This window comes from Mustelus asterias, chromosome 9 (assembly GCF_964213995.1).
Source record: "Mustelus asterias chromosome 9, sMusAst1.hap1.1, whole genome shotgun sequence".
Lineage (NCBI taxonomy): Eukaryota > Metazoa > Chordata > Chondrichthyes > Carcharhiniformes > Triakidae > Mustelus > Mustelus asterias.
This window is the reverse complement of record NC_135809.1, coordinates 89,859,840-90,096,119: the sequence shown is the minus strand read 5'-3', so window position 1 is coordinate 90,096,119 and position 236,280 is coordinate 89,859,840. Positions and strand designations below refer to the sequence as shown.

Here is a 236,280-nt window from a genome sequence, read left to right as displayed (position 1 = left end):
TCTATAAGTGTGGTGGCTGGGGACGAGCTTGGGGCTGGGACAAGGCTGGCAAAGAAGAAGAGCAATCTGGGGGAGGACGACCTCACTGAGCCTGGGGGTCTGGAGTGCTTATACTTCAATGCAAGGAGCGTAGCAGGTAAAACAGACGAACTTGGGGCCTTAATGCGCACAAGGAATTTGGATGTGGTTGCGGTGACAGAGACTTGGTTAAAAGAGGGACAAGACTGGCAGCTGAATATTCCAGGGTACAAGTGTTTTAGGCGAGACAGAGGAGGGGCCAAAAGAGGTGGGGGAGTAGCGGTATTGGTTGGAGAGCATATTACAGCGGTGCAGAGGGAGGACAATTCGGAGGAGTCGTGTAGCGAGTCACTCTGGGTGGAGCTTAGAAACAGGAAAGGCGCAGTCACTATGTTGGGGGTGTACTACAGGCCCCCCAACAGCCCAAGGGAAGTGGAAGAATGGATATGTCAGGAGATACTGGATAGGTGCAGGAAATATAGGGTTGTTGTAGTGGGAGACTTCAATTTCCCTGGTATAGACTGGAAATCGCTGAGGGCAGGGACTCTGGATGGGGAGGAATTTGTAAAATGTGTACAGGAGGGTTCGTTGGAACAATATGTGGACAGCCCAACTAGAGAGGGGGCTATACTGGACCTGGTACTGGGGAATGAGCCCGGTCAGGTCTTCAAAGTTTTGGTAGGGGAACATGTGGCAAGTAGTGACCACAATTCTGTTAGCTTTAGGATAGTGATGGAAAAGGATGAGTGGTGTCCCAAGGGTAAGGTGTTGGATTGGGGGAAGGCTAACTTTATTGGGATCAGGCAGAAATTGGCAGCTCTTGATTGGGAGAGGCTGTTTGAGGGTAAATCCACATCTGGTATGTGGCAGTCTTTTAAGGAACGGTTGTTAGGGCTACAGGACAAGCATGTGCCTGTAAAAAAGAAGGATAGGAAGGGTAGGATTAGAGAACCGTGGATAACCAGGGAAATTGAGGGACTGGTCAAAAGGAAAAGAGAGGCGTATGTTAGGTCCAAGCAGCTAAAAACGGAGGGAGCTCTGGAGGAGTACAATGAAAGTAGGAAAATACTCAAACGGGGAATTAGAAGAGCAAAAAGGGGTCACGAAATGTTCTTGGCAGACAGGATTAAGGAGAATCCCAAGGCATTTTATTCATACGTTAGGAACAAAAGGGTTGTTAGGGAAAAAATCGGACCTCTCAGGGACAAAAGTGGGGACTTATGCTTGGAGCCCAAAGAGGTAGGGGAGATCCTAAATGAATACTTTGCATCGGTATTCACAAAGGAGAGGGATGTGTTGACTGGGAGTGTCTCGGAGGGGAGTGTTGAACCGTTGGAGAAAATCTCCATTACAAAGGAGGAAGTGTTAGGTTTGTTAGAGAATATAAAGACTGACAAATCCCCAGGGCCTGATGGAATCTATCCAAGGCTGCTCAGGGAGACGAGAGGTGAAATCGTTGGGCCTCTGACGCAAATCTTTGTCTCGTCACTGGACACAGGTGAGGTCCCAGAGGATTGGAGGATAGCCAATGTGGTCCCGTTATTTAAGAAGGGTAGGAAGGATAACCCGGGTAATTATAGGCCGGTGAGCTTGACGTCCGTGGTGGGGAAGTTGTTGGAGAAGATTCTTAAAGATAGGATGTATGCGCATTTAGAAAGGAATAAACTCATTAACGATAGTCAACATGGTTTTGTGAGAGGGAGGTCATGCCTCACTAACCTGGTGGTGTTTTTTGAAGAAGTGACCAAAATGGTTGACGAAGGAAGGGCCGTGGATGTTGTCTATATGGACTTTAGTAAAGCGTTTGACAAAGCCCTCATGGTAGGCTAGTGAAAAAGGTTGGATCCCATTAGATAAAGGGGGAGGTGGCTAGATGGGTGGAGAACTGGCTTGGTCATAGAAGACAGAGGGTGGTAGTGGAAGGGTCTTTTTCCGGCTGGAGGCCTGTGACTAGTGGTGTACCGCAGGGCTCTGTATTGGGACCTCTGCTGTTTGTGATTTATATAAATGATCTGGAAGAAGGAGTAACTGGGGTGATCAGTAAGTTTGCGGACGACACAAAACTGGCAGGACTTGCAGATAGTGAGGAACATAGTCAGAGGCTACAGAAGGATATAGATAGGCTGGAAATTTGGGCAAGGAAATGGCAGATGGAGTTCAATCCTGATAAATGCGAAGTGATGCATTTTGGTGGGAATAATGTAGGGAGGAGCTACACGATAAATGGAAGAACCATAAAGGGTGTAGAGACGCAGAGGGACCTGGGTGTGCAAGTCCACAGATCTTTGAAGGTGACGTCACAGGTGGAGAAGGTGGTGAAGAAGGCATATGGCATGCTTGCCTTTATAGGACGGGGCATAGAGTATAAAAGTTGGGGTCTGATGTTGCAGATGTATAGAACGTTGGTTCGGCCGCATTTGGAATACTGCGTCCAGTTCTGGTCGCCACACTACCAGAAGGACGTGGAGGCTTTGGAGAGAGTACAGAGGAGGTTTACCAGGATGTTGCCTGGTATGGAGGGGCTTGGTTATGAGGAGAGATTGGGGAAACTGGGGTTGTTCTCCTTGGAAAGACGGAGGATGAGGGGAGACTTAATAGAGGTGTATAAAATTATGAAAGGCATGGATAGGGTGAACGGTGGGAAGCTTTTCCCCGGGTCGGTGGTGACGTTCACGAGGGGTCATAGGTTCAAGGTGAAGCGGGGGAGGTTTAACACAGATATCAGAAGGACATATTTCACACAGAGGGTCGTGGGGGCCTGGAATGTGTTGCCGGGCAAGGTGGTGGAGGCGGACACACTGGGAACGTTTAAGACTTATCTAGACAGCTATATGAACGGAGTGGGAATGGAGGGATACAAAAGAGTGGTCTAGTTTGGACCAGGGAGCGGCGCGGGCTAATTGTTCCTTGTTTCTCGTTTCAAGGCTTCATTCTATGATCATCTTGCTGGTGCCAGTACAGAGCGAGACTGCGGATAGTTGGGAACCTGTCTCGGGGGCAGGGAATTCATATGGTGTTCGTGGAAGTGGAAATGACTAGGGTTGGGAAGCATTTTCCGATCAGGGCCATTGTGATCTCCTGGACTCGTTTCGATCGCCTCAGGGGGTCGGAGAGGAATTTCCCAGATTTTTTTTTTCCCCATATTGGCCCTGGGGTTTTTCACTCTGGGTTTTCGCCTCTCCCTGGAGATCACATGGTCTGGAATGGGGGGGTGGGGGTGAGTTAATAGGTTGTAATGAACAAAGCATCGTAGCTGTGAGGGACAGCTCGGTGGATAGGATATTGGTATGTAGATAGGCTGGAAAATTGGGCGGGGATCCTGGATTCAGGATTCAATCCTGGACCGGGGAGCGGCGCGGGCTTGGAGGGCCGAAGGGCCTGTTCCTGTGCTGTATTGTTCTTTGTTCTTTGTTGTCTGAGATAAGGCCAGCATTTATTGCCCACCTCGAATTGCACTTGAGAAGGTGGTGGTAAGCTGCCTTCTTGAACCATTAGATTTCATCAGCTGTGGATACACCCAGAGTTAGGCTAAGGGGGGTGTATTAGGAATTAATTCTGCAATGATGAAAAAACAGCATTGTAATTCCTAGTCAGGAACTTCCAAGTGTGGGTATTCTCACGCCATCTGCTGCCCTTGTTCTTCCAGGAAAGTCCGTGGCTTGGAGCTTGGCTCCTCCCTCTGCGACTGGATCCTGAACTTCCTAACCCACAGACCGTAATCAGTAAGGATAGGCAACAACACCTCCACCACGATCATCCTCAACACTGAAGCCCCACAAGGCTGTGTCCTCAGCCCCTTACGATACTCCTTGTACACCTATGACTATGTGGCCAAATTCCCCTCCAACTTGATTTTCAAGTTTGCTGATGACACCACCGTAGTGGGTTGGATCTCAAACAATGACGAGATGGAGTACAGTTAAGAGATAGAGAATCTGATGAACTGGTGCAATGACAACAGAACAAAAAAGTTAGTCATCGGCTTCAGGAAGCGCAGTGGAGGACATGCCCCATCTACATCAATGGAGACGAAGTAGAAATGGTCGAGAGCTTCAAGTTTTTAGGTGTCCAGATCATCAACAACCTGACCTGGTCCCTCCGTGCTGACACTATAGTTAAGAAATCCCACCAATGCCTCTACTTTCTCAGGAGACTAAGGAAATTTGGCATGTCCGCTATAACTCTCACCAACCTTTACAGATGCACCATAGCAAGCATTCTTTTTGGTTGTATCACAGCTTGGTATGGCTCCTGCTCTGCCCAAGACTGCAATAAACTACAAACGGTCGTGAATGGAGCCAAGTCCATCACTCAAACCAGCCTCCCATCCATTGACACTGTCTACACTTCCCGCTGCCTCGGAAAAGCAGCCAGCATAATTAAGGACCCCATGCACCCCGGACATACTCTCTTCCACCTTCTTCCATCGGGAAAAAGATATGAAAATCTGAGGACACGTATCAACCGACTCAAGAACAGCTTCTTCCCTGCTGCCATCAGACTCTTGAATGGGCCTACCTTGCATTAAGTTGATCTCTCTCTCCGCCCGAGCTATGACTGTAACACTCTCTCCTTCTTTATGTACGGTATGCTATGTCTGTACAGCGCACAAGAAACAATATTTTTCACTGTATACCAATACATGTGACAATAATAAATCAAAGCCAGTAGAAGTCACAGGTTTGAAAAATACTGTTGAAAGAAATATGTAACTTGCTGCAGTGCATCTTGTGAGACAGTACAGACAAATTGCGGCAGTGGCGGAGGGAATGAATGTTTAATATGGATGAAGTGACAGAGGCCTCAATTTTCATTCCTAATGAAGATCCACAGAGATATGAAATCTGTGGCTCGCCATGTCCACCTTGGGAAAAGCTGCTCAAATGGCTTATCCTCACTCTTGAGAGCATGGGTGAGATGGAGTCGGGCTTGCTGATCCCAGGAACAGTAGTGGAGGCAGGATCTGCATGGGGAATATGTTTCAGACGCAGTTTAAAAGACTAAACTGTAGAGGTTCCTGGTATGATCCAGGAAGTTGATGAAAAAGCTATTTGTCCTGGGAGGAAATGTCTATCTTGAGGCAGGTCAGCACTAATTGAAGAGATATCCTATCATTCATCTTTCATATGTAGAAATCACTGCTGCAAATTTGCCTTGTAATGAAGGACCCACATTCCACAAAGATTAGGCTTGCACAGATTCACAAGACACAGCCATGGAGATTGGCAGCATCAGCTGCTCATGACACTGCATTGACTTAGTTTAACATAATGTCTCGGGGATCGCTGCTGGACACCCATGTATAACCTTTGTCCTTCCACATCATCCACACTCATATGATACACGAGTTGCTGGGAGGGAGTGTGAGTCCCGGGATGGGTAACCACACTCTCTCTCTCTCTCTTTTCCCCCCCCGCGCAGAGCAAAGATGGATGTCAGCATGGAGCCAATAGACCTGGCAGTCATTCTTGTGGCTGCTGCTGCAGAGGAGGAGGAGGAGGGAGATGTCCACCCATGCAAGGCCAGCCCTGGCCAGAGGCTACAGCAGGAGGACAGGGGACCATCAATCGGGGGCAGGGTGCCCATTGGCCTGAAGGGGGAGCTGGGGCACAGAGGAGCCAGAGACCCCAGCAGTTCAATGAGCTGCCGGATGTTATGTGCTGCCACAAGCTCCGGCTCAGCAAGGAGTTGGTGCAGCACCTGTGTCAAGTCCTCACAGACTTGGCATCTCAAGGGACAGGGGGACACTTGCTCCCAGTGGCGGTAAAGGTTACTGCAGCCCTCAACCCCTATGCAACTGGGTCCTTCCAGGCTGCCAGCCTCTGTGGGATTTCCCAGTCCTCAGTCCACAATGTCCATGAGGTAACAGAAGCCCTGTTCACCTGGGCAGGCCAGTACATCAGTTTTGATGTGGACCAGGTACAGCAGGAAGCCTGGGCTGCAGGCTTTGTCACTCACCGGCATGCTGAACGTACAGGAGGCTAGTGATTGCATGCATGTCACTCTGCGGTCCTCAAAACATCAGGCTTTGTGGTTCGTCAACAGAAAGGGGTTCTACTTCCTTTACAAGCAGATCATGTGCGACCACAGAATGGACATTATGTATGTTTGTGTATACCACCCGGGGAGTGTACATGCCAACTATATCTTGCGAAGCTCTGACATCCCCAGGGTCTTTGCAAACCAGCCCAGGCTGTTGGGATGGCTTGTGGGGGACAAGGGCTACCTGCTAAGAACTGGGCAGATGATGCCAGAGAGACTGATGCGGAGACCCATTACAATGAGGCCCACGCTGCCACCCGGTCTATCGTTGAGCAGTGCATCGGGCTCCTGAAGATGCAGTTCTGTTGCCTGGACTGCTCTGGTGGAGCCCTCCAGTTCAGCACCCTGAGGGTCTTCTGCATCATGGTGGTCAGTTGTACACTCCACAACCTTGCACAGCAAGACTTCCTGGAGGAGGAGGAAGGTGAGCAGGCCAACACCCCTGAGAAGAAGGGAGCCCATGAGGATGTGGAGGAGGTTGAGGAGGAGCCGGGGATGGAGGACATGCGGCAGAAAGGGTCCGACAGGGTGCAAGGGAGGTCCTCATCGCCACAAGGTTTTACGACTAGGGGGCGTGCGATCCACCCCCTCTGGAACCTGCAACCCTCACATCCCTGCCATTGACATCACACCCGGGTGACGGGCTGCGGTTGGCCATGATGGCGAGCTACTGGTCCAGGCAGGAGGATGATGACAACTTGCTATGCGGCACACCGTGATGCAGCCACGGTGCCACACAAGTCTGACTCCTACCTGTTCTATGACTGCACACTGGTGTCTGGGCCCACGTCTGAGTGAATGTCAGGGGCACAGCTATCCGGTGCAATGCCCTAGGGTGGGGGGGTGGTGCAGTGCGAGGGTCCAGTTGGTGCCGAGTTGCCATGCTAGGATGTGTGACACAGTTGACCTACTGGGCACCCACTGCTGCTGCAGCTTGGGATGAGCACTTGGAGTCAGTCCCAAGACAGTCAGGGACTGGCACAGTCACTGGGCGATGGGGATCGCATAGTTGGTGGGCCAAAGGGCCTTTCCTGTGCAGAATGACACTCTGAGCCCCTCTGGGTACGGTCATCCCTGTGAGAGCCGAATCAGACAGATTAGTCACCACTGTGGTTTGCAATATTTATTGGTGAAACTAACAGTGCATTAGCATTAAGTGGCGATATTTAGCAATAAAACAAGTGTGTGTGATTCTGAACAGTACCTATTTTCCTAAACCTATATTTGTGCCGTCCTTCACCTGTGCCCTTTTTATGGCCCTACAACCTCTTAAATTTTCATGGCTTATCGCTAGATCTAGGTGTTCCACAGGGGGAGGCAGTCAGCTGAGTTTCACACCCCATGACCTGTGATACCCTTGGCGGGCGACCCCTGGAGGGCCAGGACCTGGAGGGCCCCAGCTGACATTCTGCTGTTACGAATGTATCTGTGCCACCCTGTTCATCCTGCTGCCCATGAGATGCACCGGTATCAGGAAGGGGGGATTCGGAAAACCAGAAACAGGGTGGAAGGCTTGGGCATGGGCTCCAGCCCCTCATCCCTTTGGGTGCCAATAGGCCCCTGGGTCACTCCATGGGACGGCGGAGCAGCTGGACTGAACTCCAGAGGTCCTGGCTTCACCTGGCCCTGTCAGTCCTGGAGGCCAAAGTGTGTTCTCCCCATGATGTGTGAGTCCTTGGTGATGCCCCTTTGAATCTGGGCCAAGCTCTTAGGGCCTGCAGAAAGTGCCCTCTGAGACTGTGCCACGCTCTGGAGCCCCTCAGAGATGGCTCTCTGCGACTGGGCCATGTTCTCGAAGCCTGCAGTCATGACCCGCCGTGTCTTGGCCATGGCCCACTGTGACTTGGCAGTGCCTTGGATCCTGCCACCCATGGTGACTATTTCCTGAACCAGGCCTTCCACTGCAGGCACCATCCTTGCAGTGTTGGCCTGGGTAGCACATAATGCCAGCAATATCTCCTGCACCTGCAGTCTGTGTGGGACTCCTCTCAACAACCTCGCAGTAGCTATTGTGTTGCTGACAGCTCTTCCTGCATTCCCCGGCTTTGCTGCTGTATCTCCAGCAACTTGGGGAGAACTAGTCTCAGCAGCCCAGCCCAGCAGCTGATTCCTTGCCTGCAGCAGATTTCCACAAGCCCAAGGTCTTGGATGTTCCCATCTCCACCAGGTGTACATCAACGGTTGTGTTGTGCGCACCAGACAATGACCCCGAGGCCTCACCACTAACTTGACTCTCCATGGTGAAAATATCTGCTGATTGCTTGTGTGGTGGAAGCCTGTGCTCATTGACTGGTGATGTCCTTGGGGCCTTCCTCTGATGTGTCCTCTGAACTGCCGTGGGGTGTCTCAGTGGGAGCAGCTCGGTAGATGGCAACATCAGACAGGCCAGGTGCATCGGGGTCATCTCCTGTAATAAGGACACAAAGTTCAGTGCAAGGCAGGGACGGGTTCTGGGCAGAATGCCACTTACTTGTGATATGTCCTCTGAATGAAGGTTTTGCGGATGATCACTTCCTGATTGCAATCTGACCTGGCTGTCGCTCACAGTCCTCGTCCTCCCCCACCAGATCAAGGGCTCTTTCCTCAAAGGGAGTGAGGATTCACATGTTGGAGACCCCACCTCCTGTTTTCTCCCTCCTGGAGCATATGGGCCATCTTCTCCTGTGGGGATAGAAGGGGGGGAGGGGAATTGAAAGCTGATGGCTGGAAGGGCATGGGGTGTTGGGGGTTTGGTTGGGTGGGGTCTGTCGGGGCTGTGCCTCGATAGGCAGTGGTTGTGACGGGGGTTGCTAGAGGAGCTGGAGGAAGGTGCTAGGGGTTGGCTACTGGAAGGAGTGTCAGGGGTGGATCAATATTGCAGGCGTGACTGATGGCAGGATGGGATGCACAATCACAGGTTGTCACTCTCGCCTCACGTCTGGAATTTATCTCCCATGTGAATATTTGGACCAAGGCTGTAATGAGTTTTTGAGCCAAGTGGTCCTGTCAGAGTCAAAACTCTGCATTGGCAAGCTCAATAAGTGCAACTTAATGCACTATTGATGATGCCCTTCAGTACTTTGCTGATAATTGAAAGTCAACTGATGGGATGGTAATTGGCTAGATTAGATTAAAACTGCTTTGTAGACAGGAAATACCTGGGCAATTTTCCACATTGTCAGTCAGATGCCTGCTTTTTGGCTGTATTGCAATACTCTGGCTGGAATGTAGCTAATTCTTAAGCACAATAATCTGGACATTGTTGGGGGTCCATAGCCTTTGCTATATCTAGTGTACTGAGCCATTGCTTCATATCATATGAAGTGAATCAAATATACCGTGTTTCTGTGTTTCCTTTTGTTTATTGATGGGATATGGGCATCCCTTGTAAGGCCAAGATTTATTTGTCTTTATGAAGGTGGTGGTGAGCTTCTTGAGAATCTCTGAAGTCCATGCAGTGTAGGTACACTCAGAATGCTGTTTGGAAGGAGTTCCAAGATTTGACAAGTGACAATGATGGAATGGCGATATACTTCCAATTCAGGATAGTGTGAGATTTGGAAGACAACTTGTAGATGGTGGTGTTCTCGTGCCACTGATTTTGTCTTTCTAGATAGTAGAAGTTCCAGGTTGGAAGGGCTGTCGCAGGGGCCTTGGTGAGTTTCTGTACCACATCCTGTAGATAGAGGCATAGCAAGATTTATGATACAGAAGGCGATCATTCAATTCATCAAGTCTACCAACCAAAGACGAGCCACCACCTATATTCCATCTTCCAGCTTTTGATCCGTTGGCATAGCTCACAGAACCTCAAGTGCATATCTAAGGGCGCAATCTTACAAAAAAAATTTGGGTGAGTTTGCAAATGCAAATTTCTGACACTCACTTTTTTGGACAGAAATGCAATTCTCACCAGTGGGGGCGGAGGAGCCTAAGCTCGCCAGAGAAGCCCGCTGCAGATTGCTTGGATGCCACTGTGCAGAGCTGACGAAGGGTCATCCAGACTTGAAACATTGGCTCTATTCTGTCTCCACAGATTCTGTCAGACCTGTTGAGATTTTCCAGCATTTCCTGTTTTTGTTGTGACTTTTAACTGAGTGTTTTTCTAGGCCATTTCAGAATCAACCACATTGCTGTGAGTCTGGAGTCACAGGTAGGCCAAACCAGGTAAGGGTGGCAGATTTCCTTCCCTAATGGACATTAGTGAACCAGATAGGTTTTTACGACAATGGTTTCATGGTCATCTTAGACTTTTAATTCCAGATTTTTATTGAATTCAAATTTCACCATCAGCTGTGGTGGGATTCAGAAATGGGTTCCAGAGCATTACCTTGGGTCTTTGGAGTACTAGGCCCCTCACAAATTATACACCTCAATTAAATCTCCCCTCAGCCTCCTTTGTTCCAAAGGAAACAACCCAACCTCTTCATTCTTTCCTTATAGAACATAGAACATAGAAAGCCACAGCACAAACAGGCCCTTCGGCCCACAAGTTGCGCCGATCACATCCCCACCTCTAGGCCTATCTATAGCCCTCAATCCCATTAAATCCCATGTACTCATCCAGAAGTCTCTTAAAAGACCCCAACGAGTTTGCCTCCACCACCACCGACGTCAGCCGATTCCACTCACCCACCACCCTCTGAGTGAAAAACTTACCCCTGACATCCCCCCTGTACCTACCCCCCAGCACCTTAAACCTGTGTCCTCTCGTAGCAACCATTTCAGCCCTTGGAAATAGCCTCTGAGAGTCCACCCTATCCAGACCCCTCAACATCTTGTAAACCTCTATCAGGTCACCTCTCATCCTTCGTCTCTCCAGGGAGAAGAGACCAAGCTCCCTCAACCTATCCTCATAAGGCATGCCCCCCAATCCAGGCAACATCCTTGTAAATCTCCTCTGCACCCTTTCAATGGCTTCAACATCTTTCCTGTAATGAGGTGACCAGAACTGCGCGCAGTACTCCAAGTGGGGTCTAACCAGGGTCCTATAAAGCTGCAGCATTATCTCCCGACTCCTAAACTCAATCCCTCGATTAATGAAGGCTAGTACGCCATACGCCTTCTTGACCGCATCCTCCACCTGCGAGGCCGATTTAAGAGTCCTATGGACCCGGACCCCAAGGTCCTTCTGATCCTCTACACTGCTAAGAATGGTACCCTTCATTTTATACTGCTGCTCCATCCCATTGGATCTGCCAAAATGGATCACTACACACTTATCCGGGTTGAAGTCCATCTGCCACTTCTCCGCCCAGTCTTGCATTCTATCTATGTCTCGCTGCAACTTCTGACATCCCTCCAAACTATCCACAACACCACCTACCTTGGTGTCGTCAGCAAACTTACCAACCCATCCCTCCACTTCCTCATCCAGGTCATTTATGAAAATGACAAACAGCAAGGGTCCCAGAACAGATCCCTGGGGCACTCCACTGGTCACTGACCTCCATGCAGAGAAAGACCCCTCCACAGCCACTCTCTGCCTTCTGCAGGCAAGCCAGTTCTGGATCCACAAGGCAACAGCCCCTTGGATCCCATGCCCTCTCACTTTCTCAAGAAGTCTTGCATGGGGGACCTTATCGAACGCTTTGCTGAAGTCCATATAGACCACATCCACCGCTCTTCCTTCGTCAATGTGCTTGGTCACATTTTCAAAGAACTCAACCAGGCTCGTAAGGCACGACCTGCCCCTGACAAAGCCGTGCTGACTACTTTTGATCATACTAAACTTCTCTAGATGATCATAAATCCTGTCTCTCAGGATCCTCTCCATCAACTTACCAACCACTTATGTTTAAGTTCTCTGTTTCTGGCAACATCCTCATAAATCTCCTCTCTCCCTTTAATGAAATCATATTCTTCCCATACATTTATACATCACTAGCATACCCCCTCTTCTGTTATCCTCTAGGCTTCAGCCAGTAAAGGGAAGTGTCCCATAAGTCTCCTTGATCACCTTGTCTACGTGTCCTGCTACCTTCAGGAATCCGAAAGTATGGACATTATAAACAGTGGGTAACATTTAAAGAAAGAATTAAAAATATTCAACAAAAATATATTCCATTGAAAAGCAAAATCTCAGCAAGAAAGATGCATACTTAGTTTACTAAGGAAGTTAAGACTATTATTAGATCAAAAGAAGAAGCTTATAATGTTGCGAGCAGTAGTAGTAGTAGTAGCAAGCCTGAATGTTGACAGTATTTTATAAATCAACAAAGGCCACCAAAATTTTGATCAAAAAATGAAAAAATAGGAAGGTACACTAGCCAGGAATATAAAAACAGATTGTAAGAGATTTTGCAAGTTAATGAAAAGAAGGAATGTTGCTCCATTGTTGAAAATATTTAAGGGTGAGATACACACATTTTTGGTCTCCCAGAGAGACCTGAGACCAAATGAACAGGAAATTGAATTTAATGCCAATGATCAACCATGTTGATATTGAATGGTAGAACAGGCTGCTGGAGCGGTATGGTCTACTGCTCCCATTTCTTATGTTCTAGCTGGACAGTGAAAAATGAGCTCTCCTGCAACGGAGACAGCTTTAAACTGAATGCAGACATATAGGCAAGCAAAAAAACTGATTAGCTTTTTCAAGGACTGAGAACCCTCCCTCTCACTCTATGAACAACCCATTGGAATTCTTCCCCAAATTCTATGCACACCACTAAATCAAAGTAATTGAGAAGAATGCCCATCATACTGAAAGAAAAACGCTCCTTCCACCTCACCACCACACAATATGCAACAATGTGTGAGTATACCATTATGTTAGTTGATGTATGTGTCCAACAGTCACTGGAGGCAAAAGCCCTTTATGTCAACTCTAATTGCAATACTTAGAATTTACCAAAGTGCAGTGTAGTAGTGCATTTGCCAAAGAACAATAGATACATTGGTAAAAATGAGCCCATTGTAGATAATGCTGGCATATAACCCAGCTTAGTCTGGGTTCTAGTGCTAGGACTTTTGCTATATGTTGGCCCCTTCTATTTAGTGGGAGCATCACTGTTGCTGTGCCTAATTCATGTCACTCAATTACTGCTGGCTTGCTGTTTTGCAGTACTGTACTTCAACTACCAATCTGGTTTAACCATTTTTCCCATCCCTGACAACTGGACTCTCAACAGTCATGGATTTATTTTTTCCAGAAAAGCCCCATTCTTTGGTTAACTTTATTCAGATCTTTAAATGATTCAGGTTTAGATGTTTAATTAATTAATGTTAATATACAAGGACTTTTTCAATTTATTAACCTCCTATTTTACTTTAGTTAATTGTGTAAACTATTTGATTTAGTTCATTTATCTCCACTCTTCACTGTCCAAGTTGCTTGTCCTCTTCCTCTTCTCTCTAGTGATGTAATTACCCTACTCCAAATCTCTATCTTCTATCCTTAACTTCACTCTAATTTCTCCTTCTCCCCATCCTCTTTGCTACTTTCCCCAGCTAGTGACCCTCTCGCAAGCTCTCCCCTTTCCCTGTTCTCTTCAGTACATTCTATCTTCCTCACAGGCTCTCTGGTTTCCTTTCCTTCCAGTATTAATGTCCATCAGTTCCAACAGGACAGCTGCTTCCTTAGTCATCAGTTCCATTCTGACATCTTCTAGCAACTTTCAATTCTCTCTTCCTGTCCCCTTCTCACCCATGCAGATCTCTAACATTCCTCCTCTGTCATGTCTCAGCACTTCACCTCTTTTAACATTGTTTTACCTCCCTCTCTCCTGATCATGCCAGCATCTATCCTTCCTGACTCAATATACCTTTCCCTTCTACTTCACTCCACCACCCTCATCTTGATCTTTACACTCCTACTTTAGCCATGTTCCAATTATTTTGGACCCTCTAATTGCTAGAATGAAAATAGCACTCATGATTGAATCTCCATTTGCAATGGTATGAAAGATTGACTATTTATATTATAATGATCATATTTTTGAAAAACAATTGCTTCATATTTTAAATTTAACATATGATCTTCTACAGTTTACATTGTGAAACCATAAGTTGAGTAGCTACATGGTTTTCTTGTTTCCTAGGCACACTATTGAAAGCTAATCTCAAGGCAAGGATATACACACTTGAAGCCATGCTCAGTTGGAATTCACTCATGAAAATGATCTAAGACGCAAGAAACAAAACAGAAAACTCAAAAATGTAACGGATATGCATTTATATTGTTTTAACACAAGTTGTATTTGCTACCTTACATCATATTTATATATTCTTTAACAACGATTGTAGCAAAATGTAAGTAAATGATATGAGTTTGCAGTTTCTACACAAAGCTTTAATCACAAGCCGAGTAAATTGATAAGGTAAAAATCACAACAATCAGTAGTCCTACACAGAACAGCAGAAATGTGTTGGAAATTAACATCCAAACTGCAGCAATATTTAATTTTATAACATTTCCAATCAGAATCTCAATTCAAAGAGTTAAGTTTGGCTCAAGGACAGTTATTTACAGTCAATAAGTATATTTTTATTTCACAATTTTCTTCAATGGCAGTATGGTTCATCCAGGTTTAGCTCAGTTCACCGTTCTTTGTGTGCAAGCAAAGAGAGGTTTGAATTCTCCTCCTCCTGCCAGATAAGGGTCTGTCCACCAGTATGACCTGTATTATTTTAATATGTTGGGAGTCATTACTTTTGTGACGTGAGCTCTTAGTGCAACATCTGCTCCTAACAGGGAGCACACCATGATCAAAGAGGCGCCGTTGGAGGGGAGGGAGCCCATTTAAAGGGGACTAAATCACCCTTAGGAAAGACTCAGGACATTTTTTTAATGAAGGTCCTGGACTGGATCAATGCCTTCAAGATTTGAGTGCCTGGAACCTTTACAGAGTGAGAAATATAACGATTATCAACAAACCAATGTGCTTTCTAACACTGAACTGGGGTCTAACCCCACTCCACTCCCAGTAATTTGAGTAGTTGCATTAGAATATGGAACATTTGGTTGGGTTTTCTGGCCATGCCTTCTGTGCGGGTGGCTTTCTATGATGCAACAGATCAGGCCAAGGCCTGCCCACCTGATTTCCTTGAAAATTCTAAGTGTTGGCATCTTCTTTAACTATGAGAGGTTTTCCAAATAAGCTCGATTTTTCTTGCCCTAAATTTGTACACTTACATTTTCTAGCAAGGGGCCACTACTAAGCAGACAGAAGTAGGAACCAGGCCTACTATCTATATTCCTCACTGAGTCAAAGGTGTTGAAGCCAATTCCTGTTGTAACAGAGATCAGTTAACTTAGCATTTGCTGATGAGCTATGGAAAGAAACTCACTGCTGACACTGATGAAAAAGAGACACTGGGGGTGATCTTATCAAAAGAATTTGAAGTGCCAAAGCAGCATGAAAATGGGAGAGAATCACACTGTAATTTTGGGCGAGTTAAAAATGGAATCTAAACTCACTTTGTAAAAAATGAAGCAAAATCTAGTTCCTGCCAGCAAAGCCCCCCCCCCCCCCCCTCCCTTGCTGGCAGGAACTAGATTTTGCTTCATTTTTTACAATGAAGGGGGTGGGGGGGGGGCGGCAGGCAAAGCTCACAGAAAGATGGCAGTTAGCAGCAGCAGGTGCCATTGTGCATGCTCGGATCTCTGTGTTCACAGATATCTGTCAGTCACTGCCTCCCCCAGCTACTGGGCCTCTGTGACCGATCCCCCCGTCCGCACTGGCCATCCGATTTCCCCCAACCTGCATGCCCCCCCTCCCCCAGCGCTATTGCGGGGCTCCACAGCCGAGCTCGCCCCACCCTGCACATGGACTGGCCGATCGCTGGTTGCGGAGCCCACAGCGTCCCCCCCTCCCACTCTCAAATTACTATTGCAGTGTTCACAGCATCCCCCCCCCCCCTCAGGCCTGCCTCCCTCAGGCCCTGCCTTTGGCACTGCCCGGTGCCTGGATCACCCAGATGGGCCTCAAAAGACTTCGGTCCTATTGACAAGGCCATCATATCTGGTCTCTGTTGATGGAGACCATACGTAATCCTCGCCAGAGAGAACCTTCACCGACAGGGCAGCAGAGGCAAGTGAGCCCGGATGATTGCGTCCTGGCTTACTTGTAATATTTAAATTCTACTTTGAATAGAATTTAAATATTCAGGTGGGAGGTTTATCTTGCCTGATGTCTGGTGCCGGTAAGATTGCGAGAGGTGAAATTGGGTGCGAACCCTATTTCCTGGCTCTCTTGTGATCTTACCAGCTTGCCCCACCCATCGACCGGCGGGGCAAAATGGTAAGATCGCAGCCATTAGCTATTTAGGGTGAAATCAACATGATATAATCCTGATTGTTTTCAATCTGTCAAAGTTTATATGAAAAATTAGAGGAGCCTGCAAATTATCTGCTTCCTGAACTAGTATCAATTCACAACGTTTCTTCAATGGACCATACGAATGCCATGCCATGCATTTCAACTGTGAAATTTCAAGTTCATGACACCTACCAGCTCCCATGGTTCAATGAGAAAGGACAACTCCATTGCAACACTAAGCCATACAAACCAGAAGGTTTGTTATGCAGTCTGTATTGAGTTAACTGATCTCAGTCACATTAATAGTTTAGAACTACAACTGGTCTTAAGATTCTTGTTATTGGCTGCAGTCCAGTGACTCTGACTGTGAAGTGCAGGCTTAGGCTCCTGAAAAGCAATATTTGAATTAGTGCCATGCAATGACCGTTTCTAACAAGAGAGAATCTGACCATCTCCCATTTGCATTCAACAACATTACCACTGCCGAATCCCCCACTATTTACATCCTGGCAGTCACCATTAATCAGAAACTTAACTGAACTCGCCACATAAATACTGCAGCTACAAGGTTAGGTAAGAGGCTAGGTTTGTGAACACTGGGTTAGAGCAGAATCAGGCTCAGATATGATGCCATCACATAAAGATTGATCAATTGGGCAAAGGTTCTTCTGTTTCTACACATGAAATTATTCACCATCAAGATCGTGCTTTCAGGGGTGGATAAAACTAAAACAATTACTATAGAAAAACTGATCTCCAACAATGCAATTGAAATGGACTGTCTGAGGAGCCTGGGACCTTCTTTAGGCTAACAAAAACTTGATTCCATCTGTGTATGATCGATCGACATCTGTTTGGGTGAGTTTTGATGACTGTAACACTATTATTTTCAATTTAATATGAGGAAAATATAACAAACTGTTGTAAATATTTATCGGGTCATTAACATGCGTGAGGGAAATAGTCTTACAATACCTATCTAGTCTGATCTACAAATAACTGCAGTTCTACACAATAAGGTTGACTGTTAATACTCTTGGCATAAATTCTGCCTTGTCAGTGATGGCCATATTCCACAAACAAATAAATTAGATTAAAAATCTACTCAGTTATCTAGTATTTCATTGTTCTTTTGAAATATAACATGGCTAAATGCAAACCAATTAGATGTATGTGGAAGAAAGGATATCACAAACGGTATTGGTACGTCCTTTTGGGTGGAAAGGTGAGGCTGTAAATCAATAAACAGTGATAAAAATTCTGTGTTTCTAAAACCAAAGCATCCTGGATTGGGACAGCAACATTTATTAACCAAAAATTGTTTCAACTTCCCAATGTCCCCTTTCTAATTTTTAATTGTAATTACAGGTACAGGATGGACACTTGATTTCTGATTAAACATGGACATAATTTAGTTTTAGATCTTTTAGAACTTAGTCTTCTTTCACCACAGGTCCAATTAATTCCAGAGATTGACAATTCTATCGGATTCTTCAAATTGAGATCTCCTGAACTCACTCAGATTTTTCAGCCTCTGGGACTTTACAGATTGGGATCTACAACCTCTCCAGATTTTCTGACTGATGGGATGGTGTGGGAGTTGGTGTGCACAGAACTGTCATTTATAAGACTGGAAGCTCACGACTCTACCGAGCCTGGGGTCTGGCAGGCTCCTTAGGATTACATGCACTGTGCCTTCATAAACTGTTTGAATAAAGTTAAAAATTGAGGTTATCAGAGTGCAATACTGATGGGTTCCTGTTACAAGTCTGATATGCTTTTGTGTTAGAATTTAGGAAAACATTAAACCATGACCATGAAGAAACGTGAACATTGGTCAGCTTCATTAGTGTCAAACTGAACAAAGCCATCTTGTATTTTTTTGGCTGCAGCCCATTTTGATGACAGCATAGTACATCCTTTACTGACTGGATTCAGCTGCATGAAATATTGATTTTTTTTCAAATTCATCTTTCTCCATTTTGTTTGCTTAACCCAGTGCAGAAATATAGATGGCACTGTATTCTCAGACAAATTGGCAGTCAGCTTTCTTCGGCAATCATCTTTGGAGCATTATCTTTATTTTCATACCTTTCACACAATTAATTGGTAATTCGGCACATTACTGCGTGAAGCTAGTGGAGTTTTCAATGCTAAAAGCCTAAAGAGAAAAAATATTTTGAATAACTTCAAAAGGTCCAAGCAACACAAATACTTATCTTTGATCATTCTTGATTTCCCCTCATGTTTCTATCATAATGTGATAATCCTATCTACAAAAACAATTTCAAATTTTGACTTTGGGTGATAGCCAACAGTAGGTGACCATTTTCATGCCCACAACTCTGCACAGATACTTCTCCTTCCCAAGCTTCACAAACAGGATTGTCACTTCACTCACAAACAGCAATAGTAGATTCATCACTATTGCCAGCAACTGCAACCCCCCCCCCCCCCCCCCTCCCCTCCACTCCCCATCCCCCAACGGACATACAGCTGATCTCTTCCTATCTCCGCTCTATTTTTTTCTCCATCTTTTTAGTATCATCCCATCAAATTTCATGCTTTTTCAGACAATCTCACTCACTACCTTAAGTTTTTAATTTTCTGGTCTCAGCTTTTCACCATGGGCGCCCAAACACTCTACACCTCGGATTCAACTGGGATGGACTGAATCATAGAATCATAGAATCATAGAAACCCTACAGCACAGAAAGAGGCCATTCGGCCCATCGAGTCTGCACCGACCACAGTCCCACCCAGGCCCTACCCCCATACCCCTACATATTTACCCACTAATCCCTCTAACCTACGCATCTCAGGACTCTAAGGGCAATTTTTTAGAATGGCCAATCAACCTAACCCGCACATCTTTGGACTGTGGGAGGAAACCGGAGCACCCGGAGGAAACCCACGCAGACACGAGGAGAATGTGCAAACTCCACACAGACAGCGACCCGAGCCGGGAATCGAACCTGGGACCCTGGAGCTGTGAAGCAGCAGTGCTAACCACTGTGCTACCGTGCCGCCCTGAAGCTCTCTCTACTTGAATGGAGGCCCAGCTAAACCTCATTCACCACCAGCTTCTGTTGTCTGCTTTGAACAATTTCTTCTTTGACTCCATTCATTTCGTCCAAATCAAAGGTGTTGCTATAGGAATTCATATAAGCCCTAGCTACACTTTTTTGTGAAATATTTTTTGCTTTCGTTCTGCCCAGAACCCCTCTCACTTTTTTTCTCCAGTACATCAATGGCTGTACTGGTATCTGCCCTGAACAGGAAAATCTTATTAGTTTTACTGCCCGTTTTTATCCATCCCTCATCTCCACAAGTGTTTTAGGCGAGACAGAGGAGGGGCCAAAAGAGGTGGGGGAGTAGCGGTATTAGTTGGAGAGCATATTACAGCGGTGCAGAGGGAGGACAATTCAGAGGGGTCGTGTAACGAGTCACTCTGGGTGGAGCTTAGAAACAGGAAAGGCACAGTCACTATGTTGGGGGTGTACTACAGGCCCCCCAACAGCCCAAGGGAAGTGGAAGAATGGATATGTCAGGAGATACTGGATAGGTGCAGGAAATATAGGGTTGTTGTAGTGGGAGACTTCAATTTCCCTGGTATAGACTGGAAATCGCTGAGGGCAGGGACTCTGGATGGGGAGGAATTTGTAAAATGTGTACAGGAGGGTTCGTTGGAACAATATGTAGACAGCCCGACTAGAGAGGGGGCTATACTGGACCTGGTACTGGGGAATGAGCCCGGTCAGGTCTTCAAAGTTTTGGTATGGGAACATGTGGCAAATAGTGACCACAATTCTGTTAGCTTTAGGATAGTGATGGAAAAGGATGAGTGGTGTCCCAAGGGTAAGGTGTTGGATTGGGGGAAGGCTAACTTTATTGGGATCAGGCAGAGATTGGCAGCTCTTGATTGGGAGAGGCTGTTTGAGGGTAAATCCACATCTGGTATGTGGCAGTCTTTCAAGGAACGGTTGTTAGGGCTACAGGACAAGCATGTGCCTGTAAAAAAGAAGGATAGGAAGGGTAGGATTAGAGAACCGTGGATAACCAGGGAAATTGAGGGACTGGTCAAAAAGAAAAGAGAGGCGTATGTTAGGTCCAAGCAGCTAAAAACGGAGGGAGCTCTGGAGGAGTACAAAGAAAGTAGGAAAGTACTCAAACGGGGAATTAGAAGAGCAAAAAGGGGTCACGAAATGTTCTTGGCAGACAGGATTAAGGAGAATCCCAAGGCATTTTATTCATACGTTAGGAACAAAAGGGTTGTCAGGGAAAAAATCGGACCTCTCAGGGACAAAAGTGGGGACTTATGCTTGGAGCCCAAAGAAGTAGGGGAGATCCTAAATGAATACTTTGCGTCGGTATTCACAAAGGAGAGGGATGTGTTGACTGGGAGTGTCTCGGAGGGGAGTGTTGAACCGTTGGAGAAAATCTCCATTACAAAGGAGGAAGTGTTAGGTTTGTTAGAGAATATAAAGACTGACAAATCCCCAGGGCCTGATGGAATCTATCCAAGGCTGCTCAGGGAGACGAGAGGTGAAATCGTTGGGCCTCTGACGCAAATCTTTGTCTCGTCACTGGACGCAGGTGAGGTCCCAGAGGATTGGAGGATAGCCAATGTGGTCCCGTTATTTAAGAAGGGTAGGAAGGATAACCCGGGTAATTATAGGCCGGTGAGCTTGACGTCCGTGGTGGGGAAGTTGTTGGAGAAGATTCTTAGAGATAGGATGTATGCACATTTAGAAAGGAATAAATTCATTAACGATAGTCAGCATGGTTTTGTGAGAGGGAGGTCATGCCTCACTAACCTGGTGGTGTTTTTTGAAGAAGTGACCAAAATGGTTGACGAAGGAAGGGCCGTGGATGTTGTCTATATGGACTTTAGTAAAGCGTTTGACAAAGTCCCTCATGGTAGGCTAGTGAAAAAGGTTGGATCTCATGGGATGAAGGGGGAGGTGGCTAGATGGGTGGAGAACTGGCTTGGTCACAGAAGACAGAGGGTGGTAGTGGAAGGGTCTTTTTCCGGCTGGAGGCCTGTGACTAGTGGTGTACCGCAGGGCTCTGTATTGGGACCTCTGCTGTTTGTGATTTATATAAATGATCTGGAAGAAGGAGTAACTGGGGTGATCAGTAAGTTTGCGGACGACACAAAACTGGCAGGACTTGCAGATAGTGAGGAACATTGTCAGAGGCTACAGAAGGATATAGATAGGCTGGAAATTTGGGCAAGGAAATGGCAGATGGAGTTCAATCCTGATAAATGCGAAGTGATGCATTTTGGTGGGAATAATGTAGGGAGGAGCTACACGATAAATGGAAGAACCATAAAGGGTGTAGAGACGCAGAGGGACCTGGGTGTGCAAGTCCACAGATCTTTGAAGGTGACGTCACAGGTGGAGAAGGTGGTGAAGAAGGCATATGGCATGCTTGCCTTTATAGGACGGGGCATAGAGTATAAAAGTTGGGGTCTGATGTTGCAGATGTATAGAACGTTGGTTCGGCCGCATTTGGAATACTGCGTCCAGTTCTGGTCGCCACACTACCGGAAGGACGTGGAGGCTTTAGAGAGAGTACAGAGGAGGTTTACCAGGATGTTGCCTGGTATGGAGGGGCTTGGTTATGAGGAGAGATTGGGGAAACTGGGGTTGTTCTCCTTGGAAAGACGGAGGATGAGGGGAGACTTAATAGAGGTGTATAAAATTATGAAAGGCATGGATAGGGTGAACGGTGGGAAGCTTTTCCCCGGGTCGGTGGTGACGTTCACGAGGGGTCATAGGTTCAAGGTGAAGCGGGGGAGGTTTAACACAGATATCAGAAGGACATATTTTACACAGAGGGTCGTGGGGGCCTGGAATGTGTTGCCAGGCAAGGTGGTGGAGGCGGACACACTGGGAACGTTTAAGACTTATCTAGACAGCTATATGAACGGAGTGGGAATGGAGGGATACAAAAGAGTGGTCTAGTTTGGACCAGGGAGCGGCGCGGGCTAATTGTTCTTTGTTTCTCGTTTCAAGGCTTCATTCTATGATCATCTTGCTGGTGCCAGTACAGAGCGAGACTGCGGATAGTTGGGAACCTGTCTCGGGGGCAGGGAATTCAGATGGTGTTCATAAAGCAGAAGTGGAAATGAATAGGGTTGGGAAGCATTTTCTGATCAGGGCCAGTGTGATCTCCTGGACTCGTTTCGATCGCCTCAGGGGGTCGGAGAAGAATTTCCCAGATTTTTTTTCCCCATATTGGCCCTGGGGGTTTTCACTCTGGGTTTTCGCCTCTCCCTGGAGATCACATGGTCTGGAATGGGGGTGGGGGTGAGTTAATAGGTTGTGATGAACAAAGCATCGTAGCGGTGAGGGACAGCTCGGTGGATAGGATATTAGGATGTAGATAGGCTGGAAAATTGGGCGGGGATCCTGGATTCAGGATTCAATCCTGGGCCGGGGAGCGGCGCGGGCTTGGAGGGCCGAAGGGCCTGTTCCTGTGCTGTATTGTTCTTTGTTCTTTGTCCAAATCTCCCCTTCCTTTCCTCAACCTGTGTCCCCGGGGGCGATCTTACCAAAAAGATTCTAAGACCAGGACAGGTGGGAAAACTGGAGAGTTTCACACCCATTTTTTGAGCAAGTTCAAATCTGCGATTTTATGCGCTTAGACAAAAAAAGCAGCAGAAACGGAAACTCGCATGGGGTGGGGGGAGCTTAAATTGCCTGAGAGCCAGCAGCTCGGATCAGACGACAAAATGCGTGCAAAAAACTTTAAAAATGGCAGCTCCCCTTCCAGCACCCTCCCTACCCCAGCCGTGGACACAGCCTCCCCCTACCCTTCACGGACATCGGAGACCCTCCCACAGGGTCTCGACCTCCCCCCACGGATCCCACACCCTGACACCCCACCCTCACACACTCTCCCTCCTCCCCCACCGATTGCAGGGTGTCCCTCACCCACTCTCCACCCCATGTCCTTGATGACAGTGTGCAACTCCCCCCCTCCCCCTCATTTGCAGAGTCTCCCTGTCACCATCCCCCCATCACCATAGGAGCACAGTCCTCCCCCCACCCACTCCCCTATCAGCACACCTGCAAATGTTGCCTTGGCTTCCCCCTCAGTGCAACAAATCAAACTGCATGTAATCTTGCTGGAATCCCCTAACGGGCACGTGATTCCCCAAGCTGTCTGCAGCTGAACTATCTTAACAAGGGAGAGCTGTTACGTAAGCCCCAAGGATGGACAGACAGGCAGACAGGGCATGAGGATGGCTGCCAGAAGAACTGCACCGCGATTTACAAAGGAAGAGCTGGCAAGGCTGCTATATGCGGTAGAGGAGAGGAGGGACACCTTCCCCCCCCCCCCCCCCCCCCCCCCCCAGACAGGCATTGAGCATGGGGGTGCAAGGCAGAGCGGCCTAGGTGGCAGTTGCAGTCAGTGCACGGTCCGATCACTGGCACGGAGAACAGGCCACCAGTGCCGGTAAAAAAATCAATGACCTCATAAGGGCAGCATGCGTGAGTGCACATCCTGTTCTGGCATAGTTGACCCCTGCTGTGTGCACCCCCCGACACCATGCTTGCTTCCAACCCCTGACCCCCTAGCACCTGCCTCCACCTCTCCCCCACCCCCCCTCCCCCGCATCCCTGAGTTGCCACACAAACCCTGCCCTCTGAGGGCCATCCCCTGACACCCTGCATGCTTTTAACCATCCGTCTTTACATGCCTCCTTCTGTCCCCTTAGGAGAAGAATGCCTACAATAATCGGGAGTGGCAAAAGAGAGTGGGTGGTGTGCCCGATCTAAGAGTTCTATCCGGTTTCGAGGAGCGGGCACTGGATGTGGCAGGGGAAGATGATGACTGCACCATCAGTGACAGCCAAGCTGCAACACATACGTGAGCACCTGCCAATTCTCCAAATGTTTGAGATATCTCAAATAAGTTGCATGCAGCCCAGAATCCTGTCCCTCCCTTGCACTCAACCTTCTGTTCTGTGCTGCAGGAAACAACCCAGATGCACCAGGCCCGTCTGACATCACCCACCCCCCGCCACTCCCGCTAAAACTCCACAGGACATCCTCAGAGGAAAGGGAGGAGGAAAACTCTGAGGTTGGCATCAGCTTTGCGACAGCTTCCACATCATAATTCATCATCCCAGAGAATATCACCTCAGTGGGTCAAGTTCTGGGTCACTCTGTGGTTTGTACAACACATCTGTTATGTACATTGGGTGAAGACAGGAACGTCTGAGGCCTCTGACACGTGGACGCCCGCCGGACGTGAGGACTCAACTAGCCCCAGGCCAAATGTTGCATCTCTGTGATTAGTTCTCCCTCAGCTGCTGGAGATGCAGCAACAGAGCCGGGCAATGCAGGAGGGGATGTCAGATACACTGCAGGAACTGCGAGGCTGTTGGGGAGGAGTCCCAGAGCTTTCAGGTGAAGCAGCTATTGCCAGCATTGCATGGTACCCAGGCCAACACTGCAAGGATGGCGTCTGCAGTGGAAAGCCTGGAGAAGGAAATCATCGTCATGAGTGGCAGGGTCCAAGCCATGGCCGATGGAGCAGCGGGCCACGATGGAGTCCCTGAGGGCCATGACTGAGGCACTCGGCAGCCTAACTGACATTCTGTGGCCCATGGCCAAGAGGCCCAACAGGTTGCAGGAGACCCTCCGGGAGAGCGCCGAGACACAGCGGGCTATGGCAGTAGCCCTTCCGAGCATGGCCCACTCACAACGGGACATGCTGAGGGGCTGCAGAGCATGGTGCAGTCTTAGAGGGCACTTGCTGCTGCCATTGACAGATGGCCCCAGACTCATAGGGCCATCGGTGAGGGGTCACCCACCGTTGCAAAAACGCTGGTGGGCATCCAGGACTGGAAGAGCCAGGTGACACTGGATCTTCTGAAGCTCAATGCAGAAGCTCTGGCATCCCACGGAATGACCCAGGAGCCCATTGCACTCCAAGGGAGGAGGAAGGGCTGCAGCCCATGCTGGGCCTTCCACCCAGAGCAGCCATCACTGCGCCTTCTGACTTCTCTCTTCCTGATCCCGGTGCAGGGATCAAGGGCAGCAGGATGAACAAGGTAGCATGGATACGTTCGTGACACCAGAAAGCTGGCCAGGGCCGTCCCGGTCCGGCCCTCCAGGGTACGGCTGTTTTTGAACTGCTGGGAGTTCTGCTCAGGGCGATGTGTGTGCAGTCAATGGCCCCCTGCACATTGGGCATCCCTACAATGGCGGAAGATCCTGCAGCCCAGGCTTCCCGCTGGGCCTGGCCCAGGTCAAAAATAATGGATTGCTCAGCCCGGGTGTACAGGGCCTTCGTCACCTCCCTCACGCACTTGTGCACGGAGGACTGCAAGATTTCACAGACGTCCCCGCTGGCAGCCTGGAAGGATTGAGTGGCATGAAAGTTTACGACTGCCGTGACCTTCACGGGGAGTAGATGCCCCCTGTGCCATGAGGTGCCAAGTCCTGCAGCAGACGGCACAAGTGCCACACTGTCTCCTTTTGGAGCCGGAGCCTGCGCCATTACATGCTGTCAGACTGCTGCACAAATGACATCCGTGTGCGGAAGTGTCAGGGTCGCCAGACCCTCACTCTTCTGGCCCACCCCTTGGGCCAATTGGCTCCCTCTCCTCCTGCTTCAGCCTGTAGTCTGGGCTGCCCTCGCCGTGCTCACAATTCTTCCTCCTGTTCCTCAGCAGCACCAGCAGCCACAAGCATCACAGCAACATCTATTGGCACCATTTGGTACGCCATTCTCAAATCTGGAAAGGGGGGAATGTGTGTTTGTTTCAGGTAAGGGAGAGGACATTGAGAGGATCAATAGGGTCTCCATACAGCTACACCCACATCTGCCCACACTCTCCACAACACTCCCCATGCCCCACACCCGCCTATTAGGACCCAAGGTCAGCGCTAACAACTGAGGTCAGTGCTAAGACCCGACTTTGGACACCAGCCGCACCTTGGTTCACCCCAGACCCCAGCACACATGCAGGCCTCCTCGACCTGGAATGCTGGAATGCATCATGGCCACTTCCGTTTTCCACCCACCACGCCCCCCACCCACCACGCCCCTCCCCCCACAGCACAGAAACCTGTACACATAACAACCTACTGCCTCGCTCACCCACAATATACGCCTGCAACATACTTTTATAGAGCAAGTGTTTTACTTGCCACTTTTACAGCTGCCAGAAATGAGGTCGTTGAGGTAAGTGAGGTGGAATGATTGCGAGTGAACTGCGCTAATTATATTGAGATGCATGCAAAAGCATGCTAATTGACATTTCGTCCATTTTAGGCGAGTTTCAGATCATACCCTTTTTTTGGTAAGATGGGAATGGGCGCGAAAATAGGTGCCCTTCCTGTTCGTCCACTCCCGATTTTACGACCTCACCTCACTGAAAAACGGGCGTGATAAAGTTGTAAAATTGCCCCCTCCATTTCAGGGGATAGGCTATCAACCAATATTCATTATATACATATTGACTCCCATAACTAATTTGACTACACTTCCTCCCACTTCTTGTCAGGACTCTATTCCATTCTCTGTTTCTCTCTCCACTGACACGACCTTTGATACCACTGCTTCTGATACGTCTTCCTTTCATCTCAACCAAAAATTCCCTTCAACCTTAGCTGACAGGCCCTTAACCGTGTTGATTCCATTTCCTGCTGTTCTGTTAACACTTTCGGAACCACAAAAAAATTTCTCCTTGTCTGACTTTCCACAAGCCAGTGGTCCATATTCAATGGATCATTCTCCATTTCTGCTACCCAACACATCTTTCACTCCCTGCACAGCACTCTGCGACACAAGTCCCAACACCATTCCAGATCCTTCCCAAGAGATGCAACACCTGCATTTTTACTTGCCCCCCCCCCTCCCCTTTCCCCTGTTGCTTCTTTATTTGTCCCATTACCATCTCTTTTTGCTTTGGACCATCATTCCTTTTTTCATTTAATCAATCCTACATTTTACCCCATCACAGATCTTCCTTTTGTTCTTTCCTCCTCTTCCCCTGCCTCTTCACTTGTTTAATTTTCCCCAGTTTTGATGAAAGATGATTGATCTAAATCAATCTGAATTAACTATTATTTTCTCGCCACATATATGGCCAATTTGTTGAGTATTTTCTGGTTTTATTTCATGTTTCCAGCATCTGCAGTATTTTGCTTTTGTAAATGGTCAATCATCTAATTGTTGTCTTAAGGGCTAGAATTTTCACATCATGGGACTAAAAAAGTATTTTTAGAGCTCTGGATTTCATAGCATCTCAGTATCAATCTAACAAAAACTTACCTGAGCTCATCCCTTAATCGGTAGTACGTTTTTCTTAGATTTTCATTTCGGACTGACGTTGGCACATCGGGGATGAACCAACATGCAAGGTACTTGATGCAAACAGCAACATTCTAAAACAGAAATGGAGACAGTTGTTTGATTTTATAGCCTTACTTTGTTTGCAAACCAACCATATTAGAATTACTTATATAATATCCAATAAAATACAAACCCTCACACTGATTGGGATAAACAGAGATAGTGAACGTTTTACAAAGCAGAAGATTAAGGATATATAGAAATCTATAGCTCATTCTCCTTCTATGGTTGCAATTAGCAGTGCACATCGCATCTGTCCATATATTTCCATCAAAAATCTTCTGCAATTTGTTCCCAGGCCTGTTTCCTGTGCAGGGCAGGTTTGAACAGTAATATCTCTCCCTATAGCTTTACCGCTGGTGGGAAGGAGGGAAATATTGTTTCGCACACATGGTAGAAATAGCTTCTGCCTCAATTTACAGGTCAGTAAACACAGTTACTTTGTCTTTAGGTTCCAGAAATGCTTAATTGGTGATGAATCTTAGGGCTCTGGTATTCAATACAGTGTAACTGCACTGTTAAGAAGGGAGCTATTACTTACCTCAAATAAAACAAGACAGGCCAAACGTGCAGCAAAAATGTGCCAGAATTGGCCAGTATGCTTATGGCTGTGTTCACTTCTGTAGTCACGATACCTGGAATGAAACAAGTTACTTTTTAAAAATTCATGCATGGGACATGGGCGTCGTTGGTCGGCCAGCATTTATTGTCCACCCCTAGATGTCCGAGACCAGTTGAAAGTCAACCACATTGCTCTGGCTCTGGAGTTACATGTGGGTCAGACCAGGTAAGGGTGGCAGATTTCCTTTCCTAAAGGACATTAGTGAACCAGATGGGTTTTCCCTGACAATCGACAATGGCTTCATGATCATCAGCAGATTCTTAATTCCGGATATTTTTTATTGAATTCAAATTCCACCAATTGCCATGGCAGGATTCGAACTGGGTCGCCAGAAAATTAGTTTCTGGATTAATAGTCTAGCAATAGTACCACTAGGCCATTGCCTCCCCTTGAATAAACTCAAAAGTTGTGAGCCTGATGCAGTCAGAAGTATGAAGCAAGCATTATATATATTCAGAAGAATATCTCTGGCCCAGCACTAGTAACAACAAAGAAGAGTGATTAACAGCAAGATGCAGCACTTTGACCACAGTGTAAAATAATTACTGTTGTAACACTTTACAAAGTTTTGATTATCTAGACGACAAAACCTTTGAAGATTAATTTAGTGTTGTTAGAATTTATTTCCACAAATGTTTGAATCAATTTATGTTAAAAGCTGAAATGGCTGGATTTCCACTTAAACATCAGTGTCGGAACTTTACCGCCTCACCTGCCCTGATTCCGGGGCAGGCAAGACTCACAGAATGAAATTTTCTGTTGGCCTCAGGTGGGATTTTATGAGCCAAGCCCGAGCGAGCTGCTCGTAAAATAGTGCCCCAGGTGTACAATCTTCCAACCCTGCAGCATTGGTTAATTAGCGTGGAAGGCCGGAAAATAGGGCGCGAGCCATAAAATCAGATTCGCACTCAGCATCAAGCGGTTTGGTATCTTCCCAGCCACTTTTTCCTGGCACCAACAGTCTCATACCCAAAATGAGCACAAATCTTATTAGTGTGCATTTGAATGGACTTCAATATCATTAACGAGATCGGCACGGCTGTTTCCTCCCCTCCCGTAACTTTTCCACCTCTCCAGTGTGACATTACAGATTCACACGAATCGCAGGTGGTCTATAAAAGTCTTGGCCAGGTGCAGCAGTAGTGTGGAGAGCGAAGAGGTGAGTACCACTGAGCACCAACCCCCCTGAGTGCGGGGTACTTCACAGCTGCTACCATGTTGCGGGGGGGTGGTGGGAGGGCATGGTGGGATTTGGGAGGGGCTAATGCCCGTCTGGGTGTCCTCAGGTCGGGGGGTTGCCGTTTGCTTGGGGCTCATGTTGCGTGAATTCCCCCTGGCTGCAGACTCACCCCCGAGGGGTTTCACATGAGGTCAACTACCAACTCCATGAATATTGCTCTGGTTACCCTGCTATCTGTCCACTTGGCATGCTCTGTGCTTTACCGCAGACATTCAATCCCAGGTCCCACTAACAGTAGCAAACAACAAGTCTGGCAGCTGTTGCCCCAAAAAAAGGAGCTCTGCAGGTGCTAACATGGCTCCTCACACTTGCATGAACTCTGCAGCATTGGCTTCAATGGGAACCCATCCTACGATAGTCATGAGGGTGTCTCTCCACCACCTGGCTGAACTGCCAGCCATTCCTGGAAGCCAATGCACCACACATCCAAGTGGTTGCACCCATGTCTATGCTTCAAGTGGGGACCCCGCACTGCTACCCATATGCTCTCCATGCCCGCCGTGGTGAGGATGTGTTAATTGGTATCGGGGATGGTGTCAGGTTGTCAGCTTCCAGACTCATGGGAACATTAGTTGATGGGAGGGAGTGAGGCCCCGGGATGGATAATTGTACTACCTGTATCTCTCTCTCTCTGTTACCTTCCAACAACCATTCCCCCCCACCTGCCCCCCACCCACCCAAAACACAAGTATGGATTTTGGATTGGCAGCAATTGAGATGGCAATCATTGTAGTGGCCATGAGGAGGAGTGAGACGTCCAGCCACTGCAAAGCGAACCCAGGCCAGAGGCTGCAGCAGGAGGACAGGGGGCCATTGATCGGGACCAGGACGGGGCTGCACATCCTCCCGTGGGGGAGAGGTGCAGCGGATGGAGGAGGCAGAGATCCAGGATCTAAAGGACCTGCAGGTGCTTCGATGAGCTGATGGAAGCTGTGTGCCGTCGCAAGTCCATCTAAGTAAGGAGACAGTGTGGCACCTATGTCTGGTCCTCGCAGATCTGGCACCTTGAGGGATAGAAGAACACCCCCTCTCGGTGGCAGTGAAGGTCACAACAGCACTAAACTTCTACACCACTGCATCCTTCCAGGAATCCAGTGGGGACATCTGTAGCATCTCGCAGCCCTCAATGCACAAGTGTGTCTGCAAGGTCACGGATGCCCTGTTTGCCCAGCCTGGCAATACATCCACTTCAACATGGGCCAAACCCAACAGGAAGCCTGTGCTGCAGGCTTTGCTGCCTTTGCCGGCATGCCCCATGTGCAGGGGGCTGTAGGTGGCATACACGTTGTTCTACAGTCTCCGCAAGGTCAGGGAGTGCGCTTCATCAACAGAAAGGGGTTCCACTTGCTGAACATGCAGGCTGTGACCACAGGATGAACATCATGCACGTGTATGCACGCCACCTGGAAAGCATACATGAAAGCTACATCCTACACTTCGAGTACCAGCCCAGGCTGCCGGGATGGCTCGTGGGGGGACAAGGTCTATACGCTAAGAGTTGGTTGAAGATACCTGTCTGAGGCTACAGACCAATACAGAGACCCATTATGAGGCCCATGCTGCCACCCAGTCCATCATTGAGTGGTGTGTTGGGTTCCTGAAAACACAGTTCCACTGACGGGGCCCTCCGTACAGCCACCCGAGGGTCTCCCAAATCCTTGTAGTCTGCTGTGCGCTCCACAACCTGGCGCAGCAGTGGTGAGACATCCTGGAGGAGGAGGGGGAGCGGGCCCAGGAAGATGTGGAGTCAGAGTCTGAGGAGGAACCGGTGGATGGAGGATAGGTGCATCTGGCGGGGGTCTGGCAGGGCAGGGCACGGAGGGAGGCCCTCGTCACAGCAATGTTCACCCAATTGTTGGCGTGCGGCTTGGCAACTGCGACCCCCACCCACCCACCACCTTCTGGGAGCCATAATCCCCCACCATTCCCTCTCCTTCCACCCTTGTCCACACTATCCTCCCCCATTGGTCTGATTGACATCACACCAGGGTGATGGGCCTCGATTGCCTGTGTTAGCGAGCTATTGGTCCAGGCAGGAGAGTGATGACGACTCGCTGTGTGACAAACTGTGACACAGCCCTGGTGCAACACAAGTCTGACTCCTACCTGTTCTCCGACTGTACACTGGCGCCTGGACCCACGTCTGAGTGAGGATGCAGTGCAATGCTCTGGGGGTTGGGGTGAGGAAAGGGAAGGCCTGGGGAGTCAGTCCAGGGTCCAGTGGGTGCTGGGAATGCCAGGGCAGGTTGTCTGTCATTATGGGTCGACAGAGTCCCATCTGCTGGGACTGCTTGGGATGAGCGCTTGGAGTTCCACGGCAGGCAGGCATCTGGCACAGGGATTGGGAATAGGGGAGCCTATTCTGTGCCTCTATGTGTGTGGTTGGGCTACAGTCATCGCTGTGGATGGAGAATCACATACAGATTAGTCAAAGCTGTGGGGTGCAATGACATTTATTGGTGAAACTAACAGCATAATGCCATTAAGTGATGATATATGACAGTGCAACAAAACAGGTGTGCATGATTCTAAACAGTGCCTATTATCCTAAAACTAACAAGTACAGTCCTTCACCTGTGCCCTCTTGATGACTCTACACTTCTTAATCTTACAAGGCTTACAGCTATGTCTAGATGTCCCCCCAGGATGCACATCAGAGGTGGAGGTGCTCAACCGTGTTCCTTGCCCTGTGGCTTGTGATGCCCTTGGCGGGCGTCCTCTGGGGAGACCTGTTCATTCCAATGCCTGTGAGATGCTTCAGTAGCAGGAAGAAGGGATTCAGAAGGTCTGGGGCTGTACGGGGTCTCCTGGCTGGAAGGCCCCGGCATGGACTCCAGCTCTTCCTCCACCCTCAGGGTGCCCATTGGCCGTGGGGACACTCCAGCGTATGGTGGGGCAGCTGGAGTTAGCTCCAGAAGCCTCAGCATCACCTGGCTCTGCCAGTCCTGGAGGTCCAACTCTATGCCCCATGATATGCGAGCCCTCTGCAATGGCCCTCTGAGACAGGACCAAGCTCTGGAACCCCCAGACAGGGCTCTGTGACCAGGCCAAGCTCTGGAGCCCCTCAGCCTTAGCCCTTTGAGATTGGGTCAAGCTCTCAAGGCCTATAACTATGGCCTGCTGTTTCTCCAGAATACCTCCTAGACCTGTGGCCATGGCCCAGTATGTCTCCAGAATACCAGCAACACCTTCGGCCATGGCACGCTGTGTCTCCGCCATGGCCTGCTGTGTGTTCAGGATGCCCTGGACCCTGTCACCCATGGGGGCCATTTCCTGCACCAGGTTTTCCACTGTGGACGCCATCCTTGCAGTTTCGGCCTGGGTACCACGCTGTGCCAGCGTCACCTCCTTCGACGGAAGTCAGTTGGATTCCTTCAAACAGCCTCGCAGTTGCTGCAGTATTGCTAACAGCCTCTCCTGCTCTGCTGATGCATTTCTAGCAGCTTCGGGATGACCGATCCCAGCATCCTGGTACCTGGCTTGGGACCAGCTGATTCTTTGCCACCAGCCGACCTCCGCCTGAGCCCTCGGACATTCCTGCCTCCACCCAATGTGCATCTACAGCTGTGTCGTGCACACCAGTAAGTGATCCAGAAGCCTCACCACTAACTTGTCCCACCGTGGTGATAGTATCTGCACTGGTGGATTGTGCGGCGGATGCCTGTGTTGAATGAATTGTGCTGGCCTTGGAGGATTTCTCAGGACTTTCCTCCAAGGTTTCCTCTGAACCGCTGTGGGGTGAGTCAGCAGGAGCAACAGGGGGGTTGGTGACACCAGATGGGGCGGGTGCATCGGGGTCGTTTCCTACAACAAAGGACACAAGATTCAGTACAAGGGAGGGAAATGTATCTGGGCAGCATGCCACTTATTTGAGATAGGTCATATGAATGAAGGTTTTGAGGGTGCTTATTTCCTATGCCACCAATCTTGGTGTCATCTGCAAACTTACTAACTATGCCCCTTATATTCTCATCCAAATCATTAATATAAATGACAAATAACAGTGGGCCCAGCACTGATCGCTGGTCATAGGCCTCCAGTTTGAAAAACAACTCTCTACAACCACACTCTGGCTTCTGTCAAGAAGCCAATTTTGTATCCATTTAGATACCTCACCCTGGATCCCGTGAGATTTAACTTTATGCAACAACCTACCATGCGGTACCTTGTCAAAGGCCTTGCTAAAGTCCATGTAGACAACATCAACTGCACATCTGACCTGCCCATTCCCCACACCCACCTCCCAGTTCCTCCGGTATGATGAGATTGACCCCTCCTCATTCACGGCCCTGAGCTGTACTTACCCGTGTCCCCAGCATTCTCCCTGGTGCCCCTTGAGTATTAGGCAGGCTGAGGAGAAATGGCTGCCTAAGCGCTTACCTTAAAATATCCCCCTCGGAGGTGAAGGCGTCAGGTTCACGTTTATGTAGAGCTGTTCTAAATGTTCTAAACGCTGGTGTCTGCTGAATATTCCATGCAACCTCAATATCTGGAGTGAGTGCTCGTTAATGAGATGTTAATGCAGTAAAATGTGGTTCCTGACATTGCATCACACCGCCCAAATTGCAAAATGTGATCTTGCCAGCGAGAATCACATATTTCAAAACTCTCTGGATTTTGAGTGCACCATTATTCCTGCACGTGGAGCGTCTCGGCCTAAGATTCTGCCCGCAGAGTCCGCCCCACAGCCACTGCACACTTGCATGCTTTCACAAGACGCAGATAAAAGACCACAGCCCTAACTGACCAATAGAGGATGGACAGCCATGCAAGCACTGTAGAGCTTAGCAACCGCACAGGCATAATCAATACCTAGCAATCTCAGCACAGTGTTTTAATTGTAACTGCATGAGATATTTTGGAAAGCTATGCAAAACTAAAACAACCAGATGCACAGAGGATCTGAAGGTGATTCAGGAGTTCAAGGTACCATATCAAGAGGAAACACAATCAAAACACAAAAAAAAAATGAGGTCAAAGATTTGGAATTTTCATTCTGAAATGCAGACATTTCAGTAAATGGTTGCCTCTCGAACTTCGGACATGGGAGCCAATGTAATTGCCCTCTCAGACAAGGAACCGTGTCTGATGACCAAAGGCTGATGCCACCCACAAGTCATCTGTATGGAGCAGGCGACATCAAACTTGCAATGAAAGGTCCTAGACCCAACCAACTTCAGCTGCTTCATCAACGACTTTCCTTCCACCATAAAGTAGGAAATGGGGATGTTCGCTGATGAATGCACAATATTTAGGACCATTCCTGTCTCCTCAGATACTGAAGTAGATCATGCCCAAATGCAGCATGACCTGGACAATATTTAGGCTTGGGCTGACAAGTGGCAAGTAACATTTATGCCGCACAAGTGTTAGCTAATGACCATCTCCAACAAGAGAAAATCTAACCATCTTTCCTTGACATGTCCGAAAGACAGGCTGGTTAGGTGCATTGGCCATGTTAAATCCTCCCTTAGTGTACCCGAACAGGCGCCGGAGTGTGGCGACTAGAGGATTTTCACAGTAACTTCACTGCAGTGTTAATGTAAGCCTACTTGTGACACTAATAAATAAACTTTAAACTTTACAATGGCATTGTCATCACTACATCCTGGTGATTACCATTGAACAGAAACTGAACTGAACTAGCCATATAAATACTGTGGCTACAAGAGCAGGACAGAGGCTAGCAATCCTATGGCGAGTAACTCGCCTCCTGACTCCCAAAAGTCTGTCCACCATCTACAAGGCACAAGTCAGGACTGTGATGTCAGTTGCCAGGATGAATACAGACCCAACAACATGCAAGGAACTTGACAGCATCTAGGACAAGCAGCCCACTTGATTACCACTCCCTCTACCACCAACAAACAGTGGCAGCAGTGTGTACTATCTACAAGATGCACTGTAGAAACTTACCAAGCACCTTCCAAACACATGACCGCTACTATCTAGAAGGACAAGGGTAATTAACACATGGGAATACCACCAGCTTGAAGTTCTCCTCCAAGTCACTCACCATCCTGACTTGGAAATATATCACCATTCCTTCACTGTTGATGGGCAAAAATCTTGGAACTTCCTTGCTAACAGCTCTGTGGGTGTGCCTATTCCTCAGAGATTGTAGTGGTTCAAGAAGGAAGCTCACCACCACCTTCTCAAAGGCAATTAGGAATGGACAATAAATGCTGGCCCTGCCTGTGATGTTAACATTCCATTGGAGGAGACATTTCTTCATCCAAAGAGTGGGGAGCCTGTGGAATTCATTACCACAGGAAGTAGTGATGCAAAACATTGAATGTATTCAAGAGATGGCTAGAAAGCACTTGGGGAGAATGGGATCAAAGATTATAGGGAGAAAATGGATTAGGCTGTTGAGTTGGACGATCAGCCATGATCGTGATAAATGGTGGAGCAGGCTCCAGCTCCTATCTTCTATGTTTCTATATATTAATAAAAAGGTACTCTGTAGGCAACACTCCGGTAAAAAGACAAAAGAACATGAGACCCTGTTCATCATCCACAACCAAGAATATTTTCCTTTATGTCAAAAAGTCTGGGTCAACCTCAACCTCATAGAATATTGACAAGGTCAACCAGCAATGGCCTAGTTTGAAATTTCAAAGAGAGTTCCTGAGTGTCTTTGCTGGATTGGGGTGACTGAGGACCACATACAGAATTACATTGAGGAAGGATGCTAAGCCCATGTGTCTCTTCATGCCATGGAAAATATCCCACCCACTCATGAAGCAGGAGCAGCAACAGCTGAACAAGGTGACAAAACTGAGGGTCATTTCCCATCACTCAGCCAACTGACTGGTTATCCAGAATGATCCCAGTCCCAAGGCCAAACATGTCCATCCATATCTGCATTGACTTGACACAGCGCAATAAAGCCGTGGCAAGAGAAGTCTACCCAATGTCCTCAGTGGATGAAAGCCTGACCAAATTCTCTAAAAGCAAAGCGTTTTTAAAGCTTGACACTAACATCCACATTTGGCAACTTACACTAGATGAAAAGGCCAGATTGCTGACCACATTCATCATCCCCTTTGGCAGATTCTGCTTCAACCACTTGCCATTTGCAATTACCTCGTCACTGAAAATCTTTCAATGCACAATGCCATTTTGCAAGGCCACAAGGCAGTAATTTGCTAGATGATGTTTTGATCTGTGGCATGACACTGGAAGAACAAAACAAAAGGCTCACTGTGCTCCGAGAACTCTTGCAAGAAGCAGGGCTAACATTGAATGAAAATATAAGCTCTCCAGAATCTTCATTTGATTTTTAGGATTCATGGTCACCAATAGAGGCATCACAGCAGACCCACAGAAAACAAAAGCTATCAGTGAGTTCCCAACCCCATCCTTGATCCTGGGCCTCTCAAGATTCTTGGGTATAGTGAAACAGTTGCTGAAGTTTTACTCAATCTGGTACAGATCACAGAATCCCTGCAGCAACTTACAAGGAAGAACAAGCATGGTGCTGAGACATGCACCAGCAACAAGGTTGCAGCAAAGCAATGCTGTTCTCAACAAATATCTTGGCCCACTATGACCCATCCCTGCCCACCACTATAGAAGCGGATGCTTCATCTGCAGACCTCAAAGCAGTCTTATTTCAGGAAAAACTGGAAGGATGTTGGCAACCAGTGTATTATGCATCTAGGAGATTATTGGATGCAGAGATAAAGTATACCATGATCAGAAAAGAAGCTCCTGCAGTAATTTAAACATGTGAGAAGTTTTCTGACTATGTTATTGGCTTGAGAGTCACCACATAAACAGACCATACGCCACTGGCCTTGCTGTTAGATGAGAAGGAGCTTCCAAAAATGGCTCCCCAGAACCTAGAGATTCTATCTACACCTAATGAGGTTTACATACGAAAGGGTATATATTCAAGGAAAAATAAACAGCAATCTTTCCAGGGCCATAGTGTACCTTCCAGTGAAACACAATGTCAACCTGATCGAGGAACTTTATCATTTTCACAATTGGTGAGGAGATACTTTGCTGGCTACCACAGAAAAACTCCAGCAAACCTCCAGGAACAAATACAAGATGAGAAGTGTGCCAGCACTTGCCTTTACTGTCAACAAGAGTGCCCGCCATAGAGGCCAGCAGTAGTACCGTGGAGGCTTGGTTTCAACAGCCGAAGCACTTTCTGCTAGTATACTGTGAGTGGTTAGTCATTCCAGCCTGACTTTAGCTGGAGATATTCCAGAAAATCCACCAAGACCATCTGGGCATTACCAAATTCAGGGCACGAGTCCAATCCGCAGCATAACAGCTAGGCATTTCAAGAGCAACAGAGGAAATGATAGCAAACTGCCAGGTGTCTGTGCACACAAGTAAGATCATGCACAGATACACAACCTACTCCTGCACCCTCAAGTCCAGCTCCACTGAAACAAGCCTCACCAGTGTCTTCTGAATTACCAGTGCTACTGCACAGGTCACAGTGTAGTTGCAAAGCTCCTGAAATACTAACATATAGTTGAGACTGAGTTTCATTATGTTTCTTTCCTTAAGGGGATTGAAATGAAGCGGGGGGGGGGGGGGGGGGGGATGGGGGGAATATTTTAGAATATTATAGTAAGCATTTTCCTATTTGAATGTATAAACAGATTTCTTTAGTTCGTGTCAGCATGCACCAACGACGTCATTGGTAGCATGGGCTTTCGCAGGTTTAGTCTTATCTCAAGGGACCTGTGTAACTAGCTGCCTCCAGTTCTTAGTCCATGCTGTATTGTATTTCGATATTTTTATAACCAAAGGAGATTGAATATCACAAGTTTGACAATCTTTTTGTGGCCAAGTTATCATACATTGCTATAATTTTGAGGATATATCACTGAGTCAATGTGCCTTCCAAATCACAAGTGTATGTGGCTTCCATGAAAGCTTGGGCTTGTTTGTGCCAAGAGTCTCAGCATTTTTCCTACTAGGAGCCAGAGGTTGTGGGCATGTAGGTTGGTGTGGAAGGAGTGTTCACTTCTGCTTGCACTTTCATCATGATTTTTACTGAGGAGCAGATCAAGAGTCTCAATCTAGTTGGAATCTGGATACAATGAATGTGTTGTGGTGCATCACTCCATTGTTGTGGCATCTGCAGCTACAGCTCACCATCCACTCCCTCATGAATGTCAGCTTCTTCCCATCCTTATTCTGAAGAGGCACCAGACTCCTCCTTCTGTAAATTCCTCACTCCTTTTCCACGTGAGCTTTTGAAGGCACAACAAGCCACAATGATCCTGGAGACTGTCCCTGGCGTGCACTGCAGTGCTCCACCTGAGTGTTTCAGGCAGTAGAACCTCATTGTCAGCAGTTCAAAGTTCTGTTCTATTGTTGCCCTTGTTAAGGCATGGATGGCATTGTACCTATCCTCTGCTGGGCTTTGTGGGTTCTGCTCAGTTGTTATGAGTTAGGTCTTCTGTCGGTATTCCCTGTCACCCAGGAGTCATTCCTGCAGTTGCTGAAGGGGATCAAACCATTCTGGCACCTGAGTGAATGAAGATGTAAGAATTGAGACCACTGTCAGGAAAGTGAGTACACACCTGGAAAATTTGTTTGAGGCAATCATAGATCAGATGCACATTGAGGGAATAAAAGCTACTTTTGGTTTGAATGCTGCTGACTGTTCCCAGGGTGCTGTCAGCACAACATGTTTGCAATCAATTGCAATCCAGCAACAACAACAAAACCAACAACTCTGGCTGCCTGCCTCCCGGAGCCTGTGGTGAATTGCACAAATTCATTGACTCTTGTTAACATGATGCATTTGTGATTTCCTGACTGTGAGATACTACACATTTACCTCCTGGAGCCCTGGAAAGATCCATAGACAGAGAAATTCAATACCATGATGACATTTAAAATGACTTGCATTGCTGTGACTTTTTTTTAGTCATTCGTGGGACATGGGCATCACTGGCTGGCCAGCATTTATTGCCCATCCTTAGTTGCCCTTGAGAAGGTGGTGGTGAGCTGCCTTCTTGAATCACTGCAGTCCACGTGCTGTGGGTTGACCCACAATGCCGTTAGGGAAGGAATTCCAGGATTTTGACCCAGCGACTGCGAAGGAACGGCGATATATTTCCAAGTCAGGACGGTGACTTGGAGGGGAACTTGCAGGTGGTGGTGTTCCCATGCATCTGCTGCTCTTGTCCTTCGAGATGTAAGTGGTCATAGGTTTGGAAGGTGCTGTTGAAGGATCTTTGGTGAATTGCAGCAGTGCATCTTGTAGATAGTACATACTGCTGCTACTGGGCGTCGGTGGTGGAGAGAGTGGATGTTTGTAGATGTGGTGCCGGTCAAGCAGGCTGATTTGTCCTGGATGGTGTCAAGCTTCTTGAGTGTTGTTGGAGCTGCACCCATCCAGGCAAGTAGGGAGTATTCCATCACATCCTTGACTTGTGCCTTGTAGATGGTGGATAGGCTTTGGGGAGTCATGAGGTGAGTTACTTGTTGCAGTATTCCTATCCACTGACCTGCTCTTGCAGCCACTGTGTTTACGTGGTGAGTCCAGTTGAGTTTCTGGTCAATGGTAACCCCAAGAATGTTGACAGTGGGGTATTCAGAGATGGTAACAGCATTGAATGTCAAGGGTCGGTGGTTCGTGTCTCTTATTGGTGATGGTCATTGCCAGGCATTTGTGTGGTGCAAATGTTACTTGTCACTTGTCAGCCCAAGCCTGGATATTGTCCAGATCTTGTTGCATTTGAACATGGACTACTTCACTATCTGAGGAGTCGCAAATGGTGCTGAATATTGTGCAATCATCGGTGAACACCCCCATTTCTGACCTAATAACATAGGGAAGGTGATTGATGAAGCAGCTGAAGTTGGTTGGGCCTGGGACACTACCCTGAGAGACACCTGCAAAGATGTCCTGGAGCTGAGATGACTGACCCCCCACAACCACAACCATTTTCCTATGTATCAGGTATGACTTTAATCAGCGGAGAGTTTGCCCCCTGATACCCATTGATTCCAGTTTTGCTAGGGCTCCTTGATGCCTCACTTGGTCGAAAGCAGCCTTGATGTCAAAGGCTGTCACTCTCACCTCACCTCTGGAATTCAGCTCTTTTGTCCATGTTTGAACCAAGGCTGTAATGAGGTCAGGAGCTGGATGACCATGGTGAAACCCAAATTGGGCGTCACTGAGCGAGTTATTGCTGAGAAGGTGCTGCTTGATAGCACTGTTGATGACCCCTTTCATCACTTTACTGATGATCAAGAGTAGACCGATTGGGCAGTAATTGGCCGGGTTGGATTTGACCTGTTTTTTTGCCAGTTCTTCCGCAGCTAATAGGACATACCCTGGGCAATTTTCCACACTGTCAGGTAGATGCCAGTGTTGTAACTGTACTGGAAGAGCTTGGCTAGGGGAGCAGCAAGTTCTGGAGCACAAGCCTTCAGTACTATTGCCGGAATGTTATCAGGCTCCATTGCCTTTGCAGTATCCAGTGCCTCTAACATTTCTAGATATCACATGAAGTGAATCGAATTGGCAGGAGAGGGCGGCACGGTAGCACAGTGGTTAGCACTGCTGCTTCACAGCTCCAGGGACCTGGATTCGATTCCCGGCTTGGGTCACTGTCTGTGTGGAGTTTGCACATTCTCCTCGTGTCTGCGTGGGTTTCCTCCGGGTGCTCCGGTTTCCTCCCACAATCCAAAGATGTGCGGGTTAAGTTGATTGGCCATGCTAAAAAGAAATTGCCCTTAGTGTCCTGAGATGTGTAGGTTAGAGGGATTAGTGGGTTAAATATGTAGGGATATGGGGGTAGGGCCTGGGTGGGATTGTGGTCGGTGCAGACTCGATGGGCTGAATGGCCTCTTTCTGTACTGTAGGGTTTCTATGAGGAGATTGGCATCTGAGATGCTGGGGACCACTGGAGGAGGCCAAGATGGATCATCCACTTGGCACTTCTGGCTGAAGATTGCTGCAAATGCTTCGGCCTTATCTTTATCATTGATGTGCTGGGCTCCACCATCATTAAGGATGGGGATATTTGTGGAGCCTCCTCCAGTGAGTTGTTTAATTGACTGCCACCATTCATGACTGGATGTGGCAGGACTGCAGAGCTTAGATCTGATCCGTTGGTTGTGGGGATCACTTAGCTCTGTCTATCACTTGCTGTTTATGCCGCATGCAAGTAGTCCTGTTTGGTAGCTTCACCAGGTTGATACCACATTTTCAGGTATGCCTGGCATGCCCTCCTGCACTCTCAATTGAACCAGGGTCCTCAGCCAGTTCTGACATTGCCTCTTTGATATTTGTAGGTGGTTACACTGATTCCAGTATATTTGATTATGTACCAATGATTGACATTACACTGGTCTCTGGTTGCTCGAAGCCGGAGCTATCTGACCTGTTGCTGGTGCTCTTTTTTCACATTTGGGCTGTTGCTCTGCCTGACTCTGGGTCATACTTTGCCAGTTCTTCCGCAGCTAACACTGGGGGAATTTGACCCATCCTCTCTGCCTGAGGTGAACTGATGTTCACTAATGTCCATTCAGGAAGGAAATCTGCCATCCTTACCTGGTCTACTCCAGACCCAAAGCAATGTGATTGACTCATAAATGTCCTCTCAAAGGCAATTAGGGATGGGCAATAAATGTTGGCTTAGTTCAGTGATGCCCAAATTGCATAAATTAATTTTTCAAAAACTGAACAACAGGGAGGCAAAGATCTGGTCAGCACAGTCTTTGAGGTGCCCCATTATGTCCTGAATATTTTTGACAAATAGGTAGCCTTATACTTAGCATCAGCCACACCTTGGTCTCCACTCATTCCACCCATGGTCAACTCCATCCTCAACCTTAATTATAGAATTTTCTTCTTAAGAAAGCCATGTCTGTGCACACTCATACAGTGACCCTAGAACTGGAAGCGATCACCCTGCACCCTCCCTCAATCACTTTTGATCTACTATCTATCACTTTAGGCCTGCCTTCAGTGACTCTCGACCTCCCCTCCCCTCCCCTCAAATCAGCCTTGGTCAGCTAACATTTATCCTTGAGTTTCTCCCTATTACCATAAGTCAGCCCCCCTAAATGCTGGAATTACCCATCGTTATCCTCGACCTACCATCCTTCATCCTTGACCCACCTTCTATTATCCTTGAACTTTCCTCTATTATGCTCAACTTCAGAACTTCATCATTGACCTTCCCTGCATAAGCCTTGAAAACCCACAATCCTGATTGACCTATCATATTTTGACATTGACCTTCCCAGTCCAGCTTCCTCCCTCTGATCCCCATGAGACTTTGTAGGACTTCCACCGCCATCCTTCCCTCAGTCAGCAATGCCCCATTCCCTTTAGGCACCACCTTTGTTCCTGCATCCCTCCCTCAATCAGCCGTGTCCCATTCCCCTTTTGCGATTTCCATCTCTCCCTTCCTTCCTTGGTCATCCATGCATTGTTCCCCTTTGATTGCCACTGCTGCCTCTTTCCCAATCAGTCATGTCCATTCCCCTTTGCCATCCCTTAATCTCCCTCCATTGCTTGGTTAACCAGCCCCATTCTTCTTTGCCACCTCTGTTCCTCCCTCAATCAACCATGTCCCATTCCCCTTTACCACCTCTGTCTCTCTCCTACCCTCAGTCAGCATGCCCCATTCCCCTTTTCACCTCTGTATCTCCCTCCCTCAGTTAGCAATGTCCCATTCCTCTTTGATTGCTACCACTTTTCCTTCCTCCTGTGGTCAGCCATGTTTACTTCATTTTTGACTGTCACCAACTGATTTCAATCAACAGTTCCTCCTCTCTAGTAGTTGAACAAAGCTCCTCATACAAGGAAAATCAGCTCCTACTCACTGAAAGTCCACCAGAAAGACTACCTCACCCACTGCACACCACGTTAAAGCAGATGTGAATCTGAAGGTATGTATTTCTCGTTTTGTACATTTAATTCTGGTGAGGTTGCACGACATTGTATTAATAAAAGGTTCCTAATGCTTGCTATTGGGAAGTTCAATCTGCCATCAGTCCACAGCCAATTTAATTAAGTAATTTATCCTGCATTCTGGAATCTGACTTTTTGACTCCCTTTCCATGTCCATTTTGTTTTCCACTACTAGGAGCTTCAAAATGTTCTGTCCCCTGTGTCAAGTAAGGAAAATGGGGTAAAAAACAAATTTCAGGGGACTGATGAACTTAAAAGATATTAACCTTTCCCAATAACTCAGTTTGTAAAGTCCCTGCCTACTGTGTAACTGAACCTTACAGACCTGGAAGGTCCCAGATTTACTCCCTAGACTGTGTTGAATTCACTAAGGATAACAGCGGGACATCTCAATTGGCCTCAGTGTCCTGGGCAAGGGAGAAGGAAAACCTGTTAATATATATTTTATTATCCAGAGAATCCTGCTAGAAAACCTCAATGTATAGATGTCAAGATTAGGATTACCATCTTACCTGCAGTGGTTTATTGTGAATCCCAACAAGCCTGCCCCATCATCCAAAGGAAAAAATTCATCGTCAAAATTCTTCAGATGGTAAACAGAAAGGCTATTGTTAACATACCCAGTCAGACAACTGCAAAGGAAACACATACAGTTGAACTTGCACTTTAATATTCACCTTTAAGATGACAAAACATGCCAAAATACTTGAGATGTAAGGGTTAATGCAGTTAACAGTAAGAATGATGTTTACATAAACTAGAAGGAAAACTAATGCCTATGTAAGTATTAAAACTACCTGGGACTTCCATGTCTGTTGGAGCTCTTGCACTGATAGATCGAGATAACGTTGCAAAAGTCAAGAAAGGCAAAGAGGCTAAGTATGCAGAAACGTTGTGCATGTGATACCCTTGTGATTGGAGGGTCTCTCTGGAAGTGAGAGTCCTATAATTTGGGGCGAGGGGTGGATTCAGGTGGAAAAAGGTGTTATGATACTTTGCCTTTAAGAAATATATTTATATCATGTTTCTTGTGAGGGGTATGTTTAAAATTCAGCTCTGTTTTACATGGTGCTGATTTGTTTGCAAACCAGGCAGCTCCATGCTGAGGATGCAGGGGAAGTGTTTGTTTTAAGCTGAGCTAATGCACTTTTGTTTATTTGGGTTTTACCTGGGGTTTCAGAGCAGAGTTTTGATTAGGTTGATTGACAGAGTCATGTGAATGAGTGGAGCTAAGTTTGCAGAGAAAACACACAGTTCTCTTTTATTTTAAAGTTCTCGACCCTTTCTGCTTCGTCCCCGTTGATGTAGAGAGGGGCATGTTTCTCCTCTACGCTTTCTGGAGTTGATGACAATTTCCTTCATTTTGTTGACATTGAGGGAGAGATTATTGTCGTCTCTACTGTCTCGCCATTGTTTGAGATCTGTCCCACTACGGTGGTGTCGTCAGCAAACTTGAAAATCGAATTGGAGGGAAATTTGGCCACACAGTCACAGGTGCATAAGGAGTATAGTAGGGGGCTGAGAACACAGCCTTATGGGGCACCGGTGTTGAGGATGATCGTGGAGGAGGTGTTGGACTCATAGGGATAGGTTAGCAGTTAAAAACTGTATCTTGTCATGTTTAAGTATTGTTCAATTGATAAAAGTTAAGCTAATTCATTTGTTATAGTTAAACTGTATTATTAAATAAAGTTTGTTTTGATAAAAGTTTCCTAGTGTGTCAATAGAATCACATTTGGAGTGAAGCACCTTATCCTCAAACTAATGCCAAAATAGGGCGGCATGGTGGCACAGCGGTTAGCACTGCTACCTCACAGCGTCAGGGACCAAGGTTCGATTCCCGGCTTGGGTCACTGTCTGTGTGGAGTCTTCACATTCTCCCCGTGTCTGTGTAGGTTTCCTCTGGGTGCTCCGGTTTCCTTCCAAAAAAGCATGTTGGTTAGGTGCATTCCCCTCCAACTCAATTTTCAAGTTTGCTGATGACACCACCATAGGTGACCAGGTCACCAACAACCTGTCCTGAGCCTGCCATGCCGACGCATAGTTAAGAAAATCCACCAACACCTCTATTTTCACAGGAGACTAAGAAAGTTTGGCATGTTCACTACGACTCTCACCAAGTTTTACAGATGCTCCATAGAAAGCATTTTTTCTGGTTGTTTCACAGCTTGGTACAGCTGCTGCTCTGTCCAAGACCGCAATAAACTACAAAGGATCGTGAACGAAGCCCAATCCATCACTCAAATCAGCCTTCTACCAACCGACTCAAGAACAGTTTCTTCCCTGCTGCCATCAGACTTTTGAATGGACCTACCTCGCATTAAGTTGACCTTTCTCTCAAATTAAATCAAATAATTGGCCATGCTAAATTCTCTCTCAGTGTGTCCGAACAGGCGCCGGAGTGTGGCGACTAGTGGATTTTCACAGTAACTTAATTGCAGTGTTAATGTAAACTTACTTGTGACACTAATAAATAAACTTAAAATAGAAAAACTATTGGGGTCTAATTGGGCTTCATAACATACTTTAGGGTACTTTTGGCCCATACTGTGGGCCAGTTTTGACACAGTTCTGGCAAGATATAAAATAATGGACACAAATAGGTCTGATGTAGAAAACATCAAGAAGAATTCAGGAGGCACCAAGGATTTGGGTCAGGAGCAACAGGTGACGGAGAAACACTGATGCAAATTTAACAAAATGAAATGGGTAATATAGATTACAAGTGCACTCTGTAAGTCACTATTCCAGTACTATATTGCAATAAGTCTTATGAGGAAAAGATCTGTATCCATTGGAGTTTAGTAGAATGGAAGGTGACCTTACAGAAACATAGAGGGGGGATTCACTGGCCCTGTTCACCGCTGGTGGGAATCTCAACGTCCTGCTGAATGGAGCGTCAGGGCTAAAACTGGATTCCTGACAGGCGTCAAATCCATCGCATTCACCCAGCTGAACCTGATCTGGTTCCTCCTCAGTCTCCTGCAATGCACCCCCCCGCCCCACACCAGAAGTCATGTGGCCGTGATTTGGTGATGCTCCTGAAAAGTCAGGTCCTGGTGCTATGGAATCTGAGGGGGACCAAGGAGGTAAGTGGCCTGCTTTAAAGTTTTCTGTGTTGCATGGGGAGGTTGTGCATTCCAACTGGAAGAAGCGGGGGTCATGCTGGAGAGAAGCGGGGGGACCTCAGGGTTTCTCCTCTGGGACGGGGGTGCCTTGGCTGGCCAGCTTCATGGTGTGTTTAAACAGTGGCAACTTACTCTTAGATAGGCACCTGACTGGTAAAAGTATTCATTCTTCTTTGTGTCCTGTAACAGCTATGAGGTCTCATGTCCAATGCCAACTTCATGAAACATGGTCATCTGGACCCCTGCATACTAAAATCAGCAATTCATTCACAATCTGGCCTAGTCTTGGGTTCATGTAATGATACCCAGCCATTGGCAGTCCTATTTGAACTCCTCTCACTCACAAGATATGTTTGTGTAATGTTGACTGAGGGGCTCTAAAAGGAGACTGGAAGTTAATGGGTTAACAGCCTGTCTGACCCAGTTTATGAGTCAATTACCAAAGGGAATGATTCAAACTGGTTTGCTGGGCACAAACTGTCGCATGTCAGGATAATTGTGTCAGCCACAAACTGCTGCATAACAAGATGAACCGCTGATGGAATTGAAAAGATAATTCATAGAATCCCTACAGTGTACAAGGAGGCCATTCGCCCCATCGAGTCTGCACCAAATCGACCACAATCCCACCCAGGCCCTATTCCTGTAACCGCACATATTTACCCTGCTAATTCCCTGACATTAGAGTCAATTTAACATGGCCAATCAACCTAACCGCACACATTTGGACTGTGGGAGAAACCGGAGCACCCAGAGGAATCCCAGGCAGACACGGGGAGAAAGTGCAAACTCCTCACAGACAGTGACCCGAGGCCGGAATTGAACCTAGCTCCTGTGTGCTGCGAGGCAGCAGTGCTAACCACTGTGCCACCTTACCGACAAAATTGTGTCAATCAGTGCCTGGCAGGGGTGAAACAACGATGAGGCAGGGGACAAGACTAGCCCATTGCACTTGGGGTGATCATAGTTATGTCATGTTATGTTGTGTAATAACTATGTGATCATAGTTTTCCTAAGCTAGGCTAGAGTAAAGGATCAGGGTAGCCAATGAGGTAAAATCAAGCCATCTCAGCCTTTTGGCTAAGATGAAGCATTAGATCAAGCCCAGGAGTGGGTGCAATGCCTCATCCTGTCAGCTTGGATCTTGTTTGATCGAGCCCAAGATGGGATGCAAAGTCTTGTCTTGTCAGCTTGGATCTTGTTTGTCCCTCATGTGGGGACCATGATTGGACTTAATTTGAATTGGCTTTTTTGATTAAAAATAAAGTACCAATAAAAAAAAATGCAGGCTCGAGTAGAGGGCCTACAAAAACGTCATTAGGAACAGTCCACACCAGCAGAACGTGAGATCAACACTGCAAGAGATTACAAGCAAAAGGACCCAGAAGAACCTGGCCAGTTTCTCCATGAACGTAAGCATCATCATCCAATAAGTATATTGGTAGAGTGTAATGTTCCATGTGGATGTTAGTTGAATAAAACCCTTTTGTTTTAATTGATCAAACCTTTTGGTGGAGTCAGATTAGTCAAAAATACCAAGGGCTCTTCCTTTTGTAAGCCTGGATGAGTACAAGCTGTTGGCACAAGTCATGGAACTCCCTTCATTGACAGTCCCGCAGCTGATGAGGGAGGAGAATTGTCGAGGTTCATGCTCAGAATGATCAGATGCCCCTGTTACAGTTGAAAGGCTGGCAGATAGCCCATGTCACATCAAGAACCTCATTGCTGAGATATTCAGCAAGCGTTTCATTGAGGTTTATACTCTCTGTCCCTGCCCTACAGCTGCTCCCGCTGGTCTCATCCTTACCCCAAAGCTTAATATTTATAATCTCTGAATCCTCCTAAAGATCACAGCTGCTTTCTGACAAGGCACGTACTTTAAACAGTGGCTATATCACTCAGTGCAGCAAAGGTTCCAGCAAAGGCACATATTTGTCAATAACCAAAATCCTTAGTATGTGGCACCACTTCACCTTCTTCAGGAGATGCTTGCCCGCACAGAATGAACATTCAAGCTACACAAACAGCTGTCACAGCTCAGATAAGGTCATATTGTGGCTGCCCAGCCTTTTGGAGTCTGGTTATTTGGTTGGAAGAAGATAGCTTGAAGTTAACCCAGGAAGTTCCACCAGACATTCATCCTCGCGTTGCTGTGCTCTATGACATTCATTCTGACCCTGATCCACCTATCAACTGTCCCTCATCGTTGATAAATCCGCTATCCCCCACAGATGCTAAACATAATCAAGGCTCAGGGGAAGAGGCAGTCACAGGCAGGGCCATGAAGCTCGCGACCACCTAGGGGTGTCCACTATTACAAGAACATGAAGTAAACGGAGGGATGATGCATCCAGAATCCATGAAGCAAGATGAAGGTCCATGGGGCAATGTATGTGAGCATACCAGCTCACTGTGTCGACAACAGCTGCTTTAAAGCAGCGCTAGGCAGCGGGAGTGGTGCTCAGCCTTCAAACGCTGGACACAATGGGCATAGGGAGGACAGGAGTGTCACCAATTCAAGATGAATATGGGTTTGAAGCCATACCAGCTTGCTATATTCCTGCTAACTGCCATCAAGTCACAGAGGTGGTGGCGAGAATGACAGGGCCTGCCCAGCCTGACCCTGCATCACATGAGCTGGCCCTGGAACACCAGGGGGCTGCCGCAGAGGCTCAGGTGCTGGCCGCCCATCAAGCCGAGGAATGGCCAAGAAGACAGCGATACTATAGACCACATATCTATAGAGGCACTGATCTTGTCATGAGCTGTTGGACAATTTGTGCCACCACGACTCTACTTTCGAAGGGACACAGCGCAGCACCTGTGCCAAGGGCTCACACACCTGGCACCGATAGGAGAAAGATACTCACTCTCAGTGGCTGTGAAAGTCATGGCTGCCTTGACCTTTTTTGCCATTGGCTCATTCCAGAGCTTGACCAGTAGAATCCCAAAATCTTCTGTGCAAAGGTGTATCCGCGAGGTAATGGATGCTTTTTATGCCCAAGCATCGGACTACATCTCCTTCAACCTAGACCAGGCCCACCAGGATGCCTGGTCTGCAGGATTCAGTGCCATCGCCAGGAAGGGGTTCCACTCCCTGAACATCCAGCTGGTGTGCGACCATCAGCTGAACATCATGCATGTCCATGCACATCATCCTGGGATCGTGCACAATGCATTCATCCTGGCACATTCTTGAGGTCTCCACCGCCTTCGAGGGTAACCCTTGGCTGAGGGGCTACAAAGTTTAAAGTTTATTTATCAGTGTCACACGTAGGCTTACATTAACACTGCAATGAAGTTACTGTGACAATCTCCTAGTCGTCACACTCCAGTTCCTGTTCGGTTACACTGAGGGAAAATTTAGCACGGCCAAAGCACCTAACCAGCACGTCTTTCAGGCTGTGGATGGAAACCGGAGCACCTGGAGGAAATCCATGCAGACACAGGGAAAACGTGCAGACTCTGCACAGACAGTCACCCAAGCTAGGAATCGAACCCGTGTCCCTGGCACAGTAAAGCAGCAGTGCTAACCACTGTACCACCGTGCCAGCTGGTGGGGGCCAAGGGTTACCTACTAGGTAACAAGGGTCATGGCTAATAACGCCTGTGCGGAGGTCCAAGACAGGCAGAAACCTGCGACAATGAGACCACCAGGAACGCCATCGAGCATTGCATAGGCCTTCTGAAGATGCAGTTCTGCTGTGTGGACCACTCTGGCAGGACTCTGCAGTACAGCCCCCAGGGGTTCATGTGGGTCATGGTCGCTTGCTGCGTGCTTTACAATCTGGCACAGCAGCAGAGCGACATGGTGCTGGAGGAGGAAAAGGACCAGGCAGCTTCACCAGAGGAGGATGCAGACCTGGACGGGGGTGAGAAGGAGTCTGAAGAGGAAGCTGGACAGGCGTGGGCCAGGGTCTTACAGGGCTGGAGGACCAGGGAGGCTCTCATAGTCTCCATATTTGCGGCCTAGGAGGATAAATGTCCAGCAGCTCAATCCCCACCACCCTCCTTATTCACGCCCCCTCACAATTTCTCCAACCCTCATATCTCCCCTTTCTTCCAACTCATGCCTCTCCCCCTTCCTTAACCCTGGTGTCTGGCCACGTGCTTTCAACCTTTCCCCTGCCCCATGAACAGTTCTCCCCCTCTCTGAGGATCACTGTTACTTCACACCAGGGTGATGGGCCTGGGTTGGCAGTGTCAGCGGGTCTGCTTGCAAGGCAGGAGGGTGATGACGACTTGATGGAGGAAAACTGTAGTGTTCCACATCATCAGAAAGTATCTGACGCCTGTCTTTCCTCTGACATTTCACTGACTTCCCAGGTCATTCCTTAGTGTGTGATGGACGCATCTTTATCCTGTCCATAGTTAAGGTGTGGGTAGGTGGGAGTAGTGAAGGGAGGGAGTTCTGCCTCACTGAATGATGAAGCTGTCAAACCAGCATGTCTGAGGCTGGTGCCCTCATGGCCTCCCACTTGAGGGTGAGGCTGTAGGCCCTTTGTGAAGGTCAGCGGTCTGAGCTGGAGACCAAAAACTTCCATCCCGTGCCCTCCCCCAACTGCTGAGGGTAACAGCACACAATGAAAGGCAACTTGGTTTGGATGTGAACATTGGTCCAATACTGAGACTTAACATTTTGTGCCCCTTCTTATTAATTAAATTGTGAAACTGCAACTGTGCCAATTCAGTGCTCCTGCATCTTCCTGATCTTACATTCCCTCCCACTCGTTCTAGGTGTTCCCCCAGATTGCATATCAGAAGTGGAAGCGGTCTGCTGCTTTCTGTACCCTCTAGCCTGTGATGCCCTTGGCAGGTATCATCTGGAGGGCCAGTACCTGAAGGGCCCCGAACGACTTTCAGGTATCATAGGTGACGCTGTATAACCCCATACTGCGTGCTGCCCAGGAGATGTGCTGGAGGAGGCATTCAGAAGGGCTGGAGACTGCTAGAGTCTCCCTGGTGGGAGGCCCCGGGATGGACTCCAGTGTTTCAGGCCTTCAAAGGAGAAATTTTGAGAGTGCAGAGTTTGTATGTTCCTGTCAGAATTAAAGGCAAAGTATATAGGAGTAAGGAACCTTGGTTCTCGAGGGAGATTGTAACACTGATTAAGAGGAAGAGAGAGTTGTATGAAATGTACAGGCAGCAAGGAACAGATCAGATGCTCGAGGAGTATAAAAAGAGCAAGAAGCTACTTAAGAGGGAAATCAGGAGGGCTAAAAGAAGACATGAGGTTGCTTTGGCAGACAGAGTGAAGGAAGTCTACGGAAATAGGGCAAACAAGTAGGGAGGTCATGGAACCTTTACAGATTAAAAGGGAGGAAGTGCTCGCTGTCTTGAGACAAATCAGAGTGGATAAATCCCCAGGACCGGACAGGGTATTCCCATGGACCTTGAGGGAAGCTAGTGTTGAACTTGCAGGGGCCCTGGCAGACATATTTAAAATGTCAGTCTTCACGGGGGAGGTGCCGGATGATTGGAGGGTGGCTCATGTTGTTCAGTTGTTTACAAAAGGTTCCAAAAGAAATCCGGGAAATTATAGGCCAGTAAGTTTGACGTCGGTGGTGGGCAAGTTATTGGAAGGTGTGATAACGGATAGGATCTACAAATATTTGGATAGACAGGGACTTATTAGGGAGAGTCAACATGACTTTGTGCGTGGTACGTCATGTTTGACCAATCTATTAGAGTTTTTCGTGGGGGTTACCAGGGAAATGGATGAAGGGAAGGCGGTGGATGTTGTCTACCTGGATTCCAGCAAGGCCTTTGACAAGGTCCCTCATGGGAGGTTAGTTAGGAAGGTTCAGTCGCTGGGTATACATGGGGAGGTAGTAAATTGGATTAGATACTGGCTCAACGGAAGAAGCCAGAGAGTGGTTGTGGAGGATTGCTTCTCTGAGTGGAGGCCTGTGACTAGTGGTGTGCCGCAGGGATCGGTGTTGGGTCCATTGTTGTTTGTCATCTATATCAATGATCTGGATGATAATGTGGTAAATTGGATCAGTAAATTTGCTGATGTTACAAAGATTGGAGGTGTAGTGGACAGTGAGAAAGGTTTTCAAAGCTTGCTTGCAGAGGGATTTGGACCAACTAGAAAAATGGGCTGAAAAATGGCAAATGGAATTTAACGCAGACAAGTGTGAGATATTGCACTTTGGAAGGACAAACCAAAGTAGAACGTACAGGGTAAATGGTAGGACTCTGAAGAGTGCAGTTGAACAGAGGGATCTGGGAATACAAAGAACAAAGAACAGTACAGCACAGGAAACAGGCCCTTCGGCCCTCCAAGCCTGTGCCGCTCCTTGGTCCAACTAGACCAATCTTTGTATCCCTCCATTCCCAGGCTGCTCATGTGACTATCCAGGTAAGTCTTAAACGATGTCAGCGTGCCTGCCTCCACCACCCTACTTGGCAGCGCATTCCAGGCCCCCACCACCCTCTGTGTAAAAAACGTCCCTCTGATGTCTGAGTTATACTTCGCCCCTCTCAGCTTGAGCCCGTGACCCCTCGTGATCGTCACCTCCGACCTGGGAAAAAGCTTCCCACTGTTCACCCTATCTATACCCTTCATAATCTTGTATACCTCTATTAGATCTCCCCTCATTCTCCGTCTTTCCAAGGAGAACAACCCCAGTCTACCCAATCTCTCCTCTTAGCTAAGACCCTCCATACCAGGCAACATCCTGGTAAACCTTCTCTGCACTCTCTCCAATGCCTCCACGTCCTTCTGGTAGTGCGGCGACCAGAACTGGACGCAGTACTCCAAATGTGGCCTAACCAGCGTTCTATACAGCTGCATCATCAGACTCCAGCTTTTATACTCTATACCCCGTCCTATAAAGGCAAGCATACCATATGCCTTCTTCACCACCTTCTCCACCTGTGTTGCCACCTTCAAGGATTTGTGGACTTGCACACCTAGGTCCCTCTGTGTTTCTATACTCCTGATGACTCTGCCATTTATTGTATAACTCCTCCCTACATTATTTCTTCCAAAATGCATCACTTCGCATTTATCCGGATTAAATTCCATCTGCCACCTCTCCGCCCAATTTTCCAGCCTATCTATATCCTGCTGTATTGCCCGACAATGCTCTTCGCTATCCGCAATTCCAGCCATCTTCGTGTCATCCGCAAACTTGCTGATTACACCAGTTACACCTTCTTCCAAATCATTTATATATATCACAAATAGCAGAGGTCCTAGTACAGAGCCCTGCGGAACACCACTGGTCACAGACCTCCAGCCGGAAAAAGACCCTTCGACCACTACCCTCTGTCTCCTATGGCCAAGCCAGTTCTCCACCCATCTAGCCACTTCTCCTTGTATCCCATGAGCCTTAACCTTCTTAACCAACCTGCCATGTGGTACAGAATTCCCTAAAAGCGATGTCACAGGTGGATAGGGTCGTAAAGAGTGCCTTTGGTACATTGGCCTTTATAAATTGGAGTATCGAGTATAAAAGTTGGAGTGTTATGGTAAGGTTATATAAGGCATCGGTGAGGCCGAATTTAGAGTATTGTGTACAGTTTTGGTCACCTAGTTACAGGAAGGATGTAAATAAGGTTGAAAGAGTGCAGAGAAGGTTCACAAGGATGTTGCCGGGACTTGAGAAGCTGAGTTACAGAGGGAGATTGAATAGGTTGGGACTTTATTCCCTGGAGCGTAGAAGAATGAGGGGAGATTTGATAGAGGTGTAAAAGATTTTGATGGGTATAGATAGAGTGAATGCAAGCAGGCTATTTCCACTGAGGCTAGGGGAGAAAAAAACCAGAGGGCATGGGTAAAGGGACTATTAGGGGGGGGCTTCTTCACGCAGAGAGTGGTGGGAGTGTGGAATGAGCTGCTGGATAAAGTGGTAAATGCTTTTAACATTTAAGAAAAACTTGGACGGGTTCATGGATGAGAGGGGTGTGGAGGGATATGGTCCAAGTGCAGGTCAGTGGGACTAGGCAAAATATAGTTCTGCACAGTCAAGAAGGGCCGAGGGGCCTGTTTCTGAGCTGTAATTTTCTATGGTTCTATGGTTTCCTCCTCCCTTAGAGTGCTTGATGCCCCCTGGGTCACTCCATGGGACAGATGGGAAGCTGGTGTGGGCTCCAGAAGCCTCAGTAACATCTGGCAATGTCAGTCTTGGAAGCCTGCCATTGTCTGAGCAATACTAGTGATGCCCTCAGCAATGGTCCTCTGTGACTGGGCCGTGCTGGCGATGCCTCCAGCATGGTCCGAAGAGTAGGAAACCAAAGGTAGTTTTAAAGGGTTTATATTTGGATGGGTAAACATTAAAAATAAGGTATAGTTTTAGATAGGTTTAATTTAATGTTTCTATGCCTGTAGTTAAATTTCATGCTAAACAAAAGTGTTAGTCTGTGTAGGGATCAATTTCAGTTCCTGCTGAGATTCTATTGAGATAGAGCTTTAGCGTGAAAAGTAAATATCGTTGCTGAGCAACTAGAGAAGCCCTGTAAGATGGCAGGCAGGTTTTTTTATTCTTTAGTTTCAGCTGAAAGTAGTGGCAGGCAGTGGAGACAGACCATGAAGCAATACACAACCCTCTCTCAGCTCTGCTAGGGGAAGCTAAAGAGGAACCAGCTCTTTTAGCTTTTCTGTAAGAAAAATCGAACAATACTGTAATAGTTCAGCCAGCTAGTACCAAAGATCTAAAGAACAACTAGTTAAGAAGCTAGAGAAATGAAGAAACATTTCCAGGTTTAAAGGAAACAAAGAAGAAACTGGGAATTAGAACAAGATTCTGTTCAGGGACACCAGAGAGTGCTGAGGAGAAATCAATTGGTGAGAACACTAGAGAAAGAATCATAGAATCCCTACAGTGCAGAAGGAGGCCATTCAGCCCATTGAGTCTGCACTGACCACAATCCCACCCAGGCCCTATTCCCACAACCTGTTATTCACCCTGCTAATCCCCCATGACACTGTAGTCAATTTAGCATGGCCAATCAACCTAACCCGCACATCTTTGGACCGTGGGAGGAAACCGGAGCACCCGGAGGAAACGCATGCAGACACAGGGAGAAGGTGCAAACTCCTCACAGACAGTGACCCAAGGCCGGAATTGAACCTGGGTCCCAGGTGCTGTGAGGCAGCAGTGCTAACCACTGTGCCACCGGTTTCTAAAATTAATCCTAAGGTTTGAAATGTTTTACTGTCATCTATAAACAGATTATAATGCATTGACTGGATATCAGAATTAGTGTAACAGCAAAAACCTGAAAGGGTTCATCTGAAATCCTGGCATGGATTTACTGCTAAAAGTGGAGAGGAAGCTCGGGTCAAATAGATCTTTCAGAAAATGTGACCTGGATTTTGGAATGTGGATCACTGAGTGAATGTATTGCTACGAGAGAAGATTTTCAAGCATATTTCAAGCATACCTCTCTTTACAACAATCTGAGGTTCCCTATCTGCTTCAAGAAGACAACCATCATCCTGGTACCTAAGAAAAACCAAGCAGCGTGCCTTAATGACTAATCGACCGGTGGCTCTGACATCCATCATTATGAAGTGCTTTGAAAGGTTAGTCATGGCACGAATGAATTCCAGCCTCCTGGACTACCTGGATCCACTAGAGTTTGCCTATCACCGCAACAGGTCCACAGCAGACGCCATCTCCCTGGCCCTGCACTCAATTCTGGAACACCTAGATAACAAAGGCACCTATGTCAGACTCCTGCTTATTGACTACAGCTCAGCCTTCAACACCATTATTCCCACAAAATTCATCTCCAAACTCCTTGGCCTGGGCCTCGGCACCTCCTTCTGCGACTGGATCTTGAACTTCCTAATCCACAGACCACTATCAGTAAGAATAGGCAACAACACCTCTTCCATGATCATCCTCAACACCGGTGCCCCACAAGACTGTGTTCTCAGCCCCCTACTATACTTCTTATATACCTATGACTGTGTGGCCAAATTCTCCTCCAATTCGATTTTCAAGTTTGCTGACAACACTACCGTAGTGGGTCGGATCTCAAACAATGATGAGACAGAGTACAGGAATGAGATAGAGAATCTGGTGAACTGGTACGGCGACAATAATCTCTCCCTCAATGTCAACAAAACGAAGGAGATTGTCATTGACTTCAGTAAAGGAGAACATGCCCCTGTCTACATCAACGGGGACGAAGTAGAAAGGGTCGAGAGCTTCAAGCTTTTAGGTGTCCAGATCATCAACAACATGTCCTGGTCCCCCCATGCTGACACTATAGTTAAGAAAGCCCAGCAACGCCTCTACCTTCTCAGGAGACTAAGGAAATTTGGCATGTCAGCTACGACTCTCACCAACCTTTACAGATGCACTATAGAAAGCATTCTTTCTGGTTGTATCACAGCTTGGTATGGCTCCTGCTCTGCCCAAGACCGCAAGTAATTACAAAAGGTCGTGAATGTCGCCCAATCCATCACGCAAACCAGCCTCCCATCCATTGACTCTGTCTACACTTCCCACTGCCTCGGCAAAGCAGCCAGCATAATTAAGGGCCCCACGCACCCCGGACATTCTCCCTTCCATCTTCTTTCATTGGGAAAAAGATACAAAAGTCTGAGGTCACGTACCAACCGACTCAAGAAAAGCTTCTTCCCTGCTGCTGTCAGACTTTTGAATGGACTTACCTTGCATTAATTTGATCTTTCTCTACACCCTAGCTTTGACTGTAACACTACATTCTGCACTCTCTCATTTCCTTCTCTATGGACAGTATGCTTTGACTGTATAGCGCGCAAGAAACAATACTTTTCACTGTATGTTAATGCATGTGACAATAATAAATCAAATCAAATATTTTGGGAGTGAAGCTTGAAAACTCTCATATGACAATCATCTGGGGAGATTCTGACGAGAAATCCACAAACACTAACTTTGTGTGCTAATGAGACCATTGTAGTTTCAAATGGAATTTGTCATCTGTATAAATCTTAAAGTGCATTGGTTAAGCTAAAAGAGCAGTAAAGGACTATTCTATTCTTATCCATTTTTCATGTTTAATAAATATTTTCTTCTTCTTAAAACTGTTGAGCAGGTCCTGTATTCTGGTTCCTCCACCTTTGATAAAAATAATAAAAGTTACAGTCTTCTGAGCCAGGGTTCCATTCTGGGATCTTCCCGTACATTGTAACATCAACTGAGATCATAGCACAAGTATTAATCTACCAGCACATCAGCCACATGGAAAACAGTCTGAAATATCTTGCTGAAGTTCCAGCATTTAGAGTCTAAATGTTTAACTTATGGTAATCAGAGACATAATATGGGAGCAATGGTTGTCTGTGAGTAAACACAGCAGAAACCCAGACAAAAAGTTTGAAAAATTCTGTGTTTATCTCCAGCAAAAGTCAAATCATTGAATCTATCACTATGAATTTCAAAGCCTGGAGCAGGGATCAGGTGAACTCGTTGGTGATTTCATAATAAGATTGAAACATGGACACCGAGAATGTAAATTTAAGGACACGGATGAAAAGCTGCTCAATCAGCTCAGTTGAGGCTCTGCATATCTTGAAGTACAAAAGGAATTAATTGGAAAGACAACCCCACAATACAGCGCAGTTTGAGGAGCCATGTGGAGCACTCCTCAAGCAAGTCTTCTCTCGATTACGACCTTTACTTTTTGCCATCCCAATTACTGGCTCGATGGTGGCATGGTGGCACAGTGGCTAGCACTGCTGCCTCACAGCGCCACGGACCAGGATTCAATTCTGTCTCAGGTAACTTTGTGTGGAGTTTGCACATTCTCCCCGTGTCTGTGTGGGTTTCCTCCGGGTGCTCCGGTTTCCTCCCACAGTCCAAAGATGTGCAAGTTAGGTTGATTGGCCATGCTAAATTGCCCCTTAGCGCCAAGATATGTAGGTTCAGGGGATGAGCAGTGTAAATATGTTGAATTACGGGAATAGGCGCTGTGTGGGATTGTGGTTGGTGTAGACTTGATGGGCTGAATGGCGTCCTTCTGCACTGTCGTCATTCTATGATTCTTCCCAATTTCTGGGATCTGACATCCCTTACCCAACAAGCTTGATCTTTTCCTTCCTCACCATTATGTCTACTGGTTCCCAAAAACTAGAAATAATCACATTTGACACCAAAATATTTAAATTTTCCATTTTTCAAAGCACTTGCCTATTCGATCCGGTAACTCCACTCTCCCTTTTGTAGGCAGGTTTCCCAGTGTGGGAGCCTGAATTGAATATTATATTGAAATGTTCTAACTTGCTACAGCAGGACAGAGAAACATCAGGCCATAAAAGTGGCAACAATGAATATAGAACTCATAGAAGTTCATAGAATCCCTACAGTGCAGAAGAAGGCCAGTCGGCCCATCGAGTCTGCATCGACCACAATCCCACCCAGCCCTATTCCCGTAGCCCCACATATTTATCCTGCTAATTCCCTGACACTAGGGTCAATTTAGCATGGCCAATCAACCTAACCTGAAAAAAATCTTTGGCCTGTGGGAGGAAACCGGAGCACCCGGATGAAACCCACGCAGACATGGGGAGAATGTGCAAACTCCACACAGACAGTGACCTGAGGCCGGAATTGAACCCGGGTCCCTGACGCTGTGAGGCAGCAGTGCTAACCAGTGTGCCACCGTGCAGCAGATTGAAGTTGCATTGTCCAATTTAAAATTTTTAACCATATAGCCTCCATTGTCAGGGTGGATGAGTGGGTTTGTGGGGAGTGGCGGGGGTGGGGGTGGGGGGGGGGGGGGGGGTGGGGGGTGGTTAACCCAAATGTTTAGTATATAGAGAGATTGAAAGCAATGGCACAACCTTACTTGGGAGAGCATGGACATTTTGGCATCTTTGAGCCAAAGAGAAGCAAGTGTGCAATGGGAAGTTACATCTCATAGGGAACTTGACGAGGTCTGTAAGGGAATAGGAAAGAGAGGTTATAAATATGGGGTTGTGCAGGGTAGTGCTGAAAAGAGAACCAAGGGAGAGGAAAAGCAAATGAGATGGCTGAAACAATTGAAAGATGATTTTGATCATAAGAGACAAAAAATCCAGGAGCTCTTCAGATCCAGTGTTGAAAATAAAGGTGAGACAGCAGAGTTGTTCAGAAAAGAAGCCCCTGAAATTCTCTTTACTCTCCAAGATAAATCTAGAGTAGTGCATTTGGGCCTGATGAAAGAGTGACTGTAAAGATTGAGACAGATCTGTGATACTTGGTCAAATACACTCAAACCCCTGAGGTTTAAAGACACAAAAGTGAAAATTATTCAGGTATAATTTTGGGGGTGCAGGAAACTGAGAGGATGATGGCAACAATGGTAGAGGGAAAGGTATTGTTGAGTAGGTATAGTGCACTATGTCAAGATGGGTTGGGGGTGGGGGAAGAGGAGAGGACATTGAGAACTTGATAACTGTCCGAAAGGGAAGTTGCAGTTAGTATCTTCCCAGGAAGGAATGTGATTGTAGATGCTCTGAGATTTGAAAAGTGGCTCTGGCAAAAGCAGAAGCTTTGGAGACAACTTGGAGATTTCTCCAGATACCAAGATCAAAGGTGTGGAAAGAAAGGTTAAGTCATGACAGGAGCGGAAACAAATCAGAAGGCACTACATGAAGTTTATTTCTGAGGATGATGCTTCACCTGAGGCAGAGGCTGGGTGAGAAAGGAGTGATGAGAGTATGGAGCACTTAGGAGGGCAACTTAGTCTTCCATGGGATGTGGGCACCACTGGCAACATGGTGGTAGGCAACCTTCTTGAACTGCTGCAGTCCATCTGGTAGAGGTGTGATGAGGAGAACTTCAAAGAAGAAATGGGAAGGACAATAGAAATGAGATGTTCAAAGAAGGGCAGAATCCCAGAGCAATAAAGAACAAGTAGAGTTCATTGCAATGACAGTTGGGGTGGGAATTGAGATAAAATATTCGGCAGATGTGCCAGCTTCAGAGAAGGGAGTCACTGGCCTAGAAATTTGACACCAAATTTCCAATATTATGGATGAAATGTGCTCACAAATTCTAAATGGGAGATCCACTCTTATGGGACACTGAAGATCTAGTGGGAGAGTTGACTTCTATATTGGACTATGTATCCAAACAGGTGACAAGTACCTGTGTCTGAAACAGGTGTTATAGAGTTTTGAATATGCAAGTAAGGGACCTAACACCTATTTGTTGCTTTCTTTGCACATTGATTTGTTCTGATTGCAGCCAAGGTTCATCCAACTGTGTTCTGAAAAATCTGGTCTATGTAGGGCCTAAGAAAAGACTGAGACCTTGCAAGCAATGAAAAAATCCACAAGCAGTTTACAGGTTAGAGGATTTTCTTCTCTTTGAGACTTTAACAAGGTGGAAGGGGTGGGAGATAGTAAAATAATACACTCCCAGCAGCCGTAAAAGCTTCTTCCACTGCATTATTTCAATCTTTCATTCTTATGTGCACACTTTTCCATGCATTTGTATATGGACATACTCTGTCTAATAGATTTTACTGTCTGTGTTCTATTGTAATAATTCACATAATGTACTCACTCAATGCTGGTATTCTTTTGAACTGCACAGGGACTATAACTGTACTGGTACACCTTTCGAGGGATGAAATCTGATGTGATGGTTATTACCAACCCATTTCCAATAATGGCAAAGACACCGATTACTTCCAGAATCTCCAGCCATATTCCTAGGATACAGATACAGAGACATCTCTGACCCATATTTTCTAATTGCCACAATCTAAAAACTCAGAATACTTGGGTATTTCCTTTTCAGGTTTACTTCCTTAATTTATCCTGTTTGCTTTGCTTAAGCTTTTAATACGTTCATCTGAAGGACCAATAATATAAATGTGGCTTCGAGTTTGTAGTCATATCCATTGGGACTGCATATTGGGAATTCAGTCCTCCAGTTCTATGCTTCTCAATTGAAATGAACACAAACCTTAAGTGGATATGTAATCCTGGCTGGTGAGGGTCAATGCTGCAGGCATACTTGTGTTGACAAATTACTTAGTCATGGAGATAATAAAGTGAACCTGTTTTGATGCCTTCTAGAAGAAAAACAGAAAATGCTGGAAATACTTGGCAGCTTACTAGTAACTGCAGTTTTCTGCTTTTGTTCTTGTTTCTTTTCCCATGGCCTTCACTTATCAGGAATGCCACATCATTATCAGACACTGAGGCCGCGATTCTCTCATCTCGGCCCGCTAATTTTTTTGGCAGGTTGGGCTTGGAGAATCGCGCACACGTCGATTCACGGGATTCGCGCATTTGTTTCCAACGCACATGCATCTCCCAGTGAAGGATATCCGGCGCGGTCGGGATCACACTGGAAACCGGCGGGAACAGCAGGTAAGTTATTTTAATCTTATTTGAATATAATTTAAATGTCATTATCGGGCCCGGAGACTTCAGTCCCAGGCCCGATAATGACATTTAAATTATATCTCCCATCCCGCCAGTACAATTTCACTCCGGCAGGGTTTAGAGTAGCTCCCCACTTTCGGGGAACTAGAGCGAGGCCCCGCTGGAATGAAGGGGGGCAATCAGGGCCCCTCAGGTGGTCGGGCGGCAGGGGGTGGTGCCCCCTGGGCATGGGCCTGTGGCCCCTGACACTGCCCAAGGGACAAAGTACCCATGCCCAGGGGGCACTTTGGCACTGCCCAATGGGCATCGGGCAGTGCCAAGGGGGTGGGGCCTAGAGATGGGACTTAGGGTGATTGGTGGGGGTGGGAGGATCCCGCTGCCACTCTGCATGGGGATCAGTCGGGATTGGAGGAGGCCAGCGATTGTGGCGGGCTGGGAAGGGGGTCAGTCGGGGTGGGGCATTCTGCCTCCCGTGGGGGGTGGGGGTCTGCCGAGATGGGGGGGTGGGAGTTATTGTTACTGCTGGGGGAGGGGGAGGGGTGGAGAGATCGGGACGCTCCAGGACGGGAGGGAGGTCGGGGCTGGCCTGGGAATGTTCATGGGGGCAGGGGGTGGAGGGGCAGCACTGCAAGAGTCCCGGGCTGGCCAGCGGTCGAGCTGGCCAGCAAAGTGCAGGCTGACAGATCAGGGCCACTGTGCATGTGCAGAGGCCCCGGAACTGTCAGCTCCGCTGTGAATGGGCCCTGCTCCCCCGAGCTTTTAATGAGATTCACGATTGTGACCTCTGCATTGCACAGACTGTAGGAGATTTAAGTTTGAAGTTGCACGGAAAAAACAATCATGATTTACACCAGTTTTCCCATGAATTCAGCACTTAGAACTTTTTTGGGAGAATTGCCCCCTGAATATTTATAAACAACCTCTACAACTTCAGATCTACAGGGCCTAATGGGGAGTGGGGTGGGGCCTGACTGGGGATGGGGCCTGAGTGAGGGTGAGACCTGAGTGGGGGTGGGCAGAGCTATGCACAATGACAGGGGGCTCATGCAGGGCTAAGCAAGGGGGTTTTTCGCAAGGAGGGAAGCTCTGCAAGGTGGATGGTCATGCAAGGGGGAGCTCTGCAAAGGAGGAGCTCTGCAAGGGAGGAGCTCTGCAAGGAGGGGGCACTGTGATGCACCATTGATTATGCAAAGATTCGTTGTTGCGAAATAACAGGCTTTTATTTACGAAAGAATTGGAGCAAACCCGAACCGATAGCTAATCCGAACTGAGGCAAAAGGGGCGGAGAGCAGTCGCCTTTATACCCAGAGAAGGGCGGAGTCCCGGATTGAGGCAGCAGGGGCGTGTCCAGGCATATCACACAAACAGACAATACTACAGTGGTTCACCACATCCACCCCCTGTTCAAAAAAAAAGTTTGGCGGGGGCGAGGTGGTGGAATGACAGTCACAGAGTTACAAGTTCAGTCTCTCCGGGGGCTTGATCTGCCGCTGCAACCGCCACAGTGTCAGCCGTGGTGCCGGTTCAGGAGACCGTGGTGGTGAGTCAGACGTCAGTCTGTAATCGGTAAAGCCGTCCGTAGCCCCTTCAGACTGCCGGGTGTGTGGAGGCGGCTCCTGGGGCTCAGGCGTGCCGCACCCGGGGGCTAGATGAGCGTGCTGTGACCCTGGTGCATCATGGGCAATGTTGGGAGCTGGGGGTGAGGGGCCGTGGGACGTAGTACCCGCGGGTGCCAGGTCGCGAATGGAGACCATGTCCTCCCGCCCATCGTAATACGCCACATAGGCGTATTGGGGGTTGGCGTGGAGGAGTTGGACCATTTCGACCAGGGGGTCCGATTTATGGGTCCACACGTGCTTCCGGAGCAGGACAGGGCCTTGGGACGTCAGCCACGATGGTAGTGAGGTCCCCGAGGTGGACTTCCTGGGGAAAACAGACATTCGTTCATGAGGGGTGGCATTGGTAGCCGTGCACAGTAGTGACCTAATTGAGTGTAGTGCATCAGGGAGGACCTCTTGCCAGCAGGAGACTGGAAGACCCTTAGACCGGAGAGCTAATAAAACGGCCTTCCAGACTGTCGCGTTCTCCCTCTCCACCTGTCCGTTCCCCCTGGGGTTGTAGCTGGTGGTCCTACTCGAGGCTATGCCTTTGGAGTGCAGGTTTGGCGCAGCTCGTCACTCATAAAAGAGGAACCCCGTTCGCTATGAATATAGCTAGGGAAACCGAACAGGGTGAAGAGGCTGTGCAGGGCCCTGACGACCGTGGCCGAGGTCATATCCGGGCAGGGAATAGCGAAGGGGAACCGCGAATACTCATCGATGACGTTGAGGAAGTATATGTTGCGGTCAGAAGAGGGGAGGGGGCCTTTGAAGTCAACGCTTAGGCGTTCGAAAGGGCAGGTGGCTTTGATGGGGTGTGCTCTGTCTGGCCGATAGAAGTGCAGCTTGCACTCCGCGCAGACTTGGCAGTGCTTGATTACAGACCTGACTTCCTCGATGGAATAGGGCAGGTTCCGGGCCTTGATGAAGTGGAAGAACCTGGTCACCCCCGGGTGGCAGAGGTCGTCGTGGAGAGTCTGTAATCGGTCTAGGTTCACGCTGGCACAGGTCCCCTGAGACAGGGCGTCTGGGGGTTCATTGAGCTTCCCAGGCCTGTATAAAATGTCGTAATTGTAGGTGGAGAGCTCGATCCTCCACCTCAAAATCTTATCGTTCTTGATTTTGCCCCGCTGCATGTTACTGAACATAAAGGCAACGGACCGTTGGTCCGTGAGCAGGGTGAACCATTTGCCAGCTAAGTAGTGGCGCCAGTGCCGTACAGCCTCCACGATGGCTTGTGCCTCTTTTTCGACAGAGGAGTGTCGAATTTCAGGGCCTTGGAGGGTGCGCGAGAAGGCGGCCACGGGTCTGCCCACCAGGTTAAGAGTGGCGGCTAGGGCAAAGTCAGACGCATCGCTCTCCACCTGGAACGGGATGGATTCGTCTACAGCTTGCATCGTGGCCTTCGCGATATCCACTTTGATGCGGTCAAAGGCCAGCCGAGCCTCCGCCGTCAGGGGAAAAGATGTGGATTTGATGAGCGGACGGGCTTTGTCCGCATAATTGGGGACCCACTGGGCGTAGTACGAGAAGAAGCCCAGGCATCGCCGCAGTGCTTTGAGGGTGGTGGGGAGGGGAAGTTCCAAGAGGGGACGCATGAAGTCGAGATCGGGGCCAATGACCCCGTTCTCCACAACACAACCAAGGATGGCGAGGCGGCGCGTGCGGAATACGCACTTCTCCTTATTATAGGTCAGATTGAGGAGTGCCGCGGTGTGGAGGAATTTTTGGAGGTTGGCGTCGTGGTCCTGCTGATCATGGCCACAGATGGTGACGTTATCCAGGTAGGGAAGGTGGCCCGCAGCCTGTTCTGGTCCACCATTCGGTCCATCTCATGCTGGAAAACCGAGACCCCGTTGGTGATGCCGAAGGGGACCCGAAGGAAGTGATAGAGATGGCCATCCGCCTCGAAGGCAGTGTATTGGCGGTCTTCCGGGCAGATAGGGAGCTGGTGGTATGCAGACTTCAAGTCAATGGTGGAGAACACCCGATATTGTGCAATCTGATTGACCATGTCAGAGATGCGGGGAAGGGGATACGCATCCAGCTGCGTGTATCGGTTAATGGTCTGACTGTAATCGATGACCATGCGATGTTTCTCCCCAGTCTTAACAACCACCACCTGGGCTCTCCAGGGGCTGGTACTGGCCTCAATGATCCTCTCCCCCAGGAGGCGTCGCACCTCGGACTTAATAAACGCTCTATCTCCAGTGCTGTACCGTCTGCTTTTGGTGGCAATGGGCTTGCAGTCGGGGGTGAGGTGTTCAAAGAGCGAGGGAGGGGCGACTTTAAGGGTCGAAAGACCACAGGTGGTGCGCGGTGGCTGGTCTAATAGCTGCGGATTGCGGACGGAGATTGGGGGAAAAGGTCCATTATATACCATGGTGACACTCCCAAGAGAACACAGGAAATCTAGCCCCAGTAGTACAGCAGCGCTGAGTTGTGGCAGCACGAGGAGCCTGCACATCTCGTACACCGTGCCCCGTACAGTCAGAGTTGCCACACAGTAGCCGAGGACATTCATCGACTGGGACGTCGAAGCCATGGAGATTGATTGCTGCATTGGCAGTACTGGCAGTGCGTAGTGACTCACCGTGTTAGGGTGGATAAAACTCTCCGTACTCCCACTGTCAAATAAACAGTTTGTAGTGTGACCGTTTACCTTGATGTCCATCATAGACCAGGTGAGTTGGTGAGGCCTGGACTGGTCCAACACGACCGAGGCCACCGTCGGATTAGGCGAGGAGCCGCACGTGGTGACGGTTCCCAAAATGGCAGCCCGTGTGGCTCGCACGCGGCTGACGTCATCCAAGATGGCGGCCCCCGTGGGTCGCATGTGGCTGATGGCGGCCCCCGTGGGTCGCACGCGGCCGATGGCGTCTAAGATGGCGGCTCCCGCGGATCGCACGCGGCCGATGGCATCGAAGACGGTGCCTCCCATGGATCGCACGCGGCGCTGCTGGGCCTGGAGGCCGATTTTGCTCTGCAGACTTTCAAGTAATGGCCCTTCTTACCACAGCCGGAGCAGATCACGTCTTTCGCCGGGCAGCGTCGTCATGGGTGCTTCTCCAGGCCGCAGAAGTAGCACCTCGGGCTTCCGGAGACTGCCGCAGTGGTCAGTTCGGTGTCGGGACGGGGCATGGCGTAGGTTTGCAGCCCTCCCGGGTACAGAGATGGCGGCGGTCGCGGTGTCCATGGTGTGCCCTCGTGGTCGGGGGTGTAGGCCTCGAGATTCCGAAAAGCCACCTACAGCGAGCTGGCAAGTGCCACAGTCTTCTGCAGGTCCAGCCCACCTTGTTCCAGTAGACGCTGCCGGATATAGGTCGACCTGATGCCCACGACAAAGGCATCTCTGGTCAGGTCGTCGGCGTTTTGGGCGGCTGAAATGCCTTGCAGCTGCAGGCTCTGCCGAGTGCAGAATTGTTCAGTCGATTCCCCCGGCTGCTGTCTGCGAGTGGCCAGCAGATGTCTGGCGTAGACCTAATTTGGCTGCCGGTACTACTGGCCCTTTAGGAGATCGATTGCCTCCTGGTAAGTTTCCATGTCTCGGATTATCGCGAAGATGTGAGCGCTGACGCGGGCATGGAGTACATGTAGTTTGTCGATGTTGGTTACAACGACGGCGGAGGAGGAGGCGATGAAGGTCTCGAAGCAGTGCAGTCAGTGATCAAAACAGTTTGAGGCCCCAACAGCCTGGGGGTCCAAGTCAAGTTTATCAGGTTTTAAGAGTTGCTCCATCCCAAAAACTTGCGTAAATAAAATTGATGCACCATTGATTATGCAAAGACTCATTGTTGCGAAATAACAGGTTTTTATTTACGAAAGAATTGGAGCAAACCCGAACCGATAGCTGATCCGAACTGAGGCAAAAGGGGCGGAGAGCAGTCGCCTTTATACCCAGAGAAGGGCGGAGCCCTGGATTGAGGCAGCAGGGGCGTGTCCAGACATATCACTCAAACAGACAATACTACAGTGGTTCACCACACACTGCAAGGGGCAGTGGTCATGCAGGAGGGGTGACTATGCAAGGGGGGGTTGTACAGGGGGGGCATGCAGGGTGGGTCACAGAGGGGGCATATCGGGGATCCATCAGGGGATTCATCAGGAGGGCCCTGATGCCATGATGCCGGCAACCTGTCTTGGTGTGGGGGCTAACAATGTCGTTGAAGATGGGTGGAGGGGGTCCAATATCCATTGGGGGTGGAGGGTGGGGGGGTAGGTTGAGGTTCACTAGTCCAGTAGGAGATGGGGGCATCCTGCACAATGGCGCCCGAGCATTCTGAAGCTGTCGCCACCAATGTATTTATCCACCTCCCCCCCCTCCACCCCCCCACCCACCTCTCCATCCCCCCCCTCCCCCTCCTTTTGGCACAAAGCTCCCAGCTGTCAAAGATATTGACAGAGTGCCGGAAGGTTGCAGTGCCGAGCTCGCCAAGATAACCAGCATGAAGGATTCCTGTTTTCACGCTGTTATGACACTTAGAAACATTTTGGGAAATTCCACTCAACATCTGCCACCAAAGCCAGGGTACCCCCACCAACATGATTCCTGAGAGCTCCAGGGGAATGAAGTCCCAAATCCTGCTGTAAGGGCTAGCAGCTCACTAGGGGGCATTTAGTTGCAGAAGTTGCCCCAGTAAGGTGGAAATCTCACCCCATGAGCTCTAGTATCAGACCAGGAGCAGTGGTCACTGTTGATAATTCTCTTGGGCCTTTACTGGTGTTCAATGTGGCAAATCTGGAGAAAGGTTTGTAAAATAAGGTTGGAGGAAAGGGAAGGAGAGATTCTCTCATCCGACTCCCTCACTTCCTGATGTCAAATCTGTTTATCAGGCACGGAGTGCCTTACAACAAGAGACTGCCCCTTCTTGGCAGCAGTTTGCTTGTCGGTCTCCCCAAATGGCAAACCCCTGTCTGCCACTGGTTGAATTTTTGATGATACTTTTTCTTTCACAGGATGTGAGCATTGCTGGTAAGAGCAGCATTTATTACCCATTCTTGACTACCCTTGAGAAGGACAGCACGGTGGCACAGTGGTTAGCACTGCTCCTCACAGCACCAGGGACCTGGGTTTGATTCCTGGTTTGGGTCACTGTGTGGAGTTTGCACATTCTCCTCATGTCTGCGTGGGTTTCCTCCGGGTGCTTTGGTTTCCTCCCACAGTCCAAAGATGTGCGGGTTAGGCAGATTGGCCATTCTAAATTGCTCCTTAGTGTCAGGGGGGCTAGCTAGAGTGAATGCATGGTGTTATGGGGATAGGGCCTGGGTGGGTTTGTGGTCGGTGCAGACTCGATGGGCCGAATGGCCTCTTTCTGCACTGTAGGGTTCTATGAGTCTATGTTGGTGAGCTACCTTCTTGAACATCCCCAATTCATGTACACCCACAGTGCTGTTAGGGAGGCTATTCATAATTTTGACTCCGCGACTATGAAGGAAAGGCAGATATAGTTCAAAGTCAGGGTGCTGTGTGATTTGGAGGGAAACTTGATGGTCCCATGCATCTGCTGCCTTTGTCCTTCTCGGTGAGAGAGGTTGCAGGTTTGGAAGGTGCTGACAAAAGAGTCTTGGTGAGTTGCTGTAGTGCATTTTGTAGATGGTACACAGTGTGTTGGTGGTGGAGGCAGTGAATGTTTATCGTCTTGAATGGTGTGCCAATCAAACGGGCTGCCTTTTCCTGGATGGTGCTGAGCTTGAGTGTCATTGGAGCTATATTCATCCAAAGTATTCTATCATATTCCTGACTTGTGCCTTTGAGAGTCAGGTGAGTTACTTGCCACAGGATTTCAAGCCTTTGACCTGTTTTGATAGCCGCAGAATTTATATGGCTAGTCCAGTTCCGTTTCTGGTAACGGTAACCTCCAAGTTGTTGATAATGGGGAATTCAGTAATGGTAATGCCATTGAATGTCAAGGAAAGACAGTTAGATCCTCCCTTGTTGGAAATGGTCATTGCCTGGCACTTATGTGGCGCGAATGCTGCTTGCCACTTGTCAGCCCCAAGCATGGATATTGTCCAGGTCTTGATGCCTTTGGACATGGGTTGCTTCAGTATCTGAAGAGTCATGAATGGTACTGAACATTGTGCAGTCATCAATGCAGAATTTCCAACTTCTGACATGCTCTCGTAACCTTAATAGTTATAGTGTTGGTCCAGTTCAGTTTCTCATCAATGGTAATCCCGGGGTATTGATTCAGTGAGGATAATGCCATTAAATGTAGGAAGAGGGTTAAATTCTCTCTTGTTGGAGATGGTCATTGCCTGTCACTTATGTGGCACATTTGTTACCTGTCACTTATGAACCCAAGCTTGAATGTTTTCCAGTCTTGCTGAAAAAGGACAAGGACAGTTTCAGTATCTGAGGCTGACATTGTACAATCATCCATGAACATACATACCCACTTTTCATCTTACAATGGTGGGAAGGATTGATGAAGCAGCTGAAAATGGTTGGGCCTAGGATACTACCTGAGGAAATCTTGTGGCGATGTGCTGGGACTGAGATGATCGATCTCCATCAACCACAACCATCTTGCTCTGTATGACTCCAACCAATGAAGAGCTTTCCTCTTATTCCCATTATCATCAGTTTTGCTTGGACTCCTCGATGCCATGCTTAGTCAAATGCTGCTTCAATGTCAAGGGCAGTAGGACAGTCACTTACTTGCACCTGCATCTTGAGTTCATGTTTGAACCAAAGCTGTAATGAGGTCAGGGGCTGAGTGGCTTGGGGGAACTCAAACTGAGTATCTGTGAACAGGTTATCATTGAGCAAATGGCAATAATTGGCTGCGTTGAATATGTCCTGCTTTTGGACAGGACGTATTTGGACAATTTTCTACTATTTTTATCAAGTAGATGCTGGTGTTGTAGCTGTACAGGAACTGCTTGGCTAGGGTAGCAGCTAGATCTGGAACACATGTCTTCAGTACTATTGCCGGAATGTTATCCAAACCCATAGCATTTGCAGTATCCAGCGCCTTCAGAATACCAATGGTGGCAGGCTAAGGCCTTTAAGTGGGCATTAAATCCAACTTATTGTATTCTCAATGTGTGATCTTTTCTATCCAGTTTTCCTCTATACACTCCATCCAAGGCAATGTTTAATTTCCAATGCCGAAGAAATAAATTTGCTCTTATATGTCAAGAACTATAGAACGAGGAATTACAGCTGGGCCATGACACAGGTAGCACCAACTATCAACCACATTATGTATTAATAATTTGAAGGCAGCACCTTAAAACCTTGTATGATTTGGACGAATATGAATCAAACTATACTTTGTCAAAGGTGCACAAAATAATTTTCCCTCAGTACCACACAACAAAATAAACAGCACTGGTTAAAATCTTACCAATATCTTTTGCTTTTCGTGGTATTGGCCGCTTGAGAAGCCAAATCATCTTTCTGGCATCCAATCGAATTTCAAATAGATTATTCAAAAGAGCAAGTAATGGAGCCAACGGGAAGGCTGCAACAAATATTGTGGTGAAACCATACTGAATTGCTGAAAATGAAAAGAGATAGATTACAAAGCTATCATAACCACTTAGGTAATCCACAAATGACAGCCAATAGTCACTGCCAAGGCTCATACTGAATAACAGTCAGTTGACAAAGTACTGGAGGCTACTTACCACCTGTGGAGTCATACTCCTGCAAGGGATTTACTGTCTTCAGGAGGGAGGATGAGGAAGAAATTGGGCAAATAAAATATCCAAGTAACCCTGCTCATAACTGGCTTAGCAACATGGAGCACAGGATAGGGAGCAACAAAAAAGATTTCAAAATGTGATTCACTGCAATCTGTGAGGCTATTGCTAATTCAGGGCACTAAACAAATAAACTTGAAGATCTGTGAGGTGACTTTAATTACTATCCAGAAAAAAGCACCCACTTTCTTTTCCCCTAGGGAACGAGCATAAGAAAGGCATAATTCAGACCACAGTGATTGGAGGTGGCCTTGGTAGTGAATGTCACTGCTAGCATCTCTTGCACAGCTGCTCAATGTCAGAACTTAACTGATTTCTCCAGGGCAACAAGAGGCAATCATACTTTTACACAGCACTGTAATATTTACTATTTTCAGTTATCTTTTCGTCTTTCGAACATTTAAAACTTGTTTTAGTAATTCATGGTATGGGTGTCATTGCGTGCTAACATTTACTGTCCTTGTGAAGATAGTGGTGAACTGCCTTCTTGAATGTGGCTGAAGAAAAAGACTGTGTGGAGGATGGGCAAACTGACTACTGCACCATGGCAGTAGGTTGGCACGGTGGCACAGTGGTTAGCACTGTTGCTTCACAGCGCCAGAGATCCGGGTTTGATTCCAGGTTTGGATCACTGTCAGTGTGGAGTTTGCACGTTCTCCCCGTGTCTGCATGGGTTTCCTCCAGGTGTTCCTGGTTTCCTCCCACAGTCCGAAAGATGCTGGTTAGGTGAATTGGCCATGCTAAATTCTCTCTCAGTGTACCCGACTAGGCGCCTCACTCTGGCGCCTAGGGGATTTTCACAGTAACTTCATTGCAGTGTGAATGTAAGCCTACTTGTGACTATTAAATAAACTTGAACTTTTGGTACAGGAGGCCATTTAAGCAGGGGGAGCAAAAAGAAAGTGGCAGTGGTAGGGGATTGTATAATCAGGGGTACGGATAGCATTCTTTGTAAACAGTATTAAGAGTCCCGCATGGTGAGGGCAATTTTCCGGTGTCGCCAGGCCTGGCTCAGATTCTGGTGATCCCAGAAAACAGTGTGCAGCCTTAAAACAAGTTTCTCGCTCAGCCACAAACAGTTTGCAATCGTCCTGGTCCATTTCTACTGGTGCAAATTGGATTGTGCCCCGAGGCTGATTAGTATATTTAAAGTATCATTCAATCATGCTTAGCTCATTTGAAACCAGATTTTCCCAGCTCCTGGATCTTCCGACCCTTGGGAGTGGCATGAGCCCAGCGGGAATCACTATCGGTCTCTACTAGCGGAGACCAGGTGTAATGGCCAAGCCGGAGTGCTTGGAGGCCATTGAAGCTCCAGGCTGGTCAGGGACATGATTGGGCAGTGCCCACCTGGCACCGTGGCAGTGCCAGTCAGGCGCTTCCAGTGTGCTGGGGCCAGAGTGGGTATGGAGCCTGAGCAGAGGCTTTGACGGGGGCGGGGGGGGGGGGGGGGGGGGGGGGGGGCGGCTATGTTGGGGTGCTATGATCGTGAAGGGTGTATTGTGAAAGGCTGGGCATGAAGGGTTGCAACATGAAGTAGATCATGTTGGTGTCATAAAAGGGGGGGCGTGTCAGGGGTTATGAAGGGGGAGGCATGTGGTGGGTCATGAAGGGATATTCAATACCCCAATGTTGGTGATCTACATCAGGGAGGGGCGGGAAACATGCCGCCAAAAGGAGGAGTCCCAATGTCCGAGGGAGAAGAGGGGAGGGGTCTCCCAGTGCATTGTAATTTTGCTTTGTAGCCAGGATCAGCGGCCACACCCTCAGTGGTTCGCAACTCTCCACTCTCCCAAAAAAATGACTAGGTGTGGGATGATTGCGGTCTTGTCCATGGACAGGTCAGCGCAGATCATTCCAGTTTTCTCCCCATTATGACACTTAGTCATTTTTTTGGAGAAAATCACAGCCGATGTGTTGCCTAACTGATGCCAGGGTGAGAGACATCTCAAATCGGCTTGAAAGGATATTGGAGAGGGCGGGGGGATGGATCTAGTTGTTGTGGACTGTGATGGGACCAACAACATAGGCAAGAGTAGGGAGGGATCTTGTTTGAGGAATATCAGGAATTAGGAACAAAATTTAAAAAACAGGACCTCAAGGGTTATAAACTCTGGATCATTACCTGAGCCACATGAAAATTGGCATAGAGATAAGAAAATTAGGGAAGTAAACACATGGCTAAAGGAGTGGTGCAGGAAAGAGGGCTTCCATTTTGTGGGGCACTGGCATCAGAATTGGGAGAAGTAGGAACTGTAGCATTGGGACGGGCTCCACCTGAACTGATCTGGGACCAATGTCCTAGCAGAAAGGATAAATAGGGTGGTCAATGGAATTTAAACTAGTAAAGGGAGGAGAGGCCTCAGGGGAAGTCAACACAGTTTCAAAAAGAAGTACAGGGCAGAGAGTAAAGAAACAGTCAGGAATCCTACTTCAGGTATGGCAGGTAATGGCAAAACTATTAGAAGTATATTGATTAAACCAGAAAAAGAAATAGTAAACAGGTGAGTAAAGCACCAGTGCTGAAGGACAGGTTAGAATGTGTGGCCCAAATAAGAAGTCTATGTACAATTACATGGAGGGTGATGAATAAATTGAATGAGCTGCTGGTACAAATTCAAATTGGAGATTATGATTTGTAGCCATTTCTGAGACAGGGCTGCAGGATGGTCAGGACTGGGAACTAAATATACAAAGTACCCATTCAGTTCCTCTGCCATTTCTTTGTTCCCCATTACTACTTCTCCAGCCTCATTTTCCAGGGGTCTATTGTCTATTCTTGCCTGGCTCTTACCTTTTACATATCTAAAAAAAACTCTTGCAGCATTCTTTTATATTACTAGCTAGCTTACCCTCATATTTCATCTTCTCCCCCCTTATTGTTTTTTTAGTTGTCCTCTGCTTGTTTTTAAAGGCTTCCCAATCCTCTGGCTTCCCACTATTCCTTGCTTCATGGTATGTTGTTTCCTTTGTTTTCATGCTATCCCTGACTTTCCTTGTCAGCCATGGTTGCTTCGTCCTCCCCTTAACATGCTTCATCTTCCTTGGAATGAATTCATGTTGTGCGTTCTGAATTATCCCCAAAAACCTCTGCCACTGTTGTTCCACAGTCTTTCCTGCTAGGTTCCCTTTCCAATCAAATCTGGCCAGCTCCTCCCTCATGGCCTTATAGTTTCCTTTACTCAATTGTAGCACCGTTATATTCGATTCCAACATCTCCCTCTTAAAGTGCAAAGTGAATTCTATCATATTGTGGTCACTGTCCCCTAGGGATTCCTTCGCCTTAAGTTCCCTGATGAAGTCTGCCTCATTACACATCATCACGTCCAGAAGTGCCTGTTCCCTCGTGGGCTCTAGCAGAAGCTGCTCCAAAAAAACCATCCCGTAGACATTCCACAAATTTTTTATCTTGGGGTCCGTTACCAACTTGATTTTCCCAGTCCACCTGCATATTGAAATCCCTCAATTAGTGTAATATTGCCTTTCCTGTATGCATTTTCTATCTCTTGATTTATTTTCTATCCAACATTCTGAGTACTGCATGGGGATTTGTACATAACTCCTATCAGGGTCTTTTTCTCTTTGCAATTCCTCAACTCCACCCACACAGATTCTACGCTATATCACTTCTTGCTAATGATTTAATTTTGTTTCTTACTAACAAAGCAACCCCACCTCCTCTACCGATCTGCCTGTCCTTTCGATAGGACACATATCCTTGGAATTCAGATCCCACCTCTGATCCCCTTGCAGCCACATCTCTGTGATGCCCACAACATCGCACCCTCCAATTACAATGTGTGCTTCCAGCTCATTTACCTTGTTCCGTATACTGCGTGCATTTAAGTACAGCACCCTCAGTGCTGTGTTGACTGCTCTTCTTCCCATAGTTGTCTCTTTATCTGCTGTGCCTTAAGTTTTATTCCTGCCAATTTGCATACTGAGTCCTGCCCCCATTAACTAGCTTAAAGTCCTTGTGACTTCCCGATTTAGCCTATCCACTAGGGTCCTGGTCCCAGATCGGTTCAGGTGGAGTCCGTCCCATCGCTACAGTTCTCTCCTGTTCCAATACTGATGCCAGTTCCCCACAAAATGGAACCCCTCTTTCCCACACCACTCCTTTAGCCACATGTATACCTCACGAATCTTCTTCTATCTGCCAATTCACACATGGCTCAGGTAATAATCCAGAGATTATAACACTTGAGGACCTGCTTTTTAAATTGGTTCCTAGTTCCTGATGTTCCCCAAACAGGTTCTCCTGCCTATTCCTGCCTAAGCTGTTTGTCCCAACGTGGACTACAACAACTGGATCCTCCCACTCCAATATCGTTTCAAGCCGGTTAGAGATGTCCCTTACCCTGGCACCGAGTAGGCAACATACCATAGGGGACTCTTTATCCTGCTTACAAAGGATGCTATCTGTCCCACTAATTATGGAATCCCCTACCACTCTTCTTTTTGTTCCACCCTCTTGAGTGGCCTCCTGCACCATGGTGCAGTGGTCAGTTAGCTCATCCTCCCTACAGTCCTTTTCCTCATCCACACAGGGAGCAAGTACTTCGTACATATTGGACAAGGTCAAGAGCTGAGTCTTCTCCATTTCTGAATTTCAGATCTCTCTACCTGCCTCATTTTCAGTCACACCCTGTTGTCACTGACCAATGGCCGAATTGGAGATATTTAATCTAAGGGGTGTGACTGCCTCCTGAAACACAGCATTTAGGTAACTCTCCCCTTCCTGGATGTGCCGCAGTGTCCGAAACTCAGACTCCAGCTCAGCAACTCTGAGCCGGAGTTCCTCAAGCTGCCAACACTTGCTGATGTGGTCACGGCAGCTCGCAATGGGATCTACCAGCTCCCACATCAAGTAGCTCCAGCACATCGCCTGTCCAGCTATTTCTACTTAGTTTGGGTTTTAAATCTGATTTGTTACCAACCAATCAGATCACAGCTTTCCTGTGATGCCACTAGCTAGTTGTTTTTATCCCCGAGTTAGTTTTATACTCACTGTTCAAAGCTCCTCCCTCTGAGGAGGAGTGAGAGTATTGCGAATTTAGAGCTGAGCGGAAATTCGGTGTTGAGAAGAAAGAGGTGCTCATCTTTGGGAGGAGCAGAGAGAGAGGCAGACCCGCGAGGGCAAGTGAGAGGTAGAAAGAAATCGAACCATGCCATCACAGCCAGCAGGTAAGTGATTGGTTGGTAACTGGTAAGTTGTTTTTCTTGACATTGTAGTTGTTGTTGTAAGTTAACTTATGGGTTAAGTTATGGCAGGAGATCCCAGACCCATGTCATGCTCCTCTTTTGTGACGTGGGAAATTCAGGAACCCTTCCGGTGTCCCTGGCCTTCACATACAAGTGTGTCCAACTGCAGCGCCTGTTAGACCGCTTGACGGCTCTGGAGCTGTTGATAGATTCACTTTGGAGCATCCACAATGCTGAGGAAGTTGTGGAGAGCACGTTCAATGAGTTGGTCACACCGCAGATAAAAATTACAGAGGGAGATAGAGAATGGGTGACCACCAGATAGAGGAAGAGTAGAAAGGCAGTGCAGGGGTTCCCTGTGGTTATCCCCCTCCAAAACAGATATACCGTTTTGGATACTGTTGAAGGAGATGGCTCACCAGGGGAAGGTGGCAGCAGCCAGGTTCATGGCACTGTGGCTGGCTCTGCTGGGCAGGTGGGCAGGAAAAAGAGTTAAAGTATTAGGGGACTCAATTGTAAGGGGAAAAGACAGGTGTTTCTGCAGACACAAACGAGACTTCAAGATGGTATGCTGCCTCCCTGGTGCAAGGGTCAAGGATGTCGCTAAGCGGGTGCAGGACATTCTGGAGGGGGAGGTGAACTGTCAGCTGTCGTGGTGCATATAAGCACCAATGATATAAGTTAAAAATGGGATGAAATATAGAAACATAGAAGATTGGAGCAGGAGGCCATTTGGCCCTTAGAGCCTGCTCCGCCATTCATTACGATCATGGCTGATCGTCCAACTCAATAGCCTAATCCCGCTTTCACCCCATAACCTTTGATCTGATTCGCCCCAAGTGCTATATCTAACTGCCTCTTGAATACATCCAATGTTTTGGCATCAACTATTTTCTGTAATAATGAATTCCACAGGCTCACCACTCTTTGGGTGAAGAAATGTCTGCTCACCTGTGTCCTAAATGGTCTACCCTGAATCCTCAGACTGTGACCTCTGGTTCTGGACACACCTACCATCGGGAACATCCTCCCTACATTTACCCTGTCTAGTCCTGTTAGAATTTTATAAGTCTCTATGAAATCCCCCCTCATTCGTCTGAACTCCAGCGAAAACAAGCCTAACCTAGTCAATCTCTCCTCATACATCAGTCCCACCATCCTTGGAATCAGCCTGGTAAACCTTCGCTGCACTCCTTCGAGAGCAAGAACATCCTTCCTCAGAAAAGGAGACCAAAACTGCACACAATACTCTAGGTGTGGATTCACTAAGGCCCTGTATAATTGCAACAACACATCCCTGGTCCTGCACTCTCAACCTCTCGCAATGAAGGCCAACATACCATTTGCCTTCTTTATTGCCTGCTGCACCTGCATGTTTACTTTCAGTGACTGGTGCACAAGGACACCCAGGTCCCGCTGCACACTTCCCTCGCCCAATTTACAGCCATTCAGGAAGTAATCTGCCTTCTTGTTTTGCTTCCAAAGTGAATAACCTCACATTTATTCAAATTACACTGCATCTGCCACTGAAGTGCCCACTCACTCAACCTGTCCAGATCATTCTGAAGGATCCCTGCATCCTCATCTCAGTTCACCCTCCCACCCAACTTGGTATCATCTGCAACTTTGAGATGTTACATTTTGATCCCTCATCCAAATCATTAATATATGTTGTGAATAGCTGGGGTCACAGCACCGATCCCTGTGGCATCTCACTGGTTACTGCCTGCCAATTTGAAAAGCACCCATTAATTCCTACTCTTTGTTTCCTCTCTGCCAACCAGTTTTCTATCCATCTCAATACACTTTCCCAATCCCATGCATTTTAATCTTGCACGATAATCTCTCATGCGGGAATTTGTCAAACGGTTTCTGAAAGTCCAAATATACAACATCGATTGGCTCCTCCTTGTCAACTCTACTAGTTACATCTTCAAAGAATTCTAACAGATTTAGCAAGCATGATTTCTCCTTCATAAATCCATGTTGACTCTGTCTGATCCTGCCACTGCTTTCTAAATGCTCCACAATAAAGTCCTTGATAATGGATTCGAGAATTTTCCCCACTACTGATGTTCAGCTTACAGGTCTATAATTCCCTGTTTTCTCCCTACCTCCCTTTTTGAATATTGGAGTGACATTAGCTACCCTCCAATCTGTAGATTATCAGTCCCTGGGGATTTATCAGCTTTCAATTACATCAATTTTCCCAGCACCATTTCTCTACTAATACTGATCTCCCTCAGTTCTTCCCTCTCACTAAATCTTGCATTCTTCAACATTTCTGGCATCTGATTTGTGTCCTCTTTTGTGAAGAAAGAACCGAAGCATGTATTCAGTTGCTCAGCCATTTCTTTGTCCCCTATTATACATTCCCCCGTTTCTGTCTGTAGGGGACCTACATTTGTCCTCACCAACCTCTTTCTCTTCATGTATCTATAGAGGTCCTACAAGCTGAATTCAGGGAGTTAGAAATTAAACTAAAAAGTAGGACCTCAAAGGTCGTAATCTCAGGATTGCTATCAGTACCACGTACTAGTCAGAGTAGGAATGTCAGGATAGCTAAGATGAATACGTGGGTTGAGAAATGGTGCAAGACGGAGGGATTCAAATTCCTGAGACATTGGAACCAGTTTTGGGGGAGGTGGGACCAGTACAAATCGGATGGTCTGCACCTGGGCAGGACTGAAATCAGTGTCCTAGGGGGAGTGTTTGCTAGTGCTGTTGGGGAGGGTTTAAACTAATGTGGCAGAGGGCTGGGAACCGATGCAGAAAGTCAGAGGGAAGTAAAGTGGGGACAGAAACAAAAGGCAGCAAGGGGAAAAGTGAAAGGCAGAGAAACCAAAGTCAAAAATCAAAAAGGGCCACAGTACAGAGTACAGAGACTGTGGAGAACTCAATGAATAGGTCCAGTAAGGCCAAGAAAAATAAAACACAGGGAGTGTACAAAACATGACTAGATAGATGGTCTAAGAAAGCAGGGCAGAGAGCAAGGGAAGTCTAAATTAAACTGCATTTGTTTCAACGCAAGAGGCTTGATGGGCAAGGCAGATGAACTCAGGGCACGGATGGTACATGGGACTGGGATATTATAGTTATTACTGAAACATGGCCAAGGGAACAGCAGGATTGGCAGCTCAATGTTCCAGGGTACAGATACTATAGGAAAGATAGAACAGGAGGTAAGAGAGGAGGGGGAGTTGCGTTTTTGATTAGGGGGAACATCACGGCAGTACTGAAATGGATTATATTTGAGGGTTCGCCCAATCAGTCTATACGGGTTCACATTATGTATTAATGATTTGGAAGAGGGAACTGGATGTATTATCTCCAAATTTGCAGATGATACTAAGTTGGGTGGGAGGGTGAGCTGTGAGGAGGATGCAGAGATGCTTCAGAGTGATTTGGACAGGCTGAGTGTGTGGGCATATGGATGGCAGATGCAGTATAATGTGGATAAATGTGAGGTTATCCACATAGATAGCAATAATAGGAAGATAGATTATTAGTTGAACGGGTGTAAACTGAGAGAGGTCGATACTCAGTGGGACCTTGGTGTCCTCGTGCATTAGTCGCTGAGAGTAAGCACGCAGGTACAGCAGGCAATAAAGAAGGCAAATGATATGTGGGCCTTCATTGCGAGAGGATTTGAGAATAAGGATAGGGATGTTTTGCTGCAATCGTATAGGGCGTTGGTGAAACCATACCTGGAGTATTATGTGTAATTTTGGTGTCCTTATCTGAGGAAGGATGTCCTTGCCATAGAGAGAGTGTAGTGAAGGTTTACCAGGCTGATTCCTGGGATAGCAGGTCTGTCATATGAGGAGAGACTAAGTTGGTTAGGATTATATTCACTGGAATTTAGAAAAGTGAGAGAGGATGTCATAGAAACTTATAAAATTTTAACAGGGTTAGATAGGGTAGATTCAGAAAGTATGTTTCCAATGTTGGGGGAGTCCAGAACTAGGGGTCATAGTTTGAGTAGAAAGGATAAACCTTTAGAACTGAGGTGAGGAGAAATGTCTTTATCCAGAGGGTGGTGAATGTGTGGAATTCACTACCACAAAGTGTAGTTGAGGCCAAAATGTTGTCTGATTTCAAGAAGAAATTAGATATATCTCTAGGGCCTAAAGGGATCAAGGGATATGGGGGAAAGAGGGGAAACAGGATATTGAATTCGATGATCAGCCATGATCAAAATGAATTGCAGAGCAGACTCGAAGGGCCGAATGGCCTAATCCTGCTTCTAGTTTCTAATGCATCATCGTTATTTGCTGAGCCGAGCTAAGTCAGAGAGCTAACTGTACTGCCATGCCTCATGATTCTCATACATTGATGGTTATAGGGGAGTTAGGGAAATTTCCTTTTGTCTTTTTTTTGCATTCATCTTTATTGAATATTCATGTTAGTGTCCAGTGTTGTATTCGCCACTCTGATGGACTTGAATGAACTTGCTGGCTCAGCTGGTCCTCCCTTCTATGCATTGTAAAGCACATTGTCCAAGATCATTCTCAGCAAGGGTAACTGAATTGTTGTAGGTGAACTCAACGCTTTGTAAGGACTCTGCCAGGCAACATCCTGAGTTGGACACACATTTGGGCAGTACTGACACAGCACTTTAGGCTCCTCATTTTCTAACCTAACTGAATGACCCCACTAACTCCCTCCATCAGATCCAGGACACCGGGCCTATCCCACTTCACTCCTCCATACCCCCAACCCACTCTTTGTCCCCTGCTGTATTCTTGTTCCACTCCTCAATGCCCTGTGTCACTCCAAAAACCCCTCACCACTGAGTCACCCTTGTCAGTCCTGAGCCTCCAAGCAAGAGTCCATTCTCCCACTCCTCTCCCTTATGCCATCAAATTAAACAAGGAAAACTGCTGACCTTACACACAATTGCACAAAGGCGACAGGTGCATGCCACTTTTAAATGACTGTGAACTAGGTGCCATGAGATTCCCATGTGTCACTGATTTTATCATGAGGTAGAATATAATGAAAAAGTCCTCATGCAATGAGTATGCATAGCATGCAAATATATTACAAGGAGGAATCTACCACAAGCCTGCATAATGCTCAACATGCCACACACTGCTGACTTTATCCATCGCCACTATCTGGAAATCAAATTATTAACCTAATTATTGCACCCTGTTCACCACGGGTGGAATTTTTTCTAAGTGTCCAGCTAGCGTGAAAATGGGAAAGTTGCTAATCTGTTTTTTGGGTGAGTTTTCACACCCAATCTGTCTCTGAAATTTTGGGTTAGTCTGCTTCTAGCCACGAGAGGCAGTGGGCGGGGCCTAATTCACCAGACAGTCTCCCCCTCCCCCCCCACGGACATCAGAACCCACCCCCCCCAACATTACTGACCCCCTTATGTCCCCCTGGACCCACTTGCACATGGCCCCTCATCACCCTCTGGCCCCAATGGCTGCCTGACATGATCCTCTCTCTCCCCTGTCCCGATCATCACAGAGGCACAGATTCTCCACCCAGCTGCACCACCCCGCCCCTGCTCCTCACCCCCCACACACACACACACACCGCCCCATCAGCTCACCTGCAAGTGGTGACTTGGCTTCCCCTCCATGGTAACAAGGTAAATTTCATTAAACTTGCATATGACTCGCCCGTACTGCCTGCAGCTGAACTGCCCTAACAAGTGACAGCTCCATATAAACCCCAAGGAAGGACAGACAGGCAGGCAGTGCAGAAAGAAATGGCCTCCAGGAAGTCAGCACCCAGATTTTCAGAATCTGACCTGGCCAGGTTGGTGGGGGCAGTGGAGGCAAGGCGGGACACTCTCTTCTCCCCAGCAGGACATCATCCCAGGAGAAGCGATGGAAGAGCAGCCTGGGAGGCTGTGCAGAGTGTGTTAGTGCCAGGGCACTGGCCAGGAGAACTGGAGAGCAGTGCCGGAAAAAAAATGAATGACCTAATCCGGGCAGCAAGGATGAGTGTTTAACCTCATCTAGCATCTTTCCCCTAAATGACCCCCAGATCCCTCCACCCTCAGCACCCTGCATACTTCCAGCCCTTGACCCCCCAGCACCTCCCTCCTTCCCCCCCCCCCCCCCCCACCAAGAATATCACAGCCCTCTGCCCTCTGAAGGCCACCCATGATACCCTGCAGGACTCATGTCATCAGATTTTTCATGGCTCCTTCTGTCCCCACAAGAGAATGCCCATAACCATCGGGAGAGGGCAAAGACAGGGGGCGGTGAGCCTGACATCTGAGTCCTCACCCCCTCTGAGGAGCGGGCGCTGGAACCTGTGGGCGAGGAGGGGATGCGGACGATAAGTGACAGCATGGTCGGGCTGGAGCATGGAAGTGAGCATTTGCCAATCCTCCACTCATTGGAGATATCTCCAGTAAATTACATGCACCCCAGTTTCCTCTTCCTCCCTTGCACTTAACCTTGTGTCCTGTGTTGCAGGAAGGGGCCCCGACGCGCCTGGGCCATCTAGCATTGCGGCCCCCACTGCTGCTACCACCCATCCTACCCCTGACAGAGAACGCCGGTGAAGGGACCTCTGAGACTGGCATCAGTTTGGCGTCAGCTTCCGCCTCGCAATTCACCATCTCAGAGACTCTCACATTGGTAGGTCAAGTTAGTGGCAAGGTATCTGGGTCACTCTCTGGTGTGCACGACACATCTGCTGATGTACATCAGATGGAGGAGGGAACGTCCGAGGCCTCTGGCATATGGGGGCATCCAGAGAAGAGGTTGGCCCCAGGCTACATGCTGGGCCTCTGCAATCACTTCTCCCTCAGCTGTTGGAGATGCAGCAACAGAGCCAGGGAATGCAGTGGGGCTGACACCAACACTGGACCAACTGAGAGGCTGTTGGGAGGAGTTCCAAAGCTTTCAGGCGGACCAGTCAATGCCTGTCTTGCATGGTTCCCAGGCCAACACTGCAAGGGTGGCGTCTGCGGTGGAAAGCCTGAGCAGGAGATCCTCACCACGAGTGGCAGGTTCCAAGCAATGGCTGAGGCACAGCAGGTGACGGTGGAATTCCAGAGGGCCACGGCCCAGTCACAGTGGGCCACAGCTGAGGGCCTCAACAGGCTTCTCGAGATTCTGTGGCCCATGGCTGAGAGGCTCTAGAGCTTGCAGGAGACATAGCAGGACAGCACCGAGACACAGTGGGCTATGGCAGCAGCCCTTGAGAACGTGGCCCAGTCACAGGGGGTCATGGCTGAGGGCCTGCAGAGCGTCACCCAGTCTCAGAGGGCACTTGCTGTGGCCATTGACAGGTGGCCCCCGACTCAGGTGGCCATCGCAGAGGGCTCGACCACCATGGCGAGAACTCAGGTGGTCCTCCAGGACAGGCAGGGTCAGGTGACGCCAGCGCTTCCGGAGCTCACTTCAGAAGCACCGCCATCCCATGGAATGATCCAGGGCCCATAGGACCCCCGAGGGAGGAGGAAAGGCTCGAGCCCGTGTCGGGACCTTCCACGCAGGAGACAACGGCTGTGGCTACACCTTCTGACTCCCCCTCTCCTGACATCGGGGCATCTCAGGGGCAGCGGGATGAAAAGGGTGTCATGGAAATGTCCCAGACACCTGGAAGCCGGCCAGGGCCCTCAAGGTCCAGGCCCTCCAGAGGACGATCGCCAAGGGTATCACAGGTCATGGAGCATGGTAGGCAAGTGACCACCTCAACCTCCGATGTACATCCTGGGGAGGCACCAAGACGTAGCGGTAGCCCACATAAAGTTAGGAAGTTGGAGCAGCACTAAGACAGCACGGGTGAAGGGCAGCACTAGGTAGATAGAATATTTATGCATTTTAATGACTCCTGTTCACATGTTTTTATGTCATCATTTATCAATCGGTACTTTTATTAGCACCAATAAGTTATTTCACCACCTGCCTCTGACTAATTTGTTTCAGATTTGCCTCTAACAGGAACGTTCTTACCCTGATGGTCGCCGGAGGCATGTTGACGTCAGTGGGGGAGGTCCCTCAATGCTCTGTCACTGAGAAAATGAAGGTGCTCAAATAAATCACTGACTACAGTGGGTGGCATGTTTTGGCAGCAACTTACAGCATCTGCCATGGCGTCCCCAGAACCCACAAGAGATTTCTCCCCTCCCAAAGCCCACCCACCCTGGGGCCTTGTATAGGGGGTTTAGTGATCCCTTACCCATGACATAGATGTGGGCCCAGGTGCTGGCTTGTATGCTGAGCACAGGTAGGAGTCAGACTGCTTTGCACCAGGGCATCATCACAATGGTGCTTAATGAGTCGTTATCACCCTCCTGCCTGCCAAAGAAACTCGCTAACACAGTGTACCCTGGCTTGTAGGACTACGAGGGGTGGAGGAGGGGGAGAGAAGGGAACCCACGTGTGGCAACCACAGCCACCTATTGCCCAAAGCAAGTGTTGATCAGGGTCTCCCTCGCCGCCTTGGCATGCCTGACCCTTGCTGCCGCCAGCCCTCCAATGCCTGGGTGGTGTTGCTCTTCGTCGTCCTCCTCCTCCTCTTCCTCCTCCTCCTGCTCGGCGGCCTCCTTCCCAGCGACGCTTGGCTGGTCAGCCTCCACATCCTCCTCCTCAAGAAGGCCTCCTCGCTGCTGCGCCAGGTTGTGTAGGGCACAGCACACGACCACAATGCGGGACGATATCAAGCAGCTATATTGGAGGGCCCCGCCATAGCGATCCAGGCACCTGAACTGCATCTTGAGGTGCCCTATGCACTACTCCACTTTTGAATGGCAACGTGGGCCTCATTATATCGGGTCTCTGCCTCAGTCTCAGGCCTCCGCACAGGCATCATCAGCCAAGTTCGAAGTGGGTACCTCATGTGCCCCACGAGCCATCCCTGCACCCTGGTTTCCTCCTCAAAGACCTCCGTGACATCAGAACTCCTAAATATGAAGTTGTCATGCATGCTGCAGGGTGTCTGGCCCAGACGTGCATAATGTTGAGCTGATGGTCAAGTACCAATTGCACATTCATTGAATGGAAGCCCTTTCTATTCAGTAATCTTCCTGGATTCTTCACCAGGGCCTTGAGGGCAGCGTGGGTGAGGTCTATAGCCCCCTGCATATTGGGCATTCCCGCGATGGCTGCGAATCTTGCAGCCCGCATTTCCTGCTGGGCCTGATCCAGGTCAAATTTGATATCCTGGCCAGTTCAGCATACAGAGCATCCATGACCTCCTTCACACACTTGTGGATGGATGATTATGAAATGCCACAAAGGTCTCCATTGGCAGTCTGGAAGGACCCGTGGCATAAAAGTTTAAGGCGGTCGTCACTTTCACAGTCATCAGGAGTGGGTACACCCTCATGCCCTGAGGTGCAAGTTCCTGCAACAAATGGGACAGGCGTTACGCTGTCTCCTTTTGGAGATGGAGCTGTCGGCGGCATGCGATGTCTGACAGTTGCTCGAAGGACACTCACGTATGGAACTGCCGGGGTCTCTGCTCCCACCTTCTCCTGCCACCCCCCGGTGAATGGCGGCCACATCCTGCCTTCGGTGGTTGACTCCCTCTCCTCCTGTGTGTGGTAAGGCCTGGGCCTCCCATGCCTACAATTCATCTTCCTGCTCTTCCTCCTCTGCTCCAGCAGAAGCCAAAGGAACAGCAAGATCAATGCATTGCTTTGCAAAAGTCATCTCATTAATCTGAAGTGGGGGCGAATTTGGGGAAGGGGAGAAACAGATGGAGAGGTTAAAGAATTCTGTCACCTCCGGGCACAGCAACACACATTCCCCATTACCCCACCCCCCCACAGTCCCCAGCAACACATACTCCCAATATTCCCCCCCACAGCCCCCCAGCAACACACACTCCCCATACCTCCCCACTTCCCCCCAGCAGCACAGCCCCCCCATTCCTCCCCACAGCCCCCCAGTAACACAACCCCCATTCCCCCCCACAGCCCCCAGCAACACAGCCCCCCATTTCCCCCCACAGCCCCCCAACAACGCAGCCCCTCCATTCTCCCCCACAGACCCTCCATCCCTCCTCCCCCATTAAAACACACCCAGAACCTATGCAGTAGTGACCACCGACACTGCTGCTTGACACTTCAGAAGATAATCAGCTCTACACTGCAATAGGGCGGCACGGTAGCACAGTGGTTAGCACTGTGGCTTCACAGCTCCACGGACCTGGATTTGATTCCCGGCTTGGGTCACTGTCTGTGTGGAGTTGTACATTCTCCCCGCGTCTGGGTGGGTTTCCTCCGGGTGCTCCGGTTTCCTCCCACAGTCCAAAGATGTGCGGGTTAGGTTGATTGGCCATGCTAAAATTAGTGTCCTCAGATGCGTAGGTTAGAGGGATTAGCGGGTAAATGTGTAGGGATATGGGGGTGGGTGGGATTGTGGTCGGTGCAGACTCGATGGGTCAAATGGCCTCTTTCTGCACTGTAGGGTTTCTATGATTCTATGATGAGGGTTGGGTGGGTATAAGAGAGAATGTGTTTAAATTTAATAGACTTACCCATTTCTAAGAACTCATTGAAAAAAGAATAAGAGTTGAATTCATTTAAGCTGTAGTTTTTGATCCAGTGTTTAGTTACATCCTCTACACTCTGGTTTGCTAACCTTGTTCTTTTCCTCCATTTACGTTTAAAGGCTCTGTAAAACAAGGATAATTAAAGGTAAACGAGTACACAGATCCATATAACATCAAGATTTGAATTCCATCACATTGCACTTCATAAAATCCTAAGACCTAGAAATTAGAGTTCATCCAAAAATGTGTGTGCAATGGATGAAGCACACATCATTTTCACCAATGAAGGTTAAGGTAACCAGCAAATCTCTGCTACCTACAAATTTTGATCATCCAAATGTACCGCCAGTTCTTCCCTCACTATTACAGGCTGCTTGCTTACTGAAAATGTGGGTGACATTATGTGAGTGTACTTAAAGGCAGTCAGCAACTCTAAAGAAGAGATGTGTTGTGGATTTCCAAGGACAACTGGCTGAAGGAAGAAGTAAGCAGACGCAAAGATTCACTGATGATCCACTGGAGGCCTTGGTGCAGACAACAGAGAAAAGGAGACACATCCTTTTTCTCTCCTGGGAACAGAAGTCTTCCAGGTATATACTCAGGGAACAGTTAGAAGAGATTACTGGGTATGTCAATGGTGCACCAAGGACTTGGCTGCAATGACAGAAAGAAAATAAATTATCCAAAAAGAGGAGAGTGCTAAAATACTTTCTGATCACAGCAGGGCAACTCAGAGCCTCATTAATTATACAGTTATACCACTGACAGTACACACAATACTAACATCCATTCTTCTACAATCACTGCAGCACGTTTTACTACATTTCCATCACCTTATGCTTGTACACTCAAACTACTACAACCCTTACTTACCCACAACTCACATACACACTAATACTTCTTCCATCATGATAGCCATATTCAACAAGCACCTCACAAGACTTTCACAAATGCTTTCACCCCTTATTTGCAGAAGGTTGCTCCACTTGGGTTTGCCTCTTCTGTCTTTTCTCTCAATCCATATAAATGTTTGCAATATCCACTTTTTTCTCTTTGTTGTCCCTCACACCACAAGCAAATTCTTGTCCCTCTTTTTCATTTCCTCTGTTCAGGATGTTAACATCATCTTCTCATATATGTAGAGAAGCTCAGCATTATTGAGCATACACCATCACTTTATGTGATTGTTGCCAGCACCAGCTCGGAAACTAGCACTGATTTTGGAGGACAGCTTAGAGGAAAATATCTGAACATAATGACTCACCATAGTGCACAGGAGTTAAGGCATGGGGACAGGGCATCAAAGGTGCCATATGTCCACAGGGTGAGGCAGTGCCCATCAGGCAGTGGCACCCTGGCAGGGCCCACCTGGCAATGCCAAGGTTGTGGGGCCTGTGTGGGTGTGGGGCTTTGATGGGGGGAACTATTAACAAAGAGTGCTTATGCAGGGAAGGAGGATACGCAAGGGAGGGCAATGCAAGGGGGAGGGGAGTTGTCAACAGAGGAGGGTGTGCAGGGTAATTGGTGGGCACGGAGGGTATGCAGGAGGGGGCATAGCGGGTCTCATTGGGAGAGTCCTGATGCTGGCAACCCAGGGTGGGGAGGTCTGATGATGGGTGGGGGGGGGGGGGGGTCTCAAGGGATGGCCATTCACCAGTAATTCTAACACTGTTGGGGCAACCTTTGTTGTGATAATATGATTCAGTTGTAGTGTCCCTAATTCTGGAAGAGAGGATACCTGCACGACACACTGAGATACTGGTCTTGGCTTTCTTCTTGGAGAACACATGTTTTACCTGTTCCTGAAACTTCACCTTGGCTATGTTTTTTGACATTGCCTGCAATACTTTGTCATCTGGCAACTGCACCTTTCTTGGGGTCATCTCTGCCTTTTCTTGAGTCTGGTGGTGACACGAGGGGGCTCCTTTTGAAAAAGGAACCTTAACACCTGGTTTGCATGAGCATTCTCCATTAAGGACTGATTACATGTGGTCCCTCCCCCTAGTTGGAGGACATTGCTGCCTGATACCCCCTGTAGTTCCTGTGCCCCTTTTTTTGTATTCTCAGCAGCTAATTCAAATGGCTTTTTTTAAAGTCCAACAAATTCTTTTGAGTGGTTAGGTCATTTATGCCACAATCCCATCTGTCTCACAACATTTCATTAAGAGGCGCTCCAAATTCACAATATTCAGCCATTTTTGCAATCTAATCAAGAATTCAGTGACAGATTCCCCAGGGGTTCTCCCAGCCATGTTGAAGCAATACCTCTGGAGGATTACAGAGGGCTTAGGATCATAGTGCTTTTTTTTAAAACGAGGTTTACTAGTTCATTAAAAGTTTTTGAGTCAGGGGCAACCGGATAGGTCAGACTTTTCATGTTGAAAGTCGGGGCCCCGCATGCTGTGAACAATATCACTTTTTGATTTTATTATTGTCACATGTATTAGCATACAATGAAAAGTATTGTTTCTTGCGCGCTATACAGACAAAGCCGTTCATAGAGAAGGAAACGAGTGAGTGCAGAATGTAGTGTTACAGTCATAGCTAGGGTGTAGAGAAAGATCAACTTAATGCAAGGTAGATCCATTCAAGTCTGATGACAGCAGGGAAGAAGCTGTCCTCGAGTCAGTTGGTACATGACCTCAGACATTTGTATCTTTTTCCCAACAGAAGAAGGTGAAGAGAGAATGTCCGGCATGCATGGGGTCCTTAATTATGCTGGCTGCTTTTCTGAGGCAGTGGGAAGTATAGGCAGAGTCAATGGATGGGAGGCTGTGTGATGGATTGGGCTACATTCATGACCTTTTGTAGTTTCTTGCAGTCTTGGGCAGAGCAGGAGCCATACCAAGCTGTGATACAACCAGAATGTTTTTTGTGGTGCATCTGTAAAAGTTGGTGAGAGTCATAGTTGAAATGCCAAATTTCCTTAGTCTTCTGAGAAAGAAGAGGCGTTGGTGGGCTTTTGTAACTATAGTGTCGGCATGGGGAGACCAGGACAGGTTGTTGGTGCTCTGGACACCTAAAAACTTGAAGCTCTCAACCCTTTCTACTTCGTCCCCGCTGATGTAGACAGGGGCACATTCTCCTCTACGCTTCTTGAAGTCGATGACAATCTCCTTTGTTTTGTTGACATTGAGAGAGAGGTTATTGTCGCTGTACCAGTTCACCAGATTCTTTATTGCATTCCTGTACTGTCTCGTCATTGTTTGAGGTCTGTCCCACTACGATGGTGTCGTAATAAGAACATAAGAAATAGGAGCAGGAGTAGGCCATTTAGCCCCTCGAGCTTGCCCTGCCATTCAATAAGATCATGGCTGATCTGATAGTGGTTTAGTTCCACTTACCCGCCCGCTCCCCATAACCCTTATTGATCAGAAATCTATCAGAAATCGTCAGCAAACTTGAAAAATCGAATTGGAGAGGAATTTGGCCTCACAGACATAGGTGTATAAGGAGTATAGTAGGAGGCTGACAACACAGCTTTTTGGGGCACCGGTGTTGAGGATGATCGTGGAGGAGGTATTGTTGTCTATCCTTACTGATTATGGCCTGTGAGTTAGGAAGTTCAGGATCCAGTTGCAGAAGGAAGAGCCGAGGCCCAGGCCATGGAGTTTAGAGATGAGTTTCGTGGGAATAATGGTGTTGAAGGCTGAGCTGTAGTCAATAAATGGGAGTCTGACATAGGTGTCTTTGTTATCTAGGTGTTCCAGAGTTTAGTGCAGGCCGGGGAGATGGTGTCTGCTGTGGACCTGTTGTAACGATAGGCAAACTGTAGTGGATCCAGGTTGCTGGGAGGCTGGAATTGATTCGTGCCATGACTAGCCTTTCGAAGCACTTCATAATGATGGATGTCAGAGCCCGGACGATAGTCATTGAGGCACGCTGCTTGGTTTTTCCTAGGTACCGGGATGATGGTTATCTTCTTAAAGCAGATAGGGATCTCAGATTGTTGTAAAGAGAAGTTGAAGATGTCTGCGTATACCCCCGCCAGCTGATCTGCGCATGATCTAAGTGCTCGTCCTGGCACCCCATCTGGGCCAGTCGCTTTCCGTGGGTTGACCTTCGAGAAAGCTGCTCTGAATTTGGTGAATTTGGTGAATGGTGAATTGCAATGGCAATTTGTTTTTCATCTCCTTCAATGTTGTTCGCATGGAAGAAATAACACATGCACTCAGTGTATTGGGTCCAGTCTTCCTCACTGGTGTCATGGGGCTCGGGTTTCCCAAAAAGAGGCATAATGGCCTTTTCTTACCAGAAAAGATTCTTCACTTACCAAGGTTATATGGAGGGAGAGATTGCAAAAAAAATGTTTCCTCATCGCTAATGTAATAATTCCGCCAAAAACCATTTTCCCATCACCAACATCCTTTATTGTGCACCAAAGGAAAGGGCCACACCTGCGACTTACAGTCAGGTAATCTTCACCTTGGGACAACAGTCTGAGTAGAGTAACAAGCTTAAAAACCCCTCCAACAGCTTCCTATTGGGTGAGCCTCCACTCGTTCAATAAGGTAGTTCATTGTCCATGAAGTCCATAGGGAGATCTATCAATGATTCCCTGTGGCCTTCATGGCCATAATAACAGTGAGCATTTCTCATCTTAACTATAGGATTTCAATCAGGGAATGTGGAACATTTATTGAATGGATACTGACGCAAGCCACTTGTGGTCATAGTGATGATGTTCAGGTCCGTAGAAACATAAAAGATAGGAGCAGGAGGATGCCATTTGGCCCTTTGAGCCTGCTCCACCTCTCATCACGATCATGACTGATCATCCAACTCAGTAGCTTAATCCTGCTTTCTCCCCATAACCTTTGATCCCATTCACCCCAAGTGCTATACCTAGCTGCCTCTTGAATACATTCAATGTTTTGGCATCAACTCCTTCCTGTAGTAATGAATTCCACAGGCTCACCACTCTTTTGGTGAAGAAATATCTCATCTCCATCCTAAATGGTCTACCCCAAATCCTCAGACTGTGACCCTGGTTCTGGACAACCCACCATTGGGAATATTCTCCCTGCATCTACCCTGTCTAGTCCTGTTAGAATTTTATAAGTCTCTATGAGATCCCCCCTCATTCATCTGAACTCCAGTGAAAACAATCCTAACCTAGTCAATCTCTCCTCATACATCAGTCCCGCCATCCCCGGAATCAACCTGGTAAACCTTCGCTGCACTCCCTCGAGAGCAAGAACATCCTTCTGCAGAAAAGGAGACCAAAACGGCACACAATATTCTCAGTGTGGCCTCACAAAGGCCCTGTATTATTGCAACAATGATGTGGAGATGCCGGCGTTGGACTGGGGTAAACACAGTAAGAAGTCTCACAACACCAGGTTAAAGTCCAACAGGTTTATTTGGTAGCAAAAGCTACCAGCTTTTGAAGCGCTGTTCCTTCATCAGGTGATCCCACTCACCTGATGAAGGAGCAGTGCTCCAAAAGCTAGTGGCTTTTGCTACCAAGTAAACCTGTTGGACTTTAACCTGGTGTTGTTAGACTTCTTATTGTTATTGCAACAAAACATCTCTGCTCCTGTACTCCCAACCTCTCACAATGAAGGCCAACATACCATTTGCCTTTGTTACTGCCTGCTGCACCTTCAGTGATTGGTGCACAAGGACACCCAGGTCCCGCTGCACACTCCCCTCTCCCAATTTACAGCCACTCAGGTAGTAATCTGCATTCTTGTTTTTGCATCCAAAGTGAATAACCTTACATTTATTCGAATTATACTGCATCTGCCACTGATTTGCCCACTCACCCAACCTGTCCAGATCATTCTGAAGGATCTCTGCGTCCTCATCACAGTTCACCCTCCCACCCAACTTAGTATCATCTGCAAACTTTGAGATATTACATTTTGTTCCCTCATCCAAATCATTAATATATGTTGTGAATAGCTGGAGTCCCAGCACCGATCCTGTGGCATCTCACTAGTTACTGCCTGCCAATTTGTAAAGGACCCATTAATTCCTACTCTTTGTTTCCTCTCTGCCAGCCAGTTTTCTATCCATCTCAATACACTTCTCCAATCCCATGCCCTTTAATTTTGCACAATAATCTCTTATGCAGGACTTTGTCAAACACTTTCTGAAAATCCAAATATACCACATCGACTGGCTCCCCCTTATCAACTCTACAAAGAATTCCAACAGATTCGTCAAGCATGATTTCCCCTTCATAAATCTATGCTGACTCTGTCTGATCCTGCCACTGCTTTCTAAAAGTCCTTGATAATAGATTCGAGAATTTTCCACATCACCGATGTTAGGCTTACTGGTCTATAATTCCCTATTTTCTCTTTACCTCCCTTTTTGAATATTGGAGTGACATTAGCTACCCTCCAATCTGCAGGGATTGTTCCAGAGTCTATAGAATCCTGGAAGATGACTACCAATTCATCCATTATTTCTAGAGCCACTTCCTTAAGTACTCTGGAATGTAGATTATCAGGCCCTGGAGATTTATCCGCCTTCAATTCTATCAATTTTCCCAGCACCATTTCTCTATTAATATTGATCTCCCTCAGTTCTTCCCTCTCACTAAATCTTACATTCTCCAACATTTCTGGTATCTAATTTGTGTCCTCTTTTGTGAAGACAGAACCAAAGTATGTATTCAGCTGTTCAGCCGTTTCTTTGTCCCCTATTATACATTCCCCCATTTCTGTCTGTAGGGGACCAATATTTGTCTTCACCAACCTCTTTCCCTTCACATATCTATAGAAATTCTTAGTGTCAGTCTTTATGTTCCCTGCAAGCTTACTTTCGTGCTGTATTTTCCCCTTCTTAATCAATTCCTTGGTCTTTCTTTGCTGACTTCTAAACTGCTCCCAATCCTCAGACCTATTATTTTTCTTGGCCTATCTGTATGCTTTTTCCTTGGATTGAATACTATCTCTAATTTCCTTTGTAAGCGATGGATTGGTCCTCTTACCCATTTTGCTTTTGGGCCAGACAGCAATAAACAGTTGCTGCAGTTTCCCCATGTGTTCCTTGAATGTTTGCCATTGCCTGTCCGCACACATATACAGCACAAACTGTTGGGCCAAGGTCTCCATGCAGTTGCCACACTTCCAATGGCGAATTCGATAAGTTGGCATGTTGACATCACAACAACAGAGATAACTTTGACAGACTCCTCCATCCACATCGAATGTGTTGACAGCTTCTGACAACCCTGCCTGCTGTGTTCCTGCTGTTTTGCAGCTCCAACATCTCTCTGAGGGCCCATTCCACCTCTTGGATTCAGCAGTAGCCTGGGCTCCAGCAATCCTCCAAGTGTCAGTGACCTTGGTTATCACTACCCCCACCTGCTGTGGACTCAAAACTGTGCTATGTTCACTTGATGGTGACCTTGAACCTGCTCTAAAACTAGGTTGCACCAAATTGTGTGTCTACGCTGGCAGAGGGTCTAGGTTAATGCAGCGCTGACTCTACGTTTAGTGGGTCCTCAGGATGCTCATCCAAGGTGGCCTGGGCTAAAGGGCTGGCTGGCAGTGTGTCTTTTTTTGCTGGTGGCTGTATTAGAATGATAAGCAAATAAGCATGCCTGCCTTCAGTGTGTGCTAAGTGAACTACTGTAATGCTTGAAGATTTAGCTTGTGTAGGATGTGAGAAAAGATGAAGATCTATAAGCATGTGTGAGAGAATCAGTGGTGCTGTCACTTGTGTTGGTATTGTGTGAGGTCCCTATGGTCTGCCCCCCTGCGAACGCCTGATGCAAGTGTGAGTTTAGAGTGAGGAGATTAGATGATCAGATGAGATCATTTATCCTCTTCCTGTCCTGGAGAGCAGCCCTTCTCTGAGGAATACAGGTGCCAACCATCCTGGTGACTTGCTCCCAAGCCTTGGTAGTGAGTTTGGTGGATCTCTGCCTTCCATCATGGGGTAAAGTATCTCTTGCTGGTCCTTGACTACATGGATGAATGCCGCCGGTGCCTTGTCGCTGAACTTCGGGAACATCACTTGTCTTTTATGGGGTCCATTCCAGTGCTTGTTGTAACAAAACCTGGGCTTCAGAGAGTAAATGTGCACGCAAGTGCCATTTAAATATGACACCCAGAAGTATGAGCTGATGAGGTAAGGGCGGGTCAGATGAATCCCAGCCAACCTCATCATGAGATGCCACATAATGAGATGCCACATGCGGCACGGTAGTACAGTGGTTAGCACTGCTGCTTCACAGCTCCAGGGACCTGGGTTCGATTCCCGGCTTGGGTCACTGTCTGTGTGGAGTTTGCACATTCTCCTCGTGTCTGCGTGGGTTTCCTCCGGGTGCTCCGGTTTCCTCCCACAGTCCAAAGATGTGCAGGTTAGGTTGATTGGCCATGCTAAAATTGCCCCTTAGAGTCCTGGGATGCGTAGATTAGAGGGATTAATGGGTAAAATATGTAGGGATATGGGGGTAGGGCCTGGGTGGGATTGTGGTTGGTGCAGACTCGATGGGCCGAATGGCCTCTTTCTGTATTGTAGGGTTTCTATGATTTCTATGATAATATCATAGAATCCCTATAGTGCAGAAGTAAGCCATTCAACCCATCGAGTCTGCTCCGTAACCCCACATTTTTTGTTGGTTTGTTCCACATTTGTTGACTTCATTAGAACAACTTCCAGCCATTTAGAATGTGCATCAATGACAATCATGAACATGTGCCCTCTTATGGATGTACAAAGTCAATATGTAGACATGGGAGACATAGGCCATTTCAATGGATGCAATGGGGACAATACTAGTGCATTCCTTCTCTGGGCATGAGACTGATAGAGTACTGCTTTATCCTTGATTTGGGCATCTAGTCTAGTCCACCAGAAGTAGCTCCTTGCAAGTTCTTTAATTCAAACTATGTCTGGATGTCCTTCAAGTAATTCTTCTGATACTCTGAAAGTCCGAAAGTCATGCTGGTTAGGTGCATTAGCCATGCTAAATTCTCCCTCAATGTACCCGAACAGGCGCCAGAGTGTGGCGACTCGGGGATTTTCATAGTAACTTCATTGCAGTGTTAGTGTAAGCCTACTTGTGACACTAATAAAAAAAACTTTGTTGCAAGTGTGATGGATTTATTATCCTTATCCCCCAAAACAGGCATCTGCTCTGTATTGTCAACTCATGTTTTCTGGGAACATACGTCTTTAAAATGTGGGATCGTTTCCGGTGTCCTCCCTTTTAACACCATTTCCTGCACCTTCTCCATCAAGGGATCATTTCTAGTTTGTCATTGGACTTCAGCTGCAGTCACTGGGATGTGTTCTATCTACAAAAAGTAGAAGATATTGGAAATACTACTGGGTGATTCTTGATCAGTAGTCAGAGGCAATCACGACAAAGCATCAGCAATAGCATGGTTCTCGGTCTTGATCTCATAGGAGTATGCAGAAAATATTAAAGACCATCGTTGAAATCTGCTTGCAGCAAGCAATGGAATATCTTTATGCAGCCCAAAAATAGTTGTTAAGGGACATTGGTCCGTCAACGGTGCGAAGTGATAACCATCGAGGTATTGATGAAATTTCCGCACGATAAAGCTTAGTACCTCTTTCTCCAACTGGGTGTAATTTGATCCAGCACTTGTTAATGAGCATGTTGAAACAACTATTGGTCTTTCTTCCCCTAATGGTAGAATGTGTGATACCATCACTCCAACTCCGTACAGTGAGGCATCACAGGCAAGTTGTGTTGGTAACTTTGGGTTGAAATGTACCAACACTTCTTTTTTAACTGACTAATGTTTTCTTACACTCTGATGTCCATTGCCATGCTATTTGTGTGCACAACAAATTATGCAATGGAATAAATAGAGTTGCAAGGGAATCCCTGCTAGGTGGACAAAGGCCATGGTCCTGGCATCCCTGATATACAGGCCCCTGTCACCTCCCTGGTACATTTGTGAGTAGCAGACTGGGTGAAGCCACAGATGTCCCTGTGCTGCCCTGGAACAAACTGCTAGCATAAGAGTTCAGAGCGGCCGTAAGTTCGTTTGATTTTTTAAGCGAACTTACAGCCACAGGCATTGGTTGTCAAACAACTGTCACAATACAAGACTAACTAGACAATAGAATTGGCATTAAGGGCCACAGGCATTGGTTGTCCTCCAGTTCCATGCAGTGTCAGCTTATTCAGTATGTAGCAGAGGTGGTCCACTGTCCCCCGGACAGACAACGTCTTCTCCGGCACTGCAGTTTGGACAACTGAACGTATGAACATCGACGCCAGAAGATTTTCGGCCACCGCTGTCTCTGGCATTGTACCTCCAGGTGTGGCCCTGCTCCTTGAACAGCTGCAGGGCGCTGGTCCTGGCCACATGCAGCAACATGTAGTTATCTCTGCTGCTGGCCAATCCTGATCAGTAGAAATGCCAACTCGACAAGTTCTGTGATTCTCATGAATCGTGCACTGTAAAAGTGAGAATACCAGTGAGCACTGAGGAGTCGTAACAGAGCCCTGACCCTCATCACTCCACGCATCTATGACTTACATCCAAATGCTTCCCATTATCTGTGTAAATTTCTGCTCTCCCTCACACCACCCCCTCTGGCATTACAGTCACATTCCCACAGCTTCCACTGTTCTGCAGCAGGATAAATAGTGTTGAGTCTCTACTGCCTCATGGCATCTGACCCATACACCCCCCCCCCCCCACCCCCACAAAGACCATAAGTCCTGACCCCGCATAACGCTAAAGTGCAGTTGAACGAATGCATAACAAGGTATGCATCCTGATGGTGCACCCAGTGATATTGAACAGGGGAGTGGTACCAGCTATCACCATTCTACCTTGCCTGGAGGCTTTCCACAGTGCGAGTTGTGTACTGCTAAGGCTTGAATTGAAAGATGCATCTACACTCTTGAAGCTTGGTGTTCCAAAGGGTTAACCTTCTTCTCCAGACCATGCAATTAGCTCTAGCTGTGGATATTTAAAAAGGCATGCTGGACTCCTCAAGGAATTGTCAGTTAGTCACTCTGGCAATAAGACTCATCTTGATAAGACACAGCTGAATCTTGAGAGGTATGCAATTAGCTTTCAAGCAATTCCCTGGAGGGCAGAGTCATTCTTCAGGGTCTTCAATGCCGTGCAGTTAAGCAGCCTTGCATGACAGCAATCAACACACTCTCACTGCTGTACTTGACAGTCTACTTGACTGGTCCTGAAAGTCGGCCAGTTGGCAAAAGTGGATCCCGGGGAAAAAAAGTTTGAAAAATACTGATCTAGACTAGGCAAAAGCCCACAAAGCAGCTGATGATGTCACAAAACATACATGCGACTAGTGACAGCGCTACAACACAACAACCCCAAATATATAACACCATTGACTGCACTCATGTGGTTTTATGATCCCCCTGGCAGCAAGCACTCCAATATATCAATAGGAAAGGTTTCCACTTGCTAAAAATGCAGCTGTTGCGCAACCACAATAAGCAAATCCTGTAGGTTTGCATGAGATTTCCTGAAAGCATCCATGATTCCTATATCTTGAGCAGATCACAGACATCTTCAACGGACAATCCAGCGTCCAGGGTTGGTTCCTCGGGAACAATGGTTACCTGGAAAGAATGCCCGTTCAGAGGCCATAAACCGTCTTGGGCAGATGGTACAACGATGCTCATGTTGCTACCTGAATAATGGTGGAGCACACCCTAGGCATTTTAAAAATGTGATTCCTATGCCTGAACAGGTCTGGCCAGAGGGCTTCATGGATCACTGTGGCTTGCTGCGAGCTTCACAACCTGGCGATACAAAGGGGGAGGAGTTGTTAGATGCCGAGATGGAAGAGCTGCAGGTCTCCTCCAATTAATAGGATGTTGAAAGGGAAGTGAGGTCAAGAAAGCCAAGATGGCAGGCGAAGAGGCCAGAAAAGGCAGACATGCACGTGACCCTCATAGCCACCAAGATGAGGAGGACGAGCAGTATTAATCATCCTCTAGGATTGGTGTTCTTCAACATGGTCCAATGCAGCTATACTCGCTTTTCAATTATCCATTTCATTCTGATTATGAGTGCATTCACATGAAGTTTACATTGTCCTATTGCTTTGAAGAATATATCCTTCTTAAAATAAGGCGCTAGCTGGAGTAGGTTGGCCCAGAGACAGACATCTGAGGATGCTGAAATTTCCAACAAATCTCACGCATGCCAATTGTAATGGCAGCCTACAAGAGGCAGAAGTTGATCTACTATCTTCGATGGACTCATCACTTCATTGCCTTTAATTTCAACTAGCTCCTCCATGAGATCCAACAGTACACTCTCTGTGTCACATCAATGATCCTACTGAAAAGCATTTATTTGGCCAAGGCAGCCAAAGACAGAATATAGGTTTCCAGAGAACCTTTCATATATATCTGTGTCTTCCGTGTCTCCTTGTTCTCAAACACATTGACTTCTGGCATTTGCAGAGATGCTGGTCTGCATTCATCTTCACCTTTCGATGGAAGTGAACTAACTGAGGATGCTCAGTTTGTAAAAGTTGCCTGCCACACATTACAATACTTCCTATTGAGCAAAGTTCACCAGCATGGCTGTCTGTGAGGATCTGCAGAAGGCTCAGAAATTATGAAGCCCTCAATGTTGCCTTCACTTAGTAATAAAGAGAATAAATCAGATTCACTACATCCTTGATCCTATCCAATTGCTTCCCTCAGCATTCGTTCAATCCACCATATGTGCTTCCAGAACTTGCTCTAAGGCTCCACTGACCATAATATTTCACCAGTTTCAATCACCATCACTGACCTTGGTAAGTTGAGGTCAAATCACAGAGAGCGCTGCATGCCTACATTGTTACTAGTGCCTTGTGGCCGCTGGATGGACAAATGAAAAGTAATACACCCTCAAGGATGCAGGTATTAGTGGCATGACCAGAAGGTAGCTGAAGGAGGCGTAGCCTAGGAGTCACATTAAGGTGGCAAGGTCCTCACAATTATTGGTGAGCCTGCCACATGTGCATTTGGAAACTTGGAAACACGACTGGCACACAGGAGTGTACCTGAGCTCTGAGGAGGGACTTGCAATTTCGAACCCTTACTGCATTGCACAGAATATGTGGGGCTCCTGTATACATGGCCCTTCTTCATCTGTTTCAAAATCTCTCCTTCTGCACTCGACTTGACATTTCCTGAAAGCAGACAGACTGGGAGAACCCATCAGCCTCAACCTTATACAGGTAATAATTAGCAATGCATGACCTGTAAACATGTGAACCAGGTTCATGCATGAGAAAACATTACACTAAGGATGATGTATCCCTTATGTCGGGAATGATGTGTGAATGAGCACACACTGTTGAGCGATGGAAGCAGAGCACATAGATGAAAGGTGCCAGATAGCAACATCTGCATTAAGTGGGGGGAGGGAACATGATGGCACAGCTGCTTGACAGTGACACAGCTCACGATAAAGAGGCATACACAAAAACAGATGTGAAATGTGTTGCATTGTATTTACATTGGTAAACATTATAAGCATGTAGTTAACACCCATGCCATCATAGTGCTCCTAATATTTCTTAGATTTCCTAACCAGAGCTGAAGTGGAGGCAGCCTGCTGACTGCTAAGTCCTGTTGTCTATGATGACTTTAGCAGGTGTCCTCTGGAGAACGGAGAGCTTGAGGGCCCTACCTGCTCTGGATGTCCTGCTGTGGGGCAGGTGCAGCCTTGTCGGGCTGCAGAGTTGGAGCTGATAGGTTCACAGAAGAGGGTATTGGGATTATTTGGATACTGGCAGAATCACCTGGATGGATAGCCCCGGGGCATGCACCGGGTGATCCTCCCCCCTATGGGTGCTTGAGGGCCCCTGGCTGACTGTTTGAGGAAAAAAGGCACTGGAGTACAATCGAGCTGCTCCACCTCCCTCTCACATAGCCACTAATGAATGTCATCAAGGGTTACAACCAGGGTGCAGGACTGATGTCTTGGACCAAAGTCTCCATGGAGGCCACCAACCTGCTGGCATTGGCATGCTGGTGCAACCAACTCAGAATGAATGTGGACAGACTCCTCCAATGCTTGCTGCAATCTGAGGAGTGCAGCTGATATCCCTTCCTGATATTCCCTTGTCTGTTACTGCAGCTCCAGCAATTGATTTTGAACTGAGTCCTGAGGCTTGTCACCTGACTAGGACTCAGCAGAATTGTAAGCTACAGCAGTCCTCCCTGTGCCAACAATCTCTAATGTCTCTGTCTCCGCCGGCTGTGTGGACAGGAATCTGCGCTGTGCTTTTTTAAAAAAAATCATTTACAGGATGTCGACATTGCTGGCTAGAGCTAGCATTTATTGTCCATCCCTAGTTGCCCTTGAGAAAGTGGTAGTGAGCTGCCTTCTTGAACTGCTGCAGTGTGGATCAGATTGTGGTTCAGATTGTGACCCCAGGTCTGCTCTAGATCTAGGTCTCACTGTATATTTCTGCGCTGTTGGAGGGTGTGAGTGAGTACTGCAAAAGGTTTTCAAAGCTGCGTTTAGTTCAATTCCCTAATCCGAGGTGTCCTTGAAGCTGGAGCTGAGGGGCAGGCTTGCAGATCTCCTAAGGTGTTTTCAAGATATACCTATGAATGAGAGCAGAAAAAATTAGTCCATGGCAGATAACTTGAAAAAAGATTACAAGGCACTCATAATGTCATTGTCTGTGGGATGAGCTGGTGCAGGATCCTCACTTGGGTAAGTGCTGCATGTCACCAAAGCCACACTCTATGTTCTTTCCAGCCAGCGCAATGGCATGCTCCTCAAAGGGATAATAGATCTTGATGTTGAGCACTCCTCTCCCAGTCTAGGACTCCCCCTGTTGTTGTGTGTGAGCTTGATCTGCATAATGACAGATGGAGAGAGTGTGTGGTGAGTGGAGCCATGGACAGGATGTGGACACAAATTGAGAAGGTATGAAGCTGATGGAGATGTGAAGGTGTGTGTGTGTGTGGGAGTGAATGGTGGTGATCCTTGAGGTGGCAATGTGTGAGATCAATGTGAATGCGTGATGGGCTGGTGAGTCCGTGAGGAAAGAGTAATGACATGATGGAATTAACATGGCGGTACAGATGAGATCATTCTCTTTCTGCACAGGGTAGTGGACCTTGTGTGGTGAGTTGACCACCGTTACCTTTACCCCTCAAGCCGGAGTAGTGAGGTTGGTGGACCTGCAGCTGGAGCTGGAGAATAAGGCATCCCAGGCCTCAACCACGTCCAGCAGGTGGTCTAGGGAGGCGTAACTGAACTTGGGAGCAACAGTCTTCCTTGGTTTTGGGGCCATCTTCTTGTACTTCAGTCCCGGAGTGTGTGACTGCGCTTTAAATATGGTACCCGGTGTGAGGCAGTGGTGAGGTCAGTAGTGGTGGGCAAATCGGAGGCCACCCATCAGCATTCTAGTGAAGAAGGGAAAGGGTTAATGTTTTTGTACTCAATGTATTTTGTACCTAAAGGGAAAGGGTTAATGTATTTTGTACCTAAAAGGTTGAACTTTGTACTTGGAATGTGTCACAAGCATAACCCTTCATTATGGCTAATCCCCTTGTTTATACTGCTTCTGACATTAATACAAGTTAACTTTTATTCTTATAACAATAGATAGTCAAATGTAAATGTAAATGTGAATGTGTTTACAGACATGCAAGTCTTATCTTTTCTACAGGCTTGCGTGGTAAATGTAAATGGAAGAAAGCATTACAAGATGTGGAGTGCGATACGGCCATTTAAAGAGGGACTCCCGCTGGGGCAGCTGAGGGTGCGCTAGTATCTTCAAAGGGGGAGCTGCGGAGAACAGGAAGCCACAGCCTGCTTCGTGACCTAAGAATACCAGATACCTCTGGTTTATGGTCAAGAAGCTATAAATGTATTTTTAGTTTGTAGCTGGTCTGGAAGCTTACTTCGTGACCAGCAGTTGTGAATTGTATGTTTGAATTGTGACTGGTCTGGGGTTGATTCGTGACCAGTATTAGAAGCCATGCTGTATATGTATCCCCACTTTTGTGTGTTCAGAGAGAACTTTGGCTTCCGCTTTCAAGGGGTCAAGTTCTCCCGCAAGCTTGTGAGAATAAAGCCTACTCTATTTTGACTCATACCAGTCTCAAGAGGTATCTTTTACCTACTACACTAGCGTGTTTCCCATGGATGAATATTTAATGAGCTATGCAGCAGACAATGACGTGAAAACCCACCTGCTGTTTTACAAACCAAGCACAGCACTTAGTGAACAAATTGGAAATTCATCCTTAGTCTCCAGAGCAGAGAATTCCACCCATTATTGGAAAAATGTAAATTCATCCACATTGATAGGAAAAACAGAAATGCAGAGTAGTTCTCCCTGGTGAGAGATTGAGAAGTGTTGATGTCCAAAGGGACCTGGATGTCCTTGTTCACAAATCACTAAAAACTAACATGCAGCTGCAATAAGCAATTAGAAAGGCAAATGGCATGTTGACTTTTATTGAGACAGGATTTGAGTACAGGAGCACAAAAGTGTAGCCATGGGAGAATCCATGTAGTTTTGGTCTCCTTACCAAAGGAAGGATATACTTGCTACAGAGGGAATGCAACAGAAGTTCACCAAATGGATCCTTGGGATGGTGGGATTGTCCTATGAGAAGAAATTGAGAGGAGCCTGTATTCTCTAGAGGTTAGAAGAATGAGAGGTGACTTCACTGAGACATACAAGATCCTTATAAGGCTCAAGAGGGTAGATGTAGGAAAGGATGTTGTCCCTGGATGGTGAGGGGAGGGGGGGGGGGGGGGGAGGGGCAGTTCTAGGACCCAAGGATACAATTTCAGAATAAGGGGTAGGGTATTTAGGACTGAGATGACAAGGAGTTTCTTCACTTAGAGGGAGCGGAATCTTTGGAATTCTCTATCCCAGAGAGCTGTGGAGGTTCAGTCATTGAGTATGATCAAGACAGAAATGGATAGATTTCTAGTTGTTAAAGATATCAAAGTATATGGGCAAGCATGGGAAAATGGCCAATCTAGTTGACTGGTGGAGCAGGTTTGAGTGGCTAAATAGCCAATTTCTGTTCCTATTTCTTATATTCCTATATAACTGATTCAGCCCTCAGTCATGTGTTACCCTGTATGTAACACATATTGGTTTGCATGTTACCGATTTACTGTTGGTGAAGGTAAACTTACGGAATAGCATACTCAACGGTGGTGCTTAGTACTTGTTTCAACACCATAACAACGGCCATTTGAATTAAGAGATCTGTCATGCAGCCACTTGGATGACACTGGAAAGAGAGAGAACATAGGTGTTAACCATTGTTCTATTCATGAACTTGTTTACAGAGTCGTAAGAGATTATTTTTACCCTACATAATTTGAGTAAAGTGGGTGGGCAGTCAGTCAGTTTCTGTGGGCAAAGGATGGGGTCGTACAATACCCAGCCATGTTGCTACATGAAGTGTAATATGAAGGGTTGCTCCTGTTGGCACTTAAAGATGCCTGCTCCAGAGAATAGCAGTGCACTCTTGTAGCAACAAGTGATTACCAGGGAAAATGGCTTCAAGACCTAAAAACAGCAGTAGAAGATGGACATTTATCATTGTCCACATCAAGCTCTCACTGAATAGTCTAGCCTTTTTACTGCATTATTCTGTGTGCCAATAACCTCAAAGGTATCACATCTAAGTTAGTCTGCAGATTGGGCATATATCCCTCACAGCAAATGTTCTACAAATCCATTAATTCCAGCAATTCAAGGTTATTTTCTGCTAATCGAGAAAGATGGTACCTCAAGGTCACAGTTCAAACCGAGAGAAATGCATCACCACAACACAGAAGTGCTGGCAAAAGTTCAACTTCTTTATTTCCAAGAAACTCTTGGAGCACCCAAACAGTGATTAATAACAACAGTAAGAAGTCTCACAACACCAGGTTAAAGTCCAATGGATTTATTTGGTATCACGAGCTGAGTACTCCGAAAGCTTCTGATTCAAAATAAACCTGTTGAACATTAACTTGGTGTTGGGACTTCTTACTGTGTTCACCCCAGTCCAATGCCAGAATCTCCACATCATAATAACAACAGGTTGTGCAATCTCCTCAGGTGTAAACATACTGAACTTCCTTCTCATCCTCAACCTCCTAGACGTTAAGAAAAAATTGCATCATAATGCCCCTGAATCACTTCAGGACATTTAAAATTACTTTTAAGTTCCACAAATTGCTTCATCACAAAAACAATGCAAATACATCATGAAAAAAAATAAAAGAAGTAAACAAATGTACTTAACAAAATGTGAAAATGTAAAAAATACTAATATGTGAGAACTATTGCACAAACCAAAGACAGCTTCAAGTAAAAAAAATCTACATGAAAAACATGAAAGCCCTTTTAAAATTTCAGAAGATTTTAACCATTTTTCCTCAGAAAAAGTTAAGAGCAAAGAGTTATCTTTGAATCTTAGCTTTATAAAAGGATGGTATATTCAGACAGTATTTAATTGGAGGAATTTTTTTTATTTGTTCATGGGATGTGGGCATTCCTGGTTGAGCCAGCATTTATTGCCTATCTCTGAGGACATTTAAGAGTCGACCACATTGCCAAGGATCTGTAGGCCAAACCAGGTAAGGACAGATTTCCTTCCCTAAAAGACATTAGTGAACCAGATGGATTGTTACGACAATCAACAATGGTTTCATGGTCATCATTAGAATTTTAATTCCAGATTTTTATTGAATTCAAATGTTACCATCAGCCAAGGTGGGATTTGAATCCAGATCCCCAGAGCATTACACTGGATCTCTGGATTACTAGTCCAGCGACAATGCTACTACACCACCACATCCCCTTGTTAGAAGTTAATTTCCATAAATTCTGTATACAAGATACAACTCATTAGCCTGTCTTGATAAATAAGTTAATGATAATATATGGTGCTGTGTTTCTCTGAAGAGAATGAAAACAATTAGAAATTGTTTGCTCACCTCTTCAAGTCGCCACTTGTTTCCTACTCTGACATAATTACCTGGATGCCCATTGATCCTATCAAAGAAAGAAATGTATAGTATTCTAATACTATTGCATAGTGAACTACTACTGTACATTTATGTGGAAATGTATAGTCAGATGAACATGATAAAATACAGTTTCAAATGCAACAACACAAAAGCAAAATACTGCAATGTAGGAACTCTGAAATCAAAACAGAAAATGCTAGAAATATGAAACAGGTCTGGCAGCATCTGTAGAGAGAAAAACAAGTTAAAGTTCAGGTTGATTAGAACATAGAAAGCCACAGCACAAACAGGCCCTTCGACCCAAAAGTTGCGCTGATCATATCCCTACCTCTAGGCCTATCTATAGCCCTCAATCCCATTAAATCCCATGTACTCATCCAGAAGTCTCTTAAAAGACCCCAACGAGTTTGCCTCCACCACCACCGACGTCAGCCGATTCCACTCACCCACCACCCTCTGAGTGAAAAACTTACCCCTGACATCTCCTCTGTACCTACCCCCCAGCACCTTAAACCTGTGTCCTCTCGTAGCAACCATTTCAGCCCTTGGAAATAGCCTCTGAGAGTCTACCCTATCCAGACCTCTCAACATCTTGTAAACCTCTATCAGGTCACCTCTCATCCTTCGTCTCTCCAGGGAGAAGAGACCAAGCTCCCTCAACCTATCCTCATAAGGCATGCCCCCCAATCCAGGCAACATCCTTGTAAATCTCCTCTGCACCCTTTCAATGGCTTCAACATCTTTCCTGTAATGAGGTGACCAGAACTGCGCGCAGTACTCCAAGTGGGGTCTAACCAGGGTCCTATAAAGCTGCAGCATTATCTCCCGACTCCTAAACTCAATCCCTCGATTAATGAAGGCTAGTACGCCGTACGCCTTCTTGACCGCATCCCTACTAACCCCTACTTTAATAGCAGAGTGACAAGAATCCTATCCTGGTGAATTTAGATTTGATATTGCTTCCCAGTTGCCGTGCACACAGACTTTGTGACGTCAAGAGTGAATTCTCCTTCCAGATGCCTGAGGTCAGCAAAAAAAGGATGTACTGTACAAGTTCTAATGCATGCATTTAGCACCAGGGTTCTGCATTTTAACAGGGTTTGGCACAATCAAAGGATCAAACCAACAGCAGGGCAGATGTACAATTTAATTCAGCTCTCATGAATTAAGTACATTGGAAAAAAATAGGGGGCAATTCTCCCAGGATTTACTGCAGGATGCAGTAAACAACAATGACTGGAAGATTTCCTGTGGTGAACGTGGAGATCCTTGTGCGACCAGTCCAAACATCTGAACCTCATCTTCAGGAGGCCTATTATCTGCTCAATCAGGAACCTGGTGGAGGCATGTGCTTCCCTGTAGATCTCCTCAGCAACACTGTGAATGCGAACTTACATCATCAACCATTTCTTCTGCATGTTTCCCTTGCCTCCGAGGTGCCAGCCCTGAAATTGCCAAGTTTCTTTAAAAATCTGTGGCACCTGGAAGTGGCTCAGAATCTGTGGAATATAGAGCTCCCTGGGGTCCAGCACAAACATGCAGGATTTTCCTTCTATGATCACAAATCATTGAATCATTACAGTGCAGAAGTAGGCCAGTCAGCCCATCGAGCCTGCACTGACAACTATCCCACCCAGGCCCTTTTCCCGCAACCATACATATTTACCCTACTAACCTCATATTCCCCCTGACACTAAGGGGCAATTTAGCACAGCCAACCAACCTAACCGACACATCTTTGGGGTTTGGGAGAAAACTGGAACACAAGAACATTCAAACTCCACAGTCACCCAAGGCTGGAATTGAACCTGGGTCCCTGGCGCTGTGAGGCAGCAGTGCTAACCACTGTGCCACCATGCCAACCTGAGCTGCATGTGCAAAGAATGAAGTGCTTTTCTATTGGTGAACATGACAGGCTTTTGCGAGATAGCTCTCGAGGCCGCATATGTGCAGTCAATTGAGCCCCACACTTGCAGGAAACCTAAAACTGCTGCAAATTCCAATGCTCTTGCAGAGTGGCTTTCGGGATCCAGGTGGAGTTGTACAAATTGGTGCAGTTTTCCCGAACTGGTCATCTGTGACTTCCTGTATGCAGTTTTGTGTTGCTGACTGAGAGGTGCTGCACAAGTTCCTGTGGAGTCCTGGAAAGATCCACTGGCAAAGAAGTTCAAGGCTGCAGTCAGTTTAAATGTCACTGGCATGGAATGCCCTCCAAGTCCTTATGGCTGCAGCTCATCCTGAAGAAACTGACAGATGTGAGCAACCACTTCCCAGGAAGTATGAAGGTGTCTCTGACATTACTTTTCACTCAGTTTTAGGTATGAGCACCAACTGCGATACACCCATAATTGAGACAATTATCACCATTGCAGTAGATCCTGTATGCCATTATCTTGACCTTCTTGACGATTTGCTGCCTCTTGCTGCTCAGGCCATTGTACCTCCTGGCTCTGTACCAATATGTGACAGGTCATCTTTCTCCCCATTTGGATGAGAACCCGTACCAGAATAGGGTTACCTGCAGCTTGCAACAGCAACGCTTCAATAAATCTGTGAATGCATTGAAGTAGTAATTTTAGTGAGCAAACCCCTTTTAGGTTTCCCTCCATTTCAAAGCCAGCAGCTCAGTGTTGAATCTATTGCCTGGCCTCTGTCCATCCCATCCCTTTCTGTTGAAGGACATCCTGGAGCACCAGAGATGGGTGTTACCCCAGCTTCATTCATGACTATGCATTGAGACATTGCCCTTTGAAAAGGGTGGTGAGAGCTATTTACGAGAAGCCTCCCTCTGACACTATTCTGTTTGTCACCACCACCTCAGAGACTCTGTAGAAAAACAATTGGCTTAGTATCATAGGAAGCCTAGGCAGATTAGCTCTTGTCAGACATAATCTTTCAGCAGGATAAAGATATGGAGTTGCAAGTTAGTTGTCATCCACCAGCTGTACCTCTCGAAGGCGTCCACCTCCATCCCTCTGACTGAAGCAGATAGCAAATGGCACAGATTAAACAGCAGTACAACACCTTGCTGGGATCTCAGTTAGAAACAAACCTGCTGCTGTATGTGCATCACCATAGAGAGAAAGCACAACATGGTCGACATCCAGTTGCCTCATAATTATTAGAGTGTCCTTTTAGTTGGCTAGCTATGCTGACCTTGAACATGATCCACCCAAAGGACCTCACAGTCACATTGAAGGATCTCAGTAACTGACTAAGTGTGTAGTCAAAGTCTGATTTGAGAAAGAGTGGTCAGAACTCTCCCAAAAAAATTCTAAGTATTGAATTCGCAGGAAAACAGGAGTAATTCACGCCGGTTTATTAAGTGGGAGTTCAGAGAAGAATTTCCCACACTCTGTGCAACAGCGTGAATATCATTAGATTTCAGGGGGCGGGCCTATTCCCACTGGAGAAGCTGAAACCAGCCGGGCCTCTGCGCATGCACAATGGCACCGCACTGTCAGCCTCCTGATCACTGGCCAGCTCAATCGCTGGCCAGCACGGGACCCCCGCAGTGCTGCCCCCTCTAACCCTGACAGCCTGATCGCGGGTCCCCCGACCATTCCCGGGCCAGCCCCGACAGACCCCGCTCCCATCCCGGACCATCCCAATGTCCAGCAACACCCCAACACCCCTAGTGATGAAACCACCCCACCACCCCCCCCCCCCACCCCCCGACAGATCCCCACTACCCCGGCAGACCCCCATGGCTCCCCCTCCCCCCATAACCCGCCCCGATCACTGGCCTCCCTCCGACCGATCCCGACTGCAGAGTGGCAGTGGGACCCCACATCCCCACTGAATGCTCCTTACGCCCTGCCCCCACCAGGCCCTGCCCCTAGGCCTCGCCTACAATAGGCCTCACCCCTTGACACTGCCCCATGCCCAGTGGGCAGTACCAAGGTTCCCCCTTGGCATTGGCACTTTGCCCCTTCAGCAGTGCCAGAGGGCACAGGCTGGCACTGCCAAGGTGTCCATGCCCAAGAGGCACCACCCCTCCACCTGATCCCCCCAGGGGGTCCCGATTGCCCCCCTTCACTCCAGTGGGGTCGTCCTGATATTTCCCCGAAAGTGGGGACGTACTGCAAACCCCACTGGAGTGGAACAATCTGACGGAAGAGGCTAGCAGGTTCAGAGAATTCAGTTCTGGGTCCGCTAATCACATTTAACTTATATTAAAAACAGATTAAAATCATTTACCTGGACTTCCTGCCGGTTTCCAGCGCAGATCTGACGGCACCAGAAATCTGGCATAGGGAGATGTGCCTGTGGTGGGAACGCTAGCGCGAATTCTGCGCATGCCCGGGGGCAATTCTCCCAGCCCACTGTGCCGCTTTTGTCGCGCAGCAGGTCGGGAGACTCAAGTGGAGGTGGTTTTGCGGGCTTCCTGTTGGGTGCCACGACCTCTGTGAGTCACCGGCAGCTGGATTTGCGGCGCTGATCTTTGGCGCAGAGCTGCATAAATTAAGCAAATCCTCATTTCAACGTATTTTGAATATTATTAGAGGGCCCCGCGACTGAAGTGTCTGGACCCGCAAGCTTTCCCCTCCCATCCCCACACCAGGAGTGTTTCACTCCAGTGGGGTTTACAATAGCTCCCCACTTGCAGGGAGCTAGCAGCCCAACCCCGCTGGCGGGAAGGGGGGCAACTGAGGCCCCTCAGAGCCTCGGAGGTAAGGGGCATTGGGCATTGCTCCCTGGCATTGCAAGCTTGGCAGTGCCAGCCTGACCGCTGACACTGCCCAAGGGGCAGTGCCAATGAGGCGGGGCTAACGGGAGGCAGTGCCTAATGGGGTGAGATTGGTGGGGGTGAGTGGGGTCCTGCTGCCACATTGCACTCGGGCTGAGTGATAGAGGGAGTGAGGACAGCGATCGTGGCTGTTGGGAGTTAAGGATTGCCAGGGAGGGTGGAGGGTGCGAGGGGAGATCAAAGCAGGCCGGGAGTGGGGTTGAGGCTGGCCGGACATGTTTGGGGGATCAGCGATCGGGTCATGATGGAGTTGGAGGGCCAGCGATGAGGAGTCGTGGGGCTGGCCAGCGATCGGGAGGCTGGCAGTGTGGGGTTACTGCACAAGCGTCGATCTTGGCACTGATCGGTGCACGAGCAGTGGCCTGCTCAACGCTATGCTGCTGGCCTCTTCAGCGGGAAAAGGCCTCATTCCCGGATGTTTCGCGAGATTTACGCTGCTGAAGATTGAGGCCCTAAAATGGTTGTGGCATTGGGGAGCCGCTTAGGAACTTCTTGCTCTCTGACAGTGTGCTGTGGGTCAGGAAGGGGACTGAAGGCAGACTTCTCACTCATGGGGGGGGTCAAAGAATTGCTTTATGAAAAAAAAGCTTCTGCAGTCTTTTCTAGTGAGTTTTAGTTATTATTTCTTACAGTCACAAGTAGGCATACATTAACACAGCAATGAAGTTACTGCGAAAATCCCCTAGTCACTAAATTCCGACAAGGGAGAATTTAGCATGGCCAATGCACCTAACAACCAGCGCGTCTTTTGGACTGTGGGAGGAAACTGGAGCACCCGGAAGATACCCACACAGACGCGGGGAGAATGTGCAGACTCTTGTTCAGCGTCTTAGCTTCTGGAATGAGATTTCTTCACTGCAGAAAGTGTTGAAGGTGTTATTTTTCTTCGGTTATTCAGCATTGTGGTGAGGATGTGGATTTTTTTATCCCAAGCTGGCTCCATGATCTGTTCTTTTGTCACTACCCATTAAGGATATTGCTTGGACACCATGAAGCAGTTTTAAGTTACAAGGAAGTCTTTACAAACAATATTTAACTATGCACATATTTACAGGTATGGAGAGGACTCTATACCAGGTCCTTACATATTACGACCCACCTCGAGACTGTCCATTAATTCTGGGTCATGTGCCGTCTAACATCACTTGAGGGCAGTACTGTGCTCTCATGATACCAAATGTGCCCAGAGGCTGCAACATAGCAAGAATCACTAGTGGCTGCTTTGTTATAATAAGAGGGGAGGCAAGGAAACTTTGCAGAGGTGCTGATGGAGGGGGATGGGAGGGAACTCTGCAGGGGTGGTGATTGGGGGGAGGGGGTGAGCTCTGCAGGAGTGGTGACCAGGGAAGGAGGGAGGGGGAACGCTGCAGGGCTGGTGACCAGGGAGGGGCTGAGAGGGGGAACTCTGAAGGGGTGGTGACCGGGGGGCGGGGGGGGGGGGGTGCAAAGGGGGAAACTCTGTAGGGATGGTAATGGGGGAGGGTGATTGGGGGATTGGGGAAGGGGTGCAAAAGGAGGAACAATGCAGGGGGTAGTGATTGGGGGGGTGGGAAGGGGGAAACTCTGCAGGGGTGGTGATCAGGGGGGAGGGGGAGGGGTGATCTGGGGAAGTCTGACTCCCCAAAGTCTGTCCACTATCTCCAAGGCGCAACTCAGGAGTGTGATGGAATACTCCCGACTTGCCTGGATGGGTGCAGCTCCAACAACACTCAAGAAGCTTGACACCATCCAGGGCAAAGCAGCCTCCTTGACTGGTGCCACATCCACAAACATCCACTCCCTATACCACCGATGCTCAGTAGCAGCAATGTGTACTATCTACAACAAGATGCACAGGCAGCACCTTCCAAACCCACGACCACTTCCATCTAGAAAGACAAAGGCCGCAGATACATGGGAACACCACCACCTGCAAGTTCTCCTCCAAGCCACTCACCATCTTGACTTGGAAATATATCGCTGTTCCTTCAAAGTCGCTGGGTCAAAATCCTGGAATTCCCTTCCTAATGGCGTTGTGGGTCAACCCACAGCATGTGGATTGCAGCATTTCACGCTGGCAACTCACCACCACCTTCTCAAGGACAACGAGATATGGGCAATAAATGTTGGCCAGCCATTGACGCCCATGTCCCATGAATGAATAAAAAAGTGTCAAAAGATTGGATTTTTTTACTCACCGAAAAAACGAGTCTGAAGCTCTCCCATTCCTCGCTGGTTTAGCTTTTGGTGAGATCACTCCCTTAGAATTTTTCTGAGAATATTCTGCCCATTAACTTTTCCAGCATCCTCCTGCACAATCCCTGTGATCAAAATACCAAGCTGCTCCACTTCCTGCTCACATCCTCATCTGAACAGCGAACACTGATGCTCACCCTCATATTTATGCCATTTCATACCATGCCTCATAGTCACCCTCCACAAATGGTGCCCTTTCCTTCCTTTCACACAAACCATTTCTTACATTCATAGTAGTGTTTTCTCTCCTTGCAGGAGAAGAGAGCATAGGGTGGAATTTATGGTTACTAAATTTGCCATGACACAAAGATAGGTAGGAAAGTAGATTGTGAAGATGACATAACGAGCCTGCAAAAGAATATACATACGTTAAGTGAGTGGACAAAAATTTGGCATATGGAGTATAATGCTAGAAAATGTGAACTGGTCCACTTTGACAGGAAGATAGAAAAGCAGTGTATTATTTAAATGGACAGAGATTGCAGTACACTGCAGTACAGAGGGATCTGGGTGCCCTGGTATCTGAACCACAAAATGGTGATTTGCAGAAACAGCAAGTGATTTGGAAGGCAAATGAAATGTTGCTGTTCATTGCAAAGTGGAATTGAGTATTAAAATGACAAAGTTTACAGGATCTTGGTGAGACAACATCTGAAGCACTGTGTACAGTTTTGGTCTCCTTACTTAAGAAAGGATAACATTGAAATTAGTTAGTAGCAGGAAAGGTTGAGAGAAGGAAAGGTTCACACGCCTGATTTCTGGGACGAAGGGGTTTTCTTATTCGGAAAGAATGGACAAGATGGCCTGTATCCATTGGAGTTTAGATGAATGAAAGTTAATCTTATTGAGACATATAAAACGCTGAGAGGACTTCTCAGGGCAGATGCAAGAAGATGTTATCCCTTGTAGGAGATACTAGAACTAGGGGCACAAAGTCTCCCATTTAAAACTAAGATTAGGATTTCTCTCATAAGGTTGTTAGTATGTTGAATTCTCTTTCCCAGAGAGCAGTTGAGACTGGGTCAATAAACATTTTTAAGGCCGAGTTAGATAGATTCTTGACTAACAAGGAAGTCAAAGGTTATTGGGGATAGACAGGTGTTGAGACCACAATCAGATCAACCATTATCTTATCAAATGGAAACGTAGGCATTGAGGGGCATACTACTCCTGCTACGAATTCATGTTCGTATGTATGTTTGTTCCAAGTAGAGGGAGAGAACAAAGGATGGGGCATGTGGCCTTTGAAACAGCCACTTGACAACCACTGGTGGCATATGTCCACTGGTCCACTAGGAAGCAGATCGTATTTGATGGTGCTGTAATATCAGCAATGACTGGCCAAAAGAGCCTAAGCTCCTGAGACACTAGTGCTCATATATTGAGAGCTGATCCTCTGCTCTGTTGATGCTTTGCTGGGAGTTTTGCCTCCTTCAAGATGGCTAGTTGCACACAGCTCAGGAAACAGAAGCACAAACTGTTAAAGTCAGAATTCTAGGTTAAATCCTGAGCTAATTGGGGAATTAAACATTGAATGGCTTACCTGACAGCTGCATGGGGTTTTCCCATCCACTTGTAAACTGCTCTGGATTAAACCCCGAAGTGTGCAGGGACACATTGGGTTTCTGATCCAACACCACTTTTGGAGTTTTAATCACATTATCCCACACCACTATTCCCCCACCCCTCCCTTCACCACATGCCTCCAGCCTGCATCTATAGAATCTTAGAATCCCCACAATGCAGAAGGAGGTCATTTGGCCCATTGATTCGGCACTGACTTTCTGAAAGAGCATCTTACCCAAGCACACCCCCTGCCCTAGCCCCGTAACCCATTACCGTGGCTAATCCACCTATAACCTACACATCTGTGGACAAAAAAGGGACAATTTGGCATGGCCAATTCACCTAACCTGCACATCTTTGTACTGTGGGAGGAAACCAGAGCACCCAGAGAAAACCAACACTGACATGGGGAGAATAGGAAAACTCTGCACAGTCACTCAAGACTGGAATCGAACCCCAGTGCCTGGCGTTGTGAGGCAGCAGCGCTAACATCTGTGCCACTGTGCCACCCTAACACAAACTCACTCTTTCAAAATACTAGCAAATTTCTCATAACATTGCTCACAATGAATCAAGAACTTGCTAATTGATAAAAACCAGGATGTTTATAAGAGTACCCACCTTCCCAGAAAATAAGCAATGTAAACGTTGGAAGCAAACATTGTGACGAACTGGAATGTGAACATTTTTATAGTGAAGCTGTTTTCTCGAGCCAACACAGTGCGCTTCCTTTCTGCAGAACATCAGAAGATCATTACAAGTGAATTTTTGATCTATCCTGACTGTGACATTCCCTGTATAACTACAACTGTCCCCTCTTCTTGAAATGTGGCTCAGCCCAAAATTCCAACTCCACTAGTGAGACATTTTCCCTAACCCCTGCAGCTTTCTTATGATATTGTTCATTGGTGTCAGATTTTGTTTTTTGGGTTCAAGCCCTTTGGGAACTGAATTAAGATGCCAAAACTGACCACAGTGCAACCAGTAAGCAAATAAAACTTCCACCAGTCAGGGTAGCATTTAAATTCAATTACCCATAATTAAAGAGCAGTGTCTAACCCATTGAACAAGCCAATGCCACTCACATTCATAGCATAACTAAACTGTCTTGCTTTTTGAAATGTTCCCACCATTACACTGATGGCCTCTAAAATAATTTAGGCTTCCAATGGACACCCATTATATCCAGTGGCACTCCTGTGCAGTCTGCCAGAAAATAGCAGAGACATGTGTGTGCTGAACAACTACCATTTTTAGCTTTGCAGAAGGTGAAATCTTTGCCTTTCCCTTATGAGGCAAACAATGCAAATGGAGTTGTTCCAGAATACAGTTTGGAATTGGGACTTCCTATACTGGATACTTTCCTATTTCTGATCACTAGATGGACATATTGGGCCCCAATAGTAAGTCCAGGTTAAAATGGGTGCTTTCTAAAAAATATTTTTCAATTGGCATACCAGAGGGTTGAAGGGGATGTGGCTGGGGTCATGTTGGTGGCCTGGACAATTTCCCAATCGAAAGCAGGCACAGGATTTTCCTGATATATGGGGAAGACTTGCTGAACGTGCATTCACAATGGCTTGTGGATATTTGAAATCATAACTTGTATGTTGTTTACAATGTACTTCAGAGTTATAAAATTACATACCCAACTGAGACAGCTTCCTTGCAACTATATAATTGACCTGGAATATAACACATCAACGATTAGCTTCTTCACTTTTTTATGATAAAATACTTATGGACGCATCAATCCAGAAATCGATGTGACCTGGTTTTTGGGCACAGGGGTTGCACTTTACAATCTGCAGGTGCCAATTCTCACGTGGGAAGCACATAAAATTGATGTATTCACTTCATTTCCCCTACACACACACACACACACACACACACTGTACATCTCTCAGTGACACTGGCAACCTCTATGCACTGCAGGTGGTCAACTAGTGCAACCAAGCCACATACTTCAAGCAGCTTTTCCTTTTAAAAGGTATCATGTGAAAGAATAAATTTTAAAAGATACAATTCCTAGAAAGTAAATATGCTGGAAGCTCCTGGACAATCACTTGGGAGACCTCAGGATGTCGGGTGATGTTGCAAAATGCTAAGGGAACAACATTCCACTTTAGTGACACCAACCTGGAAGCACTGTTGAGACAAGTGAAAGCCAGTAGAAATGCCATGTTTCTGCCAAGGGCAGTTAGCCTATAAATCAGACCTTCAAAAAGGAATTGGAACAGGTGACAAAGGTGCTTAATGCCCAAAGTGTAAGAACTTGGCAGCAGAGCAGAAAGAAAGCCCCACTCTGGTAGTCAAGGTGAGTGAATACATTTGCCCATTACTTTTGAGGTCCATCGTATTATCCATCTCTCACATTTCTCAAATACACCACACTCCCATCATTCTTTCTGGCAATCAAGACTCACCCCAACATCCTTTTTCTACATCTCATCCACATATATTTTTCAAATTGTTGGGGCTGTGGGCTTACAAATCCCTGGGTCTGATGGACTTCATTCTAGAAGTGGGTAGGGAGATAGTTAATGCACTGGTTTTAATTTTGCAAAATTCCCTAAATTCAGGGAAGTTTCCATTGTATTGGAAGTTTGAAAATGTAACTCCTTTATTCGAAAAGGGAGAAAGTGGGAAATATCTGTCTTACATAAAATGTAAGAAGTTGTTTTTAAAGCTATTATAACAGGTATATTTGGATAAATTCAAGATAAACAGGCAGAGTCAACATGGTTTTGTGAAAGGGGAATCATGTTTAACCCATTTACTAAAATCTTTTGAAGAAGTAATAGATGCTGTAGATAAAGGGGAACCGGTGGATGGGCTGTACTTAGATTTCCAGAAGGCATTTGATAAGATGGCACATCAAAGGTTATTGTGCAAAGTAAAGCTCGTGGTGTAATGGGTAACACATTGGATAAACAGGATGAATAAAAGATTGGCTAGCCAACAGAAAACAGAGTAGGCAAAAAAGGGTCTATTTTTGATTGAACAAAGAACAAAGAACAGTACAGCACAGGAAACAGGCCCTTCGGCCCTCCAAGCCTGTGCCGCTCCTTGGTCCAACTAGACCAATCGTTTGTATCCCTCCATTCCCAGGCTGCTCATGTGACTATCCAGGTAAGTCTTAAACGATGTCAGCGTGCCTGCCTCCACCACCCTACTTGGCAGTGCATTCCAGGCCCCCACCACCCTCTGTGTAAAAAACGTCCCTCTGATGTCTGAGTTATACTTCGCCCCTCTCAGCTTGAGCCCGTGACCCCTCGTGATCGTCACCTCCGACCTGGGAAAAAGCTTCCCACTGTTCACCCTATCTATACCCTTCATAATCTTGTATACCTCTATTAGATCTCCCCTCATTCTCCGTCTTTCCAAGGAGAACAACCCCAGTCTACCCAATCTCTCCTCATAGCTAAGACCCTCCATACCAGGCAACATCCTGGTAAACCTTCTCTGCACTCTCTCCAATGCCTCCACGTCCTTCTGGTAGTGCGGCGACCAGAACTGGACGCAGTACTCCAAATGTGGCCTAACCAGCGTTCTATACAGCTGCATCATCAGACTCCAGCTTTTATACTCTATACCCCATCCTATAAAGGCAAGCATACCATATGCCTTCTTCACCACCTTCTCCACCTGTGTTGCCACCTTCAAGGATTTGTAGGTCCCTCTGTGTTTCTATACTCCTGATGACTCTGCCATTTATTGTATAACTCCTCCCTACATTATTTCTTCCAAAATGCATCACTTCGCATTTATCCGGATTAAACTCCATCTGCCACCTCTCCGCCCAATTTTCCAGCCTATCTATATCCTGCTGTATTGCCCGACAATGCTCTTCGCTATCCGCAAGTCCAGCCATCTTCGTGTCATCCGCAAACTTGCTGATTACACCAGTTACACCTTCTTCCAAATCATTTATATATATCACAAATAGCAGAGGTCCCAGTACAGAGCCCTGCGGAACACCACTGGTCACAGACCTCCAGCCGGAAAAAGACCCTTCGACCACTACCCTCTGTCTCCTATGGCCAAGCCAGTTCTCCACCCATCTAGCCACTTCTCCTTGTATCCCATGAGCCTTAACCTTCTTAACCAACCTGCCATGTGGGACTTTGTCAAATGCCTTACTGAAATCCATATAGACGACATCCACGGCCCTTCCTTCATCAACCGTTTTTGTCACTTCCTCAAAAAACTCCACCAAATTTGTAAGGCACGACCTCCCTCTTACAAAACCATGCTGTCTGTCACTAATGAGATTGTTCCGTTCTAAATGCACATACATCCTGTCTCTAAGAATCCTCTCCAACAACTTCCCTACCACGGACGTCAAGCTCACCGGCCTATAATTTCCTGGGTTATCCCTGCTACCCTTCTTAAACAACGGGACCACATTCGCTATCCTCCAATCCTCAGGGACCTCACCCGTGTCCAAAGAAGCGACAAAGATTTCCGTCAGAGGCCCAGCAATTTCACCTCTCGTTTCCCTGAGCAGTCGAGGATAGATGCCATCAGGCCCTGGGGCTTTGTCAGTTTTAATGTTCCCTAAAAAACCTAACACTTCCTCTCTTGTAATGGAGATTTTCTCTAACGGGTCAACACCTCCCTCCGAGACACTCCCGGTTAACACGCCCCTCTCCTTCGTGAATACCGATGCAAAGTATTCATTTAGGATCTCCCCTATTCCCTTGGGTTCTAAGCATAATTCCCCTCCTTTGTCCCTGAGAGGTCCGATTTTCTCCCTGACAACTCTTTTGTTCCTAACGTATGAATAGAATGCCTTAGGATTCTCCTTAATCCTGCCTGCCAAGAACATCTCGTGACCTCTTTTTGCCTTTCTAACTCCCCGTTTGAGATCTTTCCTACTCTCTCTGTAATCCTCCAGAGCTCCATCTGTTTTCAGTTGCCTGGACTTAACGTACGCCTCCCTTTTCATTTTAATCAGATCCTCAATTTCCCTGGTTATCCACGGCTCTCGAATCCTACCTTTCCTATCTTTCCTTTTTACAGGCACATGCCTATCCTGCAGCCTTATCAATAGTTCCTTAAAAGACTCCCACATGCCAGACGCGGACTTACCCTTGAACATCCTCTCCCAATCAACATCCACCAATTCCTGCCTAATCCGGCTATAGTCAGCCTTCCCCCAATTTAGCACCCTGCCCGTAGGACAGCACTCATCCTTGTCCATTACTATCCTAAAGTTAACAGAGTTGTGGTCACTATTTGCCACATGTTCCCCTACCGAAACTTTGACGGCCTGACCGGGCTCATTTCCCAGAACTAGGTCCAGTATAGCCCCCTCTCTAGTCGGGCTATCTACATACTGTTCCAAAGAACCTTCCAGTATGCATTTTACAAATTCCTCCCCGTCCGGACCCCCAGCTCTAAGCACTTTCCAGTCTGTGCTAGGGAAATTAAAGTCCCCCACTACAACAACCCTATGTTTTCTGCACCTATCCAGAATCTCCTGACATATCCTTTCCTCCACTTCCCGTGGGCTGTTGGGTGGTCTGTAGTACACCCCCAGCATAGTGACTGCACCCTTCCTGTTTCTGAGTTCCACCCACAGCGACTCAGTACATGACCCCTCTAAGTTGTCGACCCTCTGCACCGCGGTAATATGCTCCTTAACTAATATCGCTACTCCCCCACCTTTTTTAGCCCCTCCTCTGTCTCGTCTAAAACACTTATACCCCGGAATATTCAGCTGCCTGGCAAAAAAGGGTCTTTTTTTTGGTTGGCAGGATGTTATAAGTGGTGTGCCACAGGGATCCGGCTGGGACCTCAACTTTTTATAATTTCTTAAATGACTTGGATGAAGGGACTGAATGTATGGTTGTGAACTTTGCTGACGACAGAAAGGTAGATAGGAAAATAAATTGTGAAGAGGACATTAGGAAGCTACAAAGTGACATGGATAGTTTAAGTGAATGGGCAAAGATCTGGCAAATGGAGCATAATGTGGAGAAATGTGAAAGTCTATTTTGGCAGAAGAATTAAAAAAGCATTTTTCTAAATGGTGAGAGATTGTAGAATTCTGAGATTCAGAGGGATCTAGGTGTTCTTGTGCATGAATCACAAAAGGCATACAGATACAGCAAATAATTAGGAAAGCTAATAAAATGTTATCGTTTATTGTGAGATGAATTGTTTACAAAAGCAGGTAGGTTATGCTTCAGTTGTATGGGCCACAGGTGACACCACATCTGGAGTACAGCATACAGTATTGGTCTCCTTATTTAAGGAAAGGTGTAAGTGCGTTAAAATCAGTTCACAGAAGGTTTACTAGACTAATATCTGGAATGAGCAGGTTGTCCTTTAAAGAAAGGTTGGACAGGTTAGGCTTATATTTACTGGAGTTTCACTTGATTGAAGATCAAGACGACTTGATTGAAATTTTTAAGAGGTGGAGAGAATGTTTACTCTTGTCACAAAATCCTGAGCTAGGGGGGGGTCACTGTTTAAAAATAAGGGGTCATTCATTTGAGATAGATGAGGAGAATTTCTTTTTCTCTTAGAGGGTTGTGTATCTTTGGAACTTTCTTCCTCAAAAGGCGGTGGAAGCAGAGTCATCATTTTATCCAAGTTTAGAAACAGATCTATGCTGCTAAGTGTCTTGATGTGCCAACTGAAAAATAAAATCTCTGTGATCTGAGTACTCTGAGAAAATACTGATTTGTATGTCTGATGTTAGAAATGGATTTCTCATAAGTTGGACAAAGTGAATTGCACCAGTCATACCTTAGTCATTATTATAACTATGACGAAATGCAACATAGCACTAATTATTATAGCCACTGAATTGGCATTTTCATGCATAACATCCACTGATGATTTTGTCAGGATGACAGCTGTCACAATTCGGAATATCACAATGCCAAGTGTGATACTGATTATAATGGTAATCTGTAAAATAAAAGAAGAAACAAAAATTGTCAAAGAGAGTTCAGGAACAGTAAAGGAAAGTTATTATGAAAGATACAAAAACTTACATAACATACACAGCCAAATGCAGTTGGGGAAGGACACAAGGGGGTTACAACAGTAGTAAAAGGGAGTCACAGCAAAGATATCCAACATTAACATGGCCAACACAGGTGAAGGTATTTGATTGGTTTAAGAGGGAAAACCATAACATTCATACAGCTAGCACAGGCAGAGACAGTAACAGAAAAATGGAGTGAATAAATCTAATAACTAAGATAGTTAAAAACCAAAATAAATAGTAAAATCTACGAACAGGGTGACACGTACACAACATAATACTTATAGTTGATACATATTGAATAAAGACAGACAATAAAGGACAGGAGGAGGAGGTATACACAACATTGATATAGTTAGCACGTTAAATAGAAATACCAAGGAACTATGTTGGTCTAGAAATATAATTACGTTGTGCCTGCTTTCAGATGCTAAATCGATCAAAAGTCTCCAATATGCTGGAAAGGAAAAGTGTTCATTTTGATCCAGAAACGTGTCCTCCACAATATTAGATCAGGCTTTTCCATAGGTGCCCAGAGTATACAATTCAAAACAATTAAAATATAAATAAGGGGCCCGGACTTGTGGTATTTTGGTAAGTCCCAGTGCCTAATTTGCTTCATAAAACTCATCCAACAACTTACAGCATGAACCACAAGCAATATGCATGCTCAAATAACGCTTCTACTGCATGGACCATGCCAGAAGAGCTTTGCAGCACAGCTATGAGTTGCCATTTTGAAGGATCAGCCCTTACAATGCCCATTGCACTCATCATTTCCCAGTGCAAGCTAAACAGCCTTCTTCAGAATCTTGAACTCTTGGTTTGCTCCTGCATCCATCTGCAACAGAGCTAGTGTGTTGTCTCATTCATTAACAAGGTGGCATTTGTAGTATCCAATCCTCCTGCTCCAGTTCCTGGAAATTTGTGTCCAGTGATTTATCATTTAAGAGGCTTAGCTCACCAACTTTAAAACCAGCTTCCCCCCAGTGATAATAGGCTGGGAGCAGTGTTAATTGCCTGGGAGTGGATCTTCTGCCTCGAAGGCAAAGGAAGTTCAGCCCTCGAGAGCTGCCAGTCAATCAGTTTGGCAGGGAGGCCTTATAGTACTTGAGAGCCAGAAGGAAGTAATGGCCACTGCTGGAATAACACACAATCCTGAGAAGGAAGGAAGGCACCTCCTGGACTTAAAACGAAGTCCACGGATTCTGTTCAGGGAAAGATCAGGGAACGTGGCGAGAGATGTGGCAGGGTGTTGGGGGGGGAGAGGGGTTTGGCGTTTAAAAGGCTAGAATGGGAAAGGCATAAATAGGTTGATTAGTTTGGTCAGTGTGTGTGTGCCCCCAATTGGCACAGGGGCTATCCCAAAGGAGTTTCGTGCCTTTCCTTCCTACCTTTAGCCTGAGCTGCTAAACTTGCAGGATGGCCAACTTTCTTCTGACTTTCCCTGCCGCATGTATTATTATGGCAGTGGCAGAATGAGGTCCTAAGTGGCCATCAATTGGGCGGTGGATGCTATAAAATTCACTCCATGGTGGGTATCTGAATGCTCCTGAGGGCCACCTTCAGGTGACACTGTGGGCCTGATTTTACCATTTTCATTCTAAGTGCTGAATCTGGGCTTAATTCAGATCCGACTTAGAAATCTGCTTTCAGGCGCCCCCATACGCACTCAGCCTGAAACAAAAATCACGGGTCCCATTCGGGGGTGGGGCTTATCGTGCCCGAAACGATCGGAGCTCTGAACTGTGCATGCGCGGTTGGAAAACAATTTGAAAAAGCACGCCTGTGTCAGATCGCTCCCGGGCCACAGAAAGCGGAGAAAGCGGCACGGGAGCGAAAAGTGGGAGCGATGGTCCCCACACACATCACTGTCTCCCTTATCCACCCACTCCCGCTACCCGCACCGATTGCGACCCCCTACCCCCTCCCCCCCCACTGATCGCCCGCAGAGTGGCAGCGGACCACCCTGCCCCCTACCAGAGATCCATCTGCCCCCCCACCAGTGAGCGATCGGGCCTCCCCTCCCTCAGAGAATGGCCTCACTCAATCCCCGCCCCCCCCCCCAGAGAACGATCTGGCCTCACTCTCCCCCCCCCCCCCCCCAGAGAATGGGCTGGCCTCACTCACCACACCACACTCCCCGCTCAGAGAACGATCTGGCCTCACTCACCCACCCCCCGCCCCCCACCCCGACACCACCCTCAGAGAACGATCTGGCCTCACTCACCACCCCCCCCCCCCACCCCCCAGAGGAACATCTGACCCGCCTCCTCCTCCCTGCCCACCAGACAACGATCGCCCCCCCTCCCCAACCGCAGACAACGATCGGCCCTCCCACCCGCCACCACCACACAATGGTCAGCCTTCCCCCCCCCCCCCCCCCCCCCCCCCGCCACTATCAGACAACGATCTGGCCTCACTCCCCTCCCCCCAGCCAGAGAATGATCTGACCTGTCTCCCTCCTTCCCCACACCACCAGGCAACGATCAGCGCCGCCCCCCCCCCCCCCCCACCCCCCAACCACCAGACAACGATCTGGCCTCACTCCCCTCCCCCAGCTCCAACCAGAGAATGGTCTGACCCGCCTCCCCCACCCCCTCCACCCACCACTGATCTGATTCAGAGAGCCATTGGAAACACTTAACTTGCTCTTCAGCAGCTGGAGCGCCCGATTCAGACTTTTATTCAGCAGGTTCATTTCGGCGCGACTCCGGATCGGCTAACACGGCGGTAAAGGGGGAAATGCTGATAAAGTTGGGTGGGCAGTTCATTAATTCAATTGAAATACATGCAAATGCATTTAAATCGCCGTTGTGCCCGTGTTGGGCGCGAATCGGATCGCGACCATTCTCGGGTTTCGGTAAAGTGACCATCTGCGCGGACGCGGGTGCGGATCACGTTAGTGGCCTCACACCCGACTTTACCACTTTTTCACGCCCGACGCAATGGTAAAATAGCGCCCTGTATCAGTGTCAGGCTTTGTGCACATCTTTACACTTGAAATGAAAGACTCTACCTTTTTCACTGGCAGCATGTCTGGAGTTGTATTCAATTTTTCCTTGCAAGAAAACACTTATGTTAGTGACAGTCTCGTGAGATAGTTAGAGAATGTGCAAGTCATGGTTGAAGAGCTGTTAGGTGGTGCGTCAGATGTGGGAGTAAGGGTTGTAATAGTAGTGAGTGCACAATCAGAGATGTAGAGAAGTGTGGTGCAGTGATTGTAGGACAATAAACAGGGGCGGCACAGTAGCATAGTGGTTAGCACTGCTGCTTCACAGCTCCAGGGACCTGGGTTCGATTCCCGGCTTGGGTCACTGTCTGTGTGGAGTTTGCACATTCTCCTCGTGTCTGCGTGGGTTTCCTCTGGGTGCTCCGGTTTCCTCCCACAGTGCAAAGATGTGCGGGTCAGGTTGATTGGCTATGCTAAAATTGCCCTTAGTGTCCTGAGATGTGTAGGTTAGAGGGATTAGTGGGTAAATATGTAGGGATATGGGTGTAGGGCCTGGGTGGGATTGTGGTCGGTGCGGACTCGATGGGCCGAAGGGCCTCTTTCTGTACTGCAGGGTTTCTATGATATCTTCAACGAGGGAGCAGAGTATTTTGAGTAGTGAGGCTGGAGTAGTTGGAGTAGCAAGCAGAGAGTAAGAATGCAACATTGGCCTGAACCTTGCATTTATTGACTGTGGAACTGTCAGAATTTGTCAACATTACAACTGCGAAACTGACAGTGACAGCAACTTCTCATGCCTGAACATATGCAGTTAAATGCCAAACTCCAGAAATTGCTGTTACTGATTCCCACAGGGGGTGCTGTTGATGTGCCCAAAACAGCAATCTTCTAGAAATCACTGAACTTTTAAAAAGACCATTATAGGGTATGGACATCAATGGCTGGGCCAGCTGTTATTGCCCATTCCTAATACCCTTGGACTGAGTGGTATTTCAGAGGACAGTTAAGAGTCCTGGCTGTGGATTTGGAAACACATGTAGGCCATAGAATCCCTACAGTGCAGAAGGAGGCCATTCAGCCCATCGAGCCTGCTCCATCTCCAACAGAGCATCTTACCCTCTATCCTCGTAACCCCATGTATTTACCCATAATGCCCCTAACCTACACATCATGGGACACTAAGTGCATGACCAATCAACCTAACCTGCACATCTCTGGACTGTGGGAGGAAACCGGAGCACCCAGAGGAAACCCATGCACACATGGGGAGAACGTGCAAAGTCCACACAGACATTCACCCAAGGCTGGAATAAAACCCATATCCCTGGCTCTGTGAGACTGCAGTGCTAACCACTGTGCCACCAGACCAGGTAAGGAGATCAGATTTCCTTGGCTAAAGGACATGAGTGACCAGATGGTTTTTTACGACAATCAACAATGGTTTAATGATCATCATTAGAATTTTAATTCCATATTTTTTATTGAATTCAAATTTCACCAACTATGATGGTGGTATTTGAACCTGGTCCCCAGAGCATTATCCTGGATTTCTAGTCCAGTAACAATACAACCTCACCACTACCTCTCCAATTTGAATGTGAACTCCTTTTACACTATAATACCATTGTAAAAACATTAGAAATATTAAGTAAAATACTCTGGACGCTGGAAGTTTGAAATAAAAATAAAAAATGCTGGAAATACTCAGCATAAAAGGTAGCATCAGTGGAGAGAGAACAGAGTTAAAATTTCAGTTTGATGACTTTTGATTAGAACTGTGAAAAGTGAAATTTAAGCAAGAAAGGGAGGAAGAGTTGGAAAAGGAACAAATGGTCTGTGTTATTGTGGAAGATAGAATAGACTAAATGTGGAAGATAGAATAGACTTAAGGATTGGTAGTACAAGGTCAAAGGAAGTGGTAATGGGACAAGTGTCTACATCAATGGGGACGAAATGGAAAGGGTTGAGAGCTTCAAGTTTTTAGGTGTCCAGATCACCAACATCCTGTCCTGGTCCCCCCATGCCAACACTATAGTTAAGAAAGCCCACTAACATCTCTACTTTCTCTGAAGACTGAGGAAATTTGGCATGTCAGCTACGACTCTCACCAACTTTTACAGATGCACCATAGAAAGTATTCTTTCTGGTTGTATCACAGCTTGGTATGGCTCCTGCTCTGCCCAAGACCGCAAGGAACTACAAAAGGTCGTGAATGCAGCACAATCCATCACGCGAACAAGGCTCTCATCCATTGATTCTGTCTACACTTCGCGCTTGCTCGGCAAAGCAGCCAGCATAATTAAGGACCCCACGCACCCTGGACATTCTCTCTTCCTTCGGGAAAAAGATACAAAAGCCTGAGGTCACGTACCAACCGACTCAAGAACAGCTTCTTCCCTGCTGCCATCAGACTTTTGAATGGACCTATCTTGCATTAAGTTGATCTTTCTCTAGATCAACCTAGCTCTGACTGTAACACTATATTCTGCACCCTCTCATTTCCTTCTCAATGGACGGTATGTTTTGTCTGTATAGCGCGCACGAAAAAATACTTTTCACTGTATATTAATATATGTGACAATAATAAATCAAATCAAAAATCAAAGTGAAGGCAGGTGAAGAAACAGAAGTTGTGTCTCAAGGTGGCATAAATGGAACTATGAAGAACACTTTGAGAGCAAAAACTCAGTAAAATAAATTAAAACCAAAACCTATGAAGAAAAAGGCAACAAAATCAGGGCTAAGGTTACAGAGAGAAATTGTTGAACTCTGTGTTAAGTCCTGCAGGCTGCAAGGTGCCTAATTGAAAGATGGGGTGGCCCAGTGGTACAGTGGTTAGCACTGCTGTCTCACAGCGCCAGGAACCTGGGTTCGATTCCCGGCTTGGGTCACTGTTTATGTGAAGTTTGCGCATTCTCCCCATGTCTGCATGAGTTTCCTCCAGGTGCCCCTTAGTGTCGGGGGCTAGCAAGGGTAAACACATGGGTTATGGGGATAGGGCCTGGGTGGGATTGTGGTCGGTGCAGACTCGACAGGCCGAATGGCCTCCTTCTGCACTGTAGGATTCTATGAGGTGCTCCTCTAACTTGCAAAGGGCTTCAATGAAACATTGCAGGAGGCTGAGGTCAAGGAGGACAGTGATCTTTGTCTTAACTACAGAAGTAGTTAAGACAAAGACTGCACAGACAGCCGTCTTGAGGAAAGAGTCATGGGAAAATCCTTTGGAACATCTGCAGCACCAAGCTGGCACAGTGCCAAAAAGGATTGGGGACAAACTGATGTGGCAATGGTAAGTGGACAGCAAAATGTCCATCAATGATTGAGAAGGATTTTGCCATCACAGAAGAAGAGCATTGATTGTCATCCAGTTCCCTCCCCATGAAATAAATTAATTACTCACCTGAATAATTTTGATTCATAATTGCCCTTCTGTAGCTCTTACTCCATTCAACATAATTCCTCTTATAATTTGAAAGATTTTGATGGAACAGGTAGAGGCAGTATTTTCACTTTTGGGAAAAGAAGCTTGAAAAATAAAATTTCTCACTGAATCCCTACAGTGCAGAAGGAGGTAATTCAGCCATCGAGTCTGCACTGATTCTCTGAAAGAGCACTATATCAAGGCCCACACCCTGCACTATCTCCGCAACCTCACACATTTACAATGGCTAATCCACCTAACCTACACAAAAAAAAGAAATCAGGGAAATCAGTAGAAGCATCATCGTCTCCAAAGTGGTGAAAATACAGAACTTACTGCTATAGGGAATGTTTGAGGTGAATAGAATACATGCTTTTATTGGAAAACTAGAAAAGGATATGTGCTATATATTCTATGTAGCTATCCTCATTCCTTTTCAATTTGACAGTACATACGAGTTTTCTTGCCCATCAGTAGTGATTCCCATGGATCTTTTTCAATGTAAAGCAGAGAAAGCTGATAATGGATGATGCTGGTGCAAATCTAAATAAAGAAAATAGAGCACCAGGCCAAGAAGAGGGTTCACAGATGCAGTGGTGGAAGCGTAACAGATCAAGTTGGACAAAAAAGGTGAGGCCATGTTTCCACAGGGATCCAGGAGACCCTCAAGGAAACATCATTGAAGGGAACGGGATTGGATGACAAGGGAAGTCAATGTCTAAAATCTGGCGAAGAGTATTGATAGCAGTGCTGAAATATCACCAACTAAACCACAACCTCTCGTGCTTTTTTATCTTAATAGTTCACAGGATTTGGGGATCTCTGGCAAGTTCAGCATTGGTCAGCCATCCCGAATTGCCCCTGAAAATGTGGAGGTGAGCAATACAACTGGGTGGTTTATGACTGAGTAGCTTACTAAGCCACTGCAGAGGGCAGCTGAGAGTCGACCACACTGCTTTGGGTCTGGAGTCACATAGAAGCTAGACTGGGTAAGGACAAGACTCCTTCCCCATAGGACATTAGTGAAGCAGATGTATTTTTCAAAAAACCCAGTAGTATAATAGTCCCCAAAGTATTACTCTGGGTCCCTGGATTGTTAGTCCAGTGACAATACCACTATGTCACCATCTCTTCCAACAACACTTAAGAAGCTTGACACCATCATGAACAAGGCAGCCTACTTAATTGACACCCCATCCACCAACTTTAACATTCACTCTCTCCACCTGTGGTCGAGGTGTGTACAATCAGCAAGGTGCACTACAACATCTCACCAAGCTCTTTTCACAGTACTTTCCAAACTTGCAACTTCTACCACCTAGAAGGACCATGGCAACAGATACACGAGAACACCACCATCTTCAAGTTCCTCTGCAAGCCACACACCATACTGACTTGGAAGCATATCACAGTTCCTTCACTGTTGCTGTCCCAAACTCTTGGAACCCCCTTCCTAACAGTACTGTGGGAGTCCCTACAACACATAAACAGCAGCTCAAGAAGACAACTCACCACTACCATCTCAAGGGCAATTAGGGATGGGCAATAATAGCTGGTCTAGCCAGGGTTGCTCGCATCTCATGAACGAATAAATAAAATAAAACGCTGTGTCAGCTGCACAGGACGTGGTCAATGGTGCATCCCACACTCATAGGACACCTATAGTGAAGGAAGAGACCATCTGGCCCATCGAGCACTGAATCTCTGAAAGAGCATCTTACCCAGGCCCACTCCACTGCCCTATCCCACGCATTTAACATGGCTAATCCACCTAACCTATACATCTTCGGACACTAAGGAGCAATTTAGCACGGCCAAACCACCTAACCTGCACATCTTTGAATTGTGGGAAGAAGCTGAAGCACTCAGAAGTACCCATGCAAACATGGGGAGAACTTGCAAACTCCACACAGTCACCCACATCCGGATTCACCCCGGGTCCCTGGCGCTGTGAGGCAGCAGTGTTAACCACCGTACCATCATGCTTCCCACGATAGGCCTGGATAACACTCATTCACAAATTAATTTTGTACTGTTTGAGGACAATGTTTGCCATTTTTGGATGTAGGGATTGAGTACAATTTTGATTGACACTGTATATTTATCTACCGCACATACTATAGATTCACTTACCAGAACACCTCCAAGCAAGAGGACTATTGTGGTTCGCAGATACGAATGTTGATATTTTGCCGGTGATTCATCAGGGGTGTATATTAACCCAAGAGCAAGTTCCTCCTGATACATAAAATAAATAATTTGAGTGGATTTTTCTCAAAGCCCACTAATAATGAAGATTAATTAACTTCAGGCCTGCATTGTTAAGTGAATATGAAATCTATTTTTTGACAGTAGATGTCTATGCATATTTATTGTATAACTGTCCCTCGCTACCCATAAGCTAGTCAAGGAATAGCTTGTGTAGCCATATTCACAGAATTGTACCAATCAGTCAACATTCAAACCTCCTCCGTCAACATCCTGAAGGGAGACATATCAGAAGCAACGACACATTGGTATAAGATTATGGAGTGAATATCAGAGCAAATATAGGGAAGGAATACCTTTTGTTGGAATCTACATATCATCCTCCATCAGCTGATGAACCTGTAGTCCTCCATATTGAACATACTTGGAGGAAGCCTGAACAGTACTCTTCTGTACACATAGACACTGACGAAACTCTGTGACACCTCCCACAACATTCTGGCAGCAAATACAAGCACCATTGAGGTGCTGGCATCACTAATGTAGCCACTGATGTTGGGACTGAACTGTCACTTTGGTCTGAAGATTACATACTCCACAGGGAAGAAGACCTAGACTTGAGACACCTGCCATCATCTTTTGGGGGAACCAAAGTTTCACATCTGAGTGACATGAACACTGTTCATCATAAAAATTAGCCATATGCAAGGAGACAATTTTGGGATTTTATTTACAATACTGAACATTAAGTACAAGAGATTAACACCCAGGCTCAGGCTATGCAACTGCTGCTTCTTACCTTTCCTAACCTTGCTGCTACATCTTGATGCTCCCCTGACATGCACAACAGAGGTGGAGGCAACCTGCTGACTGCTACACTATCTGTGATGACGTTGGCAGGTGTCCTCCAGAGTGCCAAGACCTGGAGGGCCAAGGCTTGCTTTTGGGGTCCTGCTATGTGGCAGTGGCATTCTCCTCAGCCTGTACAACTGGAGCTGTTGGATATAAGCAAGAGGGGATTCGGATAATCTGGACACTCCCTGAGTCCCCTGGGTGCATGGCCCCAGGGTGTTCACCTATTGATCCTCCTCCCTATGGGTACCCAACAGTCCCTGGCTGACATCTTGAGGAGAAAGGGTAGCTGGAATGAAATTGAGCTTAAGAGGGTGCAGAGAAGGTTTACCTGGATGTGCCAGTTCTGAAGTGTTTTAGGTGTGAGGAGAGAAACATAGAAGATAGGAGCAGGAGGAGACCATTTGGCTCTTTGAGCCTGCTTCGCTATTCATTATGATCGTGGCTGATCATCCAACTCAATAGCCTAACCTTCTTTCTCCCCATAACCTCTGAATCCATTCGCCACAAGTGCTATATCCAGCTGCCTCTTGAATACATTCAATGTTTTGGCATCAACTATTTCCTGTGGTAATGAATTCCACAGGCTCACTACTCTTTGGGTGAAGAAATGTCTCCTCACCTCCGTCCTAAATGGTCTACCCTGAATCCTCAGACTGTGACCCCTGTTTCTGGACTCCCCCACCATCGGGAATATCCTCCCTGCATCTACCCTGTCTAGTCCTGTTAGAATTTTATAAGTCTCTATGAGATCCCCCCTCATTCGTCTGAAATCCAGCGAAAACAGTCCTAACCTAGTCAATCTCTCCTCATACATCAGTCCCGCCATCCCCGGAATCAGCCTGGTAAGCTTTCGCTACACTCCCTTGAGAGCAAGAACATCCTTCTGCAGAAAAAGAGACCAAAACTGCACACAATACTCTAGGTGTGGCCTCACCAAGGCCCTGTATAATTGCAACAACACATCCCTGCTCCTGTACTCCCAACCTCTCGCAATGAAGGCCAACATGCCATTTGCCTTCTTTACTGCCTGCTGCACCTGTATGCTTACCTTCAGTGACTGGTGCACAAGGACACCCAGGTCCCGCTGCATACTCCCCTCTCCCAATTTACAGCCATTCAGGTAGTAATCTGCCTTCTTGTTTTTGCTTCCAAAGTGAATAACCTCATATTTATTCAAATTATACTGTATCTGCCACTGATTTGCCCACTCACCCAACCTATAAAGCTCATTCTGAAGGATCCCTGCATCTGCATCACAATTCACCCTCATACCCAACTTGGTATCATCTGCAAACTTTGAGATGTTACATTTTGTTCTCTCATCCAAATCATTAATATACTTTGTGAATAGCTGGAGTCCCAGCACCAATCCCTGTGGCACCCCACTAGCTACTGTCTGCCAATTTGAAAAGCACCCATTAATTCCTACTCTTTGTTTCCACTCTGCCAAGAGGTTGGATAAACTTGGATTGTTTTCACTGGAAAGACAGAGGCTGAGGGGCGACCTGATAGAGATCTACAAAATTATAGGAGGCATAGATAGCAGATTCTTAACCAAGCCCTGCAGCAACTCACAGAAAAGCCTTCAGTTTTTGTGACCCCAGATGTGCAAACCATCTATGCAACTTCCAAAGATCTTCTTTTTGTCTACCAGATTCTTCTTCCCAGGAGTTAACAAGACTTCCATGAATTCTTTGAGAAATTTCTGGCTTCCTTAATAACAGGCAATAATGACCTGATCTAGTAAAACGTAGATCCACAGTCTCCCAAACATAATTACTCTGTCATTTATCATGTCTATTGCCATTTGTGCTTTCTTCATCGAAGGCCCGCTTAACAGATGTAAGTCACTACAAACTACATCTGCACTAGTGAAAGGCTGATCCCAGCTGTTCTGCAAAGGAAGACTACCCTTTTGGAGGACATTAGCGTGTTGTCTTCTCCTGAAGCATGTAGAACTTTCATACTCCTTGACCTTCCATCGATCTGGCTCACCAAGTGACTCCAGATTTAAACCCATCCACCCCACACATTGTGGAAATGCTACTGCTATCTAAAGCTGCATCGTTAAATGGATCAGTCATCAAAATACTCTGATTTCAAATTTTCAGTAACCAATACAATTTCTTCATGGCAGACCCCTCATATTTTCAGTCTTGGAGCAATACCCTGGGTATCACCAGAGCAATACCCTGGGTCTCTGGATTACTAGTCCAATGATAATACCACTACACTAATATCTACGCATATTACTGCTGTCCAATTACTAATGTGCATTCAGTATGACTCTCCAATAACCCATTATTAAAGGGATAGCATTACCTCCAAATAAACAATGACAATTAGTTACAGGCCATAAATGCTAGCCCAACCAGTGGAGCCTACATCCCACAAATGAATAATAAAAATCAGCCTTGAATTAGTCAACAACTGAACATCCAGAAATACGGTAGTAGAGAATTCAAAAATATTCCAAGTATTTGAGTGTAGTAATTTCACCTTATCTCAATTAATTGACTGATTATCTCAAATCTACCCAGCAGTACACTCCTTGCATCTTCCCCTCTCTATATTCCATAGCCAGGGGAAACAACCTCCCAAATCTTTCAATCCCCTTCATAACTGTTTAGTTCAATGAAACCACCTCATAATTTTCCCTAATCTTGAGGTAAATGTAGCCCAATATATTTCACCTCTCAACAGAGAACACCCCTCTGATCGCAGTAAATTGATATGGTGACACTACGGTAATAATCCCCCCAAAAGACAAATATATAATTGCTTCAAAAGATTTTTTTTAATGACCAGACAAGTGCAGGCAATACTCCAGGTGTCATCACTGAAGCTAGAGAAGATTTTGTCAAAGCCCTTGCAATAAATGTTGTCATGCCATTTATACCTCTGAACGTCAATGTTTAGACTTTCCAGTACATTTAAAGGGATCAGTTACACCTTTGATTCTTACACCAATCATTTTGCCTCAACCCCTGTCGTTCAATCCTCACTGTAGGCCATGAGCTTTTCTGCCCAGGAACAGCGAGATGGAATAAATCAAATGGGCCAGAGAAACACCTTTCGGATCACTGATCCAGTGAGCCAAGAGGCCTTGCTCCAATTGGCCTATTTCATTGTGATTATTTCTGAAATTGGTTGATTGTCCTTTTGAACTGGTTGGGCCAAATGGCTAGTTTCTGAACTGTATATCTTGTGTAATTATCAGAGAATCATAGAAACCCTACAGTGCAGAAGGAGGCCATTTGGCCCATCGAGTCTGCACCGACCACAATCCCACCCAGGCCCTACCCCCACATATTTACCCGCTAATCCCTCTAACCTACGCATCTTAGGATTCTAAGGGGCAATTTTTAACCTGGCCAATCAGCCTAACCCGCACATCTTTGGACTGTGGGAGGAAACCGGAGCACCCGGAGGAAACCCACGCAGACACGAGGAGAATGTGCAAACTCCACACAGACAGTGACCCGAGCCGGGAATCGAACCTGGCACCCTGGAGCTGTGAAGCAGCAGTGCTAACCACTGCGCTACCGTGCCGCCCCTTATGCAATAAGGAATATATGCAATAACTTGGACCTCCCAATTAATGGGCCACAACAGGCCATAAGACAAATGACCAGTGGGTTGTTTGCCAAGGCAATGCATGTCAATGTTGCTTGCAGTGACATCAATCTGAATAACTGTACTCCCATTTGTGTCTCTCATTGGCTTCCTTGGGCATCATTAGCTGCACACATGTGGCGACCTGCATATCCCAGATCAACCAGGAGTCTTGGTGAACCTCATGGATTTCCAATCCAAGATGACACTGATATGCAATAATAAAAAGCTAATTCTACAGGTATGCACAAGATTCTCAACGAGTGTTATGATTCTTTTGTCTTGGTACAAATTTGGCCAATCACTTTGCACCTACCAGGAGACAAGGGATACCGTATTGCAAACTTGGTTGATATTATCCATCAGAAACCTGACCAATGAAGACCAACAATGCTACAATGAATGTTACACGACCAGCAGGTATATGAAAGAATAATTTAATGACATACTGAAGATTTCAAATGATTTCAGGTGCCTGGACAGCTCAGGTTGGTGACATTCAGAATAGACCAGCCATGTACTCCAGAATTATAGTGTGTTGTGCTCTGCACAGCATTGCACTGCAATGAGGTTCCGACTGGTAAGATGAGAAAGGCTGAGTGCATAGATCGTCTAAGATCAATTCCAAGGAGGAAAGAGAAAGAACATGATGAGGGAAATGCAACACCCATTTCCCACATTGCGATTTGGCTCCCTTATTAATTCAAGGTTCATTTAGGTTACACCAGTGAACAGATGTCAGAATCATATGCAATGGTCAATCTCCCTGCACATTTCTGAATGTCACTAACACAAAGTAGTCTTGCAAACACTCAACTACCCTTTATAAATCCACAGGTACTTGTTGATTTATGGTCTTCCCATTAATCAAGTCAAAAGATAACTTTGTCATCCAAAAAATTAAGATGGGAATGTGGTACAAACAAATAAACTTTATGCGCTTCTTTGAAGTAACTGTAATTTTCTAAGATGACATTTTCTCACACAAACATATTGTGCAACTACAAAACTTCACTCTTCCTTTTCTTATACTCCTACATGGTGCAATCCTTTCGGTATCAGAAGAGGTAAAGATGATTGCTCAGATAATTGCTCTGACCATTGGAATGCACTTCGGGTCATAGACGTTTACAGCGTGGAAACAGGCCCTTCAGCCCAACCTGTCCATGCTGCCCAGTTTTTACCACTAAGCTAGTCCCAATTGCCTGCATTTGGCCCATATCCTTCTATACCCATCTTACCCATGTAACTGTCAAAATGTTTTTTAAAAGACAAAATTGTACTCACCTCTACTACTACCTCTGGCAGCTCGTTCCAATCACTCACCACCCTCTGAGTGAAAAAAATGCCCCTCTGGACTCTTTTGTATCTCTCCCCTCTCACCTTACACCTATGCCCCCTTTAGACTCTCCTACCTTTGGGAAAAGATGTTGACTATCTAGCTGAGCTATGCCCCTCATCATTTTATAGACCTCGATAAGATCACCCCTAAGCCTCCTATGCTCCAGGGAAAAAAGTCCCAGTTTATCCAGCCTCAAGTCCCAATAGCATCGTAGTAAACCTTTTTTGCACTCTTTCTTGTTTAATATTATTCTTTCTATAATAGGGTGACTAGAACTGTACACAGTATTCCAAATGTGGCCTTACTAATGTCTTGTACAACTTCAACAAGACGTCCCAACTGCTGTATTCAATGTTCTGACCAATGAAACCAAGCATGCCCAATGCCTTCTTCACCATCCTGTCCATCTGTGACTCCACTTTCAAGGAGCTATGAACCTGTACCCCTAGATCTCTTTGTTCTATAACTCTCCCCAACACCCTACCATTAATGAGTAGGTCCTGCCCTGATTCGATCTACCAAAAATGCATCACCTCACATTTAACTAAATTAAATTCCATCTGCCAATCATCGGCCCACTGGCCCAATTGATCAAGATCCCCTTGCAATCCAAGATAGCCTTCTTCACTGTCCACTATGCCACCAATCTTGGTGTCATCTGCAAACTTACTAACTATGCATCCTAAATTCTCATCTAAATCATTAATATAAATAACAAACAACAGTGGACCCAGCACTGATCCCTGAGGCACACCACTGGTCACAGACCTCCAGTTTGAAAAACAACCCTCTACAACCACCTCTGTCTCCTGTCACCAAGCCAATTTTGTATCCAATTGGCTACCTCACCTTGGATCCCATGAGATTTAAGCTTATGCACCAACCTACCATGCGGTACCTTGTCAAAGGCCTTGCTAAAGTCCTTGTAGATAACGGCAACTGCACTGCCCTCATCTACCTTCTTGGTTACCCCTTCAAAAAACCCAATCAAATTCATGAACATGATTTTCCACTCACAAAGCCATGCTGACTATCCCTAATCAGTCCTTGCCTCGCTAACTGTCTGTAGATCCTATCTCTCAGAATACCTTCTAACAATTTACCCCTAACAGATGTTAGGCTCACCGGCCTGCAGTTCCCATGCTTTTCCCTGCAGCCCTTCTTAAACAATGGCACAACATTTGCTACCCTCCAATATCCAGGCATCTCACCTGTGGCTGTCGATGATTCAAATATCAATGCTAGAGGACACACAATTTCCTCCCTAGCCTTCCACAACGTCCTAGGATACATTTCATCAGGTCCCGGGGATTTATCTACTTTGATACGCATTAAGACTTCCAGCACTTCCTTCTCTGTAATACGTACACACCTCAGGACATCACTATTTATTTCCCCAAGCTCCCTAACATTCATGCCTTTCTGAACAGTAAATACCGATGAGATATATTCATTTAGCATTTCACTCATCTCTTGTGGATCCTCACGTAGATGACCCTGTTGATCCTTAAGAGGCCCTACTCTCTCCCTAGTTACTCTTTTCCCCTTTATGTATTTGTATTTAGATTCTCCTTTGCCTTGTCTGTGAAAGCAATCTCATGTCCCCTTTTTGCCCTCCTGAATTCTCTCTTAACTCTACTCTGACAACCTCTATACTCTTCAAGGGATCCACTTGATCCCAGCTGCCTATGCATGTCATATGCCTCCTTCTTCTTCTTGACCAGGGCCTCAATATCCCGATTCATCCAGGGTTCCCAACTTCTATCAGCCTTCACTCTAAAAATAATGTGCTTACTCTGAACCCTGGTTAACACACTTTTGAAAACCTCCCACTCACCAGTTGTCCCTTTGCTTGCCAATATACTCCTCCAATCAACTTTTGAAGTTCTTGTCTAATCAAAATTGACCTTGTCCCAATTTAGAATTTAAACTTTTGGGCCAGACCTATCATTCTCCATAGCTATCTTAAAACTAATGTAATTATGGTCACTGGTCCCAAAGTGATCCCTCACCAACACTTCTGTCACCTGCTCTTCCTTATTTCCCAAGTGGTGGTCAAGTTTTGCCCCCTCTCTAGTCGGCCCATCTACATACTGAATGAAAAATTCCTCCTGGATAGACTCAACAAATTTCCCTCCTTGCCTCTAATGCTATGGCTGTCCCAGACAATGTTGGACAAGTTAAAGACCCCTACTATTACCACCCTATTTTTCTTTCAGCTATCTGTAATCCCCTTACATATTTGCTCCTCAATTTCCCACTGAATATTTGGGGGTCTGTAGTACAATCCTATCAAAGTGATCTCTGCCTTCTTATTTTTCAGTTCTACCCATATAGACTCAGTGGGCGAATCCTCAAATATATTCTCTCTCAAGTTTGCTGACGACACCACCGTAGTGGGTCAGATCTCAAACAATGACGAGATGAGACAGAGTACAGGAATGAGATAAAGAATCTGGTGAACTGTGCAGCGACAATAATCTCTCCCTCAATGTCAACAAAATGAGGGAGATTGTCATTGACTTCAGGAAGCATAGAGGAGAACATGCCCCTGTCTATATCAATGGGGATAAGTAGAAAGGGTCGAGAGCTTCAAGTTTTTGGGTGTTCAGATCACCAACAACCTGATCTGGTCCCCCCCCCCCCCCCCATGCTGACACTATAGTTACGAAAGCCCACCAACGCCTCTACTTTCTCAGAAGTCTAAGGAAATTTAGCATGTCAGCTACGACTCTCACCAACTTTTACAGATGCACCACTGAGAGCATTCTTTCTGGTTGTATCACAGCTTGGTATGGCTCCTGCTCTGCCCAGGACCGCAAGAAACTACAAAAGGTCGTGAATGTAGCCCAATCCATCAAGCAAACTGGCCTCCCAAACTGCTGCCTCGGCAAAGCAGTCAGCATAATTAAGGACCCCACGCACGCCGGGCATTCTCTTTTCCACCTCCTTCCGTCGTGAAAAAGATACAAAAGTTTGAGGTCATGTACCAACCGACTCAAGAACAGCTCCTTCCCTGCTGCCGTCAGACTTTTGAATGGACCTACCTTGCATTAAGTTGATCTTTCTCTACACCCTAGCTATGATTGTAACACTACATTCTACACTCTCTCATTTCCTTCTCAATGAACGGTATGCTTTGTCTGTATAGCGCGCAAGAAACAATACTTTTCACTGTGTGCTAATACATGTGACAATAATAAATCAAAATAAATGTTCTCCCTAATCAAAAATGCAACTCCTCCTTCTCCCTTACCTTCTGTACTATCTTTCCTATATCATCTGTATGCTGGAACATTGAGCTGCCATCCTGCTCCTCCGTTAGCCATGTTTCAGCAATAGCTATAATATCCCAGTCCGATGTACCCATCCATGCCCTGACTTCATCTGCCTTGTCCATCAGGCCTCTTGCATTGACTTCAATAACTTCTGACTTTTTGGATTTCTGTCCAATTACATTTGTGTAGCTATCAAGACATGACATCAGGTACTAATTTGAGTTGGGTAGGAGAGGTGGTGTTGGAAGGAAAGGGATAAGAATTAGAAGTGCTTTGAGCGGACTTCCATGCCCCCTTGTCCCAACCATCGCCCCTCGCGTGGGCTGGCCAAATGCTGAGAGCACAAAGGTATAATTCAATGCAAGTCAAAGTTAAGGTCCTCCTACTTAGGGTGGCAAATATGTTGGCATCCAGAGTGTCTGGCCATGGTCAAGGAATGCAGGGATTTGTTTGTTATGTCTGATATTCCATGAAATTCTCTGCTCATTCCATGCAAAAAGCAATGCTTTGTGGCATCATCCCATTCATGTTTGAGGCAAACTGTCACATTCTCTCTGCAATCGTGATTGTTGTGTTTGGAAGGCCCATGAGCACACATTCACAGAGCTCCTTAATTATTTTCCTTTTCCTCGTCAGTTCCCAGGGTATAGCAGCTACATACTGCTGAACAGAGCTTGGAAAGGGCTTTGTGCTACAACATTAACACTTTATAGCTGCATGCTCTTGTTCACCTGTTAACAATGGGTCACCAGTATAAGCCCAAGAGCAAGTAACTGAGCTGCTTTGTTATAAGCTTGAGTTGCGTGACAATGCACCTCAGAAGAAGTCATCATCCATAAGGACTATGGATTCCGGCTGCATGCATGAAGGTTCAGTCGATGAAAGAAGATACATATTAGTACTGACAAGGTTATAATATTGCATGTTATTATGAAGATAATGTTCATCTCGGTGGTGACATTAAGCCACATGACGGTTATGACATATGGATTACTGATATTTAGTTGCATCACTAGCTACCTGGGAGGTCTCTATTTGCTTAGCTCCAATGGTTAGGGACACCCAAACCTCACTAATCTCCAGCTATCCTCCTCTGCAGCCATTACCCAGCAAGTCTTTGAGGGCCTACCTCCAGTTCTCCACCTAATGTTCTGGACTTCTATCTGAAAAGACAGAAAGAGCATATCTATGACTGATTCTAGTTCCATGTGTTCACCAAATAAATATACTGCATTTGTAAAGTTGGTAATGAAGGAGTAGAAAATTGCAAAATAATGAAGGCGGGTGACAGTAATAGATGGATAGGTGAAAATATGAGGAATTGTATGGAGAAAGGTGCACTTGCGTGTTAAATAGGCATGAGGAGTGACCTAATGGAGTAGGCTTCACAAATCAAAGTAATTGAGACGCACATGGTAGACTGTAGGTGAATGTTTAACTGAAGGTGAATGTTTAACTGTACTCACAATTCCTAACTTGCTTCGGTTATTAAAGCACTCTCTGGACTGAATTCAGAAGCATGGCTCAATACTTCTGCTGCTGACCTCTTGGACCACATTCAGCCATGCTTTCTTTTTGGCTGTAGCAGATTTTTTTCTTTCCATTGGTGGGGGAAGTATCTTTCTTCAGCTCCTCACAGCCCTCAGCAGCATTTCAAGGCAGGATCATTTAAGTGGGGCACAACATTGGAGCATCCTGAATCCATTGTCACAGTTTTTAGTTTTTTGTTTTGGACCAAAGTCCTCCTAATTGAATCTTTGTATTGAACCTTTAGATACTTCAGTTCCAACCGCATCATATGGGTCCTCACAATCAACAGCAAATCCAGAAGTAAAATTACTTAAATTAGCTGTGTTTAATATCACTGACAGGCAAGTTTACTTCAACATCATCTATGTGATATTGAACCTCCAATCACCCACCTAAGACACTTCTCCAAATTATTATCAGGGTCATAAGCAAGATATCAATCATGTTTTCAAACACTTGTTCAATGTTAATGACTTAGCCGTCTGTGGATAAATCAGCTCAGGTGATTACCTCATCCTCATCCCAGTGGAACAAATCCCAATCGCTGACAACTTTTATTCGGGCTCGTTTCCACAGCTCCAGAAACACGGTGGCTACAGTTTGAGAGAGAAATATTCAATGAGGTTGCCAATATTTCAGTCTTTAATGAAAAAGAATATTATCGTGCAAACAAACGAATTTACACTTTTATACAAATAGACTTAATTTTGTGGTATGGATCAAATCCCCAAGTGGATAGACTTGGAACATATTATAACAAGCCATACTTGTTATAGAAAAAAAATCAGAACAATCCCACTCTGTACTGAGTTAGTTTACCTTAGCTGTGGTCGTATTTGGAATTGGACAGTTGGCTTGAAAGGGAAGGAAAAACAAACATCGTGATTTTGCTCACTGTCTCCGTGTCCTTCCCTCTACTGAAAAGTGTGAATACGTGATGGCTAGGTAAAAACTGATTTCAAGCTTACAGTGATTAGTTTCTTCAACAGCTCTTCACAAACCCAAGACCTCCATCATTTAGGTGGACAAGGGCAGCAGGTGCATGAGAATGACATCACTTCCAAGCTCCCCATAAAAGCACACAGCCCTAAATTGGATATATATCACCGTAACTGAGCCAAAATTGTGGAAGTTCCTAACTAACACCATTGTGGGAGTACTTTTATCACAAAGACTAAAGCAGTTCAAGAAAAAAGGGTATTTAGGAATGGGCAATAAATGCCAACCTTGCCAGCAATGCAAACGTATCAAGAGCTTAAAAAAAACCACTGAATTACCAGTTGACACTCACCATTGACACTCAATCACAAAGAATGAATATTACATTGGGCACAAGAAAATTCCTTTAAGGTAAAGGCAAAATATTTTATGCATAAAGTTGTTAAGAAATTTCATAATTTTCCAAATGATAGTAACCCACAAAGGTTCAATACACATGGTTGTCTTCAACTATAATCTTATTGATCATGGATCTCATTTAAACTCAGCATCTAACTTTACCATTTCAAAAAAACAAAATTAATATGTAGTGTTGTACAAGGAGAGTACATACCCCAGATTCCCATGAACATAGCAAAGTAAAGTGTTATTTCTTGGTCAAACAGCTCTGTAATCTGCATGAAAAGAATTAAAAGAAGTTTGATCATTAGCATTGACCGCTTGTCACAAAATACATTGTGTATTACTCATTGAATTCTTAACTGTATTAACTGTTAATACAGTTAAGGATTGGTGGCACAGTGGTTAGCACTGCTGCCTCATAGCACCAGGGACCCGGATTCAATTCCAGCCTTGGGTAACTGTCTGTGTGAAGTTTGCACATTCTCCCCGTGTCTGCGTGGGTTTCCCCTGGGTGCTCCGGTTTCCTCCCACAGTCCAAAGATATGCGAGTTAGGTTGATTGGCCATGCTAAAATTGCCCCTTAGTGTTAGGGGGATTAGTGGGGTAAATACATGGGGTTACGGGGATAGGGCCTGGGTGGGATTGTGGTCAGTATAGACTCAATGGGCCGAATGGCTTCCTTCCATACTGTAGGGATTCTACGTAATTTTATGCTTTTACTTGAGTTTACCGAATTGATTAATGTAAAGCAAATCATATTTTGCTGGCCAATGTTGTAAGATTCCTCACTCAACCTGGCTACCCATCAATCCTTCAACCATAGAATTGTTCCAATGATGTAAGTATAGTGTCCACCTGATGATGAAATCAAGGTATATTATAGAACATGCAAATATTATGACTCATAAGATCCTCATTGGCTTCAGCATTTCTTCAGTTTTCCACTGAAAAGATCAAATACATTTGTACATTTCACCTCTTATGCACCATTGTTGTGCTAAATGCAAATTTCCTTGTACTTTCAGCACAGGAGGTTTCCTTGGTTTACACCACTCTTACAATTGGTATAATATTATACAGAAATTAAATAGACCAACTGCTATGCAACACTTTAGATGATACAAGTAATTAATGAGATCAAAAGAGTCATAGGGTGCTATCTTACGACCTTGTCCCGCCCATAGTTTTGCAAGGCAAGAAGCAAAAAATGGGTGGCATGGTAGCACAGTGGTTAGCACCGCTGCCTCACAGCGCCAGGGACCCGGGTTCAATTCCCGACTTGGGTCACTGCCTCTGTGGCGTTTGCACATTCTCCCCATGTCTGTGTGGATTTCCTCCGGGTGCTCCAGTTTCCTCGCAGTCCAAAGATGTGCGGATTAGGTTGATTGGCCATGCTAAATTGACCCTAGTTTCAGGGGTAAACATGTGGGGTTACAGGGATAGAGTGGGATTATTGTCAGTGCGGGCTCAATGAGCCGAATGGGCTTCTTCTGTACTGTAGGGATTCTATAATTCTATGAAATGCGCCCATTTTCATGCCAGTTCCCATCTTACCAGGCACTTTTTCTGGGAATGAACAGGATCACGGCCAAAATGGGCAAGATGTCAATTTACATGCATTTGAATACATTTCAATATGATTAGTGAGTTTTGCATGCAATTGTCCCCGTCACTTAATGACCTCGTTAGTCAGAGGTCACGCCAGTGAGAATTACAGTTGCTCTATATAAGGTGCAGCAGTGACGAAGGTGAGCGAGGAGGTGAGTTAACACTGAGCACCAACCTCCGGGGTTGTGGGACAGGGGATTTCAGCCATGGCCATGGTGGAGGTGGGGTATTTGCATGGGTGCTGGGGAGGCTCACGCTGGTAGGGGGGGGGGGGCGGTCCTGCAGCCAGGGGTTGCCGTCAACCTGAGGCGCATGCCTCGTGAATCATCGCTGCCCACTGAACGACCCCCAGGGGTTGCATACGAGGTCTCAACCCCACAGATGTCATCATGTTTACCCTGCCATCTGTCTGCTGGAAAGACTGTGGTTTCTGCTTGACATTCCACCCTAAACTGCACTAACAGTAACAAGCAGCAGCTCTTGCTCCAAGCAAGGGGCTTAGCACAGCTCCTGCATGGATTTTGCAGTGCTGCCTTCAATGGGAACCCAATTGTACTAGACACGAGAGTGCTCCTTCTCCATCTGGCTGAATTGCAAACAATTCCCGGAAGCCACTGCACCAGACTTCCAAATGGGTGTACCTATGCCTGCGTATCAAAAGTTCCCAATCGGGACCCCCGCCCCGCACAGCCACCCATATGTTCTCCGTGTGCCCCATGTTAAGGGGCGCAGGGCTGGTCACCAACCCAACCCATTGAAGTGGCAGGGCTTGGTGTTGCCGTGCCACCATCCAGACTCCTGGGGATACAGGTTGCTGGGTGGGATAACCTTACTAACTGCGATCACAAGATAAATGTCATGCACATGTCTGCATGCCACCCAGGGAGTGTGCGCGATAGCTCCGTCTTGCAGAGCTCTGAAATACCCGGCCTCTTCAAAGACTAGCCCAGGCTGCTGGGATGGCTCCTGGGGAAGAAGGGCTACTTGCTGAGAACTTGGCTGATGTCACCAGTGCAGAGGCCAGAGTCTGAGGCGGAGACCGATAAAATGAGGCTCATGCTGCCACCCAATCCATCGTCAAGTGATGCATCGAGCTCCTGAAGATGCAGTTCCGCTGCCTAGACCGCTCTGGCAGGGACCTCCAGTACAGCCCCCTGACTGTCTCCCGCATCATGGTGGTCTGCTGTGCACTCCACAACCTGGAGGAGGAAGAGGAGGGCGAACAGGCAGATGCCCCTCAGGAGGAGGGGGTCCAAGAGGATGTGGAGGGGGCCAAGGAGGAGCCAGTGGATGGAGGACAGGTAGCGGCAAGAGTCCGGCAGGACAGGGCAGGAGCCCGTTCTGGGGCCTTCACCCGGGAGACTCTGGCCACCATTAGATCTTGCGACTCCCCCCTTCTACCGTTGACCTACACATAAGTAATCAAAGGGTATCAAAACTTCACAAAATATTCAAACTCACAACTTAAACTTAAAGATACTATCCATGATGAGGCGAACTGATCAGATTCGCTGCGGATGGGTTTTGTTTTGGTGTCTCCAAATCCTAGACTCGGGGTCTTGCTTCTGCTGTGATTAATCCTGGGTTATGGTTGCCGTGTCTCTTTGTCTCTCCTTCTTAAAGCGATCCTGCTGGTACTGGTCATGCTTCCAGTCACGTACTCCAAGGACAGGCATTAATTAACCACTGTCTTTTGGTCACGAAAACTGAAGTTGTGCCTTTGTCAGGGAGTCGTAATTCTCTCAGGAACACGACACACAGGGATCTGTGTTCAATCATTGTCTTGTTTAAGGCATAGCAACAGCCACTGTCTAATCAATTCCCGTATTTGTTCCACATCTGCACATCCTGTTCTTTGCTGCTCATGGTAGTCATGATGTCGAGATGCCGGCGTTGGACTGGGGTGAACACAGTAAGATCGCGCATATCGACACAGACATCAAGTTTCTACAAACATGCAAGAAAGCAGACAAGATATTCTGTAACTTGATTTTGTGTCTCTGTGCCCTGTTTGAGAGCACATTTCCACTCCATTCGACGAAGGAGCAGCGCTCCGAAAGCTAATGGTATTTGCTACCAAATAAACCTGTTGGACATTAACCTGGTGTTGTTAAAACTCTTACTTTGCTGCTCCCACAGTCCTCAGCCTAATAAAGAATTGGCCCTTTTAACCATCAGGCTTTGTTGGTGGCTTCACTTTGCTGTGTCTTTATGAATATCCATCAGGTTAGATGTTCAACAAAAATACATTTCACTGAATATCAAAAACTCAGCAAGAAGGATGAACTTGTGGCTTATTTATGAAGTTAAGGATAGCATCAGATTAAAATAAGAGGTTTAATGTTACAAAAAAAAGTAGCAAATTTGACGTTTGGATGTGTTTTGGAAACTAGCAAAGGGCCACCAAAATATTGATAAAAAAGTAAAAAACAGAATAGCAGAAATATATAACAGATTATGAGAGCTTTCATAAGTATATAAAAAAGAATTGAGTAACTAAATTTAATGTTGATCCCTTGGAAATAGAAACAGTAGAAATTAGTATGGCGAAGTGGCAGAAGGATTGAACAAATATTTTGTCTGTCTTCACAGTAGAAGACACAATTTCCATACGAGAAATAGACAATAACCTAGGAGTTAAAAGGAGTGACAAAATTAGGGAAATTAGTATCAACAGAGATAAAGCAGTGGAGAAAATTAAGGAACTAAAATCTGACAAATTCCTGGGACCTGACGCTCTACACCTTGGTTTATTCTACAAAAAAGAGATAGCTGTAGAGATGGTGAATGTGATAGCTATGGTTTTCCAAAGTTCTTCACGTTCAGGAATACTCCCACTAGATTGGAAGTTGACAAATATTATACCACTTCTCAAGAAATGAGGGAGAGAGAGAAAGCAATGAACTACAAACCAGTTAACCTAATATCATTTGTTGGGAAAATGCCGGAATCTATTATTAATGAAGTCTTAACAATGCACTTGGAAAAGCGTATTATAATTAGAACAAGTCAACATGGTTTTACTCAATGAAAATCCTGTTTGACAAATTTCTTTGAGTTTTTTGAGGATGTAGCCAGTAGAGTAGATAAAGGGAGCCAGGAGATCTATTATACCTGGATTTCCAAAAGCCTCCACAAAAAGTTAATAGACAAAATAAGGGCTTCTGGAATTAGGGGCATGGGTAGAGTATTGTTCAATATATAATAAACAGGGATTGAGCATAAACAGGGTTTTTTCACATTGGCAGGCAATGAATAGTGGAGTGCTGCAAGGATCAGTGCTGGGGTCTCAGATACTTATAATCTATATTAAATGACTAAGAAGGAGAGGCAGAGAGTAATATATCTAAGTTTGCTGATGATGCCAAACTAGAAGGAATGCTGTGGGGAGGACACAAGAGAGGATGAAAAGCGGTATAGAAGGTTAGGGGAGTGGGCAACAAGATGAGTATAATATAGAGAAATGCGATATTATCCATTTTGGTCATAAGTATAAAAAAACTGAATATTTCTAAAAAGGTGATAAAATTGCAGGTGTTGATGTTCAAAGGGACTTGGTACAAGGAATGCAGAAAGATAGCATGCAGGTAGAGCAAATAATTAGAAAGGCAAATGGCACGTTGGCTTTAATTGTAATGGGATTGGGATACAAGAATAAACAAGTCTTGCTAAAGTTGCAGAGGGTTTTCACGAGATGACAATTGGAATAGTTGGTGCAGATTTGGCCTCCATATTTAAGAACAGATATACTTGCATTACATGAAGGCTCACTAAATCGGTCCCTGGGATGAGGGGGTTACATACAAACTAAGAGCAGGAGTAGACAATTAAGCCCCTCGAGCCTGCTCCGCCATTCAATACGATCGATCATGGCTGATCTCATCTCAAACCTCATCTCCAACTGCCTGCTCCCATCCCATAACCTTTCATCATGCTACTTTTTAAAACCTATATATCTCCTCCTTAAACTTGTTTACTGTTCCGGTGTCCACTGCACTCTGGGGTAGAGAATTCCACAGATTCACCACCCTTTGAGTGAAGCATTTCCTCCTCATTTCTGCTTTAAATCTGCTACTCCTGAGCCTAAAATTATGGCTTCTCATTCTAGAATGCCCACCAAGGGGAAACATTCATTCTACCCTCTCAATCCCCTTTAACCTTTATATACCTCAATTAGATTGTCTCTCATTCTTCTAAACTTCTGCGAGTATTGGCCTAAGCTGCTCAATCTCTATGTTGTTCTATGATAAAAGGTTGTTCTATGATGAAAGGTTGAGTAAATTGAGCTTATATTCTCTGATGTTTAGAAAAATGCGAGGCAATCTTATCGAAACCAACAAAATTCTGAAGTGCTTGATATGGTGGACGTAGTTTTCCCATTGGTCAGAGAATAAGGTCACAGGATAAGGGACTGATGATATGGGACTTGAGGTGAGGAGAACTTCCTTGGAATTTTTGGAATTCTCAACTCCAGAGTATTGTGGGTTCCCCATTGTTGAATTCACTTAAGGCTGCGATAGATCGATTTTTGATCTCTCAGCAGATTAAGGGCATGGGGATCAGGCAGAAAAATGGATTTGAAGCTCATCTTATTGATTGGCAGAGCAGGCCATGTGGTCTACTCCTGCTCTTACTTATTTCCTTATCTTCTTATTAGGAGAGAGTGATTGCCCTTGACATCATAGCAGCATTTGATGGAGTGTCACATTGAGAAACCCAAGCAAAACTGGAATCAATGGCAATCAGGTGGTTGGAATCATATCTATCACAAAGAATGATGGTTGTGGTTGCTGGCAGAAAATCATTGTCCCAGGACATCACTGCAGGAGTTTCTCAGGTAGCATCCTAAGTCCAACCATCTTTAGCTGCTTCATCAATGACCTACCCTCCATAAAACGTCAGAAGTGGGGATGTTCACTGAGGATTGCATGCTCAGCACTGTTCATAACTCCTTAGATACCAAAGCAGTCCATACTCATATGCAGAAAGGCCTGGAAGACATTCGGTCTTGGGTTGATAAGTGGCAAGTAACATTCATGCCACTCAAGTGCCAGGCATGACCATTTTCAGCTGGAGAGAATCTAACCATCTCCCTTGGGCAGTCAATGGTATTACTATTGCAAAGATCCCCGTTATCAACATTCTGGGGGTTACCATTGATCATAAACTAAACTGGACCAGCCATGTAAATACTTAGACTACAACAGTAGGTCAGAAGCTGGAGATTCTGCAGCGTATAACTCATCTCCTGACTCCCCAAAGCTTGTCCATCAACTACACAAGTCAGAAGTGTGCTGGAATACTCTCTACCTGCCTGGATGAGCACAGCTCCACTGCTCAAGAAGCTCGACACTATCCAGGATAAAGAAGCCCACTTGACTGGCACCACATCCAGCACATTCAACATCCACTCTCTCCATCAGTGACGCACAGTGACTACAGTGGGTACCATCTACAAAATGCACTGCTGCAATTCAACAAAGCTCCTGTCAAATCCATGACCTCTGGCACCTAGAAGAACCAAGGCTTGGAAATATCACACCCACAAGTTCCCCTTCAAGCCATACACCATCCTGACTTGGAACAACATTGCCATTCTTTCACTGTTTCTGGGTCAAGTCTTGGAACTCCCTCCCTAAAAGAGCATAGTTGGTGTACTGACACGACATGGACTGTGGCGGTTCAAGAAGGCAGATCATCACCACCTTCACAAAGGAATTAGGGATTGACAACGAAAATGTTGGTCCAGCCAGTAACGCCCACATTCTGTGAAAGAAAACAAAAGACCTGCTGGATCATCTGTCAAGTGTTCAGCCAACCAACAGTGCCTTTACTGCTGGAAATGAGGGAGCTTCATGAAGTTTGTATTCTGCTAGCTTCAATAGGAACAAGTACAGAGTATGAACAATCATGACCTAAGCACTCTAGGATGGCAGCAATCTCATTTTTAACCTAAAATCTCCAATGACAAGCCCACTAAACTTCTGTGGACAAGTGTATGAAGTGAACGGTGAAAGGCATTCCTTTCCACTCACATCAAAATCATGGCCATTCAGACATTTAAGAAAGAAATGGGGAGATAATTGGTGAACGAATCAAACTAATAGAGATCAAAAAGTCCCTAGCCCATTGTTTCTAGCATATTAAAAGAAATTGAAGGCAACTTAGCAAAGGCACTATAACATGCATATAAAAATTCATTCGAAAAGGGAGTCATGTCTGGCGGACAGTTAGTGATACTCCTATATTTTAAAAGGGAAAGAGAAAAAGCCCAGGAAACTACAGATCAGTTAGCTAAATGTCAGTGGTAGGAAAGATAACATAATCTTTACTCAAAGATGTAATGGAAAACACTTCGGCAGAATTGTTTGGTCTATGCAGTGGCCCCGTCCCCAGCTGCAAAGTCAGGGGTGAGCCCACAACTGCAGTGCCAGAAAGGTCTGATGGATTTATCTGCCTGTCAATTGTCTCAGGTTGGACTTCTACCATCAAGTAGTAGTCTGCCAGTTCTCCAGAAGCAACTGCACCACTGAGAGCAGTGGCTATTTCTGGGAGTGTAGTCAGTCCTCAATGAAAAATTGTCACCGGAGGCGAGATACTGAGCTAAATTAGGTAGTTATGTTAGGGTCAGGAACCACAACTGGTGGTGGTGTGGGGTTGGGGTTGGTAGGCTGGCAATCACTGTTGAAGGGCTTCTCCTGGGCACAAAGTGCCTGAACAGGAACGACCATCTCCTTGCTCCCTAGCCAGGCTGCCAAGGTTTATCAGTGTCTCACCTGACCCAAGGACAGACCCAAAAGATACCCTGATAAAATTCCAGTGGAAACCTGCCAGCTGATTTTACTGCCCCCCCCATTCCACCTGCTACCACACTCCCATGGAAAAGGGGAGGTGTGGGAGAAAACTTTGGTCCAAGAAGTGAAAATATAATGAACAGTGGTCAGTGTAGATTTTAAAAAGGAAGATGTTGCTTGACCAACTTAGTTGAATTATGTGAAGTAACAGAAAGTGTGGACAAGTCTAATGCAATAGATGTAATACAGTTGGATTTTCAAAATGGTCTTCAGTAAAGTAATGCATAGCAGATTCACGATAAAGATCACAACATGATCAGAATATTTTCAGTCACTGAACAGCAAGCTAACTGTGAAACAGAAAACAAGGTTAGGTTTTAAGGTAGTTACTCAGACTGGCAAGGGGCAGGAAGTGGTGCACCACAGTAATAAGTGCTGGGACCATTTGTTGTCACAATCTGCATTAATGATTTGAACTTGAGAATCAGAAATAAGATTTCAAATTTTCAGACAACATCAAATTGGTGGTTAATTAAGACAAAGGAAACTATGAGACACAACACTTCACCTAGTCTCCTCATTGGAATGTTTCTAATCTGTGTATTCTGACATGCTCATCTTAAATGCTTGCCACTGAATCTCTATTCACATATCCCTCTAATTTACCAGTTCATTTTAGCTAGCTCTGCTATCATGCCCTCATAATTGTCCTTATTTAAGTTTAAAATACCAGTCTCAGGCCCATTCCTCTCTCCCCCAAACTGAATGTTAAATTCAAGCGTATTATGATCACTGCTACCTTGGGGTAACTTCATTATGAGGTCATCGACTAATCCTATCTTTTTGCACAATACGAGGTTTAACCTGTTTTGTAGTTGACTCCAAAATGTATTGTTCTAAAAACTATCTTGAAAACATTCTAGTAACTCCTCATCTAGGTGACATTTGCATGTCCGATTTTCCGGTCCAAATGCACATTAAAATCCCCCAAGATTATCATCTAACCTTTCTGGCAAGCTCCCATTATCTCTTCCTTTATGCTCTATCCACCACGTGGTTGCTGTTAGGGGACCTTTTCACCACTCCTACAAATGACATTTTGCCTTTATCATTTCAGATCTCTACCCAAACTGTCTCTATCCTGCTTTCCTGAATTTAGGTTACCCTCTCTAATGTGCAAATACCATCATTAACAGAACCACCATTGCGCCTTATCCTAGCTTCCTTATCAGTCCGAAAGACATGCTGGTTAGCAGCACTGCTATGCTAAATTCGCCTTCAGTGTATTCAAACAAGCATCCGAGTGTGGCAACTAGGGGATTTTCCAGTAACTTCATTGCAGTCTTAATGTGACACTAATAAATAATCTTTAAACTTTATCCTTCCATATTCAGTTCCCAATCTATGTCATTCTTCAGCCATATTTCTGTAATGGTTTTTGGTTCATAATTATTTTTATTTGCACAATCAGTTCATCTGTTTCGTTTCGAATGCTACGTGCATTCAAATAGCCGAAAAAGAATAAAACTTTTGTACAATCTAGCCTTGACTGCTAATTTCCTTTTAGGTTTGTACTCTATCCCTTTCTATTACGTCTGTTCATCACTTCTTGTATTAATACCTTTCGGTCTTGCTTTGTTTCAGCTTTTTGATCTACCACATCTTCCCCTCTCCACTTGGCTAGTTATGCAGCTTGTTAGAATGCTAGCCCCAGCATGGTGAAGACCATCCAACATAAAGTTCCAGTTTCCCAGCACAGGTGTCAGTGCCACATAAATCAGAACAAACTTCTCCCACACCAGTCTTTGAGCCATGCATTTGATTCTCTAATCTTGATTGCCCTATGCCAATTTTCAGGTAATAGACCAGAGATTATTACTTTGAGGTTCTGCTCTTTAATTTGGTGCCTAGCTCCTCAGACTATGCAGAACTTCCTTCCTCATCCTGCCAACGTGGACCATGACGACTGGGTCATCCCCCTCCCACTATAATCCCTTAGCAGATGTCACAAACCCTGGTACCAAGAAGCCAACATAGTCTTGTGGATTCTTGTTCGCAACTGAAAAGAACAACGTTAATTCCACTCATTATACTTAGTCCCTTAGTACCACTGCATTCCTTTCTGCTCTCCCCACTTGAATGGATTCCTGCATGATGGTGCCATGATCAGTTAGATCATTCACCCTGATGCCCCCCCTCTTATGTGAACAAGCAGAAATAACAGCAAAACTTCTTGCGGGACGGTTCCTTGATCCTACAGACCGAGTTCAGTGAGCTTCTTCAGTAGACATTGACCTCCAGATTTGTGGACCTTGGCTCCTAATAATAAATATCAAGCTTTGTTGCCAGACAGAAGTTTGATACATTGTTTCTAACAGTGTGGGAGGATGATGGCAACCTTATGGTTGCTTGTTCATTGTTGGATGAAGGCTGATTGAGAATCTGTTTGAAGTTCTTTGCCCAATTTTATAGAATTTGAGCTTTTACTGTGATTAACATTGACCTGAGGATTAGTGACAAACGAGTAGACTGGCATCCGCAGATAGATTTTAGACCATTGTAGAACCTTTTCCAGTCTTGGTGCTCTGCATGTCACCAAAAGTCACATGCTTTCTGATTCAGGCAAGTTTTCTACTTCACTATGAATTTGCATTAGACAGTCCTGTGGATATTTTGGTAGGCAACTCGCTTGGATAGTGATGAGCATGCAAACATGTTAATTAGGAGTAAGCCACTCTGCCCCTCAATCCTGCTCTGCCATTTGTGATGATACTGTGCCTTTAAGAAATGTATTTGTGTCATGTTTCTTGTGAAGGGATTCTTTTAGACTTCAATTCTGATTAAGGTGCTGAGTGTCTGCAACTGGTAGCTCACATGATGATAATGCAGAAGAATAATTGCTCATAATTATTGGAGTGTTTGTTTTAATCTGAGTTAATGCAGTTTTGTTATTTTTTTGGACAGTCCCCTGAGGTTTCAGAGTAGGGTTTAATTAGGTTGATTGACAAGAAGTCAGAGTCATGTGAATGGGTGGAGCTAGGCTTATAGCGAGAAAAAGCAGGCAGTTACTTTTTGAATTTGTACAGAGCAGTAACTCTTCTCTCTCTCTGGAAATTGTAGTCTGGGACCTACTAGAAAAGGGGTAGCTCTCTCCAGAGGTCTGCAAAAGGCAAGAGGTCTTTTCTCCCGCTCTCTCTTGAATTCTGCTGTGTGAAGATAGGTCTCTGTCTCTCTCTGGAGAACTGATGTTTGTGAAGACAGGTGTATCTCTGTATCTCTGTCCAGTGGTGTTAAAATGCTCTAAGACTAGCAACTCACGTAAGCTTGTGTGGTGTTTTGCTAACTGATTCTGAATAGGAGGTTACGTCTATGGGGATATTGCTTAAATTGGAACTAATGGAGATAGCTACCGGTTAAGAATTATACCTTGTCATGTTTAAGTATTTCAATTGGTAAAAGTTATACCAATTATTTTTGTTATATCTTAACTGTATTGTTAAATAAAATTTGTTTTTAAAGCTTCCCAGTGGATCAATAGAATCACATCTGGAGCAAAACAGCTTACACTCACATTAATGCCAAAATCAAAAATAGTTGGAGACTATATTAACTTCATAATATACCTTGCAGTTTCTAATCTGGTCCCTAACACATTCAATAAGATGATGGCTGATCTGATTGTAACCTCAACTCCACATTCCTGCCTATGCTGGATAACTTATCTGCCCTCCCCCCGCACCTTGCTTATCAAGAATCTAACCACATCTTCCTTTCAAAGAATTAACCACTACCACCGCCTTTTGAGGACTAGGGTTCTAAAGACCCACAGCTTTTTGACAGAGAAGAATCCTGATTTCTGTCTCAAGACACTGACTTTTAAACAGTGGTCTTTAGACTCGCCCACAAGAGGAAACATCCTTTCCACATTCACCCTGTCAAGATCCCTCAGGATCTTACATGTTTCAATCAAGTCACCTCTTACACCACTAAACTCAATCAGATACATACCTAGTCTGTCCAACCTTTCCCCATAAGACAATCTGTCCATTCCAGGTATTAGACTAGCAAACTGTGGTGAACCATCGTTGGTTCCCACTGGATAGTGCTGAGCCAGGGACTGGCCAGGACTACAAGGATGTACATATGTTACTGTTGGATTGTGCTATTGTTGCTGTTGGGTTAGGGTGGGGTTGTTACACCTTTGTATTGTAGTGTTGTGGCACATCCCAGTCGGGCTCCGCCTCCTGGGAGAGGTATAAGAGTCCCTGCTCTGGCCGGGACCCCTTCAGTCTGGGATAGTGTATATAAGTTCTGGTAGCTTCATTAACAGTAAATAAAAGCCTTCATTTACTGAGCTTCAAGCCTCGTGTCTGAATAGCGCATCAATTTTATTTACTGTCGTTAAACTCTCGTCGGAAAAAAAAGAGAGAGAGTATGGAGCAAATTCTCAAGCCGGAACGCCTTACGCTAGATCCACGTGCGGTGGGCGCTTCTAACACCTTCGACCACTGGCTGAAGTGTTTCGAAGACTACCTGGCAGCCTCCGCAGTGGTCACCACAGATGACAACAGACTCCGGGTCCTCCATGCGAGGGTAAGCGACACTGTCTACCTCGCGATCCGTGCGGCCACTAATTACCCTAAGGCCCTCGAGCTTCTAAAGAAGCGCTATACCAAACCACCTAACGAGATACACGCTCGTTACCTCCTAGCCACTCGACGACGGCAGTCTGGCGAAACGATGGAGGACTATGCCAGTGAGCTCCTACAGCTAGCCAGGGGCTGTGACTGCAAAGCTGTGTCGGCTGAGCAGAGCATGTACGACCTCGCCCGAGATGCGTTTGTGGCCGGGGTCGGATCGTCGTACATTCGACTTAAACTGTTGGAGAAGGGTAACCTTAATCTTACCCAGGCCATCGAGTTAGCAGAGATGCTCGAGTAGGCTTCAAAGAGCTTAGTTTTATATCCGGAGGACCACGTGGAGACAACATGGCAGGAGCAGTCGCAAATCCCTCCTCGTCCCTCGGGTTCGAAATGCTGTGTAATGGCGTGCTCCCATTCGGGCCAGACGACGGCTGCAGCCCCGTGCGGCCCGCGGTGCTACTTCTGTGGAGGAGCGAAGCATACCCGGCAAAAGTGTCCCGCTAAAGCTGTATTGTGCACCGCATGCGGTAAAAAAGGGCATTATGCAAAAGTGTGCCGATCTAAACCCAGGAACGGCAGTGCGGCCTGCGATTCTTCAGAGCTTGGGTCTTCATCGTCGAAGTCGTCGCGGGGTTCGTCCACGTGCGAGACCAGGACGACGCCATTACGGTCGACGGGGTCGGAGGAGTATGACCACCAGGGGTCGCTGAGTTTGGCGCCCTCACCCACGTGCGATTCATGGGGGCAGCCATGTTGGTCGACACTGACCACGAACGACCAGCAGGGGTCCTCCGCATCGATTTCAGCTGCCTGCAGTGGCGCTCATGAACCAACGGTGGCGTCGATCATCCTGGACCAGGCCAAGCCTCATAGACTCGACAGATCTATGATGAATATCCAGGTAAATAACCATGTGATTTATTGTCTGTTTGACAGCGGGAGCACTGAGAGCTTTATCCACCCAGATACTGTGAAGCGGTGTGGACTCCAGATTCAACCTGCCAAACAGACAATCTCTATGGCATCAAGGTCCCGGTCTGTTGCCGTGCTAGGGAGTTGCGTGGTAACCTTGAAAGTACAAGGCACAGTTTACGAGCGCTTCAAGCTCCTTGTGTTGCCGTATCTTTGCGCGCCAGTACTTCTCGGACTAAACTTCATGGTCCATTTGAGGAGTGTAATCCTTCAGTACGGTGGGCCACTCCCTTCACTGGCAGTGGGAAAACAGCAGCAGCCTCCAAATTGCCCAACGCGCCCCGCCTGTAGCCTCTCGACGCTGAAGATCACCATACCCTCCTTGTTTCAGAATCTTGTGCCAGGCTGCAAGCCCATCGCAACTAAAAGTAGGCGTTACAGCACTGAGGATCGGATCTTCATTAGATCTGAGGTTCAGTGGCTCCTCAAAGAAAGGATCATACAACCCAGTGTTAGTCCGTGGAGAGCACAGGTCGTGGTGGTCAAGAGCGGGAACAAACCCCGGATGGTCATTGACTACAGTCAGACCATTAACCGATATACACAGCTGGATGCGTATCCCCTCCCGCGCATATCTGATATGGTCAATCAGATTGCGCAGTACCGGGTGTTCTCCACCATAGACCTCAAGTCTGCCTACCACCAACTCCCCATTCGCCCAGAGGACCGACAATACACGGCTTTTGAGGCGGATGGTCGCTTGTATCATTTTCTCAGGGCTCCTTTTGGTGTCACCAATGGGGTCTCGGTCTTCCAGCGTGCTATGGACCGAATGGTGGACCAGAATGGGCTGCGGGATACCTTCCTGTACCTGGATAATGTCACCATCTGCGGCCATGACCAGCAGGACCACGACACAAACCTCCTGAACTTCTTACGCACTGCATCTCGCCTGAACTTGACCTACAACAGGGAGAAGTGTGTGTTTCGTACGCGCCGTTTAGCCATCCTAGGATACGTGGTGGAAAACGGGGTCATTGGCCCTGATCCAGACCGTATGCGCCCCCTTGCTGAACTTCCCTTACCTACTAGTGCAAAAGCACTGAGAAGATGCTTAGGCTTCTTCTCTTATTATGCGCAGTGGGTTCCCAATTACGCGGACAAAGCCCGTCCACTCATTAAGTCCGCGACTTTTCCCCTAATGCCAGAGGCCCGATTGGCCTTCGATAAGTTGAAAGCCGACATCGCGAAAGCTACGATGCACACGGTAGACGAGTCCATCCCCTTTCAGGTGGAAAGCGATGCATCTGATTTCACCCTGGCCGCCACACTTAACCAGGCGGGCAGGCCCGTCGCATTTTTTTCCCGCACCCTCCAAGGCCCCGAAATTCGGCATTCATCGGTGGAAAAGGAGGCCCAGGCCATTGTGGAGGCCATCAGACACTGGCGCCATTACTTGGCGGGAAAACGGTTCACCCTGATCACGGACCAGCGGTCCGTGGTGTTCATGTTTAACAACACGCAGAGGGGCAAGATCAAGAATGACAAGATCTTGCGGTGGAGAATTGAACTCTCCACCTATAACTACGATATCATGTATCGTCCAGGGAAACTCAATGAGCCCTCGGATGCCCTCTCGCGTGGAACATGCGCCAGTATTCAGGAGGACCAATTGCACGCCCTCCATAATGATCTGTGCCATCCTGGGGTCACTCAGCTCTACCACTTTGTAAAAGCCCGCAACCTGCCTTACTCGGTAGAGGACGTCAGGTCGGTAACAAGGAGCTGTCGGATTTGCGTGGAATGTAAGCCGCACTTTTACCGACCTGACCGGGCACATTTAGTCAAGGCCACTCGTCCCTTCGAGAGACTGAGTGTTGATTTTAAGGGCCCCCTCCCCTCAACAGATCGGAACGTGTACTTTCTCAATATCATTGATGAGTACTCTCGGTTCCCTTTTGTTGTTCCTTCTCGGATACATCCGCTGCCACGGTGATCAAGGCATTCCGTGATCTTTTTACCCTGTTCGGGTACCCCAGCTACATCCGTAGCGACAGGGGCTCGTCGTTCATGAGCGATGACTTGAGGCAATTCCTGCTCTCATACGGGATCGCCTCTAGTAGGACTACGAGTTACAATCCTAGGGGTAATGGACAGGTGGAACGCGAGAATGCTACAGTCTGGAAGGCTGTCTTACTGGCGTTGAAGTCAAAAGGTCTTCCAGTCTCCCGTTGGCAAGAGGTGCTCCCTGATGCGCTCCATTCTATTCGCTCCCTCCTGTGTACGGCAACCAATGCTACTCCCTACGAGAGGATGTTCTCATTCCCTCGGAAGTCTTCCTCGGGGACCTCATCACCGTCTTGGTTGACATACTCAGGACCCGTCCTCCTGCGGCGACATGTAAGGGCCCGCAAGTCCGACCCGTTGGTCGAACAGGTCAATCTCCTCCACGCCAACCCTCAGTATGCCTATGTGGCATACCCTGACGGGCGAGAGGACACGGTCTCGATCCGAGACCTGGTGCCAGCAGGGGATGTAACAACCCCTGTCGCTCCCATACCCCCAGTAACAAACCCATTATCTCTTATTTCTTCCCCGGACACGGCGCGGGCAGCATCGGGACCATTGCTTAACCATTTTACTCCCATGTACAGCTTGCCTGAGCCCAGAAGATGGTCGTCACCTCAGGGTCAACCGGCCTGTGAGTCCATGGAAGAACAGCTGGACGCCGTTTTGGGGAGAACGCCACCGCAAGTGCCTACTCCGGTGTCACCGCCGGTATTGAGGAGGTCACAACGACGGTGCGGTCCCCCTGACTGTCTGAACTTATAGACTGCTGACATTTTATTCTGGTTTTTTTGTACCCCGCCGGCCTTTGTTTTCAAAGGAGGGGTGAATGTGGTGAACCATCATTGGTTCCCACTGGATAGTGCTGAGCCAGGGACTGGCCAGGACTACAAGGATGTACATATGTTACTGTTGGATTGTGCTATTGTTGCTGTTGGGTTAGGGTGGGGTTGTTACACCTTTGTATTGTAGTGTTGTGGCACATCCCAGTCGGGCTCCGCCTCCTGGGAGAGGTATAAGAGTCCCTGCTCTGGCCGGGACCCCTTCAGTCTGGGATAGTGTATATAAGTTCTGGTAGCTTCATTAACAGTAAATAAAAGCCTTTCATTTACTGAGCTTCAAGCCTCGTGTCTGAATAGCGCGTCAATAGCGCATCACAAACCTTTTCTGAACTGCTTCCAATGCACTTACATCCTTCTGAAGAAGGCCATAGTAGTCAAGATGTGATCCAATGCCCTGTATAACTGAAGCATCACCTCACTACTTTGTATTCCCTTCACAATAAACAATAACATTCTCTTAACTTTCCTAACTACTTGCTGTAGCTACATATTAACCTTTTGCGATTCATGCATTACGACTCCAAATCCCTCTGCATCTCAAAGCGTTTCAATCTCTCACTATTTAGGTATTATGCTGCCTTTTTAATTCTTCCTGTGAAAATGGACAATTTCACATTTTCTCACATTATATTCCATTTGCCAGATCTTTGCCCACTCACTTAACCTATCTATATCCCTTTGTAGCTTCCTTATGCCCTCTTCACAATTTATCTTTCTACCTATCTTGATGACTTGGCATTGAGGTAAACCCTGTAGAGGCAATGATTTTCCTCCAGTAATTTCTATAGCTTATTTGATGGTTTACATCAAACCAAATCTTGATGCTAATGAGGGACTGAGGCAAGAGCCTCTAGAGCAGTGGAGTACACTATATTCCTGAAATTTGCCCAGTCATTCTCAATACAGTGAGTGTCCATTTTTGCTGTACACAGGGCCTCCAGAGTTACTTTGAGACAGATTCCTTTATTAGTGCCTGTTTGAGCCCTGAAATATTGAGACGCTTCTGGACCTTGAGGCCCAGGAGGCATCCAGGGGAATAGACCTTGATGTTTAACTTTGATTATACAGCAGTCAGTACAGATGGAAAAGGGGATACAGTTTTGAAGATCTAAATAGTTTCTAAGTAGCAACAATATTCAGTAAATAAGCATTCATGTTGCCGAGACAACATAAATCTTTGTATCACAACTACCAGGCAGACCCTTTAACAAAGAAGGCCCAATCATGGTGAATGGATCAACCATGAAACACTATATTAAAGTGGGTGTTGGACACCTGTGATATTGTGAATGCACTATGGATGTTGTGTTTCGACGTCTACTTCAGACAAACTCACCAATCTTACACAATGGTTGCTAAACTATATGTAGGTTTAGTTTATTTGAAAATACTGCATAGGATGTTCAGCAGGCAAATCTACTTTATGGATTCAGCAAGTAATACTTATAAAGACAGTACAGCTGCAGTTTCTATGCACACACATGTGCACACACAAGCTGCTGGTTGCTTCCTGGTTACTTGTTCATTTGCATATTCCCTTAATGTGATGACATAACAATAGGGCCATCAGATTATTATATAATTTTCAGTCACAATGAGTTTAGCAATGCTAAGAACCTCAGCACCCTAGCAGATTATGCTGCACTATACCTACATTTTCTAATTTTCATTTTCCAGAAAAGCAATTGATATAAAACCATAGAAGTGTTTAAGTGGCTTGTGCTATGATGTTAAAACGTTTTCACATCTCAGTGCTCAATAACCTGGGTAGCCTGTATCTGACACACTATATTATGAAAGCCATACAGCATCATAATGTAAGATTCTTAAAATTTTGCAGCATCATTTCACTCAGTTTTCAAGTACCCACAATCCTGATCTCCATCTTAAAAACAACGAGAAGTAGAATAGATATAAAAACTGATCAACTCTCCCAATGATGGTCTTACAGATGAGATGCTTACAGTTTCTAAAATATCCAGTTTCCTCAATCAGACATTTTACTGTACCTTTGCATAGGCGCACGTATCGGACAGTCTCCAGAATGGACACATCTGATCACACGTTGGACACATGATTATTGTGTGGGCACTGCAGATTTCCTTACTGAAGATTCATGAGGGAGAAAACAACCGGTTAAAGCATTGCATTGAACTTCCAAGGAAATACTTTGTAAAAATTGGAAGTGCTCAGACATTAGGGCCAACTCAGATGGCATGGTAGCAGAGTGGTTAGCACTGCTGCCTCACAGCGCCATCGACCAGGTTCAATTCCAGCCTTGGACGTCTGTCTATGTGGAGTTTACAAGTTCTACCTTGTCTGCATGGGTTTTCGCCGGGTGCTCCGCTTCCCCCCACCGCCTCCCCCCCCCCGGTCCATGGGTGTGCTGTAGATGGATTGGCCACAGTAACTTGCCCCATACTGTCCAAAGATCTGTGGATTATCTATGGTAAATGTGCGGGGTTACGGGTTGGGCCTGGGTGGGATGTTCTTTTGGAGAGTTGATGTAGACTCGATAGGCTGAATAGCCTCCTTCGGCAGTGAAGGAATTCTATGAAATCCCAAGTCAAACCTGTAGCAAATCACAGATGATTGAAACATAGAAATTACAAAATTAGGCAGTCCATTTGTCACAACTTGCCTTTGTCAATACTAACGGTCCATACCCAGCTTCCTCCAACTCTATTTATCTCACCCAATCATCATATAATTTGATGATTTTTTTTGGGGGGGAAGGGGGGGCAGAGAGAGACAGTGGGGGCGATTTTACCATTTTTTTCCTAAATGCTGGGTGGGCTTGAAACTGGGAGAGTTTCAGATCTGTCTTTTGTGCATGTTTTCAGGCCCCCCCACCCCACCTCCATATGTACACTGCCTGCAAAACTTTGAGCAACTCTGTTCCTTACTGCAGAAGCCTGTGGGCAGAGCTTAACGTGCCCGGACATGCAGAGGGAGGTGATGTGCCTGTGTAGGCCTCTGATGCTGTACATGCGCATTAGAGGTAGCAGGGGTCTGACAGAAAGGAGAGAGCTGTCAGGCCGTGCTAATGCAGGCTGCCTGAAGCAGCTCCCCCAACCCTGCAATCACAGGGGCCCACGGCCCAAGATAGCCCCTGCCGTTCCCTCCCTGCCGACTATACCAATCGCGGACTCCCCCTCCACCACCAATCGCCGATCCGCCACCTTCCCCCTACCAATTGTGGACCCGCCACCCTCCCCCCACTGATTGCTGCAGAGTGGCAGCGGGCTCCCTCTCCCTCCCTCCGCCCCACCAATCCCTCCAGAGTGGCAGCAGGCCCCCTCTCGCTCCCTCCTCCACCGATCCTTGCAGAATTGCAGTGGGCCCCATCTCCCTCCCTCCCTCCACTAATCCCTGCAGGGTGGCAGCAGGCCCCCTCCCCCCATTAGCCTTGCCCCCTCTGGCCCCATCCTCACTGGCCCTGTCCCCATTATCCCCTCCCCCATTAGCCCACATTGGCCCCACCCCACTGGCCCCTCCCCCATTTGCTCCGCCCCTGGCACTGCCCAGTAGGTCTTGCCCAGGTGCCAGGGTGTCACTGCCAGTCTAGCACTGCCCGAGGGGCACCCCGCTTTGCCCACGGCCTTCCCGGGGGGCCTCAATAGCCTCTGGTTCCACCGACAAGGCCAAGACGACTGCTCACCGTTCATGGGGAACATGTCTATGCCTCGCCGGTGAGAACCTTTCCTGGCGAGGTCATAAAGGGGGGTGAGCCCAGACGATGGAGCTCACTAAACAGATGTAAAACAGCATTAAAATAAATTTACATACATTAACCTGCCTCTCGCCCATTTCTGGCGAGAAACTGACCATGCCGGAAATCCGGCGCTTGTAAAATGGCGCTGGTCGTGAAAACTGGTCCCAATCGCACTAAGTGCTTTATGCCACACTTTACCACCGCGTTGCGCCAGTTTTCAAATCACCCCCAGAATCTCTTATTTGCTATGGACTCTAATGGAAATACTCCATTCAAACTATAATGAAAACATCCAATACCTCACTTGGCCCTGTCCAAAGTAAACCATTCCATATAAAAAGACTAAGAGTCCACATATAGCTGCAGGAATCAGCATGGTGGTGTACCAACCAAGCCATGCAAAATACAAGGCAATTCGCTCTCCAAAATACAGTCTACAAATAGAAATAATTGCAAGTTATCAAGATTTACAATATTTTAATCAAATTTTCTCTCAGTATATTTCTAAATGTGTAGAATAAATTCAACAACTTGCATTTATACTGTACCATTAACATAGTTAAACATTCCATGGAAAATTACAGGTGTGTTATCAAACAAAAGTTGACACTGAGGTGGACAAGGGGTCATTACGATAGGTGACAAAATCTTGGACAAAGAGCTAAGTTTTAAGGTGCAACTTAAAGGAGGTGGAGAGGCAGATCTTAGGGCTTAGATAGCTGAAGGCATGGCTGCCAATGCTAAAGCAATTAAAATTGGGCTGCATAAGAGTCCACAATTGGAGGAGTGCAAAAATCCCAAGGCTTGTAGGGATGGAGGCTACAGAAAAATAGAGGGATAAAGCCTCGTAGGATTTGAAAATGGGATTCAGAATTTTAAATCTGAGATAATGCCAGATAGAGATGTTAATTGAATTTTAATTGTGTTGAATTGTTTGCAGGTGGTGGGAATTAACTGGAAATGCACTTCTGCTTCTGGTTCCTCATGTGGACTAGTGGTATAAGTCACTGAACTGGTAAACCATAAACTTAGAACAATACTCTTGGGTTCTAGGCTCAAATCCCACCATGGTATATTGTCCTGTGGCAAGCATAGGTGAACCAAAAAATTATAAATAGGAACAGCTGTTCAGCCTGACTACTCTTCCATGATTATGTCAAGGTCTGGGATGTCTATGGAGAGAATGCATATGGTATCCACCAGTATGCTGGGATTGCATCTATGACCGGTAGGCACCACGTGAGATGGATAAGGGACTTGAGTTATTTTAATTTAATAAGTTTTCTTTTAAGCTGTCCTGGGTTAGGGCCAGAAAGTCATTAATTATGCACAGGGATATCCAAATCACCTGGTGGAACAGTAGCTGATTTCTTTGCCCGCTGTCAGCTGGTGGGTTCAAATGTTCCAGTGCTATATTTAAACACCAGCACACTCACATCACTCTCTCCAGCCCATCAGTCTTCAGGAGATCCTCCAGCATATCAGGAAGCAAAAGGCAGGTAGCTTCAAGTAGAAGGCAGCACCTATTTTCATCACCAAGGCCCTCAAGGTCCTTATTTAATGAGTCCTGCCCCAGAGGTATGTGCTCAAAGAAGCACAATAACCTCACCTCTCCAGCCTGGGAGGCTGTTCCCCAGGAAGTTAGTGGCTGTCACTCGCCCATGAAGCGCCACACAGTGCAGAAAGTGGATCAATGATCTAATCTGCTCCGCCAGTGTAAGTCCTCCCTCAGCTTCCTCCACTATCTCTCAGTATGGCATCATGTATTCAAATGGCTACTCTCATCATGGATCTCACATGTCCAAAAACGTGCAGGTTAGGTGGATTAGCCCTGGTATATGCGCAGGGTTACAGGGATATGGTGGGCTTGGATGGGATGGTCATTTGGAGAGTTGGTGCAAACTCGATGGGCTGGGTGGCCTCCTTCTGCACGGTAGGGATTCTATGGTTGAGTCGTGGGAGACACATATCAACATTTTCTATCTCAACAAGTCTTTCACAACACCAGCATTCCAACTTCTTGTTGCTCACAGTCTCCTCTCTGTCCTTTCTGGGGAGGGCACACCAAAAACAGAGGTTGCATTTCAACCAAGCTCTGCTTAAACCCTGTGACATTACTGGTAGGTGGGTCTTGATGTCACCAGGGATGGAGCGCCATGTTACTGGGAGAGGTGGGTGTGACATCAGAGGTGGGCGGCACAGAGGCAGAGCACAGGGCCCCCAAAAAATAAGTCCACCTCTGTCAAAAGGGCCCCTCAGCAATATTGTCCATAAATCCAAAGGTAAATTCAACAAGCATGCTTAACAATATCTACCTATATCTCACTACCAACTCTCTTGACTGCTCCACTGAATTTGTCACAGAGCATTATTGACATCCAGCAATGGATGAACAGAAAGTTTCTGTAACTAAATATTAGGAAAACCGAAGCTACTGAGCGGAATTCTCTCATTTCACCCACGACGGGTTTGGTCGGAGAATCTAGTGGGAGCCAAAAAGATAGAAATCTGCCAGCATAAACTGCAATCCCCCAATAGCAAGTCAGTCACTCCACTGGCTGGTGGCATGAATATCATTTGCATCACATGTCTATTTTTGTCTCCATACAGGCCAACCTTGCATACCATAAACATGAGTGAGCCAAAACCAGGGGAGGACGGCAGAGATTCTCGCCATCAATGAGTTCAAGCAAAACTTGTTGGTGAAGACAGGGATCACTCTTCTGGCAATGCGGAGCTTGATCTCTTTCAACATCCTAGTGCAGATCTCCACTCCATCACTTCACCAAACTTTGCAATTCCCAGTGAGTGCAACGTACTTTGAATTAGCTTCAGCTTATCCATTAAAACTATCATTTTGTACTTTTTTTACATACCAGCAGATTGTGGCCCGAACCCCTGGAGCTGTCTGATGATGAAGGGACTCAGGAACTACCGTCACAGCGCTCAGGATGAGCACCAGCCTGCATTCAGGACACTCCAAGGGTATGCAGCCACTCAGAATCCCCTCTGCCTGTGTGCCCGCACCAACTCCAGTGGTGCAAGCTGCCGAGGGTGCTTCTGCACTTGAGCAGTAGACTCCTTCAGGGCTTGGGCTACCAGTACAGGAACAGGTCTGCCCTGGCAGTGCATCTAGATCAGTGCAGTACTATCGCAGGTAGATTTTATACGTTGCACTCACATCAAAGTCTCTTGTGAACTGAAGACTGCCTTGTGCACACCACTTTTTATATAGACCAATGTAATTTACTGCTGGTCTGATGTAAATGATATTCACGCCACCAGCCAGTGGGGTGACCGACTTGCTATTGGGGGATTGCAGATTATGCCGGCAGATTTCTGTCTTTTTGGCTCCCACTAGATTCTCCGCTCCTGCCCACGACCAAACCGTCGCGGGTGAGATGAGAGAATTCAGCTCAGTAGCTTCAGTCTTCCTAATATTTAGTTACAGAAACGTTCTGCTCATCCATTGCTGGATGTCAATAATGCTCTGTGACAAATTCAATGGAGCAGTCAAGAGAGTTGGTAGTGAGATGCAGGTAGGTGTTGTTAAGCATGCTTGGTGAATTTACCTTTGGATTTATGGACAATATTGCTGAGGGGCCCTTTTGACAAAGGTGGACTTATTTTTTGGGGGCCCTGTGCTCTGCCTCTGTGCCGCCCACTCCTGATGTCACACCCACCTCTCCCAGTAACATGGCGCTCCATCCCTAGTGACATCACGACCCACCTACCAGTAATGTCAAGTCCCACCTCCAAATGATATCATTGCCCTCCTGACCAAGCCCACCCTCGGCTCATGCAATGCAAACCATAAAAATACAGAAAAGTATACTAATTACTGCTTCAGTGCTTTCCATCTTATGAACTCAAGCCTGTAATTGCTGAATTTAAATCCATAATGCAAACCATTGGAAGCCAAAAAGGTACAAGTACCCAAATCACTACACATTGCTTCAATGCTTTATAACTGATGAAAGCAAGCCTATAATTAATTCAAATTCAAACCCACAATGCAAGGCGCCAAAATACAAAAAAAGACAAATCATTGCTTTAACTGCTTGAGTGCTTTTAACTTATGAAAACAAGCCTGTAATTGATCATTTGAAATCTAAGTTTTCCTGTTGTCAGCATGACAGTAGAGGTGGTCAATATTACTGCCCACATGTCTTGAGGCGAGCAAACATGGAACTGGCCGATGAGCAACAAAATGGGGAAATCAGCTGATGATATGATTGCAGCACAGCACAAGCCAGAAAAAGTCCAGTACAGGAGCAAATGCTCTAATCAAGTGGAGTGCAGTGACTCCAAGTCCAATATCAGTGGCTTTGCTGGCAACTGTCTGGCAAGATTCCATTCTTTATCCAGAAGGAACTTTCTGAAGGCCAGCATTAAGAGTTATGGGGGATGGAGGTTATTCTCCAGTCTGCATGTGACTTGAAAATTATAATTTAAACAAGAGAATATGGAAAGGGGCATATTTTTAAGATTTTCTTGTTTCATCAGTTATTTGCAATCCATGGCAATTTAGCTAGCTTTTCTTCTGCTCAGATCATATTGACTGATCTTTCTTGATTTTAATGAGGAGGCTTTTTTACCCTCCTCAGCCCTGGGGTTCACGTTGTCCCTGCTCACTCGACAAGCTTGCTGTTGTGCTGGCTCACTGGCTGCCTGGATATGGTATGGCCTTGGCCTCGGTTGCCCAGTCTCCCTCAACCCTGGCTGAGGTTCAAGTTTCCCCTGCACACATAACCTTGCTGTTCTTCTGGCTGCCTTGCCTGCTGCCTAGCCTCCTCACCTCACCTAGCCTTGGGGTCATTGTCCACCAGAACTCCTCAATCCTGCTTGCCTGGTTGAGTCACCCCGCTGCTCCACTCAACAACTACTAGTGCCTCCTCAGCCCTCACAATTCATCTCTACTTAACCACAACCCTGGGAAACATGCTTGCTCACTCACTGGCTGCTTTGCCTGCTGGCTGGCTAGCCTCCTCCCCTCGCCCTCGGTTTGTTGCCCACCAACCCTTTCAACCTTACTGCTGGCCTGGTTGAGTCACCCCACTGCTCCCCTTGGCAACTGCCGGCACCTTTTCCCCAGCCCTCGCACCCAAGGCAAGCCTGCTGTGAGTTCAGGCTGTTCTGATCTCCTTAGAACCTTAGGGATCTCCACCAATCAGAGCCTAATGATGCTCTGCATTGATTGCTGATAAGCTCATGAGCCTATCAGCAAATTCAGAGCTCTCAGGCTCTCATTGGTGCCCCAAAGCCACCCAGCAGCATGGGCCCCCGATTGGTCAGGGCCCTGAGCCTAGGCACGATGTGTTTCATTGTAAGTCCACCTACAGGAGGTGAGAAATAGGAGGGGGACACGATCTATTGTTGGGCTATTCCAGTGGTAACAGTACAAGATAGGGAAGAGAGATTAATACAGGTGATTCTCTGGCTATGACTAGATAAATAAAATTGGAACCAGTCTCACTGACCTTGACTATGAAGGAGAGACATTGGAAGAGGATGATATGGTGAACGTCAAAGGTTACAGAGCCGTCAAGAAGGACCAGGAGGGATAGTTTATCATGCAGCAGTCACATAGGATGTAATTTGTGATTTTGATAAGGGTGGTTTCAGCATCATGACAGTGACAAACCCAATTTGATTGAAATCAAAAATGAAGTTGTGAGAAAGGGGGCACGGATTTGCAAGGCAACATGTTCAAAAACTCTGGAGGGGAAAGAGAGATTGGAGATGAGGAAGTACTTTGTTTTGAAGAACAAAGGCACCAGAGTGGGTTTAATGAGGAGTGAATAATGGCAGTAGATTTGCAGTAGGGATGGTGGGAAAGAATTAATATTACCAGCTAACATGGGGCATTTGGTGAAATTAGGGTTGCGGAAGCAGAAGGGGATTCACTCGGCAAGGTGAGCTTGGAGAGAGTGTGACAAGGGCATAGAAGAGACACTAGGTAAATATTAGTTCAGGGCTAGGGAAAGGGAAAATCAGGGGAAATATGGACCAGTGGACTGGAAGGGAAAGAAGCAGCAGAGACCAATGAATGGATGGGTCTTAATATTTCTGAAAAGAATTCCATGAACTTCTTGCACTTGCTGTTGGAAGGAGAGGGTGGAAGAAACAGAAGTACAGTTAAGATGTGAAGCTGGAGGTTATCTTTGCGTTTCAGGATGATAAAGAATGGTTAAACCACATACTTTCAAGCCGAAGTCCCTTGGATTTCAGACAGCAGAGACACTGGCCATTCCAGTGAACTGGTGTGAGAGGAATGATTTTAATGAGAGCCATAGAATTATTCTGAAAACACTAACACCTTCATGACTTACAGATGTACATGTTAGTTACCCTGCCATTCCTCATCTCAATGACCATTCTAAAATGTGAGCCTTTGGTTCTAGACAATGACTTCCTATCACCTGACACTCTGCTCTCGCCTGCCAATCAGTTTCTACATCCCAACAATTTTGGGTGGGGAACCGACAGGGACATACTGATGAAACCCAGGAGTTAGAATCATCTGAGTCTCTCAATGCTGAGGCCAAGAGGATTTGCAACTCACCTCAGCCCCAGCACTCACTTTGCAAAATTAATGTTTAAAGTTTATTTATTAGTGTCACAAGTAGGCTTACATTAACACTGCAATGAAATTGCTGTGAAAATTCCTAAGTCGCCACACTCCGGCGCCTGTTCGGGTACACTTAGGGAGAACTTAGCATGGCCAATGCATCTAACCAGCATGTCTTTTGGACTGTGGGAGAAAACTGGAGCGCCCGGAGGAAACCGACGCAGTCACGGGCAGAATGTTCACAGTGACCTAAGCCAGGAATCGAACCCGGGTCCCTGTCACTGTGAGGCAGCAGTGCTAACCACTATGCCACCGTACAGTCCTTTAATGCAATATTTGCCCCCATTGTGGCACTTCCTCGCAGCCCCAATACACTGATTCATTCTTTTGGTTAAAATGAATTTTAATTGGTCCCATATGGTTGAAACCGGACAGAGGACAGTTCAGATGTCAGGAAGACAAAATCAATTGTATCATTTTAAACCATAATCCCTCGCCAAATGACAGGTTCATTTGCAATTCAGGAAACGGTTGGGATCTGCCACACACCTTGCCGTGACTAATTGGGCGGAATTTTACAAGATTTTTTCTAAGTGTCCAGCTGGCATGAAAATGGGAGAGTTCCTGATCCATTTATCGGGCACGTATTCAAACCGAATCTTAGCAATTAAGTCTTTGAAAAAGTGGGCTAGACTGTTTCTAGCCACTAGAGATAGAGGGCGGGGCTTAACTCACCAGAAAACCTGCAGCTCAGATCGGAGCCACAAACTGCACATGCACAGAAAAAGCAAAAAAAAAGCAACTATCCTGACATAGCACCCCCAGGCCAAATGCAGCCTACCCCTCCCCCCCATGGACATCGGACACTCCCCCCAACATTACTGATCCTCTTACCCAGCCCCCCCGCACATGGCCCCTCATCACCCCCCTGGCCCAGATAGCTGACTGACATGATCCTCTCTCTCACTGCCTGCCCCCGATCATCGCAAAGGCACAGATCCACACTCCCTCCCCCCCCCCCCCCCCCCACTCTTCCATCAGCACACCTGCAAGTGCTAACTTGGTTTCCCCTCTATGGTAACAAGGCAAACTGCATTAAACTCACTGGAATGCTCTAACGGGCAGGTGACCTGCCCAAATGGTCTGCAGCTGCTCTGCCCTAACAAGGGACAGCTCCATAAAAACCCCAAGGACAGACAGACAGTGCAGGAAGAAATGGCCTCCAGGAAGGGAAGACAGCTCCCATTTTTCTGATGCTGATCTGGTCAGGTTGCTGGAGGTCTTGAAGATATCTCAAATAAGTTGCATGCAGCCCGGATTCCTCTTCCTCCCTTACACTTAACCTTGTGTCCTGTGTTGCAGGAAGGGACACCGATGCTCCTGGACCATCTGGCATCACGGCCCCCATCGCTGCCCCCACCCATCCTGCCCCTGACAGCTTGGAAGACTCCTCAGAGGAAGCCAATGAAGGGACCTCTGAGGCCGGCACCAGTTTTGCATCAGCTTCCACCTCACAATTCACCATCCCAGAGACTCTCACATTGGTGGGTCAAGTTAGTGGCAAGGCATCTGGGTCACTGTCTGGTGTACACGACATATCTGCTGATTATATCGGGTGGAGGAGGGAACGTCTGAGGCCTCTGGCACGCGGGGGCCTGCCGCAGACAAGGACTCAGCTAGCCCCAGCCTCCAAGCTGGGGCTCTGTGATCACTTCTTCCTCAGCTGCTGGAGATGCAGCAACAGAGCCAGGGAATGCAGGAGGGGCTGACAGCAACACTCGACTGACTGCAAGGCTGCTGGGATGAGTCCCAAAGCTTTCAGAGAGACCGGCTGTTGCCTGTCTTGCGTGGTTCACAGGCCAACACTGCAAGGATGGCATCTGCGGTGGAAAGCCTGGGGCAGGAAATCCTCACCATGAGTATTAGGGTCTAAGTGATGGCAGAGTCACAGAGGGCCACAGCTGAGGGGCTCCCAAGATTCTGCAGCCCATGACTGAGAGGCTCGAGACCCAGCGGAGACAGTGCGGAGACACAGCAGACTACAGCTGCAGCTCTTGAGAATGTGGCCCACTCACAGAGGGTCGTGGCTGAGAGGCTGCAGAGCTTGCAGGAGACCCAGTGGAACAGCGCTGAGATACAGTGGGCTATGGCAGCAGCCTTTGATAAAGTGGCCCAGTCATAGAGGATCATGGCTGAGGGGTTGCAGAGTGTGGCCCAGTCTCAGAGGGCGCTTGCTGCTGCAATTGACAGGTGGCCCCTGATTCAGAGGGCCATCGCAGAAGGGCTCAGCCACCATAACAAGAGTGCAGGTCCTCCAGGATTGGAACTCACTCCAGAAGCACTGCCGTCCCGTGGAGTGACCCAGAGCCCCACAGGAACCTCGAGGGAGGGCTCGAGCCCATGCCGGGGCCTTCCAGCCAGGAGACTGTGGCTGTGGCTACACCTTCTGACTCCCCCCTTCCTGACACGAGGACATCTCAGGGGCAGCGGGATGATGAGCGTGTCATAGATATGTCTCAGGCATCTGGAAGCTGGCCAGGGCCTCAAGGTCCAGGCCCTCCAGAGGACGATTGGCAAGGGCATCACAGGCCACAGGGCACAGTAGGCAGCTGGCCACCTACACCTCCGATGTACATCCTGGGGAGACACCGAGACGCAGTGGTAGGCCACGTAAAGTTAAAAAGTTGTAGTGGTACTAAGATGGCACAGGTAAAGGGTATACTAGTTGGGTAGAATAGTTAGGCACTTTAAAGTCTCACGTTCACTTGTTGTTACATTAGCACTTATTTTGAAAGCACTTTTTTTGGCACCAATATCTGTAATTTAACCCTACACCTGTGACTAATTTGTCTTCTCTAACAGGAATGTACTTACGGTTGCTGAAGGGACCCATCATGTTGTCAGTGAGGGAGGCCCCTCAACGCACTGCTACTGAGAAAATCAAGGCATTCAAATAATTCACTGGCTACAGCGGGTGGCATGCATTGGCAACGACTCATAGCATCCTCCATGGCATCCCCAGAACCCACGGAAGATTCTCTCCCTTCCCCCCACCCCCCCCCTCTCCCCCACCCATACACACACCGGAGTCTGCATGGGGATTTAGTGTTCCCTCACCCACCACCGAGATGTGGGCCCAGGTGCCAGCATACATGCGGAGCTCAGGTAGGAGTCAGACTACTTTGCGCTAGGGCATTATCACAATGGCGCATAGTGAGTCATCATCACCCTCCTCACCCTCCTGCCTACCACAGAAACTCGCTAACACAGCGTACCCAGGCCCACCACTCTGATGCTACAATGTTGCAGGAGATTGTAGGACTGCATGGTGGGAAGGGTAATGGGACCCACATGCAGCGACACAAGCCCCCAGTGACCAAAGCGCATGGTGATCAGGGCTTCCCTCGCATGCCTGACCTTGCTGCCGCCAGTCCTCTAGCGCATGGATGGTGCTGCTCATTGTCGTTGTCATCTTCCTCCCCTTCCACTTCCTTCTTCTTCAGGCGGCCTCCTCCCCAGCGACACCTGGCTGGTCAGCCTCCACGTCTTCCTCCTCCTCCAAAAGATCTCCTCACTGCTGCGCCAGGTTGTGCAGGGCACAGCACAATGCGGGATGATATCAGGGGGCTATATTGGAGGGCCCTGCCAGAGCAGTCCAGGCACCTGGACCGCATTTTAAGGAGCCCTATACATCGCTCCACTATTGAACAGATGGCAACGTGGGCCTCATTATGTTGGATCTCTGCCTCAGTCTCAGGCCTCCGCAGAGGCATCATCAGCCAAGTCCGAAGTGGGTACCCATTGTCCCCCATGAGCTATCACTGTACCCTGGGCTCCTTCTCAAAGACCGCCGGGACATCGGAGCTCCTCAACATAAACTGTCATGCACATTGCCACGGTGTCTGGAGCAGATGTGCATGATGTTCAGCTGATGGTTATACACCAACTGCACATTTATTTAATGGAAGCCCTGTCTTCCTGGAATCTTCCCTCGGGGCCTTGAGGGCGACGTGGCTGCAGTCTATAGCCCCCTGCACATTTGGCATCCTCGCAATGGCCGTGAATCCTGCAGCATAGGCTTCCTGCTGGGCCTGGTCAAATTTAATATACCAGCCAGCCCAGGCATACAGGGCATCCGTGACCTCCTTGACACACTTGTGTACGGATGATTGGGAAATTCTGTTGTTTGATTCCTGCTGTTAGGAAAGGTCTCTACTGGCATTCTGGAAGAACTTGGTGGTGTAAAGGTTTAAGGCAGCTGTCACTTTCACAGCCACCGGGAGTGGGTGCCCCCCATGCCCCAAGGTGCCAGGTCCTGCAACAAATGCCACAGGTGTCGCACTGTCTCCTTTCAGAGCTGGAGCCGTCGGCGGCACGCGACGTCCGACAGTTGCTCGAAGGACACTCTCATGCAGAACTGCCGGGGTCTCCGCTCCTTCCTTCTCCTGCCACCCCCCTGCACCCCCCCCCCTCACCCCCAGGGTGAATGGTGGCCACGTCCTGCCTCCGACGGCCGACCCGCAGCCCCCCAACAACACACACTCCCCATACTCCCCCACAGCCCACCAGAATGGCAACACAGCATCCCCTATTTCACCCCCTACTCACAAACACACACCCAGAACCCATCCAGACAGTGCTGCTTGACAAGTTGAGAGGCTGCAGAGCATTTCCAGCCCATCCCCCAACAGCAACAGTGCTTGCTACTGCCAGCATTAGGACCCGAGTCAGCGCTAAGACCCGAGGTCAGTGCTCTGACCCAGGTCCTTGCTGAGAGCCGAAGTCGGACCCCATGAACAAAAGCAACCCCCAACCCCCACACATTCGCAGGACGCCCCCGACCCAAAACGCACGATGGCCATCGCGAAACAACCACCGCTGAGCAGCACAGAGCAGTTTGAAAGCAGGGACTTACCTCCTCGCTCACCCTCATTGCTCAAGCACCTGAATGAGACTTTTGTAATTGAGGTGTTTTCCTGACTGATCCTGCTGCAGCGAATGAGGTCGCTAAGGCAGGTGAGCTGGGACGATTAGGAGTGAAGCTCGCTAATTGTGATGAATGCAAATAAATGCAAATTGACATTTCGCCTATTTTGGGCGGGGTCTTGATTGCGTCGATTTTTTTTCTTGGTAAAATGGGAATGGGCGCGAAAACGGGCACCATTCCCGCTAGTCGCAGCACGCCCGAATTTCCAACTTTTTCCCACTGCAGAACGGGCATGATGATGTCGTTAAATTCTGCCCATTAACTCAGCCACAGCACTGACATCCTGCTTCTTGTTTTCCCAAATAACCAGAAAGGGCAGGTGGGGTGACACACAGAATCCCTGAAAGGATTTCTAATTTAAAGGGTCATGGATCAAAAAATCTCAACTGGTCATAGATTCCTGAAGCTGCAGCAACCATAAGAATGGAAAGGGAATCTTGAAAGCTGCTTCTGAATCTCTCACTGTTACCTGCAGATACTGTTGTACAATCTGAGAAACTACACTGAGAAATGGAAGAGGCCTGCCTCTCAAACCAACCAGGCCTGCATGCAAAACGACCATCAAAGTAGTCAGCAGAAAAAGTGTGGTCTCTCCAATTTGGAGACAGTGCATCAGGAAGATCAAGAACCTTGGGAGGTGGAAAAGGTGAGTGGCATAACACTTTCAGGTGTGAAGACCCACACTGATTTCTCCAGTATTCTCCTACACAGCACTCCTCAAACCAGCACATGTTGCGGCTGCACTCATTCCTTTCTCTCCATGAATCTCTTCAAATGCCCATCCATCAGCCAACACTTACTTTATCCTATTATCCTTGCACTCAATCTCACCATCACCCATCACAAATTTTGCACTTCCCTCCTTTTCGCACAAAACCATTATTTAGGGACGTGGGCGTTTTTGGCTAGGCCAGCATTTTGTTGCCATTCCCCAATTGCCTTGAGAATTGGTGGTCTGCCACCTTCTTGAATCGCTGCAATCCATGGAGCTACACCCATGGTGCTGTTAGAAAGGCAGTTCCAGGATTTTGACCCAGCAGCAGCGAAGAAATAACAATTATAGTTCCAAGTCAGGAAGGTATGTAGCTTGGAAGGGGACTTGCAGGTTGTGGTGCTCCTATGTGTCTGCTGCCCTTGTTCTTCTAGGTGGTACAGGCCAGTTTGGAAGTTGCTGTCGAGTTAAGATGTGCATCTTGTAGATGATACACACTGCTGCCACTGTGAGTTGGTGGTGGAGGAATGTTAAGATGGTGGTGAATGGGGTGTCAATCAAGTGGAATGCTTTGTCCTAGATGATGTTAAGCTTCTTGCGTATTGTTGGAGCTGCACTCATCTAGGCAAGTGGACAGTATTACAAGAATCACAAGGAGTTGGTTTGCAGGTGCAGCAAGTAATTAAGAAGGCAAATGGAATTTTGTCCTTCATTGCTAGAGGGATGGAGTTTAAAAACAGCGAGGTCATGTTGCAGCTGCATAAGGTGCTGATAAGGCCACATCTCGCGTACTGTGTACACTTTTGGTCTCCTTACTTGAGAAAGGATATACTGGCACTGGAGGGGGTGCAGAGGAGATTCAATAGGTTGATTCCGGAGTTGAGAGGGTTGGCTTATGAGGAAAGACTGAGTAGACTGGGACTATACTCATTGGAATTCATAAGAATGAGGGGAGATCTTATAGAAACATATCAGATGATGAAGGGAATAGATAAGATAGAAGCAGGGAAGTTGTTTCCACTGGCAGGTGAAACTAGAACTAGGGGGCATGGCCTCAAAATAAGGGGAAGCAGATTTAGGACTGAGTTGAGGAGGAACTTCTTCACACAAAGGGTTGTGAATCTGTGGAATTCCCTGCCCAGTGAAGCAGTTGAGGCTATCTCATTGAATGTTTTTAAGGCAAGGATAGATAAAGTTTTGAATAGTAATGGAATTAAGGGTTATGGTGAGCGGGCGGGTAAGTGGAGCTGAGTCCATGAAAAGATCAGCCATGATCTTATTGAAAGGCGGAGCAGGCTCGAGGAGACAGATGGTCTACTACTGCTCCTAGTTCTTATGTACATCATTCTCCTGATTTGTGCTTTATAGATGGTGGACAGGGTTTCGGAGTCAGGTGAGTTACTCTCCACAGAACTCCCAGCCTTTAACCTGCCCTTGTAGCCAGCAATTATATGGTTAGACCAACTTCTGGTCAGTGGTAACCTCCAGGATGTTGATAGTGAGGGATTCAGCAATGGTAATACCATTGAATGTCAAGGTGAGAACAAAGAACAAAGAACAATACAGCACAGGAACAGGCCCTTCGGCCCTCCAAGCCCGCGCCGCTCCCCGGTCCAGGATTGAATCCTGAATCCAGGATCCCCGCCCAATTTTCCAGCCTATCTACATCCTAATATCCTATCCACCGAGCTGTCCCTCACAGCTACGATGCTTTGTTCATCACAACCTATTAACTCACCCCCACCCCCCCATTCCAGACCATGTGATCTCCAGGGAGAGGCGAAAACCCAGAGTGAAAACCCCAGGGCCAATATGGGGAAAAGAAAATCTGGGAAATTCCTCTCCGACCCCCTGAGGCGATCGAAACGAGTCCAGGAGATCACACTGGCCCTGATCAGAAAATGCTTCCCAACCCTATTCATTTCCACTTCTGCTTTACGAACACCATCTGAATTCCCTGCCCCCGAGACAGGTTCCCAACTATCCGCAGTCTCGCTCTGTACTGGCACCAGCAAGATGATCATAGAATGAAGCCTTGAAACGAGAAACAAAGAACAATTAGCCCGCGCCGCTCCCTGGTCCAAACTAGACCACTCTTTTGTATCCCTCCATTCCCACTCCGTTCATATAGCTGTCTGGATAAGTCTTAAACGTTCCCAGTGTGTCCGCCTCCACCACCTTGCCCGGCAACACATTCCAGGCCCCCACGACCCTCTGTGTAAAATATGTCCTTCTGATATCTATGTTAAACCTCCCCCCCCTTCACCTTGAACCTATGACCCCTCGTGAACGTCACCACCGACCCGGGGAAAAGCTTCCCACCGTTCACCCTATCTATGCCTTTCATAATTTTATACACCTCTATTAAGTCTCCCCTCATCCTCCATCTTTCCAAGGAGAACAACCCCAGTTTCCCCAATCTCTCCTCATAACCAAGCCCCTCCATACCAGGCAACATCCTGGTAAACCTCCTCTGCACTCTCTCCAAAGCCTCCACGTCCTTCTGGTAGTGTGGCGACCAGAACTGGACGCAGTATTCCAAATACGGCCGAACCAACGTTCTATACATCTGCAACATCAGACCCCAACTTTTATACTCTATGCCCCGTCCTATAAAGGCAAGCATGCCATATGCCTTCTTCACCACCTTCTCCACCTGTGACGTCACCTTCAAAGATCTGTGGACTTGCACACCCAGGTCCCTCTGCGTCTCTACACCCTTTATGGTTCTTCCATTTATCGTGTAGCTCCTCCCTACATTATTCCCACCAAAATGCATCACTTCGCATTTATCAGGATTGAACTCCATCTGCCATTTCTTTGCCCAAATTTCCAGCCTATCTATATCCTTCTGTAGCCTCTGACAATGTTCCTCACTATCTGCAAGTCCTGCCAGTTTTGTGTCGTCCGCAAACTTACTGATCACCCCAGTTACTCCTTCTTCCAGATCATTTATATAAATCACAAACAGCAGAGGTCCCAATACAGAGCCCTGCGGAACACCAGTGCATTTGCATGCACTTAAATTGAATTAATGAACCGCCTACCCAACTTTATCAGCATTTTCCCCTTTACTATCGTGTTCGCGTGTTCAGATTCGGCGCGAAACAGACCTGCTCGGCAAAGGTCTGTTTCGGGCGCTCCAGCTGCAGAAGAGCTAAGTTCAGTGCTTCCAACGGTTCTCTGACTCAGATCAGTGGTGGAGGGAGAGGGGGGAGGGAGGAGGAGGCGAATCAGATCATTCTCTGGTGGGGGGGGCAGGCAGAAGAAGGGACGCCCGATTATTTTCTGGTCGGGGGGGGGAGGAGACGGGTCAGATCTATCTATGGTGGATGGGGGGGAGGGCAGATGGTTGTCTGGTGGGGGAGGGCATTGGGGAGGTCAGATTGTCATCTGGTGGGGGGGGGGGGGGGAGGAGAGGCCAGATTGTTGTCTGATGAGGGGGGGGAGGGCAGATCATTGTCTGGTAGAGGGGGGGCAGGCCAGATTGTTGTCTGGTGGGAGAGGGGCAGGGGGTGTGGGAGGGAGTTCAGATCATTCTCTGGGGAGGGAGGGGGTGTGAGGGAGGCCAGATCATTCCTGGGGGAGGGGAGGGGGGGGGCAGATCATTCTCTTGGGGGGGGAGAGAAGGCAGATGGATCTCTGGTGTAGGGGGGGCAGGGAGGGTCCGCTGCCACTCTGCGGGCGATCGGTGGGGGGGAAAGGGGGCAGGGGGTCGCGATCGGTCTGGGTAGCGGGGGGGTGGATGGATAAGGGGGACAATTATGTTGTGGGGGTGGGGGGGTGATGTCTGTGGGGGCCATCGCTCCCGGGCTGCTTTATCCACTTCTTGCGGCCCGGGAGCGACGTGACAGCAACGCGATTTTCAAATTTTTTGTCTCTCTGCACATGCGCAGTTCAGAGCTCCGATCGTTTTGGGCATGCTAAGCCCCGTCCACAGCACAATTCAGTCCTGCAATTTTTTTTTCAAGCTGAGTGCGTGTGGGAGCGCCTGAAAGCAGATTTCCAAGTCGGATCTGAATTGCGTCCAGATTCAGCACTTAGAATGAAAATAGTAAAATCGGGCCCTAGGTCAAAAGCTGCCTTGATGTCAAGGCCAGTCACTCACTTCTCACCTCGAGTTCAGCTATTTTGACTTAACGAGGTAAGGAGCTCAGTGAACCTGGCAGAACCCATACTTTGCAAGAGTGAGTAGTTATTGCTTCGTAAGTGTCACTTGATATTATTCCTTCTGAGGCCCTGTCCTGGAAAGTGTTAGACATGGGTTTTTGGAAAACGTGTGGTGCTGAGGTTATACCAAATGGTAAATGATTAGAGCAAAATTTCATGAATGGAGTAATGAAGGTCATTAGTATTTTGACTTTTTATGCAAAGGCACTGCCAAAAGAAGCTATTGGCACCCTTTTTTTTGTCCATGGTACTACTGGACAGCTTTGCCAGGCTTTCATCAACGGGACATCAGTTGAATTTTCCTTACTCCAGCCTTACTAAATTGAGCTAAGTCCACACTTATGTGAAGGAATCCTATAGGAACCGGAACCATTCCGTAACACCACACCAACTTAGTGACAAGAGAGATGACTCCCAATCTGATCATCTCTTCCATGTGTAGTTGAACCAACTTCATTTGTGGGTGTGGTACCTTCCTAGGTGTGAAAAGACACACAGCTTTAGTACCCCTTCTCAAAGCGATGCTATATTCCGTCTTAAGTCTTCCCAGATCTGTAAATAATTTTGAGAAGCTTTTTAAGTCATATTTGGATTCATGTTGATTGACCCCTTTCACTTTCCCAATAAAATTGATGTCTATGCAAGCACTTCTATACAATGCTTCCAATATCTGCTTTCCATTGTACTGGAGTGTTGCCTGTAAATTTCCCTTGACTTGTTCGATCCCTTCTGGACCATATAGCTAGGTCTTTGTTGGCTGCAGGTGAGGGTTGGAGTCAGCTAACTCCAACTAAGGGAAAGACTACTTGCTGCAGTTTCTATTGCCACTGATTAAAACCTATTTTATGTTTACTTGGAATTTGCAGCTATCATTCTACAATGAGTGGTCTACTCTGCAGGAAGTATAGTGTATTTACAACGCAAATGAAATTATTAACATTACGAGAGTAAATGACAACACTGTAAACCTTTTAGTGATCAAAGTAAACAGTGCATTAACCCCCTACTCTGTGTTGCTGCAGCCAGACTGCTCACCTCTCGAGCTACATGAAACTGTGGAATATGGTGGCCAGCCTTGCTTTGCAGGGACACACTGAGGACTAATACGAAACTGCGGGTTCTGTATTTCTGCAGTGGCAGCCATTGTCACTGGGACATATACTATAGTTGAGGGCACTAGAGGCAGGACTGGGGAAGCCTGGAAGTGAGATTAAAATGTTGTCAGAGTCAAGCTCATCGCCGTGATTGATTTCCCCATTGTCAAGTGTGTGAGCTTGCATTTCCTCCAGGAACTCGGTCGGATATCAACATATCTGCTGCTGCACCCAAGTTGGCATTCAGGCAGGTTAGATGGAACATCCCTTCCAGCCACCATTGTGCCACTATTGCAAACATCCTCATTTACTCCATAGCAATCAGCACTCACTCTGAATGGCCTGGAAAGGTAATTGTGTAAGCCATGAGCTCGTTGCAGGATATCATGTTGCTCTTGTATGCATTCAATGTTATGCTGCATGTGACTCTCCATGAGATGACTATTCTCTCATGAATGCAGTTCATATGATTGAGAACTTGAGACATGGTCAAGCTCATCACCACGATGGACTTCTCCACTTGCAGTGCGTGAACTTCCACTGCCTCAGGGAACTACCAGACATCCACAATTCAATACGGTGCCCCAAAAGGTGAAAGCTGAGGCTCTCCTTCAATGTCTCATTGTGCATCATTGTGACTTCCCTCCTTACTCTGAGCGTATCTGTCCATAGATGTCCCTGACTCAGACCACTTCCTCCTGCAATCTGGTGCTGTGTCCTTCACCGCATGCCACTGGCTCTAAATGTGCACCATTTCTTTTTGATGTGCGAGTACCTATGTTGCCAGAGTGTGAGCTGCTCATATATGATGGTGGTTCTTTGGGCATCTCTTCCTTCTCCTGATGCCCGAGGGATCATCAAGCTCGGGGAGGTGGGCAAACAGGGATGGGATTTGTGAGAGAGACAACAGAAGGTGATTAGAGTAAGCCTTGAACATTTTGAGAAAACTTGCTGCCCCCACACACCCCCAGTGCATACATTAAGATATCATACAATCTGATAATACTCCATTAGTACTCACCTGATCTGATTGATTGGTTGTTTGCCAAATAAACATTTCGCGTTAGCCCACTTTCGCTGAAACACATGTTCATTGTTCCAAATTATTTTCTAAATAAAACAAAAAGAAATCAGGTAGAATTCAACTGATGCTCTTCCTTAAGTATTGTGCAGTTAATGATGTAAGCAAGTGCTCTGAAAGTAGCTTTGATTACTTGCCATGAATTATTGAAAGGTTTGTCAATTAAGCACTTCTTTTGCTAATGTCATCTCCACTAGTCATGTCCTTGGACACACAACCAACAATTTTAACATAATTTAGTTGGCACAATGTCTTTGACAATAGTTGACAGTTGGTAATCAATGAGAGTTATCATGGATGGAGTTCTGGTTTTCTATCTCCAGGCTTAAGTTATAACAAGTTGATAGTTTTTAATGAACAGCCAAATAAATCCTAATGTGGGAAATATTGATATGTCATCAGGGTATAAAAAAAAGAGGGCAGTGGAACAAAGAGGGTAGAGCAACTGCTTCCTGCCAGGGCTAACAACTCGCAGCTCACAACTCATTCTCTCTCTTGAGAGAGAGAGAGAGTCACTGGCTCTCGTAGCTTCATCTATGTCTTAGAGAAAGCACCATCTAGATAGCAAAGGTACCAAAGAAGACAGAAGTTCCAGACAGAAGAATCAACGGAGAACGCCCAGAATATTCCGGAAGACACAAATCCTGATTGTACTTCTACTTTGTTAACGAGCGGGAATTGTATTTATTTGAACAGCATATCAGTAGAATCTTGTTTTATTCAGGAATAGTTAATAGAAGAGATTTATTTGGTTTGTTAACAGTTTAGTTAATTTGCTCACAGTTAGTTAGATAAATAAATTGTTACGTATTGATTTTAAAGTGAGTGTCAGGGATTTATTTTTATTTAATCACTAGAAGTTGCTGAAGAGCAGGTCGCACCACTTCACACACACGTTTTACAGATTATAGGTGAGGTACTCCTCTTTGGGTATTTCGGTGTTAGTTCTCAGAGGGGGGATCAACCTCTGCTTCATAACAGTTTCCAAGTGATCTTCTTGTTAACCTCTCTCTCCTCTCCCTCTTTCCTACATCCAATCTCCCTTTCCTTTCTCCCCCTTCTCACCCTCTGCTGTTCTCCTTCACTTATCTTCCACTCAATCTGACTAATCACTGGACCATCGGACATTATTTTGGCTGCTCCATTCAATATGTTTGTCCTTACTCCTCACTACCCCGATATAACCATATTAATTGGCTGCAAAATCGGACTCTATAGTGTTACTGGTTGCTATGATACAGGAGCTAGCAGATGAACTAATAATGACGGTCTGCTCAGGTCAACATCTGGCATGATGTGCATTGATCACCATTCTTAGAAGGGTGATAGTACGGGAGTCAGCGCATGCAACGATAGCCTGCTTTGTAATGGATCAACCAGATGGGGGTCTAGGTTGGTCATGTCTTCAGGCATTGTACGATTGGCAACACTTGTATCATTGTCGCTTCAGTTGCCAAGTCACAGCATGTCCCTTTTTGTGTTTTCTTCCACTGTCTTAAACTGGACACATCCTCTGGATTTGCAACACACAGTTCACTCCAGGATTCCTCGTCAATACAGGTTTCCCATTCACTCGAGCCACTGTCTGCGGACACTTCAGGTTCCGTGATGCCATTGCATGAGGAGGAATCCTCACCATCATTAGACTTTTGGCCTCAAGCAAATCTCCTCTGTAAACTGTTTTCTGAGGCTACCATCCTGCTACTGGTTCACCAACATAGATGGTGTTCAGCTGCTTGACTACTTTGTGGGATCGGGATCCCAGACATCCTGTATCATATTCTGACCTTATATTCCTGTTCTGGCAGACACTCACACCAACTGGAAAGTCCACCTTGTTAGCTTTGTGATCATATCGCATTTTCTTCACAGCATTTCTTTCTTTGTCCTCCTGGATGCTATCACGAATCCCTGGGGTAGCTTCAAATGATGCTCAGCTATTCACTCGTCAACTTGGCCATCTCCATCTAAATGTATGGTGAACCCAAGGAGATGATGTATGAAAAGGACTGGATTGCACTCATAAATGTATCAGTGACAATCTGCTGAATCCTAGTCACAAGGTCATGGGGAATTGGGGTTTGAATGCTACTTTTGGCTTGAGGCATGGACAAAGCATCAGCCACAGCCTCCTTAAGTTGGGCAGATAGGTTTCCTCCCATGGTCAGTCTTCCAATTAAGGGCATCAGCATTTCCATTACTTTTGCCTGACCTGTACCTGATCTGGAATCAGAATGAGTTCAGCAGTCTATCAAGTTTCTGTTATTTGAAGCTTAGTGGACGTTTGAAAGTAGCTGAGTGGGTTGTTGTCTGTGAACACACCAGTCAGAATATGCCTGGATTTATGGAAAATAGCCCACCTCAAAGCAGTTCGAACTTCATAGTGGAATAATTCTGTATATTCCTTTCTTTTGGCTTCAGATGCGTAAGTGGGAATGACTGTTTTCTGCCTTCGAATGCATCAGCCCTGTTTCAAAACCAAGGAAACTAACATTGGTTTCCAGTTGAAAAGGGAGATGGAAATTCAGGTAGCCAGGATAATGCTTGTAAGTGCAAAAGGAATCTACATGTACTGGAGTCTGATTCCCTGCAAAGTATCGTGAAGTATTATGCCTCATGAATTTTTCCCAGTAGCTGCCTGAGCATTCTCTGGTTTCCTTCACAAGTTGTGCATCAGGGATGCCAGTGGTGCATAGCTTTGCACAAACCTCTTATAGGAGCCAAACAGACCAAGGAACATATGTAGTTCTCTCTGTTTCTCCTCGTTCTATTTGGATACTTTCCCATTGGGAGTGATGCCTTCCCTGATGACAAAGTGCCCAAGGTACCACGCTTTTTCTAGAAAGTTGGCACTTCCTTGGTTTGACTTTCAAGTTAAGCTTCAACAAATGGGCTAAGACAACTTCTTGCCTTTCAATGGTCTCCTCGAATGTCTGGCCAAAGATGGATATTTCATCCAGATGTACAAGGAAGGCCTGAAAATTAAGATCGCCAAAAGTCTAATCCGTCACACAAATGAAGGTGGCAAGGGAATTACAAAGCCTAAATTGCATTCTCATGTGTTCACAAAGTCCTCTGGTACTCATTTGAAATGCAGTCTTTTCAACATATTCCTCAGTGATAGGTAGCATGGTTATAACCATAGACCACAGTGAGAAAGCAGAAATACTTTTGAGGACTTGTAATGTTTCCTCAATCCTTGTCTTTGTGTTGAGCACCCAGTAATTGACACAGATCCTTAGTTTTCTGTCTTCTTCGCTCACAAGAACTATGGGAAGATGTTGCGATCCCAATTGGTGTTGTAACTGAATGGGAAGATCTCAGAATGGAACCCTGGCTTAGCATTGAGAGGTAGGAAGTATTAGTGATTCTAGCAGACTTAAAAGTGGATCAATCCCTAGGCCCAGATGAGATATCATGTAGGCTGCTGTGAAGATTTTCAAATCATTTCTGGCCACAGGAGAGGGGCCAGAGGCCTGGAGGATAACTAATATGGTACTAATATTCAAAAAGGGAAGTAGGGAAAAATCAGGTAATTACAGGCCAGTGATTCCAACATCAGTGGTAGGGAAATTATAGGAAAAGATTCTGAGGGACAGGATTAATCTCCATTTGAAAAGCAACTATTAATCAAGGATAGCCAGCACGGCCTTGTCAGCGGAAATCATGTCTAGCAAATTTGATTGAATTTTGAGAGGAAGTAAACAGGTGTGTAGATGAGGACAGTGCAGTTGATGTAGTCTACATGGACTTCAGTAAGGCTTTTGACAAAATCCCATACGAGAAACTGATCAAGACAGTAAGAGCCCATGGGATCCAGGGAAATTTGGCAAATTGGATCCAAAATTGGCTCAGTGGTAGAAGGCAGAGTGTAATGGTTGAAGGTTATTTTTGTGGCTGGAAGCGATGGAAGCCAGTATCCATGGTAGGGATTGTTGCTAGGCCTCTTGCTGATTGTAGTGTACATTCGTGCAAATGTGGTGTTATAACTGGATGGGAATATGCACATGTAGGGCATACGATCAGTAAGTTTGCAGATGACATGAAAATTGCTGGTGTGGTAAATGGCGAGGAGGAAAGCCATAGATTACAGGATAATATAGATGAGTTGGTTAAATAGGTAAATGGAATTCAATCCTGAAAAGTGTGAAGTGATGCATTTTGGGAGGACTAACCAGACAAGGGAATATACAATGAACGGTAGGACGCTAAGAAGTACAGAGAATCAAAGCGACTTTGGAGTGCAGGACAGGTAGATAAGGTAGTTAAGAAGACATATGGAACACTTGCCTTTATTAGCCGAGGCATAGACTGTAAGAGCAGGGAGGTTATGATGGAGCTGTATAAAATGCTCATTAGGCCACAGCTATAGTACTGTGTGCAGTTCTGGTCGCCACACTATAGGAAGGATGTGATTGCACTAGAAAGGGTACAGAGGAGATTTAAGGTAAGGAGCAGGAGATTTAGAGGAGATTTGTGGAAAAACTTTTTCACCCAGAGGGTGGTGGGAATCTGGAACGCACTGCCTGAAAGAGTGCTAGAGAGGCGGGAACCCTCACAATATTTAAGAAGCATTTAGAGCATTTAGATGAGCACTTGAAACGCCATAGCATACAAGGCTACGAACCAAGTGCTGGAAAATGAGATGGGAATAGATAATGTTTGATGGCTGGTGCAGACATGATGGGCCAAAGGCCCTCTTTAGTGCTGCAAGATTGTATGACATTACTATTCCTGTCTCCAATTCTAGTGCCTGATAAAGTGTCTTTCAAATTCCGTTTAATAAAAGGCATGTCTCTTTGACTGAAATAATTTAGCTTTGTAAAATGTTTACAAACACCCCACAACCTTTATTTTAACCAAAATAAGTATCAGTACTTACCTCATGAAGTGGGAAGACTGATTCAAAAGTCCTGTTCTGTAGAAATTCACGAAGACCCCCTGTATTCAAGAAAAATAACGTATATGTGTCCAAACAATGCAAAAGGAACCAGCTCCATATTGGTGCAATGATGAACTCTTCAGCCCATGTCACTGCCTTCAGTTCACAAATCATGTTACCTTGAAAGACTTCAGGGCTCTGCGTACAGATTAGTATTTTATCATTGAAAAGCCAGCTGGAGGGACATACAAGGAGTTGGAGAAATCAACAAGTAGTGTAATGGACTTTAATTGTTTGTTGGTTGTATGAATTATGGAAGACAGGAAGGTATGAGGGGCCCAAAATTTTGAAGTTTACAGAAATAACACCTAAAGGAGACCATATTTCAAAACCTTCATTTAAACACACTATTGGAAGGGCTGGATTTTTCCAGCTCTATGACAATGGTCTGGGAGGTGGGAGAGATAGCAAGTTGGCAGGGAAAGATGTCAGGATGGAGTCCTACATTTTTCACCACCATAGAGAATATCCACAGACAGGAATCTCAGTAGCGTGGCCACCAATTGAACCACTTAAGGGTGCACTCTATGAAGGAGCAGACTTGGCCATTAGAACATGGATATGGGAGTGGTGGGGGGTGGTCAATGGATGAGAAGTGGAATTACCACTTTTATTTCCCCTTTTGCTTTCATCTTTTATGGACCAGCTACAGTTCACTCCCACTCTGCTCAAGAGCACTTTGCCGCAGATTAGTGACGTGTATTGTCCGTCATTCTATTCATAACACCAGCATGTTGACATTCAGACTGCACACAGCTGTGTTCAAGTCATTTGATTACCATGACTCTATCCATATAAGACATGCTTGCAATGATCAGCAACTTTAATTCACCATGCTTTAGGTGGCTTCCTCCACCTCTGTTCTATCATGGACAATATGCATGGAAGGCAGTATGTCTCAAGTTTTCTGCTACCCCTCGTTTCTACTATTGGCCCTTGAGATAAAACATCCACCTAGCAGAGGAAAGCTTAGAGAGAGGTGTGTCTTCTCATATAGAAACTTTCCAGCTTTTCATATCACCACGTACTCTTTCTCACTTGTGCACTGTGAATCAACAGGTAACTGGGTCATCCAAACCACATGTATTTGCATTGGTTCATTGTAAGCTTAAGTCCTGTGATGGTGCACCCACAGGGAGAGTCAGCGCCTCTGAGGATTTGATGGCTGCAAAGTATGTCGACTTTTGTTATGCCATTGAATTCTGGCAGAGAGAAGTTAGCCCTGGCAAGTTAAGAATGTAGCAGTTTATCATTATGAAGCTAATCATAATTCACTCTATTATTTACAAGAATGGTTCCGGGGCGAGGAACTTTAGTTATGAGGATCGATTGAAGAGATCGCGTTTGTTCTCCTTGCAGAGAAGAAGGCTAAGAGAAAATTTGATTCATGTGTTCAAAATCATGAGGGATTTGGTCAGAGTACATAGGGTGAAACTGTTCCTTCTTGTAAAAGGATCAAGACAAGAGGGCAGATTTAAAGTGATTCGCAAAAGAAGCAAATGTGAGGAGAGAAAATACTTTTTCACACAAGTGATTTGGGTCTGAAATGTCCTGCTTGGAAGTGTGGTGGAGGCAGATTCAATCGAGGTATTCATAGAAATCATAGAAACCCTACAGTGCAGAAAGAGGCCATCTGGCCCATCGAGTCTGCACCGACCACAATCCCACCCAGACCCTACCCCCATATCCCTACATATTTACCGCTAATCCCTGTAACCTACGCATCTCAGGACTCTAAGGGGCAATTTTAGCATGGCCAATCAACCTAACCCGCACATCTCTGGACTGTGGGAGGAAACCGGAGCACCCGGAGGAAACCCACACAGACACGAGGAGAATGCGCAAACTCCACACAGACAGTGACCCAAGCCAGGAATCGAACCCAGGTCCCTGGAGCTGTGAAGCAGCAGTGCTAACCACTGTGCTACCGTGCCGCCCCTGTCACTGGACTAATAATCTGATAGAGCCAGAGTAATTTTCTGTAGATGTGGGTTCAAATCCCACCACAGCAGTTGGTGGAATTTAAATTCAGTTAATAAAGAGGGGATGTTGGTGTACTGGTAATGTTACTGGACCATTCAAGATGGCATTAGGTGATTACTTGAATAAAAACAATGTGCAAGGAAAAATGCAGGAGAATAGCACCATGTCCTGATAGAAATCTACAAGATTATGAGGGGCATGAACAGAGTGGATAGTCAGAAGCTTTTTCCCAGGGTGGAAGAGTCAATTACTAGGGGACACAGGTTTAAGGTGCGAGGGATAAGGTTTAAAGGAGATGTACGAGGCAAGTTTTTTACACAGAGGGTGGTGGGTGCCTGGAATTCGCTGCCGGGGGAGATAGTGGAAGTAGATACGATAGTGAGTTTTAAGGGGCACCTGGACAAATACATGAATGGGATGGGAATAGAGAGATGTGGTCCCCGGAAGGGTAGGGGGTTTTAGTTCAGTGGGGCAGCCTGGTCAGTGCAGGTTTGGAGGGCCGAAGGGCCTGTTCCTGTGCTGTAATTTTTTTAAAAAGTCATAAGGCTCATTTGAAGAGCTGGTGAAGACATGGTAAGCTACATCAGAGGTACGATTTTCCCCCCAAAAAACTAAGTGCCCAACGGGTGGGAATATGGGAGTTTTAGTTGAATAAATTTACTGCATTCTGTGCACTACAGAGTCCGTCAGTGGATTTATGCCGGTGGGGGAGAGGTCTGCATTAGACTGCTGAGGGGGCCAGTGTGTCTCCGCCTATCTCCCAGTATACTGGGAGATCAGTTGACAAGAGCTTCCACCCCACCATTGCTGGCCTCCTGATTGCTGGCCTCCCAATTACTGGCCTCCCAATTGCCAGCTACAACCCCCCAATACAGAGTTCCTCCCATTCCCTCCCTTTTTACCTCCCCCCACCCCTGGTCTGGCTCTGCCCCTGTCTGGCTCCGCCCCCTCGGGCCCCACCACCTTGGCACTGCCCAGTCACCAATGGGCAGTGCCAGAGGACCCAGTGCCAGGGTGCTAAGCTGGCACTGCCCAAGGGGCACCTCCCCCTGCCCTTAACCTCCTGAGGGGCTTCAATGGCCTCTAGACCCACCATTGATGGGGACCATACATGATCCCCACTGGTGGGGACTAAAGTTTCTGCCCCCACTGGTGGAGATTCAGACCAGTGGGGGCAGAAACTTTAGCCCATTTTTTCCCTTCCGCTATAATTTGCCGGTTCGCTATGCTATTCAAGCAGCACAGCGGTCTGGTAAAATCACGCCCCACATCTTTCTGCATTTTAACAATTCTATGATTGTGTGGATTGGAAAGAGAAAATAGATGTGTTTGCATGGTTAATAAGTGTGAGAAGTAATGTGATGCGGTGGGCTGGACAAGGTAGTATTGAGAGGGTTGCTGTGAGGCAGGGATCATGGCAATGATGTGCACAACAGGATGTAAACAAATGTGAAACTTAACTCGCTTTTCCTTACCTGGTTAGCTGTGGTTGGAGATGGCTTTGACAATGGAGGCACATTTAACAATGAAAGAGATGAGGAAGTACCATTTGAGGTAACTGGAGATAGTAACGGAAAGAATGTCTACCAAGGACTACCAAGAATAAATTAAAGCAACTGTTAACTAGATGCACGAAAGACATGAATCAACTTTGTTTTCAAATAACTGAATGATTTTACTGTGAGAAAAACTAGGATTGTGTGCAGAGGGCATTTTATTTAAATTAAATTGAGGGTTGCAGAGTGGGAAAAAAAAGTGGACAGGATTGTAACATGGAATTTATTAATATAGCAAAGGAACATGGAAGAGATTTATAAAGAGCCCCGGGCTATCAACAAGTTCATGAAAAAAGAAGGGTTGCCAATCAAAGCACAGATAGACTGATTTGAGAGGAAGTTAAATAGTTCTGAACATAATTTAGTGAAAGCCATATAATGCACATTCCAAGTTGGTCAAGACTTGAGAGATGTCGGAAGTGATGGAAAAATGTGAAGTTTTCAATGGGAGTTCCGGATGTTCATTTGTAGGCAGGAATGTCATTAGTTGAATAGTCGTGCTGAAAACTGTATTGGCTAATAGAGTTGGACAAACTTTAGAAAATACATTTTCCCTGTGTCTACCTTGCCAACTGCTGGTGCTTTACATATGAGCAGTCTAAACTAACAATATAGAAATTCTGCTTTCTGTGAAGTATCTTATGAACTGTATAAAAATCTATTTCCATTTATAATGCACACTATCATGCTTGTCACTTGGATTCTTTCCATTTTCCATGTGAATTATTTCCTTACCACCGTTTGGTACAGTTGTCCTCCAAAGAATAAAATTTATAATTCGAATTCTGGAATAAACACAAAATTACATTATCTTCAGCCACATGGGTTGGTCTTGTTCTCTGATCTTGTAATACAGATTCAATTCTGGATAGAAAATTACAAATTGTGTAAATTAAAGAGGTAGTAACCCATTTCACTCTTTCCATTATCATGGAATCCTATGGTGCTGAAGGAAACCATTCAGCCCATCAAGCCTGTACCAACACAATTCCACCCAGGCCCTATCCCCATAACCCCACGAATTTACTGTTTGTCCCCCTGACACTAAGAGGCAATTTAGCATGGTTAATCAACCTAATGTGCATATCTTTTGAGTGTGGGAAACCGGAGCACCCAGAGGAATGTGCATGAATGTGGATCGACATGAACGTTACAGGCATGACAGACGGGACTAATGCCAGGACGGGATGGACACTCACCCTTGCTGCCCGAATGAGGTCATTTATTTTTGTTCTACATGGGGCGCCGGTCGCCTGTGCACGAGTATTGACAGCGGCTGCCACTGCTTCCCAGGCCGCATCGCAGCTGGTCCCTGGGCGGCCAACCATCCTGGGGGAAAGAAATGGCCTCCTCTTCTGCGTGGCATCCAACAGCCATCCCAACTATCCCTCCGTAAATTGTGGAGCAGCTCTACGAGGTTCCATCTTCCTACTGATATTACCTAATGTGTGCATTGTTAGTGTTTAAATGGAGCTACCCCTACTTAACAGTGGATAACCGTGGCCATTTTGGGCAAGTCACACACCTGGAGCATGAATCGAATGGAAGCTCTTTCATGGCACTAATGTTGGAAGAGAAAGACCATTGCAAAAAACCTTTGTTTCCTCACTGTCACGACACTTAGAAATTTTGTGGGCCAATTTTGCCCAGAAACCTTTTGGGAAAATTTCTCCCAAAATCTCTGACGGCTTCAAGGCTGTTTACACTCTTCACAGCAAGTATATTAATGGTTGCTAACTGTATTTAAAGTGGAATTTTTAGTCTGTTATGTTGCTTATTTGGAACTGAAACAGTGGTAAGTTAGAAATTAAAGTTGTTCCTTTTTTTTAACTATTGTCCAATTGTTAGTGGTTAAGCAGCTTCATTTTGTTAAGAGTTATACTTAAACTGTGTTCTTAAATAAAGTTAATTTTACTGTAAAAGATCACTAATTTGTCAGCAGAATGACTTACAGTGAAGCATCCTATTCTTACATTTATGCCAAAATAGAAACATAAGAACATAAGAACATAAGAAATAGGAGCAGGAGTAGGCCATCTAGCCCCTCGAGCCTGCCCCGCCATTCAATAAGATCATGGCTGATCTGACGTGGATCAGAACCACTTACCCGCCTGATCCCCATAACCCTTAATTCCCTTACCGATCAGGAATCCATCCATCCGCGCTTTAAACATATTCAGCGAGGTAGCCTCCACCACCTCAGTGGGCAGAGAATTCCAGAGATTCACCACCCTCTGGGAGAAGAAGTTCCTCCTCAACTCTGTCTTAAACCGACCCCCCTTTATTTTGAGGCTGTGTCCTCTAGTTTTAACTTCCTTACTAAGTGGAAAGAATCTCTCCGCCTCCACCCTATCCAGCCCCCGCATTATCTTATAAGTCTCCATAAGATCCCCCCTCATCCTTCTAAACTCCAACGAGTACAAACCCAATCTCCTCAGCCTCTCCTCATAATCCAAACCCCTCATCTCAGGTATCAACCTGGTGAACCTTCTCTGCACTCCCTCCAATGCCAATATATCCTTCCTCATATAAGGAGACCAATACTGCACACAGTATTCCAGCTGCGGCCTCACCAATGCCCTGTACAGGTGCATCAAGACATCCCTGCTTTTATATTCTATCCCCCTCGCAATATAGGCCAACATCCCATTTGCCTTCTTGATCACCTGTTGTACCTGCAGACTGGGCTTTTGCGTCTCATGCACAAGGACCCCCAGGTCCCTTTGCACGGTAGCATGTTTTAATTTGTTTCCATTGAGATAGTAATCCCATTTGTTATTATTTCCTCCAAAGTGTATAACCTCGCATTTATCAACATTATACTCCATTTGCCATATCCTCGCCCACTCACTCAGCCTGTCCAAATCTCTCTGCAGATCTTCTCCGTCCTCCACACGATTCACTTTTCCACTTATCTTTGTGTCGTCTGCAAACTTCGTTACCCTACACTCCGTCCCCTCCTCCAGATCATCTATATAAATGGTAAATAGTTGCGGCCCGAGTACCGATCCCTGCGGCACGCCACTAGTTACCTTCCTCCAACTGGAAAAACACCCATTTATTCCGACTCTTTGCTTCCTGTCGGATAGCCAGTCCCCAATCCACTTTAACACACTACCCCCAACTCTGTGTGCCCTAATCTTCTTCAGCAGCCTTTTATGGGGCACCTTATCAAACGCCTTTTGGAAATCCAAAAACACCGCATCCACCGGTTCTCCTCCATCAACTGCCCTAGTCACATCTTCATAAAAATCCAACATGTTCGTCAAGCACGACTTTCCCCTCATGAATCCATGCTGCGTCTGATTGATCGAACCATTTCTATCCAGATGCCCTGCTATCTCCTCTTTAATAATGGATTCCAGCATTTTCCCTACTACAGACGTTAAGCTGACCGGCCTGTAGTTACCCGCCTTTTGTCTCCTTCCTTTTTTAAACAGCGGCGTAACATTAGCCGTTTTCCAATCAACCGGCACTACCCCAGAATGCAACGAGTTTTGATAAATAATCACTCACGCATCCACTATTACCTCTGATATTTCTTTCAATACCCTGGGATGCATTCCATCCGGACCCAGGGACTTGTCCACCTTCAGTCCCATTAGTCTACCCAGCACTGCCTCTCTGGTAACATTAATTGTATTAAGTATTTCTCCTGCTGCCAACCCTCTATCGTTAATATTTGGCAAACTATTTGTGTCCTCCACCGTGAAGACCGACACAAAAAACTTATTTAAAGACTCAGCCATATCCTCATTTCCCACTATTAACTCCCCCCTCTCGTCCTCCAAGGGTCCAACATTCACTCAAGGGCCCAACATTGTTGGGGTCTAGTCTGGCTTCCAAATTCCAAATTCTCACCCAAGACCCTAACACATGAAATGTTTCACATAACCCACAAAAATAACTGGGGCCCATGCAGTTACCCAGAGCATTATCTTTTATTTGGAGAAAGTGAAACAAGTTAGATAGAGAAATTGTTCTGTGAGTGAACAAGTTCAGCCAAGTGGAGGAGAGTAGTGGCAAATGGGGATTGCTTGAGCCTCTGTTCAAGGAAGAAGCGGAGAGTCCTCAGACTATCTTGGTGATGGATGGTGGTATAGTGGGATAGGATGTCCATAGTGGAAGAAGGCAATCAGGACCAGGAAACTGGAAATTGTTAAGATGATGTAGAGTATCAGAGGAATCAGGAATGTAGGTGGGAAGAGACTGGACAAAAGAAGAGAGAATAAAGTCAAAATAGGAGAAATTAGTTAAGTGGGATAGGAACAGGCTGAAACAATGGGTGTGTTTGTTCTGTTTGTGGATTTTGGCAAGAAGATAGAAATGGGTTGTGTGGGGTTGGACAACTGTGGAAGCTATGGAAGAAATGTCTCTAGAGGAGATGAGGGGCGGCACAGTAGCACAGTGGTTAGCACTGCTGCTTCACAGCTCCAGGGACCTGGGTTCGATTCCTGGCTTGGGTCACTGTCTGTGTGGAGTTTGCACATTCTCCTCGTGTCTGCGTGGGTTTCCTCCGGGTGCTCCGGTTTCCTCCCACAGTCCAGAGATGTGCAGGTTAGGTTGATTGGCCAGGTTAAAAATTGCCCCTTAGAGTCCTGAGATGCGTAGGTTAGAGGGATTAGCGGGTAAATATGTGGAGGTAGGGCCTGGGTGGGATTGTGGTTGGTGCAGACTCGATGGGCCGAATGGCCTCCTTCTGCACTGTAGGGTTTCTATGATTTCTATGTTTCTATGATGAGGTCAGTGATAGTCCTGGAAACGTTAACGTGTGTTACTCCTGGCTCATGGCCTTTCTGTGCAGACACTGTAAATGTTGAATACCGCACCATATGGATGATGATGTTACACAATCATTCAGTCATTTAAACACAGCATTCACTTTTCACTGACCATAGGGTTCAGGTGAATGTGAACTTGGCAACTCAGCGTGGATGTTGGTGTTTCATGTTGCCCTATGTATAGACCTACCACCGGGTCTCACATTTCAGGGCACATGTTAATTCATGCTGCGCTACCAGTTTGCCATTCTAATTACCAGGTCAGTACATTTCCAGACTGCACCAGATCAGGATTCATGTTCTTACATATTAAATGTATTGTACTTGAACAATAATACCTGGTTGACTTTGAGATTGTATCTAGTCCAGTGGTGCTACAAGTTCTCTCAGCAATATTTAGAAGTTGTATGTATTTTTCAAACAGATTGTCAGGTGCCTGGATTCCAAAGAACAAACTGTAATTATCTTCTTTTTTCTAAGGAGAGAAAACAATCTTGATTTTTTTACTTTTAGTTTCAAATTAGTTCATCAGTATATTTCTGAATTATTCTTTCTTTATCTATAGGTGCCATTCCAACCCACTTGAAACAGTTACCATAATCACTCCTTAAATGCTGAGCATGTACTCTTCCATATCCCCTTCTTATAAAAGCTTATTAAAAATTGTACTCGTTACTGAATTACAAGCTCACATTCATTCGCTGAAAGGCCCATTTTGGCACATCTGTGACATGCTTATTTCTGTTTTGACTTCTTATGGGCAGTTCCCAACTTGTGCATCTTCATTCCTGCACTAAATGGTGAAGCCACTTTAGCAGCCAGTTCTATCATTACTGCGATTTCTACTGCTGTCTTTAAAGTCAAAGAATGTTCAGTAAGCAATCTTCTTTGGATAGCTTCATTTTGGAGACCACAAACAAGACGATCTCAAAGAGTACCTTCTACTGATTCACCAAACTCACAATATTGTGCCAGTCTTTTAAGATAGCCACAATCTGAGTAATGCTTTCACTTTCCACTTGATTCCTTCAAAGGAACCGGAACTGTTCTGCGATGATCAATGGCTTTGGGGAGTAATGCTCTTCAAGGACCTTTGTCAAGTCATCGCAATATTTGGTTCCTGGCTTTGCTGGATAAACCAAGCTCCAGAACAAATTGAAGGTTTCATTTTGTACTGTACTGAGAAAAGCCGGTACAAGAAGCAATTTTATTCATTTGTACAAAGTACTGAAAATGCTCTGCATAGGAGCTCCATGATTAATTTTCTTCATTTAAAGAGCCCATGGATCCTAATTGATCTGCCATTTCTCTTGCAGGCACTAGAGACTCGAGACTGCTCAGTATATTTTTTAATATATTGCCAATACTCCCCCTTTTAACCTGGAGACTGTTGACTTGTTGTATTTTATTTTCAAATGGCCCCAGCCATACAGCTAAACATGCCTTCTTCTAAAAATGCCAGATACAGCCTGGAATCTCACCCCTTTCCGATCAGAAAATCCCCCTCTTTTAAAACCACAGAGTGTTTTTTTCTTATTTAAGCCTTCTTCTTACCGGCACTTTAATATTTAATCCTACTGTTGAGTTTCTCTAGGCTTCTAATATACGAAGTGTAAGGGCCTAGAATGTTTTTTTCGACTCAGAATCTTTTCTCAACGTTCTCGATGAAATAAAATCCTGACTCAGTGGCAAATTTATTTTTGTAATGTCTTAATTATGTTAGGGGTTGTGGCTTTTAAATGAGAAGGAAATATGTGGTTTGCACACAGATTCAAACTAACAACAGATTTATTGAAGGGGCTTTTTGCCTATACACAGTGCAAACTGAAACGAAAGGGGCAATTCTCCCATTCCGAGTCGCAACTTTTCTGGTGAGTCAGGGTGGGAGATACGCGTCGCCTTGTTCCAGGATTTGCGCATATGCCAGGAATGCATGCACAGCTCCCAGAGCCAGCGAACAGTTGGAGAACAGACCACGCTGGAAACGGGCAAGAAGACAGGTAAGTCATTTGAATATTTTTTTAATGTATTTTTAATGTATTTTAAATGTCATTATCGGGAACTTGCCGATCCCGATTGAATCTCTCACCCCGCCAGGAGTATTTCATTCCGGTGGGGTTTTAGAGCAGCCTCCCACTTTCAGGGAACTAATGGGGGACCTCTCCGGAATGAAGGGGGGGCAATCAGGGTCCCCCCGGGGGGGGTTGGGCAGCAAGGGGGTGGTGCCCCCTGGGCTTGGACACCCTGGCAGTGCCAGCCTGCGCCCCTGGCACTGCCCAAGGGACAAAGTGCCCATGCCGAAGGGGCACCTTGGGCACTGCCCACCGGGCATCGGGCAGTGCCAAGGGGGTGGGGCCTATTGTGGGCGGGGGCTAGGGGTGATCGGTGGTGGGGGGGATCCCGCTGTCACTCTGCATGGTGATCAGTCTGGGCTGGAGGGAGGGCAGCAACCGGGGCGGGCTGGGGAGGGGAGGTGTGGTCTGCTTGGAGGCCCTGCCTCCTGGGGGGGTGGGGGGAGGGGTGGGGTCTGCAGGGGTGAGGGGATCGCCACTGCTGGGTGCGGGATCTGGACATCGGGGCGCTCCGGGACAGGGGGGGTCAGGGCTGGCCCGGGAATTGTTGTAGAGGCTGTGATCGGGCCGTGGTGGGGGTGGGGGGTGGGGGGGGGGGGGGGTGGAGCAGTACTGCGGGGGTCCCGAGCTGGCCAGCAAATGAGGAGACTGACAGATTGGGACCACTGCACATGCTCAGAGTTCCAGAACTGTCAGACTCTGGCACAAATAGGCTCCCCCCCCGGGATTCACGATTGGACCTCTGCAGTGCACAGAGAGGGGAGATTGAGTGTGAAGTTGAAATGATAAAACAGTCGTGATCTAGAACAGTTTTCCCACCAATTCAGCACTTTTGGGAGAATCGCCCCCTAAATAGGCAGCCTGTGCAACACCTCAATAACATCACTATCAAATCATGTGATCAGTTCTTAAAGCAATTGTGCAACTACTTAAATATATAACAGAGTACCTGTAAGGTCAAGAACAACCAAATCCCTGAAGTGAGTAGACAACCAATGCGAAATTGACACCCACCTGATCATCTTTCCTATTGCAAAGAACAAAGAACAATACAGCACAGGAACAGGCCCATCGGCCCTCCAAGCCTGCACCGATCACGTGTTCCTAATTAGACCATCTGTTTGTATCCCTCTATTCCCAGTCTGTTCATGTGGCTATCTAGATAAGTCTTAAATGTTCCTAACGTGTCCGCCTCAGCCACCTTGCTTGGTAGTGCATTCCGGGCCCCCACCACCCTCTGTGTAAAATACGTCCCCCGCATATTGAACCTTGCCCCCCTTACCTTGAACTTGTGACCCCTGTATTATTAATGTATAATGATTCATTGCCAGCCCTTGTATATATGTTTTGATGGCTGTGAAAGTATTATGGTTATTTTTTGTTATGGGACCTTAGAAGGGAGAGGGGTGATATATACTTTGGGTTGTTGTAATCTAGTCACATGGTGATGTCATCAGCTGCTTCGTGGGCTTTTGCCACAGTCGAGATCAAGGCTTTGTAGAATTAACAGCTATTCAATACAACTCTTTGTTGTTTGCACTCAACCCCCATGTGCTATCATTTCATGTTCTTTGATCCAACAAGTGCAGTATATAACACAGGTCTTGCTGTATATGGGCACAGGCTGTTTTAGACAAGAGTCACAAATGCTGCTGAACATTGTACAATCATCAGCAAACATCCCGACTTCTGACTTTATAATGGAGGGAAGGTTATTGATGAAGCAACTAAAGATAATTGAACCTCGGACACTTTCCTGAGCAAACCTGAGAGATGACATGAGACAGGTGGTACAATTGGAAGATCGGGGCTTGTCTTGCTCAAGATGTTACTACCTGCTGGAATTGATCTAATTCCATGCTGACTGCTTCAAGTGAATAATTACTTGTTAAACTATAGAGTCATAGAGGTTTACAGCATGGAAACAGACCCTTCGGTCCAACTTGTCCATGCCGCCCATTTTGTTTTAAACTACAAAGCTAATCCCAATTGCCCGCATTTGGCCCATATCCCTCTATATCCATCGTACCCATGTAACTATCTCAATGCTTTTTAAAAGACAAAATTGAACCCGCCTCTACTACTACCTCTGGCAGCTTGTTCCAGACACTCACCACCCTCTGTGTGAAAAAATTGGCCCTCTGAACACTTTTGTATTTCTCCCCTCTCACCTTAAACCTATGCCCTTTAGTTTTAGTCTCCCCGACCTTTGGGAAAAGATATTGACGATCTAACTGATGTGTGCCCCTCATTATTTTATAGGGGCACAGATCAGCTATTTTATTTTCTATGGTGGAAATCTATTCAATAATCAATGACAATATATTTTAAAAGGATTATACTTGTAGTTTCTGTTTATAGGTTTTCTATTCTTTCATTATAGCTTTGATTCTACTTTGACTTTATTATACTCACCATTATATTGAAGCCAACGTATCTCAACATTTTCAGGTAAGACCTCCGATCCATTTCATGTCTGTCAATGCCAGTTTTTGATTTGTTGGTCACTAAGACAAACTCAACTTTAGCCTAAAACATAGAAATATAATTGTTCATAAAAAGGACAGTGTGCATGCAGCAAAACATGGAGAAAATTTATCTTTCTACAGAAAGGCTTGCCTTTCACCTGATGCATGTTGTACCTGATCTGTGACCATTTAATGCCACAATAGAAACTAGATTTATTCAAAGATGAGTTAGATAGCTAGATGGGGGAAACAGTAAATGTAGCTGAGACTACGATCAGATGAGCCATGATCTTACCATTTGGCAAGGCAAACTCGAAGGGCAAATAGCTTACTCTTGCTTCTGAATCCCCTGTAATGAAGGAGACTTATATTCCATCCACTAAACTGGGAGGGTTTGACGGGACAGAGAGATTAATTGTGTGTTTGTTGCAGGGATGCTTCATGTGAAATTGTCAGGAGATTGTGACCCTGCTTCTGAGCTCTTCAGTATGCAATATACACAATGTAACTGGATTGTCAAACTTATCAAACAAAATGTACATTGGGTCCGATATATCAAAAAATAAAAAGGCATATAAGGCACTGATATGAAAGATTCATTGAATAGCAGTGTGGAGAATCTCTTCCTGGTTACATGCTTGAGAGTGTGCTCTGTAAATTTCTTCAATGCAACTTGGATATGATCAAAGGCACTTTGTACCTTGATGAACAGAACTTTATAGCCATTTTCCTCTAGTTTCATTGCAATGCAAGGTTATGAAGCATATTGACATTATAAAAGGCATCAGTTATCTTGCCCAGGGATGCATCGTTTCCTATATTGTACAAATTCCCTAGAGCTGGCTAAAAGAAGAATGTACAATAAAATCTCAGGCCAGTGGTCACATTTTTAGTCACAGAGAGAGTAGTGCAGGCAGATGGGTTTGTCTTCAGATCTTTATGTAGCAAATTTCAGAAATCACAGCTTCTGAGAAGTTCACTTCTCTGGTGCAGAGTTTTCTTAGAGAGCTCCTCAGAGGACCTGTGCTATCAGTAAATTAAAGTGGTAGGGTATTATCTGGCAAGCTGTATTCTTTGGATGTCCATCGACTCTTTCTTTTTTTAACTTATGCTGCTCTTCATATTAAAAAAACACAATAATGGCACAAAGTAGCAGTCAATGATAAAATGCGAATAGGAGGATTGGTGGTGTGGAGGGAGATTCAGGAACCTTTGATCCTGTAGCCAGCAGTCACAAGCAAGAGCGTGTCTCAAACATTTTTCAAATCCTTCAAACTCTCAAATTCCTAATTTCCACCTTGATTGGATATACAGGCAGTTACTGCAGTCTGTAAGTGCAATAGCAGGATGAAGCTAGGAAACAAGCAGTTATTGCATTACTGCGTGTTTGATGGTCATGAATAAAAGTGGTCATTATCAGCTCGGCAGCAAGATTACAGTAAAGCTCAAAAAGCACAAAGAAACTTGGGAAGAGCATTAAAAAAAACCACAAGTGTACTAATTCAGCCAAACACCAGTTTTCTGTCACCGACACACTTTATTGTGCACCAAAGGGCTGCATCTGTGGCTGACAGTCAGGTAGTCTTCACCTCAGGACCTACAACAGTCCAGGTACAGTAATAGATTTAAAAGATCACTATCCATTGGCAAGCCTCCACTCACTCAATAAGGCAGCTTGTATTCCATGGAGACCACGGGGAGATCTATTGATGATCCCCCGTGAGCTTGGTGGCCATCAGAATATCCCTCCCCACTTTTGTCCATGTCTCTTCCATCACCCCCACTGTGAGGAGGTTCTTTCTGTCACTTGGTGCACGGTCAGAGGTCCATCAAAGGTAGGGTAGGATCAAATAGCGTGAACCAAACAGGGAACCTCCCCTTCTGGAGGGCGGGAGTTTGAAGGATTTGAAAAATGTTTGAGACATGCTCTTGCTTGTGACTGCTGGCTACAGGATCAAAGGTTTCTGAATCTCCCTCCGCACCACCAATCCTTTTATTCGCATTTTATCCTCGACTGCTACTTTGTGCCATTATTATGTTTTTTTATATGAAGAGCAGCATGCGGGTTCCTCCTCAGTTTCCGCTTCAGCCCAGGGGCCCACTTCTTCAGCCTCCATCTCCAAGTCTGTACCTTCACTATCCAGAGGGCCAACGCCAAGTCAACTTCGAGCTGAGGGCTTGTACTGGCAGCGGCTATCTTTATGGCCGATGGTGGGGCCTGTTCGATCAAGATTCTGAGATGGTCCTAATGCATCTTTTGGGTTTTACCCTTAACTTTGGCCTTGCAAGATACTGGTCGCCATAATGATCCTAGGGACACATCTGGGAACATCCCTGATGTTCCGCATGTGAACTAGATCACCTGTTGCAAATGTTTTTTCTGTCCTTGCAGAATTTACTTTCATTTTTCATCTCCCTGTTGGGACTCCACCCTCCCCGCCAAGTTTGGGAATAGCAGACTCAATCTGGTACGAGGCCATCATCCCATTAACAGTTTTGCTGGAGCAACAGCTGTTGTTTTGTACAGTGTGGTCCTGTAATCTTCAGGTCATTGTTGAAGGTTTGAACCACCCATTCTGCCAGTCTATTTGACAATGGGTGATAACATAGAAACACAGAAAATAGGAGCAGGAGGAGGCCATTCGGCTCTTCCAGCCTGCTCCGTCATTCATTATGATCATGACTGATCATCCAACTCAATAGCCAGATCCCACCTTGCCCCTATATCCTTTTATCCCTTTTGTCTCAAGTGCTATATTTAACTGCTTTTTGAAAACATTCAATGCTTTTGTCTCAACTACTTTCTGTGGTAGCGAATTTCATAGGCTGACCACTCTCTGGGTGAAGAAATTTCTACTCATCTCTGTCCTAAACCTCTGCCCCTGTATCCTCAGACTCTGACCCCTGGTTCTGGACAACCCTACCATCGGGAACATCTTCCTTGCATCGACTCTGTCCATTGCTGTTAGAATTTTATAGGTTTCTATGAGATAATCCCTCATTCTTCTGAACATCAGTGAATACAATCCTAAACAACTCAATGGGCCCGATTTTATCATTGCGTTGCGCCTGTTTTTGGGCGTGAAAACTTGATAAAGTCGGGCGTGAGGTGAGTGGCGCGATCCGTGCCTGCCTCTGCGCCAGTTTCCCCTTTACCAAGGCTCGAAAATGGCCGGGATCAGCCTGAAGCAGGCATGACAGCCATTTAAATGCATTTGCATGCATTAAAATGGACTTAATGGGTTGCACGCCCAACTTTACCGGCACTTCCCCCTTTATCACCGCGTTCGCCCATCCAAAATCGGTGTTAAATAGACATGCTCCACAAAAGTCCGATTCGGATGTTCCAGTTAGTGAGGCAGGTGCTGAGCGTCTGACGGCTCTCTGCTTGAGATTGGTGGGGGAGGTGGGCTGCTACCACTCTGCCTGAGATCGGTGGGGGGGCGGGGCGGGAGGGGGGGCGTGGGGGGGGTGGAGGTGGGTCCGCTGCCAGTCTGCCTGTGATTGTTGGGCAGGATGTGGGGGGGAAGGGCCCACAACCGGTCTGGGTGGCGGGGGGATGGGGGATAAGGGGGTCAGTAATGTTGTGGGAGTGGGGCAATGTCTGTGGGGCCAGGGGGAGGCATTATCCGGCCCAGGAGGGATGTGGCAGTGGAGCAGCATTCTATCTTTTTTTTCTGCGCATGTGCAGTTGGAGGCGCCGATCGGAGCTGCAGGGTTTCGGGTGCATTAAGCCCCGCCCACAGGTTTGTGCAGCATGATTTGGAATCGATATTTTTGCAGGCAGAGTGCGTATGGGGGCGCCTCAGAACGGGTCTAAAAGTCGGATCTAAAACACTTCCAGTTTCAAGTCCGCCCAGCACTTAGAATCAAAATGGTAAAATAGGGCCCAATGTATCCTCATAAGTCAGTTCCGCCATCCCAGGAATCAATCTGGTAAACCTTATTTGCATTCCCTCTAGAGCAAGAGCATCCTTTCTCAAATAAGGAGACAAAAACTGCACACAATATTTCAATTGTGGCCTCACCAAGTCCCTGTATAATTGCATTAAGACATGCTTGCTCCTGTACCTGAATCCTCTCACTATGAAGGCCAATTCTATGAAGGCTATGAAGGCTATGAAAGATATAGATAGGCTGGAAAATTGGGCGGAGAAATGGCAGATGGAATTTAATCCAGATAAATGCGAAGTGATGCATTTTGGAAGAACTAATGTAGAGGGGAGTTATACAATAAATGGCAGAGCCATCAAGAGTATAGAAACACAGAGGGACCTAGGTGTGCAAGTCCACAAATCCTTGAAGCTGGCAGTACAGGTGGAGAAGGTGGTGAAGAAGGCATATGGTATGCTTGCCTTTATAGGACGGGGTATAGAGTATAAAAGCTGGAGTCTGATGTTGCAGCTGTATAGAACGCTAGTTAGGCCACATTTGGAGTACTGCGTCCAGTTCTGGTCGCCGCACTACCAGGACATGGAGGCTTTAGAGAGAGTGCAGAGAAGGTTTACCAGGATGTTGCCTGGTATGGAGGGTCTTAGCTATGAGGAGAGATTGGGTAAACTGGGCTTGTTCTCCCTGGAAAGACGGAGAATGAGGGGAGACCTAATAGAGGTGTACAAAATTATGAAGGGTATAGATAGGGTGAACAGTGGGAAGCTTTTTCCCAGGTCAGAGGTGACGATCACGAGGGGTCACGGGCACAAGGTGAGAGAGGCGAGGTATAACTCAGATATCAGAGGGATGTTTTTTACACAGAGAGTGGTGGGGGCCTGGAATGCGCTGCCAAGTAGGGTGGTGGAGGCACTGGCATCGTTTAAGACTTACCTGGATAGTCACATGAGCAGTCTGGGAATGGAGGGATATAAACGAATGGTCTAGTTGGACCAATGAGCGGCACAGGTTGGAGGGCCGAAGGGCCTGTTTCCTGTGCTGTACTGTTCTTTGTTCTACTGCTTGCTGCACCTGTATGCTTCAGTGACTGGTGTACGAAGACACCCAGGTCTCATTGCACATTCCCCTCTGATAATTTATGGCTATTCAGATAGTAATCTGCCTTCCAGTTTTTGCTACCAAAGTGGATAACTTCACATTTATCCAAATTATACTCTATCTGCCAATCATTTTCCCACTCACTCAACTTGTCAAATCATACTGAAGGATCTCTGCATGTTCCTCACAGCTCACTCTCCCACCCAGCTTTGTGTAATCTGCAAATTTAGAGATAAGACATTTAGTTTCCTCATCTAAATCATTAATATATATAGTGAATAACTGGGGTCCCAGCACTGATTCCTGCAGAACCCTACTAGTCACTGCCTGCCATTTGGAAAATGAGGTAAACACAGTAAGAAGTCTAACAACACCAGGTTAAAGTCCAACAGGTTTATTTGGTAGCAAATGCCTCTAGCTTTCGGAGCGCTGCCCCTTCGTCAGGTGGAGTGGGAGATGTGCTCACAAACAGGGCATACAGAGACACAAATTCAATTTACAGGATAATGGTTGGAATCAAGCTAATCAATGCTAATACAGCTAATCAAGTCTTAAAGGTACAGACAATGTAAGTGGAGAGAGCATAAAGCACAGGTTAAAGAGATGTGTATTGTCTCCAGACAGGACAGCAAGTGAGATTTTGCTAGTCCAGGCAAGTTCTGGGGGTTACAGATAGTGTGACATGAACCCAAGATCCCGGTTGAGGCCATCCTCATGTGTGTGGAACTTGGCTATCACTTTCTGCTCAGCGACCCTGTGGTGTCATGTGTCGTGAAGGCCACCTTGAAGAACGCTTACCCGAAGATCAGAGGCTGAATGCCCGTGACCGCTGAAGTGCTCCCCAACAGGAAGAAAACAGTCTTGCCTGGTGATTGTCGAGCGGTGTTCATTCATCCGCTGTCGTAGCATCTGCATGGTTTCCCCAATGTACCCATGCCTCTGGACATCCTTTCCTGTAGCGAATCAGGTAGACAACGTTGGCTGAGTTGCAAGTGTATGTACTGTGTACCTGGTGGATGGTGTTCTCACATGAGATGATGGCATCCGTGTCGATGATCCGGCATGTCTTGCAGAGGTTGCTGTGGCAGGGTTGTGTGGTGTCGTGGTCACTGTTCTCCTGAAGGCTGGGTAGTTTGCTGTGGACAATGGTCGACACGGATGCGCATTGCTGCCTGATGCCCCTTGTAGTTCCCAAGTCCCTTTTACTGCATTCTGAAGTGACAAGGCTACTTCAACGGCTTTTTTAAAGTCCAAATAGAGTTCTGCCAAGAGCTTCTTCTCAGTGGTTAGGTCATTTATGCCACGTACCAATCTGTGACAGCATTTCATTAAGGGCCGGTACAAATTCACAATATTCAGCTAATTTCCGCAACCTATCCAAGAACTGTGACAGATTCCCCAGGAGCTCTCCCAACCATGTTGAAGCAATATCTCTTGAGAATTACAAGGTCATAGAGGTTTATCACCAGGTCTACTAGCTCATTAAGATTTTGAGTCAGGGCCGTCCGGATAGATCAGGCTTCTTCTCATGCTGAAAGTCAAGGCCCCACATGCTGACAACAATTTCACTTTTTGTTTTCCGTCTTCTTCAATTTTGTTAGCATGGAAAAAGTAACGCATGCATTCAGTATATTGAGCCCAGTCTTTCCCACTGGTGTCATTGGGCTCAGGTTTCCTGAAAAGAGGTAGAATGGTTTCTTTCTTTCCAGCGAAGATTCTTGACTTACGGAGGTTGTCTGGGTGGGAGAACGGAGAAAAAAAAATTTCTCCTCAAGCCAAGATAGTGATTCAGCCACTATCTTTCCCATCACCAATACCCTTATCTTTCCCATCACCAATACCCTTATTATGCACAAAAGAGCCGCACCTGTGGCTTTCAGTCAGGCAGATTAACAGATTTAAAAATCACTGCTGACCATTTCCCATTGGATGAGCCTTCGATTGCTCAATAAGGCAGCTCGTATTCCACGAAGTTCACGGGGAGATCTATTGATTATTTCCTGTGGCTTTCGTAGCCATCATAACAAGTGACGGAAATAACTTCCACACTTCCAGGGGGCGCAAGGGTGGAACAGTGGTTAGCATTGCTGCCTCATTGCGCCAGGGTTCAATTCCAGCCTCAGGTAATTGTCTGTTTGGAGTCTGTACGTTCTCCCTGTGACCGCGTGGGTTTCCTCCGGGTGCTCCGGTTTCCTCCCACAGTGCAAAGATGTGCAGGTTGGGTTGACTGGCCATGCTAAACTGCCCCTTAGTGTCAGGGGGATTAGGACGGTAAATATGTGGAGTTAGGGCCTGGGTGGGATTATTGTCAGTGCAGGCTCAATGGGCTGAATGGCTTCCTTCTGCACTGTAGATTCTATGATATAAGCAAGGAGCAGGAGTAGGTAATTCGGCCCTTTGAGTCTGCTTCGCCATTTAATAAGGTCGTGGCTGGTCCAATGTTAACCTAACATCTGCATCTCGCCTTACTCCGATAAATTGTCACCCCCTTGCTTACCAATAATCTATCCATCTGTCTTAAAAATATTCTAAAGCTCTGCTCCCACCATCTTTTCAAGAAGAGAGTTACAAAGACTCATGACTCCCTGAGTGAAAAAAAATCACCTCATCTCCATTTTAAATGGGTGACCCTTTACTTTTAAACAATGACCTCTAATTCTAGATTCTCCCACAAGAAACATCATTTCTACATCTACCCTATATCAAAACCCTGCTGCATCTTATATGTTTCAATCAAGTTGCCTCTTACTCTTCGAAATTCCAGCTGTTACAAGTCTAGCCTGTCCTACCTTTCCTCATTAGACAACCCACCCATTCCAGGTATTAATCTGGGAGATCTTCTCTGAACTGCTTCCAACACATTCATGCAAAATAAAGGGTCTGTTCCTTTCTCGCACAGTGAAAGTGCTATAAGGAGACAAACACATTTCTACAATAACATGCTTTCTTTTTAGATAGTTGATTGCCTTTTATGACTTTAGACAGGGATCCTTGGGGTAGTTTAGAATGTCCATAGAGAAAGTTTTGAAAACTGAGAGCTCCAGTCCATGTTTTATAATGAGTTAATGTGAATAGAGCTTTAAATTGTTTTCTTTTGACCTGTAACTATTTAATCCTCAATTTAATCCAAGCTAATCCTGATCTGAAATTTTTTGATTAACAATATGAAAGAGATCTTTATTCTTCTTCTAACCTACTTTTTAACACATCTTGATGTGTTTAATGAAGGAAACTAAAGCAGATGTAGGTTGCACCTCCACTTCATTGATGTACAGTAAAATAGTGATTATCGCACCATTTAATTTGTTTTTAAGCAGACAACATAATTGAATTGTTTTACCAGTAATTCGTCATTCTCAGGCACCAGAATTTCATCTTCATCGTCAGTCCCTATGTAAATTGTTTCATCACTCTGTAAATAAAGAAGTGGTTTTAATAACATTGGCTGGTAACCAAGTTCGAGGGAGTGTATCTGGGAGTTACGCCAAACCCCACCCCGCGAATTGCAAGTATGGATTGCATGATAATTGTTTGAGAAGTGCAAACCTCCAATGGGCAATTGTGCTGCACTGGGAAACATTTAATAATACTATTTATATCACAAACTCTGGATGGTTCTGACGGTCATACATCAATAGTTATCCGGAAAAATTTAGAATAATTAAAACCACATCTACCTTCTGGATAACTTTGACACTGACCCACTCGGAACCTCCTCAAGACTTCCCCAACCCACTGTCCCCCAACTCCCATGAGACTTACCCCACACTCCCTACCACCTACTGCACCCCCCCCCCCTCCTCCACCCCCCCAACTACTCTGCTGGGACTTCCCCACTGATCCAACTATCCCAACAACCCCTCCCCATCCATCCAGGCACTTTCCCCAAGTCCCCATTACAACTGACTACCCACCCCACCTTGACACGACCCGAACCAACACTCCACCATCAGCCCAAACCAATCTCCACCTGCTAGCCCAATCCTACCCCCAACATCCGCCCACCAGCCCAACTGGACCCTCACTCTATGCCTCCAGGCTTGACCTGACCCTACCCAACTCCCCAAAAACCCCAACCCAACCGCAGACCAAACACTGTTCCCACCCCACCCCCTGCCACAGCCTGGTCCGATCTGAGCACCTCCTCCATCCCAACCTGTCCCACAGTGCCACACTAACCCTATACCAACCCCAGGCCCAACACAATCTTATCCAACCACGCTCTCAATCTGAATCCAATCTAACTGAACCCCCCAGGCCCAACTCACCCCAACTACCTTCCTCACTGCCCCCACCAGGCCCCTACCGACAACAAGACCAACCTGACTACCCCCCAGGCTGACACCCCCACCCCCAAGGCCCAGCGATTCCAATCTCCATTCTCCCTCCCCCAAATCCACCCCTTATTTCATACACTTATCTTCTCAGTGGCTTGTCAAAGTGACTGGACCGTTAAACTTACCTAGTTTACAGTAGCTAGTGCTGTAAAAAAGGAGCGCATTTTACTTACCTCCGAATCTCCTGGTCGCGACAGTAGGCCACAGGAACCCACTGCGCTGAGTGATTTTGCCTGGCCTGAGTTGGAAGGCAGGGCAAGATAGGACCGGTTTTGTTTTAAGGTAAGAAACTAGGAGTGGAGTGGTAATCTGACTCAATTGCCACTCCAACTGAAGTTACGAGATATTTTGTTAGATTTGCTGTTACAAAAAAGTCACAAAGAAATGCAAAAATAAAATACTGCAAATGTCTGAAATTAAAATAAAAACATTGGAAATATGAAAAAGGTCAAGAGTATCTGTGAAGACAAAAACAGGATTAATGCTTCAAGTCGATGGCCTTTCATCAGAAGTTAAAAATGTAATGGGTGCTAAACAAGTGAAGGGGGGGGGGGCAGGGTGCGGGTGTCAGTGGGAAAGATCAACAGGGAATCACAGAATTGTTATGTCAGAAAGAGGCTATTTGGCCCATTATGTCTGCACCATCTCGCCAAACGAGCATCTTGACTTGGTGCCATTTTTCTACCTGTTCCCATTCACTCCTGCACATTGTTTCTATTCAAATAATCATCTAATGCCCTCTTGAAAATCTCAATTAAACTTACCTCCATCACATTTCCATATGGTGCATTCCAGGCCCGAGCCTTTTGTTGTTTGAAAGTTTTTTTCTCACATCATATTTGTTCTTTTTGCCAATCACATTAAATCTATCCTCTCTCTCTCAATCCTTTTACGAGCAGAGTTTCTCTCTATCTACTCTGTCCAGCAACCTCATGAATTTGAATATACCTATCAAATCTCTTCTTAGACTTCTCTCGAAGGAGAAAAGTCTCAACCTCTACAATCTGTTTTCATAACTGAAATTTCTCATCCCTGGAACTACTCTTGTAAACCTCCTTTGCGCTTCAGATACCCAGAAGTGTACACAATAGAGGCAATCTTACCAGAATTTGGCAGAGTGTTAGTTTCAGTGGGAAACAAGGCATATGTCTTTCCAGAGAAACAGGTCGGTTTTCTCTTCAGATCTTACCACACTCTGTCAAAACAAAAGCAGCTGGGCAAGTTTCACAACATCGTGCAGGGGTACGGGGCCTAGACACGCCAGCAAACCCTGGCTGCACCGAGATCAGGCCACCATGTTTAAAGGGTGCCCCAATCAGAACATGAATAAACCTCCCTCCAGTCCACCATAGAGGTTTCAGGGGCTTCCCCTCACCCTACTCCAAGTCAGTACATTTCTCCCCCATTGATCAGAGTCGGCACTACTCTCCCCCCTACCCCCGCAACTAATCACATTCGGCATGGTGCCAACCTGGCAGTGCCAAGCTGTGCCAACGGGCATTGCTAGGCAATCATTTTGGGTGAACCTGTTGTAAACCGCGCCGATATGTTAATATATAGTGGAGATGTCAATATACGGCGAGGGGGCCTGTTAATAATATGAAAATCTACTGAAATGTATATAAATCAGGTTCATGCCCATCTCACCAGCAAGATTCGCAACTTCTAACTTTTGCCAGAAATTGAGCCCTCCGCACCGATCCCACAATTGGCAAACACAGACTCAAGATCCCGCCCCTCATTGCAGTTGAGGTCTAACTAGTGTCTTGTATAAGTTTAGCATAACTTCCTTGCTCTTGTACTCTAAAGCCCGAAATACTATATGCTTTATTAACTCCTCTCTCCACCTGTCCTGCCACCTTTAATGATTTATGCATATACATACCTCTGCTCCTCCACCCACTTAAGAACTTTACCCTTTCTTTTATATTGTCTCTCCATGTTCTTTCCACTAAGATGCGTCACCTCACTTCTCCACATTGAACTTCACCTTCACCTATCTGTCCGCTTTACCAATTTTCAATGTCCTTTTGAAGTTCTACACTGTCCTCTTCACGGTTTACAGCTTCCAAATTTTGTATCATCCACAAACTTTGAAATTGTGCCCTGCACACCAAAATCTAGATCAATAATATACATCATGAAAAGCAAGGGTCCCAATACTAACACCTGGGAAACGACTACAGACCTTCCTCCAGCCCAAAAAATATCCATTGGCAGTTACTCTCTGCTTCCTGTTCATCAGCCAATTTTGTATCCATGTTGCGACTGTGCTTTTATTCCATGAGCTATAACTTTTTTCATAAGTCTATTATGTGGCACTGTATCAAATGCCTTTTGAAAGTCCATGTACATCACATCTACAGTATTACCCTATTCGACAATTTCTGTTACCTTCTCAAAAAACTCCCAGCAAGTTAGTTAAACACGATTTCCCCTTTAGAAATCCATGCTGGCTCTTCCTAATCAACCCACAACTTTCCATGTGACTAATTTTATCCCAGATAATTGTTTCGAGAAGCTTGCCCACAACTGATGTTAAACTGATTGGTCTGTAATTGTTGGAGTTGTCCTTACAACCATTTCTGAACAAGGATGTAATATTTACAATTCCAAGTCCGCTGGTACCTCTCCATGTCAACTTTAAGTACTGACAGTGTATTCAACACTTCCATCTTTTCAATTTTGAACTCTTCCAGGGACAATTTCCTCATCTGTCTCCATGGACTGGGTAACATTTACCTCCTTCGTAAAGATGCAAAGTATACATTTAATACCTCAGCCATGTCCCTAGCCATTCCCTCTTTGGTCCCTAATCAGCCCGAATCTGCCTTTTACCATTTATGTGCCTAAAGACTTCATATTGACTGCCAGTCTCTTCTCATCATCCTACTTTGCTTCTCTAATGTGCTTTTTCACCTCTGCTCTGAAGCTCCTGCATTTCTCTTGGTTCTCACATGTATTTTCTATCTGACATCTGTCACAAGTAAACATTTTTTTCCTTTTCTTAATTTTTATTTTTTTCTCAAGTGGGGAAAGCTCAGGAGAATGGTGTTGAGACAGAGGATCATTCATATTGAATGACAGAGCAGGCTCGAAGGGCCAAATGGCCTACTCCTTCTCCTATTTTGTTTCATCATCCAGGGAGCTCTGGATTTGTTTGCCGTACCTTTCAATAGACGTTAACTGTGTCTGCACCATTTCTTTTAAAGGTAGGTCATTGTTCTGCTGCAGTTTTTCCTGCCGACCTTTTGTTCCACTCTATATGGTGCAGCTCCATTCTTGCCTCATTTAATTCAGCTCTTCTCCAGTTAATTATTCTTACTTTGATTGCCTATTATTCTTTTTTATCATCATCCTAAACCTTACAACAGACTGAGCACCGTCTCCTGAATGTTCCCCCACTGACACATGGGGTGGAATTTTCTCAAAAACGTTCTAAGTGTAAAATGGGCAAAAAAATGGGAGGTTTTATTGCCTATTTTTCCATCAAAGTGTGTGGTGGTAATTTATTGCACTTTGTGCAATACAGAGGCCATAATGTGAACCTCACCAGTAGGGAATGGCGTAGAGTCTCAGCTCGCTGGGAAGCCGGCTGCTGAGCACTAGGGACACCAGTGCATAAGTGCCCCAATCTCCCAGTATACTGTGTACACTGTTTACACAGTATACTGGGAGATCTGTCCCCTCCAATTCGATTTTCAAGCTTGCTGACAAAACCACCGTAGTGGGTCAGATCTCAAACAATGATGAGACGGAGTACAGGAATGAGATAGAGAATCTGGTGAACTGGAGCGGCAACAATAATCTCTCCCTCAATGTCAACAAAACGAAGGAGATCGTCATCGACTTCAGGAAGCGTAAAGGAGAACATGCCCCTGTCTACATCAACGAGGACGAAGTAGAAAGGGTCGAGAGCTTCAGGTTTTTAGGTGTCCAGATCACCAACAACCTGTCCTGGTTCTCCCCATGCCAACACTATAGTTAAGAAAGCCCACCAATGCCTCTACTTTCTCAGAAAACGAAGGAAATTTGGATGTCAGTTACGACTCTCACCAACTTTTACAGATGCACCATAGAAAGCATTCTTTCCGGTGGTATCACAGCTTGGTATGGCTCCTGCTCTGCCCAAGACCGCAAGGAACTACAAAACGTTGTGAATGTAGCCCAATCCATCACGCAAACCAACCTCTCATCCATTGACTCTGTCTACACTTCCCACTGCCTCAGCAAAGCAGCCAGCATAATTAAGCACCCCACGCACCCCAGACATTCTCTCTTCCACCTTCTTCTGTCGGGAAAAAGATACTAAAGTCTGAGGTCACGTACCAACCGACTCAAGAACAGCTTCTTCCCTGCTGCTTTCAGACGTTTGAATGGACTTACCTTGTATTAAGCTGGTCTTCCTCTACACCCTAGCTATGACTGTAACACTACATTCTGCACTCTCTTGTTTCCTTCTCAATGAATGGTATGCTTTGTCTGTATAGTGCACAAGAAACAATACTTTTCACTGTATGTTAATACATGTGACAATAATAAATCAAATCAACTCCCCACCATGGACAACGCCCCGCACCCTCCACACAGATACTGCCCCCTCGATCACCATCCCAACCGATCGCCACCCTCCCAATCAGCCCCCAACTGCCAATCAGACCCCAACCCCCATTCGCCGTAAGGCCACGCCCCCCACCCCATCAGGCACTGCCCCTAAGAGGCCCCACTACACCGAGCAATGTAATTGCACCCATTTTGTTCCTTACCTCTACCCAACTTAATTCTGTTCTTGACCCCTCTGCGATATCCTAGTTCTCCAGCATTGCAGTGCTCTCCTAAACCAGTACGACCCTCTCCCACCCTTTTGTCCCATCTTTCTGAACACCTTTTACCCAGGAATATTTAACATCCCGCCCCGCCCTTCATAGAGCCAGGTCTGGTACTGGCCAAGGGGCACTGCCAGGCCCTGCTGTTGACCACCCGTCGGGCTTAAATAAACTCCAGTCCTACCAGTTCGGTCATTACATCTGGTCCCCATTGGTGGGGACCATCTGTGATCCTCGCCAGTGAGGACTTCCCACTGGCAAGGTGGGAAAGGTAAGTGTGTCCTGGGCTCATTAATGACATGCTAAGCATGTCATTAATATTTAAATCAGCCTGGTCCCCTTCCCAGGCTACTTGACCAGCGCAACAAAATCACGCCTGTGATCTACTTGGCCCACCTCATTTCCAAGAACCAGTTCCAACACCTCATCATTTCTTGTTGAACTGCTACAGAAAATTCTCCTGAACACAATCTAAGAACTTTTGCCCCTCTCTGCCCATTACACTACCATTGTCCCAGTCTACATTTAGGTAAATAAGGTCCTCCCATTATAACTACTTTATTCATAGGATCCCTACAGTGCAGAAGGAGGCCATTCAGGGAATGGGGAAAAATGTCCCCAGGGGAAAAAGTCCCAGTCTATTCAGCCTCTCCTTATAACTCAAACCATCAAGTGCCAGTAGGAGATCACTCCCTGTCCATTGTGGCAAGGATGTGGCAACTGTCGGCAGCCCATTGAGGTGGCGCCTGGCACCAGGGATGGTATCGGGTAGCCATTGTCCAGACTCAAGGGGACATGGGTTGCTGGGAGTGAGGGGCCCAGGATGGATAAACTTACAGACCGTCTCTCTCTTCCACTGTCTCCTTCCCCAACCCCCACCTCCTCTTCCCCATGAGCAATGGACAGCCGTCCACTGCAAGGACATTCAGGCCAGAGGCCACAGCAGAGGACAGGGGACTGCCGGTCAGGGCCAGTATTTGGCCACTCATCAGCCCGAATGGGGCCAGAGGATGATGGAGACGGAGACCCAGGCTCTACAGGACAAGTATGCCCTTCGATGGACGCAGACTGCATCTCAGCAAGGAGACAGTATAGCAGCTGTGCCAGAGCCTTACGGACATGGCACTCATGGAGCAGGACACCTGCTCCCAGTGGCCATGAAGACCATGAAGATCTACCCCACCAAGTCATTCCAGATCTGGATAAGGGCCAGGGGCACCATTGTGCAGCCCAATGCCCCGGAGATGGAGGGGGGAAGGGATGTGGGAGGTGGTGCTGGTGGGGGTACCGATCCTAGGCTCTGGTTGATGATAAAGATGCATCCAAGGCTCTCTGTCATTCTTACGGAAGGGAATGCTCTGGGAGCCGGCGGAGACTGGAGCAGAGGAACTCAGGCCACTGAGTCCCTGGTCAACGGTGAGGACCGGTGACCTCGTGACCCTAACAGCATTTTCGACCGAGTGCTTGGAGTACCATGGCAGACAGGGATCTGGCACAGGTTTTAGGAACTGGTCAACCAGTAGGCCGAAGGGTCTCTCCTGCGCAGAACGACACACTGAGCCTCGACGCATATGGACAGGGTACAGAAATCCCTGTGGGTGGTGGGTCACAGATAAGTTAGTCACAGCTTTTTTGACTTGATTTGTTATTGTCACATGTATTGGTATACAATGAAAAGTATTGTTTCTTGCACGCTATACGGGCAAAGCATAGCATTCATAGGGGAGAAGGAAAGGAGAGGGTGCAGAATATAGTGTTACAGTCATAGCTAGAGTGTAGAGAAAGATCAACTTAATATAGGGTAGGTCCATTCAAAAGTCTGATGGCAGCAGAGAAGTCAGTTGGTACATGACCTCAGAATTTTATATCTTTTTCCCAATGGATATCCGGGGTGTGTGGGATCCTTGATTATGCTGGCTGCTTTGTGGAGTACAATAACATTTATTGTCAATTGCCAAAACCCTGACTGGTGCATGCGTTCACCCGTGCCCTCTTGATGACTCTACAACTTCTTAACCTTACCTGGCCTGCTACTACATCTCGATGTCCGCCGCCCAAGATGTACATCAGAGATGGAGGCAATCAGCTGAGTTCACACCCCTTGGCGGGCATCCCCTGGGAGGCCAGGAGCTGAAGGGCCCCGGCTGACTTTCGGGTGTCACGGATATAGCTATGCCACCTCAAACGAGGTCATTAATTTTCTTTTTGTATTGGGTGTCAGTCCTCAGTGTCAGTGCATGGGCACTGACTGCCGCTGCCACCACTTCCCAGGCCCAACCCTTGGGCCGTCAACCTTCTCGGGGTAGAAGATGCCCCTCCTCTCCTCCACAGCATGCAATAGCCATCTCAGCTCTCCCTTGGTAAATCATGAAGCTGCTCTACGCGGTGCCATCTTCCTGGCATGACTGACTGTGAATGCCTCGTTAGTGCTTAAATGCAGCTACTCCTTGCTAATATCGCACAACTACGGCCACTTTGGGCGAGTCATGCGCTGGAGCTTCCATAACGGTGTGATTCGCATGGAGGCTCTTTCATTGTGCTATGTCAAAAGGTTGCAATGCAGAACGCACCTGAGAGACCAGCGCACAACACTCCTGTTTTCTCACCATTGTGATACTTAGAAATATTTTGGGAAAATTCTGCCCAACGTTTCAAATCTAAATCATCCTGCTACAGAACTGAAACAGAGTAGAAATGCACAGAATTATATAGTTGGAAAGGAGGCAGAGAAGGTGGGGCAGGACAGAAGACCAGGTCAGGGCAAAGGAAATATGAACAAATTTGTCCTGCTCATCAGATAAAGGGAAGTGTTAATAGTGCTATTAAGGGAATAGCACCCACAGCCAACGTGGCCAAAGTCTCTGATAGGACAGAAGAGACTAAAAGACAGAAAGTCGTCAGTGCAAGGCCAAATGGAGTGGTGATGAAACAAAATAGCCAAATTCTCCGGCATCGCACACTCCACTACCGCTGTCAGTGAGAACGGAGAATTTGACCCTCAGCCAAATCTCCATTCACTGCAGCAGGACCAGAGAATCCCAGCTGTGGACGAGGTCAGAGAATTCCGGTTAATGTGTCGAGAGGCGGTGATGAAGGGCTGCCACTCAAATCAAAAAGGGAAAAATGAGAATAAATCCAAATTCTACAAAGAAAAAGAAAACAAAATTTGGGCAGAGGGTAGGGTCTGAAATGGTTGAACTCAACATTGAGTCCTGAATTCTATAAAGTACTTAATTGAAAGATGAGGTGTTATTCTTCAGACTTACATTGAACTGCATTGGAACACTGTGGAAGGTTGAGGCCAGAGAGGTTAACCTGAGAACAAGCCTGTCATTTTAATTCTCCAACTCTGTTATCTCCCTCCCTGGCCTTCCTGAGTGTATGCGAACATATTATTCTGATCCAGGGTTTTATCTAGTTTGTCAATTATCTTCCCCTTCTATATCACAAGTATATTAAGATTCTTTTTCAGCTCCTTCTTTAGTGAATGAAGTATTTTTTTTATCTTCCACAGTAAAAACTGTGGAAATGTAAATATTCAATACTTCTGTCATTTCTCTGCCATTACATGTGAATTTTTAGTGGCCCGGGTGGAACGGTGGCACAGTGGTTAACACTGCTGCCTCACAGCGCCAGGAACCCGGGTTCGATTCCTGGCTTCAGTCACTGTCTGTGTGGAGTTTGCACGTTCTCCTCGTGTCTGCATGGGTTTGCTCCAGGTGCTCTGGTTTCCTCCTGCAGTCCAAAGACATGCTGGTTATGTGCATTGGCCATGCTAAATTCTCCCTCAGTGTACCCAAACAGGCACCGGAGTGTGGCAACTAGGGGATTTTCACAGTACTTCATTACAGCGTGAATGTACATCTACTTGTGACTAATAAATAAACTTTATAAACGATCACTATTTTAACTTTCTTTTTGCTATTTAAGTGCATTGATTAGGTGCATAGAAAATTGATTCCTTTATAACTTGATTTTGTAATTTTTCAGTCTTTCGGATTTTCTTTGACTTCTCTCCTGAGTTCTTTGCATTCTATTTGCACTTTCTCCTTTAACATATAAATACTTCTAATACATCTTTTACTTAGATTCAATTTTTCTTTCTTTATTCAGCCATAGTGAGCTACTCCTACCAGGAGATCTGCAGTTATGATTTGTCACACTTTGCAGTTTCTGGTTTAGTGGAATGCATTAATCTGGAACTCTATTGACGATCCTTTTAAAGATTTCCTGCTGTTTATTGGTCTCCCACGGTTTCTCCTTCTACCAGCTCTCCTGCAATATCGGAACTGCGTACCGATCCTGGTGGAACAGAGCTACTGATTGACCGGTATCTTTATGGGGCAGGGCTTCCTCCTGATGACGGATGGAAGTCCTGTCTCATGCTAATTAAAGAGTTGTCACTGGAAAGATTACAACAAGATGAGCCAGTCAAGCAAAGGAGGACTCAGCCCACAATTTAGGCTGGGTTGTAAACCCTCAATGTATAATCCAGCCTTATGTTTTTCAAGATTTTCTGTTTATCTTATTTAGTTGTACTCTCATATTTATTTTCCAATCTTTTATCTTAGTCTTTGCCATACTTCTATCACTCTTGATCCCAGTCTTGAACCTATGTTGTTATCACGACTAATATAATGCTTTCTTACTCCTATCTGTTCTGGTATATTACCAATAACAAGATCCAGCATTGCTTTGTTTCTTCATAGACTTCTTACGTACCGAGTCAGAAAGAAGAAATCGCGTAGACATGGTAAAACTCAATTGCCTTTTCGCCTTTCCATACTTCCTTCTGCCAGTTTATCTGGGATTGTTGAAATTTCCCATGATTACTATTCTATGTTAGTTGCCTACCTGATAATTTGCTTACATATTCCTTCTTCTAATTCTCTTCCATTATTTGGAAGCCTCTATTACACCCCCATTAGGGTGATGGATCCTTTATCATTTAATTCAATCCAGATGGATTCTATATCTATCCTACTGCTCATTATATTTTCCTAAATTTTTTTCTTGCATATTATCTTTAACTATACAGCTACTCCACCTCTGAAATGTGCTATGTTCCTGCTTCCATGTTTCAGTCATCCCTGTTATATCCAATCTCTTCAGGGTGGCACAGTGGTTAGCACTGCTGCCCTACAGCACGAGGGACCCAGATTTGATTCTGGCCTTGGGTGACTGTCTGTGTGGAGTTTTCATGTTCCCCCTGTGACTGTGTGGGCTTCCCCTGGGTGTTCTGCTTTTCTCCCAACGTGCAAAGATGTGTTGGTTAGGTGGATTAGCCATGGTAAATGTATGGGGTTATGGGGATGGTGGTTGCTGGGTAACATGCTCTTTTGGAGAGCCAGTGCAGAATCAATGGCCCGAATGGCCTCATTCTCCACTGTAGGGATTACACTGTAGGGTTCTACAAAATATTGCCTCAAGATTAAATTATTTTAATATATTTTTCATTTATATTTTTATTTATCATTCTTCTCTCTGTTTTAACAGTTAATTTAAATTTATGCTCTATGATTACATTAAAACTGATCGTTGTTATCCTTATTCCTTCTTTAGTTAGTCATTTAATCTCATTTTCTGATTCTTTTGTTAGGTTTATTGTTGTTATTTCTAGCAGTTTCCTCCCACTGTGTTATCAGTTTAAAATATTATTTATGACTTTAGCTATGCTATCTGCCAAGACCTTTTTTCCAGTTCAGATGTAGCCTGTCCTAGAAAATCTTTCCTGCCCAGTACTGGCGTCTGTGCCCCATGAAATGGAATCCTCCTTTCCAAACCACTCCTTTAACCACATATTGATTATCTGTTTGCTCCCATGCCAATTTGCACATAGGTTTGCACATTAATCCCAGGATTACTGACAATGAGGTCCTGATTCTCAAATTAGCCAACTCGTTCTTCTCTTAACAAGACCTCCCAGTTACTACGTACTGTGTTTTAGTTCTGACATGGAGCTCAACAGCTGGATCCTCCCCCTTTCATTTCAGGTTATTTTCCAACCATTACATGATGGGTTTTCCCTGGCAACCCATCCTTCAGGTATATCAATCCTGACCGTGAAGATTATCTATCTAAATAAGCATTTCCTTAAACTACAACCTTTCTTCTCTGCATCCTTGGATAGTTTCCTGCCTCATGGTCCCTTATCCACATTCCAGCTGTTCTTTCCAATCTTTCTCCTTATTCTCACGGGAATCATACCTATTCACTATTATGGTTTGGGTAAACAGGTTGGCATCTTTTTCCTACTCAACTACTCAGAGAATAGTTTCACTATAATTTGAATTCCAAACATAACTAAAAGGCCCACGTAAATAAATTAAAAATTGTGATAAATTGATAAAAACTGGTTTGTGTACCATCGTATAATCGTCTCTTTCAAACTGCAAAAGTGGCTTCATCTTTAAGTTTGATATTTTGTTTTGCCTCTTCATTTTTGAAACTGACTCTCTTCCCTTCATAATTGTGGACTTGACTTTCGCTTGAAAGTTTGACAAAGTGCTGGTACTCGGACTCTCCTGAATGTCATTTTCAGTTTCTTCCTCAGTGGGAGACTGCATTGTCACCTCAGTCCGCTCCGCTCCTTCCCCGGTTGTTAGCATCGAATCTTCTTGCAGTGCCAGATTAGGCTTCTCTTCAGCTGACAGCCTCTTATAACCGATCATTGCTTGGCTTCACTCCCCTTCAGCATTGGGCTTTACTCTCCCTTCAGTGCAGGACTTGGTTTATAAAGATTAGCTCTACTCGCCCCTCAAGTCCAGGTTCCCCTTAACATTTAGGTATGCTCTTGCTCTCAATGGACCCTGTTATTTCCCTCAGTGCCAGAATATTCCTTCCCCTCAGAACCTGACCCTGCTATACCCCTCATGAAGTTACTTTGATGTTTGTAAGCTTTCAGTGTTTGCCTCTAATCTTCTCCTCGGCGTTTGGCTCTAAATTCCTTAAAATGTGACCCTGCTCCACCGCAGCTTGACTTTAATCTCCCTTCAATCCTAAACCCTTTCACCAAGTGTGACCCAGGTCTTCCTCGATGTGCGACCCTACACCCATCAAAATGTGACCCTGCACCCTATCAATTCCCAACTCTGATCTCCAAAGCTGATTCCTGCCCTCGATGTGTGACCTCCCTCCCCTCCTGTCAGTGTTTGACACTTGATCTTCCTCAGCTTTCGACTTTCTTCTCTCGCTGTCCTGCCGCGCCTCCCTCGCATTCGCGCCTCATAAATGGCGAGATCGTGGCGCGCATGCGGGGCTGCCGGCAGCCGGCCTTGGTGCGGCCGTTATTTCGGGGGCGCTCACGCGCTGTGACCGTGGATGAGCTCGAGACAGTTTCACAACCACTTTCCCAGAAAGAGCCTGAATCCCTCTGGGGAACCGCACAACCCCGACTGGAGGTTGAGTGCTTCACCCATTTTCTACAGGTAAAACTGTCCCTCGTGTGTCGCCACTGTTCACTTCTGGAATCGAAATAACAATCACCCCAGACTTCAGTCATTTAGCCCGTTTGTAATTCATGGGAGGCGATGGACTAATAGTATTGTTGCTGGACTAAGCTCGGCTATTATTCTGGGGACTTGGGTTTGAATCCCACCATTGCAAATGGTGAAATTTGAATTCAATAAAAATGATCTGGAATTAAGAATCTACTGATGACCATGAAACCATTGCCGATTGTCGGAAAAACCCATCTGGTTCACTAATGTTCTTATGAGGACAGGATATGGCGCTCGACTCATCGATCAACAGTTCCGACACACCACAGCGAAAAACCTCACCGACCTCCTCAGAAGACAAACACGGGACACTGTGGACAGAGTACCCTTCGTCGTCCAGTACTTCCCCGGAGCAGAGAAGCTACTGCATCTCCTCCAGAGCCTTCAACATGTCATTGATGAAGATGAACATCTCGCCAAGGCCATCCCCACACCCCCACTTCTTGCCTTCAAACAACCACGCAACCTCAAACAGACCATTGTCCGCAGCAAACTACCCAGCCTTCAGGAGAACAGTGACCACGACACCACACAACCCTGCCACAGCAACCTCTGCAAGACGTGCCGGATCATCGACACGGATGCCATCATCTCACGTGAGAACACCATCTACCAGGTACACGGTACCTACTCTTGCAACTCGGCCAACGTTGTCTACCTGATACGCTGCAGGAAAGGATGTCCAGAGGCATGGTACATTGGGGAAACCATGCAGATGCTACGACAACGGATGAATGAACACCGCTCGACAATCACCAGGCAAGACTGTTCTCTTCCTGTGGGGGAGCACTTCAGCGGTCACGGGCATTCAGCTTCTGATCTTCGGGTAAGCGTTCTCCAAGGCGGCCTTCACGACACACGACAGTGCAGAGTCGCTGAGCAGAAACTGTTAGCCAAGTTCCGCACACATGAGGACGGCCTAAACCGGGATGTTGGATTTATGTCACATTATCAGTAACCCCCACAGCTTGCCTCCTGGACTTGCTGGCTGTCCTGTCTGGAGACAATACACATCTCTTTAACCTGTGCTTAATGCTCCCTCCACTCACATTGTCTGTATCTTTAAGATCTGGTTGGCTGTAGGGATTCGCATTCTAATCAGTATTCTGTTACTTGATTTTGTGTCCCTGTGCCCTGTTTGAGAGCAGATTTCCACTCCATCTGACGAAGGAGCAGCGCTCCGAAAGCTAATGGTATTTGCTACCAAATAAACCTGTTGGACTTTAACCTGGTGTTGTTAAAACTTTTACTGTGTTCGATCAGATAGCCAGTTACCTATCCAATCGGCCAACTTTCCCCCTATCCCACACCTCCTTACTTTCATCATAAGCCGACCATCGGGGACCTTATCAAACACCTTATTAAAATCCATGTATATGACATCAACTACCCTACCTTCATCAACACACTTAGTTACCTCCTCAAAAAATTCTATCAAATTTGTGAGGCATGACTTGCCCTTCACAAATCCGTGCTGACTATCCCGGATTAATCCGCATCTTTCTAAATGATCATATATCCCATCCCTAAGGACCTTTTCCATCAACTTACCAACCACCGAAGTAAGACTAACTGGCCTATAATTACAAGGGTCATTTCTATTCCCTTTCTTAAACAGAGGAACAACATTTGCCACTCTCCAATCCTCTGGCACCATCCCCGTGGACAGTGAGGACCCAAAGATCAAAGCCAAAGGTTCTGCAATCTCATCCCTTTCCTCCCAAAGAATCCTAGGACATATTTCATCAGGCCCAGGGGACTTATCAACCTTCAGTTTATTCAAAACTGCTAGTACATCCTCCCTCCGAACATCTACTTCCTCCAGCCTATTAGCCTGTAACCCCCTTCTCTTCCTCAAAAACATGGTCCCTCTCCTTGGTGAACACTGAAGAAAAGTATTCATTCATCACCTCTCCTATCTCTACTGACTCCATACACAAGTTCCCACTACTGTCCTTGACCAGCCCTAACCTCACCCTGGTCATTTTTTTATTCCTCACATAAAAGTAAAAAGCCTTGGGGTTTTCCTTGATCCGACCCGCCAAGGACTTCTCATGCCCCCTCCGAGCTCTCCTAAGCCCCTTTTTCAGCTCATTCCTTGCTAACTTGTAACCCTCAATCGAGCCATCTGAACCTTGTTTCCTCATCCCTACATAAGCTTCCCTCTTCCTTTTTACAAGACATTCCACCTCTTTTGTGAACCATGGTTCCCTCACTCGGCCATTTCCTCCCTGCCTGACAGGGACATACCTATCAAGGACACACAGTATTTGTTCCTTGAAAAAGTTCCACTTTTCATTAGTGCCTTTCCCTGACAGTTTCAGTTCCCATCTTATGCCCCCTAATTCTTGCCTAATCGCATCATAATTACCTCTCCCCCAATTATAAACCTTGCCCTGCCGTACGGTCCTATCCCTCTCCATTGCAATAACAAAAGACACCGAATTGTGGTCACTATCTCCAAAGTGCTCTCCCACAACCAAATCTATCACTTGGCCTGGTTCATTTCCCAGTACCAAATCCAATGTGGCCCCACCTCTTGTCGGCCTATCCACATATTGTGTCAGGAAACCCTCCTGCACACACTGCACAAAAACTGCCCCATCCGAACTATTCGACCTACGAAGGTTCCAATCAATATTTGGAAAGTTAAAGTCCCCCATGCCAACTACCCTGTGACCCCCACACCTATCCATAATCTGCTTAGCAATTTCTTCCTCCACATCTCTATTATTATTTGGGGGCCTATAGTAAACTGCTAACAACGTGACCACTCCTTTCCTATTTCTAACTTCAGCCCATATTACCTCAGTATGCAGATCCCCCTCGAAGTGCCTTTCCGCAGCCGTTAAACTATCCTTGATTAACAATGCTACTCCTCCACCTCTTTTACCAGCTTCCCTACACTTACTGAAACATCTATACCCCGGAACGTCCAACAACCATTCCTGTCCTTGTTCTACCCATGTCTCCGTAATGGCCACAACATCGTAGTCCCAAGTACCCATCCACGCCCCAAGTTCATCTACCTTGTTCCGGATGCTCCTTGCATTGAAGTAGACACACTTCAACCCACTTTCCTGTCTACTGGTACCCACCCTTGACCTTGATACCTTCCCCAATACCTCACTACCCTCAACACTGACTTCCGGACTACAACTCCTTTTCCCACCCCCCTGACAAATTAGTTTAAACCCCCCTGAAGAGCAGTAGCAAATTTCCCTCCCAGGATATTGGTGCCCCTCTGGTTCAAGTGCACCCCGTCCTGTTTGTACAGGTCCCACCTTGTGTTCCAAATATCCACGTAGCTGAAACCCTCCCTCCTACACCATCCCTGCAACCACATGTTTAACTGCACTCTCTCCCTATTCCTCAACTCGCTATCATGTGGCACCGGCAACGTACCAGAGATGACCACATGTTTTGTCTTGGCTCTCAGCTTCCAGCCCAGCTCCCTAAATTCCTGTTTTAAATCCCCATCCCTTCTCTTACCTATGTCGTTGGTACCAATGTGTACCACAACTTGTGACTGTTCCCCCTCCCACTTAAGAATCCGGAAAACACGGTCCGAGACGTCACGCACCCTGGCATCCGGTAGGCAACATACCATCCGTGAGTCTCTTTTGCTGCCACAGAACCTCCTATCTATCCCTCTAACTAACGAGTCCCCAATAACTATTGCTGCCTACTTGTAACAATGTAAGCCAACTTGTAACACTAATAATAAAAATCTGCGCATTTATCATGGCTAATCTACCTAATTTACACATCTTTGCACTGTGGGAGGAAATGGGAGCACCCAGAAGAAACCGACACAAACACTGGGAGAATATGTCAACTCCACACAGACAGTCACTTAAGACCAGAATCTAACCTGGTGCTGTGAGGCGGAAGTGCTAATCACTGGGTTACTGTGCTGGCCATTTTGGATAAACACAGTAAGACGTCTCACAACACCAGGTTAAAGTCCAACAGGTTTATTTGGTAGCACAAGCCACAAGCTTTCGGAGCACTGCCCCTTCATCAGAACTCTGATGAAGGGGCAGCGCTCTGAAAGCTTATGGCCTGTGCTACCAAATAAACCTGTTGGACTTTAACCTAATGTTGTGAGACTTCTCACTGTGCTTACCCCAGTCCAACGCCGGCATCTCTACATCATTTTGGATAAACCAGAAGATGGCACCATCAGCACCACTTCACCCTTGGGAGTGCCTGATAAACCATGGTCCAGACTGCTTCGTGGGACCCTTCTTGAACCACGGTGGCGATAGCTGGTGGCCTAACCCCCCTGGAGTGAAGGGAGGGGCAATCGAGGCCTTCCAGAGGGGCAATCGAGGCCCCCCAAAGGGTCGAGCACTGGGGGGGTACCCCTTTCGCATTAGCATCATGGCAGTGCCAGCCTGGGCCTCCTGTCACTGCCTAAGGGACAAAGTGCCAAAGCCCAGGAGGCACCTTGGCACTGCCCATCGAGCATCGGGCAGTGCCAAGGGGGTGGGGCCTAATCAGGGCAGGGCCTGATGGGGGTTTCTGGGGGCGATCGGTGGAGGTGGAGATCCCACTGCCACTCTGCAGTCAGGATTGGTAGGGGAGGCTGGCGATCGGGACTGGCCTTCAGGGTGGGGGAGGGTGGGAGGGTACTGCCGGCCAGGGGGATGGGGGGAGGTCCGGATTGCTGATGTTGGGGGGGTTGCTCAGGAATTCAGGCTGGGAGAAATTGAGGCAGGCTGGGGGCAGGAGGTGGGGGGTGTCAGGGCTGGGCCCAGGCATGCTTGGCGGGGCCAGCAATCAGGCTGTGGGGGAGGGGGGGGTGGAGGGCCAGCGATGCGGGTATCGTGGGGCTGGCCAGCGATCGAGCTGGCCAGCAATCGGAATGCAGCAGATAGGGGCCACTGCGCATGCGCCAATCTCGGCACAGACAGGTCAGCGCATGCACAGTGGCCCACTCAGTCCTATGCTGCCAACCTCCTCCGTGGGGACAGGCCCCACCCACAGCTTTTCAACAGGATGTACGCTGAGGTACTCTGCAATGCACAGAGTGTGGGAGATTCATTTTTAAACTCCCACTGAAAAAAAAGTGTGATTTACTCCAGTTTTTATGCGAATTTGACACTTAGAATTTTTGGGGGGAGAATCCCCCCCCCCCAACCAAACACGTTTTTGGTTGTTGTAGATGCACATTCAAACTGATTGGAAGCACATATGAGTAATATTACAGCTCCTGTGACAATTGAGAAGCTGCGTCAATTTTTTGTAGTTCATGATCTACCTGATTCGCTTGTTTCAGATTGCGACGCTACATTTACAAGTGAGTGATTTGAAAAGTTTGTGCAAAAGAATAGTACATGCCATGTGCGTACTGCGTTGTTTCATCCTGCTTCAAATGGTTCAGCAGAACAAGCTAGAATATTGGTTTTAATCTAACGACAGGCAGTCCCCGGGTTACGAACGAGTTCCGTTTTTAAGTCTGTCTGTAAGTCGAATTTGTATGTAAGTCGGAACAGTTACATACGGTTCACATCTAGCGTCAATTAGTCAAATGTTTGTCTTAGTATATAGTATATATTTTACCTAAAACATCTTAAATATAATAATACAGTAATAATAATAAATAGAAATGACACAAAACTTGGATTATTTTTACATTTATATATATGTGTGTAGGTATAAAAAACATTAAAGTAATTTCTTAAAGTAAACATCAAGGGAGGCTTGAACAGAGCTTTTCTTTTTCTCATTATAAATGGCCTTGTAGCAGCTGAGGCCATTGGTAACTATCCGGTAAACTTTGGTGAACCTCTCTGCATTAGGATCTTGCTCCTCTAACTTTGCCATCCCTGCTTCAATGAGACGAAAGACTTCAGCTAACTCCTTCGTCAAAAACCTCTTGGGTTCTGGGGTTTCCAGGTCCCGGCCTTCTTCCTCAAATGCTGTCATCTGCTGCTCCAGCTCCATAACGTCCTCATGGGTCAGTTCTTCGGCATGGGATTCAAGCAAGTCTAAGACATCGTCTTCATTTATGTCTAACTGCAGTTGATTATTACCAATATCAACCACAGCTTGCCTGGCTTCGGCGATGTCCTCAGCTGTAAACCCCGTAAAACCATGTGCGAATTGGGGGCACAGTTTGTTCCACACTCCTTTCATGTTGGTTGTCTTCACTTCCTCCCAAGAATCTGCAATGTTTTTGATGCCATCGTAGATGTTGTAATTCCTCCAGAACTCCTTTAAGGTCATTGCATCATCTTGGGTAGCCCTGACTGCTTGTGAGAAGGTCCGGCGTAAATAGTAAGCCTTAAAGGAGGCTATAACCCCCTGATCCATTGGCTGAAGCAGTGATGTGGTGTTGGGTGGTAAAAAGACGACCTTTACATTGGGGTGAAGGTCACCTAAAGTGCTTGGATGTTCGGGGGCATTGTCAAGCACAAGGAGAATTATGAAAGGAATCTTCTTGGCCAAGCAATAACATTCAGCAGCAGGAACAAAATAGTTCAGGAACCAATCTTCGAAGAGAGCTTTTGTTACCCAAGCCTTTGTGTCTGACTTCCAAATAACCTGAAGAGATGCCTTGATGATTCGGCTAAGTGCCCTCGGATTTAGGGAGCGATACACAAGCATAGGCTTAAGCTTGCAATCCCGGATGCATTACCACCAAGCAATAACGTTAGCCTATCCTTGGATGCCTTATGCCCTGGAGCAGTTTTTTCCTCTTTTGAAATGTATGTTCTTTCAGGCATTTTTTTCCAAAATAAGCCAGTCTCGTCTACATTAAATATTTGCTCAGGCACATAACCTCCCTCCTCAATAATTTTTTCCAACATTTCAGGAAACTCTCGCAGCACTTACATCAGCACTCACTGCTTCACCTTGCGCTTTAACATTGTGTAAATTTACCCTCCCTCTGAAACGCTTGAACCAACCCCTACTCGCAACAAATTCTTCATCACAAGCAACTTCACTTGCTGCACGTGCAGCTTTTAAATCACTGAAAAGGCTTCAAGCCTTTTCTTGCACTAAGCCAAGGCCAATAGGAATATTACGCTGATTTTGATCCTCTAACCAAATTACCAATAGCCTTTCCATTTTGATAATTAAACCACTGCATTGCTTAGTGATAATTGTCGCTTTCATCGGGACAGAGCCTTTTACATGCTCCATTACTCTACCCTTGTCCTTTATAATTGTCCCGATCGTTGACCGACCGTAGCCTAACGCTTTTCCAATGTTTGTTGGCGTGTCACCTCTCTCCGATTGCTTTATTATTTCCACTTTCGTTTCAATCGTGATCGTTTTCGTTTTCTTCGATGCATCACGATCACTTGCATCAGATTTATGCTTTGGAGCCATGATTACAAGGGTAAACACACGAAAAATTTAAGTCAAAACACAACGTACACAATAGTGTTTACGCGATCCAACTTAAAATGGCGACGACGGCGTGGCGTTGTTCTCCCTCAGGCTGACGAACCGCTGAAAACGCGTAGTGTTTTGAGCGTCGCGCAATGTAGTCCGCCCGTTCGTTAGTACGAGCCATTGTATGTAACTCGATTTTTTTAAATAATAGGCTTTACGGAGGTCGGTACGTAAATACGGGCATTCGTAAGTCAGACGTTGGTAACCCGGGGACTGCCTGTAATGCTGTTCTGCTGTTTTCCCCTGGGATTTTGCAGAGTGGGTCTTGGTTGGGATGATTGGAAGGTATGGTCATGTGACAGGGAAGCTGGGCTTATACAGAACATTCATGTTTAGATGCTGCTTTTGGAGTTGAGAGACAGCAGTGTCTTACTTTTCCCCTCTCTGAAGTCTGGAGATGGAAGCTGCCAGAGACTACGTTTATCTCACTGAGGTTTTGCTGTTTTGAGAATATATCCTTCTCTGAAAATTGCTGCCTGGATCCCTGTCCAGAAGTGTTAAAAAGCTAAAATCCAGCATCATCTGAGCGTACTTGTTTTTGTGCCAACTAATTCTGAAGAAGAGTGTATGTCGATGGGGTATTGCTTTAAATTGGAACAACAGAGATATCTAGCTGTTAAGGATTATACTTTGCCATATGTAAGTATTTTAATTGGTAAAAGTTATGCTAATTCTTTTTGTTATATTCTAACAATGTTCTTAAATAAAGTTTGTTTTGATAGAAGCTTCCTAGTGGATCACTTGAATCATTCCTGGCGTAAAAAACTTATGCTCACCCTAGTGCCAAAATCAAATGCAAAAGTTGAGGTCTAGGCTAACTGCATAATGTACCATGGAGTTTCTGGTCTGGGCCTTAACAATTCCAATATCATATCATGCCACAATCCGCAACCTGGCTCTCTTCAGCCGAATTGTTGTTAGCTAGAAGGCCAACTCCTGGATCTGTTCATCCAGATCTCAGAACAAAAATGAGACAAGAGAAGCAGAATGAGAAACAGAAGAGAGGCAATTCAAACAGGATGGTTAGGTTTACATCAAGATCTTTGATAGTCACCAGAATTGTTTACTGGGAATTATAAAAAATGGTCCAATATCTTGGATTGTAAGACTGCATCATGGAAGAGCAGACACCGACACCATATTCGTTTATGTTAGAGTCAGGAAAAGTTTCAGTGTCAGCAATCATTACAGATAAGATGGCATAAGTTAATGTTGCTGTGGGTGTTCAACAGGAAGTGATTCCTGTATTTCAGGAATTATTACAGGTACAGACAATATGAGTGGAGAGAGGGATAATCACAGGTTAAAGAGATGTGAATTGTCTCAAGCCAGGACAGTTAGTAGGATTTTGCAAGCCCAGGCCAATTGGTGGGGGTTACATGTAGTGTGACATGAACCCAAGATTCCGGTTGAGACCGTCTTCATGTGTGCGGAACTGAACTATCAGTTTCTGCTCGGCAATTCTGCGTTGTCTTGTGTCTTGTAGGCCACCTTGGAGAACGCTTATCCAAAGATCGGAGGCTGAATGCCCTTGATTGCTGAAGTGTTCCCTGACAGGAAGGAAACACTCCTGCCTGGTGATTGTGGAGCGGTGTCCGTTCATCCGTTGTTGTAGTGTCTGCATGGTCTCACCGATGTACCATGCCTCAGGACATCCTTTCCTGCAGCGTATTAGGTAGACAACATTGGCTGAGTCACATTGCCTGTACCTGTAAAGACTTGATTACCTGTAAAGACTCGCATTCCAACCATTATCTGTTGGACTTTAACCTGGTGTTGTGAGACTTCTTACTATGTGACAGATGCCATGGAACAATTGCTACTTACGTGTAGATTTCTACTGAGCAAGTGGCAGAGGCCACTATGATGCAGACCATTGACCCATTGGAAACATTTCTAAGCCCCAAGTGATGTATTTGCTGCTTAGGGATATCAGGGAATGCTGGGTCCATGTGCACTCAAGGTTAAAACGATAACAGATTCTACACCAAATGGCTCCATTGAAAATAAAGGCAGGGAGGTCATCACTGACTGTAATAAACTGTAATAGGTGGAACACTATCTTGAGTTGTACTCTAGGGAAAATGGTAACCAAGATAGCTGTAAATAACATATGTGTACTTGTTTTTGTGCCAACTAATTCTGAAGAAGAGTGTATGCCTGTCATGGAAAAGCTACTGAATTCATAGTGGAGGGGTGTAGCAAAGCTATTGGCTCATTTGCTATTGGCAAAGTACCAGATGATGGTGATGTTGCACCACCTGAACTCATCCATCATGTGAAACAGGAGTTTCAGCATCAGCAACAACATTCTCTGCTGGAGCTAGTGTGCTGTGCCTCATGGGTGATGCAAAGTTGTGACCTTATTCAAAAATTAGGACAGGCATAGCAATTGCAACAACTGTCAAGACATCTCAACTGTTGAGGATCATGGTAAAAGTATTTGCAGGTCTTGGTTTTAACAGACTGCAGATTTTGGCTGAATGCATCTATCCTAAACCTATTGTGGTTTCAGAACTGCAAGATCACAATTGACATGAACAAAGAACAAAGAAAATTACAGCACAGGAACAGGCCCTTCGGCCCTCCAAGCCTGCACCAATTATGCTGCCCGACTTAACTAAAAGCCCCTACCCTTCCGGGGACCATATCCCTCTATTCCCATCCTATTTGTCAAGAAGCCCCTTAAAAATCACTACCGTATCCACTTCCACAACCTCCCCTGCAACAAGTTCCAGGCACCCACCACCCTCTAAGTAAAAAATCTGCCTCATACATCTCCTTTACACCTTGCCCCTCGCACCTTAAACCTGTGCCCCCCGGTAATTGACTTTTCCACCCTGGGAAAAAGCTTCTGACTATCCACTCTGTCCATGCCTCTCATAATCTTGTAGACTTCTATCAGGTCGCCCCTCAACCTCCATTGTTCCAGTGAGAACAAACCAAGTTTCTCCAACCTCTCCTCATAGCTAATGTCCTCCATACCAGGCAACAGCCTGGTAAATCTTTTCTGTACCCTCTCTAAAGCTTCCACATCCTTCTGGTAGTGTGGCGACCAGAATTGAACACTATATTCCAAGTGCGGCCTATCGAAGGTTCTATAAAGCTGCAATATGACTCGCCAATTTTTAAACTCAATGCCCCGGCCAATGAAGGCAAGCATGCCGTATGCCTTCTTGACTACCTTCTCCACCTGCACTGCCACTTTCAGTGACCTGTGTACCTGTACACCCAGATCCCTTTGCCAATCAATACTGTTAAGGGTTCTGCCATTTACTATACATTTCCTATCTGTATTAGACCTTTCAAAATGCATTACCTCACATTTGTCCGGACTAAACTCCATCTGCCATCTTTCTGACCAAGTCTCCAACTGATCTATATCCTCTGATGTATCCTCTGATGTATCCTCTGATATATCCTCTGATGGTCCTCATCGCTATCCGCAAATCTACCAACCTTTGTGTCGTCCACAAACTTACTAATCAAGCCAGTTACATTTTCCTCCAAATCATTTATATATATTACAAACAGCAAAGTTCCCAGCACTGATCCCTGAGGAACGCCACTTGTCACAGCCCTCCATTCAGAAACGCACCCTTCCACTGCTACCCTCTGTCTTCTTTGACCGATGGTAGTCTTTGACCGAGCCAGTTTTGTATCCATCTTGCCAGCTCATCTCTGATCCCATGCGACTTCACCTTCTGCACCAGTCTGCCATGAGGGACCCTTGTCAAAGACCTTACTGAAGTCTATGTAGACAACATCCACTGCCCTACCCTCATCAATCACCTTCATCACTTCCTCAAAAAACTCAATCATGATCCTCAGTCTGGCAACCAAAAAGAAATTTTGTGAACAATGGAGACCAATATATATTGCCTTTATTGACCTCACAAAACACGTGAGAAGAGGTGATCTAAGTTGCTGAAGAAAATTCACTGCCTGCTGAAGCTGCTCAGTGTGATCTCCTGATCCACGACAGTATGACAAGAAAGCTCAGAAATGTCAGGCATCATCAGAACCCTTCAAGATCCACACTGGAGCCAAGTAGGGTTGTGTTCTGGTGTCAACATTGTTTGGTACACTCTTCTCTTTGCTTTTTGATTTGATTTGATTTGATTTATTATTGTCACATGTATTAACATACAATGAAAAGTATTGTTTCTTGCGCGCTACACAGACAAAACATATCGTTCATAGAGAAGGAAAAGAGAGTGCAAAATGTAGTGTTACAGTCATTGCTAGGGTATAGAGAAAGATCAACTTAATGCAAGGTAAGTCCACTCAAGAGTCTGACAGCAGCAGGAGAAAAGCTGTTGTCGAGTCGGTTGGTATGTGACCTCAGACTTTTGTATCTTTTTCCCGAAGGAAGAAGGTGGAAGAGAGAATGTCCGGGGTGCGTGGGGTCCTTAATTATGCTGGCTGCTTTGCCGAGGCAGCGGTAAGTGTAGACAGAGTCAATGGATGGGAGGCTGGTTTGCGTGATGGATTGGGCTACATTTACGACCTTTTGTAGTTCCTTGCGGTCTTGGGCAAAACAGGAGCCATACCAAGCTGTGATACAACCAGAAAGGATGGGTGGAACACTTTATGCTTTCATCATATCCCTTTATTTCACATACAGGAATATCTCCTTTATATACCAGAATCGACAGAAAACTGTTCAACATTGCCCAATTGAGATCCAAGACATAAGTGTGCCAATTCCTCATCAGAGAGTTGCTCTACTTAATGCCAATGATGTCACATTAGAATCCATACTGAAGATTACCTTCAGCAGCAAATGAACAGACTTATCACTCCTGCAGCATTTGGTTTGACCATCAGCATCAGACAGATGAATTTCATAGTCCAGGGTATTACCATACTATCATTATTGATTATTTGATACTGGAGGATGCTGTTCGCTTCACATATCTAGATTCCACAATCACCTGCATTCTGAAACATCATGCCTAAATGAACATATGCAGCTGTTATGCCCTGGCTGAGTAAAAAACACCAGTAACCTGATGGAGAACATCAAATTGCGTGTCTACCAAACCTGTGTCCTCAGTACACTGATCTACAGTACTGAGATATAAACAAAATATGCTAAGCATGAAAAAGATTGAATAGTTTGTATCCTCACTGCCTCAGATATAGACTTGATAACTCTTGGCAGCACAAGATTACTGACTTAGAAGTCTTGGAACATGTTAATTCCATCAACATACATTGGTGATGGCTTGGCCATGTTTATCAGATGAATGACAGCTGTATACCCAAAGATTTTTGTTAGATGAATTGGTCACCAAGTCATGACCTGCTGGACATCCATTTCTTCACTACCAGAACATCTAAGTGAAATATCAAAATGGCAGGCATTGACACAGTCAACTGAGTGACAAACACTGACAGCCAGAGCCTCTGGCTTATTGCTGAAATGGCCCTTGGGAGAGATGAGGAAAAAAGCTCAGTTGGCTGAGGACCCGGAGAAAATAGGAGCCATCAAATCCTCCAAATTCTCAATCCAATGCCTCCATCTGTAGCATGTGCAACAGAGACTGCCATGCCACAGTGGGGTTTCTGCGCCAGTCCACATGATGACCACCAAGGTACAAACCGTAATTTGATGGGACAAAAAGCTGCCAAAATCAAATATCAGATTCAGTTGGGTTAGGCTTAACCATGTTTATCAACAGATCTGAGGCAACCATAATGCTATCATATACGGACCTCACTGCTAACCACAGCTCTTTCCCATAAGTTTCCACAATTGACATAGCTACCTATAAGGAAAAGATAATAATTACCACAAGTTAGTCACAGATGCAAGGTCATTCCACTGTACTGCTCAAGTACAGAAGTGTAAAATATTCTTCAAGTTTTCATTGTTAGATATTCAGCATCAATCTCTCTCATATAAGACCATAAGACATAGGAGCAGAATTAGGCCACTCGACCCATCGGATCCACTCCGCCATTCAATCATGGCTGATATTTTCTCATCCCCATTCTCCTGCCTTTTCCCCATAACCCCTGATCCCCTTATTAATCAAGAATCTATCTATCTCTGTCTTAAAGTGCAGAGGAGATTTACCAGGATGCTGCCTGGTTTGGAGGTTAGGTCTTATGAGGAAAGGTTGAGGGAGCTTGGGCTATTCTCTCTGGAGCGGAGGAGGCTGAGGGGAGGCTTAATAGAGGTTTATAAAATGATGAAGGGGATAGATAGAGTGAACGTTCAAAGACTATTTCCTCGGGTGCATGGAGCTATTACAAGGGGGCATAACTATAGGGTTCGTGGTGGGAGATACAGGAAGGATATCAGAGGTAGGTTCTTTACGCAGAGAGTGGTTGGGGTGTGGAATGGACTGCCTGCAGTGATAGTGGAGTCAGACACTTTAGGAACATTTAAGCGGTTATTGGATAGGCACATGGAGCACACCAGGATGATAGGGAGTGGGATAGCTTGATCTTGCTTTCAGATAAAGCTCGGCACAACATCGTGGGCTGAAGGGCCTGTTCTGTGCTGTACTGTTCTATGTTCTATGTTCTATGTTCTAAAGGTGATATGTGAACCCATGTCCCCTAGGAGTGTGTCTTTACTGCGTAGTTTCTAGTTAACTAACTTGTCCATATGTGCAAACAGGGAAACCATGGCTGGAATTTTCTCATAAAAATTCTAAGTATAAAACAAGCAAGAAAACAGGAGGTTTTCTCACCCGGTTTATTCAGCGAGGTAAGTGGTGGTAATTTATGGCACTCTGTACAATACAGAGACCGTAATGTGAATCTCGCCAGTGGGGGATGGGTGCATAGAGTTTCAGCTCAGCAGGAAGCCAGTGCACAGTTACCCCAATCTCCCAGTATACTGTGTACATCATGCACACAGTGTACTGGGAGATCTGTCACCCCCCCAACCCTCCATGGACATCGCCCACCAGTCCCCACAGACTGCCCAGCCCCCACTGCCATGTTGCCAGTGCCAGAATCCCAGGTTGGTAGTGCCAGGCTGGCACTGCCCAAGGGACACAGCCCGGCTCCACCCCCAACCATCCAGAGGGGCCCAATGGCATCCAGTCCCACAGGCAATGCCATCATATCTGGTCCTCGTTGATGGAGACCATCTGTGATCCTCGCCGGTGAGGACCTCCACCGGTGAGGTGGGAAAGGTATTTAAATCAGCCTCAGGATGATTTCGCCAGCAGAATAAGGCCAGCAATATCGTGAGAGGCGAGAAATCGGGTACAAACGCAATTTTTTGCTTCTCGTTCATATTTACCACCCTGCTATGCCAGTTGACCAGCGCAGGGAGTGGAAAAATCCCACCCCTTGTTTTATATATCTTCCAGTGAAATTTTGCATATGCGTCCATATGCTTTCTTCTCTCTTTACAGAGGTCATTCTGAAAAGCAATCTTTGAATTTGAGGCATTACTTCAAACCAACAAAATTGTTTTACATATGAGATATGAACAAGCAGTAAATAGCTTTTACAGTGTGAACAGTTTCTGTAATCCTTCTATATTTAAAAAATAATAAAGACATCACCTTATCATCTCTCTAGCTGTTGACTTACTTTTAAACTAGCTGGTTATTACCATTAGTACTCACTAGGACTCCCTGTCATGTTCTTTCTAAGTGAGAAAGGCAGATCCTTAAATTTGAGAGATTGGTAATTCACTGAGGTTAGGGCATCTTGATTTGAAATATTAACTCTGTTTCTCTCCTTGAATGCTGTGACCTGCTGAGCATTTCCAGAATGTTTTCGTTTTATTTTCCATTTCCAGCATGTACTGTATTTTGCATTTGTATTGATAATTCGCTGTACTGATCTGTCAAGTTTGCCACTCTGATTGAAATTGTATAAAAGACTCCTGCTGACTGAATGGAACAGTGCCATGTCAGGCCACCTAGCTCCATCACTGCAATACTAATATCTTTTAGGGAAAGGAAATCTGCCATCCTTAACTGGTCTGGCCTACATCTGACTACATCAACTACTCTCTGAAATGACCTGGAAAGGCAGTCAGTTCAAGGACAATTAGGGATAGACAACAAACGTTGACTTTGCCAACAATGCCCAGGAAATAATTAATAAAAAGTGAAATGTACAACAGGTGAGAAAATATTGAGTGAGTGATTCCATGGATATTCTTGTCACTGATGCTGGCACATTAGATGCTGTAAACTACAGAATTACTGCATTTGTATCTCCTCTATGGTGGCAATTATGGTCACTTTTGAAAAGCTGAGTGTCCATCCTAATTCAAATAAAGGAGTGCACAACTGTAACTACA

General features: G+C 46.4%; 1 protein-coding gene across 1 annotated transcript; it reads right to left on the bottom strand.

The window, feature by feature from the left end:
- Positions 1 to 8,143: 8,143 nt before the first annotated feature.
- Positions 8,144 to 186,189, bottom strand: LOC144499259 (anoctamin-9-like). The gene is made up of 21 exons (XM_078221374.1): positions 186,016 to 186,189; positions 183,962 to 184,108; positions 181,074 to 181,162; positions 162,818 to 162,952; positions 160,813 to 160,909; positions 142,149 to 142,209; positions 141,107 to 141,189; positions 129,902 to 130,006; positions 121,151 to 121,315; positions 116,040 to 116,076; positions 115,013 to 115,124; positions 105,808 to 105,865; positions 104,011 to 104,108; positions 86,885 to 87,021; positions 70,861 to 71,013; positions 61,081 to 61,228; positions 43,970 to 44,089; positions 28,225 to 28,318; positions 27,603 to 27,715; positions 25,524 to 25,743; positions 8,144 to 8,467 (listed from the first exon to the last, which is right to left on the bottom strand). The coding sequence occupies exons 1-21, from the start codon at positions 186,187 to 186,189 to the stop codon at positions 8,144 to 8,146; spliced, it is 2,670 nt and encodes an 889-aa protein (XP_078077500.1).
- Between the last annotated feature and the right edge of the window lie 50,091 nt (positions 186,190 to 236,280).

What these genes read in the sequence shown, in the direction of transcription:
- LOC144499259 (XM_078221374.1), bottom strand. Translation starts at nt 186,189, where the DNA reads ATGATTTGTGAACTGAAGGCAGTGACATGGGCTGAAGAGTTCATCATT. An exon ending in ACGAAAAGCAAAAGATATTG is followed by an intron (nt 61,229 to 70,860) that starts GTAAGATTTTAA and finishes TCTGTATCCTAG; the next exon opens with GAATATGGCTGGAGATTCTG. An exon ending in CAAAAGAATACCAGCATTGA is followed by an intron (nt 44,090 to 61,080) that starts GTGAGTACATTA and finishes TTTCCTTTGCAG; the next exon opens with TTGTCTGACTGGGTATGTTA.